This window comes from Hyperolius riggenbachi, chromosome 5 (assembly GCF_040937935.1).
Source record: "Hyperolius riggenbachi isolate aHypRig1 chromosome 5, aHypRig1.pri, whole genome shotgun sequence".
Taxonomy (NCBI): Eukaryota; Metazoa; Chordata; class Amphibia; order Anura; family Hyperoliidae; genus Hyperolius; species Hyperolius riggenbachi.
The window spans coordinates 411,678,900-411,883,138 of NC_090650.1; the positions used below are offsets into that span (position 1 = coordinate 411,678,900).

General features: G+C 45.5%; 3 protein-coding genes across 6 annotated transcripts in view; 1 reads left to right on the plus strand and 2 right to left on the minus strand.

Moving 5' to 3' along the window:
- Nucleotides 1-2,048: 2,048 nt before the first annotated feature.
- Nucleotides 2,049-145,049, minus strand: TAF2 (TATA-box binding protein associated factor 2; the record flags this gene model as incomplete). Its single annotated transcript, XM_068237959.1, has 25 exons — nucleotides 2,049-2,700; nucleotides 5,828-5,933; nucleotides 20,129-20,278; nucleotides 22,754-22,986; nucleotides 44,533-44,642; nucleotides 62,676-62,745; nucleotides 65,070-65,209; nucleotides 68,124-68,317; nucleotides 74,367-74,477; nucleotides 76,974-77,114; nucleotides 78,502-78,754; nucleotides 80,233-80,298; nucleotides 82,907-83,016; nucleotides 84,081-84,195; nucleotides 92,836-92,990; nucleotides 100,539-100,674; nucleotides 108,104-108,189; nucleotides 114,056-114,155; nucleotides 118,204-118,317; nucleotides 127,073-127,257; nucleotides 128,563-128,794; nucleotides 132,190-132,331; nucleotides 132,424-132,542; nucleotides 133,601-133,761; nucleotides 144,975-145,049. Coding segments are annotated over 25 exons (3,567 nt in total), but the record flags the coding sequence as incomplete, so codon positions are not given.
- Nucleotides 145,050-146,906: 1,857 nt separating this feature from the next.
- COL14A1 (collagen type XIV alpha 1 chain) overlaps nucleotides 146,907-204,239 on the plus strand; it is a 430,812-nt gene continuing 373,479 nt past the window's right edge. For 3 of the 4 annotated variants that reach the window (XM_068237960.1, XM_068237964.1, XM_068237961.1), the window contains exons 1-2: nucleotides 146,907-146,991; nucleotides 163,255-163,449. The gene's annotated coding sequence lies outside the window, so the exon portion shown is untranslated. Of the gene's footprint in view, nucleotides 146,992-157,581; nucleotides 157,818-163,254; nucleotides 163,450-204,239 lie in introns of those variants that run through there. The other variant, XM_068237962.1, reaches the window with a different exon arrangement.
- CCN3 (cellular communication network factor 3) lies at nucleotides 159,632-169,297 on the minus strand. Its single transcript, XM_068237971.1, has 5 exons — nucleotides 169,153-169,297; nucleotides 166,491-166,710; nucleotides 164,973-165,224; nucleotides 163,244-163,458; nucleotides 159,632-161,930 (listed from the first exon to the last, which is right to left on the minus strand). Exons 1-5 carry the CDS (start codon nucleotides 169,207-169,209, stop codon nucleotides 161,631-161,633), a joined length of 1,044 nt encoding a protein of 347 aa, XP_068094072.1. The 5' UTR covers nucleotides 169,210-169,297; the 3' UTR covers nucleotides 159,632-161,630.

Sequence of the window (204,239 nt, forward strand, 5' to 3'; positions counted from 1 at the left end):
ATACAAACTCCTCCCCTTCTCTCATGATTACCTAACAGGCGGTAAGTCAGGGAGGAGCCAAGAGGGGGCAGCAGCCAATCTCTCTCGTGAACACAGCTGACCATGCACATATGAGGAAGCAGATGGAGGTGGTGGGTGGAGTCAGGTAAAGATTCTTATAGGTATGTGAACACAAATATTCACAATTTTTCATCCTAGTAATGCTTGAACGAAGAGGAGCACCGAACGACCTTCGAGTGCGCTACTACAGAGACGGTTGGGCACTTTTTTACCGTATTGGTGATTTTTGTATTTTACCATGAAATGAATCTTGAAGCCGCAGCCCAGACACAGTTTTTATATATATATTAAAAGGAATACTGTAGGGGGGTGGGGTAAAATGAGTTGAACTTACCCGGGGCTTCTAATGGTCCCCCGCAGATATCCTGTGCCCGCGCAGCCACTCACCGATGCTCCAGCCCCGCCTCCTGTTCACCTCTGGAATTTCAGACTTTAAAGTCTGAAAGCCACTGCGCCTGCGTTGCTGTGTCCTCGCTCCCACTGATGTCACCAGGAGTGTACTGTGCAGGTACAGACCATACTGGGCCTGCGCAGTACGCTCCTGGTGACATCAGCGGGAGCGAGGACACGGCAACGCAGACGCAGTGGTTTTCAGACTTTAAAATCTGAAATTCCAGAAGTGAACTGGAGGCGGGGCCGAAGCATCGGTGAGTGGCTGCGCGGCGACAGGACGTCTGCGGGGGACCATTAGAAGCCCCAGGTAAGTTCAACTCATTTTCCCCCCGACCCCCCCTACAGTATTCCTTTTACAGAACATTTTAAATTAATAATGCATAAAACAATTTTGTACAAAAAAAAAAAAATTATTAAAAAAACCCTTTTTTTTTTGCAAAAGAATAAAGGAACAGTACCTCTAAAGCCCCCTCTACACCATGCAATTCTGCATGCGATCAATCAACTTCGATTGGATCGATTAAATCCTACATGTCCGATCGTGATTCGATCGGTAGTGTTGTCGATTTTGCATTGATAACTATGCAAAATCGGCCACACTACCGATCGAAACCCAATCAGACATGCCAAATCCTCATCTCTACCTCAGCAATCTACAGTTGCCTGCCAGATACTAGATACTCCTTCAGTCATATGAGCATGCAGAAGGGAGAGTGAATGTTTTGCCAGCTATAACCACACCTCCCTGCTGACTGATAGCCTATCACAGCTCTTAGTCTCTGACCAATGGGAAGTGGGAGTTGTGCAGAATGGGATGGGGATTGTGCAGGCAGCTAGAGGTTACTTAGGAGATGAGAATCCCCAAACTGCAATTTTTCTTTACATTTTTTTTTAAAGAAGTAATTAAAGAATATTCGAGCTGAAAAAAAATATATAGAACATACATGTGTCAGCAATGTTATCCAGTCAAGGACTGCGTCATTTGTTCCCCCTCCGTTTCTCTGTAGTTCCTCCCGGACTAGACCCCAAACACCTCTGGTTGGGACCTGTAAACCGGATATTGCGCATGCACAGTTATGTCCTTTACGCTGCTGTGCCCACGCTCCCGAGAGCTTCCTTCACAGCACAGAGCCATGCTCAGCACTCAGAGCAGCGCCGCCACACCGATGTGCGGAATCAAACTGCGTACTAGATCAGGTTCAAAGGTGCCACCCACAGATGGTCAGGGCCTAGTCCAGGAGGAAATCGAGAAACAGAGGCTTGCGGGGGAGAACGAAGGACGCAGTCCTTGGCTGGGTAACACTGCTGACATGTATGTACTCTAAAGTGGATCTTCAGCCTGCAAGTAAAATACAGCAGCTATCCTGCAAAAGAAAGTCATAGTTACCTGCGCTGCCTTCCCCCTCAAAGCCTTCCCGAAAGACTCAACTTCCGGTGAGTGGCCTCTTCCCCTCCCCACCCGGAGAAAAACACCAAGATGTTTATTCCAGTAAACATCTTGGTGTGGTTTTTTGGGGGGGGAGGCAGAGCCATTCGCGTCTTCGGGGCAGCTTCAAGGGAGAAAGCAGCGCAGGTAACTAACTTTCTTTTACACGAAGGACGCTAGATTTTACTTGCAGGTTGGAGATCCACTTGAAGTTGTGTTTTTTTAGCTCGTACATCCTTTAAGTTAAGATGATGTTCTATTAAATGCATGTAGTTAAAAAAAAACTGTGCCTAATCTGGGGCATTAATATTTTTTTGTAAAGAGGCGGCTGCTGACCTTTTGTTTTCCGATAATGGCAGTGACTGCTGAAGCACTATCAGTCACGAGGACTGCGCAGAACAGGACTGAGCAAATGTGACAGTAAATTATGGCCAGATAACTGACGGTTGGATGAAAACAGCTGATTGACATCCTAAAACCAGCACACTGGCTCGCTGGGATAATGAACTGTGCTCTGCTAATGCTGCACTGACTCTGCTGCAGCTTCAGTACTGGCGGTCAGTCGGAGAGGGAGGGAGAGCGGATGGAACGCCCACTGGCGGGGCTGTTGGTGAAACCAGCTGGTTCCCGCTCTTTGTCTTTGCTCTCGTGCTTGTGCTTATGTTTATGCTTGTGTTTGTGCTTCTTCTTCTTCTTCTTGTGGTCATGGTGGTGGTGATGGTGGTGGTCACCATGCTTGGAGGAGCTGGACTCCTTGATGAAGGATAGGGGTGTTTGAGGTACGGAGTGCAGATGCAAGTCCAGAGCCAGCTGCTCCTTTCCTGTCCAGACAAGAAGGGAATGGTCAAATAAATACATCGATATAAACAATATCATAATGAGCAAATATTTAAAGTGGATCCGAGATGAACTTTTACTCATTGCATAATTGTGTTCCTTTCATATAGTTTATACAGCATTCTTCAAGCCAAATTCTTTTTTTGTTTTGTTTTAATACTCTAATTCCCTATAAACTAAACAAGCCTCCCCCACAGCTTTTTCACAGTGCATTTGCACTGTAACAAGGGCTTATGGGAGCTCAGTCTGGGCAGGAGGAGGAGGAGGTTACTAGCCACTGATTTCAGAGGCAGAGGGGAGGAGGCAAGGGGAGTGAATTTTTCTAAACTGAACTTATCTAAACTTTACATAAGATATATAGACTCGTTATAGTTAGTTTTTCATCTCGGATCTGCTTTAAAGAGAAACTGTAGTGAAAATTAAAAAAAAAATAGCTTGATTTTTTTTCTTACCACATTCATCTATAAATAATGTAATCAGTGTATGCCTATTGTAAAATCTTTCCTCTCTCTGGTTTACTTTCTGCAATTTATCACTGGTGGAGACATCTTTAGCCCTTTCAGGTGCATCTCTGCGGAATGCTTGTTTATCGAGAGGTCTAAAGCAACTAGAAAATATACCTGGACTCCCAGAATGCTCGGGGAAGGGGGGGAGGGGTGAAACAATTCTACATATACGTAATCAGTCAAGGCTAAGCATCACTGGGAGGTTGGGGTTTCATACCAATAAACAACAATATATAGATATAGGAAGTATAGGATGGTTTCACATGAATACCATATGCCAATTGTTGTTATTCCCATAATCTTGTTTGGTATAGGAAGATAAGGTAAGATCCCCTTGTAGCTCTCAATTACTGTATATTCTGCCATATAAAAGACTACTTTTTAACCCTTGAAAATCTTCTGAAAAGTCAGAGGTTTTCTTATACACCGAGTGTCATTGATGCCGGGTGATACGTGATGCTGATATCCGATGTGCGTACGCAACATGCTGATGTTTAATTACCAGGTGCTGGAGATTCGGCAGTCGCCGCATTTGCTGGGGGGGGGGGGGGGGGGGGGGAGCGCGCCGCTCACGCTGCAAGGTCTGGGACGCCCAAGGTATGGAAGAAAGACGTGCTGTGCCCATAAAACACGCCTCTTCCACCTGTCTGACCCGCCCTATCCTGTTACCGCATGTGCGAGATCTGAGAGGTAGAGAAGGAGGCAAATAGGATACAAGGGCGGACAAGAGATCGTGTTTTATGAGCACAGCGCAATCTATTCTTCCATACCGCTCTGATAGACATGAGAGCTGACCAATCTGCTTAGGGAGAGGGAGAGTTGACCAATCCAACCAGTCATTCGCCTATATACTGTTATATACTGGGTACCACATACAGTACAGCACCAGTATCTGTTCATACCAGGGCTGTGGAGTTGGAGCAATTTTGGGTACCTGGAGTCGGAGATTTCATAACTTGAGGAGTCGGAGTTCGAGTCGGATGATTTTTGTACCGACTCCACAGGCCTGGTTCATACATAGCACCAGTATATAAGGTTATTATGCAGTTGCTTATCTTTTAAGAGCAGAGAGGACATTTTGAGTTCAGGTTCCCTTCAAGGCAAGATTGCACAATCCCTAATCGATTAGAAATGTTAACCGGAGTCCAGAAATATGTGGTACTAAACAATGTAAGAGCTCACTTTATTTTTCCTACTTGCTGAGACGGATATCAGCTGGGTCTATTCATACCTGTGAGACCTCCCATCGTTTGAATGAATGGTTTGTGTTTTATATCGGTTTGAATCTTAGTCTAGCGGCGTGCTGGAGTTTCCTGCATGACCCGCTTTATTGGAAACATGTGTCCCGCAAGCCAAACTCCCCGCGGGGAAACAATTATGATGTGCAGCTTTTATGGAAGAGCAGCACATGAAAATGATTACCAGTATTTCCATTTGCAAACTAACTTTAATTGTGTCTTGTAGCCGAGGTGGAACATTTATTTCAATGTGTGGCTAAAGATATATAGAGAAAATACGGATGTGCACATGGGTAAGTGAGTGGAGATGAAGGGCAGGAAACTGGAGCGGTCACTCAAACCACAAGAAAACAAAAGAGTTTCCTGCCAGGAACAGGTTTTCTGAACTTAGCTGAGATCATCCAGTTATGAGTTTTACGCACCAAAATATAAATTAGATTTACTTTTATAACCTTTGTTGGATCCTATATGCCTTATGAAATGGGGGAGGGAAGCAGAGTTCTTTTTTAGATTTTTTTCTCTTTGCGGCAGATTTGTGGCGGGAGAAAGGGGCACTTTCTGCCATAGACCCTGAACAAGCATGCAACAGGTCAGGGGTTTCTAAAAGATTAGATGCATGCTTGTTTGTGGTGTAATTCAGCCACTACTGGAGCCAAATAGATCAGCAGGACTGCCAGGCAACTAGTATTGTTTAAAAGGAAATACAGTGGGATGTGAAAGTTTGGGTAACCTTGTTAATGGTCATGATTTTCCTGTATATATCGTTGGTTGTTACGATAAAAAGAAAATGTCAGTTAAATATATCATATAGGAGACACACGCCATGATATTTTAGAAGTGAAATTAAGTTTATTGGATTTATAGAAAGCGTGCAATAAATGTTTAAATAAAATTAGGCAGGCGCATAAATATGGCAGCCTCCATATCACTCTCACCTCGGGTTCACTTTAAGGTCGGCATTGGTAGAGGGAGGGTTCAGTGTGAGAATAGCTATTAATGCCCCCCCCCCCCCAAAAAAAAAAACTTGTTTTGGCTTACCCGGGTGCCCTTTTTGCATACTGTAGATACATTGCAGCAGCCGGGCCACGTACAGTCAGCGGACCCGGCACAGTGGTTGTTTCACCCATAGGCCATATGGGGGACGTATCTGCCTGTCCATAATTAATCGCCGATTGCACCAAAATGCGGTTTGCTTACCGCAATGGATCCAACGCATCTGTTGCAGACTGAAAAGTATAAACTGCTCCTATTTACAAAATAGGATCCATTCACTGTCAGTTTTGCAATATAACTCCTATATAATTTGGTTTTGATCTTTAGCAGTTACACCATGTAAGACTAGCAGACAATGCAAGAGTGGCTGATACCTGGTGTAGATGGGCGTTCCAGCATATTCAGATGATGATAGATGAAGGCTTGGCTGTCGTGCACGGTGTCCATGTCTATTTCTTCCTCTTCCTGAGAATTTCCAAACTGTTAAAAAGGGAATGCGGGAGGAAAACATTTTCATGCAATGTGATAGGATCCTCTGACTGGAAGGGCTGTGTGCCCAGCAGTGAGATTATCCTCATGGGTGGATTACAGCAGACAAAATCATCAGCTAGGAATAGGCATGGTCAACAAGATGCAAATCATTTTGCGTTGATGCAGCATTGGGCAAATGTATGCAAATCTATGCAGCTTGAAAAGGAACCAATCAAATCCTGCAGATCTAAAATTCGATTGGTCCACTGTCAAGCTGCATAAATTTGCATACAAAATTTGCATAATCCTGCATCTACTCGAAATGATTTTCATTTAATTGACTATCACTAGCTAGGAATGTTTCTCTGTAGGGAATCCAGCGCCAAGTTCTCCTCAGTGGAGCTGATAAAGGCCTGGCGCACACCAGAGGAGTTTTTCTGAGCGTTTTGAGTTTTTAAATCTGCTGCTAATGTTATCCTTTGTGTCTGTGCACACTGGAGCAATGAGGTTTTGTAAAAAAAACCATAGCATTACATTGGGAAGAGCTTTTGAAACCTCTAAAAGCTTTTCCTAATGTAATGCTATGTCTTATTTTTACAAAACCTCATTGCTCCAGTGTGCACAGACACAAAGGATAACATTAGCAGCAGATTTAAAAACTAAAAACGCTCAGAAAAACTCCTCTGGTGTGCACCAGGCCAAACAGATTACCCATAATCTGTGTCCAAACCAACTCCTAGGACATTTTAAATTAGAAGAATTATTCCACTACTTTTCTTTAGGAAAGGATCACACTTGAGAAAATGTTCCACGTAGTAAAAAATGCATGCAGAATCGCATGTAATGATAGTCTGTGGGGCCTCTGCAATTCCACAAGGCAAAAAAAAAAAAAAAATACGACCTGCACTACTTTATCACACAACACATGCATTTTCTCATTATAATTAATGGCTACTGTAGAAAAAAAAAAAAACTGCATTACTTTAAAACACACAATTGTTGTGTTTGCACTACCTTTATGCTTGAAAATAGCAATGTACTTTATAATCTATTATTTTGACTGTAATGTTGATCTTGTTCAATGTTAAAAACCAATAAAAATGATTGAAAATAAAACACACAATTGTGCGCCAAAACGCTTGCCGGGAACTGTCTGTGATTCCTGCAGATGCAAGTGAGATCCCACCCTTACTATAACTTCAGCATGTAGCCTTCTAATAATAGCCCTACCCTCTACAGTACCAGCCAAACTTCCTCCCATGGGGCTAAATGAACATTTCGGTAAAGCTTTACCAGCATTTTCTTGTCGTAGAGCAGTTCATCTTGTGGAGAGTTTTTTGCTGCAGTAGTAATGTGAGCATAGCTCCCAACTGTCCCTTTTTCAAAGGGACAGTCCCTTTTTGGGAGCCCTGTCCCTCTGTCCTCCTCATTTGTCCCTCTTTCAGGACTTTGTCCCTCTTTCTATATAAATATATACATTTCTATACTAAAAATGTGTTTGATTGACTCTAAACTTTATTCCCATCCTTTAAATTGATATATTTCTAATTTTAAAATGTTACGATGAAGGAAAATTAACCAGGATAGAAAGGACCAGTGTGGTTTGAATTATAAAACAACTTTTTTCTTGTTAAATTTTTATGGTATGCGTGACTAGAGGCGTGGTGGGGGCGTGGCCAGGGGTGTGACAGGGGCGTGGCTTAAGTGTCCCTTTTTCTCATCTCAAAAATTTGGGAGGTATGATGTGAGTGCAACAGATCGGGATGTCAGCGTTATCCCAAAAACACTATGTAAGATCGAGGATAAGCCAATTTGTTTATTGTTACATTTGTGCATTGGAGCCATGCCAAGAAGCATAGCTACCTCTCCTCACTCCTGCTCGGGTCCTCATGTCTCCTTGGCAGATTCTGAGCTGGTTGCTAAAGGCTCCAGGCTCACCACGGTCACATGACAGTGAGCCTGGAGCATCACTGCAGTCACATGACAGTAAGCCTGGAGCATCACTGCAGTCACATGACAGTGAGCCTGGAGCATCACTGCAGTCACATGACAGTAAGCCTGGAGCATCACTGCAGTAACATGACAGTAAGCCTGGAGCATCACTGCAGTCACATGACAGTAAGCCTGGAGCATCACTGCAGTCACATGACAGTAAGCCTGGAGCATCACTGCAGTAACATGACAGTAAGCCTGGAGCATCACTGCAGTCACATGACAGTAAGCCTGGAGCATCACTGCAGTAACATGACAGTAAGCCTGGAGCATCACTGCAGTCACATGACAGTAAGCCTGGAGCATCACTGCAGTCACATGACAGTAAGCCTGGAGCATCACTGCAGTCACATGACAGTAAGCCTGGAGCATCACTGCAGTCACATGACAGTGAGCCTGGAGCATCACTGCAGTCACATGACAGTAAGCCTGGAGCATCACTGCAGTCACATGACAGTGAGCCTGGAGCATCACTGCAGTCACATGACAGTGAGCCTGGAGCATCACTGCAGTCACATGACAGTAAGCCTGGAGCATCACTGCAGTCACATGACAGTGAGCCTGGAGCATCACTGCAGTCACATGACAGTAAGCCTGGAGCATCACTGCAGTCACATGACAGTAAGCCTGGAGCATCACTGCAGTCACATGACAGTAAGCCTGGAGCATCACTGCAGTCACATGACAGTGAGCCTGGAGCATCACTGCAGTCACATGACAGTAAGCCTGGAGCATCACTGCAGTCACATGACAGTAAGCCTGGAGCATCACTGCAGTAACATGACAGTAAGCCTGGAGCATCACTGCAGTCACATGACAGTAAGCCTGGAGCATCACTGCAGTCACATGACAGTAAGCCTGGAGCATCACTGCAGTCACATGACAGTAAGCCTGGAGCATCACTGCAGTAACATGACAGTGAGCCTGGAGCATCACTGCAGTCACATGACAGTAAGCCTGGAGCATCACTGCAGTAACATGACAGTAAGCCTGGAGCATCACTGCAGTCACATGACAGTAAGCCTGGAGCATCACTGCAGTCACATGACAGTAAGCCTGGAGCATCACTGCAGTCACATGACAGTGAGCCTGGAGCATCACTGCAGTCACATGACCGTGAGCCTGGAGCATCACTGCAGTCACATGACAGTAAGCCTGGAGCATCACTGCAGTCACATGACCGTGAGCCTGGAGCATCACTGCAGTAACATGACAGTAAGCCTGGAGCATCACTGCAGTCACATGACAGTAAGCCTGGAGCATCACTGCAGTCACATGACAGTAAGCCTGGAGCATCACTGCAGTCACATGACAGTAAGCCTGGAGCATCACTGCAGTAACATGACAGTAAGCCTGGAGCATCACTGCAGTCACATGACAGTGAGCCTGGAGCATCACTGCAGTCACATGACAGTAAGCCTGGAGCATCACTGCAGTAACATGACAGTAAGCCTGGAGCATCACTGCAGTCACATGACAGTGAGCCTGGAGCATCACTGCAGTCACATGACAGTGAGCCTGGAGCATCACTGCAGTCACATGACCGTGAGCCTGGAGCATCACTGCAGTCACATGACAGTAAGCATGGAGCATCACTGCAGTCACATGACAGTAAGCCTGGAGCATCACTGCAGTCACATGACAGTGAGCCTGGAGCATCACTGCAGTCACATGACAGTAAGCCTGGAGCATCACTGCAGTAACATGACAGTAAGCCTGGAGCATCACTGCAGTCACATGACAGTGAGCCTGGAGCATCACTGCAGTCACATGACAGTGAGCCTGGAGCATCACTGCAGTCACATGACAGCCCAGATCTTCACTGCAGTTACATGACAGTGAGCCTGGAGGTTTACTGCAATCACATAACAGTGAGCTGGGAGCTTCCCTGTAGCTCTATCAGCCAGGTAAGAAGTTGCCAGGGAGAAGAAAGAATGCAAGCTGGAGTGTGGAGAGGTTACGGTGTTTCCATTGGCCTGCTCCAACATGCACTCTGCAGCAGGGACACGCTTGTATTGCGTGCTCTGCATGTGGGGCTAGGGTGGCACATTGAAAGGTCGGTTCATCAGTGGATCACTACATTTGGCCTATTTTTTAGGCCAAGATTTGGGAGGGGTTAAGTGGGTTTATTCTCACAGATATTCAGTAATTTTCCAGGTTTACATTCACCTAAATTATCCTGAGCCCACTTGCTACCCTCCTCCTTCATGTGTCTAACCCTGACCACACTTCCTCCCAAACTAACTCTCCCCTCCCCGCTTCAGGCCTAAGGGTGGCCACACACGATGCAATCAAATTATACGATTTTACAGCAATTCGATAAATATAATTGGATCTCATGAAAAATTTTAAAGCTTTTTTTTTCATTCGACTGAAAAATCCGATCAGATTTCCCAATTTTTTTTTTATCGTTCCGGAATGCTGGAACATTTTTCTAAAGATTGTATGGTGTGTGTTAGATTGTCAATTTATTAACCACCCTGGCGTTCTATTAAGATCGCCAGGGCGGCTGCGGGAGTGTTTTTTTTTAATAAAAAAAAACTATTTCATGCAACCAACTGAAAGTTGGCTGCATGAAAGCCCACTAGAGGGCGCTCCGGAGGCGTTCTTCTGATCGCCTCCGGCGGCCAGAAGTAACACGGAAGGCCGCAATGAGCGGCCTTCCGTGTTTTGCTTACTTCGTCACCATGGCGACGAGCGGAGTGACGTCATGGACGTCAGCTGACGTCCTGACGTCAGCTGCCTCCGATCCAGCCCTTAGCGCTGGCCGGAACTATTTGTTCCGGCTGCGCAGGGCTCAGGCGGCTGGGGGGACCCTCTTTCGCCGCTGCTAGCGGCGGATCGCCGCGTGTGCTGCTTTTTATTTCAACAAAATCGGCCCAGCAGGGCCTGAGCGGCAGCCATCGGCGGTGATGGACGAGCTGAGCTTGTCCATACCGCTAAGATGGTTAATATACACACCCTAGCAATTTTCTTAGAGTTTCCAATCATTTTTAGCATAATTGGGGAAAAATTTAACATAGGTGTGTGGTACATTGGTCATATTTTTGAAATGTTACAATCAGTCACAAAAATTGATTGCAATTCTTGAATTTAACAGATATTTAAAAAAAATTGTATGGTGTGTGGCCACCTTAAGGCCCGGTTCATATCTGCAAAATGAGCCAAAAGGATCCGGTGAACGGATCCCGTCTCCGCTTCACCGGATCCGGAGGGCTCAGTCCGTGGACCCGGTTCACATAGTGAAAATAGATCTGATCAATGATTGATCGGATCAGTTTTCACTCGACAATACATACCTAATCTTCATAGGCAGCCGGTGATAGAGGCTTCCTCTTCTTCCGCTGTGACTACATAGCGCGTCATGTGACTAGTCACATGACGCGGAAGACGACGGAAGCCTCTACCGCCGGCTGCCTATGAAGATTAGATATGTATAAACCCTCCCTCACCCACCCGCCCGGCTGCTGCACCCTCCCCTCACCCTCCCGTCGCTAGATTCGGGTCGGCCCACGCCCCCATGGAATGGTCCATTTCTTCACTAGTGTGAAGAAACGTTCCGTGGGCCTGCAGCAATTTTTTATTCCGGGAACCGGAACGTATCCGTACCAACGGACGCATGTGGAATGGATCCATAGGGTAACATTAGATCCATTCACATCCGTTCCGTTTGTACAGTATACGTTTCGGTTACGTTCCGGAAAAAAAGCGCTAATGTGAACTGGGCCTAAGTGTATATCTAACCTTATTAATTTCCATACCACATTCATTACTGTAATCACTACTTTTAACCCTAAAGAAATACAGCCCGCTGTTTGAGGACTTCTCCTCACTCAAAGCTGCATTAATGTTGAGATTCAGCAGTGATGCAGCTTTGGGTAATGAGAAGTCCTCCGAAGCATGGGGTTGTCAGCTGTGTATTTTATCATGAAGCATCAATAGAAGGGCTTTTATATAATGGTAGTGACGAATACCTCCTGCTTCTGTAGCTGTAATAGTGCAGTGAGTGGTGAAGACTGGGTATGTAAGACATGTCATCAAGAGCATATAAATGAACAATACATAAGAAATATTATGGTGGTGGAACCCCAAGCAAAGCATTATATTTTAGATAGTGTAGGTTACATCTATCTAGATTTAATTGCGGTCTGTGCACTTTCTAAGAAGGTTTCCCTCAGGTGTCAAGTCATCTGTAATGATTGAATGATCCCGACTGACAAAGACAAACATTAATATATCAAAGTTTTGTCCTTTTTTAAATAGCAGGACTAGATTTTAGATGCTTTTTTTTGTTACCTGTGTGGCTCTCTGTATCCAGAGTCACTGTATAAATTAAGTGGTAGAGCTCCAGCAAGCCACAGGCTGTAATGAAAAATATCACCGAACTTGTTCTATTACCGGTATATATATCCAAATTCAAAGTATGCTCCTCCCCCTAGCAACAATCAAATGCACTAAACGTCTATAGTTGGGGTTTAAAATGGAGCCATCATCAATTTGCTAATCAAAATTATTGTGCAAAATGCTATAAGTCCATACAGAGCAAGGAATAACATGCAGCGTTCCAAATGATGGATGACACACGTTTTGCGGTAAACAACCACTTCCTTAGAGGCACATGAAAGAACACATACAGTCAATTTCCAGACCTTAAAGTGAACCTCCAGACTAAAAATCTACTCAGCAGCACTGAAAAGGCTTGGTATTTCTTTAACAGTTTCACAGCATCAGAACTTTGTTTTTTCTTACCCAAGCCTACTTTTTAGCTGCACAGAAGCTAAGCTTTGCCTCATCAAAGAAAACTGCCCGGGCATTTTTCCCCTGATGCTGTGCAAAGCATGATGGGATTTCTGATATTGTTGTTCTCGTTGCCTAGCAGCTGGGAGGGGTGATCAGGACACAGGACAGTTGGAACTGTGTCTCATGCTCCCTGTCACCTCCTTTCAACCAAAAAGATGGCTGCCCTCATGAAATCACAAACATTTGCCTGTTCTTTTAAAACAGGGTGGGTAAGAGATTATATTACCTATCTATTTTAATTAACATAACTAATGTAACTTAATGACCGTATGTTTGTTAAGGGTGGAGTTCCTCTTTAAAGAGGAACTGTAACTAATTTCAATAAAAAGCCGACACCTCGGGAGGGGAATACCTCTGGATCCTAGTGAGGCTTCCCCCATCCCTCTCTGTCCCTCTGTTCCAGGGCCGGCAGAATCCCCAAAAATTAAATAACCTGCGCATAAGCGCAGTAGAGGCTTTCCCTTCGCTGGGAAATAGGCGAGCCCAATAGGGTCCGCTCTACTGCCCAGGTGTGAGAGGTCTGGCCTGCATAGTAGAGTGGACCCAATCGAGCTCGGCTATTTCCACCTCCAGGGAAAGCTGATCTGTTGAGACGCTTTAAAGAGAACCCGAGGTGGGTTTGTGAAATCAATATTAGGACACAAAGACACATTCTGCATACAATCACCAGTCTCTGTGTCCTCTTATTCTGCCTCCAGTGCTCTGCTGTCCCCCATTATAAAAACCGCCAGGCTAGCGACATGCAGATTGTCTGCGGTTTACCTTCAGGCTCCCACTCACCGCCACTCCCCCGCCTCCTGTATAGCGCACCTCCCTGCCTGTGTCCCTTCCCTCCCAGTCTCTGTAAGCCGATTGGAGGAAGCTTACAAAGGCAGGGAGGGAAGGGACACAGACGGGGAGCCGCGATATATACAGGAGGCGGGGGATTGGCGGTGAGTGGGAGCCTGAAGGTAAACAGCAGACTAGCGACAATCTGTGTGTCGCTAGCCTGGCGGTTTTTATAATAGGGGAAAGCAGAGCACTGGGGGCGACTGGAGGCAGAATGAAAGGACACAGAGGCTGGTGATTGTATGCAAAATGTGCCTCTGTGTCCTAATATTGATTTCACAAACCCACCCAGGGTTCTCTTTAAGGTCTGGATACTGTATTGGTTAAGGCAGGGGTCACACTTGTTGGCTTTCGTGCATGTTTTCTGCATAGAAAAACTGATTTCAACTGAGAACTCATGTTAATCAATGGGCTAGGTCACACTTCAATGCAGATTTCGTGCACAGAAAAAAAAAACTGACATCCTGCACATTTTGTCTGTTTTCTCTATAAATTACATTAGCTGCTGTAAGGCTGAGGTCATCCCGCCCTAAGGGCTCTGCCTCTGACACAGGAGACCAGGGTTCCAATCTCGACTCTTCCTAATCAGTAAGCCAGTACCTATTCAGTAAGGAGACCCTGGGCAAGACTCCCTAACGCCTACTGAGTTTGCGCTATTTGCTGCAGCTCTGGCACTTTGAGTCCGCCAAGAGAAAAGAACAATATAAATGCCCTGTCTTGCCTTGCCTGGAATTGACTATAAAAGTGTTATTTTGTGCGCCTCTGAGGAAGCAGTTGTTTACAACGAAACGAGTCAGGCCATTATTTGTAACACTGCAATTTAAGCTGCATGTTATTCCTCCATCTGTATGGACTTGAAGAATTGTCTGCAAGAATAAATGTGATGCACATCTGATTAGCATATTGATAGTGCCTTCATTTTAAACCCCAACTTTGGACTTTTGGTGCATTTGATGTTCCGTTATCTCACACAGACTAAAAAGAGAAGTGTTTTGGTTGGAGTTCCACTTTACAATAAAGACAACTTTACTTACGGTAACGTCTTTTCCAGTAGTCAGAAGGACAGCACCCCTGGTGAGACTTGTCTCCCTCCCAATCGTGGACAGGAACTGCAAAAGAAAAGATTTGCATAACAAATTGGCAGCCATACATAAGCCACTATCTTACCACCAGTAACTCAGTTAATACAATAGATGACACGGACCGCATAGATGCTTACTTACATAATTATTATTCCACCCAAAAGAAGGGCGGGTTGCAGGGGTGCTGTCCTTCTGACTACTGGAAAAGACGTTACCGTAAGTAAAGTTGTCTTTCCCAGAACGTCATTGGACAGCACCCCTGGTGAGACGATGTACAAGATATAGGATCTAGGGAGGGACCACTGCCTGCAGCACCTTCCTTCCAAATGATAAGTCTGCTGCAGCCGAGATGTTTAGACGATAATGTTTCACAAAAGTGTTCTGACTTGACCAGGTAGCAGCTCTGCATATCTGTTCTATAGATGCCCCTGCCCTCTCTGCCCAGGAGGTTGATATTGCTCTTGTAGAATGAGCTCTGATTGGAGAGATTAAATGCTTTCCTTGAACCTGATACGCTGATGTGATAGCCTGTTTTATCCATCGTGCCAGCGTTGCTTTGGAAGCTTTGTTGCCTCTTTGTTTTCCAGCAAAAAGGGTGAACATTGCGTCAGTTTTCCTCCAGGAACTTGTTCTTTCCATGTAGTGTATAAGACATCTCCTTACGTCAAGGGAATGGAGTCTCCTTTCCTTTTCATTACTAGGATTCTCGCAAAAGGAGGGTAGGAAGATCTCCTGATTTCTGTGAAAAGAGGAAACTACCTTGGGTAGAAAGGCTGCATCAGGACGTAATGTTATTCTATCCTCTGAAATGGTGCAATAAGGCTCTCTAATGGATAGTGATTGTAATTCACCAATTCTCCTGGCTGAAGTAATTGCCAGCAGGAAAATGGTTTTTAAGGTAAGAAATTTTTCCGAAATTTGCGCTAATGGCTCAAACGGAGCCTCACACAAACCCTGTAAAACAATGTTTAAATCCCAAGCAGGTACTTTTGTTTTAATTGCTGGCTTAAGTCTCTTTAAAGCCTGAAAAAAACGTACAATTAGATTTTCCTCTGCTAATCGTTTTTCTAAAAACACACTAAGAGCAGATACCTGTACTTTCAGGGTGCTGATACTAAGACCTTTCTTATATCCACACTGAAGAAATTCCAATACGGATTTAAGAGATGAATTGTTAAAGGATCTTTCCCTACACCAATCGTTAAATATTTTCCAGGCTTTTTGGTATATTTCTCGAGTCACTTTTTTCCTACTCTGTATCAAAGTTTCTGATAGTTCATCTGAAAACCCTTTGGACTTCAGGATGCCCCATTCAGGTTCCAAGCTGAAAGGTGAAGCATGTGTAAGTTCGGATGCCATACTGGACCCTGAGATAGCAAGTGTGGCAGAGGAGGAAATATTATCGGATCTGTTACTGCTAGTGCCCTCAGTGACGTGAACCATGGTTTTTTTGGCCACAGTGGAGCTATTAAGATTACTCGAGCCCTGTCCTGTATAATCTTCTTTATCACTCGTGCTAGCAACGGAACTGGAGGAAATGCATACATCATTACTTCCCCCCAATTGATCGAGAAGGCATCTACTTTCCATGGTAGATCTTCTGGAAACAGGGCACAAAATTGTTGGCATTTCGTATTCACTTTCCTTGCAAACAAGTCTATTTTTGGGCAGCCCCATTGTAACGTCACCTGCTGGAATATTTCCTGATCTAATGACCATTCGTTCGCATCCAACCTCTTCCTGCTGAGGTAGTCTGCCAGTTGGTTTGAGGTTCCTTTTAAGTGTGTCGCTGTTAAGGATGAGAGATTCCTTTCTGACCAAAATAGGATCCTCGTCGTCTTTTCCCATAAGGATTGACTCCTCGTACCCCCTTGTTTGTTTAGGAAAGCCACCACACTTTGATTGTCTGTCCTTATCCTCACATGAGACTTCTTGATTTGGGGCCCGAAATGTAGTAACGCTTGCCACACTGCTTGCAGTTCTCTGTTGTTTGATGACTGTGAACTGATCGTCATATTCCAGGCTCCCTGGGCCGGTTGAGAATTGAAGTGGGCTCCCCAACCCCATAAACTGGCGTCGGTTGTAATTGTATTCTGATGAGGAAAACTCCACAGACGACCTGGAGATAGATGATCCAGCTGTTTCCACCAAAGAAGAGAAGCCTTTGTACTCTGTGGAATGACGATTTTCTTGTCCAGTGACGTCATAGACCTGTTCCAAGATTTTAGTATCCACATCTGTAAGAATCTTGCATGGAACTGCCCCCACTGGATTGCCGGAAAAGAAGAAGTTAGAAGACCTAGAAGTGCCATGGCCTTTCTTAGCGATATGCTTCTCAATTTCTGAAACGAGAGAACATTGTCAATAATAGCACTGATCTTCCTATCAGGTAACAACAATTTCTCCTTTCTAGTAGAAATAATGAAACCCAAAAACTCTAAGGATTGGAAAGGAACTAGGGCAGACTTTTCCCAATTAATCAACCAACCCAAATCCTGGAAGAAGCTCAAAGTTGTAGATATCTGATCAAACACGGATTTCTCAGAAGACCCCCATAATAAAAAATCATCAAGGTAACCGACAATATTAATCTGTTCTAACCTGAGAAGGGCTAGTACCTCAGACATAACCTTGGTGAATAGCCATGGGGCTGAAGATAATCCGAAAGGTAAGGCATTAAACTGAAAATGTCTTACCTCTCCTTCCATCCACACGGCGAACCTTAGGTATTGTTGGCAGGACAAATGGATTGGCAGATGAAGATATGCATCCTTTAGGTCTAGAGATGCCAAGAAGTCGTCTTTCTGTAAGAGATGAACTACAGATCGGATATTGTCCATCCTGAACTTTCTGTATTTGACCCTCAGATTTAGTTTCTTTAGATTTAGAATAAATCGATAGGTTCCCTGAGGCTTCTTTACCAGGAAGACTGGAGAGTAGAATCCTTGTTCTTTTTGGCCTGCTGGAACCTGACGAATTACCCTTTTCTGAAGAAGTGACCTTATTTCTGATTGAAGGGCTATTCTTAAAGATGGGTCTTTTGGACAAGGGGTTAGGACAAAATTTTGAGGGGGAGGCTGCTCGAACTCTATTTTGTAACCTTCTAATATTATATTCAGTAACCACTGATTGCTGAACAGTTGTTGCCATTTTTCGAAATAGTTGGTGACTCTCCCCCCCACTGGAATGATGGCGTCATTGCTTGTTTGTCTTTTTGGTATTAGTAGAGGTATTGGGGGGTCTTTGTTGTCTATAAGGGGCCCATCTTCTACCCCTGGAAGATTTGTTATCCGCTTCATTTTTGGCGGGGGCCCGAAATGGCCGCTTATTTTGAAAAGGGCGCTTCCTTGGGAAATTCTTCTTATTATCCGCCGTACGATCTAGTGTATCGTCCAGCTTTGAACCGAACAGCAGATTACCTTCACAGGGGATACCACAAAGCTTAGATTTTGAGGAAGTATCCCCATTCCAGGTCTTAACCCATACTCCCCTTCTAGCCGAGTTGACTAGCGCCGTAGTTCGGGCTGCCAACTTTACTGTATCATCTGCCGCATCAACCATGTAATTTGAGGCATTCGTAATTTTTGGGAAGTCATTCAGAATTTCTTCCCTAGAAACTCCATTAGCAATCTTAAATTGTAGGTCTGCTAGCCAAGTTTTCAGAGAACGACTAACTGCTGTTGATGCCACAGCCGGTTTGAAAGTTAATGAAGCCGACTCCCAAGCCCTACGCAAAACATTATCCATTTTTTTGTCTATTGGATCTTTTAGGTTACCGAAGTCTTCAAACAACAGGTCTGATTTTCTTGACACCCTGGAAAAGGAAGGATCCAGCTTTGGCGGAGGACCCCAATAAGCCTGATCATCCGGGGCAAAAGGGTAGCGCTTAGATAAAGATTTGGGCCAAAAGGCCCTTTTCTCAGGATTTTCCCATTCTTTCTTAATCATAGATTTAAGAGTAGAATGGACCGGAATGAATCTAGATTGGGGGTCCGCCAAACTTTCATACATCTGGTCCAGGGGTGTCAGGGGTTTTTGCTCTGATCTAATACCCATTGTTTCATGCATGGAGGTTAGGAGATCTTTCATTAAATCTGGGGAAAAAGCAAATTTCTGTGATTTCTCAGCTTTTTCTATCTCTTCACCCTCAGATATCTCTTCAAATGCAGATATTTCCCCCTCAGAGAGTTCTGAGGCCTCTATATCACTCTCCCTACTTCTCCTAGCCTGCACAGGAATACGTGCCGGCGGAGTAGGAGAAGACCCAGTATTGATAGGTATAACAGCAGCGTCACTGCTAGGGCCAGGAACATCAGCAGGGTTGGGGGCTACAGCTTGAGAAGAAATAGCAGAATCCTTAATTTCTTTGATTGCTGAAGACATTTCCGCCCGCATCCAACCCATCAGATCTTTAAATATGACAGGGGATTCATCCTTAACCAGCTTATTTGTGCAATCCTGGCACAACTTTTTAGAGGATGAGGATGACAGGCGAGTGGAGCAAATGGCACATTTCTTCGCAGATTTGCTAGATCCACTTGATGCATGCTGACCCTTGTCAGTTTTATCATGTTTTTCAGGCTTTTCATGTTTTTCAGGCTATAAAACATAATAATAAGCCAACCATTAGCACCCTCTCTAGTACACACATATATATATATACACACTGCATATCTATATTCCCATTGTACTTGCCAGAGAGGTATCTTGGGCTGGCCTGGCAGACTGCACAGGAGCTGACCCAGAAGCGTCCTCCATGCTCACATAAACCACCAGAGTGAGACAGGGAAAAGGATTAAATCCAGAATCACATGAACAACAGGGCTCAGCTGACTAGCCCATTAGCATAATTTATTTGCATAATCCCCTGTCGCGGCACCTGCCGCTTAATAGATATGCATAATTACCTCGTATTTCCGCAGCCCCTGCCGCGCTATTTGCTAATTACCTCAGCGAATCAGCTGATGCTGATTCGCAATCACCTCCGCGGCCCCTGCCGCCCAATCAGAGTCACGCTGGACGCCGCGCGTGACAACTTCCGGGTTGACCCGGAAGTACCTTGGTCTGAAAACGCGCCTGCGCTATATCTCTGCTGCCTCATACGGAGAAGCCTCCTCCACGCTGCAGGGCTCCGACTGTCCACTGTACAGCATGCCTGGAGCCCTGAAAGACGTTGCCCCCGATCATCTGTCATGGATAGCATCCTGGAGACCTCTCCTCTGCATTCCCGTCCGGGACAGGAAACTGAACTGAGTTACTGGTGGTAAGATAGTGGCTTATGTATGGCTGCCAATTTGTTATGCAAATCTTTTCTTTTGCAGTTCCTGTCCACGATTGGGAGGGAGACAAGTCTCACCAGGGGTGCTGTCCAATGACGTTCTGGGAAAAACAGAATTATATATGGTGTGAAGGTGCCCTGGAGGGAGCACCGATGCACCAATACACCTCTGTCAGGATGTATTGCTCAGCCTGACACTGGCGGCTACATCTATAATTCCTCACCCTGATCCTGAGAGTCACATCATTGCTATCTCCATCTCCTTCCTGTACCTGTCCTGGCTCCAGTGCTAACTCAGGTGGGGCTTCTGCTTTCCGCTTCACACCCTGCTGGTGAGCAGTCAGGCAGATTACATTCTCCTTACAGTCCTCCTCCTGGAAACAGATCATAGTCATGACAAACATTCTGATAGGAAGAAATAAGTCTCACTAGTCTGAAAATACATACAGATGCTGCATGCTTGTTGCCAGAGACCATTGTGAGTGAAAATCTTTTATCATGTATATGGGTACACGTTTGGACTGTCAAAGATGCCTGCTTTCAGTTTTCCATACTAAGTCCAGGAAATGTTACAAAATGTTCAGCATTATTTCTTCTATCCTATAAGTTCCTATACCTGTTCTAATGTGGTCTGTCTTACTGCAGCCTTTCCTAGTTGCACAGTGTCTGTATTATCTCTGTTATATAATCTAATCTTTTTTCCTTTGTCGGCTCAGGCAGGAATGTGCTGCTCTGCTGTGATGGGTAGAAGTCATACACACCCTCTCCATGCCCCCTCCAGGCTCTATATGAGTCACAGACTGAGCTTCTCTCAGCCTATCACATGCTGGTTAGCAGCCATGTTTTTTGTTTGTAAACACTGCCTAAAACTGGCAATTACAAGCCAGGATTGCAGCAGGGAGTGGCAGAAAAAGCAAAGAGGGGCTCAGGAGAAGATAATGAATAGAAAGGTATGCTTTTTATTTTAAAAATATTAGAGTACTGATTCTCTTTAAAAGATACATGAGAGAAAATTAATATAAGGTGATCTACTTACCTGGGGCCTCCTCCAGCCCCTTGAAGTCTCGGTGTCCCTCGTCGCAGCTCCGCTGGCAGCCTTTTGCGTTCCCCTCTGTAAAGGCCGCCAATTCAGCCAGGTCGGCTACTTCTGCGCACGTGCAAGCGCTCGCTGCTCGGGGCCGCGCTCACGTGGCTGGGAGCGTACAGCGACTGTTACCTGGCTGTCCTGCTCATCTTTCTGGCATCAGTGTCTGAATCATACACTTAAAACAAGCATGCAGCTAATCTAGTCAGACTTCAGTCAGAGCTCCTGATCTGCATGCTAGTTCAGGGTCTATGGCTAAAAGTATTAGAGGCAGAGGACCAGCAGGACAGCCAGGCAATGTGAATTGTCTAAAAGGAAGGAAATGTGTCAACCTCCATATCCCTCTCACTTTAGGTTCCCTTTAAGTTACAAAGTGCCCGGTACAGCACTGATGAAGTTTAGCACTTCGTTAAAGTCAATCTGTGATTTATTTAAAGTAAGAAATCAGATACTTACCTCGGGAGAGGGAAGCCTCTGGACCCTAATAAGGCTTCCCCCGTCCACATATGTCAGCCTGTTCCAGCGCAGGGTCCCAGGAGGAGTGGCCTCCTGTGCACTGGCACTATTCTGCTCAGGCTCCAGTAGAAAAGTCGAGCCTGATCAGGTCCGTTACTGCGCAGCTGCAGACAGCTCATGCCAGCTCAGTAGTATAAACCCAATTTGGCCCGACTTGGTGCACCAAGCTCTTTTTCAGGGGTCCCAGTGCTGAAACAGGCCTGCGGAGGACAACAAGGGATGTCACTTTAGGATTGAGTGGCTTCACCCTCTCAAGGTACGTACCCCCTACGGCAGCGATGGGAAAACTACCGTACTTCCCGCGGGTCGTATCTGGCCCGTATGAGGTGTGAATCCGGCCTGCCGATGGACAGCTGATTCCGCTCTTCCCTCCCTACAGAGTTGCAAGCAGGCCACAGTAGTGTCATGTGACACGCCATCAGTACATGCCAGTGTGGCTGCGTGTCACATGATGTCACTGTGTCCATGGAGACACAACGCTATAAGCGGCGCCTAGGCGAGTTAACCCTTTAGTTAATTCCTGCTCGCAACTCTGCAGGCTGGAAGGACGAGAGGTGGAGTATGTGGCTGGAGAGTGTACTGGTTAAGGGCTCTGCCTCTGACACAGGAGACCTGGATTTGAATATTGGCTCCTCCTGTTCAGTAAGCCAGCAGTAGGAGACTGTGTGCAAGACTCCCTAAAACGGCTACTGCCTATAGAGCCCGCCCCCGCCAGGAGAAAAGCGCCATATAAATGTTCTGTTTGTGTTTATTTGTATGTGGTCCTGGCTGCTTAAAGTTTGCCCAGCCCTGCCCTAGGGTAACTTTTTTGAGCTACAGGTACACTTTAATTCTGTCCATTGTTGCTACTGTCACATATCAGTTGTGTGGTTGTGACTTCAGCATTTTTTGTTCAGTCTCATGATCTGCAAATCCATATATCCCTGAATATGGTGTTCACATATCTGCCAGTTCTTCATTGCTTTCCCCTCCATCCTCACAGAAAGGTTGCACCGGGGTAGAGAGTGAGGATTCCGGAATGTTACAATTGTCACAGGAACAGGGGTCAGGATAAGGTTCTCAATGTCGTAATCGTTACTGTGATAAATGTCAAAGGGGAAGGAATAAAACCCCAGCAGGCTGAGGTGAATGTGTGTGAGCCGTGTGGCTTGTGCTGCCAGCATTGCGGATTATTCCTGAGCTAAGAACATCGCATTAAGCTGCAGCTGCGGCACTCAACTCTAAACGGCAAATATTTGATTAATCTTACTTTTATGCTGCTTGGAAATCCTGCGACTTGCCCCAGCATGTTGTTTGGCAGGGCGTCCTGCGAGCTGGTCACCGGCTCTGGAATGATGGTGGGGTTCAGCACGGCTTTCTTCTCCTTCAGATTAAGGACTAATCCCAGCTCCGGTAATGGCAGGCAAGAAGGTCTGCTTAAGCCGAAGAGCGTGTGGTAGAGGTCCACGGCCCCACAGCGCAGCCTCCAGTCATGTGATGTACCTGGGGAGGAAGGTCATAGGAGAGAATGACGAAAGGCCATCAGGCAGCCCTTTTCCTACAGACAGGAATTGATAACAGTAAAACAACAAAACATTTGTAAAGCCTCATTCGTTACAGGCACTCTTATCGACTTTGGGAACACCTGTTCCCATTTACCGATCAGTGTCCTATTGGGTGGCAGTGAGAACATCCAAAGGAGCGTGCGTGCGGCGGGCAATCTTGGCAGAGTCTTTATATCTATGCCTCTGGAGCTAAGGTGAAGTCTCAAGGGACGTAGATATACTTACTGTATGCGGTGTAAGTAACTAGTTAATGCTACAATATTTTATTCAGATGCGATCATTCGTTCAGATTTTTACGATCCAAAAGTGCAGAAAACCACACGGTATTTGGTGAAAATCGACGTGGAACGATTTGGTCGATTGGAATACAAGATTTTGTTGATTGGAATGTTGGATGGCTAAAAGTATTAAAGAGACTCTGTAACAAAATGTTCAGCCTTATATTTTCTATCCTATAAGTTCCTATACCTATTCTTATGTGGTCTGGATTACTGCAGCCTTTTCTAGTTGCATGGTCTATGTAATATATCTAATCTTCTTTTCTTTGTCAAGCTTTGTCAACCCAGGGAGGAATGCACTGCATCTGCTGTGGTAGGGAGAAGTTATGCACTCCCTCTCCACGCCCCCTGCAGGCTCTGCGTGTGTGCTTTGTTTATTTCTCACAGACAGGTCTCTGCTCTTAGTTTCAGCTGGTGATGCAGTTTGTGAGGCTGAAGGGGGAGGGAGCTGTTGCCTGTCACATGCTGAGAAATATATATATATATATATATATATATATATATATATATATATATATATATATATATATATATATATATATATATATATATACACACATACACACACATCTATATATACATATACAGTGGCTTGCAAGCTTGCAAAAGTATTCGGCCCCCTTGAAGTTTTCCACATTTTGTCACATTACTGCCACAAACATGAAACAATTTTATTGAAATCCCACGTGAAAGACCAATACAAAGTGGTGTACACGTGAGAAGTGGAACGAAAATCATACATGATTACAAACTTTTTTTTACAAATAAATAACTGCAAAGTGGGGTGTGCGTAATTATTTAGCCCCCTTTGGTCTGAGCGCAGTCAGTTCCCCATAGACATTGCCTGATGAGTGCTAAGGACTAAAAAGAGTGCACCTGTGTGTAATCTAATGTCAGTACAAATACAGCTGCTCTGTGACGGCCTCAGAGGTTGTCGAAGAGAATATTGGGAGCAACAACACCGTGAAGTCCAAAGAACACACCAGACAGGTCAGGGTTAAAGTTATTGAGAAATTTAAAGCAGCCTTAGCCTACAAAAAGATTTCCAAAGCCTTGAACATCCCACGGAGCACTGTTCAAGCGATCATTCAGAAATGGAAGGCGTATGGCATAACTGTAAACCTACCAAGACAAGGTCGTCCACCTAAACTCACAGGCCGAACAATGAGAGCGCTGATCAGAAATGCAACACACGCACCACGCACGCACGCACATCAGACATCACACACGTGGCCACGTTACTAGGCAACCACATGGGGCGCCTGTATGGAGAATAGAGTGCGCCCAGAGCCAGCGGGGGACAAGTGGAGACCGTGGACAAGTAATGCATCACTTACACTGGGCATCGGGGAGGGGGGGGGGGGTGCACAGTGTAAGTGCCGTAGAGTAAGAGAGGAGGGATCAATGTGGAGAGGAGGAGGGAGCCCCCGGCAGACGGCTCCACCGGTAACGCGGCGTCCTCAGCTTCCCCCCAGCATCTCTTAAAAAAGCGGCTTGGATGCCGCGATACAGATGGAGCCGTCCGCCGGGTGCTTTCTCCTCCTCTCCACATTGACTTCCTCTCTTGCTCTATGGTCTCAATATAGTATTGCCTCACCCCTTGCACCACTGCTAACGTCTCTGAGATCATAGTCGCCTCATCACTTTTACTGTTCAATCTTGTTTGGATTCATAGCTGCTCACATTGTTTGATGCACTTTATAAAATTATTCTTTTGTTGTTTGAATGATGCACTTTAAATATTCATAGGGTTATTATAGTCCTAGTGCCTCTATATCACTGTTTACTGATTTTTGATGCAATACTTATTTGAACCCGGGTTCTGCAACTGATTGGTGGTTCTAACTGAACACCACAGCTTACCATTTATACTGAATATATATTTCATATCTGGTTGTAGACCTATTGGCTAGATATGATGCAAATATTTCTGAGCATATGGTTCTTGTGGAGAGATCTATTTTAAATGTTTTGTTTTTTTATTTACTTGTGGTGACATCTTTTATACCAAATACAATTGTGATACTATTTCTATAAACTTTGGTGTAGTGCGGTTCTATGGGCTACAATAGTGTGTTGCAAAGTCTATGTACTGTTTTCTCTAGGCCTTAGCACACACTTATTGCTGTGTGCAGAGATTATTCTCCATCGCTTGATGAATGGCTGCCATAGAGGCAAAAGACCAGCAGGACAGCCAGGCAATGTGCATTGTTTAACCACTTGCCGACCGCCCACAGCCCATGGGCGGCGGCAAAGTGGACGCCTTAAGGACCGCAATACGCCTGACGGCGGCGGGTCCTTAAGGCGTGTCCGGGGAGCGATCGCGTCATCTATGACGCGCGCTCCCCGCGGCGAAAGGTCCCGCCCACCTTGCCCGATACCCCGCCGGCCAATTAGCAGCGCCGGCGGGGTTTAAAAATACGATCTGGCCAATAGTATTGTATAATACACTTTGTTTACGTAACAAAGTGTATTATACAGGCTGCCTCCTCCTCCTCTGCACGCATCTTCGCACGGATCTCGGAGGAGGAGGCAGCCCTGTTAGAGCAAGCACAGAACAGGTTTTTTACACCCACAGACCCCCCGATCGCCCACCCCAGCCTTCAGAACCCCCCCTGACCACCCCAGCAGACCCAAGTTTGCACCCAAGCACCCCCTAATAAACCTATCAATCACCCCCTGCCACTATCTGCCGACGCTATTATTTAGATTAGGTCCCTAACTGCCCCCTAGGGTCCCTTGATCACCCCCCCCCTACCCTCAGATCCCCCCAGACCCCCCCCCCAGCCCCCCACCCCTGTATACTGTATACTGTACTGCATCTGCCTCACCCACTGACCACCTGTCTATCACCTGTCTGTCACTTGTCACCACCACCCATCAGAGCAGACCCTAAACTGTCCCTTGGGGGCACCTGATCACCCACCCAGACCCCCAGATTGTCCTCAGACCCCCCCCCTGATAACCTCCCCAGTGCATTGTTTACATCTATTCTCCCCTGTAATCACTCACTGACCTCCCATCGGTCACCCCCTGTGTCTGCCACCCATCAGATCAGGACCCAATCTGCCCCGTGCGGGCACCTAATCAACCCCCCTCACCCTCAGATCGCCCTCAGACCCCCCCCCCCCCCCCCCAATCACCTTCCCAGTGCATTGTATTTGATTGTGCTGTCATATTGTGCTGTCATTGTATTTGATTGTCCCGTAATTGTATTTGATTGTCCCGTGATTGGCCTGTGATTGTCCCGTGATTGGCCTGTGATTGTCCCGTGATTGGCCTGTGATTGTCCCGTGATTGGCCTGTGATTGTCCCGTGATTGGCCTGTGATTGTCCCGTGATTGGCCTGTGATTGTCCCGTGATTGGCCTGTGATTGTCCCGTGATTGGCCTGTGATTGTCCCGTGATTGGCCCGTGATTGTCCCGTGATTGGCCCGTGATTGTCCCGTGATTGGCCTGTGATTGTCCCGTGATTGGCCTGTGATTGTCCCGTGATTGGCCTGTGATTGCCCCGTGATTGGCCTGTGATTGGCCCGTGATTGGCCTGTGATTGTCCCGTGATTGGCCTGTGATTGTCCCGTGATTGGCCTGTGATTGTCCCGTGATTGGCCTGTGATTGGCTTTGATTGTCCCGTGATTGGCCTGTGATTGTTTCTGATTGCTTCTGATTCCCCACTCGCCACCACCCCCCTGTCACTATCCTAGTGATCTAAAAACAGTGATCAGTGGAAACTGTCACTTTTTTAGTATCACTAGTGTTAGCAGTTAGGCCAGTTAGCTAGGCCCCTTTGTTAGTGTCAGTTAGTGCTCAGCCCACTGCACCACAGTCACTAATTAGCGTCATCACTGTCGCTAATCAACATTGTTACTATATAGTATCTGTAAGTGATCATTACTGATCGCAGTCAGATCTATTAGGGTCACTAGGATCCACTAAAAAACGCAGTGTTTGCCCGATCAGGTCTGATCGCTCGCCTGCACTTGCGTTCAGCCCACCCCACCGCAGTGACAGAATTTTTTTTTCTGATCACTGCAAAAACCACTGTACACTAGCTGTGCACTGTAAACATCAGTTTTGATTTTTTTTTTAATCAAAACTCAGTGATCACAGCTTTCTACCGCTCAAATACTCCCTTTCGCTAAGTAGGTGCTCTTTTTTCTGGGTAGTCTCAGAGGAATACCCCCTAAATTTAGCAGTCCACCATGGCAAAAAAGGGGTATTCCGATGATGAGGTTCTCAGGTACATGGCCCAGTCGGATGAGGACGATTGGGACGAACCATTCGACGAATCATCTGGGTCAGAGTTTGTACCTGAATTGAGCAGTGGCTCACTGACCGATAGTGATGACGAGGTTGAGGTCCCGGCTAGAGCCAGCCGTACCACACCCCATGTCGTTGGACAGCAGGTGGCGCAGGATCAGCCTCAAGGGCAGCAGAGTGGTGCTCGTGCTGGTCTGAGATTTCATGGTGGGGCAGGCAGCACAGCATCTCCTGGACCTAGAACCAGTACTTCCGTACACCCTGGTGAAGTGGCGAGCACCAGCGTGGAAGTTGAAACTGGTTCGGTGGCACGTGTAGTAACACCCCAGTCGCAGCCATCAAGTAGACGGGCCCGTACTACCCCTAGTTTACCAGAGGTGCTGGCAAATCCAAATTGGCAATCCCCTGATACCGCCGCACCCGTACTGCCCCCTTTCACCGCCCAGTCTGGAGTCCAGGTGATGACAGATAATCTAGGATCGCCCCTAGACTTTTTTTATCTGTTCATCACCCAGGATCTCTTAGACCTAGTCGTGGCAGAGACCAACCGTAAAGCCACACAATTTCTAACCGCCAATCCGAATGTCTTCCTTGCCCAGCCATTTCGGTGGAAACCAGTCCAAGTTTCCGAACTTAAAATTTTTTTGGGCCTTCTCTTAAACATGGGTCAAATCAAACAAAATGTGTTGCGGTCTTATTGGTCTACAGACCCATCACAACATGTTCCCTTGTACTCTGCTGCCATGTCCAGGACACGATTTGAGAACATCCTGCGCTTCCTGCACTTCAATGATGATGAAACCTGTCATGAAAGTGACCACCCTGCTTTTGACCGGCTCCACAAAATGCGGCCCCTCATAGACCACCTGTCATCAAAATTTGCAGATGCTTATACCCCTGAACAGCAAATCTGCGTAGATGAGTCCCTCATACGTTTTACCGGGCGCCTTGGCATCAAACAGTACATCCCAAGCAAGCGCGCCCGGTATGGGGTGAAACTGTATAAGCTCTGTGAAAGGGCCACAGGCTATACATCTTATTTTAGAGTCTATGAGGGAAAAGACTCCAAATTGGAGCCGGTCGGATGCCCTGACTACCTGGGGAGCAGTGGAAAGGTTGTGTGGGACTTGGCGTCACCCTTGTTCCAGAAGGGGTACCATCTTTATGTGGACAATTACTACTCAAGTGTGGCCCTCTATCAGCACTTAAAGTTAGAAGGAATCCGATGCTGTGGCACCGTGCGGCATAGTCGCCGGGGCTTCCCCCAACGGCTCATTACCACCAAACTTCAACGGGGGCAGAGGGCCGCATTGAGTGCTGACGACCTGCTCGCGGTGAAATGGAAGGACAAGAGGGACGTTTACTTTCTGTCCACCATTCACGCAGACACGACAGTCCAAATTCAACGGCGAACTGAGGTCATTGAAAAACCCCTTGTCGTCCACGAGTATAATACCAACATGGGAGGGGTGGACTTCAATGACCAGAGGTTAGCGCCCTATTTACTTTCCCGCAAAACAAGGCGCTGGTATAAAAAAGTGTCCTTTTATTTAATTCAATTGGCAGTTTACAACAGCTTTGTTCTCTACAGTAAGGCTGGGAGAACTGGATCGTTTCTACAATTTCAGAGACAGATCACTATGGAACTCCTGTATCCAGGAGGTGCCCGGGCCCAACCCCAAGATGCAACTAGCAGGCTGCATGGAAGGCATTACGCCTATCCGATTCCAAGTACCCCAGGTCACCGAATCCGAAGAAAACGCTGTCGTGTCTGCAGCAGGGCTGGAACAAGGCGTGACACCACTGTTTATTGTCCCCGCTGCCCTGACCAGCCTGGACTATGCCTAGGGGAGTGTTTTGAGAGGTACCATGAGCAGGTACACTATTAGAGAGTAGGGAACTACAGACACAGCGGTAGGCACACAAGGGTCTCTCAGTGCTATTTCACACTGCTGCGATGCGTTAGGGCAAAATGCCTAGCGAAAGTCACACTTTGCGGTCCCCCCCTACGCCGGAAGTGCTTGACTTAACACTAGTGCATGCCTACGTTACTGCGTGGCTTCTGTGGCAATTTCGATCGGCCCGGAAGTCATGTTAGTCTATGGCGACGCAGTTCATTACTAGGCCGAATGCTACTCTTGTGGTATTCCCTGAAGGTCTGTTTTGGACGATACGGTGCGGCGGGCTCGACCCACCGGATATGTCAATATGCAGTGTGAAACCAAACATCTGGTTTTGAGAGAGCGTAATACACAGGGCTGCCAGAAACCTCTCCTTTCACTTGGGACAAAATGCGTAATGTACTTCGCCACAACTCTGTGCGATTTGCACTTCGCACATTGTCCCATGGGGGAGGAGAGGTTTGTCCTCGGGAGGTAAGTTAAAAAAAACAAAAAAAAACAAAAAACAGGTAAGCAAAGAAGCTAATGTTTAGTTTGCAATGTTAAGGTTTTTATTAAAAAAGTTCAGTTTATTAATGTTAATGAAGTAATTGCTTTGCTGCTTGCCTGTTTTTTGTTTTTTTTTGTATTTTTTTTCCTTTTTCCATCCAATAACCTTCCAGGTGGACCGAGCGAACGACTAACCAGCTGCAGCACTGATGGTGCATCCTGACAGAACATTGCGCGTCTGTCAGCTTACACATAAGTCGGTGCATGCAGCGCTGCAGGACGAGATTTCTCCTCCGCAGTCAAAAAGATACGTTTGCCGAGGCATATGGGCCGAGGAGTGGTGTTGGGGATTCATATGCTTTGGCAAACACTTTGTATCAAAAAAGAACTCTGGCAATGATTTGTTCATCCACATCGATCGGTGTGAATGGATAAATCAGGTTTGCCAGGGCATACGAGCTGGTGGGTTTGGATTTTTGGGGCGGCAGCTCCTATGTCCTGGCAGACGCCTTCTCCTCCTTTTTGTATTGTTTTGTCTTTTTTCTTCTCTCTTTTTTCTATCCAGACCGACCAATCAGCTGCAGCACTGATGGTGCATCCTGACAGAACAATGCGCGTCTGTCAGCTTACACATAAGTCGGTGCATGCAGCGCTGCAGGACGAGATTTCTCCTCCGCAGTCAAAAAGATACGTTTGCCGAGGCATATGGGCCGAGGAGTGGTGTTGGGGATTCATATGCTTTGGCAAACACTTTGTATCAAAAAAGAACTCTGGCAATGATTTGTTCATCCACATCGATCGGTGTGAATGGATAAATCAGGTTTGCCAGGGCATACGAGCTGGTGGGTTTGGATTTTTGGGGCGGCAGCTCCTATGTCCTGGCAGACGCCTTCCTCTTTTTTTTTTTTTTTTTTTTTTTTCTCCAAAATTTTTTGGCAGATATTTTTTCATCCACATTGATTGATTGTTTGACGTAAATTTTTCCTTTCAGCCCACAGTGCATTACCCTTATGCCCAATATAAGGAGTATAGCAGAAACTCCTAATACTGGCCATACATGTAATGATTGCAGAGACCCTAAAATGCCAGGACAGACCCCACGAATGATGCCATTTTGGAAAGAGGACACCCAAAAGTATTCCGTGAGGTGCATGGTGAGTTCATAGAATGTTTTATTTTTTGTCACAAGTTAGCAGAAATTGTGGTTTTGTGGTTTTTTTTTGTTTTTTCACAAAATGTCATTTTCCGCTAACTTGTGACAAAAAATAACATTTTCTATGAACTCACCATGGCCCTCATGGAATACCTTAGCGTGTATTCTTTCCAAAATGGGGTCATTTGTGGGGTTTGTTAACTGTCCTGGCAAGTGGGCGGGGTGCTAAATTTTGAGCACCCCTGTAAAGCCTAAAGGTACTCATTGGACTCTGGGCCCCTTAGCGCAGTTAGGGTGCAAAAAAGTGCCACACATGTGGTATCGCCGTACTCGGGAGAAGTAGTACAATGTGTTTTGTGGTGTATTTTTACACATACCCATGCTGGGTGGGAGAAATACCTCTGTAAATGACAATCTTTTGATTTTTTTACACACAATTGTCCATTTACAGAGTTATTTCTCCCACCCAGCATGGGTATGTGTAAAAATACACCCCAAAACACATTGTACTACTTCTCCCGAGTACGGCGATACCACATGTGTGGCACTTTTTTGCACCCTAACTGCGCTAAAGGGCCCAAAGTCCAATGAGTACCTTTAGGATTTCACAGGTCATTTTGCGGAATTTGATTTCCAGACTACTCCTCACGGTTTAGGGCCCCTAAAATGCCAGGGCAGTATAGGAACCCCACAAATGACCCCATTTTAGAAAGAAGACACCCCAAGGTATTCCGTTAGGAGTATGGTGAGTTCATAGAAGATTTTATTTTTTGTCAAAAGTTAGCGGAAAATTGATTTTTATTGTTTTTTTCACAAAGTGTCATTTTCCACTAACTTGTGACAAAAAATAAAATCTTCTATGAACTCACCATACTCCTAACGGAATACCTTGGGGTGTCTTCTTTCTAAAATGGGGTCATTTGTGGGGTTCCTATACTGCCCTGGCATTTTAGGGGCCCTAAACCGTGAGGAGTAGTCTGGAAATCAAATTCCGCAAAATGACCTGTGAAATCCTAAAGGTACTCATTGGACTTTGGGCCCTTTAGCGCAGTTAGGGTGCAAAAAAGTGCCACACATGTGGTATTGCCGTACTCGGGAGAAGTAGTAAAATGTGTTTTGGGGTGTATTTTTACACATACCCATGCTGGGTGGGAGAAATAACTCTGTAAATGGACAATTGTGTGTAAAAAAATCAAAAGATTGTCATTTACAGAGGTATTTCTCCCACCCAGCATGGGTATGTGTAAAAATACACCCCAAAACACATTGTACTACTTCTCCCGAGTACGGCGATACCACATGTGTGGCACTTTTTTGCACCCTAACTGCGCTAAAGGGCCCAAAGTCCAATGAGTACCTTTAGGATTTCACAGGTCATTTTGCGGAATTTGATTTCCAGACTACTCCTCACGGTTTAGGGACCCTAAAATGCCAGGGCAGTATAGGAACCCCACAAATGACCCCATTTTAGAAAGAAGACACCCCAAGGTATTCCGTTAGGAGTATGGTAAGTTCATAGAAGATTTTATTTTTTGTCAAAAGTTAGCGGAAAATTGATTTTTATTGTTTTTTTCACAAAGTGTCATTTTCCACTAACTTGTGACAAAAAATAAAATCTTCTATGAACTCACCATACTCCTAACGGAATACCTTGGGGTGTCTTCTTTCTAAAATGGGGTCATTTGTGGGGTTCCTATACTGCCCTGGCATTTTAGGGGCCCTAAACCGTGAGGAGTAGTCTGGAAATCAAATTCCGCAAAATGACCTGTGAAATCCTAAAGGTACTCATTGGACTTTGGGCCCTTTAGCGCAGTTAGGGTGCAAAAAAGTGCCACACATGTGGTATCGCCGTACTCGGGAGAAGTAGTACAATGTGTTTTGTGGTGTATTTTTACACATACCCATGCTGGGTGGGAGAAATACCTCTGTAAATGACAATCTTTTGATTTTTTTACACACAATTGTCCATTTACAGAGTTATTTCTCCCACCCAGCATGGGTATGTGTAAAAATACACCCCAAAAAACATTGTACTACTTCTCCCGAGTACGGCAATACCACATGTGTGGCACTTTTTTGCACCCTAACTGCGCTAAAGGGCCCAAAGTCCAATGAGTACCTTTAGGATTTCACAGGTCATTTTGCGGAATTTGATTTCCAGACTACTCCTCACGGTTTAGGGCCCCTAAAATGCCAGGGCAGTATAGGAACCCCACAAATGACCCCATTTTAGAAAGAAGACACCCCAAGGTATTCCGTTAGGAGTATGGTAAGTTCATAGAAGATTTTATTTTTTGTCAAAAGTTAGCGGAAAATTGATTTTTATTGTTTTTTTCACAAAGTGTCATTTTCCACTAACTTGTGACAAAAAATAAAATCTTCTATGAACTCGCCATACACCTAACGGAATACCTTGGGGTGTCTTCTTTCTAAAATGGGGTCATTTGTGGGGTTCCTATACTGCCCTGGCATTTTAGGGGCCCTAAACCGTGAGGAGTAGTCTGGAAATCAAATTCCGCAAAATGACCTGTGAAATCCTAAAGGTACTCATTGGACTTTGGGCCCTTTAGCGCAGTTAGGGTGCAAAAAAGTGCCACACATGTGGTATCGCCGTACTCGGGAGAAGTAGTACAATGTGTTTTGTGGTGTATTTTTACACATACCCATGCTGGGTGGGAGAAATACCTCTGTAAATGACACTCTTTTGATTTTTTTACACACAATTGTCCATTTACAGAGTTATTTCTCCCACCCAGCATGGGTATGTGTAAAAATACACCCCAAAACACATTTTACTACTTCTCCCGAGTACGGCAATACCACATGTGTGGCACTTTTTTGCACCCTAACTGCGCTAAAGGGCCCAAAGTCCAATGAGTACCTTTAGGATTTCACAGGTCATTTTGCGGAATTTGATTTCCAGACTACTCCTCACGGTTTAGGGCCCCTAAAATGCCAGGGCAGTATAGGAACCCCACAAATGACCCCATTTTAGAAAGAAGACACCCCAAGGTATTCCGTTAGGTGTATGGCGAGTTCATAGAAGATTTTATTTTTTGTCACAAGTTAGTGGAAAATGACACTTTGTGAAAAAAACAATAAAAATCAATTTTCTGCTAATTTTTGACAAAAAATAAAATCTTCTATGAACTTACCATACTCCTAACGGAATACCTTGGGGTGTCTTCTTTCTAAAATGGGGTCATTTGTGGGGTTCCTATACTGCCCTGGCATTTTAGGAGCCCTAAACCGTGAGGAGTAGTCTGGAAATCAAATTCCGCAAAATGACCTGTGAAATCCTAAAGGTACTCATTGGACTTTGGGCCCTTTAGCGCAGTTAGGGTGCAAAAAAGTGCCACACATGTGGTATCGCCGTACTCGGGAGAAGTAGTACAATGTGTTTTGGGGTGTATTTTTACACATACCGATGCTGGGTGGGAGAAATAACTCTGTAAATGGACAATTGTGTGTAAAAAAATCAAAAGATTGTCATTTACAGAGGTATTTCTCCCACCAAGTATGGGTATGTGTAAAAATACACCCCAAAACACATTATAGTACTTCTACTGAGTATGGCAATACCACATGTGTGGCACTTTTTTGCACCCTAACTGCGCTAAGGGGTCCAAAGTCCAATGAGCACCTTTAGGCTTTACAGGGGTGCTTACAATTTAGCACCCCCCAAAATGTCAGGACAGTAAACACACCCCACAAATGACCCCATTTTGGAAAGTAGACACTTCAAGGTATTCAGAGAGGGGCATGGTGAGTCCGTGGCAGATTTCATTTTTTTTTTGTCGCAAGTTAGCAGAAATGGAAACTTTTTTTTTTTTTTTTTTTTGTCATTAAGTGTCATTTTCCGCTTACTTGTGACAAAAAATAATATCTTCTATGAACTCACTATGCCTCTCAGTGAATACTTTGGGATGTCTTCTTTCCAAAATGGGGTCATTTGGGGGGTATTTATACTATCCTGGAATTCTAGCCCCTCATGAAACATGACAGGGGGTCAGAAAAGTCATAGATGCTTGAAAATGGGAAAATTCACTTTTTGCACCATAGTTTGTAAACGCTATAACTTTTACCCAAACCAATAAATATACACTGAATGGTTTTTTTTTTAATCAAAAACATGTTTGTGCACATTTTTCGCGCTGCATGTATACAGAAATTTTACTTTATTTGAAAACTGTCAGCACAGAAAGTTAAAAAAATCATTTTTTTGCCAAAATTCATGTCTTTTTTGATGAATATAATAAAAAGTAAAAATCGCAGGAGCAATCAAATAGCACCAAAAGAAAGCTTTATTAGTGACAAGAAAAGGAGCCAAAATTCATTTAGGTGGTAGGTTGTATGAGCGAGCAATAAACCGTGAAAGCTGCAGTGGTCTGAATGGAAAAAAAGTGCCTGGTCCTTAAGGGTTAGAAAGACTGTAGTCCTCAAGTGGTTAAAAGGAAATAAATATGTCAGCCTCCAGATCACTCTCACTTCAGGTTCCCTTTCATCGCTCTTTGGTTTTTGCTGCATTGTATGACAAGAAAAGTTCACATAAACCTTCCTGAGACCAACAGCAAGAAATCTCACAGCAGCTTCCTGTAAGACTGCTAGGGCAGAGGAGCTGAGCGCTGATATAAAATCTTAGCGGCACGTCACGTGCGGGGAACATAATCCAGACATGCTGGCGTTCTCTGCCGGAGGCAGTGCAGTAAACAGAAATGTATTGTGTACTTTTGGGGGCTGCTAGGACCTCGGTATACAATGACGGGATCCGAGCCCTGACTGTAACACTTGGCGGGGTGGAAGCTTGGCTACTGGCCTGTCAACTCACGCCACCCCCCAGAGCGCAAAGAACCGATTGCAGAATATAATAACATGAAATGCAGAGCCCAGAGGAGCACAGTCAAATCCTTGTTCTAATGTGTCACGCTGCCAAGACTCAGGGCACAATTCCTTACAAAGCTGCTGCTGTTCAGTAACTTAAAGAGGAACTGTCACGAAAATCTTAAAATTTAAAACACATACTAGAAGTACATTTCTTCCAGAGTAAAATGAGCCATACATTATTTTTCTCCTCTGTTGCTGTCACTGACAGTAGGTAGTAGAAATCTGACATTATCGACAGGTTTTGGGTTAGTCTATTTCTTCATAAGGGATTCTCAGCATGGCTTTTATTCTTTATAAAGAAATTCCCTGAAAAAGATTTATACAAAGATGCCGGCCAGCCTCCCTGCTCGCTGCACACTTTTTTGGCAGTTGGAAAGAGCAAATGCCATTCACTATGTGCTTTTAAAAATAAAGAAAACCCTGAGAACCCCCTATGAGAAGATGGGCTAGTCCAAAATCTGTCGGTAATGTCAGATTTCTACTACCTACTGTAAGTGACAGCAACATAGGAGAAAAGTAATTTATGGCTCATTTTACTCTGGAGGAAATGTACTTCTTGTTTGTAAATGTTTACATGTATTTTAAATTTTAAGATTTTCGCGACAGAGGTCCTTTAACCTCCTGAGTAGAGATGGCTCGAACCTCCGATTTTCGGTTCGCGAACCTCGAACGCGAACTTCTGCAAAAGTTTGGTTTGCGCAAACTTTCGTGAACCGCAATAGACTTCAATGGGGAGGCGAACTTTGAAAACTAGAAACATTTATGCTGGCCACAAAAGTGATGGAAAAGATGTTTCAAGGGGTCTAACATCTGAGTTTTTGCATGGCGGAGTGGGATACACGCCAAAAGTCCCGGGGGGAAATCTGGATTTGATGCACAGCAGCGTTTTAAGGGCAGAAATCACATTTTATTGCTAAATCGGAGGCCTACATTGCTTTAAAACATCTTGCATGTGTATACATCAATCAGGGAGTGTAATTAGTGTACTGCTTCACACTGACAGACCAAGCTCACTGTGTAGCGCACGGCAAACAGCTGTTTGTGTAGTGACGGCCGTGCTGGACTGGTGCGCAACATGGCAAGATTGCTCTTCCTCACTCAGTGATGTCAGATAATGTCTGACTGCCTTATCAACTTTCAATGGTACTTTCACTACCATAGTTAATGCTTACATCTATTTTTTTAAATTACTTTTTCTGCTGGCTGTTCAGTACCTGTAACGAAAATCTGTTATGGAGGGCAAGTCTGAAATTCATTTAACTGTGTGAAACCTTTGATGGTACTTTCTCTGTACCATGGTGACCACAGGTAATGGTCGGGTAATCAGTGTTCGATTCCGGTCCGGAGTGGGAGCCTGAGAAACGGCTACCACCACCACACATCCAAGTAAGGACTCATTTGCTGTATAAGTAATGTACCTGCCCTGACCGTGCTTTGCAGACCAGGCATCTGTGGTCAGATGGACCCTTGACCCAGCGCAAGACAAACCAAATCCAAAGCATTTGCCAAGAATGTGTTATGGAGGGCAAGTCTGCCATTCATTCAATTGTGTGAAACTTTTGATGGTACTTTCTCAGTGGCATGGTGACCACGGGTAATGGCCGGGGAATCCTGGTTCGATTCTGGTCCGGAGTGGGAGCCTAAGAGACAGCTACCACCACCACACATCCAAGGAAGGCAGCAGGCATGCTGTGGGCAAAGGAGCAGGAATGGCTACCACCACACATCCGACGAAGGCAGCAGGCACGCTGTGGGTAAAGGAGCTGGATCGGAGGTTGCAGTCAGAGACAGGTAATGGGGAGAGAGGAGTGGCTGAGGTAGAGGAGAGATAGAGGTTGCAGTCAGAGACAGGGAGAGGGGAGAGAGGTTTGGCTCAGGCAGAGAGGGGTAGTGGAGAGATAGAGGCTGCAGTCAGAGACAGGGAGTGGGGAGAGAGGGGTGGCTGAGGTAGAGGAGAGATAGAGGTTGCAGTCAGAGACAGGGAGTGGTGAGAGAGGAGTAGCTGAGGCAGAGAGAGGTAGTGGAGAGATAAAGGTTGCAGTCAGAGACAGGGAGTGGGGAGAGAGGAGTGGCTGAGGCAGAGAGAGGTAGTGAAGAGATAGAGGTTGTAGTCAGAGACAAGGAGTGGGGAGAGAGGAGTGGCTGAGGTAGTGGAGAGATAGAGGTTGTAGTCAGAGACAAGGAGTGGGGAGAGAGGAGTGGCTGAGGTAGAGGAGAGATAGAAGCTGCAGTCAGAGACGGGGAGTGGGGAGAGAGGAGTGGCTGAGGCAGAGGAAAGATAGAGGTTGCAGTCAGAGACAGGGAGTGGGGAGAGAGGAGTGGCTGGGGTAGAGGAGAGATTGAGGTTGCAGCCAGAGACAGGGAGTGGGGAGAGAGGAGTGTCTGAGGCAGAGAGAGGTAGTGGAGAGAAAAAGGTTGAAGACCAAGACCGGGAATGGAGAGAGAAAGGGGTGGCTGAGGCAGAGAGGTAGTGGAGAGATAGAAAGTGTAGAGAAAAAGGTAGCAGAGACATAAAGAAGTGGCAGTCTGGCAGAGGCACAAATACCCCAAGCTTCAGAATGCCAGTGTCACCACTATCTGTGCATCAAGCAGCACTGATGATGGCTTTCAACAATCCACCAGAATGGATGCAGACAGGGAGAGCACATGTTGTACACATCAAACGCTTTCCCAGGCGCTCTGTGCTGGAAGCCTGCTCATGAAATCAACGCAAGCTGCTGGCTCAGCACGTGGTCTCAAAAACGCTGCAAGTGTTCTGGATTTGACAGAGCTCAAATATCCCTTTCACACATTACGGGGAAAACCTGAGCAGGAAAACCAAAAATGTTCCCTAAAGATGGCCTCAATGGGTAATGAGTGCGGCAGTCTTACGTGTGGCATCCCCAGGGGCCCGCCGTGAGGTTATAGGCCTGCCCTGCTTCTCTCTATGAATGGCTTCACAAATACACATTTACATGTGGGGAACATTGAAGGTTCCTCAGCTTTCCTAGTACGATTCATTCAACACTCCCACCTTGTCCTTAGCCTCTGTATAGATGATATAGGGCAGAAAATCCCCAAATGATCATTTAAAGAAAACCGTAACCAAGAATTAGGGCCGGTTCACATTAGTGTTCTGAGCCAAAAGGATCTGGTGAGCGGATCCGGTCTCCTCTTCACTGGATCCGGATGGCTCAGTCCGTGGCTCAGTTCACATAGTGAAACAGATATGATTAATGATTGATCGGATCTGTTTTCACTCAGCAAATACATACCTAATTTTCAGTAGTAGCCGGCGGTAGAGGCTTCCTCTTCGTCCGCTGTGACTACACAGAGCGTCATGTGACTAGTCACATGACGCGAAAGACAACTGAAGCCTCTACCGCCGGCTACTACAGAAGATTATGTATGTATAAACCCTCCCTCACCCACACGCCCGGCTGCTGCACCCTTCCTTTACCCTCCTGTCACTAGATTTGCGTCAGCCCATGCCCCCATCCCCTGTGCAGTATTTTTTGTTCAGATCCATTCCGCTGGGCAGAACGGTCCGGAAAATTAGGGCCTGCAGCATTTTATAGATCCGTGGACCAGAACGTAACAACGGACGCATGTGAATGGATCCATAGGTTAACATTGGATCCATTCACATCCGTTCTGTTTGTACAGTATACGTTCCGGTTCTGATCCGCAAAAAAAACTCTAATGTGAACCGGCCCTTAAACTTTATCCCAATCAGTTGCCGATACTCCCTTTCCCACGAGAAATCTTTTCCTTTTCTCAAACTGATCATCAGGGGGTCTATATGGCTGATATTGTGGTGAAACCCCTCCCACAGTGTGATGTCAGGACCATGGTCCTGCCAGTTTCCTGTCTGTGAACCTAATTGCATTGTGGGAAATAGCTGTTTACAGCTGTTTCCAACTGCCAAAAAAGCAAGCAGCATCTCCTTCCACTGACAACACCTACTAGCAGTAAAAATGTCACCATGTGATAAATGTCAGAATGTAAATCAGGGAGAGGAAAGAATTTACAATGGGCAAACACTGACTAAATCATTCATACATAATTATTGTAAAAAAGAAGAACTTTTTTATTACATAATTTTCACTGGAGTTCCTCTTTAAAGAGCCACTATCACGAAAAAAGTAGGCAGTTTAAATTTGACAGAATCGACAGGTTTTGGGCCAGTCCATCTCTTCATGGGGGATTCTCAGGGTTTTCTTCATTTCAACAGCATTTCCTGAACAGCAGTTGCAAAGTCTAACTGACATAATAGTGTGCAAGTGAATAGGGAGCCGGGCTGGTACCTCACTATTTTGGCAGTTAAACTGCTGTTCAGGAAATGCTGTTGAAAACAAAGAAAACCCTGAGAATCCCCTATGAGGAGATGGACTGGCCCAAAACATGTCGGTTCTGTCAGATTTAAAGAGAAACCGTAGCCAAGAATTGAACTTTATCCCAATCAGTAGCTGATACCCCCTTTCCCATGAGAAAACTATTCCTTTTCACAAACGGATCATCAGGGGGCGCTGTATGGCTGATATTGTGGTGAAACCCCTCCCACGGTGTGATGTCAGGACGAGAAAACTTCATACTGTGCCTGCGCAGTAAGCTCCTGGAGACACGAGCAGAAGCGAGAACATGTGAGTGACATCCGTCTAGTTAGACAAATATTTGGACAGTGACTCGTGGCGGGGAATGGAGGATTCTTCAGTGATGGCGCGGGACAGGATATCTGTAGGGGGCCTTTAGAAGGCCCAGGTAAGTGACATTTTTTGTTTTTATATACCGCTACAGAACCCCTTTAAGAAGGCAAACTTCTGTTTTGCACAGAATTGTAGTAAGGAGGCTTTTTGGTCTCTGTCAGCCCCTTACACACTCCTAGGAGTTCTGGTTCACCATGAGCTTGCTGGGCAATCTGTACCTCTGGGCATTTCAAGTCCTACTCTATAGAGCCATATTAATCCATGCCATGCACTGATGAGGATCTACCAGTCTGAAACAGTCTGTATGCATTTTGGATTACTTTGGCTCTGTAATATTAACAAGCTGACACATCACTGCATCCCAGCCATTCTGGAGGTGTGTTTAGCTATCAGGGACAACAAATGGGTGATTTGTATATTCAGCCATGATGCATTGTGGGAGATATCTCAGAGCTTAGTCCAACCTGAATAATCGCGCAAACTTCTGTTTTAAAATCAAGATCTGTATTACAAATATAAATGCTGAAAATTAGCAGGAGACTGCCAGATGCCTCTCAAAGCCAGCAGCAGGATACAAGACACTAGATTTTCTCTGGCACATCTTTGATACCTTCACAAGTGCCTGCGCTGGGTGTCGCCCACAGCTGGGTACATAAGCATGCTGGGAAGTTGCTGTGTTTGTGGTTAAATCCTTGGATCTGGCTTTGGCAGGGCTGGTTTCCAATTTTTGGGGGGGTGTCAGACAGCCTTTTGTTTATTCCTGGCATGTTCATTTGCAATGCAGATCCGGCTTTTAAGGAAGCTGTAGGATTAGCACTGGGCCTGTGGGCACACACAGGAAGTTTGAAAGTACTCTCACGGCTCAAACTTGTATCTGCAGATTTCTGCATCTAATGCCTGTGTCTTTTTAACACCAACAGTGACAGGGTTAGTTATAACCAGCTGAGGGCAACCTACTCTTTCACACCAATAACTTCATAAATGCCTGCTCCCTGGGGTCACCTCCAAGACAAGACAAATAACATTTATATCGCGCTTTTCTCCTGGCGAACTCAAAGCACCAGAGCTGCAGCCACTAGGGCGCGCTCTGTAGGCAGTAGCAGTGTTAGGGAGACTTGCCTAAGGTCTCCTACTGAATAGGTGCTGGCTTACTAAACAGGCAGAGCCGGGGTTCAAACCCAGGTCTCCTGTGTCAGAGGCTGAGCCCTTAACCATTACACCATCCAGCTGGGTACATAAGCATGCCATCATAAAATGTGGCTCCCAACTGTCCCTCTTTCGGAGGGACAGTCCCTCTTTGGGAACCAAATCCCTCTGTCCCTCTTTCTTCCTTATTTGCCCCTCTTTCTTCTTCATTTTTGCCTCTTTCAGGACTCATGTACAGATATATATATATATATATATATATATATATATATATATATATATATATATACTGTATATGTATTTTTCTACTGAAAAATGTGTTTCATTGACTATAAACTTTATTCCCATCATTTAAATTGATATATTTATGTTTAAATGTTAAAATGAAGAGAAACTAATGACGATAGAATGACTGGTGTGGTTTTAATGTTAAAACGGCATCTTTGGCTCCTAAATGCTTTGTGGTATGCCTGACGAGGGGTGTGGTGTGGGCGTAGTTAGAGGTGTGGCAGGGGCGTGTCTTAAAGTGTCCCTTCCAAAAAGTTGGGAGGTACGTGTAAAATACATGTGTATGCATATTTATTAAAAGTACATTTGTTCCTGAATAAAACATCTTACTTCGTCGTCACTTACAATAGGGAGTAAAAATCTTGACAGGTTATGGACCGGTCTATCCTCTCATAGGGAACGCTCATGGTTTCCTTTATCTTCAGAATCATTTAATCAAGACAGTTGCTCAGTTCGACTGACAGAATAGTGTGCAGTGAGTAGGGATACCGGCCAGCCTCTTTCCTAGATCCTTTCCAGGGAGTGCTTTTGTAAAGAATACTAGAAATACTGAGAATCCCCCATCCACGAGGACATGGACTAGTCCAAAACGTGAGATTTTTGCTACTCAACCTCAGGCTACCAAAGTGTAAGAGAGAGAGCGTGAGTGTGGGAGTTTGAGTGTGTGTACTACAAAGGTGTCTTTTTTCTTGTGGAGGAGACACAGACTAACCAGCAAGCTCATGGTGACCCAGAACTTATTGGAATGTGTAAGGGACTACAATGGTCCTAAAAGCCCCCTTACTAAGGGCAGCAATGGTTAATTTGCATATATTCAGTAGTGATGCTCTGGGAGACATCTCAAGCTCACTCCAACCTGAATTATCGCAAATTCTTTGTGTTTTAACCGATTCCGGCCCGACGCAGTACAAATCTACGGCGGGCAGGGGGCGCTGCGGTCCTGACCGGACGTATCTTCTACGTCCCATTGACCGCACGCCCCCGCCATTCCCGTCGCGTTCAACCTGCCGAAATTCGCATGCTCTGCCGCCTCTATGACGGCAGAGCACTGTGAGCCGGGCTGGAGCCGTTTTCATTGGCTCCTGGCCCTGTCATTCATGTAAGCCGTTCCCATTGGCTTACATGGGAAAACAGGGTCAGGAGCCAATGAGAGCGGCTCCTGACCCGCTCACATGACTCTTCCGTCATAGAGACGGAAGAGTCTGTATCCTGGGGGTCCCGGCGAGCGGCGATGACGGCGGTTGCGGCGGTAAGGTGGGGCGATTCATCGGGATTGAACCAGCGGTCTCTGGTCCTTAGGTGCCCGGAGAGCGCTGGTCCGAAAGTGGTTAAGAAAGCAAACTTTTGTTTTTTTTGTGGAGGAGAGGGTGTTTAGTTGTCAATTTTTTTTTTTTTTCAAATGTTGCAATGGGACCCCATAACGACCAGTTACACGCCTGTAGGAAACCTGTAGGAATGTGTACAGTAGATTATAAGGAACACATTATTGTCATCATTCAGATTCCTGAGGATGAGTACATTTCAAACAGTGCATGCTAATTTGGGTGCGGGTATAAACGGAAAAAATATCAGTTAAAGTGAACCAGAGACGAAGCACCCTCATGTATTTTACCATATATATCAGTGGGAACATTACCCTGTTTTCTGTTTCATTCTTCACTGCTCAGCTTGCTTCTAATCAGCCCTGATAAAATCCCAGACTGAGCATTCAGTCTGGCTTTGCTCAGGAATCATCATAGCTGAGTCTGTCTTCTCTGATGTCTTTACAAGCCTAAGCCTGCCCCCTTCTGGCTCTGCTCAGGAATCATTATAGCTGAGTCATAGCAAAGCCAGACTGAATGCTCAGTCAGGGATTTTATCAGTGCTGGAAAGAAGCAAGCTGAGCAGTGAAGAATGAAACAGAAAGCAGGGTAGGTGTTTTCTCTAATGTTCCCACTGATATATATGGTAAAATGCATGAGGGTGCTTCGTCTCTGGTTCACTTTAAGGGAGCATTTTATAGCGGTAGCAGAATATCGGTAAAATGTACTGATATTCTACAACTTAATTGATATAGTGAAATATTGCTGATATTTGCAGATATTTCTCTATGACCTAACCTCTCCCTACTCACCTAGAACCCTCCCCTTTAGGGCAATTAATTCCCCCCACGGCCAACTAATAACTTCCACTCCACTCCCCCCCCCCCCCTCCGGACAACTAATGAACATACCCCCCCCATGGCACCTAACTGTAAAGCCTCCGTGACAAAAGTGGTTACCCCCTATGCAAACTGTATGGTAATTGCAGTTCACGTAGCAGGTGGCCCGGCACTCCGCTATTTAGCGTGCTCTCATTTTTGCCGCGCTACATTTAGCTGCCCCGCTGGGGATTCTTTTCGGGTCTTGTAGGTGCATTACCTGAATTCATCAGTTTCCACAGCTGGTCCACCAGAGCTTCGTTACACAGTGGAGACTCCATGCTCTTTGTAAACGGCGGGTTCTTTGTCAGCATGTAGAATATCTTGTGCCTAAGAACAAGCAGAACAAAGTTTCAACATCACACTTCACAGACTGCTTACTGAAAACTGCCAGAATTTTATGTCGTGAGAGGAAGGGAGCCTGAAAGTGCTGCAAAGTACAGGATCGCATTTTTGAAATGGAGGGTTTCAGATGTCATCAATTTTATCATATGCAACATGAAAAGGCATCACCCCAAGGCAGTGCGCAAAGCCATGAAAAATGCGGCTGCAGTAAAAACAGTGCAGGAGATCTGGGCGCAGCCGGCGCCACCATGGGCCTTAATAAAAATTACGGCTATAGCAGCACTCATTGAATGATTTGGGCACCGTCAGAAGACGGAAGCCAAATTACTATAAAAATACTGTAATTTGGCGGCCAGCAATAGCTGGAAGCCGAATTACATAATTTTAATGAATGCTGCCAGGAGTTGAGCAAGAGCAGGGCAAGCCATTTACCGGCTTTACTCTGCGCCCAAATCTCCCTTTGGCCGATTCATATATACTCTAAAAAAAATTTTCCTTTCAAACTTTTTTTTTCTGCATTACATAGTTACATACTGTAGTTATTTGGGTTGAAAAAGACATCCGTCCATCAAGTTCAACCAGAGAAAAAAGTACGCCAGCCTGCTCCTTCGTATATCCCTGTTGATCCAGAGGAAGGCGAAAAACCCTTATGCTGGGAATACACGGGTCGATCCCGTGGCCGATCAGCCGCCGGATCGACCTCAGCCGCGTCCCCGCTCGTCCGCGCGGATCGATTACCGCTCGTCCCTGCCGGCGCTCCTTATCAGCCGCTCGATTCCCTGCCATTGTCCGCCAGCGGGGGTCAAGCAGCGTGATCGGACCAGCTGAATATTATCAACTGACCGGATCAGCTGCTTGATACACGGTACAGAAACGTACCGTGCATCCCCAGCATTACAAGGCATGGTCCAATTAGCCCCAAAAGGGAAAAAAATTCCTTCCCGACTCCAGATGGCAATCAGATAAAATCCCTGGATCAACATAATTGGGCATTCCTAGTAATTGTAGGCGTGGATGTCTTTCAACGCAAGGAAAGCATCTAAGCCCCCTTTAAATGCAGGTATAGAATTTGCCATAACGACTTCCTGTGGCAATGCACTGTAATCTATTACTGTTCAATTAACGATTTTGTTGAAAAAAATAAAAGAAAAAAGTTCCTTTCTAAGTCTGTAGGCCAAGCAGGCATCCAAAACCACAGAATAGAGAGGATCAGTTTGTTCCACAGAAATTTTTCTCAATGAGAATTCATGTAGAAACATGTGACCAATTGGTGACTGATCTGTTTTTAATACAGTTGATACTGATAATTCAGGTTTAAATTTAATAGCAAGTTATTGTCCCGTTTAGAGTAACTTATTTCTCTTCACTCATGCTTTGCTCACGTTAACCATTGCAGGGCAGTTTAATACTTTCCTAGGTTTCCAACCAGGCTCCAACTGTATGGATTTGGCAGTGAGCGAGCGTACTTGTTCTGAGCATGCACGAGTTCACAAACCGCACATGCCCAGTAAAAGGAACTGCTCATGCAAGCAAAGAAGGTATGCACCAGCAGATCCAGAGGCTTTCCTCTGCCAATGTATCGGGTTTTTTTTTCTCTATGTCAAACCTATAGGTTTGCTTTAAAGGACTTACGAGGTGAAAACCCCCAAAAAAGTTAAGTACCTGCATCAATTTAGAATCTACGGAGGACGCCATACGCGCCATTCCGCCGGGTCCCCGCTGTTTAATAGCCTGCCTCCAGTAAGGGGGTGGGGCCCTAGAGCTGCGCAGCCGCACTCGCATCTATGTGGACTGCGCAGCCGCGGCCATTTTACTGGAGGCAGGAGAGCCCGACCCGGGCTGTGGGGTCGGGAGCCAACCCGGGGGGGCTATTAAACAGAGGGGACCAGGCGGAACGGCACGGAGGGCGCGGATGGCGTCCTCCGTGGATTCTAAATTGATGCAGGTACTTAACTTTTTAGGGGTTTTCACCTCGTAAGTGCTTTAAATCTTCATCAACTCGGAACGATTTTCATCTCATTGCCCAACCCTGGTCACCATCTACACCAGAGTTGTCCATACTCTTTCAGCTTGCAAGCTACTTCGACAATTATCAATTTGAAAATGATCTACCAGAGGCAAGGCACAACTGAAGCACATGTACAGTAGTAGTCCATTAGTGATCATCACAAGCCGCCAGTCAATTAAATGCATATTGTGGAGTCCTCCTCAGTAAGCTAAACAGAGCAGTGCTTGACCACATAGTCACAATATCATGCTTGCAATATTATGCTCAGTGTCTGGTGAAATTATAATCAGCTGTAGCACATAATGCTTCTAAATGTTTGGCTCCCCACCTTGCAACATCATAATCCTCTACTGTGCAAAACTTCAGGACTACATATTGCTCTAAAGCTCATCCAAGAGACAGAGAATAATGCATAGGCCACTCCTGCAGGTGGTGTAGGATCTACCCAGAAGTCTTTGCGATCTGCCAGTAGATCACAATCTACCTAATGGGCACCCCTGATGTACACAAAATAAAATAATACAGTATAATCTCATTATAGTAAACTCTGCTATAGTAAACATTCGGGTCTGGTAAATTCAGGGCCCATTTCCACTTGTGATGCACGTGTCTGCGAGATGCATGGCGTCACTTCCTGGTATGCAGACGAATCCCATCAGCACGGCTATGGGATTCGCAGCCTCCCGCACCATTTCATATGGTTATGTCGGACGAATTGCTAGCACAATTGATTAGGCCGGCGGCGCTATTCTACCCTATGGCAGAGTTTCCCTGCACGATTTGCCTGCGGCGAAACTCTGCGGATTAAATGTCCAGATCCTGGCCAAGCACCGTTATAAGTATAGGGCGTAACGACTGTATAGTAAACCCTGATAAAATAAGATCTTCTGTTATAGTAAACCTGTTTTTTTGGCCCCTGCGGTTTTCTGAAGAAAGCGAGTGTGCGCATGTGCTGTACATTAGTCGGAGACCGATGACCTGTGGTCAGTGGGTGGGCTGGCAGCCACCTGTAGCCTGCTGGATATCTGCACACTGCTCTGGGCCTGCGTGGATTACCTCAAAAGCACCAGCCAGAGATACCTATGCTTCCTGTGTCAGTTGCTGCTTGATTACTGAGGGAATTGCCTGTCATCTGTGACTTGCTTGTGCATGGCTGCAATGTTACAGTAGCATCCAGGCTGCACAGAAATGTGGACACAGGAGCTCACTATCAGTACTGTACCTGCATTAACTGGTGAGACCTATGCTTCCTGTGCAAGCGCTGTGTGATTATTGCATGCAAATCCTTGCATATTGTGCACTATGTATTTTGATCTAGCTTAAAGTGAAACCGTGACCAAGACTTGAACTTCATCCCAATCAGTAGCTGATACTCCCTTTCCCATGAGAAATCTATTCCTTTTCACAAACTGATTATCAGGGGGCTCTGTATGGCTAATATTGTGGTGAAACCCCTCCCACAGTGTGATGTCATGAACATGGACCTGGCAGTTTCCTGTCTGTGAACCTTGTTGCTTTGTGGGAAATAGCTGTTTACAGCTGTTTCCAACTGCCAAAAAAGCATGCAGCATTTCCTTCCAGTGACATCACCTGCCAGCAGTAAAAATGTCACCGTATAATAAATGTCAGAATGTAAATCAGGGATTTAAAAGTTTTTTTACAATGGGCAAACACTGACAATCATTTATACATAATTATTGTAAAAATGAAGCACTTTTTTTTTATTACATTATTGTCACTAGAGTTCCTCTTTAAACATTGTCTGTGCTCGCTTGCTGAAGCATTGAAAAGGACAAATGACTCCCTATTATTGACTGAATTAGGTAACATACAGTACTACGGTATTCCTTATGTGCTTGAGTATGACAATATCTGATATAGTAAACTTCTGATATAGTAAACCCCTTTCCCCGGCCCCTAGTGGTTTTTGGTCACCCCGAGCTGCTTGGTTACTCTGTTAAGAGTTTACTACTGGATAGTGTAATGGTTAAGGGCTCTGCCTCTGACATGGGAGACCAGGGTTCAAATCTCTGCTCTGCCTGTTCAGTAAGCCAGCACCTATTCAGTAGGAGACATTAGGCAGGTCTCCCTAACACTGCTACTGCCTATAGAGCGCGCCCTAGTGGCTGCAGCTCTGGCGCTTTGAGCCCGCCAGGAGAAAAGCGGTATATAAGTGTTCGTCTTTGTCTTTTATAAAGAGATTCTACTGTACTCTGCTAATCAGTTACAGGGCTACAGAATGCTGCAGGACTACATACTCAAAGAAAGGCAGCATATGTTGTGCATTGTAGGCTATTGGAAACTCTTTAATATAAATAAAAAGGTCACCAATTTATAAATGTCTAAACACATTGTCTTCCATTTGTGATTTGTATAAGACTTGTTTATTGCCTTGACAGTGTACCGTACACAGAAGAGACGGGCGTCCTGATATGCGATACTTAAATTATATGGAGCTCTTTCTAAACCATACTAAATAAATAATGTAGTATTTATTTACTGTATTTCCAAACCAGTGAAGCTGGAGGAGATGAGCGCAGGCACACTATGGGCCGGAGGAGAGAATGGGCCGCCCTGCAACAGCAAACTATCAGGTAACGAGAAGTCACAGCCACAATTGTACATAGAGGATTTCTAAAACCGCAGTTCACACTTTAGGGCTCGTTCACTCTACAGAAAGCATGCACAAACGCGATTCTGTGCATGTGTTGCCATCGCACGTCATGGGGCGCTAAAGCGCAGTTGTCGGCAGCCATACCCATCGGGAAACATGCGTTGTGCGATAAAATGTTCCCAGATGGGAACGCACACCTGTAATGTGAATGTTCACATGAAAGTCTATGGCCTTTCATGTTGCCATATGGATTGTACACAATTGGCCTCGATTCATAGAGCTATGTGGGGTAAACAGGGACGGATCTAGAGGGGGGGGGGGGCAAGCGGGTATCTTGCCCCAGGCGCAGTTTGTTGAATTCTTAAAAAGGCAGCAAAATGAATGGCAGTTTAGGGGCCAAAACCTAACCTTTAGGCGCCAAAACCTGACCTTGCCCCAGGTGCAACTTGGTCTTGATCCGTCCCTGGGGGTAAATGTAAAATGCTCGGTAGATCACCGCATTTGGTATTTTAGACTTTGGTATGCTAATTCATAAAAATGTTCAGAGGTGTGAGAGGGTTCATTCCTCTGTTTTCCTTGTACCCTGTGCAAGAGTTCTGGTCCACTTTAAAGAGACTCCGTAACAAAAATTGCATCCTGTTTTTTATCATCCTACAAGTTCAAAAAGCTATTCTAATGTGTTCTGGCTTACTGCAGCACTTTATACTATCACTGTCTCTGTAATAAATCAATGTATCTTTCCCCTGTCAGGCTTGTTGGCCTGTGTCTGGAGGGCTGCCAAGTTCTTCAGTGTTGTGGTTCTGCTATGAACTCACCCTTCCAGGCCCCTCTATGCACACTGCCTGTGTATTATTTAGATTAGAGCAGCTTCTCTCTTCTCTCTTATCTTTTACAAGCTGGATAAATCGTCCTCTGAGCTGGCTGGGCTTTTACATACTGAGGAATTACAAACAAGGGCAAAGCTGTTTGCAGGAAGAAAAGAGCAGCCTGAAACTTCAGTGCATCGGGGAAAGAAACACACAAATGATCTCTTGAGATTCAAAAGGAAGGCTGTATACAGCCTGCTTGTGTATGGATGTATTTTCTATGTGTGGACATACTGTACATCAACCTACTTCCTGTTTTGGTAGCCATTTTGTTTGTTTACAAACAAACTTTTTAAAACTGTTTTTAACCACTTTTAATGCGTCGAGGCGCGGCGAAATTGTGACAGAGGGTAATAGGAGATGTCCCCTAACGCACTGGTATGTTTACTTTTGAGTGATTTTAACAATAGAGATTCTCTTTAAAGGGACACTGTAGTGAGAGGGATGTGAAACACTATTTTTTCTTTTCAAACTATGACAATTTCAGGGTTATGAAGGTCCCTCACAATGTATTGCTTCAGGCGGCAAAAAGTCTAGAACCGGCCCTGCTTTTATCGCATTGCAGATCAACCGTCCATTTTAATTATTATAATCGGAATCGGATGAAAATTGGTACCACCAAGTGTATGCCCGACCGACAAGGCACCCAATTTCAGCCTGAAAATGGTCGCAATAATTGGTCAGACATACTGCAAGACGTAGGGCCGACTTGCTGGATCAGTTGCATGGCGGTAACGGCCAGCGATATCGGGACAAATGACGAACATGACAAAACCCCTGATGCTGAATCAATTTCAGCATAGTACAGACTAACCAGCAAGCTCACTCCAACCTGAATTATTGCAATTTCTTTCTGTTTTAAGAAAGCAAACTTTTGTTTTTCTTAGTATTTTAGTAAGGGGGCTTTTAGGACCATCGTAGCCACTTACACACTCCAATGAGTTCTGGTTAACCATGAGCTTGCTGGTTAGTCTGTACCTCTCGGTGTTACAAGCCCTACTCCATAGAGCCAAATTAATACATGCCATGCACTGATGAGGATCAAACAATCCGAAACAGTCTGTATGCATGTTGGATTATTATGGCTCTGTACATATTAACAAGCTGACACATCATTGCATTCCAGCGGTTCTGGAGGTGTGTTTAGCTTCTAAGAGTAACAATGGTTAATTTGCATATATTCAGCAGTGATGCACTGGGAGACATCTCAAGCTCACTCCAACCTGAATTATCGCAAATTCTTTCTGTTTTAGGAAAGCAAACTTTTGTTTTCCAATTTCAGCATGAAATTGATCGGGAATTGGCCTGTGGTGTATGGGCAGCCGACAGATCGATCTCTGATCAGATTTGATTAGAGAGAGATTTGACTGTTGGTTGAATCTGCCCATCATCGCTAGATGTATGGCTACCTTTACTTTCCCTCCTGAATTTTAGATGAGGATATAAAAGTAATCAGGCACTGGCTGGCTGCATGAAGACATCACCTATAGCAGACGGCCAGAACAGCCCCTCCATCTGCAGGCGCTGCGGTCACCCCCACAAAGGGGCCTCTTACAGTTTACGAGCTCCATCAAATCTCTGCTCCCCGTCTAGAGCACAGAAAGAGCAGAGTCACGGCATCCAGACTGCGCTGCCGGGCAGCTCACCGCAAGCCTAACTTATCAGAAACACACAGCCGGCCGGACGCAGAGGGAACACACACAAAGCATCGCACCTAAACATAGATCTGCCTTTCAGCTACCCCCAGTGCCAAACTATTCTGGTTTGTATTTAGAGAAGATTACATGTGTTTACAAGTCCTGTAATAAAGTGCTCAGGGAGTCTCCATAGACAGCCCCTCTTGCTGGGGTGCTAATCCCTCACAGGAACACTGGGCTGATGTGGTGAGGAGCGATGGCCTCCGCAACACACAATTTACACACATGCTGCAAAAATACAGTGGTGTGTTTCAAGAGATTTCCATTTAAAGAGGCACTATGACATATAGCAGAATGCTGTGAATTATTCAGGATACCCACTTTTACGTTAAAACTTCCAATAGCTGTACATTGATATGTGGCCCCGCCCTCCCACTAAGGCTTAGCCTAGGCTATTTATTATGCTGAATACTCTCACCCTGAGCATTCCGGGAAACCTTAGATCTTCTCTACTGACTTAAGAACTGAACAACACAATCAGGGAGGTGAACGATTTTACAATGGGCAAACACTGACTAAATAATTTATTATTGACTGTTGAATAATCCATTTTATCTATTATGTTATTTTGACTAGAGTTCCACTTTAAACGCTGACTCCAGACACAAACATGCCATCTGACTGCACTGTAAGCAAAATGCCCAGAATGTTAAAGAACACCTGTGATGTCTAAAATTAAAGAGATTGGATACTTACCTTGTTTTTCTGTGGCTGCCAGTGCTTAATCAGGGCGACTGAGAAAGATGGAGGAAGCCTCATTAAAGGACAACTGTAACGAGAGGGATGTGGAGGCTGCCATATTTATTTACTTTTAACCTCCTTAGCAGTAGTCATGAGTACAGCTCGGGGTGGGAAAAACAAGCCTGGAGCGGTAACCGCGAGCTGTACTCATGGTAGCCACCGGAGGTCTATGCAGAGCAATGCGCGCAGCGGGCATTTATCACTCACCTCCTGGGGAATTCCGTCGTCGGCTGCCATTCTTCTTCTCCCCCGAGGCTCTGCTTCCCCCTGGTGAGAACGCTGTCTGTTGTCATGACGACAGCCGGCAATCTCACTATAGGGTTACAGCGCCACCCGGAGGATAGAGGGATAACTGCAGCGTGGAATCCCATGGAGGTGAGTGAGTGCTTAGCTGCTACAGATCTCCCTAGCATCATGAATTTTTACAGGTTTTAGGGTCTAAAAGGTTGCAAAAAAATTGTACCGTTTCAGACCCTAAAATCCGGAAAGAATCGTACCGCCAAGGGGGTTAAAACAATACCAGTTGCCTGGCAGCCCTGCTGATCTATTTGGCTGCAGTAGTGTCTGAATCACACCAGAAACAAGCATGCAGCTAATCTTGTCAGATCTGCCAATAATGTCAGAAACACGCGACCTGCTGCATGCTTGTTCAGGGGCTATGGATAAAAGTATAGTAGATACACAGATTTACTGTCAGATCGATTATTTCCAGCATGTCCGATCTGATTTCCAATCGATTTTCTGAACGATTTTTCATTCATATCTATGGAAAATCGATCGGACATGTTGGAAATAATCGATCTGACTGTAAATCTGTCAGAAAATTGCATTGTGATTGTTTAAAAGGAAATAAATATGGCAGCCTCCATATCCCTCTCGCTTCAGTTGTCCGTTAACTGCTTCCGGACAGCGGAGATTGAAATATCTACACCCTGTTTAGAGGCTGTTATTTCTGCCAGGGCGTAGATTTCACCTCGCCGCCGTGCGTTCTTGCCGCTGTCTGCCCGCCGCAGCTCACTCGCCCTGCAGTCTCTATGACAGCAGAGCTCTGCGAGCCGGCAAGGAGCCGATTTCATTGGCTCCTGACCCTGCCATCAATGTGAGCGGATCCCATTGGCTTACACTGATCACACGGCTACTGAAAGCTGCTCCTTACCGGCTTCACAGAGCTCTGCCGTCATAGAGACGGCTGAGGGGTGACCTGAGGAGACGGGTAGCAGCGATTGGACGGAAGGAGACTGTTTCTGGTGCCAGCCCTTAAAGTGGATCCGAGATGAACTTTTATACATTGCATAATTGTGTTCCTTACATATAGGTTATAGGGCATTCCTCAAGCCAAATACTTTTGTTTGTTTGTTTTAATACTCTCTAATTCCCTATAAACTAAACAAGCCTCACCCACAGCTTCTCCAAAACACCAAGGCACTCAGACCCATGTAGCAAGGGCTTATGGGAGCTCAGTCTGGGCAGGAGGAGGAGGAGGTTACTAGCCAGAGATGGGAGGGGGGGGGGGGGGTGATTTTTTTCACAGGCTGAGGGGTGGAGATGCAGTTGCAGATTACCTGTGTAATGGTGATAAACAGAACATGGCCGCTCTCGTATCACAGGAATAAATCATCTTAAACTGTTGAAGCTGTATGCAACCAGATTTTCTGTGTAAACTATCTAAACTTTAGATAAGATATATAGACAAGTTACTTGTTATAGTTAGTTTTTCATCTCAGATCCACTTTAAGAGGCCAGAGACCAATGGTACTGAAGAGGTTAAGCTCCAGAGGCTTCCCCCTGCATGTATGTATCCCCTTTAAAACCCCATTTGTATTTCTTAAGGGAGTAGTGAACACAAACTGTCAAAGAGTAGCTGCAATGCAAGTACATATCGATAGATGGTTTGGAACATTGATAGATGGCTGTGGAACAGGAAGGTGTAGAGAGGACCTGGAGGGCTCTATGGGAGCCATAGTCTTCCCTCTCCATAGGTGAGTATCGAACTCATGTGTTTTCAGCTTGCTTCAGTACTGTATTGTCACTAGAACCAGGGACAGTTCAAGCCACAATGGGACCCTGAGGGAAAATGATTTAATAATAATAATAATAATCCGTACATTTATATAGCGCTTTTCTCCTGTTGGACTCAAAGCGCTCAAGAGCTGCAGCCACTGGGACGCGCTCAGGAGGCCACCCTGCAGTGTTAGGGAGTCTTGCCTTAAACTCCTTACTGAATAGGTAGGTACTTGACCTAGCCAGGATTCGAACCCTGGTCTCCCATGTCAAAGGCAGAGCCCTTAACCAGTACACTATCCAGCCACCGATTTCCCCCCACCCCTTGAACCTGACCCATCCACCCGCAACAAATTCACCACCCTCCCCAGCACCCCCAAGATGACTACCCCCCGATCTCCCCCCTCAACTTTAAAGTGAAAACAACAATGAACAAAAGTGCTTAATTATTATAATAATTATGTATTAATGATTTAGTCAGTGTTTTCCCATTGTAAACGCTTTCCTCTCCCTGATTTACATTCTGACAATTATTACATGGTGGCACTTTTACTGCTGGCAGGTGATGTCAGTGGAAGTAGCTGCTGCTTGCTTTTTTGGCAGTTGGACCCAGCTGTAAACGGCTGTTATTTCCCACAATGCAACAAGGCTCACAGACAGGAAACTGTCAGGATCATGGTCCTGACATCACACTGTGGGAGGGGTTTCACCACAATATCAGCCATACAGAGCACCCTGATGATCCGTTTGTGAAAAGGAAAAGATTTCTCATGTAAAAGGGGATAACAGCTACTAATTGGGATGAAGTTCAATTCTTGGTCACGGTTTCTCTTTGAGGTGCTCCCCTGCACCATTATTAGCGGCATAGCAACTCACCTGCCCAGTCTTGCTGCTCTATTGGTTTGTGTGCTCTCAGCTTCATTAGGGACACCTCTTTTGCATTACTGGGTTATTACGTAATGACATGCGGATGGGTAATGCAGAAAAAGTAGCATGCGGGAATGAAGATGGGGCAGGGACGGAGCAGCATGCTAGGACAGGTAAGTTGCTATGCTTCAAAACAGTGCATGGGCCCTCGGGAGTACAAGTTGGGGGGAGGGGACTTGGGGGCCCAGCAGCGTTCAGGTGCCCTGGGGCAATTGCTTTCTTTGCCTCTATGGTAGCGCCGGCCCTGACTAGAACATATACTGTATGTATCCCCTTTAAAACCCCATTTGTATTTTTTAAAGGAATACTGAACAAAAACTGTCAAATAGTAGCTGCAACGCAAGTAAATATCGATAGATGGTTTATAGTGCAAATAAAGGTCTTCTCGCACTATTTAGGCAAGTTTCTAATAACTGTGTTCTGCCTTAATCCACATATGGGAATACACGGTTTTCAACAGCAGAGCTACAGTTCAACAGAGGACTGGCAGAGATCTGCCCAGCTCACACCAGTAACATCTGGATTATATAATCATACAACGCTGGCAGCGAGAACGGCCCTGATCTGCTTTTATACAGCTGCCCTAATCTGCTTACACTGCATGTCTTTGATTGCTACACATCATCTGCCAGCTGAGCCACAGCTCCATCTAGTGGGGAAGAGACCTAACACAGAAGATGGCAATTCTCTCAGGGTGATCTCAAGGATCAATTAAATGTTCCCAATTCCAGGATAAACATTAGCTAGCAAACTGGCATGGCTGCGAAAAATGCAGTCACCACAAAATACCTGCCCAAAACAATCCTAGCTATCCTCTGATCGTTTCATTCTGCATCTGTAGAAGTGGAGGGCATCCTCTTCCACTGATAAGGAAAAACCTCTCCCATTTGTAAATTTGGGCCTGCCATACGATTCCACACAGTCAACCTGCCTGGGCCAGAAGTCCAATCTGCTGCATGGGAAATGCATAGCATGAATGTGCAACGAACAATCCTGCAGAAGCTGTGTGATGTCATCATGTGAGCACAGAAGAAAATCTCAAAGAAATTCTTTCAGCATCTTGTGGAATCTGTGGCAAAAAGAAAAGTTTCCAGAGCAAAGAGTGACCCTACTGAAAATTAATATAGTGTTCCTAATAAAGTGCTTGGTAAGTGTATAGTTTACAACAGGTATGCATTAGTTTATCACTAAATGCTCAGATTTATTTTTCACATAAATATTTGTAGCCAAGTGCTTGCACATTTTTCTCCGCATTACTGCATCTGAAGTGCTGGAAACACTTTAACCACTTGAGGAGCGCAGTGTTGAACCCCCCTAAAGAGCAGGCTATTTTTTACCTAATTGACCACTGCAGCTTTAAGGCCAATCTGCAGGGCTGCACAACACAGCACACGAGTGATATCCCCCCCCCCTTTTCCCCCCACCAACAGAGCTCTCTGTTGGTGGGGTCTGATCGCTCCAATGTTGTTTATTATTATTTTTTTTTATATAAATATTTATTTCATTTATTTTTTGAATAAAAATGACAATTTTTCCCCCCTGCTCCCTCCCTTGCCTCCCCCCGCCAGCCAATCAGGGTGATCAGCTGTCATAGGCTTCAGCCTATGACAGCTGATCACTGCCCAACCTATGGATGGGACAGCCGTGTCACACGGCTGTCCCCAGTACAGCGCTGCTGCCGATCGCAGAGCTGTACATGTAAATAGACGGCGATTACGCCGTCTAACTGTCTCCCGAGCACGATCTCCTTCAGTAGCCGGCTCCAGGACCTGACGCCAATTGGCTGGGGCTGCCGCCACGGCCACGCCCATTGGCATGGAGCGGTCGTAGAGTAGTTATTTGCCCAGCCAATCACTGCTTCTCAGTATAGGGAGACTTGTGAGGGAAACTAATTAACCTAACAATGTGTTTTAGTCCCCTTTTCCATGAACAAATGTGATCACAGTCGAGACTGCCTTTCTTCCCAATTCTGCAGTGATCGGACTGCGATCTGTCGGATATATGATGAGATTTGTGTGCTTGCAATTTATGCCGGTGAAAAAAAAAAGATGAGCGGGAAATTGCAGAATCACAGGGAAGACTGCAAAGCATTTTTGCTATGCGATTTATTTTTATTGCACTAAATCGCACCAAAAACGCAGCAGGACACAGATTGCCCTCGGGAGAAAATTGTGCTGCAAATGGATTGCTCTTACAGAAATGCTCCCAGAAGTTATCATTAGTTTAATTGTATCTAGCATTTTGTGATCTGCAAGCAATCAGAATCGAATCGCAAAATGCTGGCAGTGGACCAAGGGCCCTTAAGGATGTGGGAGGAATTCCCTAAGGGCTCTTTCACATCATACAACGTGCGCAGGAGCCGTTCTCCTGCACGCGTTAAATGGCCTGCGGCGTGTCGTCGGGATACTGCGGTGCAACGCAGTCAGCGGCGGTAGCTATTAATTCACCCGACGGGAAACCGCCCGCTCCCGTCGGTTCAACGCTCCTGGTGCGTTGAACCGCAACGCACTGAAACGCAGCGTCAGGTGTAGAAAGGTAAAATGAAAGTCTATGGACTTTAATTTTACCTTGGTTAACGCAGAGTATTGACTATGCATCAAAAACGCAGGAATTGGGCTCTGGTGTGAAAGAGCCCTAAAGAAATTCCTACAAACTAAGGGAGAACTTCATATGTCCAAGTAAGAGTGCTAACTGATTATTATTTTTATCATTTTCTATTTGCCATATATAGCATTGACATTTTCCTCAGTGCTTTGCACAGTTTTTAGTCTGTTGCCCATTTAGGGGAAAGCCAATTACCCTATCTTTTTGAGATGTGGGAGGAAACTTGAGTGCCCGGAGGAATCCCACACAGACACGAGAAGAACATACAAACTCTGTGCAGATAGCACCATGGTTGGGATACGAGACAGAGACTCATCAGTGCAAGGCTAGAGTGCTATCCACTAGGTCACTTAGCCCCCTTGCTGCACAGGTTTGCGATACCTGCCTTCATCTTAAACTTGTAAGCTAAATATAGCTGCTAAAATGCAAAAACCTGAGAGTAAACTAGAAAACTTCCATAAAGAGCAGCAAACAGCATCTGCATTATCTGTATGAACTAAGTTCAATACAAGAAAAGTGGAATTCCAGCACTCTTCAAAGTTGCAGTAGGAGACTGGACTTGACTCTGATTTGCTATAGACTGTAAGGGTATAGGTCCCTTTAAAAAGCGTGCATAGGCTGTATAGCAGAAAGCAATCTTGTATGGAGAGGAGAGATGGGATGAAGCCAGCACTGCAATTAAGAATGTTTATTAGAAAAGTAATGGTGAAACACAGTCAGCATGAGGTCAGATGCAATGCGGAAGAGTGGGCGCCAGGCCTATGTCCCCCTGCGGACGTCCGTTTTTCGCTACTAGCGCTTGTTCACCGCAACGGGGAGAGTTGGGGGCGGGCCGCTTCAGCGTGGATTACATACCCACGTCACTTCCACCTACGTCAGCCTGCCGCGCCCCCAGTTTCTATGGCAACCAAATGACGCCCACTCGCTCCGTGAAGAGGACGGAGAGCGTCCCTGTAACTTAGTGATGAGTCCCCAGAGGAAGAACGTGAAACGAGATAAAGCCGAGCATGCATGTGCAGCGAAAAGCAAAACATACAGCTGCACAGGCATGCGCCTTATTTACAGTGGGTTGCAAAAGTATTCGGCCCCCTTGAAGTTTTCCACATTTTGTCACATTACTGCCACAAACATGAATCAATTTTATTGGAATTCCACATGAAAGACCAACACAAAGTGGTGTACACGTGAGAAGTGGAACGAAAATCATACATGATTCCAAACATTTTGTACAAATAAATAACTGCAAAGTGGTGTATGCATAATTATTCAGCCCCCTTTGATCTGAGCGCAGTCAGTTGCCTATATACATTGCCTGATGAGTGCTAATGACTAAATTGTATGCACCTGTGTGTAATCTAATGTCAGTACAAATACAGCTGCTCTTTGAGAGCCTCAGAGGTTGTCTAAGAGAATATTGGGAGCAACAACACCATGAAGTCCAAAGAACACACAAGACAGGTCAGGGATCAAGTTATTGAGAAATTTAAAGCAGGCTTAGGCTACAAAAAGATTTCCAAAGCCTTGAACATCCCACGGAGCACTGTTCAAGCAATAATTCAGAAATGGAAGGAGTATGGCACAACTGTAAACCTACCAAGACAAGGCCATCCACCTAAACTCACAGGCCGAATAAGGAGAGCGCTGATCAGAAATGCAGTCAAGAGGCCCATGGTGACTGTGGACGAGCTGCAGAGACCTACAGCTCAGGTGGGAGACTCTGTCCATAGGACAACTATTAGTCATGCACTGTACAAAGTTGGTCTTTATGGAAGAGTGCATAATTCACAGACCTGATTTTATTATTATACACACAATCGATCCCTACAGAAGTTAATTAAAATATAACTTTTATTTATTTCTTATTAAAATTTTTGTTTTCATTTTATAATGCATAAAAAACCAGGGTTGGATCCCAGGTATTGTATCGAGCGTTTGCACCAATTTTCAATTTTTAGTGACCATGCTCTTAGACCCAAGCCTGGATTATTGCCTTTACTTTCTACATATAATTAATAGACCCCCCACCAATCCGACATGTTATGACTCCTTGCATAGAGTCGTCGTCAGGGAATAGAAAGTGCTTAGTGCAAAGAGTTGCTAGTGCATTTAGAAAGAAGAAGCATTACATATACATTTCAGTAAAGAAAACAAAAAAGTGAGAGCGTAGTGCTCTCCAGCTCTGTCAGCATTGAGATTTATGGAAGAGTGGCAAGAAGAAAGGCATTGTTAACAGAAAGCATAAGAAGTCCCGTTTGCAGTTTGCCACAAGCCATGTGGGGGACACAGCAACCATGTGGAAGAAGGTGCTCTGGTCAGGTGAGACCAAAATGGAACTTTTTGGCCAAAATGCAAAACGCTATGTGTGGCGGAAAAATAACACTGCACATCACTCTGAACACACCATCCCCACTGTCAAATATGGTGGTGGCAGCATCATGCTCGGGGGGGTGCATCTCTTCAGCAGGGACAGGGAAGCTGGTCAGAGTTGATGGGAAGATGGATGGAGCCAAATACAGGGCAAACTTGGAAGAAAACCTCTTGGAGACTGCAAAAGACTTGAGACTGGGGCGGAGGTTCACCTTCCAGCAGGACAATGACCCTAAACATAAAGCCAGGGCAACAATGGAATGGTTTAAAACAAAACATATCTATGTGTTAGAATGGCCCAGTCAAAGTCCAGATCTAAATCCAATCGAGAATCTGTGGCAAGATCTGAAAACTGTCCATCTAATCTGACTGAGCTGGAGCGGTTTTGCAAAGAAGAATGGGCAAGGATTTCAGTCTCTAGATGTGCAAAGCTGGTAGAGACATACCCTAAAAGAGTGGCATCTGTAATTGCAGCAAAAGGTGGTTCTACAAAGTATTGACTCAGGGGGCCGAATAATTACGCACACCCCACTTTGCAGTTATTTGTAAAAAATGTTTGGAATGATGTATAATTTTCGATCCACTTCTCACGTGTACACCACTTTGTATTGGTCTTTCACGTGGAATTCCAATAAAATTGATGCAGGTTTGTGGCAGTAATGTGACAAAATGTGGAAAACTTCAAGGGGGCCGAATACTTTTGCAACCCACTGTATTTCTCCAGAAAACAGGTTATCTCATTTCACGTTCTTCCTCTGGGTACTCTGGATGTCCTATATTCTATTCTATGCCCCCCCCCCCTGCTCCCCCCTTGCTCCTCCTTTGCCCCCTCCTTCCTCCTGCCTTTGAATCTGTACCTTTGCTCTGGCTGCTCCCTACCTCCCTCCCCTCCTCAGATTTGCTTTAGTTAGTGTTTTTTTTGCAATTTTATTGGTGTTGGGGCTCTGTGCGCCGGTGTGTTAAGCCGCTCCATCACCGTCCGTGCCCTCATGCTTTTAAGCTTCTAATATAGTAAGAGTTCTTGTATGTCCATACATTTTGTATGCTCATACTTCTGTATTTGAGCTGGGCGCTGATTGGTGCGGCGGGATGCGCCTGCCCACAGGCCCCTCATCACTAGGTTACCGGGACGAGCTCCGTCCTCTTCACGGAGCGAGTAGGTGTCATTTGGTTGCCATAGAAACTGGGGGCGCGGCAGGCTGACGTGACGTGGGTATGTAATCCACGCTGAAGCGGTCCACCCCCAACTCTCCCCATTGCAGTGAACAAGCGCTAGTAGCGCGAAACGGACGTCCGCAGGGGGACATAAACCAGGCGCCCACTCTTCCGCATTGCATCTGACCTCATGCTGACTGTGTTTCACCATTACTTTTCTAATAAACATTCTTAATCGCAGTGCTGGCTTCATCCCATCTCTCCTCTCCATACAAGTCTGTATGAACTAAACCTGTGTTCATATTGTATTCTTTATTGCTAATGGGAATAAAAAGAAACCAGATACTTACCTAAGGAGAGGGAAGGCTCTGGGTCCTATAGAGCCTTCCTGTTCCTCTCACGGTGCCCTCGTTCGAGCTGTGGCTACCTCATTTGAAACCACCATGGCGGGAGGCTTCTGAAGACCTCGGGAGCCCAAGTGCTCCCCAAGAAGGGTGGTTCTGTATTGCGCATGCAAGGCACTCTCATGCATGCGCAGTATGACGCGTCCCATGTTCGGGAGCACGTGGGCTCCTGAAGCCTCCTGCAGTGATGGAGAGCAGCGTTCGACCGATCAGACGAATACTGCTGCCGGGGGAGCCAGGGCTGGAATGCAGGGACAGTGAGAGGATCCTTAGGCAAGTATCCGTTTTGTACTTTGATTGCCTATACACCGCAGGCCAATTCCTGATCAATTTCAGAATGATGCCGCCTGGCCATTGTCTCCCAAATGTTATTGTACCCCCCTCCCCCCCTCCAGTTCCAGTGCATTAAAATCTCACCTGTTCCTGTGGAGGGAGCGCACATTAACATTTGCTGAGACAGCGGCTGGGGTTTCATTGCGTTCATCCCGATATTGCAGGCTTGCTGCAGCACTGATTTTTATTAGATTCCATTAAATTACTCAATTGGATGACCGAGCTGGCCGCAAACTTGATAGATGTGTAGCCACCTTTACTCTAACATCTGCACAGATCTCAACCACAGTCCACAGCGTACCTTATGTAAGGCAAAGGGTCGTCCTGAGCCATCTTCAGCAACCATTGCAAGTCCTCTGCACTTCTGTCCACTGTAAACACAAGAGATGTCAGATTAACAGACACCAGCCTCACTAAGAAGAACCACATACAATAAACATTTAATGGGTTTTTATGATCTTCCTGCTCTGATATTTGGACATGAATCCAGTGCCTTCTCTGCACAACCTTCCTCAGTAGAAACACCTACCTAGGATGCCCAGATATAGAGATTTGGCCAACCCGGCCTTGTGCTTTTCCAATCCACACTAACAGCTGTAAACAACAATGATGTCATGTCCGGTCTACACAAAGAAGCTTGGATGAAGTTGGCAATACATCCCCATCCAACAGAACGGCTTTTGCCAAACTCTCATTACAAACTTAGCCGCAAGGTGATTCTGCAAGGCATGGCTACACTGAAGAGGACCTGTCAGGCCCCCTTTGCTCCACTTACAATTTATAAAGTGCTTTGAGCAGGTTGACATTTGTTTTTGAACAGATTCAGCAGCCACAGGAAGGGGCAGGAGATTGGCTGGTCAGAATTTTCAGCAGGAAAGCTACGAAGCATGGGCCACCCTCTCCCTTTTAAGCAGCACCCGGGGTGGTGATGAAGTGATTAACAACGTGACATGCTGGCAGCACTTACGCCAAGAACGGTGCGTTCTGATGCACGGAGAGGGTGAAGGGCGGGCCCTGTCAGCGCAATGGAAATTGCTTTGCCATACCTGCAAGAACTGAGGGAGACATTCTTGTTTGCCGTTTAGTGTATTCTCACTTAAAGCAAATCTGTTTGTTTATTGCACTGTGCAAAAAAAAAAAAAACGTCCACGATAAAGAAGTGTCCCGCCGCGATTGTGCGCACCGGAGAGAGGAGATCAAGCTGTCATATGACAGCTGACATCTCACCTCAGTGATCAGAAGCCATCTCGTATGGCTTCTGATCACGTGATCACTATGATCGCCGGTGGATCATAGTGATCACTTACAGAGTTGCTGGGGTAGGGGGGGGGGGGGGGGAGGAAGAGGATCCACTCACCTTCCTGCCGTTCCCCCGACGATCGGCACTCCCCTGCTGTATTAACGATAAGTGCCGGGTCTCGGCTTGATGATGTCATCAAGCCGCGACCTGGAACTTAGCGTCAGTACAGCAGGGAAGCCAGCGAGAGTGGAGTTGTCCACAGCTGCTCATCGCTGGAGCCTGGGAGGTGAGTAAAGGCTGCTGGCAAAAGGGGGGGACTATCTCTATTACTTGTCTTGTTTATAATTGATCATTCCCCAGTTTACCTGACTCTTATTTGGTACGTTGCCGCACAAAGGAAGTTGCAGGGCATGCTGGGTTGTCTTTTTTTACTTCTTTATTTCCCCTCAGACTTAACTAATGTACAAAAGCAAAAAAGGACAACCCAGCATGCCCTGCAAATACCTAAATAATTGGCTTATACTTGCGGCTCCACCACAGTGTGGGCAACCATGTTTTTATCCCCTTTAAAAAGGTGAGGTTTCCCATAAACTCATTCATGTGACTCAGAACTTTTTTTTTTTTCCTTTCTTGCTCTTCCTCTGCTGCTCCTCTCTTTCAAGCTTTTATTGGCTACCAATCTGAGGATCCATCATTTCAAACTCTTAACCCTAACCTACAAAGCTCTCTACAATCTCTTTCCCGCATACATCTCCTCGTTCGTTTACAGATACTGATCCAACCGAAATCTCAGATCTACAAATGACCTTATGTTTTCCCCTAGAATCACCTCCTCGCATTCACGTATACAAGATTTCTCACATGCCTCACCCCTCCTCTGGAATCTCCTTTCAAAACACATCCATCACTCTCTATCCTTTAAAATCTTTAGGCGCACCCTCAATACTCACTTTTTCCAACAAATACTCGGTATAACTTAGCCCATTCCTCCTTCAACCTCCAGTTAAATTGTACTTCAATTACTTTAGATTGTGAGCTTGCAAGGGCAGGGCTCACTCATCCTGTGTCTAAGGATTTGTTCATTTTGTGTCTTGTAATTTGTTATACATTTTATTCATCATGTTAAATTTGAGCAGCTTGTGGTGGGTGGGTCGAGTATGGAGAACAATGCTCTCAGCCACCACTTGGCCAAGTCGATCCACCAGGCTGGTCACTGGCTGAAGCATCGGTGGGCATCAGGGCCGCTGTACATATGCTAAATTCTAGGCATAGGCGGTCATTATCGGCCGCCTCGGCCTAGTTTAGTCCAGTGCTTGTACCCAGCTTTAGTCACAGTTAGTCTACAAGTGAAACAAAACGGTCAAAAATAGTGGGCATACTAGGATTCTGGAGACAGTGATCATTATAAACAATCTTGTTATCTCTAGCTCAGTGTGAAAGAGGATACAGTCCTACCTTTTGTATAATCAACAACAGCGTCTAAGGCTGCAATTCGAACGTTCACAAAGTGCCCATACTCTGCATAGGATTTGAAGAGGGATGGGTCGCTGGGAACGTGGCCGTTCTTCTGGAGTATACGGATCGCTCTCAGGCAGCTAGAGGAACAAGAAAGAAAAAACATAGAAATATATGGATGCGAAAATGCTTTCTTAAAGGGGCACTATGCCGAAAAATGTTTTAGGCTACTTGCACACCAAGACGTTGCGTTAGGTGCTACGTTAAGGTCGCATAACGTGCACCTAACACAACGTATGGTGCTGCAAGTGAGGACGGTAGAGTGAGCCGCGTTAGGCGGCTCGATTCCTATAATGTCTCCCAGAGTGGCACTGATTGGCCAGCGGGACCACGTGATGCGGAGCGAGACACTCCGCATCACGTGGTCCCGCCGGCCAATCAGCGGCCGCCAGTGCAGTGAATATTAAGTAGCCATGTGCGCGGCTACTGTAGCTGGCTCTCCCCGCTTCCTCTCCGCCCCCCACTGCGCATGTGCAAACAGTCTAACGCGGCTATAGCCGCTGTAACGCCGTAGCATGCTACACTTTCCGGATAACGTGCAGCGTTACATGTAACGCAACGTGGGCTGTGTGAACAGCCCACTTGTGTTACATTGCTGTGTGTTGGGGGAGCGTTACAGGCGCACGTTACGTCTTAGTGTGTAAGCAGCCTAAATGTAAAATATGTGCAAACATATACAAATAAGTAGTGCGTTTTTTCCAGAGTAAAATGAGCCATAAATTACTTTTCTCCTATGTTGCTGTCACTTACAGTAGGTAGTAGAAATCTGACAGAAGCGACAGGTTTTGGACTAGTCAATTTCTTCATAGGGGACTCTCAGCAAGGCTATTATTCTTTATAAAGATATTCCCTAAAAAAGATTTAAACAATGATGCTGGCCAGCTTCCCTGCTCGCTACACAGTTTTTTGGCAGTTGGACAGAGTAACTGCCATTCACTAAGTGCTTTTGAAAATAAATAAATCCCAGAGAATCCCCTATGAGGAGATGGACTAGTCCAAAACCTGTTGCTTTTGTCAGATTTCTTCTTTCTCTGTAAGTGACAGCAGCATAGGAGAAAAGTAATTTATGGCTCATTTTACTCTGGGAAAAAAATGTACTTCTTATTTGTATCTGTTCTCACAAATTTTAAATTTTTCGCCATAGTGCCCCTTTAAGTGGTAGATTATTGCAGTATTGCTGATAAAGGGAATCCTGAAAGTAAGGGGACTAGGGAGGATACCATAGCTGTCCAAATCCTTTGACTGACCCAAAATGCTACATCACTGACCCAAAATAAATATATACATGAGGTGCTCCGAAATCACTAACTGCATGCTTGGTCTAAAGGTGCCCATACACCTAGCAATGATGGGCAAATCGACTAAGTGATTTCTTTCTGATTAAATCTATTCAGGGAGAAATCAGTTGGCTGCCCATACACTACAGGCTGATTTAAAGAGGAACTGTAACTAAAATCCTAAAATTTAAAACACATACAACAGCAACACGGGAGAAAAGTAATTTATGGCTCATTTCACTCTGGGAGAAATTTACTTCTTATTAGTATGCGTTTTAAATTTTAAGATTTTCGCGACAGTTCCTCTTTCAGCATGAAATCTCTCGGGAATCGGCCTTGTGATGCCGCTGTCCCCCCAAATGTTAATGTACCCAACTCCCCTCCCTGGGTGCCCAGGAATTCAGATTTCACCCGCTGCTTCCGCAATACCTAGAAAATGTCCTCCACCTCATTAGAACGTATGAACTTACACAGCAGCAGCGATGAAACATCTTATATAAAAGAAAGTTGAACTCCTCTTAGTGTTTTCTCTGCACTCGTGCTATGATTAAGGACCATTGAGCGTCTGAAACATGTTCGCTACAGGTTGCTGCTGGTTTTATGTGATTTGATAAAGGTTTACACTATCCAAGGGTCAATGGCCTCAAATCTGGTAGCTATGTGAGGTAAACATTTTTTTTAGCAATTCTGAAAGATTTTTATCCATTTCCGAACAGGAGGTAAAACATGAGGTAAATGCATAAAGTGAGGTAAAACATTAGGTATTTCAGCGGTAAGCATGTAGTAAATAAATAGTAGTCTTTAATTGTCTTCCATAAGTTAGGATAGTCTTTGGAAGAGGTTTTTTTTTTTTAGGGAGGAAGGTCTATTTGATTACGTAGCAATTTATGAAAAGTATATTTATAGGCATGTCTTATAAAAAAAAATCCAGTAAATATTTGGAGTTTTATTTCTACTATTCTTTTCTATTACACAGCCTGAATAGGAACGACACTAAAACAGCAATAGGGACTCCAAAATGCATTCAAATTGTCTTTACCTCCAGCTACAGGCAGGTCTTAAACTGATTGGTAAATTATGTGCTAACATGCCCCCTAATTTCCATGAGAATAGTCATTTTCGGTAAAATTAATGCACATTTGCTCATGAATTGCCTCATAATTTACCTCATTAGGTAAAACATGACTAAAACCTACCAGAATTGCTAATTGTCATTACCTCATGAGGTAAATTACCTCACATGAGGTAATTTGTTTGATAACCCTACCAGAATTAAGGCCTATAATCATGTGCGGAACCTCACTTCTTCGGTTTTCTCTGCACATATGACCTGGACAAATGAGAGCCTTCACAGAAGCCAGTTTGATGACCAGCTCCAGGATGTCTCCTGTCCCGCAAGCTAAGAGGTCGATTCACAAAAGCGGGATAACTGCTATCACAGCAGTTATCAAGCTAGCTGCCATGCGCAAAGCTTTGCGTGCAAACAGCGTTACTTTGCGTGATAAGCGAAGGTTATCACAAGATCACGGGTGCTTTTTACATGAAGCGTGCACGTGGTAACCCTCGCTTATCACACGAAGTAACGCTGTTCGCGCGCAAAGCTTTGCGCACGGCAGCTCGGGTGATAACTGCTGTGATAGCAGTTATCACGCTTTTGTGAATCGTCCTCTAAGTGTGAAGAGCAGTGCCACACCCCATATCACCCCGGCAACCCTACCTGACTGTGATAGTGTGTCTGTAGCTGGGCAGCAGCTTCTCCATGTTCAGAAAGCGGGTGATCTCCTCCAGGATGAGACGCACATCAGCATTCAGATTATCCAATGTGCGGGATTCATTATTCACGCTCACTGCCGGGGTCACGGAATTCGTCAGAGCGTCGATCAGCTCCGCCCTGTAGTAGTTGTCTGAGAACTGAGCACAGAGAACATAACAATTCACTGGGATATACAGACCACCAATAACAACACTCGGTTCATTAGAGCAAACTGAGCAGTGGATTTTTTTTTCTTAAAAAATGAACCTCCCCACAAAGGAGATTCACAACGGTGTGTGCCAGTGGGGTTGCGGGGTTAATGGGAGCACCATTACTTACCTACGTGGTGAAGATTTTCTGGCCTTGGCTTGTACAACATGCTCCATCTTCTCCACCCAACCGGCAGCTTCTGCTGTAATTTGTCATTCCAGGCGGGGACACGCTTTGCAATGCATGCTGTGAAATGTAGTCCCTGGATGCGCTTACTTGCATCTTCTGGACTACATCTCTTGGCACGCACCGCGAACGCATGCGCAGAATGGAGCGGCTTGTCTTCTGAAGCACCTCTTGGGGATGCAAGTGCTACTAAAAGCTTTCCGAGGAGTCCCGAAGGTGCAGGCTTTCACAGGGGGACAGAGGTGGACCGAGGGCACGGAGAGAGTACCAGGAATGCTCTATAGGAACTAGAGTCTTCCCTCTCCACAGATGACCGAAGGTGCAGGCTTTCACAGGGGGACAGAGGTGGACCGAGGGCACGGAGAGAGAACCAGGAATGCTCTATAGGAACTAGAGTCTTCCCTCTCCACAGGTGACCAAAGGTGCGGGCTATCACAGGGGGACAGAGGTGGACCGAGGGCACGGAGAGAGAACCAGGAATGCTCTATAGGAACCAGAGTCTTCCCTCTCCACAGGTGAGTAGATCACTTTTTTTTTTGCAGGTCAGTGGTGTAGCTAGACTGTATGGGACCCCATAGCAATATTTTCATGGGACCATCATATCTAGGCCCTCTTAGGCAAAGCTACCTGGCCCTACCCTATGAATAGGAGTTGACTGGGTAATTTACACCATCATGCACTCTACACTGCATATAGTGCATTAACACTGAGACAAAGTCAGAGGATGGGGCAACAAAGCAAAGTTAATGGTGAATACATAAAATTTCATCTGGGCCCCCTCTTCCCCAGGGCCCCATAGCAGTTGCTATGGCTATTTCTACACCCCTGTTCAGTGGTCAGTATTTGTTTAAAGGTGGCCACACACCATAACATTTTTTTAAATATCTGTTCAATTCAAGAATTGCATTACATTTTTCTTATTGATTGTAACATTTCAAAAAGCTCACCAATGTACCGCACACCTATGTTAAATTTTTCCTCATTTATGATCAAAATGATTGGAAACTCTGAGAAAAATTGCTTGGGTGTATTTATAAATTGGCAATCTACCACACACCAATCAATTTTCATAAAAATTGATCAGAAAAATTCACCATTCCCGATCAATCTCTATCTAATAAAAACAGCGTTAAACGTGAAAAGGAGGAGCACACATTCAAAGAGGAAGATCAGCGTGCCCAAGCCTCAGATCCTAGTACCAGCAGGACCTCTTCAATTCCAAAGCACAAGAAGGCTGGCACTGCAAAAATAAAATTCAGCTCTTTATTGAAGTGTCATTAAAATGACATAGTAGTCAGATGAGTAGTGAAAAACTACTCATCTGACTACTATGTCATTTTAATGACACTTCAATAAAGAGCTGAATTTTGAATTTTATTTTTGCGGTGCCAGCCTTTTTGTGCTTTCTAACAAAAACAGGAAATCCAATTGGATTTCTTGCTTGAATAAAAAAAAAAAAAAAAAGCTTTCGATTTTTTGGGAAATCCGATCTTTATCATCAAATTGCTGTAAAATCGGATTTTATTATTATATCGTGTGCGGCCACCTTAAAGGGGAACTGAAGTAAGATATACGGAGGCTGCCATATTTATTCCTTCCCTTTTAACCAATACCAGTTGCCTGGCAGCCCTGCTGGTCTATTTCGCTGCAGTAGTATCTGAATGACACCAGAAACAAGCATGCAGCTAGTCTTGTCAGTTCTGACTTTAAAGTCTGAAACACCTGATCTGCTGCATGCTTGTTCGGGGGCTATGGCTAATAGTATTAGAGGCAGAAGATCAGCAGGGCTGCCAGGCAACTGGTATTGCTTAAAAGGAAATAAATATGGCAGCCTCTGTATACCTCTTACTTCAGTTCCCCTTTAAAGAGAACCCGAGGAGGGTTTTTGCAATCAATATATCAATATGCATACTATGACTAGCCTCTGTGTCCTTATATTGACCCCCCAGCCACCCCCCCCCCCCCATGCTCTGCTGTCCCCCCTTATAAAAACCGCCACTCTAGCGACACACAGATTATCGCTAGTCTGTTTACATGCAGGCTGTCATATACCGCCGCTCCCCCGCCTCCTGTATATCGCTGCTCCCTTCAATCGGCTTACAGAGGCGGGAAGGAGATGCAGGCGGGGAGCAGCGATACACAGGAGGTGGGGGAGCAGCAGTAAATGACAGCCTTCAGGTAAACAGCCAGCTAGCGACAATCTGTATGTTGCTAGCGTGGCAGTTTTTATAAGGGGGGACCGCAGAGCATGGGGGGGCGGCTGGGGGGACAATATCAGGACACAGAGGCTGGTCATAGTATGCAGAATGTGCCTCTGTGTCCTATATTGATTGCAGAAACCCACCACGGGTTCTCTTTAAAGAAAACCTGAGACAAAGGGGGAGGGGGCGGGGGGGATTTACACATACCTGGGGCTTCCTCCAGCCTTATCACTCCCTTGCCATCCTCCTCCGCCTCCTGGTTCTTCTGAAATTGGCCACGGAAAGTCCTCAGGTCCCGGCGTAGTGCGCATGCGTGCCCCTGCCCCCTGTACTGTGCCTGCACTGACTGGAGGACTTTTCAGGGCCAGTTTCAGAAGATCCAGGAGTTGGAGGAGGAAGGCAAGTGGGCGATAAGCCTGGAGGGGGCTGGAGGAAGCCCCACATATGTATATATTTCCCCCCCCCCCTCTTTGTCTCAGGTACACTTTAAGTTGACTCAAAACTGAAAAGTCACCATCTTAGTCTGACATTTACGAACACTTGACTATTTCCTCTGTAACACAGACCACCCTGCAACCCTGTATTGATCTGAGACATAGCTATGCTCTTGGTCCTATGGGAGAAAAGTGCATTACGAATGGTATTGTATATAATCTTCCCACACCAAGTACGTTCATAATAATTCAGGCTGCTTTCCTTCTGATATTGGGAATTATCTTTTCAGGGACAGGATTGCTTTTCAACACATATTGCTTAACAACTACAGATGAAATGCAGAGAAATACATGTACATGGCAGAAATGAAATGTTCTCATACTAAACTCATTAGAATAATTTCCTGGCAACGCATGGTGTAAACAGATTAGGCAAATGTCCCTCCAGGGCTGATGATATAAACAGTGGGCGGCAGATCAGATACAAGGAGCTGGCTATACACAAGAAGCTTTCTATATACATGGTAATCCTGGGACACTGTAAACCAGTAAAAGAACCTATTCTTACACGCAGCTTTTCCCATTACAGAAATATTGTGTATTCGCATATTAGCAAGAGTTGTGTTCAGCAGCTTGGTCTTTGCGTGTTAAAGAGAACGCGAGCCAAAGCTCAGATTCAAAAACACTTACCTAAGGAAAGGGAAGCCTCTGGGTCATGAGGCTTCCCTCGTTGTCTTCTAGTCCCCTTTGCCGCACACGAACCTCCAACTGATTGGGGCCATACTCATCTGGCATGAGTGCGGCTATGTTGCAGCCACGCAAGCAGTAGCCCAGAGCCACACAAGGAGCTCAGTGAGGCGCTACACCTGCCATTGCCGAAATTCTGTTTTGTCCCAACGTTTATTGCCTGATGAAGCGGGCTTGGCCTGCAAAACGCGTTGCACTGCACTTTTTGGGGTACTATATAATAAATGTGATTGCTACTATTCAGACAGTCTTTCGTGTCTGCTTTATGGAGGTAAGTCCACCACTTCCTCCAAGAAAATTTTAAAAGTTTTATCCATTTTTATCCTGCTGGCGCCTCTGTTCTCCTACTGCTTTTTTGTTAACAATGGCTTTCTTCTTGCCACTCTTCCATAAAGACCAACTTTGTGCAGTGCACGACTAATAGTTGTCCTATGGACAGATTCCCCACCTGAGCTGTAGATCTCTGCAGCTTGTCCAGAGTAACCATGGGCCTCTTGACTGCATTTCTGATCAGCGCTCTCCTTGTTCGGCCTGTGAGTTTAGGTGGACGGCCTTGTTTTGGTAGGTTTACAGTTGTGCCATACTCCTTCCATTTCTGAATGATCGCTTGAACAGTGCTCCGTGGGATGTTCAAGGCTTTGGAAATCTTTTTGTAGCCTAAGCCTGCTTTACATTTCTCAATAACTTTATCCCTGACCTGTCTGGTTTGTTCTTTGGACTTCATGGTGTTGTTTCTCCCAATATTCTCTTAGACAACCTCTGAGGTCGTCACAGAGCAGCTGTATTTGTACTGACATTAGATTACACACAGGTGCACTCTATTTAGTCATTAGCACTCATCAAGCAATGTCTATGGGCAACTGACTGCACTCAGACCAAAGGGGGCTGAATAATTACGCACACCCCACTTTGCAGTTATTTATTTGTAAAAAATGTTTGGAATCGTATGATTTTCGTTCCACTTCTCACATGTACACCACTTTGTGTTGGTCTTTCATGTGGAATTCCAATAAAATTGATTCATGTTTGTGGCAGTAATATGACAAAATGTAGAGAACTTCAAGGGGGCCGAATACTTTTGCAAACCACTGTATTAAAACTATAGGGGATGAAATTGGAGAAATAGTGTATTTTTTTTTTCCTTGAGTTTCCCTTTAAAATGCATAGAAAATAAAGTAATTACTGAAAACAAATATCAACCCCAATTGGTGGTGAAAAAAAAGCTTGTGATTAAGTGATTAAGCTATTGCCAAATGAAAGGGATAAGCACTGAAAGGTGAAAATCGCTCTGGTCCATTAGGGTAAAAACGCCTTTGGGGTGAAGTGGTTAATGCACCATTGGGATGAATGGAGTTACTATCTCTATACTGTAGCTTAGAGATCCCTTCTAAATGAGTACACGGCACAGAAAAAGCTTCAGTAAATAATGCTTGTTTTAGGAGCAAGCAACGTTACAACCATGACATATTTTTGGTGGAGCCCTTCCTCAGGTGTAGCTCAGCGATCCAGTGTGCTGTATTTCTACAGCCTTGCACACACGCCTGATTTAAAGGGGTACTGAAGTGAGAGTGATATGGTGGTTGCAATATTTATCTCCTTTTAAGCAATACCAGTTGTCTGGCAGCCCTGCTGATCTATTTGGCTACAATAGTGTCTGAATCTCACCAGAAACAAGCATGCAGCTAATCTTGTCAGATCTGACAATAATGTCAGAAACACCTGATCTGCTGCATGCTTGTTCGGGGGCAATGGATACAAGTATTAGAGGCAGAGGATCAGAAGGATAGCCAGGCAACTGGTATTGCTTAAAAGTAAATAAATATGGCAGCGTCCACATATCTCTCACTTCAGTTGCCCTTTAAAGAGAGACCGAAGGCTAAAAATGTTTTCCTAAAAACCTATAGGTCAGTGTGCAGGGAGGCGGGGAGCGAGAGCTGCCCGATGGCAGCTCTGGAAACCCTGAAGGAACACCTCTGGCGGGCGCTTTCAACAGGTAATCCCTCTCCCTTTGTTTACCTTCAAGATGGTGACCACCTCAGCCGACAATCAGGCTTGTGTACGGTACCCGACGACCCTCAACGCCCAACCCGCAAGCAATCCACCGGACGGATCTACCCAACCCTAGCGACACAGATCCTCCACGGACTCAGGGATGATATTCTCATGGAATAAGGACCGCCTGCTCACACCCAGCCACTCTCCTGCTTCAGTCATATGGGCATGAAGGAAGGAGAGTGATTGTTCTGACAGCTGAAGTCATGCCTTTCTACGGACTGATAGCCTATCAGTGCTGCAGGCTGACAAAGAGGGAGAGCAGGCAGCTTGAGATTGCTGAGGGGGGATGAGAAACTGAATTCGTACAGTAGGTATTTTTCTATCTTAATTTGCAAAAAAAAAAAACTGCAAGGATTGTATAAAAAAGGTCTTACCTTGTTTTTCCGGTTGTCATTATATTTGATGAGATCCAGGATGAATGCCAGGACCTCTTTAGGGCAGAGGTTATGAACATCCCTGAGCAGAGCCATAGCGACTGGCATAGTCTGCAAGACAAGAGCGTGGGGGAATCAGTATTCTGCATTCTTTATATATGTGCTGAAATTGGATAGCTTACGCTTTTTAAACTTCTTTTTTGCAGCTTCCAGCATGCAGAATCATCGAGTAAGTGGTTAGGGAGGGGGGCAAGGAGAGGGTATACCTGCATGTGGTGCCCCCTGCTGGTGACATAATCTACAATTATGTCCAACAGAAACCTCTCACCTGAATGTGGCTGAACTTCTGCAGTTCCTGCTAGATTTGGTACTGCAGACACGAGTGTATAACATTGCACTTGACTGGCTGATGGGCTGTTTGTGGACCATATAAAATGGCAGATTATTGGCTGGGAGTGAGCATTGGCCCGCCCGCCGAGTGCGGGGGAAGCGCTGCCGCCCAATTGTGGGACCCCGCAGCCAGGTGTTGAACTGGCCGCGGCGTTTAATAGACGCAGCGCCAGTTCATTCCCCGCAGCCTCCCGGGAGGCAGAGCAGGGCTACGGAAAGATGATGTCCGAAGCCCTGCACTGGAGACTATTTGTGTCTCCAAGTACAGGGCTTCGGGCGCCATCTTCCCGTAGCCCTGCTCTCTGCCTGTCAGCGCGGGAGATTTGCTGCAGGAGGATCGTCGGGGGAGCTGTGCGCCAGATGCCAGGAGAGGAGAAGACTTCTGTCAGGTAAGTGAATTGTTTTTGTTTTTTTTACAGGTGCATTTCTTTTCTGGTGACTGCTGCCCACATTATGATTTTCTGGTGACTGCTGCCCACATTACGATTTTCTGGTGACTGCTGTCCACATTACGATTTTCTGGTGAATGCTGCCCACATTACGATTTTCTGGTGAATGCTGCTCACATTACGATTATTTTCTGGTGAATGCTGCCCACATTACGATTTTCTAGTGAATGCTGCCCACTTTACAATTATTTTCTGGTGATGCTGCCACATTATGATTTTCTGGTGAAACGCTGCCCCATTACTTATTTGGCACCTATGGGGTCCAAATTTTCGCAGGGGTGCCCAGTGATTTCTAGTTACGCCCCTGGCTTGGACAGATTAAAAGTCTGGTCATACAATGCCTCTCTGCAGATGCTGCTCAATGCCGGGCCAGGCAACAAGAAGCAGGGATGCTGCTCGGCCCAGACGAACTAAGGGGCCACTTGGGACCTCAACTACAGTAGGGGCTTCCATGCTGCTAGGGCCACCATTACTGTATCTTGTATGGACGTTGCTGCGTCCGTCACTCACACACACCCCTCAGATCACCGACAGAGTGAAGGGAGGGGACAGTGACGCAGTGACCCCAGAGTACACGTCAAATCCAGGAAATGAGGAATGACCTCACTTCCACATCTGAAGTGTGCCGTGTGGTTACTGTGCGATGCACAGGTCACTGCTAGTCTGTGATTGTTGGAGATGGGGAGGCAGCAGGGAGCTACATACCCCCACTGCACCAATGTCCTATATGGGAAGGGGGGGAGGGGAGACACCTTTGGCTACCCATATTGAAGGTGGCCATCTATACTGGGGGGTACACTTTGGCTACCTATACTGGGGGGGTCACCTTGGCAACCATACTGGGGTACTTGGGGGAAACCTTGGTCTACTTATACTGGAGGGGGTGTACCTTTGGTTACGTACACATACTGGAGGGCTTACTGGGGTTTTTTAGGGGGCACCTTTGGCTACCTATTATTATGAAAGAAGGGGCCTCTGGCTGGATAAGGGGGGGGGGGGGGGGGCTCATAAATAATGTGCTGCTTGGGGCCACAAAAACAGGAAGCCCTTATTATGCACAGTGGATGGTACTAATAACGGCATCTATTCTAAGGCAAGTATATTTTAAGGTAAACCGGACAGACTCTGCTGTTAGGAAAACTTGCTGACTACTACAGCGCTAAGAAAAGTCACATGATCAACTGAGTACCAACTAAAGGAATAAGTCTGTATCCTTTAAGGATCATTTACTATTGCAGGGTGTGGTGTAGGTACTGTATTTACATTAACAAAACATGAATTTCCTCTGAATAATATAAAATTTAACGCCAATATACTTTAAACTTTGTAATTAGTATTAAGAAAGCAAAAATTACCCTAATTTTGGGCCCAGTAAGAGTGAACAATCGCTTTTTGACGTACTGGAGTGAAAGTGTCCAATAATTTTTCTCATGCCATGTGCATCCCACTTCACAGCAGCATTTACGCTGGCAGAGGGAGGGCTACATAATGAGCCAATCAGGCTCTGCTACATTTACCCTGTGTTGTCCCTGCAGTGTGAGTTTGATTAGGGAAAAGCTGCTGATCTTCACTGTCCAATCAGCAGGCGGGGGAGGGGCTATGGATATGCTGGTTGTTCTGTGTTGCCATTTCATGCAAATCACAGATGAACAGAAAATTTTTCAGCAGTGAAGACATTTCATGTACTGCATTTCATTGTCTCAGTACATCCAGATGACTGCATACCATGTTAAATGGATAAAACACAAGAGAGGACTGTACCACGTACCTTCTGCAAGAAGTAGCTCTGGAAATTCATGAAGTTGTTTGTTTTTACAATGTTGGGGCAACTCTTGCAGCAGAACATGCGAGTAAACAAGGACTTCATCGCTGGAGGTCCAGTCCAAGTGCTCACCATAGAGTTTGCTATCTAAGGGGAGATAGACAGAGCAGTGATAATCAGAGGTGAGTGCAGCAGGGAAATCAGTCCTCTATAGTGGTAATCAGGGCTGTGGAGTCTGAATCGGAGTCGAGGAGTTGGAGCAATTTTTGGGTATCTGGAGATTTCATAAAATGAGAAAACAGAGTTGGAGTCGGATGATTTTTGGACCGACTCCACAGCCCTGGTGGTAACTAGAAAAAGAGGGGAGATTATCTACCATTACAGAATGATAGAAATAAAAGTACAAGATCACCGGAGAATGAGGACAATTCCAAATCATTAACCACTTTAAGGGATATTTTGCATCCATTTAACCTCTTGCCTCGTGACCGTGGCGGCAGCCCCAGGACCGCCTAATGCCGATCAGCGTAAAGTCCAGGGGCAAGGATTTGCAGGAGATTGTGCGCGCATCTCCACTTAGATGACGGAGCTCCACTACGCCATCAGTCTCCCAGCAGCGATCGCCGCTAGGAGACTGTTAAACGGCGAAACCGCCATCTATTTAGACAGCGCTGCAATCTATGGCTACTTGTGTCCTGAGTTGTGCGGCTCTGCAGCGAGGCCTTAAAGCTGCAGTGGCCTAATTAGTAAAAATGGCCTGGTCACTAGGGGGTTAAGTCCAGGGTCCTTAAGTGTTTAGAGAGGCACTGTAGTGTAGTTATAGCATCAGAAACACTTCCTCTATCTATATAATGGTTTGAACCCTCGCTCTCCCTTAGGCTGTTTATTATGCAGAATTCTGCTCCCAGAGCATTCTGGGAGGCCAGGTGTTCTTTCTGCTGGCTTCGAAACACACAGTAAACAAACATTCTGCATCTGCCAGTACTGTAGACGTAGCCACCTATGATAAATTTCAGAATGTAAATCAGGTTGTGGAAAGATTTTACAGCGGGCAAACGCTGGCTAAGAAACTTATAAATGAATTTAGTAAAAACAAGCAATTATATTCATAATGTTGAACTGGAGACCCAGCACTGCAAGGCGAGAGTGCTATCCACTACACCACCGTGCTGCCGTTATATTCGTGAAGTTCCTCTTTAAAATTTTCTGCAAACATATAGAAGTGCCTCTCAAGTCTTCATTTTATTGGTCCCACAGAGGGGCTCAAGTTATGTAAACATTCTAATTTCCTGTTGTCTAAAACAAAATCACTCCTAACAGTTTTCAGTGTCCTGAAAGATGGCAAAGAGGGGAACATTCAGACTGTGGGCCTTGAGTGTGACACCTGTGTCCTAGACATGCTGAGAGAGGAAGTGCACAACTGCATAATGTGTCCCAGAGTAAATGGACTTGCGTGTACGGAGTTCCTCTGCACTTGCATGAAACTAGGAGAAGCTCAGTACAAAGACAGCAGAGGACAGACTGGAGGTCTCACCTTGGCCAGACAGAAGCAGGCCATCATGCGAACTCTGTAGAAGCACTGTTCCTGCTCCAGGATGTCTGTCAGGGCCAGACGTGACGCCGGGGTGGGGAAGCTTTCCAGGGCCAGGATGGCTTCTTCCTGGGCCACCACATCTCTCTCGTAGCGCAGCTGGTACTGCCACATGAAATCAGCCTGCTCGAACTCCACCTTCCTGAGCACCGACATGTCCGGGTCAATCCTGATCCACAGCAACGGCGAGTCAGCACTGCAACGAGAGCCGCACATCAGCTGATACAGAGGAGGACTAAATTACATTAAATCTCTAAGACTGCAGTACAGTGGAGAGCATAACTGCTCCAGGATGGTCTCCCCCCAAGTGTATGACCCTCGCCCCCCTGGCCAATGGATAGTGTTGCATGCTCATGTGTCACATTGCCACGACGCCTCACCCCCTCCTCCGTACGGCATCTTTTTGAACTGCAACCACAAGGCATACATTTAAAATAGAAGTGGGAAAATCTGGGCGCAGGGTGAAGCCAAAAGACAGCTCCACCTTGCTCCCACTGAAACTCAGGGCTATGTTAAATACTATTCCCCCTTCGAGTTGTCGCAACTTGGAGGGACATGTCATTTGTGCGCCGCCTACTGCTGGCGGCCGAATTACCTAAATTTTGTCCTAATTTGAGCTCTGCCATTCGCCGGCGCCCAAATTAGTCACTGAGCACCGCTATAGCCGTAATTCTCATTTTCTACTGATGGAGGAGCCTAAACGTTGGGCGCAGCATTGCACTGAAATTAGCTGATCTGCACCACGAGCGACTGTACCATGTGACACCTCTGCATGTAGCGACATCACATAGTGGGGCACATTACATATGGGGGGGCTGTTCATGCTAAAATCTATTGAAAATCTGTCTGCAGTGTGTGGGCAGGTATAGATTCCTCTCTGATCAGATTAGATTAGAGAAGGATCTATCGGATGGTCAATCTGGTAGCAGAATGGGTGATGTATGGGTACCTTAAAGAGAGTCTGAAGTGGCCAAAATTATTTTATTTCAGAATGTTCTCCAGCAGTAAGAGCAAAGATGATTCGCCGCATCCCCGCGGCCGTACAAGGGCTTTATCCCCCCCCCAAATCCCGGGGCAAAATTCTATGACTTTCAAAGTGGCAGATTTTTCTGCCCGGGGGAGGAAGAGCTTAGCGCTGTAGCTCTGCCTCCACCACTGATCGCTGCCTCTCCCTGCCCCTCTCAGAAAAAGTAAAGAGAGGGGCGGGGAGAGGCAGTGATTGAATGCAGCACAAAGCTCTGCCTCCTCCAGGAGGTATCAGAGGATTTTGCCCCGGTAATTTCGGGGGGGGGGGGGGGGGGGAGGCAGGGGTAAGCCCTCATATAGCCGCAGGGATGTGGCGAATTATCTTTACTCTTACTGCTAAAGAGGATTCTGAAATAAAAAGAGGTAATTTTGGACACTTCAGACTCTCTTTAATGCTAATAATATATTTCTTTCAGTTGAATGTTTTATTTTATCGCCTATTGCTCGTGAGCACACCATAAGGAGGTTGTATGAAGTTGTTCTGTTTAAGTCATTTCATGTTAGTGTGGAAGTAGAAAAGTTGTTCTACTTTCAAAGAGCTTTCCTCTAACAAATTCCAGGCTTTAGTAAAATTCTGTTACCGGGTAGATTACAAAGGAAAATTTAGCCAGGTGGTGGGGAGGTGAAGGGATAAATAATTCAACTCACTCCATGGCAGACAGATCCATGTCTACCTCCTCGCCATTCATCAGTGGAATCTTCTTCTTCTTGTTTCTGTAGACAACGGATATAAGACAGCTCAGTATATAAATAATACAGTCTGAGAGATTCCAACCCTGTACACCCCTACAAAAAAAAAATATATACATGATCTTGGTTTCTCCCGGTTAGGGAAATGTCCTCACTTCCTCTTCAAGAACAAGACAACCTGTAGGTAGTGATGGTCATGTCTAGAAGAGCTCACAGAGTAGCATGTGATCAGTTTGGCCATGATCATGTGCTAAAGCAAGAGGTGGTCACAACAAATCAGAGCTTTGCAAATATATCAGTTAATCAAACTAATCACATGCTGTATTAGTTCTCCTACACATGACCATCAGTAGTTGTGAGGGATAATCTCAATGAAGACACAGATAGCAATACATTCCACAAAAAGGTTTCAGTCCTGGATGCAGGTGGGTTGAGCACCAGCATTTGACAATCACATCTGCTATAGTGGGTTGGTGGTGGCCTGGAAATCCAGTGCTGATGCCAACATTGAGCCATCTGTATAGCTGGCTGACCAAAAAGATTACGGTAGAGGGCAGAGTAACAGGAGGCGCCCAGAACGATCAACGGTGTCTCAGTAATAGCGATATCTTTCTTAGAATAGCAAGGTAAAACGAAATATAGATAAATAGACTGGTCCTACCTTAATGATTTAGTAGGCCTTGGTGGAATCAATAAAAGACTTTAGTGCTCAATAAATGTCTGTTATTCCACCAAGGCCTACTTAATCTTTAAAGAGACTCCGTAACAAAAATTGCATCCTGTTTTTTATCATCCTACAAGTTCCAAAAGCTATTCTAATGTGTTCTGGCTTACTGCAGCATTTTCTACTATCACAGTCTCTGTAATAGATCAATGTATCTTTCCCTTGTCAGACTTGTCAGCCTGTGTCTGGAAGGCTGCCAAGTTCTTCAGTGTTGTGGTTCTGTGATGCATCTCCCCCCTCCAGGCCCCTCTCTGCACACTGCCTGTGTGTTATTTAGATTATGGCAGATTCTCTCTTCTCTCTTATCTTTTACAAGCTGGATAAATCGTCCTCTGAGCTGGCTGGGCTTTCACATACTGAAGAATTACAGACAAGGGCAATGCTGTTTGCAGGAAGAAACGAGCAGCCTGAAACTTCAGTGCATGAGAACAGGGGGAAAGAAACACACAAATGATCTCTTGAGATTCAAAAGGAAGGGTGTATACAGCCTGCTTGTGTATGGATGTATTTTCTATGTGTACATCAACCTACTTCCTGTTTTGGTGGCCATTTTGTTTGTTTATAAACAAACTTTTTAAAACTGTTTTTAACCACTTTTAATGCGGCGAGGAGCGGCGAAATTGTGACAGAGGGTAATAGGAGATGTCCCCTAACGCACTGGTATGTTTACTTTTGTGCGATTTTAACGATACAGATTCTCTTTAAGGTAGGACCAGTCTATTTATCTATATTTGGTTATACCTTGCTTTTCTAAGAAAGATATCGCTATTATTGAGACATAATTGATCGTTCTGGGCGCCTCCTATTACTCTAATTGTTACCCCGTTCTTGGGGAGTCAACCACCTTGGGTGGTTCTTTTTAAGGAGCTGCGACCTTCACCCAACAATTACAAGGCCGAGTGGAGACGGTACTTCTCCACATGCTAGCTCTGAGTGGTTGTCTCTTGTCCGCAAACCTGCTTTGTGAGAATTTTTCTTAATTCATAAAGATTACGCTCCGAATAATAGAGATAATACACTAGAGTGGGCTCCTGGTCTTCTCCTGTTTTTTTGTTTTTCTACAAGTCCGGATTACGGTAAAGGGCCAGTGGACTGCAGAGATGACCTCAAAGGAATGGATGAAGACTACAAAGACTAAACGTCAGTAAAGGCTGGGGTGAGAAGTTCAAGGGTGAATTAGGGATAAGGGAGGTGGAGGGTTAGCTTAGTCGGGGCCAGAGGATTAGGAATGATTTCCCAGTGTAAAATAAACAATAGTAATTTATGCTTTGAACTCCATTTCCTTGTGGTACACGGTCGCATGATTATGCCTACAGGAAGACACTGATGCATGCTGGGAAAGAAATCCAGTATCACCAGATGGTACATTTATTTCCCAGCATTCATCTTCGATGTCAGCTTCCTATAGGCATAATCAAGTGACTGCAGACAAGGGAAAACAAAAGTGAAACTTTTGCTCTGCAAAACAAAACAAAAAATATTTTTAATGTTATTTCTTTTGTGCTGCAGGGAGTTCAGGGGAAGCAGGCTTCAATTTATATAGTGAAAGTACTGCTTTACTGATTTTGCCTGGAGCCCCACTTTACAATCACAGATGTAAGTCCTCTGTATAGAATTTAGACAGCAGGTTCGCCTTAGCCTATGCACATATAAGCTGCCTTCTGTTTATAGAAGATTAAGCGTGTATTACAGAACAGGACCCCCAGCTGGGGACTAAGTGGAAACACATGCGCTATTAAGACACTTCAAACTGTATCAACATTGAGTAAAGACGTAATAAAGTTTCAAGCCGGGCCCGCAGCTCTGTACTTCATTATTTATACAAGACACGCGAGGGAAATAAAAACAAAGAACGGGGCAGACGCAGGACAAGAGGCCCTGCCCGAATCCTCCATCTCCGCTCCTCACCTCCTGCTCTTGGAGTGACAGGGAATGTCATGCTTCAGACTGTTCTCCTCAATCTGTAACGTGTGGTTAAAGGATCCATCCAGCTCCTGAACGGTTACTTTAAGGGGACCCTAAAAAAAAGAAACAAAATCAGAATTAAAAAAAAAATCTTCTCTCAAATGGGTTTTCCACTTTTGACCCTCGTATTACAGATTTAGCAGAAGTGCCACTTGTGTCAGCGCCAATCACGGTGTCATCAGATGTAGCTTAGAACTTGTATGAAAGCAGTTTAACCTCTTCCACACTATACGGATTTTTACTATTTGTGATTACTGTGATTGGCTCACAGCGGTCACAGGGTCAGTATCTGGTGAAATTGGCTCCTGACCAGCGCATGGAGCTCAGCTGTCACTAGACAGCTGGGTTTAATGGTTTATATTGTTCAGGTTCACATTCAGAACATGGTCACCCACACCACACTTCAGCACTGAACCTGTGGACAGGGTCATGGGGAGCTCACCTTGGTCCGGTTGACATTAGCCTTATCCTTATGGAGGTAAAGGAATCCTATGTTAAAGTAAACCTGTAGGTAGAAAAAGACCCTGGGGGGCAATTCCCTTGAGGAAGTGGAAGTCTCCGGATCCTAATGAGGCTTCCTGTCCTTTTCAGCCTCGGGGACCCAGTGCTGGCAGCCCAAGAACGTCTCACACGGCAATATTTATAATCTGTGCAGGCGCAGTACAAGCTTCCTCCTCAGGCTCTGGCGGAAATAGCAGAGCTGGATCGGGTTCACTCTACTGCGCAGACGAAGGTGCGACTCGTGCTAACCACTACGCCACCATGCTGCCCACTAAATGTATAAAGGAGGAGGGTTGCATTACAGACTCAACCTACACTACAGCATCTGCTGTCCCGCTCTGTCCTATCAGCAGTCTGCAGACAGTGCTGTGTAGTGGACTGTTTAAACTACAGGACTGACTGGTAAGAACTGTGTTTACACTATACAAATCCTAGAAATCAAGTACATTAGATGTTAAGCCAATGAGGGCAGGGCTCTACCTCCAATTGCTTCTTACTTTTACTGTACATGTTCTGCCACTAAAAAGTGCTGTTTGTTCTTTCTGTGCTGATAGTGTAGGTACATTTGCTAGTATACAGAAACCACAATAACAATAATGCGGTCGTATGGCTTTACCACATATTTCTGCGTTCCAGAGGAAGTGCAGTCCTGCTTGATCTCCAGCTCCAAAACATTCCTCTTCCTATTAAAAGCAAAAGTGCCGTAAAACTTCACCACACCGCTCTGGTCTCTGGAAGGCGAGGTTAAGGCTTCTCCACACAAGAAAGTGAGATCAAATCCTGACTATTCCGCCACAGGATTTTAAATCCCATTAAAAAGACATTATTTTAATTATTTACACAGAAAAAAAATGTAAAAAAAAAATTAAAAATAAATTAAAAAAAGCTTTTATTTAAATAAAAAAAAGGCAACTATCAGATGCACCAATATTCTCAGATTCTCATTTCCACCTCACTAGACACCTGCTGTCTACTCCCCCATCTTCCTGCAGGTCTGAAGCCACGCCTCTCTACTAAAAACTTTCGTTAATGGGGAGGTTGGGGCTGGGAATACAGACTAAAGGCCCATACGTACTACGTGATTAAGATTTTTCTGACAGGCTTCTTTTGAGACAAGCGATTATACGAACCAACGTTTGACGACGTGCAGCAATAATGACCGTCACAGCAAATCGGATCTTTAAAAAAAGCCAATGGGTACCGTATTAAAAAAGAAAAAGTCAGATACTCACCTAAGGAGAGGGAAGGCTCGGTCCTAATGAGCCTTCCTCTCCTCTCCCGGTGCCCTCGGTGCTGCGCTGGCTCCCCCGTTCGCGTCCGCCGCCGCAGGGACTTCGGAGGTCTTCGGGAGCACTCGGGCTTCCGAAGACGGGCCGCTCCATACTACGTATGCGCGAATGCGTCATAGAGGGCGCTCGCGCATGCGTAGTATGGAGCGGCCGCTTCATCGGGAGCCCGAGTGCTCCTGAAAGCTCCCGAAGGCATGCGGAAGTGGCAGTATTTGACCGAACTGGTCGAATACTGCCACGGGGGATCCTGCGCGGGACCGGGCACCGGGAGAGGAGGGGGAAGGCTCATTAGGAGCGAGCCTTCCCTCTCCTTAGGTGAGTATCTGACTTTTTCTTTTTTAATACGGTAAACATTCACTTTAAAGGATACCCGAGGTGACATGTGACATGATGAGATAGACATGGGTATGTACAGTGCCTAGCACACAAATTACTAGGCTGTGTTCCTTTTTTTCTTTCCGTGCCTGAAAGAGTTAAATATCAGGTATGTAAGTGGCAGTTCCTGTCAGACTACAGTGTGACCCTCACTGATAAGAAATTACAACTATAAAGCACTTCCCTAGCAGAAAATGGCTTCTGAGAGCAGGAAAGAGATAAAAAGGGTCAATAGTTCATAGACGTTAGCTCTGGCATACTTCAATGAATGTGCCATTGAGCAAAAGCAGTAAAACAGTAAAAACGTAAAAAGTAAGATTTAAATATAAAATAAGACTGGAATATCTTAAAAAGTCATTTTTAGGAGGAGGAGGATAGATATAATTGTTTATTTCATTCGTTTATTTTCAACTCGGGTGTCCTTTAAAGGAAACCTTAGCTGAGCAACTATAAAAGTTACATATCTGGGGCTTCCTCCAGCCCTATCCACATGGAGTGCTCCCACGTCGCCTTCCTCAGCCTTCTGTATCGCCGGTACCGGGACCTGTAACTTCAGCCAGTCGCGGCCAGTCTGCGCAAGAGAACTGCACGCTCTATGATTCTCTCCAGCAGCTGCCGGAGAGATACGTAGAGGGCGCACTTCTCTTATGTCAGACTAACCGTGACTGGCTGGTCACGGGACCCGGTACCGAAGAGGGAGAAGACGGAGGACGGGGCGTGGGAGCAATCCATGCGGATAGGGCTGGAGGAAGCCCCAGATATGTACAAAACTTTTATAGTTGCTCAGCTCTGGTACACTTTAAGATCTCTGATAAATCCCGCACAAAGTACGGCGATCGCACGTGCTGTCACATGTTCCTGCCGGCAGGAAGATGGATTGGGGAACACTCGTTGTCGGGGGATGTCGCTGTGATCCATCTTCCTGCATCATTAAGTGAGTATTCAGCATTAGGACACTGGAGAGATTTTGCACTGCAAATAGCAGTTAAGCTTAAGGCCCCGTTCACACTGCACGCGTTTGTGTCCGTTTTTAAGGTACGCGTTTTGTGTGCGTTTTGCGAGGGCCAGAAAAATCAATGCAAAGGTATGGCCCTCGTTCACATATACGCGTGGCAAACGTATGCGTGGCAGAAACGCATAGTTGGATGCATTTCTGTGCGTCGCGCACAGAAACGCATTATAATGAAAGTCAATGGGCGCGCACTAAAAACGCATGGCATGCGTTTTTGTATGCGTATTCGGAGGTGCGTTTCTCGTCGGAAGTGTAGCTGACTCTTCCAGGTATGATCAAAAACGCATAAGGAAAAAACGCATACAAACGCATTACAAAAACGCGTACAAACGCGTACAAACGCATGCGTTTTTCCAGTGCGTTTACTACATGCGTTCTGCACGTTTTCCACATGCACATAATATGAACAGGGCCTTACTGAATTTGGCTATGAGAATGCAATGGCCAGTGCTTCCATAGTGTCAAAACTGGGCCATTGCCAAGGGACCCAAGTTCCTTAGGGGCACCACAAGTCAGAGATCAAAAAATTACTGTCAGTACAGCATGAAAATGTAAGGGGCCACACATTTATTTTTGCCCAGGGTTACATTTTACGTAAAAACGTCCCTGGCAATGGCGATTTTAAGCAGGGAAGATACAAAGCTTTGCTTTATCCCCAATCTACCTTTTGCAGTGGGAGGGATAGGAATGAACAGAAACCTGTGAACCGTCCACACCGGAGGTGTGAGACCTAAGGAGGCTGCCATATTTATTTCCTTTTAAACAATACCAGTTGCCTGGCAGTCCTGCTGATCTTTCTGCTCAGTAGGGTCTAAATCACACACCTGAAACAAGAATGCAGCTAATCTTGTCAGATTTGTCATATACACCTGATCTGCATGCTTGTTAAGGCGCTAGAGCAGAGGATTAGCAGGACAACCAGGCAACGTGCATTATTTAAAAGGAAATAAACATGTCAGCCTACATATCGCGCTCGCTTCGGGTTGCCTTTAAACTGTGGCGCCACAGCCAGGAGAAGCAATGGAAAATGCAGGCAATATATTTTAATGGCACATCTCTTCCAGGACAAGATTCTGACAATAGGTCATTCTCTTCCTGGTATGGCATTCATCAAAAATCAGGAAAAAACTAAGCAGAGCACACTGTGCGCACACAAGTACAGCATGCACACAAGGCAGGAGGATCTGTCAGGAACAAGCAGATAAGGACACATTATAACTGAACGCTGGGATTTTCCAGCTAACTGAGCAAACTAGCCTTGTTCTGTAATGATGCCGCCATAGCCCAATCTCACTGTTTACTGAGCCTTTATTGTCCAATACATTCTGTACTTGTGAAAACAAAAAAACTGTGCTTTTTGTACGTATTTGTATCACGTCAAGCCTGATGGAACGGGGCAAAGTATCTTTTAAAGCTGGTGCCACAAGAGAGAAGGGTTTAAAAGTGCTAAAAGGGTTTAAAGAGACTCCGTAGCAAAAATTGCATCCTGTTTTTTATCATCCTACAAGTTCAAAAATCTATTCTAATGTGTTCTGGCTTACTGCAGCACTTTATACTATCACTGTCTCTGTAATAAATCAATGTACCTTTCCCCTGTCAGACTTGTCGGCCTGTGTCTGGAAGGCTGCCAAGTTCTTCAGTGTTGTGGTTCTGCTATGAACTCCCCCTTCCAGGCCCCTCTATGCACACTGCCTGTGTGTTATTTAGGATTAGAGCAGCTTCTCTCTTATCTTTTACAAGCTGGATAAATCGTCCTCTGAGCTGGCTGGGCTTTCACATACTGAAGAATTACAGACAAGGGCAAAGCTGTTTGCAGGAAGAAACAAGCAGCCTGAAACTTCAGTGCATGAGAACAGGGGGAAAGAAACACACAAATGATCTCTTTTATTATTATTATTTAGTATCTATATAGCGCCGACATATTACGCAGCGCTGTACAGTGTATATATATATCGTCACTAACTGTCCCTCAAAGGAGCTCACAATCTAATCCCTACCATTGCCATATGTGTATATTATGTAGTGTAAGTACTGTAGTCTAGGGCCAATTTTTAGGGGGAGCCAATTAACTTATCTGTATGTTTTTGGAATGTGGGAGGAAACCGGAGTGCCCGGAGGAAACCCACGCAGACACGGAGAGAACATACAAACTCTTTGCAGATAGTGCCCTGGCCGGGATTCGAACCAGGGACCCAGCGCTGCAAGGCGAGAGAGCTAACCACTACGCCACCGTGCTCTTGAGATTCAAAAGGAAGGCTGTATACAGCCTGCTTGTGTATGGATGTATTTTCTATGTGTGGACATACTGTACATCAACCTACTTCCTGTTTTGGTGGCCATTTTGTTTGTTTATAAACAAACTTTTTAAAACTGTTTTTAACCACTTTTAATGCGGCGAGGAGCGGCGAAATTGTGTCAGAGGGTAATAGGAGATGTCCCCTAACACACTGGTATGTTTAATTTTGTGCGATTTTAACAATACAGATTCTCTTCAAAGTGAATCAAGCACCATTTTTAGCACCCAAGGCATCTCAATAGCCCACCCGGTCTGCAGAGATTTCAGGAAGCTAAGGACTTAAGTAACTGTTTTATTGCACTCATTAGCCCTCCTGGCGGTTTATTAAAATCCGCCAGGGGGCAGCAAAGCCGTTTTTCAAAAAAAAAAAAAAAATTTTCATGTAGCGAGACAAGGTCTCGCTACATGATAGCCGCTGCTCAGCGGCATCCCCCCAGCCCCTCCGATCACCTCTGGCGATCGGAGTTTAGGAGATCCCGTTCAAAGAACGGGATCTCCTGGAGGGCTTCCCCCGTCGCCATGGCGACGGGCGGGATGACGTCACCGACGTCCTTGACGTCAAAGGGGACTCCGATCCACCCCACAGCGCTGCCTGGCACTGATGGGCCAGGCAGCGCACGGGGTCTGGGGGGGCGGCTGTGGCGCAACGGATAGGCGGCGATTGGATTGCACACGCAGCTAGCAAAGTGCTAGCTGTGTGTAGCAAAAAAAAAAAAAATTATGCAAATCGGCCCAGTGGGGCCTGAGCGGTGCCTTCCGGCGGCATAGCCCGAGCTCAGCTCGGGCTTACCGCCAGGAAGGTTAAAAGAAGTAAACAATACCTTTTCATCAACAGAGTGGGGTGAGTAATGACGACATTTTCAAACAGCTTATCCAGAGGGAAGGTGTGAAGATAGCATTTGTGACTTCTGTAAATAAGGAAAGCTAGAAGGGGAGAGGGGACTATTACCCATTAACAGCCAGGAGAAATGCCAGGGAAAGAAAGGGTGCTTAGTTCCCTTTAAAAAGTGGAAATCCAGCCAAATCTGTTAAAGGCCAGGTGCCCACTAGAACAATTTGGAAATCACTTGCGATTTCCGAATTGCAGAAGTATCGCAAATTTTTCTGCAATTCCCAGGCTGCTCAAGAAAAGGCTCTCATTGCCTCGTATAGCAATGCTATGGGATAGCACCCAAAATGTTGCAAGGCATCACTCCACATTCGCAACGCTGCTGTGGAATCATTCCCATAGCATTCCATTAGTGCATCGCTTTGCCAATCGCCAGAGATCAACAAGTGCTGCTGGTGGGACATTTACAAAGTAGATTGAATGTTTTATTGTCCCTGCTCAATGGCAATCTATTAAGTGTGCCAGTTAAAATACTTGATGTGATTTGCCTTCTTAAAACAGAAGTAAAATTGCAATAATTCAGCTATAAGTGAACTTAGCTGAATTACCGTATATACTCGCAAGCAAGCCGAATTTTAAGTTGGGGGGGGTCGGCTTGCTTGCGAGTGATGTGCCTGAGGGTCGGGCCGCCGAACCAACCCCCCCCCCCCCCCCCCGCTGCTATTACCTTAGCTCCGCGGCTTCCTATTCCCCTGTCCTGCTCTTAATTAAACAGCAGCTCGCCCCATGGTGGCTGCTGCGTGATGACGGAGGAAGTGCAGAGAGAGGTTCCCATAGTAACCAGGAAGCCGCTCTCTGCGACTTCCTCCGTCATCATCACGCAGCAGCCACCGTGGGGCGAGCTGCTGTTTAAGAGCAGGACAGGGGAATAGGAAGCCGCGGAGCTAAGGTAATAGCAGCGGCAGCGGGGGGAAGGGGGGGACACTAAACTCGCTATCCTGGGCACTTGTACAAGCTATACTGGGCATGATACTAGCTATCTTGGGCACTATACTAGCTATCCTGGGCACTATACTAGCTATCCTGGGCACTATACTAGCTATACTGGGCACTATACTAGCTATACTGGGCACTATCCTGGGCACGATACTAGCTATCCTGGGCACAATACTAGCTATCCTGGGTACTATCCTGGGCACGATACTAGCTATACTGGGCACTATCCTGGGCACTATACTAGCTATCCTGGGCACTATACTAGCTATCCTGGGCACTATACTAGCTATACTGGGCACGATACTAGCTATCCTGGGCACTATACTAGCTATCCTGGGCACTATACTAGCTATCCTGGGCACTTTACAAGCTATACTGGGCATGATACTAGCTATCCTGGGCACTATACTAGCTATCCTGGTCACTATACTAGCTATCCTGGGAACTTTACTAACTATACTGAGGCACTACCTTCCCATACTGGGCACTATACTAGTTATACTGGGACACACTGGGGGGGGGGGGGGGGGATCATGCGGCAAGCATTTCCTACCCCCGGCTTATATGAGGGTCAATCATTTTTTCCTGGTTTTTCAGGCAAAAGTTGGGGGGTCGGCTTATATGTGGGTCGGCTTGCTTGCGAGTATATACGGTACTGCAAGTTTCCTTCTGATATAAGAAGGCAAATCACACCAAGCATTGCTTATTAGTAGGAGGGCTTTTCAGTCTCTTTTATCCCCCTATACACTCTGGTTTGGGTCACCACGAGCTGCTTGGTTACTCTGTTAAAATACATGAACTATTTGACCTAAACACATTAACTATTGACGTTTTTCTATCTCCCTGCAGCACCTACTGAGGACCTCCTATGACTCTCTGCTAACCCAGGCCTTTGTATAGAACCAGCTTAACCTACTTTCACCCATTTTGCTTTGAAATAATTTGGCGTCAATGGGAGCCTTAGATTTGGCGACACATATAGCCATTACTAGTGACCCATTAATAGGTGACAGGTCTGCAGGAAGTCCAACATGGTTCATCAAACCCATTAATAGGTGAGAGGTCTGCAGGAAGTCCAACATGGTTCATCAAATCTTTGATGCAAACAACAGTCTTAAAAACTTTGCAAGCTTTTTAGTAAAGCTTGTTGGTCTTCTATTTAAATTCAACAACTCGCATCCCCCCTGCACGTTCCGGAGATGTGAGTGGCATGTTCATCCATGCCCCCCCTCCGGAGCTGTAAGTGGCATGTTCATCCCTGTCCCCCCACACACCCTCATGGAGCTGTGTGTGTAATTATAATTTACAGCATATGCAGGTGTATTAAGCTGTGCCCCCTGTTGGCATATGTCTCCCTCCCGCTGGAGCCACGTGGTTTGCTGTCACCCCCCGCCAGAGCAGTGCGGTTCAGCTGAGACCCCCCCATAGGCATATGCCCCCCTCTAGACAGAGCAGCATGTCACTTGTTTCCTCAGCCAGGATTTATCTACACCTCGTCTGTCTGCTCTCTGTGACCCTTTGCAGTGGCGCATGTAATCTGAGGAGCCACTAGAGGGCGTCATAGAAATAAGACGGACAGACAAAGTAAAGATTAATCCTGGCGGTGAAAACCAGTGAGGACGCTGCATATGCCGGGGAACACAATTACACATAATGCTCTCTACCGGCGGGGGACTCAGCTGAACATGCTGCTCCGGCGGGTGTTGACAGCTAACATACATTTGAAGGGTATGCTGCAGTTACCTGTCCAGTTTTGGTGAGTGTGGTCTTCTTCGGCTGTCCCGTGCAGACTCTGTACCCATCTCCTAGCATCAAGCTATGTCAACATTTTTAGTAAGACTGTCTGGGCTTGATAGATTAACCCCCTTTCTGACAGTACTGAGGAAAATACCTTCAGATGAAAACACAGACCGCAATAAAAACCCACAACTTTGGCAGTATCAACAGGACTACTTTAAACTGTAGTATAGTAAAGCAACCACAAGATGTCACTGTCTGTAGAATGATGTGAAGATCTCTATGGTATTGTGATTTCCTGTATTCATTCTGTGTTCCTCTCTGTTCTAAGTAACCTGTATTATCTGATGGTTGTGTATGATTTAACAATAACATTTCTATAGCGCTTTTCTCCCATAGGACTCAAAGCGCTTAGGCTCTCTCAGTTTCAGAGATTGGTAGTAAGATGAAGTATTCTCACAACATAAATTATATTTCTGCAAATGCCAAACTGAGCAGGTGGGTTTTCAGTCTGGATTTAAACACATCCAGAGATGGAGCTGTCCTGATCTGCTGTGGTAGGGAGTTCCATAACGTAGGAGCAGCATGACAGAAGGCTCTGGGACCAAAAGCTTCCAGGTGGACTCTGGGTATGACTAGATTATTAGAACCTGTGGACCTGAGATTGCGGGGATTGCTACGTAGCTGCAACATTTCTTTCATGTATCCAGGGCCCAGATTATGCAGTGATTTAATAGCACTTTAACTGGAGTAGGGCTTTAATAGAGCTCGGAGTAACATCTCTAGCACATGGCTGCTCATAGTGCTAGCAGTGATGAGTTATGGTGAGAAGGATACACCCATTGCTTTATAAGAGGCTGAATGTCTTTTCCAGACACATTGGAGATGGATTTCAGAAAACCAGATGTGGAAACCAACATCTGACTCCACATGTGGGACTGGAACTTCTGCGATGAGGCTGTGCTGGCCAGGCTTAAAAGCTTATTGAAAACCTGGAGGAAAAAAAATAGAAGACAGCTGCGGTTAGTAAGATGTGTGATCGCTACACAGAGCTGGGCAGCAACATGAAAGGAAACAAAACAGCAACACATCAGAGGCATGGCAGGCTGGTACAGCGGCTGTAACAATTACTGACTGTTCATGCTTACGCTGAGTGTGTGTTCAGAAGAGATAGCGCTAAAGAGAAACAGGAGAACCTAATAAATTATTCAGAATACCTATTGCAACCTTAAAGAGAACCTGTAAGAAAAAAAAAAAAAGAGCCCCCTGGGGGATACTTAGCTTGGGAGGGGAAAGCCTCTGGATCCTAATGAGATTTCCCCCTTCTTCCTGTGAAGTACGGATCCAGAGTTGGGACCCCCAGACGGCGATATTTACCTTTGCGCTCCAGTGCAGGTGCACTTCCCCCTCGGGCTTCAGTGGAAATAGCTAAGCCCGATTGGGTCAGCTCTACTGCCCAGGCATCTCGCCGCCTGCAAAGTAGAGTGGACCCGATCTGGCTTTGCTATTTCCGCCTGGAATCCAAGGGGGTAGATGGTACTGAGCCTAAACTGGATCCGAAAGGTAAATATGGCTGCATGCTGCAGGCCGCCGACAAGCTTCTCTGTGTTTTTTCCGGAGTTGCCACAGTTAGGGAGGTTTCCGGGGAATGCCAGCACTACACAGAAGGATGGGGAAAGCCTCATTAGGATCCAGAGGCTCTCTCTTTTTTTTTTTCTTACAGGTTCTCTTTAATTATCCTAGTTTCAGAGTCAGAAATGCTTTTCCTATCTATATATTGCTGTATATTGGTATGTATTTCTGCTCTCCTGGTGGCCTGTGGCCGATGCTGTCACGCTGCCTTCTGCCCCAGAGCAGATCAAAACTGCCAGGCAACTGGTATTGTGTAACCTACCTGGCAGTATGCCTGACTCATCCAGGGAAAAATAGCTGAAAAACGGTATGCATGAGTCATGCTCGTCCAGCAGTGCCTGTCTTAGGGCCAGTGCACACCAAAAACTGCTAGCGGATCCGCAAACGCTAGCGGTTTTTGAAGCAGATTTTCAGAGCGATTCTAGGCATGTTTAGAGCGATTCTCTAAACATGCCTAGCGTTTTTTGGAGAGTTTTTATGTAGCAGATTTATATTTTGTTATAGTAGAGCTGTAACTGAACAACTTCTTTAAAACAAAATGCTTGGAAACCGCTCTGATTTAGCGATTTTCAGAGCAGTTTTCCACTTTCCTATACTTAACATTGAGGCTAAATCGCCTCAGAAATCACAAAAATGCTGCAGGACCCAAGTTTGTGTGTCGGGAAAAAACGAACTGCTCTGGTGTGCTCCATCCCATTGAAATACATTAGCAAACTACCCCCAAGCATTAAAAAAAAAAAAAAAAAAAAAAAACTCCCAGAACTGCTCTTAATGTGCACGAGCTCTAGAGGGTTCTGTTTTTTCGCATGCATTTTTCGCAGTAAAATTTGCGTTTGTATACACATTTTCACATGCTCTGGAAACCTGCATGTGAAAACTTGCACACGAAACAAGAATTTTAATGTGAAAAACAGCACGTTTTCTGCCACAAAGTTGAAGAGTGCGGAATAAGACCTGGCAGAAAGGGAAAATTAAATTACATTCATTTTTTTTACATGATTTTGCATTTGAAACCTCAAAATGTATACTAGACCCTTGCTTGACGCATTTTGTTATTATACAGGCAAATATTTCATGAAAATAAATGGAAACTTTTTTTGCACAGAAATCCAGGAGAAATTGAATGCCAGGGAGGTTATAAAAAAAATACTATAAGTATGGCATCCTCCATATTCCTCTCAGTATACTTGTCATTTAAAGAGGAACTGTAACCAAGGATTGATCTTCAATGCAATCAGTAGCTGACACCCTCTTTCCCATGATAAATCTTTACCTTTTCTCAAATAGATCAGGGGGGTCTATATGGCTGATACTGTGGTGAAACCCCTCTTACAGTGTGATGTCAGGGCCTAGGTCCTAACATCACACTGTGGGAGCCTTGTTGCATTGTGGGAAATAACAACCTTTTTTTGCCTATCGCATTGTTAGGGGGTGTGGTTTTAGATAATAGCAGCTGGTGCTGTCTGTTTTTTGCATGTCTGCCAGTAGTAAAGATTATGACGTGCAGGTCGATTGTGGATCAAACAATATGAACAAATGACATGGAGAATATCAATCTTTTCTTGATCTCTCTTCTATTTTTTAACTTCTCACTTTGCAACGTATTGATTTATTTTTTTCTACTTTTTGACAAAGTTCCTTTTTAACCTTTTTTTAGCCTGGACCAGAATAATGATAGATTTGCTGTGGGTTATACCTCCGTTTAACACCACCAGCACAGCAAGTCCAATCGCTGCACGAGTCAGAGCAGTGGAGCTCGTCTCCATCCGCAGATCGCTCTGTGCGTCTCACACAGGCGTTCCGCCATCGCGTTTTCCAGTACTTCACTATTCTGCATCAAGATTAGCCAGTGTCAATAGCTAGCTCCATTTACTTTGGAGGTATTCCCCTGTCTGAGCAGCAAGGCATGGATGGGCTCCTCCAGCACTTGTTAAATCATCCTGTCATTAGCGTCCTCCAGCCATGTAATAGAAGTACGGTGTTGCCCGACACGCATTTACTGATGGATCCACCAAACACCTAGAGAAGAAAGTGGAAACGTTTTTTCCAGCAGCCAATGGCACCTACTGTTGTCATCCCCATAATCCTGAACAGCAGACGCTAAGAATGACATAGGTTGCCTCTGTGTGAAATGAGAGAGTGAGGCATCACAGAACACGCCGGGTCTGGTCTAGACACTGAAAGCCAGGGATGAAGCCCATAATCCAGCCCTGGACTAGTAAGAGGCGTTTTCATTGGTGTCCCGACTTATGAAAATCTTCAAGAATTGTGAAGATGTGGGAAATACGACTGAGCCAGCTGGATTGTCGGGGTGATAATCCTAAATACTAGCATGGCTGAATATCAATAGCAATGCAAGCAGTACATTCAATTACCATCTAAAGAGGCCCACATCAAGACGGGGCTTCTCTCAGCTTCTTCTGCTGCAGGCTTGTAGAGTAGTGACTAGTCTATTGCTATGGTGCAAGGAAGAGTGACAATGCCCAGCGCATGGTGGAGAGGCTTCTAGTGGGCGGGATGAGTAGGCGGAGTGGCTTCTGGTGAGCAGGATGAGTAGGCGGAGTGGCTTCTGGTGAGCAGGATGAGTAGGCGGAGCAGCTTCTGGTGGGCGGGATGAGTAGGCGGAGCAGCTTCTGTTGGGTGGGACGAGTAGGCGGAGGGGCTTCTGGTGGGTGGGATGAGTAGGCGGAGTGGCTTCTGGTGGGTGGGATGAGTAGGCGGAGTGGCTTCTGGTGGGTGGGACGAGTAGGCGGAGCAGCTTTTGGTGGGTGGGATGAGTAGGCGGAGTGGCTTCTGGTGAGCTGGATGAGCAGGCAAAGTGGTTTCTGGCAGGCAGGATGAGTAGATGGAGTGGCTTCAGGTGGGTGGGATGAGTAGGCGGAGCAGCTTCTGGTGAGCAGGATGAGTAGGCAGAGTGGCTTCTGGTGAACAGGATGAGTAGGCAGAGTGGCTTCTGGCAGGCAGGATGAGTAGGCGGAGCAGCTTCTGGTGGGGGGGATGAGTAGGTGGAGTGGCTTCTGGTGGGTGGGACGAGTAGGCGGAGCAGCTTCTGGTGGGGGGGACGAGTAGGCAGAGCAGCTTCTGGTGGGGGGGACGAGTAGGCAGAGCAGCTTCTGGTGGGGGGGGGGGGACGAGTAGGCAGAACAGCTTCTGGTGGGTGGGATGAGTAGGAGGAGCAGCTTCTGGTGGGTGGGATGAGTAGGCGGAGCAGCTTCTGGTGGGTGGGATGAGTAGGCGGAGTGGCTTCTGGTCGGTGGGACGAGTAGGCGGAGTGGCTTCTGGTGAACAGGATGAGTAGGCGGAGTGGCTTCTGGTGAACAGGATGAGTAGGCAGAGTGGCTTCTGGCAGGCAGGATGAGTAGGCGGAGATGCTTCTGGTGGGCGGGATGAGTAGGCGGAGCAGCTTCTGGTGGGTGGGATGAGTAGGCGGAGCAGCTTCTGGTGGGTGGGATGAGTAGGCGGAGCAGCTTCTGGTGGGTGGGATGAGAAGGCGGAATGGCTTCTGGTGGGTGGGATGAGTAGGCGGAATGGCTTCTGGTGGGTGGGATGAGTAGGCGGAGTGGCTTCTGGTGGGTGGGACGAGTAGGCGGAGCAGCTTTTGGTGGGTGGGATGAGTAGGCGGAGTGGCTTCTGGTGAGCTGGATGAGCAGGCAAAGTGGCTTCTGGCAGGCAGGATGAGTAGATGGAGTGGCTTCAGGTGGGTGGGATGAGTAGGCGGAGCAGCTTCTGGTGAGCAGGATGAGTAGGCAGAGTGGCTTCTGGTGAACAGGATGAGTAGGCAGAGTGGCTTCTGGCAGGCAGGATGAGTAGGCGGAGCAGCTTCTGGTGGGGGGATGAGTAGGTGGAGTGGCTTCTGGTGGGTGGGACGAGTAGGCGGAGCAGCTTCTGGTGGGGGGGACGAGTAGGCAGAGCAGCTTCTGGTGGGGGGGACGAGTAGGCAGAGCAGCTTCTGGTGGGGGGGGGGGGGGGGGGGGGGGCGAGTAGGCAGAACAGCTTCTGGTGGGTGGGATGAGTAGGAGGAGCAGCTTCTGGTGGGTGGGATGAGTAGGCGGAGCAGCTTCTGGTGGGTGGGATGAGTAGGCGGAGTGGCTTCTGGTCGGTGGGACGAGTAGGCGGAGTGGCTTCTGGTGAACAGGATGAGTAGGCGGAGTGGCTTCTGGTGAACAGGATGAGTAGGCAGAGTGGCTTCTGGCAGGCAGGATGAGTAGGCGGAGATGCTTCTGGTGGGCGGGATGAGTAGGCGGAGCAGCTTCTGGTGGGTGGGATGAGTAGGCGGAGCAGCTTCTGGTGGGTGGGATGAGTAGGCGGAGCAGCTTCTGGTGGGTGGGGTGAGAAGGCGGAATGGCTTCTGGTGGGTGGGATGAGTAGGCGGAATGGCTTCTGGTGGGTGGGATGAGTAGGCGGAGCAGCTTCTGGTGGGTGGGACGAGTAGGCAGAGTGGCTTCTGGCAGACAGGATGAGTAGGCGCAGCAGCTTCTGGTGGGCGGGATAAGTAGGTGGAGTGGCTTCTGGGGGGTGGGACGAGTAGGCAGAGTGGCTTCTGGTGAACAGGATGAGTAGGCGGAGTGGCTTCTGGTGAACAGGATGAATAGGCGGAGTGGCTTCTGGTGAACAGGATGAGTAGGCGGAGTGGCTTCTGGTGAACAGGACGAGTAGGTGGAGTGGCTTCTGGTGAACAGGATGAGTAGGCAGAGTGGCTTCTGGTGAACAGGACGAGTAGGCGGAGTGGCTTCTGGTGAACAGGACGAGTAGGCAGAGTGGCTTCTGGTGAACAGGACGAGTAGGCAGAGTGGCTTCTGGTGAACAGGATGAGTAGGCGGAGTGGCTTCTGGTGAACAGGACGAGTAGGCAGAGTGGCTTCTGGTGAACAGGATGAGTAGGCGGAGTGGCTTCTGGTGAACAGGAGGAGTAGGCGGAGTGGCTTCTGACAGGCAGGATGAGTAGGCGGAGTGGCTTCTGATGGGCAGGATGAGTAGGCGGAGCAGCTTCTGGTGGGATGAGTAAGCATAGTGGCTTCTGGTGAGTAGGATGAGTAGACAAAGTGGCTTCTTGTGAACAGGATGAGTAGGCAGAGTGGCTTCTGGAGGGCAGGATAAATAGGAGAACAATGTACTCGGGGAAGGTTGGGGATTGGATGTCAGGGGGCTCCTGAAAGCCGAAGCACCAGAAAGCAATTAGGAGCTACAGGATGAGCAGAAGACGCAGACCAGAGGCTCAGTAAGTATTTTATGCGGGAGGGGTTGGGGGAGGTTTATGCTTTTTCAGCCAGTTGCTCAAGCAACCACCAAGCACATGTATCCGGCATTGGGCGATCACCACTGATGCCGGATACCAGGGACTTTCCTGTATTAGCTTTCAAAATGGATTGCATTAGACAGCATTGTGTAGTGGACCATTTTACCAGCAATGAGGTTCCCTCGGTAGGAATAGTCTCTACTCTACTCCTATCAGTCACCAAATAAACAATTCACACTCATGAACCGGAGACTCATGCTCACGCACTTTCAGGTTCTACCATTATAGGGAACACATGCGTGCACATAAAATCAGTTGCATGCCTCTAGGGAGTATCAAACTACACTACTTACACCATTAAATAAATGGGTTGTGTTGGCGTAGGAGCAAGAGAGCTGCAGCCTGCAGCCGCCCCACCACGGCTGCTAAAACATACAAGTAAGGGTAGCCATGCTCACCTTCCTGGGTCCAGGGTACCTCAAGCAATGCCTGCTGAGCTGAGCTGGGGAGATTCCCATTACTGCTTGAGATACAGAAGAGAGTGTTGTCCTTCTGGGCCCACCTACAGAGCAGCAGCCCTGACTCACCCCACTACAAAGCCTCGCTGCACAATAAAGACCAAGAAAAGCCGTGTGCACTGATAGTGGTCAGCTCTATACTCCCTCCAACCCCTGACCCACAAGTCATAACAAAAATCCAGATAAAACACACCACAGCCAAGAGGAAAGAGGACTATGTGGAAAAATGGAGGCGTGAAATAAAACAGTCACAAAGAGCCAATTCTCTTCTTTAGTTCCTATATACAATTTATGTTGGCATTGTGCATGAAAATATTGCTTTTTGACATACAATTTCTATCCTGATTGATTCCCATTTGGCTACTGTCCCTATACACTGAAATATTTTTTCTATATGCTTTACTATTTTACTTTAGGATAAAACAAAGGGCTCTCCCCTCTAGCATCAATACGATTGTTTGTATAGACGGCGGGCAGCGGCAGATGCATGCCTTCCGTGCGCTCCAGCGTGGATGTTTCTCCCTCTAGTGTCTGCCGCGACTTCCTGTTTATACAGGAAGTCGCGTCAGAGGCGAGAGAGAGGGAGAGGGGAACGTCCACGCTGGAGCGCACGGAAGGTATGTATCTGCCGCTGCACACACAATCGTATTGATGCTGGAGGGGAGAGCCCGAGGTGAGGGAGGGGGGGTACGTCCCCCCTCCCTGCCAAAGTGCAGCATGGCTTTCCTCTTATGCTGCGACCCCTCCAGCCCCCCAAAACGGCCCAGAGCAAGCCCCAGGGGTGGGGGGGCCCACTCGGAATTTCTGCAGGTGGGACCTAGTTACGCCCCTGGTTGTATAATCTGTGTTTAAAAGCCTGTAGAAAAAGACCTCAGTCGTCCAGAATACCCTGGCTGGAGAATTACACATAGCTAAAGAGCCTAGGCTAACATACCACTGAGAGGGTGGGGCTACATGCCAATATACAGATCTGTGAAGTGTTTCTGATGCTGAAACGTAAAAGTGGGTATCCTGAATAAAGTATTCCATTCTACTATACGTCACTACAGGGCCTCTTGAAGCACATCCTATACACTTCCATGAAAGGCTTGTTGCCGCACTAATCACCAGGCACAGGGCAATCCCATGTAACGTGTGTATTATGAGGCCGCTTACCTGCAGCATGAACTCCATACTGATGCGGTTTTCTATCAGTCTCATCACTAGGTGCGCCTTGCACTGGAACATGTTGTAATACTCCCAGGACAGAGTGTGGGGGTGCTTTATGGAAAAATGGAGGTGAGAAGACGGACTGCGGAGACAAAACACAACCAGACAGTAAAGAGTACCGTTCGTAACATCAAGCTACAGAAGCACCATCAGAAGGTGTAAGGACCGGTTCACATAGGCGTCCTGCGGCGTCTCGCAATAATACACAGATAGAGTAAGGGAGGAAATGATGTCAGGATTGGCTTCAAGATAGATGCAGACAAAAAGGAAAATCCTAAGAAGTATTTTCTCTTTTTTTACTATAAAGAATCAATAAAATCAAAATGTTACATAGTTACATAGTTATTTTGGTTGAAAAAAGACATACGTCCATCGAGTTCAACCAGTACAAAGTACAACTCCAGCCCGTCCCCCACATACCCCTGTTGATCCAGAGGAAGGCGAAAAACCCCCCACAAGGCATGGTCCAATTAGCCCCAAAAGGGAAAAATTCCTTCCTGACTCCAGATGGCAATCAGATAATATCCCTGGATCAACATTATTAGGCATTACCTAGTAATTGTAGCCATGGATGTCTTTCAACGCAAGGAAAGCATCTACGCCCCCTTTAAATGCAGGTATAGAGTTTGCCATAACGACTTCCTGTGGCAATGCATTCCACATCTTAATCACTCTTACTGTAAAGAACCCTTTCCTAAATAAATGGCTAAAACGTTTTTCCTCCATGCGCATCTCATGTCCTCTAGTCCTTTGAGAAGGCCTAGGGACAAAAAGCTCATCCGCCAAGCTATTATATTGCCCTCAGATGTATTTATACGTTAATTAGATCCCCTCTAAGGCTTCTTTTCTCTAGACTAAATAAACCTAGTTTATCTAACCTTTGTTGGTAAGTGAGACCTTTCATCCCACGTATCAATTTTGTTGCTCGTCTCTGCACCTGCTCTAAAACTGCAATATCTTTTTTGTAATGTGGTGCCCAGAACTGAATTCCATATTCCAGATGTGGCCTTACTAGAGAGTTAAACAGGAGCAATATTATGCTAGCATCTCGAGTTTTTATTTCCCTTTTAATGCATCCCAAAATTTTGTTCGCTTTAGCTGCAGCGGCTTGGCATTGAGTACGATTATTTAACTTGTTGTCGATGAGTACTCCTAAGTCCTTCTCCAAGTTTGATGTCCCCAACTGTATCCCATTTATTTTGTGGACAGTGCAATACAAATGTTATGTAAGTAGAGCAAGTGTTTATCTACTTATATATGTGGGTTTTTATTTCTGAGCTAGTATGACTGACAGCTCCACTTTAATGAGAAAAATGGAAACATATGAAATTAAATTGTGTTTGTTTTTTTTCAAAGTTCCAACTCCTAGTCAAAAGTTGTCCATAGATAAAAGTTGCCTGAAACAATCTTTAGTGATGCTTTGGGTAGCAGTTTACACGCATTCTTTGTACAAATGCGCTGCTGGACTCACAGAACTATGAGGTTGATCCTTACAGCAGTAATAGAGAGCCTAGAATTGCAGGGTCTCTATTTTACACTGGAAGTAATCTTTAACCTGTTAACAGCCACAAACGAGTTATCTCACTTTAAGCTAATGCACTGCTTTTGTCTTCAGAACTCCTCGTGCTGTAAATTATTTGCTTGCTTTATTCTCTCTCTCCAACCAGAAAAAGACTGAAAGCAGCAGTCCTCTGTTATTGTCTCACACTGCCCCTAGTGACAATGGCCATAAATACACATTACAGCAGTACTGAATAGAAGCTAGGAAATCTAAGAAGAAGAAAAAAATGTGCTAAAATAAAAATTGCCATGAAACACTTGCAAGCCTATAAATTGGCTTAAAAAATGACCAAATATGTATGTTTAGATGGGCTCTAATTTGTCAACTTTTCTTTAGCCAGAGTTACACTTTACGTTTTACTAAAAAGAACACCCCATTAATTTCTGAGCTATTAGTCCTTCAGAAAGCCAGCCGTGCCAGCAGATGTCATTAAATGGTTTTCAGAAGAAGGATTGATGGAATAATCTCAGCTGACCTCCCTGCGCCATCAGGCAGAACTGGCGAAGGTCTGTTCATTTGGGTCGGATATTTTGGAGAACCTCCAACAGTGACTTGTAAACAGGAGTCTGTGAACAAACTGGATTATTTATGCCTGTAGTACACAGATTAATATATAACTGCAGGGACTTTCATATAGGAACACCACCCCCAACACAGCTCAGAAACAGACGTCCCATAGACTTGTGGGGGACGGGAGGGAATCTCTGACCACTTATTAGTACGGGAGTAGTATTAGTAATATTCCAATTGCTTCATTCTGGTCCTTAACCTCCTCAGGACCGGCACCTCCACCCCCCTTAAAGGACACCCGAGGTGAAAATAAACTAATGAAATAAACAATTGCATTTATCCTCTTCCTCCTAAAAATGACTCAGATATTCCACAGTTTTATTTAATATTTAAATCTATTTTTTAAGTTTTTACTGTTCATTGTTTTTGCTCAATGACACATTTATTGAAGTACGCCAGAGCTAAAATCTATGAACTACTGACCTTTTATCTCTTTCATGCCCTCAGAAGCCATTGTCTGCTAGGTGAAAGAGTTTTATAGTTGTCATTTCTTATCAGTGAGGGTCACACTGTAGTCTGATTCAGTCCTGACTCAGACAGGAACTGCCACTTACATACCTGATGTTTAACTCTTTCAGGCAGAGAAAGAAAAAAGGAACACAGCCTAGTGATTTGTGTGCTAGGCACTGTACATACACATGTCTATCTCATCATGTCACATGTCACCTCGGGTATCCTTTAAGGACCAGAGCATTTTTTGCATTTGGGGAAGAGGGGGGCTTTAGATAGCCAGGCAGCGGTATCCTCAGTATAGGTAGCTAAGCATGGATGTCCCCAGTACAGATAGGTGTCCCCCGTATTGCCAGCAGCCATTACTCACCTCCAAAGCACCAGCGATGAGCAGCTCTACCCCCCTCCACTCTGCCCGGCATCCCTGCTGGCACTGCCGCTAAGTTCTGAGCCCCCAGCTTGATGAAATCATCAAGCCGGGACCAGACAGAGGTAGAGCAAGCAGGAATGATGGGCAGAGCGGAGGAAAGCGACAGTCGCTGAGGAAATACCAGGAAGGTGAGTCCCGGTCATCTTCTTACCCTTCTACTGCCGCTGCTTACAGTGATCACTACGATCGGCTGGCAATCGTAGTGATCACGTGATCAGGAATCAATCGTCATGGCTCCTGATCATTGAGGGGAGATATCGGCTGTCATATGATAGCTTAATCTCCCCTCTCAGGTGCGCACAAACGTGGCGGGAGTGGAAAAAGCAGGTGGCGTAAATCCTACGCTGCATCAGGCTACGGAAGCCACAAGTGCGGCGTAGGATTTACTATGGTCAGGCCCCAGGAGGTTAAGGTGAACCAGAGGTGAAAATAAATTCAACTAATGAGATAAATTATTGTGTTTATCCTCCTACTCCTAAAAACGACTTTTTCTATTTTAGATATCTCATGGTTTTATTTTACATCTAAACATTTACAGAGCAAATTGAATGTTTTGCTGCCTCTGCTCAGTGGCAGCCTATTAAGTGTCCCAGAGTTATAATACATGAACTATTAACCTTTATCTCCTTCTGCTATCAGAAGTTGTATTCTGCCAGGAAAACTTTTATGGCTGTAATTCGCTTATCAGCGATGCTTACTATATTCCTGACAAGCTACCAACAAAACAGAAGCTGTCACTTCCATGCTTAAAAATTAACTCTTTCAGGCAGTAAAATACAACAAGTAAAACAGCCTAGCTATTTATGTTTTGTACTGTACATACAAATGTTTATCTCATCATGTCACCTCAGGTACACTTTAAAGCCCATCTACACATTTATTTTTGCCCCCAACTAACTATAGTGGAGCCCTCCCCTCAGTTATACAAACTTTCAAAAGTGACGTCAAGCTGAACTTCCAACCGGGTCATCTTCTGGAGGAAAGTCAGCGTGTCATTGCCAAGCTTCTACTCTCATTGGTGTCACTCACCCCATCCCTTCCCTGCTGACTGTGCAGAAAGTATGGCTGTTACAGCCGACTGATCTCTCCCACTATATCAAGCAGGAGGGGAAGAGGGCTTCAAGTGATGCTGCGGGTGTGTGTTGGGAGGTGGAAGCACTGAGGGGTCTCCTGGGATGCAGTGAAGGGTGGTTCAACCTTGGTGAGCGCCAGTGTTTGCCTGCATTTCCTTGTTTGGAAACCCTGCCCAGCCCCTCCCAGTCTCCATGGTGACAATCTCTCAACCTCTGCAGCAGTGGAGACCAGAAACTGTCTTGTGAGAAGTGGTGAGGGAGATAGTTGAGTCCAAAGTTGGATTCTCCTCTGACATAGTGATTTGCCAGGGCCCAGGGGGCATACACACGCCAGATTGGTTCCCAGTGGAGCACAGGCAAAGGGCATTATTCTCGCCCTTACCCTTTAAGCTCCATTATGCACCACAACATCATACCTTCCAAATCCATCATACCACAGCAACAGAAGTCTGTACAGCCTGGAACTGTCACCTTGTAACGATCGGTGTAACACAGAGAGGATCTGATTATCGGTGATCTGCAGTATCACCGAGAATACAGATATATACCTGGTTATTGATGATCTGCAGTATCACCGATAATCAGATATATCTCTAACCTCTGGACACCTGAGTAAGATGAGTGTTTGGTGCAACAGTAATACTTTGAGGAGAGCACCCGGATCGAGGGTGCAAGGCAGTAAGAGATACTGCCCAAGAACAGGCTCCTTCCAATGGCCTGAGGCTCCCCAAGGGGAGGAGTCAGGCTGAGAGTGGGAAGGACCAGAGTGTGAGTGACACCAATGGTGGAGTGTCACTGACAGATCTGTGAACTCTTTCTAAACAGTGGAGATAGTTCTCGAGGTCGGACAAGCCAGGTCGGCAACAGACAGACAAGATACAGTGGAAGAGACTGATACAGAGTCCTAAGGCAAGCAAGGTTTGGCAACAGAGTATCAGATATAGCGAAGTACCAAATCAGAGATCAAAAGAGAGGTCAGGAAAGCAGAAGGTCATAACAAATAATCAACAATGTCTAGTCTATAGGTGTGAGCTCCTTGATCATCGACACCCTGGAACTAGTCTGGAGAATAACAGGATGGTAAAGCTAATTCCTAGTCTTGGGTGTGAGCTCCGTAGTCATCAACACCCTGGAACTAGTCTGAAGTATAACACAGATGATACACAGTATTCCTAGTCTTTGGGTGTGAGGTCCTTGATCATCAACACCCTGGAACTAGTCTGAAGAATAACACAGAATGATAACACAGATTCCTAATCTTTGGGTGTGAGGTCCTTGATCATCAACACCCTGGGACTAGTCTGAAGTATAACAGAGATAACACAGATTCTGACAATAAGGTCTGAGTGCTTCCACGTAGTGATCGCAACGGCAGACAACCAGAGAATGACCAGCACCCAGTATATATAGCAAAGCGCTCTCCAGCACCTCCCCTAAGTGCTGGACCAATGGGAAGTGGTGCTACCGTCAGCTGACCTGCTTGGTCAGCTGACTCCCTTCTGGCTGTCATATAAGTTCTGCCTCTCAGCGCGCGCGCGTCCTTCGGAACCTGTGTGGACTATCAGTCCCAGCCACACCAGACGTGATGTAAAGCACCTACCGTGCTGGACGCGGAATCCGCCGCACCGCTATCATGGCATGCGGTGGTTTTTCCGCGTTCGGCTATACTACTAGATGTAGGCTTACGCGTGCCAACCGCCGCGTAGGACGCGGAATCAGCCGCCTTGTTCTTAGTACACGCGGCGGCTTTTCCGCGTTTTCTAACACACCTGAGGGATTGAGCCCCGATCCATGCGGGTGACAGTCCTGGTATGTGTAGGCTCCTTAAAGTAACATGAAACTTAGCATTTCCTCTTTGCTCTAAAAGATTATTCACTCAACTACCACAAAAAAATTGTAGCCAAACAGCATTCAGTTAAAGCGGATCCGAGATGAAAAACTAACTATAACAAGTAACTTGTCTATATACAGTATCTTATCTAAAGTTTAGATAGTTTACACAGCAAATCTAGTTGCAAACAGCTTCAACAGTATATGATTATTTCTTCCTGTGATGCAATGACAGCAGCCATGTTCTGCTTGTGATCCTAACACAGGCAAGCTGCTCTGCATCTCCACCCCTCAGCCTGTGAAAGCTTCACTCCCCTCTCCTCCTCCCCACTGCCTCTGAAATCTCTGGCTAGTAACACCTCCTCCTCCTGCCCAGACTGAGCTCCCATAAGCCCTACATGGGTCTCAGACTGCCAAGGCACTGGAGGAGCTGTGGGTGAGGCTTGTTTAGTTTATAGGGAACTAGAGTATTAAAACAAACAAAAAAGTATTTGGCTTGAGGAATGCCCTATAAACTATATAAAAAGGAACACAATTATGCAATGAGTAAAAATTAATCTCGGATCCACTTTAAACACTACACTTTGTTCTACAGTGGAAAGCATTTTGCTTCATTGGGCAGCTTCTGGCCGCATCCGAAGAGGCAATAACATTATCTTTTTATGCCTAGGGTTTTACAAAGGACTAGGGGACATAATCTGTGCATGGAGGGAAAATGTTTTAGACATTTAGTAAAGGGCTCTTTACAGTGTGATTAAGATGTTGAATGCATTGCCACAGGAAGTAGTTATGGCAAATTCTATATCTGCGTTTAAAGGGGGCTTAGATGCTTTCCTTGTTTTGAAAGACATCCATGGCTACAATTACTAGGTAATGCCCAGTGGTGTTGATCCAGGGATTTTATCTGATTGCCGTCTGGAGTTGTGAAGGATTTTTTTCCCTTTTGTAGCTAATTGGACCATGCCTTGTAAGGGTTAATCGCCTTCCTCTGGATCAACAGGGATATGTGAGGGAGCGGGCTGGTGTTGTACTTTGTTCTCTGGTTGAACTCGATGGACATGTCTTTTTTCAACCCAAATAACTACAGTATGTAACTATGTAGCTATGCAATAGAATGCAATGGCAGTTTTCAGAGCAGGTACACTGTACTTTGGGAATTTGTAATTTGTAGACAATACTATTTGTGCACAAAAGCATATAAGAGAACTGTATAGGTAATAAAAAGTAGGAAACACATTTTTATTGAATGTTATGCCAGAGTTTTTCCCAATTGAAGTACAGCCCAGTAGAAACGTTGGTTAATTCTGCTAAGCAGAGATTATCAATGAGATACTAATTGGTTTTCAATCTGTGCATAGATAGAAACCAGACCAAACAAAATTTTCCGTTACATTTCTCTTCCAGCGTCTGCACTTGCTCTGTGCACCAGAACCAGGAAGTAGAGACTCTTCCAGCGTCTGCACTTGCTCTGTGCACCAGAACCAGGAAGTAGAGAGCGAGCGCAGAACCTAGAAGATGAATCTGACAGAAAGTACGGGGACTTATGAACTGGCAGACTGTAAAATGTGTGGACTGCGGAGCGGCTGCATCAACTTACTTGTCCTTCTCTTTTCCTGTGGCGAATATGGGGTGCAGAAGTACTCCGCCAGTCTTCAGCTCATAGGCCACAATGGTGTCCAGGCCCTGGAGGGTAGGGACACATGAGGGAAGAAGCAGGAGCAGTCATTAGTGTTACAGAAGAAGAGTCACATTAAGAAGGATCTGTACTAACAAAAAATGCCTCAGGCGGTACACACCTCGGGAGGGGGAAGCCTCTGGATCCTAATGAGGCTTCTCCCGTCCTCCTCCGTCCCACAGTGGTCTCGCTGTAGGTCCAGGAACGGCGGCCATGTAAAGATTTACCTTACCGACTCCAGTGCAGACGCAGTAGCGGTTCTTGGCTCCGAAATAGGCGGAAATACCCGATACCAATCAGGTCCGCTCTGCTGTCCAGACGCAAGTCTCCTGCGCCTGTGTAGTAGAGCGGACCCAACTGAGATCGGCTATTTCCACCTATTTCAGAGCAGAGAGCCACATCAGCGCCCCCGCTGGAACAGGGAAAGGTAAATATTGCACAGCCTGATAAATTGTTGGCTGTGCGTTCCGGGGCGCAGAGAGAGACCACCGTGGGACGTATGAGGATGGGGAAGATGCGGTAAGATCCAGAGGCTTCACGTGGTGAGTACCCCCCAGGGGCGTTTTTTTTTTGTACCAAGTCTCTTTAAGTTCATCCAATTACATTCAATCACACAGCCCCCCCCCCCCCCCCCCCAAAAAAAAAAAATCAGACGGTGAGGATATCTTAAACGCTGAACTTTCTCTTGGCTCTAAAAGATAAGCACCAGCATAATAACCTTTACTGAAAAAAACATTTCTTTGTTACTGCTTACAGAACTCCTGCAATAAATCTGCAGTTTGTCTGCTTCCTGCTTTCAAGCAGACAAAGGGTTGACATCCTGTTTTACAAATTACCCGAGGCTGACAAGATTCTTGTGCTGACACAGCTGAGAGCTCAAATTACAATTATGATTACTTGCAGCTGATAGGGAATTAGACAGGCTTTTCACTCTAAACACAAACGGGTGGATTCATCTGTGTTTTACTTGCGTCCCGCGCATGAGCTCAGGTCCAATTTGAGCAGTTAATTTGGGCATATAGCCTCATTTGTCAAATTGGGTGCCACCATAAACCACAATGTAAGTTGTGGCTATAGCGGCACTGACTGTATAATTTCGGCACAGGAGTTTGGCTATTATAGAACAAAACTCCGGCTAACCTAAGACATCAGCAAGCGACTAAGTAGTTGAACTCTGGATACCAGAGGAGATAGTGGTGGCGGTGCATGGAGTTCAGCTATCATGTAGCCGTATGGGCTACTGTAGCCGAACCGCAGATATTGGCAGAGGTCTGTGAACTGCGCCCAGAGTTTGGCTATTATGTAGCCGAACCCCGGTTATTGGTGGTATGGGTCATTTGACGGCGCTCCGAATGTCAGCAGAGGCATTGGCGGGATTAAGAAATCGGGCATCTGGGATTTGGCTATACGTTAGTGTTAGGTGAAGGAGGGGTGGAGGTTAGTGTTAGGCGTAGGTAGGTGGGCTTAGTGTCAGGTGTAGTTAGGATGACTAGGGCTAGGTGTAGTTGGGGAGGGGGGGTTAGTGTTAGGCATAGGTGGGGGAGGGTGTTTACGTTTAGGTGTAGGTAGGTAGGCTTTGCGTTAGGTGAAGTGTTAGGCATAGGTAGGGGGAAGTTAGTGGTTGGAAGAAGTGAAAAGATAGAAGACCGAGAGCCCAATATAGTGTAGTATGTATTAGTGGGGGATGGGAATAATGAAAGTAAGTAATATACTCACAAGTCAGGGTTGCCCCAAGCGCAACCACTGAAAACGCAGGTGGGGAGAACAAGCCTGTCCCCACTCAGGAGTAAAACGTCGCTCTCTGTGGATAGAAGAATAGTAGGGCAGGTCACCCTTCCACCAAGGGTGGACTTCTGGATACGTCAAGATGTACAGAGGCGCCGAAAGAGTAAAAATGGCTAAAACGTTAAAATGTTTTGGTCGCGGTGGTGGACCGGCCGACCATCAACGGACAACAAGGCTGTTGTTTTTCAATACATATATACAAAATTTATTTAGAAAGCTCCCAGCAAATAGTCGCAACGCGTTTCACGGGCATCAACCCGCTTCTTCAGGCAATAGGGGGTAGGAGCAACAACACTGCAAATGACAGAGATACATAGCTAGCATCAGCAAACATACTGTGTGTGTTACATAGTACACAGTTAGTGAGTTATATATACACATGATTTTTCTGGTATGAATAGTGTTAAAAATTATATATTCACGCTGACCAGTCATAAAACATAATTACGCCTGTGTAAAACATTGCTTGTTGCAGAATATGTGTCCTTAATGTAGGGACGTTTGGGGTAGTGACAGTGTATGATTACCGTGGGAAGAATCTATTTGTGGGCTGTGCTGGCTTCGTAGCACTAAGTGCTGCTTAATAATGGAGTGATGGCTACATGTAGTAGAGAGCGTGGTAGAGTGAGAAGGATACAACAACATGATAGTGCTATACTATTGCCTGGATGGGGGGGAAGTATACACTTACCAGCGTCAAGTCTGAATGAAGCTTGGCACCTCTGTGTCAGTAGATAGTGTGTAATGGGTTTATGAGGAGAATATGGGCGGTGCCGAGGGACGTGAGGGGGGTGTGGCGATGTGAGGGGCAGGATAGGCTGCCTACGTTGATTGGTCAATGCGGAGGGGATGGGCAGGGCCCCTCAGTGACCGTTATGTGTGCGCTGAGTCTAATGTGTGCCAGTGATCTGCGCGGGGGATTATGGGGCGAGTATAACGTGGCGCTGTGCTAGTGCGCATGTGCGCGCTACGTCACAGTGCTGTGGAATGTGTGGAACGCATCACACACTTCCGTACTTCAGCTTGGCCAGTCAGGGGAAGGGGAGGGGCGGAGGGAGGAGGCATGTTCACACATGATGAGCTTCAGTATACAGGCTATGTATACTGTTTAAGATCTCCACGTGGTAAAATAGTTTTTTCTAAAGGAAGCAATTAATCCCCGTTTGTCCCTAAATTAGTTTTTTTCCCCCGTGTAGCTTTGTTAATATTTTGGTTATACTCTATATAAAGCGCTGCTGCCCTCCAGTGGTCAATATAAAAAACACACCTCTTGCAATATCGTATGCTCTTAGGGGATGCATATACAACTACATTGTGACAATATGTTTAAGCCGGACATTGTTAATAACATACAACATTTATCCTCTAAAACTTAATAACACCCTGTCTGCTTTTGGGTGATTTTCAGGATCATAATTGCCTTAAACCAAACATAAAATAACATAAGAAACGTAAGAACAGACGTAAAATATAGACATAAAATAAGACATAAAAATTCGGTACAATTTGACATTAAAAAGTCTTGTGATTATTAAAAGGAGAGGACGAATAAAATCTGGACGAGATCTGTGATAAGATGATATATTAATATATTAATATATTTTCTCCAGCTGCTCATTAAGGCCGCCTGGAGTGAGTGATTTTAAGATTTGGATCCAATACATCTCACGTGCTTTTAGTAGCTCAAACGAGTTGAATCGGTTTTGTGGAATTGTATCAATGAGTGTGATGTGGAATAATTCCGGGTTACTGTCGTGGTGGGTGGTGAAGTGTCGCGATACGCTGTGCAGGGGGTATTTTTTGATGATATTCCTTTCATGTTGTCCAATTCTTGATCTTGCGGGTTGAGTGGTCCTACCCACATATTGGAGCTGGCATGGGCATGTGATGATGTAAATTACATATTTTGACTCACAGTTGAGGTGGTATTTGATTTGGTACTCTGTTTTGGTGACCTGGGAATGAAGTGTCGAGGCCCGGTGGACAAAGCTGCAGGCCAGGCATTTTTTGTGATTACATGGGGCTGATCCTGTGGGGGAATCTATTGGGGTAGGGGTGGGGTCATCCTGAGGTGTGCGTAGCCTACTAGGAGCCAGTATACCGCGCAAATTGGGGGCACGCCTGTACGTGACCGCTGGTTTTGGAGTAAGGATAGGGCGGAGGTGGGGATCCTGAAGTAGGATTTCCCACCTTTTGTAAAGTATATTCCGGATGGATGAGTGTTGGGCGCTGTATTTTGTGATGAACCGGGGTATGTCATTAATCTGGGAATTGTTGGTGGGGGATGGAGGATTCTGCATTCTGGCTTTATGTTGTGCGTCTTTCAGTAGTTTTTTGGGGTATTTACGGTCTATGAATTTTTTGGTTAAGATTTTAGATTGGGTATTGTATGTCTGTGTCTCTGTGCAATTGCGGTATATCCTTCTATATTGGCTGTACGGGGTGTTTCTGGTCCAGGGTCGATGGTGAAAACTGTGGTAATGTATGTAATTATTGGCATCGACTGGTTTGAAGAAGGTTTTGGTTACTATACGAGACGAGTGAGTGTATAGGACAAGGTCCAAAAATTCTATAGAACCGGGGTCATGATGAAAGGTGAACTGCAGGCCTGCTGGATTTGAATTGAGATATTCGACAAAAGACGGGATCAGATTGCTTGGGCCTTTCCATATAAACACTAAATCGTCGATATATCTTTTGTAAAAAATGATGTTACCAATAAAGGGGTTATCATTGTACATTTTTAGCTGCTACACGGGGGAAAAAAACTAATTTAGGGACAAACGGGGATTAATTGCTTCCTTTAGAAAAAACTATTTTACCACGTGGAGATCTTAAACAGTATACATAGCCTGTATACTGAAGCTCATCATGTGTGAACATGCCTCCTCCCTCCGCCCCTCCCCTTCCCCTGACTGGCCAAGCTGAAGTACGGAAGTGTGTGATGCGTTCCACACATTCCACAGCACTGTGACGTAGCGCGCACATGCGCACTAGCACAGCGCCACGTTATACTCGCCCCATAATCCCCCGCGCAGATCACTGGCACACATTAGACTCAGCGCACACATAACGGTCACTGAGGGGCCCTGCCCATCCCCTCCGCATTGACCAATCAACGTAGGCAGCCTATCCTGCCCCTCACATCGCCACACCCCCCTCACGTCCCTCGGCACCGCCCATATTCTCCTCATAAACCCATTACACACTATCTACTGACACAGAGGTGCCAAGCTTCATTCAGACTTGACGCTGGTAAGTGTATACTTCCCCCCCATCCAGGCAATAGTATAGCACTATCATGTTGTTGTATCCTTCTCACTCTACCACGCTCTCTACTACATGTAGCCATCACTCCATTATTAAGCAGCACTTAGTGCTACGAAGCCAGCACAGCCCACAAATAGATTCTTCCCACGGTAATCATACACTGTCACTACCCCAAACGTCCCTACATTAAGGACACATATTCTGCAACAAGCAATGTTTTACACAGGCGTAATTATGTTTTATGACTGGTCAGCGTGAATATATAATTTTTAACACTATTCATACCAGAAAAATCATGTGTATATATAACTCACTAACTGTGTACTATGTAACACACACAGTATGTTTGCTGATGCTAGCTATGTATCTCTGTCATTTGCAGTGTTGTTGCTCCTACCCCCTATTGCCTGAAGAAGCGGGTTGATGCCCGTGAAACGCGTTGCGACTATTTGCTGGGAGCTTTCTAAATAAATTTTGTATATATGTATTGAAAAACAACAGCCTTGTTGTCCGTTGATGGTCGGCCGGTCCACCACCGCGACCAAAACATTTTAACGTTTTAGCCATTTTTACTCTTTCGGCGCCTCTGTACATCTTGACGGTTGGAAGAAGTGGTAGGGGTTAGTAGAAGGTATAATTTATGGAAGGGGATATCGAGATATCAGTAATGTGATCGATATTCTACTATTGGCAAGTTTCAGCACCCAAATTAACGGATGCCATTTTTAAATGTACACGAATATCTCTGCTCATCACTGTACATTGCTGCTAAACCAGGCAAAGCATTCCAACAAAGAGACCAAAGAGAGGTTTTCTCACATCTTTGATCCAGTGCCGGTACTGATTAACACCAAACGTCTTCTTCATCCACAGCCCATAGATGTACCCAGAGATGCCTTTTAACACCCACTCATCAGACCTGGGAGAACAAGAAAATAAATCAATATTAATGCTGGAAAAAAAAAAAAGATAGTTCCCGGTGCTGAACTGCAAATTATGCAAACAAGTTCATCGATTAAAAAGGTCAAAGGTCTGAAACTGCAAAATACAAGACAAGTAACATTTATATTGCGCTTTTCTCCTGGTAGACGCAAAGCGCCAGAGCTGCGGTCACTAGGATGGGCTCTATAGGCAGTAGCATGAGGTAGATCTTTGCTGCTATGTAACTGCACTGCTTGTCAAATGCTGATACACATGTGGTTACAAACACTGATGTTCCGCTGCATACATTCAATCGCAGCAAGAAAGCACTCAGTGGCAGGTGGAGCAGAGGCTGAACTGCATGCTAAATGCACAGTTCAGCTGGCCATGTAAAAGAGAGCCCTACCTTGTCAGTTCATTCTGTCATAGAAGTAGAAAAAAATACAGGATTCAAAAGAGCTATCAAACTATTGAAATATGTATTGCTGACATTAGGGCCATGACTCACAGCCGCGTCACTAGCAAATAGTCAAGGCAAACAGACTTCAATACATTTCAATGGAGTTGCCAGTGAAAGTAACTGGATGCATGCAATAGTGACCAGTCACAGTATCTAATTGCTATGGTAACGGGTGAGCCCTCAGTACATACTATAGGATAGAGGCCTGCATTAATTGCGGGTATGGTTCAGGTACCCGTTTTGACTCTAATCGGGTTGCGGGTAGCGGCCTGCGGGTGGCAGGTAGTGAAAGCAAGCATGAGATAATTTAGTCAAAAGTAAAAAAAAAAATAAAAAAAAAATACAAGGATCTTAAACACTTCTCTGGCTTTGGTTTGTGTATAAAAATAGGTTTCACTTACTTTACAGCCTTCCAGTGAGCCTACCAATGCATATTTTAGAATAATGGAAAAAGCGGGTCGTGGGTCGGGTTGCAGGTCTGTAGGCCTGCGGGTCCATGCAGGTACCATATTCACCAGAAAGTGGGTTGCAGATCGGTAGCGGGACTGAAAAATTAAACCCGCGCAGGTCTCTACTGTAGTACACATTTCTATCAACAGCTGGTGCCCTGACCCCTTTAGATGTGTAATCTGTCCTTCATGTCATTTCTGAAAATGACAAACCAATCATCACCTATCCTTGATATGGTTCCGCCATTTCTTCCCTCTCTCTAGTGGCTGCTTAGCTGACCATGTAAGGTACATCATTCAGCTCAGATGTACAGGAGTCGGGAAATTTTCCTCATGGCAAACTGTCAGTGAGGTTTACTTTGAGGGCAGGAACTACAAATTATCCACATTTAACTTAGTTATTAGGCGTGTTTGCATGCAGTCCCCCTTCCAGTCTCAGGTAACAACTGAACAGAGGCTTTGACTCCCAAGTTGGAGCTCTGCCCACCCCTTGCTGCTGTCCACCAACTAATGAGGTCATCATTACCAGACAAACTGAAGAGGAAAAATGGCAGCTGCTCAAAACCAAACAGTACTATGCTTATACATGGATGCAGGATGGGAGCGGTCAGACATTTAAAGCGGACCTGAACTCAGAACTTCCTCTTTGCTCTAAAAGATAAGCAACAGCATAATAACCTTTAAATAAAAATGTTTATTTGTTGCAGCTTACATATAAGCAGACATAGGGTTAACATCCTGTATTCACATATTAGCTGTGTCTGCCGAATTTCTGTGCTGACACAGCTGAGAGAGCAAGTTAAGCTTGTGATTACTTGAAGATGAGAGGCTCTCCTCCCTAAAAACACACAGGGTGCATTTCTCTCTGCTTTCCTATAGCATCCCACACTGATAAGGGATTGTCAGCTATAAAATACTTTGCTCTCAGAAGCCCAGTTCTCTGCCAGGAGAGAATAGATAAAAAAAGGTCAGTAGTTCATATATCTTAGCTCTCTAAGACCTAGGTTCTCAACATGTGGTAAGTGTACCCCAGGGGGTACGTCTGAGGTTCCAGGGGGTACTCAGGCTTGATATACTTGACCAAGAATAACAAATTTAGAGTTTTAGAAAATGATAAATCTTATTTAAAAAACACTAAATTAGTGTTTTAAGTAATTAAAAGCAATAGTAAATGCTTGGAAATTGTTCAGAATTAATTATCATGTACTATGATTAAATATATATTTGTCAAGCGGTACTTGTGATAATGTTTACTATGCTAGGGGGTACTTGGCGAGTACAGGGTTTAACCCTCTGGGCGATACAATTAGATCGCCCAGGAGGGGGCGCAGCACTTTTTTTTTACATTTTTTATTTTTTAAATCATGTAGCGAGCCCTGGGCTCGCTACATGATAGCCGCTGCGCAGCGGCATCCCCCCACGCACTCCGATCGCCTTCGGCGATCAGAGTAAGCAGGAAATCCCGTTCAGAACAGGATTTCCTGCTGGGCCGGGCGGGATGACATCATGGACGTCGTGACGTCAGAGGGAGTCCCGATCCACCCCTCAGCGCTGCCTGGCACTGATTGGCCAGGCTGCGCAAGGGGTCGGGGAGGCTGCGCGGCACGGCGGCGATCAGAAGTTACATGCAGCTAGCAAAGTGCTAGCTGCGTGTAACAAAAAAAAAAAAATTATGCAAATCGGCCCACCAGGGCCTGAGAACTCCTCCTGCGCGACATACCCCGAGCTCAGCTCGGGATTATCGCCCAGGTTAAAAGGGGTACATAACAATAGCATGTTGAGAAACATTGCTCTAAGACACAGGGACGGACTGTTCCATTAAGCGGAGACAAAATAATAAACCTACTTTAAACAGAATATAAAACTGTGCGATAGCTCTCATTTTTGGAAGTAGGAGGATAGATACAATTGTTTATCTCGTCACTTTGTTTTCACTTCAAGGGGTCGAGAGTAAGCTAATGCTAGGAATACACTATGCTTTTTTCAGTTGATTTACAGTTCGATTGATTTTCGATTCGTTTTCCCGCTCGATTCTCGTATCTTTTTTTATCAATTTCCACTCCCTTCTATGAGAAATCGAGCAGTAAAACGATCGAAAGTAATATCGGACATGTCGGAAATTATCCATCGAACCATCTTATCTGCTGAACAAATGCATGGGGCTTGATTCAGTAAACGGTGCTAACCTACTTAGCATACCTAAAGACTTTAGGCGTGTTAACCAGGGTGCTAAGTAGGTTAGCACTGTTTCTAAAATCAGATCACGCGCAAAGTTCAGTGCGCAAATCTTTCCGTGCATTAAGTCCGGTGCGAGCGAAACGTCGCATAGATGTGAATGGGCACTTTGCGCGCACTGCGCACAGCATGCAAAGCTTTGCGCGCGATCTGAGTTTAACGCGCCCAAACTGAGTTTAGGCGTGATAATGGCCTTTTCAGAAGCGTGCTAACAGATAGCACTGCTTACTGAATCAAGCCCATGGTGTTTTTCCAGCATAAAGGAGGTAGAATTGGTGTGTAAATAGCAGGCTGTGGAGTCAGAGTTGGAGTCGGAGAGTCTGAGCAATTTTGGGTGCCTGGAGTCGACGATTTCATAAACTGAGGCGTCGGATGATTTTTGTACGACAACCTTGGTAAGAATTAGACTAAAGATTTGGAGTCGAAGAGTCGGAGCCATTTTGGGTACCTGGAGTCGGAGGTTTCTTAAACTGAGGAATCGGAGTCAGGAGTCGGATGATTTTGGTAACGACTCCACAGCCCTGGTAAATACGATGATTAGCCTCAGTGATAAAACAGGCAAAGTCAGAAGCTCTGCTCACTTTACTTACGGTACACTTTGCCAGATTATAACTGCCCCAGTCTTGGAACTACCAAAGACTGATTAACGATTATGTTGGTTTTCATGTGTTCTCTTTCTAATTCCTGGCTTCACTTTAGGATCATCCTAAGTCTGCTCTGCAGAAAATGTGCCCATCTAGAAATAAAGGTTAAAATAGGACAGAGCACAAGCTCAACACAATACACTATCAACACCATACAACCTACTCCAGCTGAAAGAATGCTGAGGGTGACACCTAGTGGGGAAAGAGAGGAATAACATTTGAGTTGTCGAGCTTTTGGTAGAGGTAGTACAAACTCACCAGGACATTCTGGAGATGAAGCAGCCAAAGAACTGCTGGGCCAAGGACTGAGCGAGGCACCTTCTGGTCAGCGGCGTCTGGTCAATGATCATAGCGCTGTGCAGCAGGTTTGTACTGCGGACACAAGAAGGTAAAAATATTATACCCCTGAATCCTAATCCAGCGATCACTTGGAGTATGTATTTCAATAAGGAAAAAGACTTAGGGCCCGTTTCCACTAGTGCGGTGCAATTTCTTTGTGGAAAACGCATAAACGAATTTGCATGCGGATGCAAATTCTTATGCAGGGCAGTTTCTAGGTTTCAATCGCCGCTCTCTCACCGCCAGTCTCCTCTCTGCATAGAAGCTGATACACACGCTGCTTCCTGTTTAGTAGGAATCAGTGTGTGTATCAGCAGAAATGCAGAGAAGACCAGCAGCTAGTGAGCGGCGATTGGAACCAAGCAGGCGAGTTCCTGTTTACAGCGCTTCCCTGCGCTTTACTCTGCATCGGAGGGGGGAGCCCGGAGGGCGGCCAGGGGGAGGAAAGGAGGGAGAGGTCGGGCTGCCCTCCCCGCAGCTGTGGCTCCCCCCACCATCAGAGCGCCCTCCTCCAAATAGCAGGCCTGTTCTTAAGCTTTTGTATGCGAATTCGCATGAGTAAGTATTTTTGTAAGTATGCGATTTTAAACATGTCAGTGACTGTGTGCTTTTACATTGATTTTACACGAAAACGTATGCGAATTCACATGGAAAAAAAAAAATTTAAAAAAAAAAAATCGCATAGCGAAACCGCAATGCGAATTCCTATTAAATACATTACATGCGAATCGCAAGCAGTGTGTGCGGTGTGCGAATTCTGCAAATTTTTCCTGCACCGCAAAATGCTCAGTTTTCCTGACAAGTGGAAAAAAGGCTCATTTACTTGTATTGGTTATGCGAATATTTATGCAGAAAACGCATGCGAATTCGCGCTAGTGGAAACGGGCCCCAAATAGAGGGGTGTCCAGCTTAAACCCAAAACACGTTGTCAGATCTGTGGCCAATCTTGAAGGCAGTAATTTCAATTAATTTCCCAACTGGTAATCAGTCAGATAGGAATGCCACAATTGTTCTACCAGCTGTTCCTGAGCAAGTTCCTGTCACAATGTGCATCATTCACTAAAGGTGGCCATACACTTATAGATTTGCTGTAGATTCGACCATCAGATAGATTTCTGTCAGAGAGCCTGTCAGGTCAAATCTAACAGGAATCTATCTGATGTGTGCAACACACTAGGAACAGATTTCCAATAGATTTCAGAATGAAATCTATTGGAAATCGATCTAATTGCATTATTGGACCATTAGATTCAATGCAACTATATGGGCCATCGATCTGCTGCCAGCAACAGATCGACCTAGATTTTCCATCCAGTCAGATAGATCAAACTGATCGAAATCAGCTGCAAATTGATTTGCTAATTAGATAGAATCGTTTCGAATCTATCGAATCGATCAATGGCTGATATCAACCAGTGTATGGGCCCCTTAACCAATCATTGTTTACCAGCAAACTGATTCAACAACCAGTTTGCAGGCAAACAATCACTCAACACCCAACGGCAACATGATTGGTTTAAGTGAACCAGAGACGAAGCATCCTCATGCATTTTACCATATACAGTATATCAGTGGGAACATTAGAAAAAACACCTACCATGCTCTCTGTTTCATTCTTCACTGCTCAGTCTGCTTCTAATCAGCCCTGATAAAATCCCCGACTGAGCATTCAGTCTGGCTTTGTTCAGGAATCATAATAGCTGAGTCTGTGTTCTCTGATGCCTTTTCAATCCCAAGCCTGCCCCCTTCTAGCTCTGCTCAGGAATCCTTATAGCTGAGTCATTATAGCAAAGCCAGACTGAATGCTTAGTCGGGGATTTTATCAGGGCTGATAAGAAGCAAGCTGAACAGTGAAGAATGAAATGGAGAGCAGGGTAGGGGTTTTCTCTAATGTTCCCACTGATATACATGGTAAAATACATGAGGGTGCTTCGTCTCCGCTTCACTTTAAAGCTAATGGTCTGTAGCAGAAGGAACTTTATATTTTAAAGGTGCATACACACCATTGACTAAGGTCGCCTGTCCGAGATTGGAACCCAATCCCCTTGGGCGTCATTGCTGGGACAGGCTGTACAGATGTGAAGACTCGCTCTGTTGCTATGCAGGAAAGGTGGAGTAGTGATGGACTAGCATGTATGTGGCTGGAGGAAGCCCCGGGTAAGTATCGATTCTTTAGATTTTTTTGATCTCTGGTTTACTTTAAAGAACTCCTGAACCAGTGTAAAATCTTTGAAAAGATGTTTGTAGAAGTGTACTGCCACTGTTCATGTCCTCAGGGTTCTTCCCATTCCCCGTAGCAGCCGTACCACCTGGAAGTTCGTCTGAGCGGGGCAGAGCTATTCTGAGCTGCGCAGGTGCAAGTTTCGAGGCCCTCTGACCAAAAAATGACCAGTCTATAATTTTAATGGTAGGTTTTTTGTAGCTGTGAGAGACAGAACAACAACAACAAAAGGAACCCTCAAAAAAAAAACCAAAACCCCAATGCCCCAAAGTCAGAGCTGGGCGAGAGGGAAGAACAATTCTCTCAGCCAGCAATTAACAAAATAGATCCGCCAGGCTGATCACTAGCTGAGGTGTCGGCAGGCATCGGGGGCCGTAGCACACATGCTAGATTCTTGGCAGAGGTGGTCATTATTGGCTGCCTCGGCTGGCTTTCATCTGGTGTAACAGGCTTAAGGGTTCTTTCACATCAGAGCTTGCGTTTGGAAAAGCGAAAAGCGTGCATTTTCAATCCGTTACAGCACATAGGAAAACGCAGGGGAAGTTATAGTTTTTTGACTTACAACTGTAACTGTGTGCGTTGAAACGTTTTAAAAATGCATGCTCTTCTTGGAGCTTGGGTCTTACATTGATTTACACTGGAACGCAAACGTCGGACGATTAAAAGCTCCGTTGAGCGTCTAAACGCAACGCACACAAAAAACAGTGTTAGATGTGAAAGGTAAAATGAAAGTCTATGGACTTTCATTTTACCTTGGAAAACACAAACTATCGACATTGCGTCAAAACCAGCTCAGATGTTAAAGTCGGGACCGAAATTGGTCGCTTTTGTTATAATTTAAGTAGGCCTCAGTTATTTGGACTGAGTTAGTCAAAAAGGCTTGATGAGCAGACCTGCCCTTTAAGGGGATTTTCTCAGAGAGAAAATCTGCAGTTGTCAGCAGAGCTAGAACATACCAAGAAGCTGTTCTGAACAAGGCCGCAGGTCTCCCTGACCTGGGCATGGAACAATAAACATCAGCTATGTTTTGTAAATATCCACATTCCTGCATATAGGGCAAATGCCTCATTGATTATTAATCGAGTAGGTGTGTATGATGACACCACAAGTGGGTCCACCAATAGACTGATATAGGGGGTGGCGAAGATGATGTCATATTTAACTCTTTCCTAGTCGGTATTAAACCCGGAGTGAGCGATGGAGAGGACATTCTGCTTCTTCCTTCCGCACTAGCTCGCAAGGCCGACTGGGACCTCTAAGTATGTTCTTCCTTTCTGTAATCTGATATAATGTCTGCTGTACATAGGTAGTCTAGATGTAACATAGAGTAGATACAAGAAGACCTGGGTATCTTCAGTAGGAAGATACTCACGCAGCTGTAACGCAACATGGAAGTCTGCTTTGCCAGGAGATGATAAACTGTATCTATCTGTATTTCTGTTACTTGAATAAATAACGTAAACATTGAAGAAGCCTGAGAAAGTCTATCTCCTGTTTGCTGTGTGGAGAGTCAAGTGATCTCACAATCTGTGAGACGGTGGTGTCGAAGCAAGGTGATAAAGAACAGGTTCTAACAGTGGTGCCGAAACCCGGGATCGAACCAGGGACCTTTAGATCCAAAGGTTGGTTAAAGGGTACATTGCAGTACAATAGGTACATGCAAAAGGTGGAGTGTGTGATTCAGGGGTACCTTGTCTTGGTTATGCAGAGTGAGATGGTTCCAGATTGGAGAAGAACGAGCAGGAGGCGTCAATTCTCTTACCAGAGAGACGCAGGGGACAACATCACACTCTGGAGCTACCAACAGAGAGTGCCTCTGAAACAACTATACACACGTAAAGGCTGGAAAACCGAGGGTGGGTGGTTCTCGAAACAAGAAGTAAAAATCGAGATCAAGCCACATTTCCAGGTGACAAAGAGGGTGGGGAGAGCGGTCCCGGGGGAGAGAAAGCCAACACAGGGAACCCCATTCACGCTACACGGGTCACAACAGGGGACGATATTACACCGTCCATACGCAGCAGCTTATCCTCATGATAGTTGGGTAAGTGAAGAGGTACTCTTAATTGAAAGATTGCAGAGAGTACAGTCTTCCCAACCTCAGGTACATAGTGTGCCTCAGGACATAAGGGGGGGGGAAGAGGTCCAATCAGGACAGCTGGAGACATATTTTGTCAGCGGGAGATTGGACAAGGGGAGGTATATTAATTTTTCTGGAGAAGGATCTTTTGCATGGCAGCTTCGAGATGTTTGGGTGAACTAATGGAAACGGTGCAACATTCCTTTAGGCACCGCCACTTCCTTAGTTCCCACCTCAACCCAGGTCTTACACCAGGACCTGAGAGGTCAACCTTTTTTGGTGCTAGACGGGGAGGTGAAGCAAGTAGAGTTGTCCTCATGCGGGCAATTCTTGCAGAAGTACCTGCGTTGGCCGGGGCAAGTCAAATTTAGGGAAGAAGCCTGCAGGCTCAAGAACGCAGAATGCGAGGCTACCATTCAAAAGATCCATCCTGAAGCCCAACCGATAGTTCCGGCGGCTGAAGGAAAGGTTTGGTTTTTTAACATAAGTTCTAATGATACATTCAAGGTATATTCTCATAATTGTTCCGATAAGGGGGAGTTTCCAAGGGGAACATATTGGGTGAGTGGAGATCCCATATGGATCCTGTCATCCAGGTTGGATGACGTTGTTTCTCAAATTGTTAAGAAAAATCTAAAGTTCAAAGTTTCACGGGTAGTTCCCGTCCTGAAAGAGAACACGACATGGGACAAAGGGGAACGGGGTTTGATCCAAGACGACCACATTTTGTTACAAAGGTTAAACAAACAGTACACTAAGTTAGAGGTAAGATTTCACCATGATACAGGTGATCTTAACGAGGTAGAACACCCACTGGTCGTCTGGATGGGGATTACAACTTTAGGCATCATTATCCAGGTGAGGTTGCGTGTTAAATTTACGTAAACCAAATTAACCTAGTCCAGAGATTGGTGCCTCATAAACAATCTCATGAACCAATATTTTCAAATTAAGGGATATACAGGGTTACGGGTATAGGTTTAGTAGTACCTGGGATGGAGCTGATTGTATAAAGGCGCTCTTTTAGAAGACACCTGGCACTGCTTCGTTTTGTAACAACCAAACGAGTTTCACTTTTCTGTGGTCATGCAAGTTTGTGAGTGATACGTAAGTGACGCAAATGCTGAGCATGTGGTATAGAGGGACTTAGAAGTAGGGCCTCCCCAGAGAGCCTGGTTACAGGAAGACCAAGAGGTCGTGCTCTCTCTCTTCAAGGGGTAACCACCGAGAGCAGAGAAGGTGTGTGAGCACGAACATCGAAAAGTGAAACATAAAGAAAAGAAACCAGGTACGGGTGGGTTCAGAAGCTGAGATCTGCGGGTCAAGCCTTTTTAGGGGGGATTGTTATAATTTAAGTAGGCCTCAGTTATTTGGACTGAGTTAGTCAAAAAGGCTTGATGAGCAGACCTGCCCTTTAAGGGGATTTTCTCAGAGAGAAAATCTGCAGTTCTGTCAGCAGAGCTAGAACATACCAAGAAGCTGTTCTGAACAAGGCCGCAGGTCTCCCTGACCTGGGCATGGAACAATAAACATCAGCTATGTTTTGTAAATATCCACATTCCTGCATATAGGGCAAATGCCTCATTGATTATTAATCGAGTAGGTGTGTATGATGACACCACAAGTGGGTCCACCAATAGACTGATATAGGGGGTGGCGAAGATGATGTCATATTTAACTCTTTCCTAGTCGGTATTAAACCCAGAGTGAGCGATGGAGAGGGCATTCTGCTTCTTCCTTTCGCACTAGCTCGCAAGGCCGACTGGGACCTCTAAGTATGTTCTTCCTTTCTGTAATCTGATATAATGTCTAGATGTAACATAGAGTAGTCTAGATGTAACATAGAGTAGATACAAGAAGACCTGGGTATCTTCAGTAGGAAGATACTCACGCAGCTGTAACGCAACATGGAAGTCTGCATTGCCAGGAGATGATAAACTGTATCTATCTGTATTTCTGTTACTTGAATAAATAACGTAAACATTGAAGAAGCCTGAGAAAGTCTATCTCCTGTTTGCTGTGTGGAGAGTCAAGTGATCTCATAATCTGTGAGACGGTGGTGTCAAAGCAAGGTGATAAAGAACAGGTTCTAACAGCTTTGTCTATCGCGCATGCTGCAAGATGTCGGGCCGAAGTTGCTTGGTTGGGTGTGTGGCGGTACAGCAGTGATTTCCGTGCAGACGACAAAACCCCCACCACAATGTATAAATGTGCCCCCCCAGTGTGTGCATTTATACATTACCTGTCCTGTTGCAGCCTCCGCGCGGTATCCCGTAACCTCCGGGGGGCTATCTGTACACGCTACTGGCACATAACGTCTGACATCAGACGTAATGCGGCAGTAGTGTGTACGGATAGCCGCCCGGAGGGTTATGGACACCGCGCGGAGGCTGCAACAGGACAGGTAATGTATAAATGCACACACTGGGGGGCACATTTATACATTGTGAGGACGAGGCGGGCTCAGCCAATTGCCTGAAGATTTCATGCTGAAATCAGACGGGAATCGGCATGTAGTATATGGGCAGCTTTGACAAAGAGACAAATTTATCTCTAATCAGATTTGATTAGAGATAAATTAGTCTCTTTGTTGAGCGCTCTGTAATATGTTGGCGCTTTATAAATACAATAGATAAATAAATCGGCCCATAATCATCTGGTCTATGGACACCTTTACTGTGTCTGCATATAAAGGCCCAGGAACCAAGTGAATTGTAAGCAATTATGTACTTTAGACTAATCTCTGGCTCCTCTGACTAGGACATTTACAATTGTAAGTTGGGAGCAATTCCTGCATTGCTGCAATTGATATGTTGGGATCATGGCTGCATTTGATCTGTGGAGGTCATTGCTGCATTTTATATATGGGACATATCTATCACATATACAGCCGTATCCCCGAGATCTAAAAATGTTCAAAAGGCCACCATAGACATATACGTAAAATAAAGGTAGATTTACCTAAAGAAAAACTGAAAGAAACATTGAAGGCAAATATTAACCACTTCAGCACCACAGGGTTTTTTGCTCAAAAACCAGAGCAATTTTCACATTTCAGCGCTCCTCCCATTCATTCACCAATAACTTTATTGCTACTCATCAGATGTAAATGATCTATATCTTGGGTTTTTTTTGCCACAAATTATGCTTTGTGAGGGTGATATTTGCTTTTAGTAATTATGTTATTATCTGTGCATTTTAAAGGGAAAATGAGAAAAAAAAAAAAAGAAAAAATACACTATTTCTCCATTTCCATCCACTATAGTTTTCAAATAAACAATGTTACCATAGGTAAAACCCACACATTGTATTTGCTAATTTGTCCTGGTTATCTCAACATTTAAATAATGTTCCTAGTACAATGTATGGCGATAATATATTAGTTTCTGGTTTGCGTTTTTTGTTTTCTCATTGTACTCTATCAGTAATTAAAAGCCCTTATCTTCATGATGAACAGTAATACACTCATGGCATACATATTTTAAAAGCGAAGTCCCTAGGGTAACTATGTATTCTCTTTTCAATGCTGTCACGTTTGGTTTTTTTTTTAACAAGTATTTATTTGGGGGTACAGAGTACATGAAAATAACAGTTTTATTGCTTTTCATTCAGTTTTCCGGTAAAAAAATAAAAATCACATGACTTAGCCCTCAGTTGTCAAACAACACAAAATCTATTCTCTCACTTGTCACGGTTAAAATGATACCCTATATACATAATCAGATAGCTTATTGGGCATACAGCACACTGTTTACCACAAGTACGCCTATCTATTCCCCTGAGCTTCAGATGAAGTTTTGTGGTGAGTAGATAAGCGTAGCAAGGGATTCAATATGGTTAAAGTGGTATGAAACTCAGCATTTCCTCTTGTCTCAAAAATACTTTTTACAGCATAAAATCTACTACCACAAAAAAATTGTAGCAGAACAACATTTAAACACAGCACTGTGTTCTTCACTGGAAAGCTCCTTGCTTCAGTGGAAATCTTCTGGTCACATTCCAAAGAGGTGAAAACATTATCTTTTGTTTGCATTCCTTTGACAGATACATTTAGTAAACATTCGCAACCTGCTGAAACTGAACTGTACTGAGCGGAGAAGCAGAAAGAGCTGAGCTGAGAAGTGATCAATAGATATAATTTAATATATAAATACAGCTGCTACACAAGAAAATGAAGTGGCAGCTTTCAGAGCGGATTAACATTAGGAATTTGTAGACAGACGAGATTACTTGCGCACAAAAGCAAATATGGTAACTGTATGGGTAATAAAAAGTAGGAAAACACATTTTTATTGACTGGTATTTCAGAGTTTTATCCCACTCTAAGTTTGGATGCATGTATGTAACATTTTCAAATGTCTTCATTACCTCACAAGTTTACCTAAAGAATAGGTTTTGTTTTAAATACCTTTGCATTGAGTTTCTTAGATATAGGCTAAACATGAACACCAGTGTCCTCACCTGCTTATTGCACATGATAGACCTACCTGAAGATACTCATGGAGGCATAGGCCGTGACCTCCATGTACGCTTCATCAACAAACACTGTCTTGAAACAGGAATACGGGTATCGGCAGGTGAGGATTTCCTCATAGAACTCAAACACCTCATGGAGGTAGGAGGTAGTGTGCTTCAGAAGGGGCAGCAGCTGAGGCAGGCAGAAGTGAGTCACCTGACAGGGCAGAAAGAAAGCATGTGTCACCTATGCAGGCTATTTCAAGCAAGATACCTCAGCCATGCCAACGTTCCAGCAAATATGAACCCAACGTGTCATATCCAGGGCTGTGGAGTCAGTACTAAACTCATCCGACTCCAACTCAGTCTTCGACTCCTCAGTTTATCAAACCACCAACTCCAGGTACCCAAAGTTGCTCCGACTCCTCTACTCCGGCTCCAACTCCACAGCCCTGGTCATATCACCCATATAACCAGTGCAGACAAGGTGCATCCCATTTACAAGTGCCTTTGCAATGCCCTTACTAGGTCCTCCCTATAAAAAGTGCCCCTTTATGGCTACCAGTATACTCCTCCACATGCAGCGCAGCTATTAATGTTCTCCAAAACACAAGCTGCCATTATGTTCCCAGCTCTCGATATGTGCTTAGCATTTCAGGAACATCAAGGAATGATTGGCTTATTCACTCACTGAGCAAAACTGATGCATCATGGGAGTTCCTCCTTGCTCACATACAGCTGAGAATAAATGCAAATACCTTCTGTTTTAAGTTGGCACATGTAAACTTAGCCTAATACTGTAATAAATAACATTTCCTTTTAAGTGAATGTAAACTGAAGTTAAAAAACAAAACAAAAACACAAATACCTATAAAGAGGGAAGGCTCTGGGTCCTGTAGGACCTTCCCATTCCTCTCATGGCCCCCTCGTTCCAGCACTGTCAACCCTGGTAGCAGTATTTGACTGATGGGTCAGAGAATGCTCTCTGCCTTCGTAAGTCTTCGGGAGTCCGAGTGCTCCCAAAGACGGCCCCTTCATATTGCGCATGCACGACCACGCTCTCTAGCGCACTAATGCATATGCGCAGTATGGAGCTGCCCGTCTTCGGGAGCACTCAGGCTCCCGGAGACTTAGGAAGCCTCCTGTGGCAGCAGATTAGAACGAGGTGACAGCGTGGAACGAGGGGAGCATGGGAAGACAGGGACGGCTCTATAGGACCCAGAGCCTCCCTCTCCAGGTAATTATTGGTTTTGTTTTTTACTTTAGCTTACACTGACTTTAAACACAGGCCACATCTGTCATTGTAGTTTTATATCCCCATAATGTTAATTCGTGTGTCCCACAAAATCTCATCTATTTCTCTCAGTGAAACCATAAAGTACAATTAGAAGTAGAAGACCTATTTAAAACTGGGCAGTTGCACAGAAAACACAGGGGCAAAGTTATATTGCTTTTACAACTCAGATTTAACAGATCCCAGCCGCAAATTAGTGTGGAATTCAGGGAGGCTGTGTATTAATACCTCATGCATGTAAGGATCTACGAGGATCTCGAAGGGGCCCACGGCCAGAGAAATGTTGGGGGATGCCGTTGGAATGGCGAGAGTGTAGTGGAAGGTCTTCTTCCTCATGTCATGAGTGTAAACCGTCTCCACAAGGTCGCCATTGGACACGGCAACCATGGCAGCATCAACAGTGAACTCCAACTTCCATGTACAGAGCTCGGAATAGGAGTCCACACAAGGGAACCAGAACCTGGCAGGAAGAAAAAAACACCACTCAAATACAGGAACCAGAAGCTAAAAGAAAGATAAAAAGGACACACAGACCCTCAGAGGGTGAGAACAGAACACTCATATTACAGAACAAGAACAGAAAGTGTGCTCTAATCTTAGTACCAAAATAAAGCAGGATAAAACACAAAATAAAAATCATACTAAAATGAAAAAAGTGTACTTAAAGGAATACTATCGATTCACATATTTTTTTCCAATTGACACAGGAATTGTTTGGGAAGTGCTGCTAAGTACTGGTGTATACATTGTAGTAGCAACTTCTTGGTTTACAGTTCTCAAAATACATTCAAACGTTACTGACGCCAAAACTGGCTGACTGAGCCATGAGGAGAGGGGAAATGCCCCTCACACTTGATCAGTTAACTCTATGTGTAGCTCTGTGTGTGACAGAGAAGAGAGCTCCCAACAGCTGCAGCTCCTGTGTCCTGCGTTTCTGTCTGACGTGTCTGAAGAGAGCAGAGGAAATGTAACTAATTGTCACAGCTTTTTCATACTGTTTTTGCTTTCAGAGTTTGATATGTTTGATATTTTCTTTCTGTAGTCTGATATGCAACTTTAGCTGTGCATTGAAGCAGACACCCTTTCTGCAATTGATTTGTCCCAATATAGCTAAATCCTACCCTCAATAAATTACAGCTTTTGCCTCTGATATTTATCATGAAAAGTAGGAAAATGTTTACACAGCTACTTAGACATTATTTGTACATTGTCATTTTAGAACACTTGGGTATCGATAGTATTCCTTTACAACAAAAATATATCCTTTATAATAAAACACCTGTCCCTGCATCCTCCTCTGTCTGTTGTGCCTGGCACACATGCGCGATACACAGGCGGACTTCGGACAGCGGTGGTGGTGGTTGCGGCTGAGGCCTAGTGCCCATTATTAACTGACGGGACACTTCGATCTACGCTGGTTGGCCCGGTCTCTCTCTCTCTCTCTCTCTCTCTCTCTCTAGTTGCCCCAAGTCATGTAGTACTATGCAGGAACGGAGCATCGGAGGACAACGACGACGCGGGACATGACAGCTGCAGGGGGCAGCAGAAGCCCCAGGTAAGTGTCAGTTTTTGTTTGTAGAAGTTTCCACAGAACCCATTTAAAGGATACAAGCAATTCCTCTGTATTTATACTTATCTGAGGCTTTCTACAGCCCCATGAAGTCCACGGGCTCCCTCGCTGTCCTCAACGGCCGCTCCGTTCTGTAGATATCATACCTGGTATTCTGGCCATTCGCAGGCTTCTGCACAATGTACAGTAGGAAGCAAGTACCCAGGAGAGGAATTGCTGAACGTGCTTTGACTCCTAGTGTCTCCCCGAACCATCAGTCTTCAACCCAATCGCAGTTGAGTCAGCACCATTCGTAATATATGCTCTTTATTGAAGTCAAGATAAAAACAGCATGATGTCTCGCTGTAACAGCTTGACATGCTGTTTTTATCTTAACTTCAATAAAGAGCTTATATTACGAATGGTGTTGACTCAACTGCGATCAGGCTTCTGCACATGCACGACTCGGCTGCGCTCCAGTGATCAGGAGCATTCTGTGCCTGCGCAGGCGCAGACGCAGAACGCTCCCGGCCGCTGGAGCAGGTCCGTGGGCAGCCAGGCCACATATGCACAGAAGAGCACAGCCGGCCAGAACACCGCGGGCGATATGTAAAGGGAACTGTAGTGAGAGGTATATGGAGGCTGCCATGTTTATTTCCTTTTAAGCAATACCAGTTGCCTGGCAGCCCTGCTGATCCTCTGCCTCTAATACTAAATAGCCATAGACCCTGAACAAGCATGCAGCAGATCAGGTGTTTCAGACTTTAAAGTCAGATCTGACAAGACTAGCTGCATGCTTGTTTCTGGTGTTATTCAGATACTACTGCAGAGAAATAGATCAGCAGGGCTGCCAGGCAACTGGTATTGATTAAAAGGAAATAAATATGTCAGCCTCCGTATACCTCTTACTTCAGTTCCCCTTTAACGGAGCAGCCTGAGAGGATGACAAGGGAGCCCACGGAACTCATGGGGCTGGAGGAAGCCCCAGGAAGGTATAACTACAGGGGTATTGCTTGTCTCAGTCCCTTTAATGGTCGGTACTAAAGTGGTTAAAATGGCCTCAGTTGTTAATATCTGTGTTCCATAACAGTGTCAACACGTCCCGTCCCGCTGGTTGTCAGATGCAGTATTATGAGGGGTGTTAGTGGCATCCTGCTGTTCTGCTGAAATCATGCACAGTTACGTGGAGAAATGTCATTCCACTCCAAACCCACGTCAGGCTCACAGCTTTATGTACAACATATCACTAGCATATAAAGCTGCCACAGAACATAAAAAAAAATCAAAGATCCTTATCTGTATCTGGAAGCAGCACGGCTGTGTTCTCAGGCTACATTCGTCACTAAATACTAGCATGCAGAAAATGGTGGGAGAGGTTTCACTCCTTCCTCATTTGCATTGCCTCACCCCCACCCTTTTACCAGCCTCATCAGTGTATACAAGTCTCTGCTATGGGAGCTGACCGCTATGAGACACAGGGCCAGATTTATCAAAGCATTACCAACAGTCTTTTTTTCTAAAACTGTTCTAACCAGCAGAGGGACAGTTCTGCATGATAAGAAACTTCTTAAATCCTACGTAATAGCGGCAGTTTAGCGTGGATTTCTAGAGTTGCACTACACTTAAGAAAAGTGCAAATCCATCCCTAAACTGCTGCAGATTAAGTAGTTAAGAAGTGCTTCATAGCAGTTCTCCAGATAGTGCAGCAGTGCAGGCTAGACATGATTTGTGAAGGGCTCCTCCCCCCCTCACTCAGAGCCTGCTGACAGCAGTTGGTTACCTCAGCAACAGTAATATCCCTCACACACTTTACTGCCTGAGAAACCTTGCTAACTCCTCCTATTCCTAACACTTTAAGGCCTCTTGCACACTACACGCGATTCTGATTTTTTTAAACGTCCGATTTTTTATTCCGAATAAAAAATGTAGCAGCATGCAGCACATTTTTTAATCGGAATCAAAAATCGGATCAGATAAAAAAAAAAAAAATCGGAATCGCATGTAGTGTGCAAGAGGCCTTAGATGAAATCTGCACTATTTAGTGATTTCTTAGGATGTCTGAGACACTTCTGCACAGATTTCTAAAAACCTACTAATATTTTGTCTCAGAAACTCTTGATAAATGTCCCCCACAGACGTTACACTAGAAGATCATATGGAAAGATACCAAGAGAGCGAGCTGTTGGAATGCTAAGACCAGCACACGTTTGCTTTACAATACATGCATAAAAACTGCCTGCTCCAAAATGTTATGCTCTGAGAGACACGTTGATAAGTGAAGTCACAGAGTATTAAATGAGGGTTACCTTGTAGAATTTTGGTATCCATAGGAGAAAACGTGAGCCCCACGTTCTGCCATACTGCCCTCCACATTGGGGACCACAAAGTGCAGCCCACCCTTTGGCTGGTCCAAGGAGAATTCTATGTACACCTTCAGCACCTTCAGCTCTGTATCAGAAAAACATTATACACAAGAATGTCATAAAACTTACCAGTACACAAAAGATAAAGGCTATTTAGTCGGATTGTCCTATTATTACCATCAACATGCTTCCACAGCTCTGACGGGACCTTGATGCAGAGTTCCCCATTCCCAGCATCCGGGTCAACAGCAGTGACAGCTGCTGCGTACGCATTGGAAAAATAATTCAGGTTTCGCCTACAAGAAAAAGGAAAAAACACACAACCATTAACAGAGGAACAAAATATATGTTTAACCCCTTTAACAGTCAAATACTATAAAACTTCATTTGGCTGCAGAGTGTGCCTTCCCTAGCCTGGCAGGCTATGCAAAGTGGGCGGCAGGGAGCTTTTATAGTTCGGATGGTTGGATCAGCTTCTGGTTCCTCCACTGTGGCAGCGGTATAACCCAGACATGTCTTTTCAGTTCCAATCACATGATATGACGTGATCGGAATCCAGGAGACCATGTCACCATTACAGCGCCACCCAGAGGTGGAAGAGGAGTGATGGAAGAATCTCTTCGCGATGCAGGTAATGTGATTTTCCCCAGACTTTAATTGCCCTGCGGTAGCAGTGCGGCAGTCTGCCAGGTCGGGCTCTTCTGCTCTCCAAAATGCGCCTCACGCGGGCGTGATGACGTCAGCGGACGTCCTCCGGGCTGTACTGCGCAGGCGGAGTAGTTCTGCGCCTGCGTAGTACAGCCTGGACAACGTCCGGTGACGTCAGCACGCCCGCGTGAGGCGCATTTTGGAGAGCAGAAGAGCCCGACCTGGCAGCCGGTCTGGCCAGGTCGGGTGCACCACCGGAGGAGACCGGGAGCCTGCGGAGCGGCGCCAAGGGCACGTCCTGCCTGCTACGGGCTGGAGGAAGCCCCAGGTAAGTGGATCATCATTTTTTTTTTTTTTTTAGGGACCGTGAACCTTCCCTTTAAGCAATACCAGTTGCCTGGCTATCCTGCTAACCATCTGCTTCTAATACTTTTAGCCATAAACCCTGAACAAGCATGCAGCAGATCAGGATGTTTTTGACATTATGATCAGAACTGACTGGATTAGCTGCATGCTTGTTTCTGGTGTTAATTAGATACTACTGCAGCCCAAAAGATCAGCAGAGCTGCCAGGCAACTGGTATTGTTGAGAAGGAAATAAATATGGCAGCCTCCATATTATTCTCACTACAGTTGTCCTTTAAATGAAAAAAAAATCCAGTCTTTCTCTGGACACCGCCCCCCAGATTTTGGCAAGGAGCACTCACTGTTTGGACTCGTGATGGCAGATTTCCAGCGTGGGGTCATTGTAGATAAACGCTGCCTCCAGGTCATTCACCTTCACCCGGTATATTCTGCATTGCTTACTGTTCAGCTTGATTCTGGTGAAATTGGGCACTGTGGGGAAGATTGTTAATTCCACATATCCCTGAGGAGAAAGAAACAAAGAACTTTTCAATTTGTCCCTCTTAAAGAGAATCTGTATTGTTAAAATCGCACAAAGGTAAACATACCAGTGCGTTAGGGGACATCTCCTATTACCCTCTGTCACAATTTCGCTGCTCCCCACCACATTAAAAGTGGTTAAAAACAGTTTTAAAAAGTCTGTTTATAAACAAACAAAATGGCCACCAAAACAGGAAGTAGGTTGATGTACAGTATGTCCACACATAGAAAATACATCCATACACAAGCAGGCTGTATACAGCCTTCCATTTTATCTCAAGAGATCATTTGTGTGTTTCTTTCCCCCTGCAGCTATCTTCCACTGAAGTGTCAGGCTGTTTCTTCCTGCAGAGTGCAGACAGCTCTGCCTGTATGTAATTCCTCAGTATGTGAAAGCCCAGCCAGCTCAGAGGAGGATTTATCCAGCTTGTAAAAGATAATAGAGCAGAGAGAAGCTACACTAATCTAAATAACACACAGGCAGTGTGCAGAGAGGGGCCGGGAGGGGGGAGATGCATCACAGAACCACAACACTGAAGAACTTGGCAGCCTTCCAGACACAGGCTGACAAGTCTGACAAGAGAGAGATAAGTTGATTTATTACAGAGATGGTGATAGTAGAACGTGCTGCAGTAAGCCAGAGCACATTAGAATAGATTTTGGAACTTGTAGGATGGAAGAAAACCGGATGAAATTTTTGTTACGGAGTCTCTTTAAAGGGAATCTGAAGTGAAAATAAACTTATGATATAATGAAATGTGTAGTACAGCTAAGAAATAGAACATTAGTAGTACAGACATGAGTCTCATGTTGTTTCCAGTACAGGAAGAGTTAAGAAGCTTCAGTTATCTATGCAAAAGAGCTTCTCTGAGCTCTCCGACCAAGCTTGGTCAGTGCGGTTTTCTGAAGCTCTTATCTCAACCTCTCTCTCACTGTGCGGGCAGGAAGGCTAGGTCCACACTAGGCACGGTTGCAGGACGGACACTGCAGTCCGGGATCAGGGGAAGTACCACCGGACTGCAAACTGATCCGTTTTCATAAAAAGTGCATCAGTTTTGCATCAGTTTCCGTTCAGTTTTTACCCCAAAACACGGACAGAAAACATCTCTGTCATTAGGAAGGTAGTGGGAGGATTTTTTTGGGCCAATAATAAAGTTCAGGCTATCCGTTTTGTCATCAGTTTTTGTTGGTATTTTGCCTGTGGAGCTGGAGATGCGTTTTCTCATTGCTTTTCACTACCCCTGCGTGTATCCGTGGTCCTGATCCGTTGCGTAAAAATGCAGCAGATCCGGACCTTCCGTTCAGGTTTTGAGAACGGGTCCCTGCAAACGGTCTCCCCGCACATAATTGACGTTCTACAGAATGGGGACTACAGGGGGGCACAGGAGGGGGAGGGTGGTGCTGTGTGCTACTCACAGCACAAGTAATTAAACAATATTAAAGTAGGAGAGGGGAGAGGGAACCAGGTCAGGGTTTTTTTCTGCAGGAAATTTCAAATGGTCATTAGCTTTGCTTTGTCTCATAGTTTAAAATACAGAGTGTTTGTAAACTGCAAATATGACAGAATGATGCAATGTTATAAAAAAAAAAAAGGAAATAATTTAAAATAAAAATATGAGACTTCTTTGCTACTAATGTTTTAGTCATTATCCGCACTACACATACAATTCATTAGATCATACGTTTTTTTTCCGCTTCAGTGTCACTTTAACAGCATGAAAAGCTTTAAGGACAATCACATCAGCAGTCACTGAACTGGGCACTGAAAGTCAATACCATTTCTAAGACCTCTTAACCTCCTTGCCGGTCTAAAAAATCCGGCAAGGAGGCAGCGCCGCACATTTTTTTAATTTTTTTTTTTTTTAAATCATGTAGCGAGCCAAGGGCTCGCTACTTGATAGCCGCTAAGCGGCGGCATCCCCCCACCCACTCCGATCGCCTTCGGCGATCAGAGTATGCAGGGAATCCCGTTGAGAACGGGATTTCCTGCAGGGCTTCCCCGGTCGCCATGACGTCGGGACGTCATAGGGAATCCCGATCCGCCCCTCAACGCTGCCTGGCACTGATTGGCCAGGCAGCGCAGGGCTCTGGGGCGGGGGGGAGCGACTCGGCGCGGCGGATTGCGGCGGATCGGCGGCGATCGAAAGTTACAAGCAGCTAGCAAAGTGGTAGCTGCTTGTAACAAAAAAAAAAATTATGCAAATCGGCCCAGCGGGGCCTGAGATATCCTCCTGCGCAGGTTACCCCGAGCTGAGCTCGGGATAACCGGCAAGGAGGTTAAAAGGGATACTGTACGGGGGCAGGGGGAAAATGAGTTGAACTTACCCGGGGCTTCTAATGGTCCCCCACAGACATCCTGTGCCCACGCAGCCGCTCACCGATGCTCTGGCCCCGCCTCCGGTTCACTTCTGGAATTTCAGACTTTAAAGTCAGAAAACCACTGCGCCTTCGTTGCCGTGTCCTCACTCCCGCTGATGTCACCAGGAGTGTACTGCGAAGGCCCAGTATAGTCTGTGCCTGCGCCGTGCGCTCCTGGTGACATCAGGGGAAGCGAGGACACGGCAACGCAGGCGCAGTGGTTTTCTGACTTTAAAGTCTGAAATTCCAGAAGTGAACCGGAGGCGGGGCCGGAGCATCAGTGAGTGGCTGCGCGGGCACAAGAAGTCTGCGGGGGACCATTAGAAGCCCCGGGTAAGTTCAACTCATTTTCCCCCGACCCCCCTACAGTATCCCTTTAAAAAGGAACTGTAGTGGAAGTAATGAAAATAAAAAAATGACTTAATTTTCACAATATACATTCATATAGAATTTAGTCTGTGTTTGTGTCATGTGCAACTGTGCACAGGGCTATTTATGCCATATACAAGGCTGGATTTACCATAAGGCACTGTAGGCGCGTGCCTACAGAAGCCCGATGATGGAAAGGCGGCTCCCTACCCTCCTCCCCTATGCAGAGTCCTGATGAGAGTATAAATGAGAGGTTACTCACCCAGCTCTCAGTAATTCACTGACAAGATCTCCCTTCTGTCAGGGGCACCTCTAGCTACATAACACTGAGGGTACTTCTGGCTACCTAATACTAAAGGGCACCTGTAGCTACCTATGATGGGCAAGGGAAGTAAGGGAAAAGTGAAAGCTGGGACTGAACACTGACATTTCAGCGCAGGAGACTTGGGCACACAGTGAGTAACTTCGGCGCCATCAGAAGACTGAGCTGAATTTACTTTTAAAACACTATAAATTCGGCCTCCAGCAATTATTTCATTCCCCACTATCCATGGCGGCCTGGAGGGGGAATAGTATTTAACACGGCCAGGAATTATGTAGTATCAGAATCAGCCATATACAGGCTATATCCAGTGCCCAAGTCTCCTGCGCCGATTCCTCTCGTACGCACTGGGACAGCCAACACACTTACAGTGCAGTTTGGTGGGGGTTTGTAAGTTCGGGCGAAGTCTATGATGCCAAGACATCTTTGTCTATTGGCTCCTGTCAGGTAAATCCGGGCCTGGCCATATAGTCTTTTGGGCAATTATTGCATGGCTTTTTGTGTTGTCCCTGATAAAGCCCTTATGTTTAGCTATTTCGTATGCAAACCTGAGAAAATGCATATTTTTTTGATAAGTGAATACAAGCATCTGCCGTTGAACAGCTTATACTAGTGTTTTTGTGGTGTTTTTCAAGTATGCATGGGACCTGTGGGTGGCGGCTTAGGGTCCCTTTAGGACAACTGATGTACAAAGTAATGTCCATGTTTGCTATGCCCTCTTTCACACCGTTAAGCTGAAAAAATTACAGAGCCCAAGGTGGGCTCATATAATAAAAAAAAACCTAGGCCACCTGATCCGGGGGACTGGACGGATCAGGTAGCAGCCATCCACGCCGCTCTCGGCCGCTCCTGAGGCCTGCACTGCCGCACTTTCCCTTTCATGACCTCCGGGTCACAACATTGGAAGGAGAGAGAACTCCCTCTCAACCAGGGCGCAGAGATGTGGGAAAGCGGCAGGGGGCGTGGCCAGGGAGAGCTGCCCAATGGCAGCTCTGGAAAGCCTGCAGGAACGCCCCTAGAGGGTGTTTGAGTGGGGATACCCTCTCCAATCATTACCCTCCAAGATAGAGACAACTGTCGCTAATTTGGGGGGGCTATGAGCGCGTGGGTGGGGGGGCCAGAGGCACATCATGATGTAGAGAAAATGCCTGTGTCTCATCTGCCCTGCCCCCCCCCGCACTGCCCCGGGTTCTATATAATGGCCCGTTTCCACTATTGCGGTGCGGAATCTCCGGTAATTCACTGCTGACGAAATCGCATGCGGATACGATTCGGCATGCGTTTTCTGCCGTGATTTCGCATAGGTTAGGGTATATGCGATTTTAACCATGTCACTGCCTTTGTTAATTTACATTAGTTTCTATGCGAAATCGCGGGAAAAAAAACACATGCCAAAAAATGCATGCCAAAAAACGCATGCGATTCGCATAGCGGTATGCTCCCCGCAAATTCTGACGGCTCAGCCGTGCAGATTTTTCACGCACAGAACAACACTCAGCACTTTGGACAAGTGGAAACAGGCCCATCCACTTGTATTGGCTATGCGAATCCGCATGCAGACAACGCATGCAGATTCGCGATAGTGGAAACGGGCCCTAAAGCTTTTTCTCAATGCACTTCTATGGAAGGTTAAAACACATCAGTTTTCCAGCATATCGTGTAAAAGAAGTCTAAGGGTGGTCACACAAACCATACCATTTTTTTTTTATGTATTTATTTTTTTTATTTGCTTCGAGATTCCAATCCAATTTTATGATTGATCAGAAGTTTCTATTAGAATCTTCAGAGGTACCACACACATTTTTTGAGATTGCCGCAATGTTGGGGTAAAAGATTGTAAATTCCGAAAAAATTGGTTGGCTTGAAAAATCAAGAGAAAGAAATGAATTTTTCGATAAACAACCGGAATTTACACTTTTACACTTTACCGCAATATTCCTGTATTTTTGTTTCCGTTGTCAAGGGTGTGTGTGTGTGTGTGTGTGTGTCTCTGTGTGGTGTCTGTGTGTGTGTGGTGTCTGTGTGTGTGTGGTGTCTGTGTGTGTGTGGTGTCTGTGTGTGTGTGGTGTCTGTGTGTGTGTGGTGTCTGTGTGTGTGTGGTGTCTGTGTGTGTGTGGTGTCTGTGTGTGTGTGGTGTCTGTGTGTGTGTGGTGTCTGTGTGTGTGTGGTGTCTGTGTGTGTGTGGTGTCTGTGTGTGTGTGGTGTCTGTGTGTGTGTGTGGTGTCTGTGTGTGTGTGTGGTGTCTGTGTGTGTGTGTGGTGTCTGTGTGTGTGTGTGGTGTCTGTGTGTGTGTGTGGTGTCTGTGTGTGTGTGTGGTGTCTGTGTGTGTGTGTGGTGTCTGTGTGTGTGTGTGGTGTCTGTGTGTGTGTGGTGTCTGTGTGTGTGTGGTGTCTGTGTGTGTGTGGTGTCTGTGTGTGTGTGGTGTCTGTGTGTGTGTGGTGTCTGTGTGTGTGTGGTGTCTGTGTGTGTGTGGTGTCTGTGTGTGTGTGGTGTCTGTGTGTGTGTGGTGTCTGTGTGTGTGTGGTGTCTGTGTGTGTGTGGTGTCTGTGTGTGTGTGGTGTCTGTGTGTGTGTGGTGTCTGTGTGTGTGTGGTGTCTGTGTGTGTGTGGTGTCTGTGTGTGTGTGGTGTCTGTGTGTGTGTGGTGTCTGTGTGTGTGTGGTGTCTGTGTGTGTGTGGTGTCTGTGTGTGTGTGGTGTCTGTGTGTGTGTGGTGTCTGTGTGTGTGTGGTGTCTGTGTGTGTGTGGTGTCTGTGTGTGTGTGGTGTCTGTGTGTGTGTGGTGTCTGTGTGTGTGTGGTGTCTGTGTGTGTGTGGTGTCTGTGTGTGTGTGGTGTCTGTGTGTGTGTGGTGTCTGTGTGTGTGTGGTGTCTGTGTGTGTGTGGTGTCTGTGTGTGTGTGGTGTCTGTGTGTGTGTGGTGTCTGTGTGTGTGTGGTGTCTGTGTGTGTGTGGTGTCTGTGTGTGTGTGGTGTCTGTGTGTGTGTGGTGTCTGTGTGTGTGTGGTGTCTGTGTGTGTGTGGTGTCTGTGTGTGTGTGGTGTCTGTGTGTGTGTGGTGTCTGTGTGTGTGTGGTGTCTGTGTGTGTGTGGTGTCTGTGTGTGTGTGGTGTCTGTGTGTGTGTGGTGTCTGTGTGTGTGTGGTGTCTGTGTGTGTGTGGTGTCTGTGTGTGTGTGGTGTCTGTGTGTGTGTGGTGTCTGTGTGTGTGTGGTGTCTGTGTGTGTGTGGTGTCTGTGTGTGTGTGGTGTCTGTGTGTGTGTGGTGTCTGTGTGTGTGTGGTGTCTGTGTGTGTGTGGTGTCTGTGTGTGTGTGGTGTCTGTGTGTGTGTGGTGTCTGTGTGTGTGTGGTGTCTGTGTGTGTGTGGTGTCTGTGTGTGTGTGGTGTCTGTGTGTGTGTGGTGTCTGTGTGTGTGTGGTGTCTGTGTGTGTGTGGTGTCTGTGTGTGTGTGGTGTCTGTGTGTGTGTGGTGTCTGTGTGTGTGTGGTGTCTGTGTGTGTGTGGTGTCTGTGTGTGTGTGGTGTCTGTGTGTGTGTGGTGTCTGTGTGTGTGTGGTGTCTGTGTGTGTGTGGTGTCTGTGTGTGTGTGGTGTCTGTGTGTGTGTGGTGTCTGTGTGTGTGTGGTGTCTGTGTGTGTGTGGTGTCTGTGTGTGTGTGGTGTCTGTGTGTGTGTGGTGTCTGTGTGTGTGTGGTGTCTGTGTGTGTGTGTGTGTGGTGTCTGTGTGTGTGTGGTGTCTGTGTGTGTGTGGTGTCTGTGTGTGTGTGTGGTGTCTGTGTGTGTGTGTGTGGTGTCTGTGTGTGTGTGTGGTGTCTGTGTGTGTGTGTGGTGTCTGTGTGTGTGTGTGGTGTCTGTGTGTGTGTGTGGTGTCTGTGTGTGTGTGTGGTGTCTGTGTGTGTGTGGTGTCTGTGTGTGTGTGGTGTCTGTGTGTGTGTGGTGTCTGTGTGTGTGTGGTGTCTGTGTGTGTGTGGTGTCTGTGTGTGTGTGGTGTCTGTGTGTGTGTGGTGTCTGTGTGTGTGTGTGTGTGTGTGGTGTCTGTGTGTGTGTGTGTGGTGTCTGTGTGTGTGTGTGTGGTGTCTGTGTGTGTGTGTGTGGTGTCTGTGTGTGTGTGTGTGGTGTCTGTGTGTGTGGTGTCTGTGTGTGTGTGTGTGTGTGTCTGTGTGTGTGTCTGTGTCTGTGTGTGTGGTGTCTGTGTGTGTGTGTGGTGTGTGTGTGGTGTGTGTGTCTGTGTCTGTGTCTGTGTCTGTCTGTGTCTGTCTGTGTGATTAGATAGCAACCTCATCCCATCTTTTCATTATATCTACAACCCAATCTTTCATCCTTTTTGTTGTTTATAGAAGCAATAATAAAATTTGCTATGTACTGAATAGTTACATACAAAAATTTTTTCTGGTTGAAGAGAACCCGAGGTGTGTTTAAAGAATGTTATCTGCATAAAGAGGTTGGTTCTGCCTATACAGCCCAGCCTCTGTTGCTATCCCAAACCCCCCTAAGGTCCCCCTGCTCTCTGCAATCCCTCATAAATCACAGCCCTGCTGTGCGGGCTGTGTTTACATCTGTAGTGTCAGTCTCAGCTGCTGTCCCGCCTCCTGCATAGCTCCAGTCCCTGCCCCTGTCCCTTCCCTCCAATCAGCAGAGAGGGAAGGGACGCAGGCGGGGACTGGAGTTCTGCAGGAGGCGTGGGGAGCAGCAGACTGACACTATAGAGATAAACACAGCCGGCTCTGACAAGCTGTGTGTCAGCAGTGTGGCTGTTATTTATGAGGGATTGCAGAGTGCAGGGGGACCTTAGTGGGGTTTGGGATAGCAACAGAGGCTGGGCTGTATAGGCAGATCCAGCCTCTGTATGCAGATAATATTCTTTAAACCCACCTCGGGTTCTCTTTAAATACAATTTCACAATCACACACCATACAATTCTTGATAAAATTGCTCTAAATTTTCCAGCATGTCCAATCTCAAAAAATGGTTCAATTGGATTTCTCGATTGAAAACAAATAAAAGATTTAGATTTTTCAGGACAACCAATTATATTTATCAAATTGGAGTAAAACTTGATTTTTTAATTGTATGGTGTGTGGCCATCTTTAGTGTGGTGGTGCAGTTGTGGATGGCAGCGCCCAACTGTGGACGGCACAGTTGTAGGCGCCGGCTTAGTGCGGCAGTTGTGGTGTGCCTGAGCAGCTGTGTACTCGCATACTTAAAGTGGCACTATGGCTAAAAAATTTTTTACATTTAAATATGTGCAAACATAGACAAATAAGAAGTATGTTTTTTCCAGAGAAAAATGAGCCATAAATTTATTTTCTCCTATGTTGCCGTCGCTTACAGTAGGTAGTAGAAATCTGACAGAAGTGACAGGTTTTGGACTAGTCTATCTCTTCATAGGGGATTCTCAGCAAGGCTTTTATTCTTTATAAAGATATTCTCAAAAAAGGATTTAAACAATGATGTTGGCCAGCTTCCCTGCTCGCTACACAGTTTTTTGGGCAGTTGGACAGAGCAACTGCCATTCACTAAATGCTTTTGAAAATAAATAAATCCCTGAGAATCCCCCTATGAAGAGATGGACAAGTCCAAAACCTGTCGCTTCTGTCAGATTTCTACTACCTACTGTAAGTGACAGCAACATAGGAGAAAGGTAATTCATGGCTCATTTTACTCTGGCAGAAATGTACTTTTTATTTGTTTATGTTTGCACATATTTTAAATTTTACAATATTTCACCATAGTGCCCCTTTAAGTATGCACAGATGTACCTGTGGGCGGAAGCTTAGTATGGGTGGTGGCTTTGTGCGGCACACAAGTCTTCTGTGGGGGTTTCCTAGTTATTTATAACAGCTATTTCTGAGGATGCTGCTAGACTTACACAACCTCTGCTTCACATACTTTTCAGTAGAGACTCTTAATGAGATGCTAATCATTCAGGCTTGCATGCAAATTTCATGCAAATTGTATGCAGCTTGGAACGGGGTCAATCGAATGCTCTGCCAGCTGATTTTGACAGGCCCAGTTACAAATTACACAAGCTGCATACCATCGGCAGGCTAGCCCAGGATTATAAGGGTCTCATTATTGACTAGCGCCACTTCTCAGCAACCATCAATGTAATTTGATATAACCCCGGTGAGAGTGGCAAATCCTAAGAACCTAATAGCAAACAGTTTTAGGCCTCCTTCAGATAGGTGGCGTCCGTTCCAAGGATGCCCATAGGCATGCAGTGATAGTAAGGGAGGATGTTTAGATGTGGCAAGAAGCAGTACAGTCCTTCCAGGTAACAGCACTGCCTCTGAAACACTGACACGCACGTGGTTACAAATACTGTCATTCAACTGCTTTAAACCGAAGCTGGAAGAAACTCATTGGCCAGCAGATCTGAGGATGAACTGTTAATCAAGCACCCAGCACAGCAGCCAAGGCCTTAAAGGACAGCTGTAGGGATATGGAGGCGGCAATATTTATTTCCTTTTAAACAATACCAGTTGCCTGGCAGCCCTGCTGATCTATTTGGCTGTAGTAGTGTCTGAATCACACCAGAAACAAGCATGCAGCTAATCTTGTCAGATCTGACAATAATGTCAGAAACACCTGATCTGCTGCATGCTTGTTCAGGGTCTATGGCTAAAAGTGTTAGAGACAGAATATCAGTAGGATAGCCATGCAACAGGTATAGCTTAAAAGGAAATAAATGTAGCATCCTCCATATACCTCTCATTAAAGTTGTCCTTTAACCACTTCACCATATCTGGACGCATATATCCGTCCAGATAGGCAGTGGTGCTGCAGCCGTGTGCTGCGCGCGATCGGGCGCGCGCTCCCGCTGCCTCCCCGATCAGTGAATGGGAATATAATTCCCATTCACCGATCTAAGTCCCCGGAAGAAATACCGACGCTTTCTCATCAGAGAGCGTGATATTTCTGCCCCCAGGAAACAACTTCCCTTCATTTTAGTTCCTAGATGCGACATCGTTCGCATCTAGGAATTTTTTGAATGTGGCCATCTTGTGGCCAAATAGTAAACTGCACCCACATACCTGTATTGAATAAAAATACATTATATTACATCTAAAATTGGCTATTTACCTCCCAAACTAAAATTACCCAAATACATTTTTGTATTAAAAAAAAAATAAAAAAAATTACAATTAAAAAAAAAAAAACTACATAAATAGTTACCTAAGGGTCTGAACTTTTTAAATATACATGTCAAGAGAGTATCTTATTAAATTTTTTAAAATTATAAGCTTGTAAATAGTGATGGACGCAAATTGAAAAAATGCACCTTTATTTCTAAATAAAATATCAGCGCCATAAATTGTGATAGGGACGTAATTTAAATGGTGTAATAAGCGGGACAAATGGGCACATAAAATGCATGGGTTTTAATTACTGTAGCATGTATTAATTTTAAACTATAATGGCCAAAAACTGAGAAATAATGATTTTTTTCCATTTCTATCTTAATCTTCCTGTTAAAATGTATTTACAGTAAAGTGGCTCTTAGCAAAATGTACTACCTAAAAAAAGCCTAATTAGTGGCGGAAAAAACGAGATATAGATCAATTAATTTTGATAAGTAGCGATAAATTTATTAGCGAATGAATGGGAGGTGAACATTGCTCGGATGCATAAGATTTTCGAAGCTGTAGGCTGAAGTGGTTAAACTGTACAGAGACAATGGAAGTAAAAGCATTTATACTTATCTGGGGTTTCCTCCATCTCCCTGCAGTCTGTCTTCTCCCTCACCATCCTACAGGTACCCTTAACTGCGCTATTTCAGCCCGACTAAGCCAGTTGGGGACTACTGCACGAGTGGTTCCCGGCCATCCACCCCCCTCCCCCATTGTGCTCCCATAGCCCTAAGCGATCTGCCTTTGTACAGTTAGTTAAGACTGGAAGAGCGATTGCGCAGGATGCTCCCACCTACAAGAGTGCGATCGGGCGGTGTGCACGGCCAGGATGGCACGTCCTCAGTGCCCGGACTGACACGGAGGGCGCTAATGGACCACAGCGGACTGGACGAAGCCCCAGGTAAGTATAAATCCTTTTACTTTCATTGTCTCTGTATAATTCTGCTCCAGGTTTGCTGCGACTTAGTTGGTAGTAACTGTAGGTTCATTTGCCAAACACTGATTGTAATACAGAGAGTAAAAGTACTCACAATGACGGACTTCCTCTGGAAGTTAATATTGTTGATGCAAACGACCTGGTGGGTTGTGCAGAAGCAAAAGAGAAAGAAAAGTTACTTCGCGAATATGGAAGGAGCAAGAAATTCATGCATCTGAAATTAGAACAGAAGAGAAAAACAAAACCAGAGGGAAATGCTGCCAAATGATTCTATGCAAATTAGATTCAAGAGACAACCCTGCATTGTTTCAAGAGACAATTCAACTGGGAGGCAGAATCTGCTGAGAATTTAGGTGGATCAGGGGTGGGGCAGAGGCAGTTGTCGAATGGCGGCCCTTAACTTAGCACCGAAGTTATAAAGTTTATTATTATTATTAATAATAATAATAATATTATACAGTTTATATTAGTATTAATGGGTATGGAGTATACAGTATACACACACAGATAATAGAGGATACAATATGGATACAATTATACAGTATAGGCACAAACAGGTATTAGTGGATAGGGGTGGATATGGGGTATACAGTATATGCACACATATGTATTAGTGGATAGGTATGGATATGGAAAATCAGAATCATTTCATTTGTCAAGCAGAGCAGGACTGTGTTGTTCCTGGCATTGGATTTGGCACGTTTAGAGTAGAAGTAACAATATAAATAATAAAACAAAAGGACAATAAACAGCATTGTTTACAAGATACATATTATTATTATGGATTTAGAAAGCATCAACATATTCCATAGTGCTGTACAAGTAAGAAACACGAACATGGGGAACATAATAACGCAGACAATGGTATACATCAAATACGGAAATACAGAATCAGTAATTAACATTATGTGAGATATAAAATAACATGATGAATAAAATGTATAACAGATTGCAAGAAACAAAAGGGTGGGAGAGCCCTGCCCTTGCAAACTTACAATCTAAAGGAACATGCATACACAAGTATTAGTGGATAGGGGTGGATATTGAGTATACAGTATATGCATTGCATACACAGGTATTAGTGGATATGGGGTAAACAGTATATGTGCACACACAGGTATCTGTGGCTATGGGGCACACAGGTATTAGTGGATAGCTTAGGTATTGGGCTATTTCTATACACACAGAAAGGAATAAATAGATGGGGTATTGAGGTACACAGTATATGCACTCACTAGTATAGTGGACAGATGGGGTATTGGGGTATATAAACGTAGTGTTATCAGTGGAGAGATGGGGTACACCGTATATACACACAGTGGTATCAGGTGATAGATGAAGTATATAGTATACATGTAAACAGTGGTATAGGGGAGAGATGGGGTATATAGTATAAACACACAGTGGTATCAGCGGACAGCTGGGGTATATAGTATATATGTACACAGTAGCATATGTGCTATATAGTATATACAGTGGTACCAGTGGACAGATGGGGTATATAGTATATATACACAGTGGTATGGGGAGAGATGGATATTGGATATATAGTATATACACACAGTGGTATAGGGGAGAGATCGGTATTGTGGTATATAGTATATACACACAGTGGTAAAGGGGAGAGATGGATATTGGGGTATACAGTATATATACACACAGTGGCATCAGTGGACAGATGGGGTGTGTATAGTATATATTCACAGTGGTATAGGGGAGAGATGGGTATTGGGGTACATAGTATATATACACACAGTTGTATCAGTGGACAGACGTAGTATTGGTATACAGTATATACACAATGATGTATGGGACAGATGGGGTATCTCAGGACAGGTAAGCCACACACAGACACCCCCTGTTGGAGATACTTATAGTTTATACTGCCGGGGGCTCTCGAAGCCCTTATCCCCCTTCTTCCTGTTCATGGCTCCGGCGGTTCCGCCCCTCCAGGGGCCCCGTTGCTATGGTGACCAGGGCCCGCTCTCTGCTGCTCTCTCTCCGGTACCAGCCATGAGCAACTTCAGTACTTCCGCTTCCGGACGGAAGTTTCGGAAGTCGCTGTTTTGCTGCCATGTTTGATGAGGGCAAATCCCGCTCTTCAAATCGAAGTGAATATCCGGTGCAGAGGGGTGGAGTTTGTATGAGGGCTGTATGGTGACAGGGGGCATGTAACATGAGGGCTGCATGGTGACAGGGGGCATGTAACATGGGGGCTGCCTGGTGACAGGGGGCACATAACATGAGGGCTGTATGGTGACAGGGGGCACGTAACATGAGGGCTGCATGGTGACGGGGCACGCAACATGAGGGCTGCATGGTGACGGGGCACATAACATGGGGGCTGCCTGGTGACAGGGGGCACATAACATGAGGGCTGCATGGTGACAGGGGGCTCGTAACATGAGGGCTGCATGGTGACAGGGGGCACGTAACATGAGGGCTGCATGGTGACGGGGCACGCAACATGAGGGCTGCATGGTGACGGGGCACATAACATGGGGGCTGCCTGGTGACAGGGGGCACGTAACATGAGGGCTGCATGGTGACGGGTACGTAACATGAGGGCTGCATGGTGACAGGGGGCACATAACATGAGGGCTGCCTGGTGACAGGGGGCACATAACATGAGGGCTGCATGGTGACGGGGCACGTAACATGAGGGCTGCAGGTGACAGGGTGCACATAACATGAGGGCTGCATGGTGACAGGGGGCACGTAACATGAGGGCTGCATGGTGACGGGGCACGCAACATGAGGGCTGCATGGTGACGGGGCACATAACATGAGGGCTGCATGGTGACAGGGGGCACGTAACATGAGGGCTGCATGGTGACAGGGGGCACGTAACATGAGGGCTGCATGGTGACAGGGGGCACATAACATGAGGGCTGCCTGGTGACAGGGGGCACATAACATGAGGGCTGCATGGTGACGGGGCACGTAACATGAGGGCTGCAGGTGACAGGGTGCACATAACATGAGGGCTGCCTGGTGACAGGGGGCACATAACATGAGGGCTGCATGGTGACAGGGGGCACGTAACATGAGGGCTGCATGGTGACAGGGGCACGTAACATGAGGGCTGCATGGTGACAGGGGGCACGTAACATGAGGGCTGCCTGGTGACGGGGCACATAACATGAGGGCTGCATGGTGGCAGGGGGCACGTAACATGAGGGCTGCATGGTGACAGGGGCACGTAACATCAGGGCTGCACGGTGACGGGCACGTAACATGAGGGCTGCACGGTGACAGGGGGCACGTAACATGAGGGCTGCACGGTGACAGGGGGCACGTAACATGAGGGCTGCACGGTGACAGGGGGCTCGTAACATGAGGGCTGCATGGTGACAGGGGGCACGTAACATGAGGGCTGCATGGTGACGGGGCAAGTAACATGAGGGCTGCATGGTGACAGGGGGCACGTAACATGAGGGCTGCATGGTGACAGGGGGCACGTAACATGAAGGCTGCATGGTGACAGGGAGCACGTAACATGAGGGCTGCATGGTGACAGAGGGCACATAACATGAGGGCTGCATGGTGACAGGACACACGTAACATGAAGGCTGCATGGTGACAGAGGGCACGTAACATGAGGGCTGCATGGTGACGGGGCACGTAACATGAGGGCTGCCTGGTGACAGGGGGCACATAACATGAGGGCTGCATGGTGACAGGGGGCACGTAACATGAGGTCTGCATGGTGACAGGGGCACGTAACATGAGGGCTGCATGGTGACAGGGGGCACGTAACATGAGGGCTGCCTGGTGACAGGGGGCACGTAACATGAGGGCTTCATGGTGACAGGGGGCACGTAACATGAGGGCTGCATGGTGACAGGGGCACGTAACATGAGGGCTGCATGGTGACAGGGGGCACGTAACATGAGGGCTGCCTGGTGACAGGGGGCACGTAACATGAGGGCTGCATGGTGACAGGGGGCACGTAACATGAGGGCTGCATGGTGACAGGGGCACGTAACATGAGGGCTGCACGGTGACGGGCACGTAACATGAGGGCTGCACGGTGATGGGCACGTAACATGAGGGCTGCACGGTGACAGGGGGCACGTAACATGAGGGCTGCATGGTGACAGGGGGCTCGTAACATGAGGGCTGCATGGTGACGGGGCACATAACATGAGGGCTGCATGGTGACGGGGTACGTAACATGAGGGCTGCATGGTGACAGGGGGCACGTAACATGAGGGCTGCATGGTGACAGGGGGCACGTAACATGAAGGCTGCATGGTGACTGGGAGCACGTAACATGAGGGCTGCATGGTGACAGAGGGCACATAACATGAGAGCTGCATGGTGACAGGACACACGAAACATGAAGGCTGCATGGTGGCAGAGGGCACGTAACGTGAGGGCTGCATGGTGACAGGGGGCACATAGCATGAGGGCTCCATGGTGACAGGAGACGCGTAACATGAAGGCTGCATGGTGACGGGCACGTAACATGAAGGCTGCATGGTGACGGGCACGTAACATGAGGGCTGCATGGTGACAGGGGGCACATAATATGAGGGCTGCATGGTGACAGAACACACGTAACATGAAGGCTGCATGGTGACAGAGGGAACGTAACGTGAGGGCTGCATGGTGACAGGGGCCCGTAACATGAAGGCTGCATGGTGACAGGCGGCACATAGCATGAGGGCTGCATGGTGACAGGGGGCCCGTAACATGAGGGCTGCATGGTGACAGGAGACACGTAACATGAAGGCTGCATGGTAACAGGAGACGCGTAACATGAGCGCTGCATGGTGACGGGGCACGTAACATGATGGCTGCATGGTGACAGAGGGCACGTAACATGAGGGCTGCATGGTGATGGCCCGTGATGCCCCATGTAATATGAGGGCTGCATGGTAACAGGGGGCACATAACAAAAGGGCTGCATGGTGACAGGGGGCATGTAACATGAAGGCTGCCTGGTGACAGGAGATACGTGACATGAAGGCTGCATGGTGACAGGGGGCATGTAACATGAGGGCTGCATGGTGACAGGAGATACGTAACATGAGGGCTGCATGGTGACAGGGGGCATGTAACATGAGGGCTGCATGGTGACAGGGGGCATGTAACATGAGGGCTGCATGGTGACAGGGGGCATGTAACTGTTATGATCATGTCTGCAGCGTTTACTGCTGGCTGCAGTGGTATTGTAACCCAAGCAGTTCTGATGTCATTACATGCATTTTCTTGCATAGTTTGGTTTGCACTTAAACTAGTTGCTGATTCCATCTGCAGTCACTCTGAAATTAATGACAGTTTAACATGCTCTTGTGTAAACAAACATTGTCTGCTGCAGTGGAGGGGCAGTCCCTTTCCTGCAGGCTGCATATCATTGTCTGCCTTTTCCTGCTATCAGCCTGTGATTAATTACCATTCACTTGTGTGGGAATCTGCAGGTCTGCTCCCATTGGATGACCTCAGTATAAAGAACTGCTTCCTGCAATGTCTCATGGGCTACCATAGTCTCAGATTCTATCTGTTACTCTGCTCGTGCCCCACCTCGTTCCTGGTCCGTGTGGACTGCGCTGACTCCTGCGAAGGGGTCAGCGAGTCCTCCTAGTTCTGCTCTTGTTCTAGAAGTTGTTACTTGCTTGTCTTGTATCATATATTGGTTCATCGCCAATATATACGCATACTTGCGCATTTTGTTATTTTCCTTGAATTCGTGTTACGTTGATACATCAGTGTCGCTGATGTATACATAGTTACATAGTTACTTTGGTTGAAAAAAGACATACGTCCATCGAGTTCAACCAGTACAAAGTACAACTCCAGCCTGCTCCCTCACATATCCCTGTTGATCCAGAGGAAGGCGAAAAAACCCTTACAAGGTAAAAATTCCTTCCCGACTCCAGATGGCAATCAGATAAAATCCCTGGATCAACATCATTGGCATTACCTAGTAATTGTAGCCATGGATGTCATTCAACGCAAGGAAAGCATCTAAGCCCCCTTTAAATGCAGGTATAGAGTTTGCCATAACGACTTCCTGTGGCAATGCATTCCACATCTTAATCACTCTTACTGTAAAGAACCCTTTCCTAAATAAATGGCTAAAACGTTTTTCCTCCATGCGCAGATCATGTCCTCTAGTCCTTTGAGAAGGCCTAGGGACAAAAAGCACATCCGCCAAGCTATTATATTGCCCTCTGATGTATTTATACATGTTAATTAGATCTCCTCTAAGGCGTCTTTTCTCTAGACTAAATAAACCCAGTTTATCTAACCTTTCTTGGTAAGTGAGACCTTCCATCCCACGTATCAATTTTGTTGCTCGTCTCTGCACCTGCTCTAAAACTGCAATATCTTTTTTGTAATGTGGTGCCCAGAACTGAATTCCATATTCCAGATGTGGCCTTACTAGAGAGTTAAACAGGGGCAATATTATGCTAGCATCTCGAGTTTTTATTTCCCTTTTAATGCATCCCAAAATTTTGTTAGCTTTAGCTGCAGCGGCTTGGCATTGAGTACGATTATTTAACTTGTTGTCGATGAGTACTCCTAAGTCCTTCTCCAAGTTTGATGTCCCCAACTGTATCCCATTTATTTTGTATGGTGTTAGACCATTGGTACGACCAAAATGCATGACTTTACATTTGTCAACATTGAATTTCATCTGCCATGTATGTGCCCATATAGCCATCCTATCCAGATCCTGTTGCAATATAACACTATCTTCCTTAGAGTTGATGATTCTGCACAATTTTGTATCATCTGCAAAAATAGCAACATTGCTCACTACTGTATCCACTAGGTCATTAATAAATAAATTGAAGAGCACTGGACCCAGTACAGACCCCTGTGGGACCCCACTGCTAACAGTCTCCCATTTTGAGTATGATCCATTGACCACAACTCTTTGTTTTCTGTCCATTAGCCAGTTCCCTATCCAAGCACACAGACTCTTCCCCAGTCCTTGCCTCCTCATCTTTTGCACCAGACTTTTGTGGGGAACAGTGTCGAATGCCTTAGCAAAGTCTAAGTATATCACATCTACAGCATTCCCAATATCCATATTAGCATTCACTACCTCATAAAAGCTGAGCATGTTAGTCAAACAGGACCTGTCTTTAGTAAACCCATGTTGATGCTGAGAAATAAGATTATTTTCTACTATGAAGTCATGTATAGTATCTCTTAGTAACCCCTCAAATAGTTTGCATACAACTGATGTTAAGCTTACAGGTCTATAATTTCCTGGATCTGATTTTTTGCCCTTCTTAAATAATGGGAAAACGTGGGCTGTACGCCAATCCACTGGGTGTATACGTACACGAACTGTTTATATCCTGTGTTCCGTTAGTCAGCGTTCCAGCACGCTGAGCTAGTTATCCTGTTCCTGGTCCTGTTTGTGGATTGCGTTCATCTCTGCGAAGAGATAGCGAATCCTTCTGAGTCCTGTTCCCTGTATTACTCCAGTCTTAGTCAGAGTTCCTGCTTATGTCATATATCGGTTCATTGCCGATATATACATATGTTAGTCAGACGTTACGAATAGTTTCATTGATAGCTGTAATTGTAATACGCTAGGAAATCATACTTATTGTATATTTATCTGTGTTACGTTCATCTATCTTGATCCTGCTATTTTCTGACTATTCTGTCCTGTCTTTGTGAGGCACGCCATCGCCGCAACGCATTGGCTGCCTTATTCCAGTCTGTCTGGTTTTGGACGCTTGCTGTCGCTAAGTAGCCGCTAGCTAGCAAGCGTTCATTCTGTCTACTTGTTCTGATCTCCTCAGTCCTGGTTTATGCGCTCAGCGCTACTTTGCGCTGAGACGTTATTACGAAAGTGTTGTTTGTGGCTGTTCGGATCTGCACCGGCTCTGTGCACCACAATCTCCTATTGGAGTCAGTCCTCTCCTCCACTAAACTGGGGATATCCTGATCCCTTGTGCCGGTGTGTGTACCTCCTTCACGTCAGCTTATGTGTTGTATGCTGACTGTGGAGATTACACCTCCAAGCTTAACAGTAACATGAGGGCTGCATGGCAACGGGGCACAGAACATGAGGGCTGCATGGCAACAGGGGGCAAAGAACATGAGGGCTGCATGGCAACAAGGGGCACATAACATGCGCATCCAATCTGTCCCTAATAACGCTTCTTTACAGCATAGGTAACAGCTCAGTTTAGAGTGCAGTGGAGCTGCAATGTGAGTGTACAGATGGGTATATTTGCTGATAGAGTAGCTCGCCGGAATTGAAAACCCCAATACATCATTACTTACCTACTCTATCATTTCTGCGTTCTGTTTTCCATCCTGTCACTTCTGCCGTTCTTACGCAGTGTCTTCTCGTAAATCCCGGCTTGTTCACATCAGAATAGAGCTGACCCGGAAGTACTTGCAGGGTCTGCGCCATTCTGTTGCCCTAGTGATTGCGTCGGAATGCTGTGGGCAGCAGCAATCACAGGTGTCCACGAATCTTGAGGCCAAATATCGGTAACACAAGGGGTTAATTAGTTTGGTCAGGGTTAACACTTCACTACAGGGGGGAAAACACTTTAGTTTTTAATGTGATGCTGTCACTTTAACTTTAAAGTGAACCAGAGACGAAGCACCCTCATGTATTGTACCATATATACAGTGGGATGCAAAAGTTTGGGCAACCTTGTTAATCGTCATGATTTTCCTGTATAAATCGCTGGTTGTTACGATAAAAAATGTCAGTTAAATATATAGGAGACACAAACAGAGATATTTGAGAAGTGAAATGAAGTTTAGGATTTACAGAAAGTGCGCAATAATTGTTTAAACAAAATTAGGCAGGTGCATAAATTTGGGCACCACAAAAAAGAAATGAAATCAATATTTAGTAGATCCTCCTTTTGCAGAAATTACAGCCTCTAAACGCTTCCTGTAGGTTCCAATGAGAGTCTGGATTCTGCTTGAAGGTATTTTCGACCATTCCTCTTTACAAAACATCTGTAGTTCATTCAGGTTTGATGGCTTCCGAGCGTGGACAGCTCTCTTTAACTCACACCATAGATTTTAAATTATATTCAGGTCTGGGGACTGAGATGGCCATTCCAGAACGTTGTACTTGTTCCTCTGCATGAATGCCTTAGTGGATTTTGAGCAGTGTTTAGGGTTGTTGTCTTGTTGAAAGATCAAGCCCCGGCGCAACTTCAGCTTTGTCACTGATTCCTAGGCATTGGTCTCCAGAATCTGCTAATACTGAGTGGAATCCATGCATCCCTCAACTTTGACAAGATTCACAGTCCCTGAACTGGCCACACGGCCCCACAGCATGATGGAACCACCACCATATTTTACTGTAGGTAGCAGGTGTTTTTCTTGGACTGCTGTGTTGTTTTTCCTCCATGCATAATACCCCTTGTTATGCCCAAATAACTCAATTTTAGTTCATCAGTCCACAGTACCTTATTCCAAAATGAAGCTGGCTTGTCCAAATGCGCTTTAGCATACCTCAAGTGGCTCTGTTTGTGCTGTGGGTGGAGAAAAGGCTTCCTCTGCATCACTATTGCATACAGCATCTCCTTGTGTAAAGTACGCCGAAAGGTTGAACGATGCACAGTGACTCCATCTGCAGCAAGATGATGTTGTCGGTATTTGGTGCTGGTCTGTGGGTTGACTCTGACTGTTCTCACCATTCGTTGCGTCTGTTAATCCGAGATTTTTCTTGGTGTGCCACTTTGAGCGTGAACTTGAACTGAGCCTGTGGTCTTCCATTTCCTCAATATGTTCCTAACTGTGGAAACAGACAGCTGAAATCCCTGAGGCAACTTTCTGTATCCTTCCCCTAAACCATGATGGTGAACAATCTTTGTCTTCAGGTCATTTGAGAGTTGTTTTGAGACCCCCATGTTGATACTCTTCAGAGAAAATTGAAAGAGGAGAAAAACATACAATTGACCCCCTTAAATACTCTTTCTCATTATTGGATTCACCTGTGTAGGTCAGGGGTCACTGAGCTTACCAAGCCAATTTGAGTTCCAATAATTAGTTCTAAAGGTTTTGGAATCAATAAAATGACGACAGTGCCCAAATTTATGCACCTGCCTAATTTTATTAAAACAATTATTGCGCACTTTCTGTAAATCCAATAAACTTCATTTCACTTCTCAAATATCACTGTGTGTGCCTTCTATATGATATATTTAACTGACATCTTTTATCATAACAATCAACGATTTATACAGGAAAATCATGACAATTAACAAGGTTGCCCAAACTTTTGCTTCCCGCTGTATCAATTGGAACATTAGAGAAAACACCTACCCTGCTCTTTGCTTCATCCTTTACTGCTCAGCCTGCTTGTTATCACCTCTGATAAGAATCCCCTACTGAGCATTCAGTCTGGCTTTGCTCAGGAATCTTTATAGCTCAGTCTGTCTTTTCTGATGTCTTTTCAAGCCCAAGCCTGCCCCCTTCTGGCTCAGCTATAATGATTACTGAGCAAAGCCAGACTGAATGCTCAGTCAGGGATTTTATCAGGGCTGATAACAAGCAGGCTGAGCAGTGAAGAATGAAACAGTGAGCAGGGTATGTGTTTTCTCTAATGTTCCCACTGATATATATGGTCAAATACATGAGGGTGCTTCATCTCTGGTTCACTTAAAGAAAAAAAAATCCTTTTTACACCTTTTTTTAACGTTTCTTGACTGATTGCTGCTATGGTGCAGCAGCGGCTTTTAGTGCAGGATGTGAGTGTCACCTCCTGAAATCTTCAGGGTGGCCAATAAGGATGCGAGACTAGCATCAAATAATCTTAAAGAGACTCCGTAACAAAAATTGCATCCTGTTTTTTATCATCCTACAAGTTCCAAAAGCTATTCTAATGTGTTCTGGCTTACTGCAGCACGTTCTACTATCACCATCTCTGTAATAAATCAACTTATCTCTCTCTTGTCAGACTTGTCGGCCTGTGTCTGGAAGGCTGCCAAGTTCTTCAGTGTTGTGGTTCTGTGATGCATCTCCCCCCTCCAGGCCCCTCTCTGCACACTGCCTGTGTGTTATTTAGATTAGGGCAGCTTCTCTCTTATCTTTTACAAGCTGGATAAATCCTCCTCTGAGCTGGCTGGGCTTTCACATACTGAGGAATTACATACAGGCAGAGCTGTCTGCACTCTGCAGGAAGAAACAGCCTGACACTTCAGTGGAAGATAGCTGCAGGGGGAAAGAAACACACAAATGATCTCTTGAGATTCAAAAGGAAAGCTGTATACAGCCTGCTTGTGTATGGATGTATTTTCTATGTGTGGACATACTGTACATCAACCTACTTCCTGTTTTGGTGGCCATTTTGTTTGTCTATAAACAAACTTTTTAAAACTGTTTTTACCACTTTTAATGCGGCGAGGAGCGGCAAAATTGTGTCAAAGGGTAATAGGAGATGTCCCCTAACGCACTGGTATGTTTACTTTTGTGTGATTTTAACAATACAGATTCTCTTTAAAGGGCGACTATAGCAAAAAAAAAACAACTACTATAGCAAAAAAACAACAACCAGTGAGCAGTTAAAATCTCACTGAACTGACAGGTTTTGGACTGATCTAACTGGCAAAATAGTGTACAAGTGAGAAGGGAGACTGGCTGGTATCTTACTATTTTGGTATTTAGAGTTAGCAACTGCCGTTCAGGAATTGCATTTGAAAACAAAGAAAACCTTGAGAATCTCTCATGAGGAGATGGACTAGTCCATAATTAACACCTGTTTCAAAATGTCATTATCTTCATTGGAAGGCATAGATAGACTGATATTGGTGTATGGTAGGACTTGCTAGCTAGAGGTGTTGTAGATCACCGGTCCCCAAACCCCGGCCCAGTGCCGGTTCATGCGCTGTTTTAAACTTGTCCCTGGGCCTATCCTCTCTCTCTAGTTTCATTCATGCAGGGCAGCATGCAGCAGATGGTCACCAGTTAGCACCATCCTCTCCTAACTGCCATCTGCTGTATTGCTTCATCCTCCGTACAGCACCCAATGTTGCTACGCATCAGGAGCTGTAAGAAGTTTGGTGCAGCACAGCAGACGGCAGTAAAGAGAGGACAGTGCCACCTGGTGACATTCTGCTGCATGCTGCTCTGCAACAATAACGGAGAGAGAGAATGGGTCCACGGACCAGCGCTTCTGATGGTGCGGCTGCTCTACACGTAAATGCAGGGCACAACTGTTGGGACTGGTTTTTTTTTCAGTTTTGAGGAGGCCTTGGTCATCTTAAAGGATACCCGAGGCGACATGTGACGTGATGAGATAGACATGGGTATGTACAGTACCAAGCACACAAATCACTATGCTGTATTCCTTTATTTTTCTTTATCTACCTGAAAGAGTTAAACATCAGGTATGTAGGTGGCAGTTCCTGTCTGAGTCAGACTGCAGTGTGACCCTCACTGATAAGAAATTACAACTATAAAACACTTTCCCAGCAGATAATGGCTTCTGAGAGCAGGAAAGAGATAAAAAGGGGCACTAGTTCATAGATTTTAGCTCTGGCATACTTCAATGAATGTGTCATTGAGAAAAAACAATAAAACAGTTAAAACTTAAAAAGTAGATTTAAGCATAAAATAAAACTGTGGAATATCTTAAAAATTCATTTTTAGGAGAAGGAAGATATATACAATCGTTTATTTCATTAGTTTATTTTTGCCTCGGGTGTCCTTTAAAAATGTGTGTTGGGGTTGTTGTTTTTTTTCAGCTTTGAGAGGCCCTGAACATCTTAAAAATGTGCGTTTAGAGGGACCCAATGGTTTTCCACATGCCCGCACCATAGCAGAAAATCACACTCTTTTACCCCTGGGTGGTGCTCTAATCCTATACAGTAGTGAGATCTGAAGTGAGATTTCCCTCTGTTGTCATGACGACAGTCTAGCAATCTCACCAATGGGAATCAAGAGCCTCCAAGGGCCAGAAGAAGAATGGCTGCCAGCGATCCTGGGAGAGGTGAGTCAAAACGCTGCCACGCTGCTCTCCATACCTCCTGGCGGCTACCACGAGTCAGGCTAGGGGTTTCCACTCTGAGCTGCGGATTTCTGACCTGAGCCTGACTCGAGGTTACCGCTAAGGAGTTTAAAAATGACACTAAAAAGTCCCCCCCCTCCCCCCCTCTGAAAAAGTGATGCCAAGTACAACTGTGCCTTCTTAAAATAAAAGATATTTGCAAGTGCCCAGATTCATATGAGCAGAAAGTTATCCCACAATGCATCAGTTCAGGACAGCAAGTATAGATCCATATTGTTTTACGTCCTGGACATGCCAGGCATATACCCAGCACTGCTGCTTTATAGCTCACCCGTGGCCTGTATAATGCTACTCAACAGTAAAAGCCAAAACAGCAGCAGCAGCTGGTGTCAGTGTTGGTTTGCAACAATAGCAAAACAAATGTAAGCAATGATAGAGATGTCCTCTATATTGTCCACACAGTAGCATAGCTCCCAACTGTCCTTCTTTCGGAACCCAATCCCTCTTTCCTTCTTTCGTCTCCCTTTGTTCCTCTTTCATGACTGATGTAAATATATATGTGAAAATTTGTATTTTCTACTTAAAAATGTGTTTAATTTATTCTAAACTTTAAACCCATACTTTAAATTGATGTGTTTCTTATTTCCAAATGTGAATATTAACCTCCCTAGCATTCTGATGATTGGTGATTGGCCAGGCTGCGCAAGGGGTCTGCGGGGGCGCCCTCTTTCGCAGCGGGTAGTGGCGGATCGGCGGCAAACAGTGGCGGCGAGCGGAAAAACACGCAGCTAGCAAAGTGTTAGCTGCATGTTTCAATAAAAAAATTATTCAAATCGGCCCACCAGGGCCTGAGCAATCCACCGCGGTGTTACTGGACGAGCTGAGCTCGTCCGTAACACCAAGGTGGTTAAGGAAACCTAAAAGGACCAGTGTGATATGTATGAATTATAAAACTACATATTTTGCTTATATTCTTTGTGGTATGCATGACTAGGGGTGTGGCAGGGGCGTGTCTAGAGGTGTGGCATGGGCATGTCTACGTGCACTTCCTCCTTCAAGCCGGAAGGAGGAAGTGCGCGTAGTGAGTCTTGCAACGCGTCCAATAGGACACGTGCAAGCTGTTTGGAGCTCGGAGGATGACGGACTTATGGGTAACTAACCCCTTGTCACCCAGCTGCACAGCTGAGGCAATTAAGCCTCATTTAAATCACGTATTCGAGTCCTTGGGGGCTTGTGACTACTTGTGAGCCCATGCCTGCAGGGGGGGGGCAAGCCGGTATGGTGAGCTGTCCTGATGCTCACCGCTCCCCCCGTTCTCCTTTCTGTCCCCTCCTGTAGCTACAATTATCCCGTGACCCCGTCTTCTGGTCGGCCGTGTCAGAAGCATTGCCGCTTTCTGGCCGGGCTGGACACTATAGCACGCAAACTCTGACGGCATTTATACATCAGTATGGGGACCCCCAGCCGGGAGCAATCGGCGCATGCATGTTTGGGCTCTCGTATCATTTAAGGTGTCCCTCTTTCTTATCCCAGAAAGTTGGGAGGTATATAGTGGTTTCAATTCACTAAGTCACGTTCAGTAAAATACTACGTTCTGTGATTTCAACTTTTTTTCCTAATGTCACAAAATGTTCGGTAAAATCAGCTGTTTTCTGTTTTACCGGCTGCGGTGATGCAGTGTGAATTGAAGCCACTGTTTCTAACTCACTGCTGTACAGGCGTCATGCAGCCACAGATTTACATTTCATTTTTTTAATATGATTTAAGGCATTAAGAAAAAAAAAGGATAACAGAAATTTGTTTATTTGAAAAAATATATTTTATTTACTGTACATCAAAATGAAAAAACAAAACACAAAAATAGACATAAATATTATACAAAATCATAAAACAGAACTGAAGCTAAGTTGTTGAGCTCACAATCCAGTATAAAAATTCTGAACAACAGAGTCATTCATTATGCAGGAGCACTGTGATAATCTTTTACCCCATACTACTGGGGACCTGCGGGGAGGGGCTCTCGCAAGCCGCTTCCCCCAGACTCTCAATGGGTAGAACAGCTGTAAAAACAAGTCAATGGAAGCCTGGAATCAATTTACTTTTCAAACACTCATAACTGGTCTCGTTACCACAGACTCTAGAGGTCCTACTCATGCTTTTGGGATGCAGTTGGCTGAAGTTTGTCGGACAGAAACCAGAGCAGAGTGTTTGAAAATCTGCCCCAAGCATGTTGTTGTTGCGTTTGTTCTTCAGGCTGTACCAAGGCTCAAGTGCTGATAATGGTTATTTCCATGGGATTATGGCAAATACATGTGCCTAAGCACTGCTAATTGTGATTTTGCATCACATTTCAAATAAACGTTCCGTAGACAGAAACTACTCTTTGAAATATGTGAATTTAAAGCACCTCTCAACCCTCATTGGTTCTACCCCCCCCCCCCCAAACCTTGCTCAATAAATTAATCAGTTTAAAAATTAAATATTTAATCTATAGGATTTGACAGCTGCTGCTGCATAGGCTACCCCAGTGATGGCTCAACTCCCATTTGGAAACTCAGAAACCTGGGCCGACCAAACTCCTCTTCCCAGTGGCCTTGCCCCGCCCCCACTGCTGACTCCAATGAGAGAGAATGTCCTTCTGTGTCCTGATTGGTAGGGCTTGTGAAAGGCAGCTTTGCCACGCCCTTTCTCCCAGCTTTTTCTGCAGTAGAGTGCACTGAATATTTTACTAACTGTCCCTCAGGAGAAATCTAAGGTATTTTCACTAAACCGTACTAATCAGAATTACTTGCGCGAAGTCCTACGCATAATGAGTAAAGTATAATGAATTGCATGCAATGTATTGTAATATATTGCATTCTGCTATACTCATCACCCGGTAAGGCTTTGTGCATGTTATTCTGATTACCGCAGTTTAGTGAATATACCCCCTAATGCCTCTGTGACAGTCTAAGGGCTAAGCTCGCATTAGCACCGACACCAATGCAGTTTCGATGAAGCAGTTTCCATTGAATGCGATTTATGTAATCCGTTCCAACTGCTTGCTGCAGATTTTCTCACCACCCATGCAAATCACATGTAATGACAGTCAGTGGTCTCAAATGCAAATTTTTGTATCCGATATCCAATCTAACATGCTTCTTCCTGTTCCCTGTGTAGTCACAGTGATGTCCTGTAGCTACGGAGATTGCTAATCAGATGCAAAAATTTGCATACAAACCGCGCATAAAAACGCATGAGTTTTCACAAATTAAAACTTCATGTCCACGACCGTACTCAAATTGCACCTGAGACAATGGAAATGGGCCCACAGTCTATTTTTCTTACAAATGTCTAGGGCCAGTGTTTGGAGAAGCCAGGTGAACTGTGGAGAGAATATACAAAAAATATGCAGTGTCCGGGCCAAAACTTACCCGTGGGACACTAACGCTGCAAGGCAAGAATGTTGGCCACTGTGCTTGCCTTTTTATTTAAATTTCATTACAGACCAAAACTAGGGGGAGGGGAATTGGGAAGGTTACTGAAAAAAAACCTGTGTGTGGACGGTAGCTTTAAAAAAAATCAACTTTAAATTACCATATTTACAGCTTATGTACTTTAGAAAAAACAATCCATGAATTTTCATTTTTTTCTTAAATTAATACTTATTTTAAATATCTGGCAGTTATAAAAAAAATATGTAATATTCACACTCTATCTCCTTTGGCATCTGTGAAGAGTTTATGTAATTAAAGTTCCTTATCGCCAAAGTTTAGAACTGTAACACTGTGATGGTAACTGTCGTAATCTTTGTCCTTATAACCATCTCCTGAGCCCTGGGAACATGGCGTTGTCTGTCTGCAGGAGGCTGGTGTCTCGGGGGCAGTTGTTGTGGCACACGCAGGTGTTGATGAACATGACGGGTTTCTTCATCACCCTGTTTTGGGGGCACTTGAATTCCACCTGGGCCGTCCTGGTGCTGTGTGGGGTACAACACCGGCCGTCGCTGCATTGACCGCAGAACTTGGGTTTGTAGCTCTTAACGCTGACGCAATTTTTGTATTCAAAATGGATGGCTTTTTCGGCTTTATTCACCTTGGTGCATCTTTTTCCTTTCTGTAATGGGAAGAACATAGGAGAAGAAATGTTATTGGTGTGTTAGTTATGCACATAATTAAACGACTCTGGCTCTGTGACTGGTATCGGCATGGGTGGAAGTGTTCTCTATAAACCACTTAGAGCTAGAACCCATTAGGAATCGCTGCAGTGCTTTAAAATTGCAAAAACTGTACAGTACCATTAACGATTCACTTTTTTATTTTCGCTTTTTTATTTTTTCAATAAACTTTATTATACTTACCAGGTGTCTGGGTTCCGTCCGTAGCCCCGCCCCCTAAAGGAAGAGGTCATAGGTGCTTCTCTATGACCAATCAGAAAAGCGCCTGTGACCTCTTCTGCTAGGAAGTAAGGTTACGGACGGAAGCCTGACATCCTGATACCCAGTAAGTATAAATAACTTTATTTAAATTTACAATTGCTTGCCCTGCAAATCGCTGCAAAATCGCTTTGAAGTGATTTTGCAGCGCTACAGCATTGAGCACTCAAAATGCTGCATGTCCTGCGATTGCGATTAACCAGTGGCGTAGCTAAGGAGTTGTGAGCCCCGATGCAAGTTTTACAATGGGGCCCCCCAAGCACTCTGTACATAGGAATTGATACGGTGCACCAAAACCAACTACAGTGTCAGAGGTGCAAGAAGGGGATGGAAACAGTTTGTTAATGATTATTATCATTCAAAGTATCTATAGAAGTGATTATTATGAGCACAGAACCAATAGAGAGCTAATACTAAAGTTGAGGGAGGGCCCTTTGGGGCCCCTCTGGCCCAAGGGCCCCGATGCGGTGGCTACCTCTGTAAAACGCTGCCAAGAACGCCCTAGTGGGTCCCAGCCCTTACACTTGGTTGCTCGTGGTTTGTTAGGCTGTCTGAAGAAAAACATTATGGCCGGGATTGTCTATAGCAGTAATGCAATGGACAGAAACGCATAAGTTAAAATGGATATGTGGGAAGCAGCCCATAGCGGGTCAAATCAGTCTTTAACCCATCCATTTTCAGTCTGCTGCCCATTCTTTTAAAATGCAGCACATCAGACCTAGTGTGAACCAAACTTTATTCATATACTGTATATACGGTACACATCTCAGCAACCCCTTCTGTGATCTGACCCACGAATGAGTGATAAATCCTAACCACCTCATTGCAGGCAATTTCTAATTGATCCAGTCCAGGTTTGCTGGCTCATATGATCATCCCAATGGGAAATCCTCAGCGTTGTCTTATTAAATCAGGTGTAAAATCTCGTAATGATAAGGTCATGTATGAAATAAAAATCTGCAAAAACGTCTAAACACAATTTACTAACGTTTACCTTTTCCACAGGCCTCTGGTTGCCCTCCTCGCAGGGTCGCACCATACACAGACGGACCTGCTTCTGCATCTCGCATCGGCGGTTGCGGTTGGTCACCCGGTAGGAGTGGCCGATGCCGCAAATCTTGGAACAGGCGCTCCACTCTGTGGTCTGCTCGATGCAATTCACGCCCGTATCGGAAACATCGACTCCAAACGTGGCTTCAGGTCTGTAGGCTGTAAAATACGAACATGTACCCAGATTATTACCAGACTCGATAATCATCTACAAATTTACCTTGAGCTAAAGTAACATTAACTAACAGAGTCACTAACTTAATGTGAATCCAAGATAAAAAATAAACTGATGAGATAAACAATTGGATCTGTCCTCCTACTCCTAAAAAAAATTACCTTTTTATTTATTATTATTTTTTTTTTTTAGAATCCTGCAGTTTTATTTTGCATATAAACATTTGCAAAGTAGATTTAATGTTTTATTAACTCTGCTCAATTGCAGTGTCTCAAGAGTCCCAGAGCAGAAATACATGAGCTATTGACATTTTTTATCTATCCTTTGCAATCAGAAGCCCAGTTATCTGCTTAGGAAAGTGTTTTATAGCTGTAATTTGGCTGAATGTTGACATGGGAGACCAGGGTTTGAATCCTGGCTATGGTCAGTACCTATTCAGTAAGGAGTTCAAGCTAAGACTCCCTGACATTGCAGGGTGGCCTCTTGAGCGCGTCCCAGTGGCTGCAGCTCTTGAGCGTTTTGAGTCTGACAAGAGAAAAGTGCTATACAAATGTTCGAATTATTATTAATTTGTTATCAGCCCAACTGGATCCCGACTGGAGAAAAACGGTCACTTCCATAGTTGAATATTAACTATTTCAGGCAGGGAAAAAAAAAATGAGCACATCATAGGTGTCTGTATGCTTGCCACTGTATATACACGTCTATCTCATCATGTCACATGTCATCTCGGGTACACTTTAAGCTCGTATCTAGGTCCTGAGTGGCTGTCCTGACAGTTGAATTTGCCCTGAACTTACTGGCACAGTTTACGACACTACAAACAAGGATAAATTAACAGATGGGGCAAAGTATCCCCAGCACATGGGAATATGTTCATATTAGGACCTTGGTTCAAAAGTTACATTCTTAGGTCAAGGCTTCAAAAACTTAACAACTTGTTTTTACTATCTGGTATTTCATATCATTTGAAATAACCCAAAGGAGTTCACAGCAGGCTGTATGGGAGATGCTGCTGACTGATAGGACATCATCATACTATTCAAATTTAAGGAGGTATAACACGGACAGAGCTGTAAAACATGGCCCAACCTGCTGACCAACCCTTTTATGGACTGAGTAGTGCCCGCCCAATCCTGTCTCAGTAAGCTGCTCCAATTGGCCAACTCTCACGAAGCTAGCCAATCCTGTCTCCAATCACAGCACTAGAAATGCTGACAGCCAATAAAAGCAGTTTAGTGAGGAAAGCAGGCCACTCAGTTTTAACTCCAGCCTAAAACTCAATCCAAAACCAGTGATTTAGATTCATTTTAAATTGCCTTAGAAATTTGTTTCATTTGTGTTTTCTTTTTCTAAACACAGCCTGTCCTATTCTTCTGCATTTGAAATTCTTTCAGTTGAATCAAGTGTTTTTGTTATATTAATATTGGCTACAGAGATAAACTCAAGGTCTATCACAAAGTGTTTGCGGAGGGAGAACTAGGGAAATGATTCTTACCAGCCATTGCATAGCCACCAATGGACACCTCCTCTCTGGAGTCACAGACCCACTTCTCGCAGCACTCGCCGGGCACTTTTACTTTGATGGGGTTAGGACACTCGGGGGTGGACAGCATGAGGTCGTTGTTGCACTTGGGTACACAGTTGATCTGTCCAGCCCGGCAGGAACAGTGATATTTACAGCTGGGCTGGAAGGAGTCACCCTCGTTGTACACCACTCCATTGAACACGCACTTGTCAGCTTCCAGAGCTGCAGGACACAGGGAGACAAGACCAAACAGCATTGGTTATTGGCATGATAATGACAGGCCAATGAGAGGCAAGGCTCAAAGCATTACCACATGCGGTAAAGCAGAAAACAGCTGAATTTTCTGAACATTTTGTCAATTCACAAAGGCTGTTACCACATGGAAAACTAAGATTATCAAACTTGTGAGGTAAATTCACTGGTTAGGTAAATACCTCACAAATGTCATTTCACAAAGACTGTTATTACATGGAAAACTAGAATGATCAAACTTGTGAGGTAAATTCACTGGTTAGGTAAATACCTCATAAATGTCAATTTTTAGAGAACAATACATGCGGTAAAACAAGTGAGATGTTCGGTATTTATCTCCAACCTGGGAAACTTAATTAAACTATTCAGGAAAGTTAGAAAGTTAGCATAGCTCCCAACTGTCTCTCTTTTGGAGGGACAGTCCCTCTTTGGCAGCCCTGTCCCTCTGTCCCTCTTTTCTCCTCATTTGTCCCTCTTTCAGGACTTAGTCCCTCTTTCTATGTAAATATATGTGTTTCTCTACTAAAAAATGTGTTTGATTGACTCTAAACTTTATTCCCATCCTTTAAATTGATATATTACTAATTTTTAAATGTTAATATGAAGGAAAATGAACCAGGATTGAAAGGACCAGTGTGGTTCGAATTATAAAACAACATATTTTTCTTATGAAATCTTGTTATGGTATGCGTGACTAGGGGTGTGCTGGAGGACGTGCCTAGGGGCGTGGCAGGGGTGTGATCAGGGGCGTGGCTTAAGTGTCCCTCTTTCTCATCTCAAAAATTTGGGAGATATGAGTTACTGAAAACCTTTTTCTCCATAAATTGCCGTATTGTAAAACACAAATCCTCAATATTGTGTAGTAATTAAACATGGCAAATAATATGCTAATGTTTTTTGAGCTGATAGAATTTTTATGTTAATTTCATGCATCTTGGACTATCTCTTTGCTTGTCAGAATAATAAAGAATGTATTTTTCATGCCTTGCAATAATCAATCAAATACTGCATGATTCTTTAAGAACCTGAATGAAATGCCACATGAGGTAAAAACCTTTGTGAATTGTCACAAAGTTGTTTGATAATTTACCAAACTATTACCGCATGAGTGAAAATCTTAATGAAACCAAACATTTTACTGCATGCGGTAATTTACCTCACATGGAATGTTTACCAAACTGGTCTTAGTGAATTGAGCTCAGTTGGACTGCTGTGAGTTTATCTGTTCCAGCTCACCTATACAAGTGCCGAGATCAGTTCCTGCAGAGGGACTGACATCACAGTACAGGCCTTGGTCTTCCTGGCATGGGTAAACCTCTGAGCAGCTCTCGCCCTCCTGCCTGGCACACACGGGACAGCAGGCACAGCCGTCCAGCATGACTGGTACACCAGGAGCGCAGTTGGGCGGTTCTTCTGGGCACAGTCCACACTCAGATGGACATTTTTGACAGATTACCTGCAAGGCAAATATAACAAAACTGAGTTCAAACTGTTTGTTTTTTTGTTTTTTCATTTTTACATCAGCACAACGTTATGAATAAAACTGCTTTATTTTTTGTAGATAATATTCATGTATAAATGATTTAGTCAGTGTATGATTAGTGTAAAATCTGTAAAAACCCCCGCTTTACATTCTGAAATGTATTACATGTGGAACATCTTTACTGCTGTCAGGTACAGCTCTGTGGAATGTTTGTTTCTGAGAATTCCAAAGCCAGTGAAAAATAAGGCCTGGTATCCCAGAATCCACTGGGAGGAAAATTAAACCTAGCTAAACAGCCTAGGTTAAAGCAGTATTGTCACCATAAAAATTAAATTTCAACAGCAACTGGTCTGAGTGTATTAAGTGATAAAGATACGAATTCTGCATTCAAAACTTGCAAAACTTTTTCTGCTGTTATGGTTTGGAGTTATCACATACTTTAGGAGCACTGGCCCTTAAGTAGTCATTGCCAAAGAGTTGAATGCTGTCTGGGGGTTCTTTTTATCTATAATATATTCCTCCTCTTCCATTTATTTCCCTGCCTAGCCTATCTAAAACATGATCCTTTGCTCACTTGTGTTTACAAGCAAGGCTGAGGGGACTCAGCGATTGGAGGAGATGGTGCAGTTGTTAGTGTACACCTCAGTGGGAGTGTCTGAAGACTCTGGGAGGAGGGCAGCTAATGAATACACGATGAGCAAGAGAAGGGAGGGGATGGAAACAAGAGTCAGGGAGGATATGATGTCAGAATTAGCTTAGCAAGATGGCCACTGCCTAGAATAGGATTTTCTGCTTTTCCTTTATAAAATTCACAGGAATTATTACATGGATAGCACAATACATCTGTTATGTAAGTAGAACTAGTATTTATTTACTTATATTTGCGTTTTTTATTTCTAGGTTAGCATGGGTGTCACTTGCATCATTGGGAGGGCGGGGCTACATACCAATAGATATACAGAAATATGTAGATATAGGAAGTGTTTCTAACGCTGAAATAAGGAAAATGTGGGTATCCTGAATAATTTACTACATTCTACTATAGATCATTACAGGGCCTCTTTAACAGCAACGCAGCTGCTGTACAAATGTGGCCCTGCCTCTGTACAAAATATATGAAATTCCAGTACAGACACAACAGTGCACATTTATAAGTATCTATACTAAATAATAATGTTGTTTTACATCTTCAGTTTATTCACAAATCTCAGTAATAAAATGATTTCAGCAATTCTAAGAAAAATTTTAGCGAATAACTATCAGTGAATCATTAGCACTTTAAATAGGAACACATTTGACCTATTGAAGAATATAATAAATTATTCCGAATACACATTTTTACATTAATTCTCCTGGTTTCAGTATCAGAAACACTTCCTATATCTATATATTGTTATAGTTTTGCCCTTCCATGATTTGTTTAGCTGTGCGGAATTCTCCTTCCAGAGCAATTTGGGAGACCCGATATTATTTTCCCTGGCTTCGGAGCTCTCAGTAAACAAACATTCTGCAGAGTTGCACCTGACAGCAGTAAAGATATTGCCACTCGTAATACATTTTAGAATATAAATCAGGGTAAAGGATGGAAACACTGACTAAGTAATTTATCAAGTAATATTGTAAAAAATAAGCAATTTCGTTATTAGGTTATATCAGTACAGTTCATCTTTAGTGTGGCTGATTTATTAAGACTGGTGCAACTTTGTTGGGACTTGATTGGTCAATTTTCAAGCTGTATAAATTTGCATACAACATTTACATATTGCTGCATCAACTCATAAGTATTTGCATCGCCTTTGCCAGCCCTAGTAGGCTATTGCAAGACAGCCTGGCCACATAGAAAGCAAAAACTCAGAATTGGACCTTTAAAGAGACACTGAAGCGAAAAAATATATGATATAATGAATTGGCTGTCTAGTACAGATAAGGAATAGAACATTAGTAGCAAAGTAAATGTTCTAATATTTCTATTTTCAGTTATATCGTTTTTTTATAACATTGCACTATTCTCTAATATTTGCAGTTTACACACTACTCCGCATTCTAAATGATTTTACAGAGCAGGCTAGTGAACTTTTGAACTGGCCTCTGAAGGAAAAAAAACAATACAGTGACTGACGCTTGAGATAATAAGCTTCAGAAGCTGTGACTTTAAAAGTCGTGGAGCTCAATGGCTCTTTTGCATAGATAACAACTGGAGTTTAACTCCTCCTGTACTGGAAACCATATTAGCCTCATATCTCTGCTCCTAATGTTTTATTCCTTAGCTGTACTACACAACCAATTCTGTCTCTTTAAAGCAGACACAGCATCCCTTCCTTGCACCTGTCCTTCAGTAACTTTCTTTTTTGAAGTTATGAGCCAAACTACTGTAGCAAGGTTCTAAATACAATCAAGTGTTCAGTTACTACTTACTGCGTGGACCAGGATGAGGGTGCTCAGCGCCCGGAGAAGGTTCTTCCAGCAGAACATGATGTCTCGTAGAAATGCTTCTCGTAGGACAAGTTGGAAAACTTCTGGCTTTGCTAGAATGAGATTCCGTGTCCCTCTCTGTGTCTACAGCCTCTCCATATATAGAACACGGCTACGTCTAGTGGCTCCCCATTGGTGGAGCCTCCTGACTCGGGTAGCTGTTGGAAGGATGACGATTCCCAAATTCCAGCCGCCCACAACATTTTCCTAAACAAAGGCTGCCCTTCATGGACACTAGATGGCGATATCAGCGGAAAGATCCTGCAAGGAGGAATGTGATTTCCATCCAGCTCAGGGAATTGACAGGGGGAATGGATTACTCATGTAAAAATGAGGAATGCTGCTTACAAGTCTGTCCCAGCAGACGTCTGGCATGGTCTGAGCGCATAGGCAGGCCTAATCTACTGTACCCGTGTTATTGCTTGTTGCTGTTATGTAACCTCTGGACCATGACAACACTCTTTCCAGCTGCCACGGACTGAAAGCGAAAAGAGAGGATTCCTGGGCATGTGTGATGCCATCTGACAAGGGTTGCCCCTTGCAGTGAAGTTTTTACTCATATCACCGATAGTCTTTTCATGGCACTACCCCTGATTATTATTAAGTACAGTATATTCTGGCGTATAAGACTACTTTTTAACCCTTGAAAATCTTCTGAAAAGTCAGGGGTCGTCTTATACGCCGGATGTCATTGATGCCGGGAGATACGCCCTATCCTGTTACCGCCTCTCAGATCTCGCTGCTGAGGACTGTAGTGAAGCGGCGCAGGCGCACTTGTGCGAGATGTGAGAGGCAGAGAAGGAGGTAAATAGGATACAGGGGCGGGACAGGAGGGTGATGAGATGTGTTTTATGGGCACAGCGTGATCTATTCTTCCATACCGCTCTGATAAACAGGGAGACAAGGAGAGCTGACCAATCCACTGAGAGAGAGGGAGAGTTGACCAATCCAACCAGTCAATCGCCTATATACTGTTATATACTGGGTACCACATACAGTACAGCACCAGTATCTGTTCATACATAGCACCAGTATATTATGTTTTTTTTAATTTTTATCTGTTGTGCGTTGGAAGAGAGGTAGTCTTATACGGCGAGTGTATCCCAAACTCTATATTTTAACTGGAAAAGTTGGGGGGTCGTCTTATACGCCGGAATACACAGGTATTTATATAGCACTGACATGTTCTGCAGCCCTTTTGAGAGTATAGTCTTTTCATTAACTGATCTTTTGCTCACTCCACTGGCTACGTAGAAAATGGATTATTGACGTTCAAATCCTTTGATTGTGTCACGCTCGGCCGTGCTCTGTGCAGTTGGTTACTCCCAAATATATGCAGACGTCCAGGATTTGATGCAAGTGATGTTTATTTACAGTGAAAGGTACATGCAATGTTCAAAGCAGGGTTTCCAAAACCTGATGCAGGAACAAGTTGCAACAAGATCAATAAGCAGGAATATTACCCAGTGACTGGCAAACGGATACAAGTCCAGGAACAGGTATACAGGTTTAACCAGGAACCTACATACAGGCAAGGAATCCAGATACTCAGGACATGAACAGGTATTCAGGCATGAAGTCCAGATACTCAGAGCAGGAACAGGTATACAGTCATGACCTCCAAGAGCTCAGGACATCAATCGGAACACAGGCTTGGAATCCACATACTCACAACAGGAACTAGGATACAGGAACTCAGGACATGAACACCAGATACAAGGTAAAGGGGGAAGAGGCGCCCAGAGCAGATAAAATACGTTAAAAACAAATAAAATGAAAAAAGTGAGGTGGCTTACCTCAATGAAGACAAATTCACGTATTAATAGAATTTTATTGCACTGGCAACGCGTTTCGTGGGTGCATACCCACTTCCTCAGGCCAGATAGCAGTGCCTAATAGTGCTTGTAGCCACAAATAAGGAGGCGCCTTATTTGTGGCTACAAGCACTATTAGGCACTGCTATTTGGCCTGAGGAAGTGGGTATGCACCCACGAAACGCGTTGCCAGTGCAATAAAATTCTATTAATACGTGAATTTGTCTTCATTGAGGTAAGCCACCTCTCTTTTTTCATTTTATTTGTTTTTAACGTATTTTATCTGCTCTGGGCGCCTCTTCCCCCTTTACCTTGTGCCTTCACCCTCCTTTTGGAGGGGGATCAACCCTCTTTGACCAGTTTAGGTCATTTGAGGTTTGCTTTTTATCAAGAGTGCGACCATCACCAGCTCCGTCTGGTCACCCGAGTGGAGTCGGGGTTATACATCTCCACCTGCTTCTAGTGGTCGGTTGCCCTTCTGCAACCCACCTTTGTGAGTATAATACATTTGCATATTTTACATGCTTCTGGTACTGTGACATACTGCACCATTTGGGCTCCTGTTGTCTCTGTGTTTTCTTCCTGCAGGGTGCAATTTTTATTATCCCTACTTTTTGACCAGATACAAGAGTCAGCGAACAGGGAGGTTGAGGTCCAGCTGCACTAAGCTAGGCTAGACAATACAATGCAGCAGCAAAGCCTGCTGGAAACCAGGGCTGTGGAGTCGGAGGCGAGGAGTCTGAGTAATTTTGGGCACCCGGAGTTGGAGTCGGAGTCGTGGTTTCGTAAACTGAGGAGTCGGGAGTTGGATGATTTTTGTACACAATCCACATCCCTGTTAAGTATTAGACTAAGGAGTCGGAGTCGAGAAGTCGGAGCCATTTTGGGTACCCGGAGTCGGAGTCGTGGTTTCATAAACCGAGGAGTCGGAGTTGGAGTCTGAAGATTTTTGTACCGACTCCACAGCCCTGCTGGGAACTCAGGAAGCTAAATGCTCCCACTAATGGAGCAATTACCATGCAGGTGATGGAACACTCCCATGCGTATGCCAATTGTATCAAGGTCACTGCCAGCTCATTGCTGCAGTAACAGAGAGTCCTGACACATGCATATGCAAATTGGAACAGCTCTGGTGCTTGCTGATCGCTGCAGAGGCAGGGAATCCTGACAGATTGGAGCCTGGTTACGTGAAGGATTTGTTGCAACTGCAACACACCTCCTGTCAGGAACCGGCCCGCGGCACGCCTGCGTATACGGTTCCCGACTGCGGGTTTGACCAGATTAAGCGGGGAACAGCCTTATTTAAGCTACAAACAAGGCTGGAACCCCTCAACCACTTCCCACTGCCACCACTAGCGTTGCTAGACACGTCCCCTCAGCTGTCGAGGGCTCAACACGCAATCTGCGTTTTCGTATTTGGGTCAGCTTCGCGCTTAGGCCGAATACGAGAACGCCACGCACCCACACACACAGTACAGTTGTACAGTAACACAGCACAATCAGACAATGATTTGTAATGCAAGTTACACTGTCGTGCAGCAAAACCACTAACAGTCGTTCCGAACGATACTGTTAGACTTCCCACTCGGCTGTCGAGCGCAGAAGTGCCACACACACACAATGCAATTGCAATTTCATATGGTAGTGTTGCTCAAGCATACAATTAGGTACGGATTTATACACAGCTACACTGCAGTCTCCTCTAGGCTATGAGTGTTAGTTTAGTACGGCAGAAGTCAAGCTTATTAAATAATAATTTAATATTCCAGAAAAACATGGAACAATGCAGAACAGAATATATACAAAAGATTACAAAAAACAAAGTAAAAAAGTTACAAAATTAAGAGTTACAAAGATACACACAAAGCGATTTTGCTTACCAAAATAAACGGGGAAATAAACGTACCAGCGTATCGATCTGGCGTTGTTGCGGGGGGTACGTACTTCTGGTCAGGAACCAGGTTAGTTCTAGCCGTGTGAGCTACCTCCAAGAACTACGATTTGTGACGGTCCCAGGCTGGGATTATATAGTCCCCTGGATGGCCTGAGGCCACTCACATGTCCATATCCAGGAATAATTCAATTTCCTACATAACGCGCGTCATATCCTTTCCTGTCTCAGTTTTCAGATCATCAAAAAGGACTTCCCCCATGGCAGGTGACAATTGATTAATGCTTCCTCAACATTATTTCCTAGGTTAAAGTGTATTTTAGCACATACATGAAAAGATTGCATTTTGGTTACAGGTAGCAGTTTGCCTGTAATTGCCTGTAGACAGACGCAGACAATCACACCTGGGACAGAAGATCAAAAGTGACTGCTAGTGGCCTAATGAGCCGCTTCCTTGCCTATTGAAGGTGACTGGTCTTATTCACTGAAGACCTCTTTAGATGTAAATGTAGGTCTAGTGACCCACCCACACAAATACATGAACAGTCCATGAATCTAGCCTGCCTATCTACACCTTTGACATACCACAGCAGATATAAAAATGGGAAAATGAAAATATATTACTGTATTATCCTTAACAGCATCAGCACCCCAATATATTCCTGACACCTCCCATAATCTTAGATCAAAAAGATCACAGTACAGTGATTACTTGGTCACCCTTAAGGCTCGTACACACGTCCAACATGCACTCAACCACATGACAAACCACACAACCTGACGAACTGCACAACCTCTATGTCCACACGCCTAGACGGCTAAACAACCAACTCAATTAACATACTGCGCATGCAAAGGGAATGACTGACTACACATTCAAAACAAGTACAAATCTTTCAAACAACTTGTACACATGCGCCAACTGCATGATATCAGATCAACATAGATCCAACAGTTGGATCGGGCAAACCGCCTGTTATCAGTTGCTCGTCAAGTTGTTTGCACGCGTACACATGCCTGAATCAGATGATAATCAGCCTGCAGGTTGGTCCATGTGTACTTCAGAGTCCATCTCAAAACCTTTGGTGTCAGAGCCTTCTGTCATGCTGCCCCTACCCTTTGGAACTCCCTGCACACCCACTCAGGACATCTCTATCCCTGGAAGCATTTAAAGTGAGTCTGAAGCCAAAATAATAAAAAATCAAAACAGATACTTACCTAAGGAGAGGGAAGGCTTTGGGTCCTATAGAGCCTTCCCATTGCTCTCACGGTCCCCTCATTCTGGCACTGGCTCCCGTTAGCAGTCTTCGACAGATGGGTCAAGGACTGCTTTCTGCCGCCTCGGGAGCCAGGGTGCTCCAGAAGACGGGCCGCTCCGTACTGCACATTTGCGAGTACGTGCTCTTGCGCATGCACAGTACGGAGCCACCTGTCTTCGTGAGTACTCAGGCTCCTGAAGACTTCCAAAGCATGGAGCCAGCGCAGGAATGAGGCCACCGTGAGAGGAACGGGAAGGCTATATAGGACCCAGAGCCTTCCCTCTCCTTAGGTAAGTATCTGTTTTTGTTTGTTTTTTTGTTTCTTTTTAATTTAGCTTCAGACTCACTTTAAATGGTTCCAGGGATAGAGATGTCCTGATTGGGTGTGGCAGGGAGTTTCAAAGGGTAGGGACAGCATGACAGAAGGCTCTGCCTCCAAAGGTTTTGAGATGGACTCTGGGTTTTCCCAAGTAATTACCGTAAATCCTTTTGATCTAAGATTGTGAAGCGGCGCAGGCGCACTTGTGCAAGATCTGAGAGGCAGAGAAGGAGGTAAATAGGAGACAAGGTGTGGGCCAGAAGGGTGAAAGAGGCGTGTTTTATGGGCACAGCACAATCTATTCTTCCATACCGCTCCGATAAACAGGGAGACAAGGAGAGCTGACCAATCCACTGAGGGAGAGGGAGAGTTGACCAATCCAACCAGTCAATCGCCTATATACTGTTATATATACTGGGTACCACATACAGTACAGCACCAGTGACTGGCAAACGGATACAAGTCCAGGAACAGATATGCAAGTTGAATCAAGAACAGGTATACAGGTTTAACCAGTTGGAACATATCCTTCAGGTATCTAGGGTCCAATCCAAGGATTTGAACGTCAATAAGCCAATATACCATTTTATGGGTAGCCAGTGGGGCGAGGGAAGGGTCAGTTAGTGAATAGACTAAACTCTTTAAAGTGCTGCGGAACATGTTGGTGCTATGTAAATACTTAATAATAATCGGGTAGTGCCTGATTAGCTCAGGAAGTAGAGTGAGGCACTCCAGAGAAGACCGTATGTCGCATGGAACACAAGAGGTGAGTCCTCGTTCCCTGTCCGGTGCCATCATTTCTGGAGGAGGGAACGCTGAAGGGGGAGCCCGAGGTGAGGAAGGGGGGGGAGTCGGGCCCCCCTCACCACCCTTGTGTGTGCCCGCTGCTCCCCCCTCATAACCCTGGTGCATCTATAACTGGCTATCTATAATGGGTGCACCTATACCTGGCTATACTGGGGGCACCTATACCTGGCTATCTATTTTGGGGGCACCTATACTTGGCTACCTGTACTGGGGGCACCTATACCTGGGCCTCTATCCTGGGGCACCTATACCTGGTTATCTATAATGGGGGCACCTATTCCTGGTTATCTATGCTGGGGCACCTATACCTGGCTACCTATACTGGGGCACCTATACCTGGTTATCTATAATGGGGGCACCTATACCTGGCTACCTATACTGGGGCACCTATACCTGGTTATCTATACTGGGGCACCTATACCTGGTTATCTATAATGGGGGCACCTATTCCTGGTTATCTATGCTGGGGCACCTATACCTGGTTATCTATAATGGGGGCACCTATTCCTGGTTATCTATGCTGGGGCACTTATACCTGGCTACCTATACTGGGGCACCTATACCTGGCTACCTATACTGGGGCACCTATACCTGGTTATCTATACTAGGGGCATCTATTCCTGGTTATCTATACTGGGGGCACCTATACCTGTCTACCTTTATTAGGGGCACCTATATAGGCTACGTATATACTGGGGACACCTATAACTGGCTACCTGTACTGTATTGTTTTTTAAATATCCTGCCAGGCCTGCCTTTCCAATTTCTGTTTTTATTGTGTGTATGTGTGTGTGGAAGGGGGGAGGGTGGTCTCCATATCCCTCTCACTTCAGGTTCCCTTTAAAGGGGAACTGAAGAGAGAGGTATATGGAGGCTGTCATGCTTATTTCCTTTTAGACAATACCAGTTGCCTGGCAGCCCTGCTGATCCTCCGCCTCTAATACTATTAGCCATAGCCCCTGAACAAGCATGCAGCAGATCAGGTGTTTCAGTGGTTCAGACTTATAAGTCTGATCTGACAAGACTAGCTGCATGCTTGTTTCTGGTTTTAATCAGATACTACTGCAGAGAAATAGACCAGCAGGGCTGCCAGGCAACTGGTATTGATTAAAAGGAAATAAACATGACAGCCTCCATATACCTCTCTCTTCAGTTCCCCTTTAAGTACAGGATCAACCCTGCACAAAATGCTAAGGCTATATTCACATAAGCATTGGATGCACTTATGTAATATGTCAGACCTCTGTAGCCTCCTTGTAGCTTAGTCATGGCAGAAGCATTTATTTAGTGAGGATTTCGGTGTCACATTTATTCGCTGAACTCCTGACTGTTTGCCGTGGCTCTGAGATTGTTTTTGCCAGACCTTTTGTTGGAAATACTCAGTGGTGGTTGTGTTTTTAGATTGAGTGTTGTTCAGCCCGAGTGCCAACGAGCTGATGTCACGGTGCACTGGCTATGCAGGCAATCGGTGCAGGAGTTCATCAGACTGGGAATGATAATTCTGGGTTGCACTGAAAGAGAGCTCCGAGCAAAACGTTAGCAAATGTAAAATATGAAAAGCTCATCTGCACATCTTTGTCATGTTCAGACGCAGAGCTTAGGGAAAGCTATGGGGAACCCTACGTGGTATATCTATACATGAAGCCTGCTATTCCAGTGCTCCGGAGGGCAGTCTAGAAGCTAGTTGAGAGGGGCATCACAGGCAGTGGCACAGATATCTGCCACCATGCGCTTTTTTTAGTGCAACAGGACCTGCACACCAGTTCAGCAGTGTAACTGTATAGCTTCAGTTCTTTCAGGCCAGTTTTTCACCTGGCTATTGCATTGCGGTGCAATGCTCCGCTCCATTGCATTGCTCCATGACACAGAAAACATCATTCATATGACCCTGCACAGTGCACTGACAGGGTCATATGCAGAGCACCATCGTCATCGCTGCATGCCCTTTGCCCAGTGACGCACGTCGCACACGCTGCTGGACAGGAAGTATATCACTAGGATTCCTGGGTTTTCCCGCTTTGGGAACTCTGTCCCTCTTTCCTCCTCATTTGTCCCTCTTTCAGGACTCGTGTACAGATCTGTGTTAACCACTTAAGGACCGCCTAACGCCGATAGGCGGCGGCAGGTTTAAGTGGTTATTACATGGAAACGGCCGCTCGAACGGCCTTTCCATGTCAGTTCACGGAGACTGTCTCCGTGAACAGTGTGCCAGCCGCCGATCGCGGCTCGCACGCCTAATGTAAACACGCGGGGAAGAAATCCCCGCTGTTTACATCAATACGGCGCTGCTGCGCAGCAGCGCCGTAAAGGAGATCGGCGATCCCTCTTATTGGCCGGGGATCGACGTCATTTGATAGGTTGAAGCCTATCCTACAATGCGCAGGACGGACTCTATGAGGGAGAGGGAGGGACGGGGAAGGAAGGAGCACGGAAACCGCTGCGGAAGGGGGCTTTGAAGAGCCCCCCCCCTGCTTGGCCACACGGAGCGGCAGCGATCAGACCCCCCCCCCCCAGCAGGTCATCCCCCTAGTGGGGAAAAAAGGGGGGAAGTCTGATCGCCCTGCCGTGCACACGATCTGCGCTGCGGGCTGGAGAGCCCACGCAGCGCAGATCTGCAAGAACAGCCCCAGTCCTTAAGTGGTTAATATACGTGTATTTCTACTGAAAAATATGTTTGATTGACTCTAAACTTTATTCTCATCCTTTATTCCCATTTAATCAGGAAAGAGAGGACCAGTGTGGTTAGAATTATAAAACAACATCATTGTATGCTGGGTGCTGTGGTGCCTCTATGTGGGCATACTGGGTGCTGTGATGACTGTATGGGGCAAGTCATAGTTGTTCTATGGCCGCATGCTGGGAGTTGTGGTGCCTCAATGGGAGGCCTGTGGGAGCATGGGAAGGGCTCCACTAGAAGGTCAGGGAATGCTATGGGGGAACTGCCAGCCTGCCCAGCAGAAAGCCAAACTAGCCAGTACAGAAGCCTGGTAACTGCCTAGTTATGTTTAAAGAGGAACTGTCACAAAAATCTTAAAATTTAAAACACATACAAAGAAGAAGTACATTTCTCCCAGAGTAAAATGAGCCATAAATTACTTTTCTCCTATGTTGCTGTCACTCACAGTAGGCAGTAGAAATCTGACATTACCGACAGGTTTTGGGCTAGTCCATCTCTCCATAAGACATTCTCAGCATGGCCTTTATTCATTATGAAGACATTCCCTGAAAAAGATTTATACAAAGATGCTGACCGGCCTCCCTGCTCGCTGTACACTATTTTGGCAGTTGGAAGGAGCAACAGCCATTCACTAAGAGCTTTTAAAAATAAAGAAAACCCTGAGAACCCCCCTAGGAGAAGATGGGCTAGTCCAAAATCTGTTGGTAATGACAGATTTCTACTTCTTATTGTAAGTGACAGCAACATAGGAGAAAAGTAATTTATGGCTCATTTTACTCTGGGAGAAATGTACTTCTTATTTGTATGTGTTTTAAATTTTAAGATTTTTGCAAAGTTTCTCTTTAAGTGACACTGCCTATGTATGGGATATGCTGCATTTTTTCCGTAATAATGGAGACGGGGCTTCATCCAACATTTTGCTGAGCAGGCCTACTTAGGCTATTAAGTTCATGTAAATTTGGCTCCACCCATACTCATGACCACACCCACATTCTGGTGCTTGGCTACACCTATTTTCCAGCTGAAGTGCCCCAGATCTCTTAGGATCCTAGCAATGCCCCTGTCTTTAAGGTATCAGCGCTGTGTAATATGTTGGCGCTTTATAAATACAATAAATAAAATAAATAAGGTATGCGTAAGTGACTAGGGGTGTGGTTAGGGCGTGGCAGAGGCATGGCTTAAGTGTTCCTCTTTCTTATCTCTAAAAGATGGCAAGTATGGTCAAAGGGGCCTTAAAATAACCTAGTCAGAAACCCCTTCAACAGCCATTTAATGCAACCCAGGTTTTCAGAAGATCATGCTGAATGGCACCTTTTCACATTGCTATCTTTGCCCCGCCCCCTTGCAGAGTGAAGAGCTGGAAATGTTTATAGACAAGCAAGAGCATGAACCCTCCTGATAACACCTTCAGCGGGGATTTTCCAAAACATGTGACAAAACATTTAAAATAGGATTTTTAGCTTCAGAAGCCTTACATATAGGGCCAGTTCACACGAGTGATTGATTGCTGGTCATTTACTGTGGGGGCTCATTGTTAATGCATTGCCCAATCAAGTGAAAGCATTTGGCCAGCAGAAAGGGGGGGGGGGGTGTTATCTTTTGTACAGCAGGAGACATTGGTAGGGCTTCTAGACAGAGGCTGCACCCGAATTAACTACCTGCATAGATGTACAGAGCTCGGAAAACGGGCAAATTGCACAACAAGCTTCATGTGCACAAATTATTCCCTACTAGACTCTTCCACGGCGATGACGTGCCCTCACAGAAGAGACCAAACCACTAGCCTAACAGTAAAAAGATCATTCTTACCTGGTGCTGCTCGTCATAAATGGTATACACATTTTTTTCCTCAAAAAACAGCAAGCAATTGACAGCGTTCCTAGGCTGCAAATGAAATGAAACCAACAGATGGTGTGGTGTTAACTTACCTATGCTACTGCCTATTGCCGGTGCGTTCCACTTGCGGTCCACGTAATGCTACTACTTCAAACCCGGAAGGTTGGTAGCGATGATCACTACTTGTGAGTATCGTTTCATTGTTCTATTTTTACAAAAAAACAAAATAAATCTATACATACTACACCATAATGGGCTCCTGCTTCCCCCTTTTTGTATTTGTGGTACAAAGTAGTGAGAAACACAACGAGATACGGATGGGGCACAGTCAGGGCTGGATTTCTAGATAGGCCACAAAGGCCCGAGTCTTGGGCGGCTGTAGCACAAGGAGGCACCTGGACATAAAAGAGGGTCTGCTATATATGAAAGAGGAGGCTGGAAATGGGGAGCAAAACACGATAAAGGGAAACGGATGCCCAAGGAAGCTGTTCATGTAAGAAAGGGGCTGCTGTACACGGGCGTGAGAGGGGCGCGGCTGCACAAGAAAGGGGAGCCACAACATACTTGGCCCAGGGGCACAAAAAGTATAAATCCGGCCTTGGGCACAGCATATCCGGTGTAGTGGGAACCCAGCATTACAGTCATTTCCTGACCTCCCTACGCCATACGCAGGTGACATGCACTTCCGAGCAAATCTGACTTCCAGGCTGTCCAGCTTCTGAGCTTGCCTTTTACAGTAATTATTTATGAAAACATCTGCACTTTGTAGCAAGTCCAGAGTTCTACTTTGAAAACAGGGCCCAGCCTAAACTTTTGCCATTTTTCCCTCAGCATTCCAGGCCGTCTGATGTCATGGATGCCTGTTCCGTGGGCTAAGCTGTTTCCCTGAGTTATTCAGTCATACTTCCCATTTTATGAGACGCCCCTGCCAGGGATAACAAATACTTTGAAAGTGAAATATTTGTGTTGCTCTGACTTTTTTCCATGACTTGAAGCAGAGATTGAGAGCTCTGCGAGGCAGACAGTGGAGGGCTTGTCCGGGAGCTCGGCTGCCTCTCTCCAAATCAGATGCCTTAATTAACTCGGCCTTCCGTCTTCAGATTCCGCTCTGTCTGGCTTGTCGGGTAGCTACACTATTTACACTCTTCATACCAGAGGAAAAGCTGCAGGTTGCACCAGTAGTTCTTAAAGTGGACCTGAACTCTTGCACAGGAGAGAAGGAAAACAGAGTGAAATGCGCCCTGTATATATTTAGAGAGTTTAGCCTGTCTAATCCCCCTCATCTGTCACTAATCACAAGCTGTAATTTGATTCCTTAGCTGTTTCAGCTGACTGCCATGGCAGAGAGTTAATTGGTAAACACAGGATATTAACAATATGTCTTCTTCTATGAAAGCAGGAAGTAGACTTACTGCAGATTTATTGCCGGATTTGTATCAGCTGTAACAAAGACATTTTGTTCTTTAAATGTTATTCGGTTGCTTATCTACAGTAAGTTGTGAATTCAGGTCCACTTTAATGAAACTATTTATGAAGATGTCAGTATTGTTGTTATTAAAGGGGAATTAAACTCTATACATTATTAACTATTGCAGGACCACATGCTCCCCCCCCCTGCCCCCCCCCCCTTCCCATTGACCAGGCTAGAGCCATACAACTAAGCACACACATGAATCCCCCCCCCTTTTCTGCGCCCACCAACAGAGATTTCTGTTGGTGGGCTCTGGTCGCTGCAGTGTTTTTCTTTTTTTTATTAATTTATTTGTGTATTTTTTTTAAATTAAAAATAGCTATTTTTTTTTAAATTAATTTCTTTTTATTTATTTCCCACAATGCAACTAGGTTTACAGACAGCAAACTGTCAAGACAATGATCATGACATCACACTGTGGAGGGGTTTCACCCCAATACAGACCCCTCCTGATGATCGATTGGAAAAAAGGTTCTCTCCAAGTTTTCTCATGGGAAAGGGGGTAACAACTCCTGATTGGCAAGAAGTTCAATCCTTGGTTACAGTATCTGAGATGGGGCCCCTGCAATAAAATATACAGTACCTATCTGGGGCTTCCTCCAGCCCTCTCTGGCCTGATCACTCTCTCAGTGTCCTCTCTTCCCTCTCGGTTCGCCTGTAACTGGACCCAAAAAATCCGTCAGTCTGGGCCAGTAGGCGCATGGGCAGTCCGACCTGTCTCGCTCCTGTTCCCGGGAGTGTTCTGCGCCTGAGCAGTAGTACTGCACAGGCGCAGAACGCTCCAGGCGACGTGAACACAGCGGGAGCGCGCGTGGCCCGTTCCGTGCATGTGCAATTGGCCCTGGACCGGAGGTCTTTCTGGGGAAAATTGTGGGCGAACAAAGGGAGTGAAGTGGACGGCATGGGAGCGATCAGACTGGAGGAAGCCCCAGGTATGCATATTTTATTGCTAATCCCACATCTCAGGTTCCCTTTAAAGCAGGGGTGTCAAACTCAAATAGATGCAGGGCCAACAGTTAAAACTTAAACCAGGTTGAGGGCCGACAGACATATTTATTCACCCCCCCCCCCCCCCTTCCTTACCATTCGGAATGATCGCACAACACCCCACAATTTGCACCGCACGTCATAACTGTGGTGCAAAAAAAACTGTTTAGGTTAACCAGGCATAGTTGCCCAGAGTAAAGGTTAGCCAGGTATGTGCCACCAGTACAGGTAGCCAGGCATAGGAGCCCCAGAATAGGTAGCTAAGCATAGCAGGTGCCCCAGTATAGTTATCCAGACATAGGTGCCCCACTATAGGTAGCTAGGCATAAGTAGGTGCCTCAGTATAGGTAGCCAGGCTTAGCAGGTGCCCCACTATAGGTAGTCAGGCATAGGTAGGTGCCTCAGTATAGGTAGACAGGCAATAGGTAGGTGTCCCCGTATAGGTAGCTAGGCATAAGTAGGTGCCCCAGTATAGGTAGATAGGCAATAGGTAGGTGTCCCAATATAGGTAGCTAGGCATAGGTAGGTGCCTCAGGTTAGGTAGGTAGGCGCCTCTGTATAGGTAGCCAGGCAATAGGTAGGTGTGCCAGTGTAAGTAGCTAGGCAATAGGTAGGTGTCTCAGTATAGGTAGCTAGGCAATAGGTAGGTGTCTCAGTATAGGTAGCTAGGCAATAGGTAGGTGCCTCAGTATAGGTAGCCAGGCATAGGTAGGTGCCTCAGTATAAGTAGCCAAGCAATAGGTAGGTGCCCTAGTATAGGTAGCCAAGCAATAGGTACGTGCCTCAGCATAGGTAGCCACTAACCAGGCAATAGGTGTGCCAATATAAGTAGCCAGGCAATAGGTAGGTATCCCAGTATAGATAGCCAGGCTATAGGTAGGTGCCTCAGTATAGATAGCCAGGCTATAGGTAGGTGCCCCACTATAGGTAGTCAGGCATAGGTAGGTGCCCCAGTATAGGTAGATAGGCAATAGGTAGGTGTCCCAGTATAGGTAGCTAGGCATAGGTAGGTGCCTCAGTATAGCTAGGTAGGCGCCTCTGTATAGGTAGCCAGGCAATAGGTAGGTGTGCCAGTGTAAGTAGCTAGGCAATAGGTAGGTGTTTCAGTATAGGTAGATAGGCAATAGGTAGGTGTCTCAGTATAGGTAGCTAGGCAATAGCTAGGTACCTCAGTATAGGTAGCCAGGCATAGGTAGGTGCCTCAGCATAGGTAACTAGGCATATGTAGGTGCCTCAGTATAGGTAGCTAGGCATAGGTAGGTGCCTCAGTACAGGTAGCTAGGCATAGGTAGGTACCTCAGTATAAGTAGCCAAGCAATAGGTAGGTGCCCTAATATAGGTAGCCAAGCAATAGGTACGTGCCTCAGCATAGGTAGCCACTAACCAGGCAATAGGTGTGCCAATATAGGTAGCCAGGCAATAGGTAGGTGTGCCAATATAGGTAGCCAGGCAATAGGTAGGTATCCCAGTATAGATAGCCAGGCTATAGGTAGGTGCCTCAGTATAGATAGCCAGGCTATAGGTAGGTGCCTCAGTATAGGTAGCCAGGCAAAAGGTAGGTACCTCACTGTAGGTAGCCAGGCAAAACGTAGGTGCCCATGTATAGGTAGGTAGGAAGTTGTCCCAGTAATAGCCCGCTGGCCGTTGCACTCATCGATGCGGCGGTTGGTGGTGGCAGTTCTGTATTCTGCACACCAGCATGAGTCCCGCACTGGAGAATGACACAGAAGACAAAGAACTGTGTGTCCCTGGCTGCTGGCGCGCATATACAGGAACTTCCTGTATACGTGCGTCAGCAGCCAGGGACACACAGCTCTCCTCAACTCGCTTGAGGATGATGGGTGGGACGGGGTGGACCCTCTAGTGTGGCTGCGGGCCACAGCTAATGTTAATTTAAAAAGTAGTGGCGGGCCAAGGTTTCTGGCACTGCGGGCCAAATTTGGCCCGCGGGCCAGAGTTTGACGCGTGCTTTAAACAGAGTTTGACACATGTGCTTTAAAGGATAAATGAAGGCATAACCATAGCCGGCCTTTGACCTGAGCGACCTGAGCTCAGGGCGCCGGCTTCCAAGGTGGCACCTAGAGCTGGCTATGTAACTGAGGGAGGGCACCTACTCCTGGCTACCTATATTGGAAGTACTGACACCTGGCTACCTATGGGGGAGACCCACACCTGACTTCCTATACTGGGGGCACCTATGCTGCATACGAGAGGAATCGGCGCAGGAGACTTGGGCTCAGGATACAGCTGGTATGGCTAATCCTGCTCCTGCACAAATTCCCATCCATGTTAAATACTATTCCCCCTCCAGGCTGCCATGGATGGTGGGGAATGAAATTGCTGGAGGCCGAATTATACTGTTTTAGAAGTAACTTCAACTCAGTCTTCTGACGGCGCTGAAGTTACTCACTGCCGCACCCAAGTCTCCTGCGCTGGAGGGAAAGTGTTCGCCTATGCTTGGCTACCTATATTGAGGGCACGCACTGCAGCTATAACGTGTGGTGAAAATTGTCGGTGCTCTGCTATCATTCGAAATGAGGGGGGGGGGGGGCTAACTGTCCCACTGAAAGGTTGGGAACCACTGTCCTAGGCGATAACGTAGGAGAAAATGTGAAGTGTGTGCGTGCGAAGGGGGGGGGGGTCGCACCAAAATCAGGTTTCGCTCAGGGCGCTGTGAAACCTAGGGCTGGCCCTGGGCGTAACATTAATCTACCATACATACCGTGATCAGCCATAGCATGGAACTTTGCCATTGAGATTCCAATAAATAGCTGGATTCACAAACTGGCTCCAGTGACATCATAACCTGCCTCCACCTCCAGTGCGCAGTCATTGTGTGGCTCCCCTCCATCTAAGCCCCACTGGGATCTCTAAGTAAAAATAGCCCATCCACATTGAATATCTATTACTTTCTATTCTCCGCAGAAGTGGCACTCCCTGTTCAGTCATGTGAGTCATCCCTGTGGTTGTTCTAACACTAATCATGAAGTCACTCTCTTCACATTGAAACTCCCCTCGTTGTACTTTTTGATATTTAATCCTTTTTACGGATGCATTGGACACAGAGTCTTTTCACAGTTCCAGCTGATTTTCTCGGTATTGGTGGTTTGGGGTCTGTTTTGCGTCTCTGGTGATGCGAAGGAATCTGAGGTGGTGCGACCTGTTCCAGCGTGTAGAATATAATGGCTTTGAAATTTGGCTCCTCTTATGCTTTTCTGTGTTATCCAGGCCTCTGCAAAAGCGAGTGCAGGGTACAGCTCTGCATGTGCAGTGGCTCCATCTCGCTCAGCCTTCTTTGGAAAAATCCGGGCTGAATAAGGACCGCGCCACTGCGCAGGTGTGAGCCACCTGCGCAGTAGCACAGACTCGATTGGGCTTGGTTACTACCGAGTGGGACGGAACTAGCCAGGCCCAGATTTACATCACAGGAGCCTATAGGCGCAGATGTCTGTGACCCTAGACTTCACCCTCCATAGAACCTACAAACACCCACTGAACCGTACCACAAGTGTGCTGGCTGTCCCAGCTGTCACTTCTCCCACAGTTTCCTTGCATGTCATAGGTAGCTACAGGCGCCCCTTAGTATTAGGTAGCCAGAGGGTTCCTCATACTGACATACCCAACTGAAGGGCGATCTGGTCAGTGGAATGCCGAGACCCGAGTGAGTAACCTCACATATACACTCAGGGAGGGAAGTGAGCCGCCTTGCCATCATCAGGCGCCTGTAGGCACGTGCCTACAGTGCCTTATGGTAAATCCAGCCCTGGAGCTAGCATGCATGACAAGGGTGGCCACACTTCGTGGGTAAGAGGAGGACAAGGGAAGCCTCTTTAGGATCCAGATCCTCTGCATGCACAAAGGCAGTTGCGCTTTGCTGGTGCCTGTGCTTGAGCAGCGCAGTACGGGCGCTCATGCTTGAAAAGGAGCGCGGCTGCGAGCATGGGTCCTTTGGGGGTCCGCATTCAGCAACAGTGGGCGGCATGGGAATCTTCTACAGGATCCAGAGACTTCCCTCTGCTTAGGTAAGTATTTAACTTTTGACCCGACGTTTGCCTTGGGTACATGTTAAGACTGATTGCTCTAAAAGCATTAAGGTAGCCATACACTGGTCGATTTGCCATCAGATTCGACCAACAGATAGATCCCTCTCTGATCGAATCTGATCAGAGAGGGATCGTATGGCTACCTTTACTGCAAACAGATTGTGAACCGATTTCAGCCTGAAACCGTTCACAATCTGTGGTGGTGGTGCTGCCGCCGCCGCTCCCCCCACCCGCATGCCCGCATACATTACCTGCTCCGCCGGCGCGACTACAGTCCCCAGGTCTCCGCTGTCTTCTCCGCTCTGGTCTCCGGCATGCTTCACTTCTTCCTGCCTGGCAGGAAGTTTAAACAGTAGAGCGCCCTCTACTGTTTAAACTTCCTGCCGGACAGGAGGAAGTGAAGCATTCCGGACCCGGAGACCAGAGCGGAGACGGAGCAGCGGTGACCGGGGGCAGTCGCGCCAGCGGAGCAGGTAATGTATTGCCGCTCTATTGCGTCGGTCGTCGGGCACTCGAACGCTGCTAGCGACGCGCTCCCTACCCGCGGGCGATCTGTAATTTTCCGCACGGAGCGATCGACGGGATCGGACGAAATAGATCGAAATTTAGCGTGTAGCGGGAACGATGTGACAGCAAATTCGATCCCAGTGATCGAATCTCCTGTCGATCGGCGGGGAATCGGCCTAGTGTATGGCCAGCTTAAGTCTATCTACAAGAGACACAGGCGTGACCAATACTGCACTGTTATCAGGTCTGGGCTCAGAGTCATTGCACCCAGCACAGAGCAGATATGTAACTGCCAGTGAGATTTGTCTTAGGAAGCAGGTAGTATAAATATCCCAGCTTTCTAGAGAGCAATAATATGTAGTTTATATCAAGCTTTCTACAGGATTTACATTCCTCAGCTGACTTTACAGTCTGGCTATTTCTAGACTGGCATTTAGATGAGCAAATATGCCGAAATCATTTGCTGCTGAAATAACACAGTGGAAGGAGAGGGCCACAACTTGAAAGAGCTGTGCAGTGCTGGAGTTTATCTGTTATGATTAGTAATGATTAGATTACATGTTTCAGTTCAGGTTTCTGGCAATTTTAACACTTCAGCTACGTTGCTATTGATGCCACATACCGTACATTTTTTCATTGCCTCTGCCTTCTAAAGCGCCATAGACACGCTCAACAGACATCTTTTACAGGGAGCGAATATCAAACGTTTCGGGAAAATTGAACGACAGTCTTCACGTGTAGACGTGCGGATGACTGAGCGAGAAAAAAGATAAGAAATGGCAAACGACAGATCACAAGAAGTTGGATTGGTTCGGTTTTCGGATTGATTTTCGAAACGACGGGGAAAAGTCGTTTGAAAAATGCAATTTGTACAGATATCTAGTGCGATTATACTTTTACCTATTTCATAAAGACCTCTACTTCGCATTAAGAGATATGCAAATCGTGTTTCTCAACCAACAGTCGCTCGTTTTATCATGCAGTGTGTATGTCTGTCTGTGCACGTTAAGACGTATCTTGCTGCCATTTAAAGTAGTTTAAATTCATCTGGTCATTTTTACTGAGCGAGTTTGGTTGAGCGTGTGTGTATGGGGCTTAAGTGATTGCTACACACACACACACACACACTATACACACACACACACTATACACACACACACACACTATACACACACACACACACACACACACACACACACACTATACACACACACACTATACACACACACACACACACACACACACTATACACACACACACACACACTATACACACACACACACACACACACACACACACACACTATACACACACACACACACACTATACACACACACACACACACACACTATACACACACACACACTATACACACACACACACACACACACACACACACACTATACACACACACACGCACATATACACACACACACACTATACACACACACACACACACACACACTATACACACACACACACACACACACACACACACACACACACTATACACACACACACACACGCGCACACACACACACACACACACACTATACACACACACACACACACACACTATACACACACACACACACACACACACACACACACACTATACACACACACACACACACACTATACACACAGCACCACACACACACACACACACACACACACACACACACACACACACACACACTATACACACAGCACCACACACACACACACACACACACTATACACACACTATACACACACACACACACACACACACACACTATACACACACACACACACACACTATACACACACACACACACACACACTATACACACAGCACCACACACACACACACTATACACACACACACACACACACACACACACACACACCACACACACACACACACTATACACACACACACACACACACACACACACACACTATACACACACACACACACACACACACACACACACACACTATACACACACACACACACACACACTATACACACAGCACCACACACACACACACTATACACACACACACACACACACACACACACCACACACACACACACACACACTATACACACACACACACACACACTATACACACACACACACACACACACACACACACACTATACACACACACACACACTATACACACACACACTATACACACACACACACACACTATACACACACACACACACACACACTATACACACACTATACACACACACTATACACACACACCACACACACACACACTATACACACACACACACACACACACTATACACACACACACACACTATACACACACACACACACACACACTATACACACACACACTATACACACACACTATACACACACACCACACACACACACTATACACACACACACACACACACTATACACACACACACACACACACACACTATATACACACACACACACACACTATACACACACACACTATACACACACACACACACACTATACACACACACACTATACACACACACACACACATACACACACACACACACACACACACACACACACACACACTATACACACACACACACACATACACACACACACACACACACACACACACACACACACTATACACACACACACACACACACTATACACACACACACACACACACACACCCTTCTAATAAGAACTCGGCCCACTTTTAGCTCTGATCACAGCCGATATTCTTCTTGGCATGGACTCAGCAAAATGCCAATATCATTGCTGGGGGATGTTGGCCCATGCTGACATAATGGCAGCTCTAAGTTGGATCAGTTTGGATGGTGGCGTTTCTCAGCTTTGAAGTGATCTTTCGACTTAGACCTAAAAATAAAAATTCCTATATAATTAAAGGACCAAAATACATGTAAACACATTCCAAAGAGAAGTAGGTTCCTTCCAGAGTAAAATGAACCATAAATTACTTTTTTCCTATGCTGCTGTCACTAAAGGTGGCCACTAATGATCCAATTTCTAGTGAAAAATCGTTTGAGCGATCAGATAATTCTGATCGGAAGAAAAATCGTTCACTACACCATCAAAGAACCAATCTTTGCTTCCTATCTATCACAACCAACAACAAAATCCAAATTTTGGTTTGACCAAAATCCAAATAAAATGATTATTTTAAAATGCTTTATAATTGATTGTGCCCATCAATGGAGATTATTTACAACCAATATGATCAGAATTTCTGATCCTTCTAATGATTTTTCTCTAGAAATTTGATCTTTAGTGGCCACCTTTACAGTAGGTAGTAGAAATATGATAGAACCGACAGGTTTTGGACTAGTCCATCTCCGCATTGGGGATTCTCAGCATGGTCTTTATTGTTTATAAAGACACTCTGCAAAAGATGAAAGATTTATACAAAGATGCTGCCCAGCCTCCCTGCTCACTGCACTTTTTTTTGGGGGGGGGGGGGGACAGTTGGACTAGGCAACTGCCATTCACTAAGTGCTTTTGAAAATAAAGAAAACCATGAGAATCCCCCATGTCTTTTGTCTTATCCATTTTGACATTAACTTCCATGATAACTACGTCGACTGAAGCTGAACGTTCCTTTTATAAGCAACTCTGTGTTGTTACATCAATGTTGGATTGGTTTACTTTCAAATAAGGTGTGTTGTCTATATACACCGGTGTATATATATTTTGTAGTATGTTTGACTTTCTGTGGGTAATATTTTTCTCCACAAAAGATTCTATTTTATAGGCATTTTACAAAGAAAAAATTGATGTAAATGCAGGAAATCCAACTTTTGTTTCATTTTTCACCCTTCCCATAGTTCACCTGATGAGTACTACAAAAATGAAACACTTCAAAATTTGCTCTTTGGACCTTCCCTGTTAAATTGATGCCATATATGCATTTTTTTCATTACTAGCTGGACATGTAGTCGACCATTATCCCCCCAAAATAGTACATATACAACAAAGGACGCTCAGAGTGGTGTTAACATCTTTAATAGTACAACTAAATTAAGGACAACTCTGAGTTAAACATGCAATGCAAGGAGAGGGACACCAAAACTGCTAAAACCGCAGCGACACACTCGCCATACCAACACATATATCCCATGCACATAGTCACCCTGGCCATACAGATATCAAGGCTAAACATAGTCCATACTAGGCCATATCATGATGGGTTGAAACTGATCTCACCACATCCAGAGCTCCAGGGCTCAGAACCATGGGAATGATATGGCTGTGCAGTTCGTGAAATTATCCAGAATTACCATCAGTGGTCCTCATGCCCCCCCCCCCATATGGAATAGGCTAATTCCAAAGAACCGCTCAGGTCTCAACTAGGGATCTCCACAATGCATGAAAAAACCTTCAGCCTCGATGTAAAAAGAAAGTTATAGTTACCTGAGATGTCTTGTCCCGCAAAGCCGTCCCGATTCCCGAAGACCCCACATAACTCAACTTCTGGCACCTGGCCCCACCTCCCCTCTCTCCATGGAGAAAAATGCCACAGCCTGCCTCCCTGTGTCTTTCCCTGGTTCCCTGTCAGTCTACCTGCACTCATCTCCCCTGTCAGCTCCAGCCTGTCTCTTCCTATCACAATCAATTCCTTTCACAGTCAGTCTCCAATCCTCACTTCCCTGTCCGCTGCATCCCGAGGTTTCCTCTTGCCAGCCATTTCTCCTCCGGGAACTCTCCAGTCATCAGTATTATCCCAGGCATTACCTCTGCCTGCCAGTATCTCCGGGACTTAGCCTGTCAGTCATTACCCCTCCTGGGATTCTAGCTGTCAGCTCTTTACCCGGGATTCATTCCCATCTGTCCATTGCCCTCCTGGGAACTCCTCTTGTCCCTATTCTTCCAGGGATCCCTAGTGGTTAGGCCTTCCTGTCCTACTAGCCTGTCCTGGCCCTATAGCTCAACGCATACTTCCCAACTTTTGGAGCCAGGAAAAAGGGACAATAAGACATGCCCCTGCCACACCTTTAACCACGCCCCCATTTTGCAAAACCACGCCCCTCCCTTATACAGTTTCCCTCGCCATCCTATGCAGAGATTGGCGCATGGAGCAATGTTAGGCAAGCTATTTAAAGAATAATCACAGCATACATATGTCATAAAGGATATAAATTAGAGTAAACAGCTCTACATGAAGAGTTATGAATATATTAAATAAGAAAATAAAGACTGAACGGTGCAAAATATTAAATTCTTTATTTCTGGCAAAAAACTTCACATATTAGAAATGCTAATACAGTGCCTACAAGTGCATAACTCGAGTCCCAGGACTGTAAATGTATAAAATCACACAACTATCCCTAATTAAGGATCTTGTGCCACAATATGGGTTGTTGATAAAAGCAATAGCACAGAGGAATGCAACCAATATGATTGATATATACAGGATTTCTAGCACTTCACAAGCATATTGAAAGATAAGATATCCACCTCACTATTCAGATGCTCTGTAACCAGATAGCCAGGGTAGAGATCGCTATCTCTCACTCTCTATCAACTTCAAAGAAATTCCTTGCTGAGCCTGGAGTTTATGTTGTTGTGCTGCTGATGAAGTTCATGGTGAAGCAAGGCTGCAGAGTGTGATGTGATGCATGTGTTTTAGTGTTCTCTGCAAAGACTCTGGGCAGTGGAACAGTTAACTGCAAAATCTCTTCTGCTCTGTGAAGAGGTCGGGACATTTGACCAGTGCACCGTGATCCTGTGATAGAGGCTGCATATCGTTAGTGCCACGGCGAAACCGTGACACTTGGCCGGTCTGCAACGTTCTGCTCTGCTCAAGACCCCTCATATCCGGTCAGGTACTCTCTGTTCTTTCAGTCACTGGTGCAGTAGTCCTGGGGGTCCTGACTTGGGAAGCACTAGGCAGCAAAGTAGTCCTCTACCCACTAGGGTGACAGCCCATCATCCCTTGCAGTGTGCGCAAGACCCGTGCTTCCTTAGTCCTCACACCCTGGGGCTGCTTGCTTCTTGATACTAGGGGATCAGTGAATAATGGCGCCCAGCGCCTATGCATAAAAATGGCGCCGCATTAAAAAGATACGCTTATCGCTATTTATTGTTAGTACTGCATAATAATGGCGCACAGGGAAAAAAGAAGAAAAACGGCACACACTAACGTTATTTATCAATAGTAGCACACACTAACGTTATTTATCAATAGTGGCACACACTAACGGTATTTATCAATAGTGGTACACACTAACGTTATTTAGCAATAGTGGGACACACAAACGTTATTTATCAATAGCGCCCTACATAAGCCAAACTGCAGACGTTATTTAACTGCAAAGCGGTGAATGGATTTAATGTAACACTGTCAAGGTTAGGGTTGGGCACCACTGGGGGGTCTTAGGGTTAGGCACCACCAGGGGGGACTTAGGGTTAGGCACCACCAGGGGGGTCTTAGGGTTAGGCACCACCAGGGGGGTGGTTAGGGTTAGGCACCACCGGGGGGGGTTTAGGGGTTAGGGATAGGTACAGAGAGGGTTCTGTGTGTTAACGCTAAATAACGATAAGGCTTAAACGCTAAATAACAATAAGGCTTTAACGTTAAATAGCGATAAGTGGCAAACGGATTAGCGGCAACACTGTACGCCATTATTCACAGGCGCCATTTTCAGATGGATGCTGATACTAGTGACAGCCTCAACTGTAATGAGCAGGAAGTTTCGCAGGAGCCCTAACAATAGCAACGCCAGAACTCCTCAATGAAGTGTAGGGCAAACCCGGCAAACGGAGGAGAGAGGACTAGCAGAAGCCAGCACAGTGAGAGTCACTCACCTCTGCACACGCCTCCAGCGCCGAAGCTTCCTCTTCCCCTCAGTCATCAGCCACCACTGTTTATCTGTCTCTACAGCCGGTGTTTCCTATCATGTGATTCACCGGTAATGGGGAAAGCATTGGCTGCCCATACAAAAAGAGGGGAGGAAAGAAGCATTTCTGACCACCTATACTACAAGGGGGGGGGGGGGGGGGACATCTGGCCACCTATACTATGAGGGAGGAGGGTGGTGCACCTGATGAAGGACCTGCATGTCCGTAACATGTAGTGTCACTGTTCCGCAATACAGCAGTTGTTTGCAGCCAGTGGTGTGCTGCCTCTTCCTTACTTTTGGTTGGTCCGTGACCATTAGAGCAATCCGGTCGAGGCTAGGCACCGGCTTACTCCCAGGCAGTCACACCTGGGTGCTGTCTCCCTGAATTGTTACCTTACGGAGTTTGCTGCCGTAGATATGCTGGATTCACGGCAGAAGCATCTGGGTTGGCCTTTAGATTCAGTGCAGTTATGGCCCATACTCACGAGGGACTTTTGTCGCCTCAACACGCGGCGCACGCGTGTTGCGGCGACAGGTCGCCCGTGAGTATGGGCCGCGCGCACCCCGAACTGTCGCCCGCAACGGGCGCGCAACCCGAACTGTCGCCCGTCGCTGATGTCGCCAGGCGATTGAAATGTTCAATCGCCTGGCGACAGTCGCCGCCGCTGTCGCTAGTCCGCGTGAGTACGCGGACTAGCGACAGCAACCTCCATTGGGATACGCATAGCTTCCGGCGGGGGGAGGAGGAACGTCGGCGACAGCTTCCGTCGCGGCCGCTGGTCCCTCTTCCGCGTGTGTACGCGGAGGGACGTGGCGACGAGCTGTCGCCCACGCGCTCACGTGTGCTGGCGACAGGCTACTTTTGCTGCCCGTGAGTATGGGCCATAAAGTTCACTATACACAATGGAAATGTCTTCTGCATTACATAGCATAATTGGCAGACGGCTGAATCAGTGAGCTGTACATTCTCTAACCTCTCCATGACTTTCCATCTATACCGTATTCCGGAAACGGGTCCTGATAAGGCCGGGCTCATTACATCTGCCGCTGGAGACATTCCTGATATTTGAGAGAAGCTTTTCCGTCCTGTCGGTAGCCGCTGGAACTCCTGCTCGGCTTTTGGCAGATGAGAAAGGGGAATTTCTACACGCTGAAACTTGGAACCCCGGCAGTAGAGTTTTCCAGTTCCTGCAGCAGGACTGTAAAAAGAGACAGCGATTATGATGTTTCTCAGCGCATCCCCTTACAAAGTGGAAAACCACCTGGAAAAAGAAACATCTGATGTTCCACCAAGGATGAGTTATTGTAACCCTGTTATGATGTAACGGTGTAAATAATGGAAGGAGAGCTATGGAACTTTCCGTGTGCTTGCGGACACATGCAAAGCATCAGAGGCCCCCTGAGACTGATGAGTAAAGACATTTGAATTTTAAATGTTCTTCGACAGCTTAGATGATCTTTCAGATGTGCAAATTAAGAACATGTGCTTATTCATAAGTGATTTTCTGATGCCGTACTGCTCCCAGGAAGAAACTGCTCCACTAATGGCTGCAGGAGGTAAACTATCACAACTTTCTCGTAATGAGCAGGAAGTTTGGGCACCTTATAGGTGCCTATGTTAATAGTGGCTATAAATAGAAATGTAGGTGCTGGAGGCCTTGCACCTGCTATTTGCAGCACCCAAATTTCCATTTATAACCGCTATTAAACCTCCATGACATCTGATATTTATGGATATTGGAGGTGGGGTTTGTCTAAGGTTAGGCACTGGGAAGTGGGGTTTACTTAGGGTTAAGCATTGGTGGGGGGGTTGGATTAGGCATTGGTGGGGTGGGGTTTGGCTAAGGTTGGGGGGGGTTCAGTTAGGGTAAGTTAAGGTTAGACATTGGCTGGGGGGTAGTGGTCGGTTAAAGTTAGACATCAATAGAGGGAGGGCTCGTATAAGAATAGGGTTGGGTTTAGTGACAGGAAAATATCAGTAAAATTACTATATATATACTGTATATATATATATATATATATATACAGTGGCTTGCAAAAGTATTCGGCCCCCTTGAAGTTTTCCACATTTTGTCACATTACTGCCACAAACATGAATCAATTTTATTGGAATTCCACATAAAAGACCAACACAAAGTGGTGTACACGTGAGAAGTGGAACGAAAATCATACATCATTCCAAACATTTTTTTTAAAAAAAATGAATAACTGCAAAGTGGTGTGTGCATAATTATTCGGCCCCCTTTGATCTGAGGGCAGTCAGTTGCCTATAGACATTGCCTGATGAGTGCTAATGACTAAACAGAGTGCACCTGTGTGTAATCTAATGTCAGTACAAATACAGCTGCTCTGTGATGCCCTCAGACATTGTCTAAAAGAATATTGGGAGCAACAACACCGTGAAGTCCAAAGAACACACCAGACAGGTCAGGGATAAAGTTATTGAGAAATTTAAAGCAGGCTTAGGCTAGAAAAAGATTTCCAAAGCCTTGAACATCCCACAGAGCACTGTTCAAGCAATCATTCAGAAATGGAAGGTGTATGGCACAACTGTAAACCTACCAAGACAAGGCCATCCACCTAAACTCACAGGCCGAACAAGGAGAGCGCGGATTAGAAATCCAGTCAAGAGGCCCATGGTGACTCTGGACGAGCTGCAGAGATCTACAGCTCAGGTGGGAGACTCTATCCATAGGACAACTATTAGTCATGCACTGTACAAAGTTGGCCTTTATGGAAGAGTGGCAAGAAGAAAGGCATTGTTAACAGAAAGCATAAGAAGTCCAGTTTGCAGTTTGCCACAAGCCATGTGGGGGAAACAGCAACCATGTGGAAGAAGGTGCTCTGGTCAGATGAGACCAAAATGGAACTTTTTGGCCAAAATGCAAAACGCTATGTGTGGCGGAAAACTAACACTGCACATCACTCTAAACACACAATCCCCACTGTCAAATATGGTGGTAGCAGCATCATGCTCGGGGGGTGCATCTCTTCAGCAGGGACAGGGAAGCTGGTCAGAGTTGATGGGAAGATGGATGGCGCCAAATACAGGGCAAACTTGGAAGAAAACCTCTTGGAGACTGCAAAAGACTTGAGACTGAGGCGGGGGTTCACCTTCCAGCAGGACAATGACCCTAAACATAAAGCCAGGGCAACAATGGAATGGTTTAAAACAAAGCATATCTATGTGTTAGAATGGCCCAGTCAAAGTCCAGATCTAAATCCAATCGAGAATCTGTGGCAAGATCTGAAAACTGCTGTTCACAAACGCTGTCCATCTAATCTGACTGAGCTGGAGCTGTTTTGCAAAGAAGAATGGGCAAGGATTTCAGTCTCTAGATGTGCAAAGCTGGTAGAGACATACCCTAAAAGACTGGCAGCTGTAATTGCAGCAAAAGGTGGTTCTACAAAGTGACTTAGGGGGCCGAATAATTACGCACACCCCACTTTGCAGTTATTTATTTGTAAAAAATGTTTGGAATCATGTATGATTTTCGATCCACTTCTCACATGTACAGCACTTTGTATTGGTCTTTCACGTGGAATTCCAATAAAATTGATGCATGTTTGTAGCAGCAATATGACAACATGTGGAAAACTTCAAGGGGGCCGAATATTTTTGCAACCCACTGTATATATATATATATATATATATATATATATATATATATATATATATATATACACATACATATACTGTATTTATGCTATATGTACTGATATCGCTCAACCACGTAATCTGTGCCCCACAACTGCTATGCAGGAGTAGCTTCACAGGACTAGCTGCTCGTTGTCGTGCTCCCATGGCCAGGAGCGTTCTGCGCAGGCGTACTACTTCTGTGCTCCCAGGTCGGTGGCCACTACAGAGGGGACCACAGGAGATTATCTGGGAGCGGAGCCGTAATGGCTAAGGACACATAGGCTTCTAGGGGCTGGAGGAAGCTCCAGGTAAGTAAATCTAATTTTTTTCCCCTCATTCTTCCTTTAAAGGATACCAGAGCCGAAATCAGTAAGAGAAACGGGGAGCAGTCATGTTTGGTGAGCTGTCCTGATGCTCACCTCTCCCCCCATTCTCCATTCTGCCCCTCCACTCCCTCTAAATGTCCTTTTCCATGTCGCCTAGGTCTGGCATCACTGCGCCTGCGCTGGCCCCGCTGCGTGCAGCCTACAGCGTGCGACCATGGCTAGGAGCGCTATGCGCATGACGTCACAATGACGGAGGGGGCTGGAGGAAACCCCAGGTATATATGTTTTTTTCTCCCCATCTCAGGTACACTTTAACCTCCTTGGCAGTAATCCCGAACTAGGGTCGGGGCAGAAAACTGCAGCTAAGAGCGGTAATCCTGACTTCTGCTTGGGATAGCCGCCGGAGGCTGTAAGCAGAGCAATGCGCACAGTGGGAGCCTTTCTACATACCTCCAGGGATCCCGATGTCGGCCACCATTCTTCTTCCGTTCCTCCGAGGCTCTGCTTCCCCCTGGTGAGATCGCCGGCTGTCGTCATGATGACAGTCAGCAATCTCACTTTAGGGTTGCAGCGCCACCCAGAGGATGGAGGGAAAACTGCAGCGCTGGAGCCAGGGAGGTGAGTGATTGCTGGAACTGCTGCAGATCTCCCTGGCAACATGATTTCTTCCAGGTTTTAGGGTCTGAAAGGGTTCAAAAAAATTGCACTGCTTTTAGTCCCTAAAATCCGGAAATAATCATAACGCCAAGGGGGTTGGGGGGGGGGGGGGGGGGTTAAGTAAGCAGGAGCACAGGATGGGGGTTCCGAATAATGGTTGAAATAGCCACACAAATTATGTGGCAGCAGAAGTGCACTTGATATTAGCCCAGTCCCCTGCAAGAATCTAATCTATTATTGAAAGGCTGTTCTTAAAGAATACCTGTAACTAAAAAAAGCTCCCCTGGCCCTGGGGGGTACTCACCCCGGGTGGGGGAAGCCTCTGGATCCTATCGAGGCTTCCCCTGTCTTCCTGTGTCCCACGGCGGTCTCGCTGTGCCCCTCCGAACAGCGAGGATGTAAATATTTCCCTTCCCGGCTGCAGCGCAGACGCAGTATCTGCTCTCCGCTCAGAGATAGGTGGAAATAGCCGATCGCTGTTGGACCGCTCTACTGTGCAGACGCAAGTCTCCTGCACCTGCGTAGTAGAGCGGACCCAACAGAGATCGGCTATTTCCGCCTATCTCCGTGCTGAGAGCTGCAACAGATCCCCCGCTGGAGCCAGGGATGGTAAATATATCAAGTCTTGTCAGGATTGCGGGTCGCTTCGGGGGAGCCAGCGCTGTATTGCCTACAGGGGAGGGGGAAGCCTCATTGAGACCCTGAGGCTTCCCCCTCCTGAGGTGAGTACCCCCCAGGGGAACTTTTTTGGTTACAGAGTCTCTTTAAGACAAACTACAATGTATGCCTTTCTCCACTGTATACAAAAACTTTAAGTTTATTTGATGGCCAGTCACTCCAATGTAATAGTTTTGCGTCTAGTGCATATGCAGAGCTTCTGTTTTGGGATTCAAGTGCATTTGTTGTCTCTGGGGGAGCTCAGCACATCTCTGACTGTTGGTACCCAATGAGAGGCAGCCTGGTGATGCGCTGATCTACCTCTTTTTTTTTTCTTAGCAAATTATCAATGTCAGATAGGTAGTGGAAAAAGTACATACTAGAAGGTGCCTGATGTATATCATGCACCTTCAAATATAGATCTTTTAAAACAGTGTAGAGGAGCTAATATTTGCAGTGTTGGAGCATCCTGGACTGTATGAAAAGAGGCACCTAGACCACAAGAATGTCCAGAAGACCAGGATTTCTAAACCTATTTGTACAGAAACCCCTCCCCTCCACAAACAAGACAAAAGAACAGGAAGTTGTCACCACATACCGTTTTTACAGAAAACAGAACAAAAACTGGATAACAAAACGTGTAAAAAAAAAAAATGAAAAAAAACAAAAAAACACGTGCAACGTATCAAAAAAGATCAGTTGAAATTTAATCGTAGGCAATATATCAGTTTTCCATCCATATTAAAGCCTTTTTTATTTGTAATATCAAATATATCTAAGAATGTTGGCAATCAGCCAGTGGTATAAGTACAATCTATAGGGCCCCCAGCAAAGCTTTGGTGGGGCCCCTGAATCTTCCCTTTTCTCCCCTTGGTGCTCTTTTCGGCCTTGGGGCTCATCTCACAAGGTATAGCCACAATAACACCTGATCTGAAGTATGGTCCCCTACGAACTCTGCAAGGGCAGGGCCGGTTTAAGGGGCCCTGTGGCAAACTAGAGTTGGGCCCCCCCAGCTCAAAGCTTATCTCCCCGCCCCCTGCCGCTATTACCCCTCTGCTCCTCGGGGCCCTGCAAGTATAATAGCCATAATTAATGACCTATTAGTCCCGGCGGGTGAGCGGTCGGGCAGCGGCTGCACTTTGAGACATGCTGTCTCCCTCCCACTCTATGACCCGGCATGTTTACATCTGACAGCGTAATTAGTAGGTAATTAATTATGGCTATTATACTCGCAGGGCCCCGGGGAGCAGGCAGAAAATAGCAGGGTCGGCGCTGCGGGCGCCTCAGCAGAAGTCGGGGCCCCGGGGCAGTTGCCCCCTTTGCCTCTATGGTAGCGCCGGCCCTGTGCAAGGGCATAACTAGAAATCACTGGACCCCCCCTGTGAAACTTTGAGTGGGGCCCCCTCCCGCCAACACTTCAACTTCGCCCCCTTCCCATTCTGCACAGGAAAACCGATGACCAATGTTATTCAATTGGCTACTAGTGCACACTTGAATGTGTTTTCCCCATGCAGATAGAAACAGACAGCAGTGAACAAGCACTGCACGCATTTTCTCTATCAATTACATTAGCTTCTTTGATAAAACGTGCATGTTTTCACACATACAGACACATGTATTGTGCAGAAAACAGACAGACGAGTGTGCTCCCAGCCTCAGCTTCACATTACACTAACTCTGTCCACCTCTGATGGAGCAGAAGTGGCTCAGTAGACTTCTCCAGCATCACTACAGTACAGAGCACTTGAGGAGGGGTAGAGAGGTTGAGTGCTGGACGTTGTACATAAGAGTGTGCCGCACACTGAACAGGGACTGTCTACAAAACTTTGCATGATTCATTGTCAGTGGCTGAGCAGATGCAGTCATTAGAACGATTGTGCCGAGAATAGAAAACTAATTCTCTCAATGCCCAGACTCCTCCAGCATCACTACAAGACACAGCACTTGGGGAAGGGTAGAAATACTGGGGGTAGAACAGCGCTGTACACAAGACCCTGCTGAACACTGAATAGGGACTGTCTACAAATCTTTGTCTGCAAAATTTTGTATGATTCCTTATCAGTGGCTGAGCAGAGGCAGTCATTGGAACAATTGTGTAGCGAACAGAGAGTTTTTTTCTCTCCATGCCTTAGTTGCCTCTCAGGACAGGGCCCCCTGTGGCTTCTTGGCCCCCCTGCGGCTACATCCCTTGCAGGATCTATTGTTACGCCCCTGCTGGTCCTCTACCTCTAATGTCTATTCTCCCATCCAGTGACTGACTAAGAATTACCTGTACTCATACTGTGCTGTGTGATCTGGTTTGCATGTATTCCTGTATTGTCTTATTGCTGTATGTCGTCCCAAAATATTGTCTGTACTTCAGCCTTCAGTGTCGTTTCACCTTATGCATCAGAGCAACTTTCACCTCCCATTCATTCGCCAATATCTTTTTCTCTACTTATCACAATGAAATTATCTATATCTTGCTTTTTCTGCCACCATTTAGGCTTTCTTTGGGTGGTACATTTTGCTAAGAATTATTTTATTATAAACCCATTTTAACAGGAAGATTAAGAAAAAAATGGAAAAAAATTCATTTCTCAGTTTTTGGCCGTTATAGTTTTAAAGTAACACATGCTATCGTAATTAAAACCCATGTATTTTATTTTCCCATTTGTCCTGGTTATTACACCATTTAAATTATGTCCCTATCACAATGTATGGTGCCGATATTTTATTTGGAAATAAAGGTGCATTTTTTCAGTTTTGCGTCCATCACTTATTATCCAGTTCAGCCTATCTAGACGAGTATGTTCGTCCAGATAGGCTCTGCAGCTGCTGCTGCGCACGCGCTCCTGCTAGCCCCCGATCAGTGAATGGGAATATAGTTCCCATTCAGCGATCTAAGTCCCCCAGCAGAAAATCCGACGATCTCTCATCAGAGACCCCCCCCCCAAAAAAAAAAATCCCGTCCTCTTTCTAGTTCCTGGATGCGAGATCGTTCGCATGCAGGACTTTTTTGACTGTGGCCATCTTGTGGCCAAATAGTGAACTACACCCACATACATTTTTTATTAAACAATTACATTATTTTACATTTAAAATTTCCCTCCCACACCAAAAATTACCCAAATACATATTTTAATAAAAAAATAAAATGAAAAAAATTACAATTAAAAAAAAACTAAAACAACATAAATAGTTACCTAAGGGTCTGAACTTTTTAAATATGCATGTCAGGAGAGTATATTATTATACTATTTTAAATTATAAGCTTGTAAATAGTTATGGACACAAATTGAAAAAATGCACCTTTATTTCTAAATAAAATATCGGCGCCATAAATTGTGATAGGGACATCATTTAAACAGTGTAATAACAAGGACAAATGGGCAGATAAAATACATGAGTTTTAATTATGGTAGCATGTATTAATTTCAAACTATAATGGCCAAAACTGAGAAATGAATTTTATTCATTTCTTTCTTAATCTTCCTGTTATAATGGATTTAGAAAAAAAATAATTTTTAGCAAAATGTACCACCCAAAGAAAGCCTAATTAGTGTTGGAAAAAACGAGATATACAGTAGATCAATTCATTGTGATAAGTAGTGATAAAGTTATTGCCAAATGAATGGAAGGTGAACATTGCTCAGATGCATGAGGTTTTCGACACTGTGGGGCTAAAATGGTTATAAGCCCATGATTTAAAAAATAACAGTAATATACTGTACTACATACATATTAAAAAAGTTCAGTCCCTAAGGTAAATATTTATGTAATTTTTTTTTTTGTATAATTTTTATTTTGTTTTACAAATAAAATTATTTGTACCTATCGGGGAGAGTGGGAGGTAAGGGGCTAATTTTAAAAGTAAAAAAATGTCATTATCTGGACATTTTTATTTCCAGATGTAATTTTACTATTTGGCCATTAGATGCCCTCGCAGCTCACTTCTGCATGCAGAAAGTTCCTCTGCAAAGCTGAAGTAAGGAGTGGATGGGACAGAATGGGATTTGTGAAAGACGGAGCCGTCTCCTTGACTGTGTCGGTCTTTCACACGGGGACTTGGATCAATTAATGGGAACTTTGTACCCATTCATTGATCTCCGGGCTAATGGTAGGCACACGGGGTGTGCGCGTGGGAGCGCACAAGGCAACGGCAGCAGTGTAGCCTATGTGGACGGATATATCTGTTCAGATAGGACTAAGTGGTTAAAGGAAGGTGGGACCCTGGGCTGCCAGTGGAGATGCTGCGTGGGACATGACGGCTTCAAGAAGCTGGAGGAAGCCCCAGGTAAGTAAAGAATATCATGGGGCAGGAAATTTTGCTTGATGTTTACTTATGTCCAGAGCTGCATATGTTGGTGCTTTATAAATACAATAAACAAATAAATAAAATATCGGAGGAAGGGGTGGTTAGTAACTGGGGCCCCTTACAGCTCTGGGCCCCCCTTACATCGTAGGGGCAGCTCCCCTCTAGTTATGCCCCTGCCATCAGCTCAACATAAAACAAATCTCATCTGTACTGTACGTTTCAGACCACTTTCCCTCTAAGAATAATGACAGTGTAACTATTTCCTGTCGTGGTCATTTTCGTTACATAACAGTCGGTGGACGGCTCAGTTTCTGATGATCTGTTGGATTTGTCTGCTCCGCTGCAGTTTTTTTTTCCTGGCATGTGGCTGAAACAGAATGTTCCCAATAAATGTTGTCTTAAAAAAAAACACACAGCAGTTTTATGCACTGTGGGCTGATTTGTCAGTTCAGGGATTGGTGTATTTGTGCTGCTGGTTGGCAGAGAACGACGCTGTTTTCCCACAAAACTCTCAAACCAAATTCAAAATGGCATTAACTTTAATTTCGTCTTGTACTTTCCATTGCCATTGTACTTGTGCTTCACCTCTGTTTCTATGACCTGTGAGTGACCACAGAACTGCTTGCATGCAGATAAGCATTATCCATCAGCCTTTAAACCTTCCATTTATGGGCATGTCCTCTCCTCTCCTGGTGGACGCACGTGTGGAGGTCCCACGTGTACGGTATAAGCACACGTTGCAAACTGAGTAAACACAAAATGAACCAGACAACAAGATGGCTAAGAACTGTGTGAAGTTCTCAGCACATACAGTGGGTTGCAAAAGTATTCGGCCCCCTTGAAGTTTTCCACCTTTTGTCACATTACTGCCACAAACATGCATCAATTTTATTGAAATTCCACGTGAAAGACCAATACAAAGTGGTGTACATGTGAGAAGTGGATCGAAAATCATACATCATTCCAAACATTTTTTACAAATA

Coding starts and splice junctions, on each gene's coding strand:
- CCN3 (XM_068237971.1), bottom strand. CDS start 169,209: ATGTTCTGCTGGAAGAACCTTCTCCGGGCGCTGAGCACCCTCATCCTG. Junction 166,711..169,152: donor CCCTCATCCTGGTCCACGCA/GTAAGTAGTAAC, acceptor TTTGCCTTGCAG/GTAATCTGTCAAAAATGTCC. Junction 163,459..164,972: donor TGGTGGCTATGCAATGGCTG/GTAAGAATCATT, acceptor CGTATTTTACAG/CCTACAGACCTGAAGCCACG.